This window comes from Calypte anna, chromosome 12 (genome assembly GCF_003957555.1).
Source record: "Calypte anna isolate BGI_N300 chromosome 12, bCalAnn1_v1.p, whole genome shotgun sequence".
In the NCBI taxonomy this organism is placed as follows: domain Eukaryota; kingdom Metazoa; phylum Chordata; class Aves; order Apodiformes; family Trochilidae; genus Calypte; species Calypte anna.
In genome coordinates, this window is record NC_044258.1 from 3,986,047 (window position 1) to 4,204,442 (window position 218,396).

General features: G+C 38.3%; 9 protein-coding genes across 11 annotated transcripts in view; 7 read left to right on the forward strand and 2 right to left on the reverse strand.

The window, feature by feature from the left end:
- ATRIP (ATR interacting protein) overlaps positions 1–12,481 on the reverse strand; it is a 12,717-nt gene extending 236 nt beyond the window's left edge. Inside the window, exons 1-14 of one of the 2 annotated variants that reach the window (XM_030458508.1) lie at positions 12,103–12,481; positions 11,848–11,901; positions 11,117–11,199; positions 9,474–9,644; positions 8,761–8,876; positions 8,280–8,437; positions 6,808–6,903; positions 5,928–6,057; positions 4,260–4,988; positions 3,454–3,596; positions 2,774–2,865; positions 1,793–1,876; positions 1,269–1,518; positions 1–320 (exon numbers count right to left, since the gene is read on the reverse strand). The exon at positions 1–320 is cut by the window's left edge and continues 236 nt beyond it. In XM_030458508.1, coding sequence (XP_030314368.1) covers positions 253–320; positions 1,269–1,518; positions 1,793–1,876; positions 2,774–2,865; positions 3,454–3,596; positions 4,260–4,988; positions 5,928–6,057; positions 6,808–6,903; positions 8,280–8,437; positions 8,761–8,876; positions 9,474–9,644; positions 11,117–11,199; positions 11,848–11,901; positions 12,103–12,481 — 2,553 coding nt within the window. In that variant the 3' untranslated portion in view covers positions 1–252. The remainder of the gene's footprint in view (positions 321–1,268; positions 1,519–1,792; positions 1,877–2,773; positions 2,866–3,453; positions 3,597–4,259; positions 4,989–5,927; positions 6,058–6,807; positions 6,904–8,279; positions 8,438–8,760; positions 8,877–9,473; positions 9,645–11,116; positions 11,200–11,847; positions 11,902–12,102) is intronic. The other variant, XM_030458509.1, reaches the window with a different exon arrangement.
- Positions 12,482–20,346: 7,865 nt separating this feature from the next.
- Positions 20,347–21,610, forward strand: LOC115599005 (protein BTG1-like). Its single transcript, XM_030458510.1, has 2 exons — positions 20,347–20,500; positions 20,626–21,610. Exons 1-2 carry the CDS (start codon positions 20,383–20,385, stop codon positions 20,976–20,978), a joined length of 471 nt encoding a protein of 156 aa, XP_030314370.1. The 5' UTR covers positions 20,347–20,382; the 3' UTR covers positions 20,979–21,610.
- A 17,618-nt stretch (positions 21,611–39,228) lies between these two features.
- On the forward strand, positions 39,229–71,073 carry IPPK (inositol-pentakisphosphate 2-kinase). Of its 2 annotated transcripts, none has more exons than XM_030458748.1 (13): positions 39,229–39,407; positions 53,412–53,459; positions 57,599–57,694; positions 58,463–58,529; positions 60,584–60,705; positions 61,119–61,208; positions 61,792–61,850; positions 62,218–62,290; positions 63,171–63,450; positions 64,531–64,681; positions 66,220–66,322; positions 66,718–66,797; positions 67,823–71,073. In XM_030458748.1, exons 1-13 carry the CDS (start codon positions 39,327–39,329, stop codon positions 68,046–68,048), a joined length of 1,476 nt encoding a protein of 491 aa, XP_030314608.1. In that variant the 5' UTR covers positions 39,229–39,326; the 3' UTR covers positions 68,049–71,073. The 2 variants fall into 2 exon arrangements, with proteins under 2 accessions (XP_030314608.1, XP_030314609.1); XM_030458749.1 differs by lacking the exon at positions 39,229–39,407 and adding an exon at positions 39,689–39,779 and having other exon boundaries at positions 67,823–68,412.
- On the reverse strand, positions 70,594–193,786 carry CENPP (centromere protein P). Its single transcript, XM_030458751.1, has 9 exons — positions 193,445–193,786; positions 191,573–191,724; positions 190,618–190,775; positions 190,170–190,258; positions 187,507–187,595; positions 182,434–182,530; positions 73,540–73,619; positions 71,523–71,614; positions 70,594–71,225 (listed from the first exon to the last, which is right to left on the reverse strand). The coding sequence occupies exons 2-9, from the start codon at positions 191,704–191,706 to the stop codon at positions 71,092–71,094; spliced, it is 873 nt and encodes a 290-aa protein (XP_030314611.1). The 5' UTR covers positions 191,707–191,724; positions 193,445–193,786; the 3' UTR covers positions 70,594–71,091.
- Positions 94,636–112,299, forward strand: ECM2 (extracellular matrix protein 2). Its single transcript, XM_008498941.2, has 10 exons — positions 94,636–94,800; positions 98,167–98,474; positions 103,348–103,536; positions 104,778–105,251; positions 105,556–105,671; positions 106,164–106,299; positions 107,528–107,685; positions 108,770–108,909; positions 109,997–110,323; positions 111,069–112,299. Exons 2-10 carry the CDS (start codon positions 98,180–98,182, stop codon positions 111,274–111,276), a joined length of 2,043 nt encoding a protein of 680 aa, XP_008497163.2. The 5' UTR covers positions 94,636–94,800; positions 98,167–98,179; the 3' UTR covers positions 111,277–112,299.
- On the forward strand, positions 123,791–140,309 carry ASPN (asporin). The gene is made up of 8 exons (XM_008498940.2): positions 123,791–124,000; positions 128,993–129,266; positions 131,241–131,353; positions 133,462–133,675; positions 133,990–134,100; positions 136,274–136,367; positions 137,805–137,943; positions 139,138–140,309. The coding sequence occupies exons 2-8, from the start codon at positions 129,017–129,019 to the stop codon at positions 139,333–139,335; spliced, it is 1,119 nt and encodes a 372-aa protein (XP_008497162.1). The 5' UTR covers positions 123,791–124,000; positions 128,993–129,016; the 3' UTR covers positions 139,336–140,309.
- Positions 154,953–157,593, forward strand: OMD (osteomodulin). The gene is made up of 2 exons (XM_008498939.1): positions 154,953–155,886; positions 157,274–157,593. The coding sequence occupies exons 1-2, from the start codon at positions 154,953–154,955 to the stop codon at positions 157,591–157,593; spliced, it is 1,254 nt and encodes a 417-aa protein (XP_008497161.1).
- On the forward strand, positions 168,222–179,891 carry OGN (osteoglycin). The gene is made up of 7 exons (XM_008498937.2): positions 168,222–168,445; positions 169,061–169,312; positions 173,066–173,150; positions 175,010–175,168; positions 175,786–175,988; positions 176,549–176,644; positions 177,171–179,891. The coding sequence occupies exons 2-7, from the start codon at positions 169,145–169,147 to the stop codon at positions 177,339–177,341; spliced, it is 882 nt and encodes a 293-aa protein (XP_008497159.1). The 5' UTR covers positions 168,222–168,445; positions 169,061–169,144; the 3' UTR covers positions 177,342–179,891.
- Positions 193,787–194,398: 612 nt separating the features above from the next.
- On the forward strand, positions 194,399–207,983 carry NOL8 (nucleolar protein 8). Its single transcript, XM_008498942.2, has 17 exons — positions 194,399–194,545; positions 194,639–194,818; positions 194,974–195,036; positions 195,893–195,971; positions 196,271–196,418; positions 197,315–197,383; positions 197,847–199,766; positions 200,058–200,171; positions 201,147–201,266; positions 201,613–201,697; positions 202,588–202,732; positions 203,095–203,178; positions 203,828–204,105; positions 205,947–206,073; positions 206,465–206,535; positions 207,532–207,614; positions 207,915–207,983. Exons 2-17 carry the CDS (start codon positions 194,680–194,682, stop codon positions 207,966–207,968), a joined length of 3,579 nt encoding a protein of 1,192 aa, XP_008497164.1. The 5' UTR covers positions 194,399–194,545; positions 194,639–194,679; the 3' UTR covers positions 207,969–207,983.
- The last annotated feature ends 10,413 nt before the right edge of the window (positions 207,984–218,396 follow it).

Below are 218,396 nucleotides of genomic sequence, written 5' to 3' on the forward strand. Positions count from 1 at the left end.
AATGAGTGGTTTTGCACAGCAAAACAGTAAATTACAGTGTAATTCTTACATCAGCATCTCTTGGCTTTTGGCTACATTTAGATGGTGCTTAAATACAATAATCACAACAAAGAAATGTGTCAGTTCTGCTACATTTGAGTATGATCTTTAGATTATCACTTAATAAAATAGATTATTTAAATTTCAGATTTATAGTGGCAGTGATTTTTCTGATACAGATAAGGAAGGACAGAGATCTTTGCTAGGTGATAGCTAGCTGGAATCCATTCCTTGGTCTTCTGCTTCTGGCTCAGGAGGATACAGTTCATCCAAAATCAGCTCTGCAATGACAATAAAAACAACAAAAAAATGTTTCAGAGAGTCATTTTACTACTTGATGCAGTATAAATATTGTTAGTATGTTTGCATTTTAAAGCACTGATTGTAGAAGGTTACAGCAAATAGTGTAAATGGCTCTTTACATTTTTTGTCTTCTAACATCTCTCCTTTTTTAATACCTTTGCAGGCATTAAAGGAGGTAACTATCTTGGGACAGTCAATTTAAATTTAGCTGTCAGTTGGAAAAACAGTAAAGGACACTCAGTTGTTTTACAGCTAGGTCTGACTATTTATTAAGTTTAAAACTTCGTTAACTAAATTTAAAAAGCCACTAGGATGAAATTGTCTGTCTTTTAACAAAACACATACTGATACAAGAGCTCTGCAACATGCATGTAAACAATTCTATGAGTGAATGAAGAAATGGCATCAAGGTGCAAGGAGGAGAGGCAGTTTCACAAGATTAAGTCTCTCTAGGAAACTGGCACCAGGAGTGTGCAAAGCAAGGTCAAGTCCTGATGGACATGGACTAGAAAAGCTTTTGTCATAGTGGAAGAAGGTTGGGGTAGAGGAGGAAAGAGGAAGAAAAGCAATGTTAAGGACTGCAGGGGAAACAAAATGTGTAATGCTACTTGGAGACTTGATTTTTATCTATTTTCTTTTTAATAAGGCAACATATATAATGCGGGTTTTACTCAGGAGAGCTAAGTATAGGATTTCGTTTGCTCAGACAGTGGGGGCATATTTCTCTGATGAGAATAACAGGGTAAAGCTAACAACAGTAAAGTAGTGATTCAGTGTAGTGAAGTTTGAGAAGCACTAAATTATGGACTGCCATCAGAGGTCTGAGTGGTGTTTGGTAGATGGTACATGTTAAATGAGGAAAGGGACAGAAGTGGAATTTCTATTGCATGAAAAAGAAGCCAACATTTTAATTTGATGGGTTTTACCTTCACAAGCACTCAGTTTTTGAGTCTTTTTGAGAATGGCTCTTACGCCCGGCATGGCTTGGTCATATTGATGGAGAACTTCCAAACAGTGTTCATGAAACAGTTTATCTTTCTGAGATAGGCTGTGCAAGAGTAAAACAGTGTCTCTTAAAAACTGAATTATTTGCTCCTTATATGCACACAGGCTGTTCTCAGATCTTCTCATCTTCATCCACTGTCTATGTAACATTATAATTAGTGCTTTAACCACCTGCAAGAGGAAAAAAAAGTGCCTCAATATACAAAGTAGAATTACAGTAGTAGAAAAGTTATTTCATTACTGATTAATCTCTTCAAATTTCCAAGTTTCAGAGTATTTTCCAGCAAGCAAAAGCAAGCTTCCTGGAAGGTGGCATCCTTTAAATTAAGTAACACTCCATTTGGTTGTCATTTTAAAGTACCAAAGGGGCAAAAAGCTGTTTCAGCATCTTTAGGGGTACCTTTAGGTTCTCAGTGGATGAAACTCAGCCAAGGCAGTGACATACCTCGAGGTTACACTGGCAATCTGTACCAGGCAGTAAAGCCACTGGGCTGGGACACTGCATGCACCTTGTCAGGAGCCTCACTGTCTATTGCAAAAAACACAGATTGCATTAGAATGAGCACCAGGGGTTCTGCACAATTACCAGACAATTAAGCTGCAAATAAAGGGTGATAGAAGTGGTATTTCATAACTAGTTTCAAACACTAGTTTTTATTAACAGCTAATCTTTTTTATCCCCAAAAATTCATTACTTTTTTTTTTTTCTGTAAGTTTATACAGATGTAGAATTTGCATTGGACTGAAACCTTTTCAGCTTCCTGATGAGAAGGACTGACAAGGTTTTAGTGGGCCCTAATTCACTGCATACAAATAACATGCTTACACTTTATAGTGTATGTAAGGGAATAATGAAAATGGTTCAAAATTCTTTCATATGAGAGCAGAAATGGAAAAAAATGGTAGAACCTCAAACACACTGCCACTGTCAATACAAACAATACAAATTAAATTCAAAAGCTATTCTTCCCTTGTATAATCAAGACTGATATACAGCAAGCTAGTGTTTCCACTAAATATAATAATATAATCCTGAGTTGTTACAGTTTTTTATATATAACTCATAAGATACAGTTTAGAAGTAATACAATCAAAACGAATCTTTGATCTTGCTTCCTTTTACTCCTCTTGATCTAAAAGCAGAATAGAGGTTACTGTTGAATATTAACAGCCATTCTAGGATCTTTCTTGCTTTTTTTTGTGATTTAACTATGGCTGTTCCAACTGATGTTCTCTTTAAGAACAGCTACTGATTCAGTTTCAAGCAGCTACTCTTAAAATTCCATGTAATCCCTTACTGGAATCCAATACTTTCAGTTTTCTATTTCAGCTGGAGGAGACCATGAGTGCATTACCATGCTCCTCCCACTCCCCCAAGTGGAAATAGCAGGAAAAAGCATGTGAACAAATAGCTGTGGTAAGTTACCTCTTGTTCCAGTTGAAGCCAAAGCCTTTCAGATGCTGATTTATCTGGTCTTGATGTAATATACATGTACAGTGCAAGGAGGAGGCAGGTGTCTGAAATGGAGATAACTTTGTTCTTTTGCCAACCAGTGAATTGTTTATGAAAAAAAAAATAATTCTGTGACACCAGAGAATACAGTGTGCTATCGTAGGACTTGTCATACAGGCTCAGCTTCTTGCTTTACTTCAAACATCTTTAAAAGTGCTGAAAAAAAATAGTATCCCTAAACTTCATATATGCATTTGTGGTAATGCTGTCCTGCTTCATTCATAGGGAACTAAACAAAGACTATTTGTCATACAGAATACTGAAATCTTTAGACTCAACAGTATCATGAATGCAGATTAATTAGACTGCCAAATCCTCAAAAGCCTTGTTTTTTCCCCTCATCACCCTTTCATATAATAAACTTCCATTTGGAAAGTAGTTTTAAAAATCCACATGGGTATCAAAAGCATTGCATGGGACAGATACAAGACAAAATACTCTTCAAACGATAACTGAAACCCTGAACTAGAAAACAAACTTTCAGAGGGCTTTTAGGGTTTTAACATCTTGGAGCAAGGCCTATTTGCATTACTTTTAGTCATGGTAATGAACATTCTACTGACAGCAGTTCTCTGTGTTAAGCAGACTTTTACCTGAATGAGAACAAAGTTGAGCAGCCAACATGTGGTGTTGAGCAAGAAGAGACACCAGTCTCACAGCCAAAAGGACAGCAGGCAAAGGGGTCTCTGGACACAGACAGTGGAGCAGTACCTGGCCACTCAGTAAGTGCTGAAAACTTCAAAAGAAATCTCCAAGTTAGAAATGGGAAATGCAGGTAAGTTGAAAATACACTTTTTCTTGTACACAGAATCATCATTTGTGCCTTTTTAGCCTTTCAGAACCTACCTGATCTCAACTTGTGTGTCATAAATACAAAGAATACTGAAAAACATTTCTCATTTTTGATTCCTGTTGCATTTGGTAATTGGTCTGCAATTCCTGCTATGGTTGTGTATGTTAGACCATTAGCAGATGAAATGTTTCTTTTGAGAGCAGCATTTTACCTTCCAAACTGAAACCCTGTGCTTTCCTTCCTTGTGCATTGCCCAGCAATTGCAAAAAACCCAAATCAAATGTTACAGATATTCTGATCAACTGCATGTGGCCTTCTTAAGGTTTTCTCACTTTCAAGGGACAGCTGTGCAATGAGGCAACAGAATCTGCTTCACACAAACATCACCAGCAAATCTTGATCCTGTCTGAGGGCAATTACCACATGCATTACCAGCAAAGGCAGTAAAAGGATCCTCAACTGCTTCTCAAAGGTGATCAGAGAGATTCGATATTCTCCCATCCATGTCAAAACTCCTACTGTCATCTGCACAAATCAGTTTCAACAGAGAATGAAAACTACAAAACAACAAAATCTGAAATAATTTTAAAGCTATTACTGACTTACTTTATTAGCAAGTCGATTGTTGAATTTTCAGCTAATTTCACCAAAGCTTTTAGGCTTTGGTTCAGTATGCTATCAGCCTGGGAGCCTCTTGTAGCAGAAAAAGCTAAAACCTGAAGCAGCTTTTTAAACAAAGAATGTTGAGCTTGATCGTTGTTAGCATCCTGTGGAGCTACAGGCAGCCCTCCTTGTGTCCTGGTATCTTCTTTATTACCACACTTATTATCACACAACACATTGTGGTCCATCTTGGAAAACTGTTCAACTCCATCAGTAGAACTTTTTTCCACTTCAGTAGATAGCAATGTGTGGACAATGTCCCAGCTATAAAACACCAAATAATAAAGAATACCCAGTGATATAACTGTAGTTTCTTCAAGAGACAACCTAAAGTCCTCCTTACTTGACACCATATTTGTGTTGGTCCTGGAAGAAATGGATGAGTGGTTTCCACAAGCAGAATTTATGGATTTGTCTGCCAGTTGCACTGCTTGACAGTATGCACCAAGGTGGTGCTCTACCAAGGGCAAGAGGTACACAGCACCTCGGATCTTGCAGTGTGTGAGGGGTGAGGACTCCCTCTGGATTCCTGTCAGGCTCTCTTCAGGTAATCCTTCATCCAGAGCAATCAAGTTCAAGCCTGTTACTGCAAGCTTTTGAGCTTCTCGCAGGGATACAAGAGGACCCATTTCTTCTTGAGTTGTCCTGCTGATAGGTAGTTGTGTAGACTTCCTATCCAAACAAAATTAAAAGAAGGGAAATACTTCAAAAGAAATATAGTTGAAATTTGAGTTATCCATATTCTGAATGAAATAATAGGCTAGAGTAGTAAGAGATGTCTGTTCCCAACATAAAACAAAACTAATAATCCTATTCCTTTATACCTGCATGGAAGAGCAAGTTCAAAGCATTCCTAGGTCTTGTGAAAGCAATTAGAGCTTACAGTTGAGTAACTTTAGCAGCTCACTGTAAGACATTTTCTGAAACTACATTTCAAACATTGGATTCCTGGTTTCATGCCTTTGATAATCTGTCATATATTTTAATCCTTCCCTGGTGTTACTTGGTAGCTTTTGGGAAGGAGTTTCTGAACCATTACTGATCTGTAATACGCAAGGGCTTTGAAAGACTGCAACAATAAAATATCATTTTCTTGGCCAGAGATGATAAGAACAGAGAAACTTAAGCTATAGCTCATCAAACTGCAGCTACAAAGCCAAATGCACCCCCTCTGCTTGCATATATGGCAAGGGCAATGAGACACGAGTTTTGCTATAAACCCACAGAACACAAAAATTACTAATAAAATACCCTCTAAGAAATTATGATTTTATCCCATTTTCAACATTTTATTCCCACTTAACTCATTATCATGTTTATTTGCTTCCTTCTCTGCATGCAAGTGAATAGCAGCTGCTAACAGTCACTCCCAGATTTCACAGAACATCTTTCTGTGGCTTCCCTTAAATTAACCTGGTTTCTCTCTCAGTGTTGTTTTACTGTTTAGTATTGACAATAATCAAAGATAAACAATCCATGATGATTAAATAGCCTAAGTCAAAACAGCATTTAACACAAGGAATGGGTGACTGTCCACAAGAAAGCATTTCTTAGTGTAGAGAATGCCACTACACCAAGAACACATGAGATTCAGTTTAACAAAAACCTTACATATCCACATAGTTTGGCTGCAGCACAGCTCCAGGTAGAGACTCAGAGTTACTGCTAAGAAGATGGCAGAGTCCCAGTGATGACCCAGGGACAATGGGCTGCTTCATCAATGCATTTAGTAAGATTGAACCTGAAAGGAGACATAATTGTCTGCATAATCAACAGCAACAACAACAAAAAGTTAGTATTTCCAAATATCAGCTTCCTTTGTGGGGCTCTCAACCTTATAATATTTTATTCACTACAAATTTTATTTCTCTACAAGAGAAAATTCTTGTAGAGAAACATTCTCTGGAAGAATGATTTTCAGAAAAAATGAATTTGATACAATTTGATATTAACTAAATTATACTTAGAGATATTTTCATTACAATCTGACATTAGCAAAACATCTCAAACCAAGTATTTGCCCTCCATATTCCAGTCCAGGCATTAAAATTATGTGATGCAATTCTATTCTAAATTGGAAATTAAATAGTACCCTGAAGACTTCCTGATGCTGACTGATGTAAATATTGTCTTATTGTCTTCACCTTCATATTTAAAAAAATGTTTGTTGTTCCTGTTTTTATATCAGTTTACAATATAAAGTATATTCATACTGAAATAGCCAGACTTGTAAGATGCCTCTTGATCCCTATCCTTCCATAGAGCAAAATCCAGGAAAACATTATTCTTAAACAGAATAACAAGATCAGAATGTTGTTAGGATACAAGATAATAATAAAATCTGCAAACCTACAGTATTCAAAGCAAAAAGCAACCAGCTGAACACCACCCTGCTGGGCAGTGCCACTGCACATAGGTCCTCAGCATGATGCTGCTTGATAAAGGCACCTGAGCACCTTCCATTACTTCTGAAGTACCAGAATTCAGTTACCTTGTGTGTTTCGTTTATGTGAAGAGCTGTAGGAACCGTTTTTGGCCATTTCTTTGTGCTTCAGGGCTAAAATTTCAGGATGGGTCATCTTGCTGTCTAAAACAAACAATCACCATGAGAATGGCATTGCTGATATATCTGTACTGAGCCTTAACACACCTGCAGTTAGCCACAGCTGGTTTCTGGTAAACAGGCAGTAAACCAGTAAAAAAACATTTATTTTGTATGGCTTAGCTATGTCAAACAATATTAAAGAGCTGTGATGCAAGCAGAATTGCTCCCCAAAATAAATTAGATGAGCAAATAAAATTTCGCCTTTACTGTCAGGGGTTCCACAGATTGTTCAGTGCTACTGGTCTCAACTTCTCTTTCAGGGGAAAAAACCCCCAAAACTTAGGCTAAACTCTCACTACTGGCAGAGATTTACAGGACTATGTTAGTTAAAAATCAACATAATATTTTAATAAATAAAAATAAAATTGAGCATTTCATACTTTTCCACTCAGCTCTCTATGTCACAATTACCAGGAAAACTGAAGCCAAAAGCCTTGCAGGGGTTAGAAGACAAACAATGAAGTGTGGTTTTCAAACAAACAGGTACACAGAGTTTTGTGTTGCTACCATAAGAAACAGTCAGCTGAAAAAAATAGCAGTATTAATGCTTTAATGTTAATGTATTTTTCTTTTTGAATGAGTTCACACCATCCATACAGTTGCAGATTGAATACTGTAACTGACAGTAACAACTCAGATTTTTCATGACTCTTCTTGCAAGAATTAATTGATGATACCCAAACTTCTTCCATTTATTATTTTCTATAGAAACACAACAGTTGGCCAATTTTGTTTAATATTATAGCAATCTTCAAATACATGTATATGTTAATTTCCTAAGCCCTACTCAATGAATTTTAGCATACCCTTTTGTAAGAATTACTGTCCTGTACATAGAAGAGGAAATGATTGAACTGCTTCAGTTATTTCTTTCAGTATGCCAAATATGTACCATCCAAAATACAGTTTAAAAGAAGTCAGCTTTAAAGCTAAAACCACAGGAACACAAAAAATGCATTAGCTGACTGGCAGAGCAATTCAAGAAGTAAGCAAATTATTTCCTGTTCTTCTTTCTTCAGTGAAGAAGGCAGATAACCACTGCCTTATTTTTGTCTTATCATATAGTAAGTGAAAGTATTCATTACAGCAAAGAGCCACTTTCTCAATGACATCTTGGCACACGGAGTGAATATATATGAATTCATATCAAAGGGTGAATTAAAATGATATTGATGCAAATCTCAGTCATAGCTTTTTAATGTCAATTGGTATAAATTGGAAAGAAACTTAAATAAAACCAAAATGAAAACAAATACTTGTTTTCCTCTACAGTTAACTTAGTAACCCAGCCCAGATTCATACCCAAGGCAGAAGGTTGGTAGGAAGCTACAAATGTTGCAAGCTGTATATAGGTTTACCTTCTTTGATTGAAGTAATTGGGGTAATCAGATTTCCTGCACATGATGGTCTGGCAGACATCTCAGCACTGAAGGACTCCTTTGTAGGAAAAGATCTTTTTCCAGGCTGTGGAGAACATACTTCTGATTTCACTTGTATTACAGAATTCTTTTTAGGGCTAAAATAAAAACAGAACAGTTAGATGAATCAACACTTCTTTTGTAATTATTTTATTAAGAAACATCAAAGATTCTATTTAATAGCTTCTGTGATGTTGATGTTTTAAAGGTATTTCACTGTAAATTCTTTGCATTTCTGGCACAGAGACAAGGAAGGCTCTTTTTTTAATCAAATTCCATACATGTCTACAGACTTTTTTGGCCATGTTTTTTTCAAGGAAACAGCTAAGGGAGAAAGTAACAGGGAGAAAGAAAACCTCTTTAATAGTTTAAGCAGATATATTGTAAAGAGCAGCACGGATCTGTTTTCCAGAGTTCCTACCTTGACATTAAAACCGTCTGAGTACCATGTTTATTTCTTTCACAGTTCTGAAGTCGTGCTCTTAATTCATTCATCTCTGCATCTTTGAACTGCAGCTCTGACTGTAATGACAGCAACTGCAGGAGGAATCAAAAAAGACTCAGTTTTACTGCTACTGAATAATTCAGTGGTGTCATAACTGCAGAGCAACTAGAATTACTGTAAGAATGCCAAGTTTACCATCTACTTACTGTGAACTCTGCAAAAGATCTCCAATTTTATATATGCTAGTCCAATTAATACTATCTTAGAACCAAGTGCCAGAAGTTCAGGCAAGAAGGGTATGAGTTGTTAAGACAGACCAAGCACCACGCACAGCATGACTACAGTGGGGCCGTTAGCAGCAGAGTAAACAGGACAAAAGCTGCCACTGTCCTCTTCAGGGCTTGCAGAAAGATGACTGCAACAGGAACAGCAATCTGATCAGAGGCACAAAGCACATTCTGTTGCTTTTTTCCATTTTAAAATACACCCCAGTTATAAAAACTTCTACCACTAGAATTTTACTCTTTCTTTACTTTACTCCTATTATGGCATAAGCAAACCCTCAGCCAGTTCTTACAAATACTTTCCTCTAGATAAGGAAAAGCATTCATTGTTTGGAAATTGTTTGACATCAAGTCAAAAATATAGCTTCTGCATGTGATGTACAGGGAACTGATGCAGTTACAAACCTTTTTGGAGAATTCTTTTTCTTTTTCACTGAGGGTTTGAGATTTCTGCTGTTCCAGCAGCACGTATGATCTTTTCTGTTCCTCCATAGCAAACTCCATCTGCTGCATTGAGTCACGCAAAACTTTAATTTCTCCATTTTTTGTGAGAATTTCATCCTGCATTTCTTTCAGCTGCAAACAAATGAATCCATTAAAGGCTGTACATGACCAATAGTATGCACTTATATCATTATGTGGCTGGAAAATATGTATATGTTATATTTATACTTTTTAGGGAGAAAAATGCTTCTGTAACCCAGCTGAAAAATTCTTCAATGTTGCTTTTTTTCTGATTAAATCAGGCCCAGCTACTGTCTTCTTGAGCAGAATTATGAAAGAACAGCAAAGGCTTTTCTTCATATAACCTCCTGGTGCCTCTCAGGGACCATTCTTCTCTTTCCCCTTCTCTGTGATTATGTTCTCTCTTTGAAAATTATTCTGGTCATGTGCATCAATAATTTATTCATTATTTCAATAATAACAACAATTTAATTGTAATATTTTATGTACCAAGGTAGCCAGCATGCAAGCTGCTCTAAGACAAGCTACCACACCCAGACTGAATCTTCACAACATCATTTCTAATACTCTCAGAACACCCACCACCACTCAGAGATAATATTTTTGAAACAGGGAGGAAAAAGCAGAAAGACACCTCTATACCTCTTTGTAAAATTACTGTTTTTCCCTGTTTAACGTGGTGTACAGGTTCTCCAATAAGGAAGGATATAAGAGAGCTGGGAAAGAGTGACAAGAACAGAGGTCAGGGTGATGAGAGACAGGTGAATAAAGCAGGCCCCTTCCACCAGGAGGAAAGCACAACCTTGAGGAAACAAAGGTCTGTTGAGGTGTGAGTGCTGTGCACAAGTTATTCCTTGGTTACTGCCTCTCCTAACAGTCAAGACCCAGCCACTGAAAATCACCAGTTCAAAATAAAATCAATGAAATTTCCTCACAGGTGGTATGAAGCTGCAGACCTCTTTCATGCTAAAAAATATCCAAAACAAGCACTTAAAAATGCACTGAAGACCATTAAATACACATACACATCAGGAAACACCTACATCAAATTTTGCAAGAGACTAAAAGATCATTCTGGTAAAACTTGTTTATCACCATAAACTTGTTTGGGTTTATATTCTCCCTAGGCTGTGTTCCAGAGGGATGGGCTCGCTTTGGGAATGGTCCCTTCTCACCTCTCTGCACCTGCTTCTTACACCACCTTGCCATAGGGGATCACCAGAAGGTAAGGCAACATAATAAAAATCAGACATCACTTTACTGTCTTAAAAATTCAGGTTCCATAACACAACCCTTGCTGACTAGAGGACAGGACAGAGGAGAATGAGTTTGACAAGAAACAAGTAAAACTGACAAATTAAGATTTCCTAATCCAAAATAACCAAGAAATAAAATATTGTTCTCAGTCTTTATGTTACTGGAGCTGTTTCTAGTTCAAGACCTTTAATAGATCCATGATCTATTAAAGATCCATGATCAAAGATAACTAGTCAACCTGATTAGAATGAGATACCTGGAACCAAATTTACCCCCCCTTTCAGTTAGCCCTGTCAAAAATGTTAAGAGGGGAATACACTGCTCACCTTCTGTTTAATTTCCTCATGCTGTGTTTGCAGCACTTCAAACTGGAAGGCATCTCTTATTAGGCTATCTGCTGTGCTGCTTCCTGTGCAGAAAAAAGCCAAGATTTGTTCTGAAGCAGGGTGCTGTAGGTGTTTCACTGATGACTTAATATCAAGATCTTGTTATCTGCCATAGAGTATGTCTGAATATCTTAGGCCCACTATACTATAATTGTGAGCAAAGCCTGGTATCCTAGGTGCTTTTTCCAAGGAAATCTGAAAATCAGTTGTTAACCCGAGGCAGCTGATGCATTTATGAGTGAAAGTTAATAGTGAGGAGAAAAGGCTGGTAGCCAATGTGCAAAATACTTAGAATCACAGAATCATTTTGGTTGGCAGAGAACAACCAACTTGGAGATCATCAAGTCCAACCATTCACCCAGCTCTGCCCAGGCCACCCCGAACCCCCGTCCCTCAGCACCACATCTCCACAGCTTTGAAACCCCCCTGGGGATGGAGACTCCAGCCCTGCCCTGGGCAGCCTGGGCCAGCTCCTGGCAACCCTTTCGGTGAAGAAACTGTTCCAAATACCTAACCTAAACTTCCCCTGGCACAACCTGAGGCCATTCCTTCCTGTCCCATCCCATCACTTGTCATTGTTTGCTTTATTTAACTCGTTTATCACGCACTCTGAAGGTGGCAGCTGTCACAGGCTCCCGGTGTCCCCGAATCTTGGCGGGCTCGTTACCCACCTGGCACAGCGCCGGCAGAGGCCAATCGCCAGGGCTGATCACCGGGAGCCATTCCTGAAGGGATGATAAACATTCCCCAATTGCTTAATGCCTTGGGACACCTCCGGACACGCCGGTGACAGCCATAGCCGCATTTCTTCGGCTGATACCGCTCCGCCCGGTCCAACACCCGGGGAGTCCCCGCATCGTTACCCCGTCACACCGCCAAGCCCCGGAGCGGCCGATCCGCGCTCTCCCCTCACTCAGCACACCGACCTTTCCTCCTCCCTGCCGGGGCTGGGGTGCTGCCCGGGGGCCTCCCCGCAGCCTCCCCGCGTTCGGAGCTGCTGGGGTCCCACGCCCGTCCCGGGGGTCCGGTCCGGGGCACGACGCCGCCCGCAGCCTCCTGTGACAGCGCCTGCGAGGCCAGGATATCGATCTCCTCCAGGTCGTCCGCCGTGAAGTCGTCTCCGTCCCCGAAGGGATCCCCGGGCCCCTCGCCAGGCTCGGTCGCCCCCGAGCTCTTGGGGCGCTTGATGGGCGGGAAGCCGTTCGCCAGGGCCCCGCTGCAGCCAGAGGCGGCCCCAGCCCAGCCCGTCCCGCACAGCGCCGGACCGCTCCGCTTCCGAGGTCCGAGCGGGGGCTGGGCCGCCATGGCGGGGCGGCGGGGGCCTCCCCGGTGGGTGCCGGTACCGCTGACGGCCCCTCCGGCCCGGCCCGGCCCGGCCCGGCCCGGCCCAGCCCAACCCGCCCCGCCACGGCCCCGCGCCGGACACGCCCCCCGACACGCGCTGCCTCGCGCGCGCTGTGCCGCCCACCAATCACCGTCGGGCAGGGCTCCCCTCAGGCCAATGGGGCAGCAGCAAGGGTTCTACGGCGGCCCCCGAGGGTCAAACAGAGCGCCGGCGCGCAGCAAGTGGTAGTGAGTGTCCCCGCGACTGGCCGGGCAGCGGCGCGCGCTGCGAGAGCCGCGCTGATTGGCCGAGAGGCGCGTGGGCGGGCGCGCGCCTGGGGATTGAGTCGGGCGGGAAGGCTCCGCCCGTTCCCTCAGCGGCCCCAGGGGGGGCTGTGACGTCAGGCCGCGAGCGGGTGGCGTCACGGCACTTCGTGGGGCCGGCTGGCTTGATGACGTCACGCCAGGCGTTTCGCCACGGCGTGGGGGCGGGTCTGGCCAGACGAGGCTCAAGTGGGGTCAGTGAGGTCGTCAGCAGCAACAGCAGCAGCGGTGATGTCATGGTGCACACAGACTGCAGGGCGGGGCGGGGTTGGGTGTGGTGTTATTGGATGCTGGCCTGACCCTGGCATGGCCGTGCCCTGAGCTTTTCCTTGGCAGGATGAGGACAGGCCACCGGCTGTGAGTGGCAGTGACATCCCCACCTTCAGAGGGAAGCCCTCAGAGCTCCTTCCTTTTCCTTCTTTGCCTCTCCCTGTTTGCTTCGGCATCCTGGGAGGGTTCCCTCCATTCCTCTGCCTGTGCTCCTGATCCCCGCCAGCCTCAATCTGTGTTCCTGACTCCAGGAGTCCAGCCTGGACTTTCCCAGGGCTGCCCTGCAGCATTGGTGGTGATGTGAGAGTTACTGGGGGAACGGGGAGAGGAACGTGGTATCAATTTTCTTGTATCTTTGTATATATTTATACATATTGAATTTTTTTTCCTATTTATCATTGCTGTTTCATAAAAGCTGTGTAGTTTAGTTTCCAACCCACAAGTCTCTCTCCCTTATTCTCTGTCCTTCCTTTATCAGGGAGGGGGAATTAACAGAGAGCATCTGTTACTTGGCTTAATTGCCAGGCCAATGTTAAACCTTGACAGGCCCCCTCTGCTCCATTCCCTTCCCCTTCCTGGGAGACTCCCGGGCAGTGCTGTGCCTCTCTGGCACAGCAAAGAAACCCCACAGATACAGAGAAAATACGGATCCTGGCAGTTGGCTTAGCTTGCAGTTTGTGTGGCTTCTTGCTCCTTCTGTGTGAGGACACCCTGTGGTAGCTGCAGAGGAACACGAGGTTTTGCTTGGAGACAGGACTGTAAGGCAAGAAACTTAATTTTTATTCAGCTACCTCCCAATGAGAAGACCAGAAAGCATTTGCTCCTTAATTATTTTTTTTAGTGCTAATTTAGTACTTGACTCTATAGAACAGGCCTCTACAACACTGTTTTGTAATATTTACCTTCACTGGTGTTGCTGCAAAGGAGGTAATAACCAGAGGAGTTTTCCACTTACCCAACTAAATCATTGTGCAGCCATGTTGTTTACTGGTTAAATGTTTTGTCGCTTTAGCAGAGAAAATGGGATCTTAAATGGATTATGTTTTTTGTTTTTTCCTCCAAGGAAGCACGACTAGAAAGAGATGATAGTGTCAGGAAAGTGGAATATTTGTAAAAATTCTGTACTAAAACCCTGCTATTAATTTGCGGGCATTAACTTGCTTTTATAATCCTGCCTTGGTCTGGTTTTAAAGTCTGTATGAAGGGGATGGAAAAATCACTTTCTATCTGATGTGAGCTCCACATGACTTGGGTGGCTCTGAGGTCAAGTGCAGACAAGGCAAGAGTCTTACAGCACATTTTTAAAGCAGGGTGAGTAACAATTTTCAGTGCTGTAAATCAGTTTATAGACCCATTGGTGGCCTTTTAAGTGACATACACTGTGCTGTTAGGATGGCACGTTTCCAATTCTGTTTTCCCTTGTTCATTTCTCTACTTCCCTGTTATGTGCAGTAAACTTAAGAGACTGTAACTTGCTTTAGCTCTGCCCTGCTCTGGTGCAATTCAACCAAAAGCAGCACAGCTGTGAGCAGCCAGGAAGGGCAGAAAAAAGCCCTGAGTGGTCTCAGCTGTGCTGCCTCATCCCAGCTTCTCCTCTGGGGCAGCTGCAGGTGATCCCTCTGCACCTGAGCAGGCAGAGCACCTCAGTGTGGGTGTGCAGACAGACAAGGGGCAGCCTCGGAGGGAGACAGTGCTTGGATTGCTTTAGTTCTGACCTACTGGCTTAATATTTTCTGCTTGTTTCACTAGTAAGGTGTGTTTAGTTAATCAGAGTATCAAACTGGGGAAATCATGGAGTGATTTGATGCCTCTGATATGGAAAGGTACTGTTCTCTGTGTTTGAAAATACTCTTGTTTTTCCTGTAGTGGGAGTAGTAACACAATGCTTCTGGTCTAGGGATAAAGAAAAGGTCGTTCTTGGTTTTAAGAATTTGTTGTTGTTAGTTTTTGTTATGTTTAGAGAATGCTGCTGCTTCTAGACGGAGTAAACCCAAAATTAATTGTTTTGTTTTAAACTTCCTCTTGCAGGTTCTAGTGTTTTCTTTCAGCTGTCTTCAAAATATTGAGGGCTTAATTTAAGTAATAGAAAAGGGATTTGAGTTAGACTTTACTTGTCCTTAATACTGTGCAGATTTTTGTGTGGGTTTTTTATGAATTAGTAGGCTTGTGCTGTCATTATTACTGGGTTTTATTATTGCTACTTTTAACTTTAAATAACAATATACTACGTGATAGTGCTTCAGTTTTACTTACTGAGAAAAGTTGAGGGAAAATGGTATTACAGAATACTTGCATGCACTTTATTTTTAACAAGCTAAAGACACTGACTCTGTTTTGCTCTGCTGAACAAGGTGTTCCTGCTGAAGAGACACGACTTGCAGATGTACAGCAGAGAAACAAGAATGTAAGTCTGAGCTGATGAGCTAAAAATTGTGAAAATCTCATATGTGTAGTAGCTGTTGCAGGAGAAATCACCAACCTGCTGAGTAAATATGTGGCTTATTTAGCCAACGGGCAGAGCAGCTGGGCTGGGTGCCTCTGAGGAGGGATCCCTACTGCTGGTTGTGCACCCCAGTGATTCCCTTAGAAATATCCAGAATGTCCTCTGCTCATCACCCAAGCCCTGAGTCTAAAGGCTTAATTCAGGTTGGTGATCTCTTGGTGCCTTACTGGTTTTCATGGTTGTTGAGCTGGCTTTCTGAAGTTCTCTTGTTCCACTGGTGTTGTTTCTGTGTTAGCCCAGTTCTGTGTCCTTTTCTTCTTAACTCTGCTTGCATCTGCCAATTTCTGCTAGTTTTGTATTAACAACATCAGTTTTATCAGAAAGTTTGCTCTTGGTAAGCTCTCGTGGCCAAAGGCTTCATTCAGCTGCTGTACCTCCTAGTCACAAGCAGAGCTGTTAATCCTCACACTGCTCAGCAGCAGTGGTAACTTACTTCCTTCTGCTGTCTGGGTGGTGAAGCTTTTCAACTCTCAAAGCCATAGAAATTGTCCAGCAAATGGAAGAAAATCCAACCTAGAAAGAAGCTTGTGGTGTTTTTCTCTGTGAATGAGTACTTAAAACTTGTTTCTAATGAAAAATAACCTGTTTCAATGGCTACTGCTGAATTGTGCTGGTGCAGTGTTTACAATTTGCTGTTTTGTTACCGTTGCTGGTGCTGTATTACTGGAACCCTCAGCACTCTCCAACAGCCCATTTATATAACTGGTTAGCTTAGTAATTGGCAAATAACTACTTTCTGGATGAATGCTCCCCCACTTGTTTTAAATACTCCTGCCTGTGGCAGCATGTTCTAGCAGGGAGATGAAAGTCAAATGATTGCACATCTATTGGTTTATTTTTGTCTTTCTGTGTTTTGTTTACCTTGAGCCTTAACTGTGAATCTCTCCACTGAGAATACAGGAAATAAAAGGGTGACTTTAACTTTACCTGACAACTGTGGCATATTTTTAATTTTACAGCCAGACGTTCTTCATTTGCATGGTCTACTTAGGAGGGTGAGTCTGGGTGTGAGACCTCAATCTAGTGAGCATTAAACTGGGCTAACGCTTTTATAATGTGAACTTTCAACTCTTGCAGTGTTTTTAACTACCTTCCACTTGCTTGCTTAGAAAGCTCTTCTACTCTGATCTTTATTGAAGTTTTGTACAAGTGAGTTTAAACCAGATCCCTGACTATCTGCCCTGGCATTAGGATAATTTCTGCCTAATTTACAGTACAATCAGGCTGTATATAGTTGGAAATTGGTGTGTGAGTTAATATGGGCACGTGCAGCTTGGAGGGGTAAGTTCATGAGCAGAACAAAGTTTAAAATTTAGTAACTTCTGTCTGGATTTGTGCAGTTCTTAGTGCTGTTAACAGTGAATTTTTTTCTGAATACTAGTAAGAATTTCATCTTGGTGCAATGGGTTTGGGTTTTTTTTGTACATTATTTTGATGAATCTGCAAATGAGCAGCTGTCTTCTGTATTTATGGTATTGCTGTCAGGCTGTTAGAGGCTTTGAAGTCATGCAGCATTGATATGAGGAGGCTGAATTTCACAAGTGAAAGGGAAGGGGTGCAGAGGAGGGGGAAGTGCTTGAGTTACATACCTGGCAGAACATGCAGAATAAACCCAGAGTGTGTGGTAAGATTGTGTTGTGCAAATGTAATGGTCTAGGTCATGCAGGCTTTTATTTTTTATTGCCTTCACTTAACTGGCAGGAGATAATTGTATCTGCTCAGATGTAGGGTGATACAGCCTGGGTTGGTTTACTAGCAGAGTTTCCAAAGCTGGGAAGTTGGGTTTTGTGTTCTGTTTCTCTAATCACTGAATATAATAAGACTGAAGTAATCAGGTGATGTCAGCAGAGATTAATTTTTTTCAGCTTAGTTTATTGAGTTTGAGGCTCTGAAATGCAACTGGACTTAAGTGAAAAAAATATTATAATAAAACAGCATCTTGCTCCTGACCTGAGACTTTATGAGGAGAGGAGGTAGCCCTGAGCTATCAGCTGTGAGGCAGAGGAAGCCCAGAAATCTGCTGTCTCCTCTTCAAGAGGAGGTCAGATTTTTTTCTACTTTCTTTGATAAACATCAGTTTGCTTAGGCTATGAAGTGGCATACAGAATTATATTCAAAGCTGGTAAGTGAGTCTGTCAAGTTCTCTTGAAGTAGATTTTCCACAAATATAGTGAGTCTGAAGACATTTTAAGTATAATTTTTATTTTTAACCACTTTACCATACCAGATGGTAGAATATAACAAAAATAAACTTTTGGCAGTGAATTGTAATTCACTAATAGCTCAATGAATGAGCTGTTGGTCCTGCTGTTGCAGGTAACTGGGCATCCCCTTGGGAACTCTTCCTGTGTGGGATGTTTTGCTCTGTCATGAGCTGTTCTCCTGTAATTACAACTTTGATGGTTTCTGACCCTGAGATTAAATGGGCAGAGGTTTGAGAACAGTTCCTATAAATGCTTTCTGTACATTCAAGCCGGTGTTAAATTGTGTCCTTGCTAAAACACTGAACAGCTAAAACACTAACCAGACTGAGATCTTTTTTTGTACTTCCACTGATGAATGGATATTATCTGCTAATCTCTAAATAGCAGTAAAACTGGATCTAATTTTTAAAAGTCTGCAGACAAGCCTTTTATTTTTTTCTTTCTCTCCCCTTAATTCCCTGGGTATGGTTTTGCATCAGGTGAGCTAGAGGTGGAGTCAGGTTCTTCAAACTGTGAGGCCAGAACCCAGGAGAGGATTAAGATGTGCAGCTGGGGAGGTAAGATATCACTTAGTTTCCTCCAACATGAGATCCCTCTGAAAAGGGGGCTCTGTAGTGTATGGCAATTAGCTCCCCTTTAACAAAAGAGAATATGAAGTCTTAGAACTGAGCCAACAGTGTAAAGAAAGCAATGTTTTTTTATTTTGTCTCAAGTGGGTTTCAGACACAAAACCAGTGAAGGGAGAGGGTGTATTTAAGTAAGACCAGGAGAGGAAAAAAAATGGTTGAAGCATTGCATGAACTTCTGACAAAAGACTGCTTTTTGAGATGTGTTTTCTGTTATGGCTGCAGGACAAAGTCCTGACCTTGGTCACTGATCTTGAAAAAAGGGATGGAAGGAATGGCTTGTGAACAGAACATCAAGGCTGACAAAAAGAAAAGTTTCTGTTTGGCCTTTGAGCTAGAGAGAAAGCTTTGGGGGAATCTTCACTGTATCAAACACAGCCACTTTTTAAAAGCTTTGAAGTGGCTGAGATGTGCTGTCACTCTTGCTGTGCTGAAGGAAAGAAGGTGACAGCTGAGTCAGCATCTGCATCACTGGAACCATTGTGGAACTTGGCTGGCACTGGTGGTTGTGTGAAGGAAGGGAGCCAGCCTCGGAGGTTATGGACAGAATGGTTGGTTTGGAGCTCCTGGGCAAACTGACTTGCCAGGACAAGTGTTGTCAGGAGAAAACAGAGTACAGAGATGATTTGCAGTTATTCCACAAACTCCAAAGCTCTGCAGTGATGATTCTAATGAGCCACAGACAAAGCTCCTTGTCTGAAGCCAGCCATGTTCATTATTCATCAGAATAATACAAGGTTTGTGCCCACAGCTCAGATGTTTATGGCCCACAGAAATGCTGCTCAGAGTCCAGCTGTTTGTGTTCCTCTTGGTGGTGTCTGCAGGGCCAGCCTAGAACCTTGGTACTGGTGTGGTGTGCGGATGGCTCTCATAAGCATTATGCTTGTGTTGATTTCTAACAACAAAAACCTGTCCAGACTGGCAGGTATTGTGCTTGACAGCTGCAGTACAGCTCTCTGAAGGTGTCCTTTCACTGCAGTGTTGATAGACACAACTCTGTAGTTCATGAACTAAACAGAATTCAGGTTTCCTAACTTGCAGCTATTTGCAGAGGTCGCAATTTGCTCGCCACTTGCAGGTGAACAGGCTTTAGGAAGTCAGGGGGTGTTTTCTGCACCGCCTCTTTTCCTGAGAGGAACCTGTAGGCTCTTGTATCACAACAACGAGTTATGGTACTTGGCTAAATGAGGGGATGAGATGTTCCCAACTCTTTTGCTGTGTGTTCGTGGAAGAGCATCTGGGCCTCGGAGCTGTGTGTCTAAAAAGGGACAGCGGGGTGTTGTTTAGATTTGGCTCCTATTAGGTCCTGAGCAATGAGAGGGAGAGCTCTGGGCCGGAGGCAGGACACCCGCCGTGGTTCCCCGGGGGCTGCTGGTGTGGGGTTGGTCAGGGCTGCGGGGGATTAGAGGAACCGCTGACGCCGGGTCGGGCTCTCCAGGCTGGGGGAGCCGAGGAGCTCCCCGGAGCACAAAGCGGTCCCCATTGCGGTTACCCCGGGGGCTGCCGCAAGGACTGAGGGGGACGGTGCAGGAACAAGCGCCGAAGCCGCCGGGGCTCCGGGCGCGGTCGGTGCTGGGCGGTTGCACGGCGATCGAGCGGGCAGCAGGGCCTCCCGCCGGCCCTCGGAGGCTTGCCGAGTGCCGGCCCGATGCCGGTACCGACGGTCTCGTTCCGCCCGGGGGGGTACCCAGCACACAGGCCCCGCCCCTCCGCCAGCAAAACAAACACGGCTCGGACCCGGCCGCCCACCAATGGGCGTCCGCGATCGCCGCGTCCGCCCCGCCCCTCGGCCGCTTCCGCCAATGGGGCCTCGCCCTGTCCGGCGGGGCGGGGCTCCGAGCTGTGACGCGACTGTTGCGCGGCGTCGCCATTGGCCGCGGGGGCAGGGGCGGAGCGGCGGCGCTGGCAGCGGGCCGGGGCGGCAGCGGCGGGAGGTGCGAGCCGGCCGGGGCGGCCATGAGAACCGAGATCTCCACGGCGGCGGCCTTCGTCACCCGCCTCCTGCGGGCCGCCGGCGGGATCGGCGAGGAGCAGCTGCGGTGCTTCCGGGAGTGCCTGCAGGAGGCGCTGCGCGGTGAGCGGGGGGGGCGGGGGGGCCTGGCCTGGGCGGTCGCCGGTGCCCTGCGGGGGGTCCGGCCGGGCTGGGGGGCGGTGAGGCCCCGGGGCCGCTGTAAAGCCGGTTTTTGTTCCCTCCCGCAGAGCACTACAAGCACCACTGGTTCCCCCAGGTGCCCTCCAAGGGCTCCGGGTACCGGTGCATTAGGATCAACCATAAGATGGACCCCTTGATAGGAAAGGCAGCGGGCATGATTGGACTGAGCCACGAGAGACTCTTCCAGCTCCTACCCAGCGAGTTAACTCTTTGGGTCGACCCTTTCGAAGTGTCCTATCGCATAGGTGAAGACGGCTCTATCTGTGTCTTGTACGAAGGTCCCCAGCCTGGTGGGAAAGCGACCAAACAACTGGAGAGTCGGACCAGCTGTAAGGAGGAGTGGAGGACTGGCAGGTCCAGCCCTTCCAAGAGTTACAGCATCATGACAGTTTCTAGTTAAAAATTGCTGTTCCTTGTACAGTGATGTATGTATCCCAAAGTCTTAGTAAACTTCCATGTAAACTGAGATTTTTTGGGTTTTAATTATTTTTTTCCGCTCTATAGTCATTAAAGTTGTAGTACTGCCGAGTTCCTCGTGGCCAAGGGCTAATGTATAAAGCAGTTCTTTACACTGCATGTTCCTTTCTGGAGTGTGTCCCTATAAATGCACTGTACAGTCAGTTGACAATTGTTTTACACATTTATATTCTCAAAGAAGTTTTGGCTATTTGTAATAAAAAGCAATATTGTAGCATTCTTTATGATGGGGCTTAGTCAAGATTAACACTTGCTAAAACATTCCTCAATTTGCAGAGCAATAACACGAAGGGGGTGGGAAACATCTAACAAGCTGCACATAAATCTTTCCAGTGATCTGTCTGCACAGACTTCTCTCAGGGTCGTTCAAGTTTGTCTGCAAGGCACAAATCACAAAAGTAATTATTACTTTTCCTTTTTCAAAGCGTGTGTTTATTTGAGGGCTGGATTCCATTGTGCCCCAACATTTTGACAAAAAGAATTGGGGAATTAGTTTGCCTTGTTATTTCTAGTTATCAGAGTAAAAAAATAAAGATTTGCTCAAAATGCTCTTGACTTGGTTTGGGTTTTTTGCTGGTTTTTCTTTTTCTTTCTTTTTTTTTTCTTTTTAAACCAGGCTTTTTATATTGCTGTCAGAGCTGCTTCTGGCTGTTTCTAATTGTCCCAGTTCGGAAGGTGTGGCTCTGAACATTCATATTGATTTCAGATCACCAAAAAATGCTTAGTTTTGGTAAAGCTTGTGGCAATGTGTTGGGATAGAGCTGAATTGGCTGTGCAGAGCTGTGTGGTTTTGTTTTTTGGTTTTCAGTGTGTGCTGCACCAAACCTAATGTGTGCAAAAGTACTTTTTCTAACATTTGATCTGTTGCAGAAAAATGTTTTAGTTTATGGGGAAATTAAGTTTCTGTTTAAAACTGCAGCTAGGAAGGTGGAATGAAATGCTGATCATCAGTATGGTGACTTTTCTGGATGGTAAAAACCTGCTATTTCTGCATTCTGTTACACTGAGTTCCTTCTCATTTTCTCAGTCTTTTAAATACCAGTTGGGTATAAGATTAATAAACCCATCAGTTACAGTGGATTTGGTATAATCACAAAGCTTTGCATTGTTGTTTGGGGACTCTTGGTATTGATGTTCTATTGAAGGATCAGGTTTACAGGTACTGTGATTCCTCTTCTAAGAAGCAGTGGTCTGTAATCTATCTACAGAAGACTGCATAGTGTCCAGCAGTGCTGTTTTTTTGGGAGCCTGGTGCTAGGACACAGTTGAATGCCTGATGAAAGAAAGCTTTGTCTGGTGTTAGAATGTCAGGGAAAAAAACAAAACATCTTGCTCTGTGTTAGTAATGTGGTAAAACACAGGGAAGAGAAGGAACAAGTCTGGGCAAACTAGAAAGGGTAGAACACTGCCTAATGTGAAGAGGTTTGTTTCATTTTCCAATGTGCAAAAAAAAGCTGTGCCTTATTTCTTGCTGGTTTTTGTATTATCTCAGAGAGAAGTTTGTCTGGTAGTATGTGTTGGATCTGTTTAAAATGTATCATGCAATTATCAATATCGGTTGTGTGCTCCTGTCTGACTCCAGTATGTGAGTTTCTGGGTTTCTTTAGCAAATAGGTGTTAAAGTTCTTGTAGCAAATTACCTTTTTATTATACAAGATTGAAAACCAGTTCTTGCCACATCGTTTTATTCTCTTGAGGAGATAGTAGCACTTTTGTTTTTCTCTCCTCTGATAAAGTTACTTGCACTGGATATATATTTCTTCAGGACTTCTCAGGGACATATTTGACACATTTGTCAGTAATTGAACAAAATAACTAAATCTGTTAAGGGTGAGATGTCCTCTTTGATTAAATCTCATTTGAAAGATAATTGACCTTGCTGCACATCACATTTACAGCCTGTCTGAAAAGCTGTAGTAGGAAATCTGTAGCTTAACAGTGGATGTTACATAGCAGTAAGCACTAGAAGTGGAGCTAAAGATGACTTGGGACACACAGTATGATCTCCAGCTTCTGGGTGTAGTTTGACATGAAGTAGGGTATAGCAGTTTTTTCAGATGTTTTTTTTTTTTTTTTGCCTTGTGTCTGTCTGTAAGAGCAGAGAAGAGCCTGGATTAATTAGCCATGGTGGGTTCTGTTGCTTTTTATTTATTAATTCTATCATAATTAACAGGGTATTTTGTACATTATATAATGTCATAAGTATCCCTGCCAGTTTGCCATTTATCATTGAATGGGGTGTTTTTGTTACTGTAATTCAAGATGAATTTCATATGCTTAAGCTCCAGGCATAGAGTTGAAGTTACTCTACAGAGAAGCAGGTGGAGGAGTCTGGGGAGCTTGAAGAAAGGCCACTGGAGCAAAGAAAACACTTGAGCTGGAAGTAAATATTCTGTAATATCTGTAACATCTAGAATTACATTCCATTGCTTTAAAAAAAATGTCAAAGACCTACAAACTGCAAAAAGGGTGTTCTGAGGGAATAGAGCTCTTGGTAGTAAGTCAAGGAGGCTTACATGGAGGAGGAGGTAAATAAAATTAACTTCATCTTTTCCCTAAAAGGTGGCAAGTTTTATGTTCTGCCATTGCAACAAACAAGCCACAATCTTCATGTGATTTAAATGATGCAGTCAGTCTTGCGTGACAAGTACATCTGATCAGTCATGACAGAACAGAATGGTTTGGATTCTATAGAAAAAAATATTGCATGCCAGCTGTTTTGGAGCAGTAAAAATACATGAAGAAAGTGTATAATTGTCTCTCTCATGCCTGTTTTTGTGAGGATGGTTTAACTTTTAAATATGTAAAGCTAAAACCAGAAACATTTCTAGAGAGAAAAATATACATTTGCACGTTTCTCCAAAATGTTTTCTTGCTGTGAAGACAAATTTTTTTTTGTAAAATCCAAATGAGACAGAAGGTCCTGTTAGCTTATATAGCCTGACCACTCCTGTACTGCAGTTCCAATATATCTGACCTATATATTCCAATGTATCTTATGTTTGTACCCAAGTATTCAGAGGTTTTTATGCTTTTGATCTGAAAACTTCAAGAGATAAAGTTATCATCTCTATTTGTTGCAGATTCTCTTACCTTTAGTATTAGGTAAGTTGTAATATGAATTTTGGTATATTTTAAAAATTTCTGAGCATTGGCATCTTTATTTCTTTATTCTCAAGATGAAAGACTTTTCAGTATGGCCTCCTGTATGCACTTTATAGTGCAACCAAATTAAGTCGTCTTTTTGTTTAAAGGATTAAAAAGATTAAGCCTTTAAAGTTTGGGCATAAATCTTTTAACTTTTTGATACATGCTTTCTGTAAACACTCATTCCATGTTTTCTGATATGTGCATGAGACTGTTCTCAGGAAATGAGTGCAGTGAACCAATTGATCCAGATCAGGCTGTTCCCACCATTATTTGCTGTTCCAGCAGCACTGAGAGTTCTGGGACTTTGACTTTACTGAGAACAATGTAAAAATATGTTGTATCAAGCAGTGCCATAATTGCTAAATACCAGGCCTTTGACTTAACTCGTTTTTAATTTATGTGCTGCATCACTCACTCTGTTATTTTTATTTTGTTTAGAATGCTGTGTGTTTTAGGTGAAGTGCCTGATAAAAGCCTAAATAGTGCTACTGCAGTTCCACAGTGGACAAACATCAGGTTTGGATAAGAGGATAGCTTTCCAATGAAACCATGTTGACTGGGATTAATGGTCTCTTTTTAATTGTACTTCTAATTATGAAGTTAATTAATACTTAGTTAACCTGCTTTTTACATTTAACCCATGATTAAAAGTGTTCTAACTCTCCTGCAATTATTACTTTTTACTTCTATTATATTGGGACATCTCTGGAGAAATTTTCTAGTTATCCCTACATGTTTCAGAAATAGACATCAAGGTCCCACTGCTACCTGAAGGCCCAGTGGTTGTTTTTCTAGACCTAGTGGTTATGTTTTTCCTTATGAAATTCTGAAAATAGTCTTCATATTATCTGGTTTAATCCTAAGCATATTGGGATATGTATTTCATTACCTTCATGTGGCACAAAGTTGTTTACATGATCAAATACTGATAGGCAACATTTATTGAACACTGACAGCTTTTTGCCTTACTTTAGCAATTTTACCTGTCATCTTTTCAATACTAGAATTAATTTATGTGCTGTCATATCTTAGAAGGTCATTGCCTTTGCATAGCTGTTCTTCTTAGCTATTGTAACCATGGATTTTCCTTTCACATTTTTAACTTTCTGCAGATTTTTTAATGTCACAATAATCCATGTATGTTGGCTTTTTTTCTGTCATCTTTTGTGTTGTGGTTTTTTGTTTGTTTTTTCTTACTGGTTTGTCAAGGGATGTGACTTTGATCTTGTCTCAGTGTTGTATAAGAATAACATCACTGCAGTTACCTGGTGGCTTTGGGATGCCTCCAGGCCAGTGCATATTGCTAGGGCAGAATGGGAAGGCCATTGTATTGGTATTGGTTAAGAGACATTCTAGTTCTTGAATAGTAAGGCTGTTACTTTTTACTGTCACCACACTTACTTTTTATAAGTTATTTTTTCTTACAGTGCCAGAATTACTATCTAATTTTCACACTGCATGAGTAATAGGCCCATCTATTTTCATTGTTTTCTTGCTGAGGACAGAATTTATTCCGGCAGTAATAACTGGTATTTTGCTTTCCATTATAAAGCTGTTTTTCACTGAGAAGTAACTACTGCTGATTTTAGCTTGTAATTTAGGTAGCTTCTTCCAAGGGTGATTTTAATTGAAATGGAATTGCATTGAAGAATCTTTCATCTGAGAGAGTCACTTTGCAGTGTGAGATTCAGCCATCCTCCTTTGCAATCAGTATGACCAACAGATCTCTCAGAAGTGTCAGGAAGCAATGAGAAAGCAAATTAAATCCTGCTTTGTGATGAATTTGGCTTTATCATTATTTTAAACTATTGGCCCCTAGATTATTGATGGTAATATTTGTATTGGTTGATCAGAAGCAATAGCTCTGTAGTATGTTATTCTCCCCCGTGGTTATTAAAAATCCAAAGAAATAGGAACTGTAAAAGAAGATAAGTGTCTGTGCCATTAAATTAAATAGCAAATCAGTCTTGAGTCACTGAAAGAGTTGCAAATGTATCTCCAGATAAATTAATTCTGTTGTGCTTTAGTAGAAAGCAAAATTGTATCACAAATGATTCAAGCAAGCCTCTCCTTCTAAATAAATACCGGCTAAGTTTATAATCCTGAAGCTATGCTGTGTATGATATGAGTATGAACTTTGAAGTGGAACACAGTTTTGAAAGAGAAATGCATCTAAAAAAGTATAAATACAGACTTTGTAGATGCTGTGATGCAGCAGCTTTGAGTATGAATTTGAATTTAAGATTTTCTAGAGCAAAACCTCTTATTTTTAGCAGCAAGTACAACCAACTCCATGAAGCAATTTTTACTAAATAGTTTCTGTGACTGCAGAGTGAAGTTTGGGAGGATGCTGTGTAGAGTCCAGTCATGCAAACTGCTGTGAAACTGATCATCCAACACAGCTGATTCTCCGTCCCTGGAGACATTTAAAAAAAGACTGGATGTGGCACTGAGTGTCATGGTCTAGCAACTGCTCCGGTGGGTCAAGGGTTGGACTAGATGATCTCTGAGGTCCCTTCCAACCCAGCTAATTCTATGATTCTATGATTCTATGATGTTGGTGCCTTTGGCCTCACATGACTGATTCTAGGTCTGGGGACCGTTCCCAGAATTGTCTGCTACACAAATGAAGAATGAACAAACATGAAAGAAAACTGAGGTAAAAAGTAGGTTGTACCAGAAAATACTTCTTAAACTGCCTGAGTGCAGAGGTAGTCAGAGGAGAATGCTATGTAGGAGCAAAGTCATTGTATCATCAAACTGCTAAACTTACTCTAATTTTACACTAAGTGCCAAAATGGAATTTGCTTTCTTTCACTGTGGCTCTGAGGAACTTACCTGTTACTTATAAATATTTATGTAGATTCACAAACATTGAGAAATTACATTATTTGCAAGGCCTAACCTTTCATTTTGCATGCTGCATGTAGGTGAGTAAAATACTAATGGGTATTCCTAGTGTACAGCATCTCAGTGTGCAGGTCCTGTGTTGATAACTTACCTGTGTGATATGAGTACACAATTGACACCTTGCAATGGTCCCTCACATGTTATTTATACAGCAGCATTAGCATCACAACAGTTCTGTGAATGGAAATGGGGCAGCCTGAGGTTTTGATTAGCATAAAGGCACATGAAGGAGTGATGGAAAATAATATAAGCTATAGTGATTTATGTTTTTATATATTCCTATAATGGATTGCAACACAAGCTGACCCTTAGACTTGCCTTCTCTTTCTCTGTGATTTGGGATTTTCATGTGTTGTTAGGAAGAATGTATTTCCAAGGTTGCAGAAGTATAAATGAAAACAGGACTCTTCTCACATGTGTTTTATTTAGTGCTCAAAACAAAACATTTCTTACACAAATCCTTCCTTCTGGAAGTATATTGTTGGTTTTTTTCTGGATATACCAGAGGCTGTCAAATGCACATCTCACTTGACTGCACCTTAAAGGTTGATGCAAGGTTTTGCTGAAGGGTTTTCCTCTGGGGTAGGAAAAAGATGTACAAATGTGTTGGGATGGGGATCTTGTTATTTTTACCCACAGTTTGATGGGCTGATACTGAAACCAAAAGCATTGAACGTTTTGATATGGATTGTGAGTTTTTCAAGTGGGTGAAGTATGGATGCTTGGACATCAGTTAAGAGTAAATAAATATGTACTTGAATTTAATAATAGTACTGAACATTCAGTGTAGAATTAGGTGTTTTGATGGATGGTGGTTTTGCTGAACAAAATTAATTCAGAATCATGAACATCAGTATTTATGGAACACTTGATTTTATCATTAGTCTTCTCACTAAATGATGTTTAACTAATATCTCTGACTTGCTTCAGTTTAATTTATTTTCCAGTGACTCAGTGCTATGCACTTTAAGTAAGAGAAAGTTCTTGCTTCTCCAGAAGTCCTTAGAATTGATCCCATATTTAACATTAAAAGCCTTTTGGCTCAGGCCTATATTACAAGCATTTTGCACTGCATTGCATTACTACTACATTACAAGCACTATTAACCTGAGTCCTGTGTATTAGCTTCATGGAGCTCCTTTTAGTTTCTTAACTATTAAATGGAGATTTAATTGTAGCTGAAACCTTAGCTGTTCTGCCTGTGACTCACTTTACCAGAAAAGAAAATAATCTGTCTGTGTTGAGTGTCACAAGTGTATGTGTGCACCATATGTTTTGGTGCTATATTCAGAGAAAGCTGATATATAAATATACAGATATTTGCCTTTTTTCCACAAGCTGTTAACCTGGTTTCTCCTTCTAAATGTGTTCTAAAACACTGAACATTGAACAGTGCACAGAATGAAAACTGAGAAAAAGGAAATCTGGGAGCTTAAAGGGTTTCTTTTTATTTGTGATCCAGGGTAGACTCTGTGTCTCAGTTTGCATGACCAGAAATCAGAAGAAAAGTATACGAACTTCTGTTCTCATTCAATTTGCTAAACCTTTGCATTGACATTAAATGAAAGAGAGATTCTTGCTTGATTATTGGCAGATGCTGTGTCTTGACAACAAACATAAGAATTGGAATAGGAACCAGCAGTGGATTAAAAAGAGAAGGTTAATCCTGAGCTTTTAGGAGGCATTTCTTGCCAGCCTTGTTACAGCTCTTCTGCTTTCATACTGGATTGGCAAGTGTAAAACTATACTGCAATGTACCTTTTGTATTCTGTTCTTAGAGGCAATAGTGTTTTAAATGACCTGGAAATTATATTTGCAAAGAGAATGACCTGTTCCAGTGTCACTTCACAAGGATCTGGTATCAGCTTTGTTAACTAACTGTAAGGGGCAAATAATTATGCTTCTGAAAAAAGTTACAAGTAACATATTCAGCATATAAGATAGGATCCCAGAAAGCAATATAATTTTATTTCTATCTTTTTAGTCTGCTAACATATTTTAGAATATCTGCATATTTTACAGGAATTGTTTCTGAATATCAGATTATTTTTTGCGTGTGGTAGCAGTGCTGGGTTATTGTAACATATCACCTTGTGTGGTTCATTGCCTATAAACCAATTACTGAACATGTTGCTGTGAAGAACTGCAACATTATTTACAGTTCTTCAGACATAACTAATTAAGGCTGGAGTTCTGCTTTCAGTAAGTGCATTTCTGTTTGTATCTACAACTAATTTTATTCTTACTTAAAACTGCCAGTGAATTGGTAGTCTTAAAATATATCCTTTGGTCTTTTTCCCAGTAAGGCTTTTTAATTTATAATACAGTTGTTTCCTTTTTCATGCTTAGTTTCCAATTTGAAACCTTTTTTTCCACAAGTATGTGCTGAAGTCTTTAATTATCATTTGATTATTTTTTATTTGAGATTCACTGAGTTTTTCATATCTTTTCCTCTACTGTGCCCCCAAATTTGCAAGGTCTGATTTCCTTCCTATGCAAACTCACGTGGTGTTACCCAGCTGGTCTCAGGGTTTCCCCAGTATTCTTCCTTATATGTGTCACTTCAGTGAGCCTTGTCCCACCAACGTTTTTCAGTAATTGCTGAATGTTTTCCTTGTTTCAGAGGAATAGAAGGCCTAGGGAGATGGTGTTATATAGAATGTGTAAAGTTTCCATTTACAGGCTATAATCTGTGTTCTGACAAACATTTCACTGTGCTGCAGAAAAATGGAGGAACTGAAAAACTTGTATAAAAAAATCTAAAGGTAGTTGCCCCTTTTGTAAGAATACAAATCTGAGCTTAATTCATAATGAACAATGATTCTTGGAGGAATTTTTTTCTACCTTCATGCTTTTGTGTGGAGCTATTATTTGCATCTTTGTTTATACGTTTTTGGAAGAGGGACTGTTTCTAATGTTTGTATGTAACCCTGTGCCTTTGCAGACATCTCCATTTAGAAACCAAGCAAGCACTAGGTCAGTGTTATTTCTCTAACGTTTTATATGAACTTCCCATGCACATAAAAGGTTCCTGTGTCTGTTTTAATTTACATGACTTAGCAGTGATGCTTTAGATGTCATGTCTGGAATGATTGCTCTTGGGAATTAGTGGCAGAAGAATGGTTACTTTTGGGAAAGATACGTTTTTGAGAAAGGCAAATACTTGTTAGAACCAAAGATTCTAGCTCTTCATTTCTCCTAGAGTTAAAATACCTGAAATCAAATGTTGGCAGTAATACAAAGGAGTTGGCCTGAAAAAAAAAAGTGGATAGCAAGAAGGGGTAAATAACTTTATATCATGCATCATGGTCTAAAAGAACAGTATGATGCTTGTGAAAATGTGTTGTCATTTCACTGTACTCTTAGTATGTAGATGGCCTTGCCTGTCTTTGGGGGTCTTGTGAGTATCTTCATCATCTTGTAAAACTTATCTATGTACACAGTTAGCAAATAACAGCAAAGCTACACCATGCTGTCCTTCTAGAATATGATATAGCAAGAAAGGAAGATGTCTCATGAAATACAGCACCTCTGATTATGAAGCATCACTTCTGAAATCTACTGTTAGTAAGAGAAAAATCTGATAGATCAGTCTAGAAATGTCATATATTTTTTCTATTTTGCTCTTTGCTCTGTCATTGTGCTCCAGTGATCTCTTGTTTCTGTACAGTGATTAAGCATCAGCAGATCACTTGGCATTCCACTGCTACATGGTGGTGTTGGTCTTGCAAGGTATCCCCTGCAGAAGGAGCCCAATGTGGTAAAATTGTGAGCAGGTGAGGTGAGGGGGGCTGTGAGACAGAGGTGATGGGGAATAAAAATGACCAGGAAATTCAGACTCTTCTCAAAACTGAGAAAGTCCCTTGGAAAATGCTCAGGAATTGGAAGGACTACATCTGGGGGAAGGCTAAAAGCAGGGTAAGATCCACATCTTTGTACTTTCACTTTGAGTGATCATAGATCCTTATGTAAGGATCTTGAAATAAGTAATTTTTACACCTCAGGGATTCTGAGTTGTTGTCGAGAAGGTTAATATATGTGTATCTCCTATAGCTGTACTTGTAAGTACTGGCTAGGCTGTGTTTCTTTTTTGGAAAATTGCTGTGCTCAACTTCTGGTGAGTCAGATTTTGGCAGATGATACAGGTGGTTCCTGAAATGGCATTTTCCTTTTGAATCAATGTTGATCAAGACTCCTGTAAAGCCTCTCTACACAGATGTGTTGTGCCCTTGTAAAGAATTAGTGATGGTATGATTTTCACATCATAATAAATTACATTATAGAACTAATCTCTGAAATGCAATTTGCATGCAAAAATAACAGCTCAGGCTTATGGCAGTTGATATTATGCATATTTCTTGTATAATTTGCTTTTGTTTTTCTCCTTTCACAAGTACATCTTTATAACTGCTGTCTGTATGCTCATTCCAGTTGTAAGTTTTTCTTTTGCTTCCCTTGACTTTTAGCCTCTCCCTGTGCATTTGAGGTCTCCCATACAAGCACAGAAACAGAGTCTCCTGACTTTCAGGAGTGTTCAGTGAGGGCACAGTCTTCTGATTTGAATGGGAACTGGAACCAATCAGTCCTCTGAGAGTGCATGAGATCAGTCTTGTCAAAATGAACTATGGAGCTGTGAATCTAAGATGTAATTTGAGTGACCCAAATGATCCATGTTCTTTAAAATATTTTCTGCAATCAAGATAATGGAATAATGACTGTCATATGGCTTTAACTTTGGCAAAACAAAATTATAGAAACTTTAGGGTAGTGTCCTGAGGGAACAGAAGGCTAACAGACCACACAGGGATATGAATAACACGTATGTGTAGGATCCCCTGGCCACGGCAAGTAAGGAAACCTGTGTGTCAGGCACTTAGCACTTAGCAGCTGCTTGGAAAGGCAAAAGAGGGGCCGTTTGCAGGAGGGATGAGATGTGGATTCAGTTGTAGGGACACTTCTGCCTGGCCTTGTGCCTGGATTCAGTGACCTCACTCCCTGGCTTGACCTGAGCCTTCCTTATCACTGGAGGTGGACTGACAGTCACCAGCCTGGGACATCCCTGCTGCTCTTCCTCAAGTACTGTAGGGTTGCACCTCTTGAAGCTGGGCCTGGCTGTCCCCCAGCTCCCTTGCAGAGCAGCCACTCTTGCTTGCTCCCTGGTTGCTGCAGCACAGCTGGGGCAGGGGGAAGGACCAGAGGTGCTGTGCAGCTCCCCAGCCAGCAGCAGAGGACCAGAGGTGGGTTCTGGCAGCTCTCCCTCCTCAGCCTTCCCCACCAGAGCCATGGCCACACAGCTGAGGAGCGTGGGAGAGGTTGGAGAGAAGGGCTGTAGGGGAAGATGGATGGGAGCTGGTCAGAGGTGTGACAGCCTGTCAGTGCAGTTTATCTGTAAGAGCAGATGGGGAGGGGACACTTTATGGATATATGTAACTGTCTGTTTCTTTCTGTTGTTGTGTTTTAAATGAATATTGTAAGAATAGTGAGGCTGCAAAGTTGGTCATTTAGAAGTTGGCTTATATCGGCATTAATATTATGTGTGAACACTACCAGAAGTTGAGATTTTCATCGTGTAGAAGACTAAAAAGACAGCAAAAGATACATTATTAACTTCAGGGTGAGCTGTTATCCCATGCAGTTTCCCACTAAATTTTTCACAAGTGTTTAAATGCTAATGCTTCATAATAAAAACCTGAATCTTTAATGAGATAAAACAGCATATTTTCCAATAACTTTATTTCAGAAGTTTTTAAAATTAAATTTTTAAACAGAAGAACAGTAAAAATTTCATCAAACATGTTTGAAACAAATACATGGAATTAACTGATCAAGAATACTATGAAGTTTGGTAAAATTACAAGAAACTTAAAACCAAAAAATGGGAAGACTTTGAGCAATCTCTTTAGATGCATTTGTCTCATGAACAGAAGCTAGACACTGGATTCAGAACTTATCTTAGTGAATTATCTGGGCTCTCCAGTCAGATGCAGTGTGTGCAAATGTTTTTGCTGCTGCTATACCATATGGTGCCATAAGAAAAACGACCCCCCATCCTATAGATTTTAGAGTATGAAGTCTTTCTTTTCACTCCCATTACATCTCCCAGAACAAAAGCAAGTATTAATTGATAGACACCTGATAGTATCTCCTCAATCCAGCAGATGAGGCTGTTTGCCATTACATCTATTCTGCAATGCTGCAAACCCCTGGAAACTTGTAGCCATGGGACAGACAGTGTTAGAATTGATCAATTGGGTCCTTGCAGAAGAGCACTTTAGAGTTTTTAGTTTTACCAGTGGTGGTGCTCTTCATAAACATCCAAAATCAAAGTAAATCAAGCAGGTACGTGAACAGCATTTAAATTCCTTTTTGCAGTGCAAAGTGAGAAAACAGAAAACCAGCCCATTTTGTTTATACAATATACCTACTTTGTAATAATTACTTTTGAGATTTTTTTTCTCTGTTTCTCTTGCTCTGAAATTGATGAATCTGCTTTGTAAAACACGCTGTTCTTGGAGCCTTATCAACTGAATCATATTTCTAAAAACCCCAACAAACGTGTGTGTCCATTACTTCTGCTTTTGTCAGATCACCTCCTCTTTTCACATAATTTTTTCTAGTTGGGAAATGAATTCAAAATGAAATTCAAAATGAATTCAAAACCAGACATTAAGTAGGACATAAAAGTATGTTTTTTTCATCTAAAAATTCATGTTGCTTGGATTTATACCTTTCAAGGCACCAAGCCTTGTGCGAGAAGGGGCCTCGCTGTTCTTCATGCCTGACATGGTGCTAAGAACTGTAGAATTTGATCTAGAATTTATGCTCACTCAGTCATCTTAAATTGAATTCCTCAAAAAGCTCGACTTGAGAAATATATAACATCTCTATATATTTCAGTATCTTTATTTTCTTGTCACTGTTACAAATAGTTGTTTTCCAAGTAACATGGATGCTTTCCCCCCTACAAATCTATTGGCAAGGTGTGTGATACATACTCGTGACCCATATTTATGCTTTTGTTCCTAGTGAGATAGTTTGATAAAGATTTTAATTGCAATGGACATTGTTTTACACTTGGTTTTGGCAGGCACACAATCAGGAAGATTTCATAATTGCTTGTGAAGTATCCACTTCATTCCACATTAATCAAGAGAATTGCAGACTGTCACCTTTGAAGCAGCTGTTTTAATTCCATAAAGTATAATTATATATAGTTATATATTCCTGGCATGTTTTATCACTGATGCTCTGATAATGCAGACCATTTCAACTCTCCTTTAACACCTAGCAGTAAGGGGATGGCTCAGATAGATACCTATTATGTGTGGTTTTTAGGGTAGAAAAAAAACAACAATGAACTCTCTCAAAAAGCTGTCAGTACAGCTCATGAACTGATCAATAAACAAATAGTTCTTTCTCCACAAACACTTTGCTGATGTACTCTTCACTGCTTTTTTGGAGCATGGGCAGGAATATCTGCTTATCCTCAGTGTTTTCTTCTTTCCTTGAAAGGGCCCCCACACATTCATCCTTCTGGGAGGTTCTGTGGCACTGCTGAAAGTACAGTTTCATAATCAGATTAATCTGGTCTGAAAATGAGCTAGCAACAAAATGGCTAATCCAGCACTTCCCACTGCTTTTGGTTGTGATCCCATTCCTTCCTTAAAGTCTTGTGTGGATATGCAACATGTCACACATGTTGCTGAGTCAGCTAAGTAATAAAAAAAAAAACAAACCCAAAACTTAAATGTATTTATTATAATGTTAAATCACACCATTCATTTGATGAATAATCTGCTCCAGTGTGCCACGTGGCTGAAAAGGTGCTAAAGGCAAATGCAAAGAGAGGGCACAGGAATATATATGACCAAGTTTGAAAATGAGCACAAGATCACCCTTTTGAGATGGCATAGTATTTATATTAGCTTCTCTGCTTGTGACACTGAAGTGTATCTGTGTTTATGTATTGGAGATCAAAGATAATCTGAGAATTTGAGAAAATGCCTCTTGAAAATACAGGTTCTGTTTATTGATTTCTATTGTAATTATTTCAGTAAAGTGGATCCTCCAAGGGATCAGTGCTCAGGGGGGGAGCACTCATTTTGTATGCTGCCATTTGAACAGAGAGATCATGCTAAAATTATTAACACAGTAGTCAATACAATGGGGATTTTAAAAGAATTTAAAGGATTCTCTTTTTTCAAAGTATTTGGTAGCTGTTACAAGGAACATAAACCTGAATTTATCAGGATGTGTACAAGAGAAACTTCTGCTGAGTCCATCTGTAGCACCTCCAGATATTGTTATTGTTAGTTTGGTGTTTCTGTGTATAACTCAAATGTCATGTGTGACCAGTTTACCTCAATTTGTAATTTATCTTCAGGGAACCTTGTACTCACTGAACTGCAAGTTTTACGGGGAAGGTTTAAAGGTTTTTCCACACAAGTGCATTGCCAAATGATGGCAGTTTAGCTGAAATCCAGATTAATGTATTCATGTTCTCCTGCTTATCTGAAGATGGTCGCACAGGGCTTGTGTCAAAAAGAAGTTTAAGATGTGCTCTCCTTTAACCATTAACAGGCCCAAGGACTAAACACAAGGTTAGGGCACATTTGTCACAGGAGATAGGAAGGTTTTTTCCCAGGGGCAGTTTTATGTTGCAAGAGGGTGTTTGATCATGGGCAAATGGTATAATATTAACAGCAAAGCATCTGCAATAAGAAGTGTTAACTTATCCTGGAAGCAGCAATAATACTGCTTCTACCTGACTTGTGACTGAGCCTGCTCTGGTAGTTTGCTTTCACCTCTTTATGTAAAGAGCATTTTGTTTTCCAGTCATCTTTCCTTGCTTGCCCACAGGATTAAAGACTTTAAGGAGGTGCTTAGAAGGGGTTGGTCTTGTTCCATATTGCTTTAATACCCTGTCAAAGATACAAAGATACTAGGATTTCACCAGAGCATTTTGCTTGAAAGACCTCTAACAGTTGCTAAATAGATTCCTTTTCTATGTATTTTCTCTTACTGGTCCCAAAAATTCACCATAAAGCACTTCTTTTTTTTTTTTTTTTTTTTTTTTTTTTTTTTTTTGGTTGCACCCCCAGGTAATTAGTTGTATTTTTTTTTTCCATATAAATATTCAGGACTCCTGTGCATGGAAAACAGTATTTAACTGTCTCTCTTGGCAATTCTTTGGAGCACTAATACTGTACAGAGAAGTTGTTATTTATGCTGTGTCTGTAACTTCCTTTCCTCCCTCATACTGTATGTAGCAATTAAACCTCTCAGTAGTTATAATGTCTGTTTATTCACATCTGTGGTTATTGATGGCTGGGTAAGTTTGTGCAAGCTCTTGTCTGTTAATGAAATATATGTGGCTTCACAGTGCTGTATATGCCATCAAATTACACCCTCCAGTCCTAATCTTTTTTCCTTTTCTGGGTTGGTGTCTGAGATGGTGAAATGGCAGCTGGAGCATGAGATTTCCTGCATTTCCAGTATGTGGATGAAATAACACAGATAAACCACAGATTCAAGAAAAAACACTATGGTATGGAGCAAAGCCTTAAATTGTTAATGATTTTTCCATAAGGGTACTCCATTTTGATAGTCTGAATATAATAAATATAAAACAATCAGTCTTTTTTAAACATAAGCACAAAATGGTGCATTTTGTATTAAAAATACTATTTTGTAGCAGTTTCATTGTTGTATTATCAAGGACTCACTGCCTTGAATTTGTAATTTTTAAGCCTCCTTTCTCCAGGTAGACATCTCTAGGTCTCAGGATAGAATCTTTTTTTTCCAGGCTTACTCTTTTCATAAAGAGCAAAATATCTTCTCTTTTATAGAAGCTTTTTCATTTTAGGAACCTGGGCAACTAAGATGTGGCAATTATGACAAATATCCTTTTAATAAGCTTACAAGACATTTTGTATTATTTGTATCCAATCTTTTAATGAGTCTCAGTGTTATTTTTTATGTCTGATCTGGATTTATTTAACATTTTATAGCCATTAAAATATGAACAAGAAATACTGAAATACTTATGTTTTTTCCTCCTCAAAGTGAAGAGTTTTTATCTGGTTTTATCTTTTCATTCTTATTCCCCAGGTTGTAAAAGATGGCATATGCAAGAATCCAGTGTTGATAGCTCTGGGGCATGCTTGGGAAAAAGAGCAAAGGTTTAGAGTTGAAGTTGGGAGGGGAATTGTGTTTGGGTGGTCTTTGGCAGAGTAATGATCTGTACAGCAGGTGTGACCTGGGATGAATAAACTAAAGATGTTAAGTCAGGGCCATAGTTTAAAAGCTTTTTTTGAATCCCTAACACTAAACAGTCCCAAGAAACAGGAGCTGTGACATAAAAGCACAGCCACTCCATGCAGTTACAGGACCCAAAGATTGTTTTTAAGCCTGTGGTGCTCTTCTGACTCCTTCACATTACACCAAAAAAGACATGATGCTGTGTGTGCTATGGAACTGAAGGTATTATTACCTTATGCATTCCTGATGCAGTTTTAAACCACCTTATTTACATACTAAAATGCCATAGAACACCTGCTCATCTTCTGAGATCCTCAAGTGGATTTTGAAGATTGCTGAGCTCTGTCCTAGCAGTCCTGGAGGTGACTAATTAAAACCAACCCTGGTGTGTTTGCACAAGCTGTAGTTATGCCACAAGATGTGGAATTCCAGTTAAGCAACACTGCCATGCCATTAATGGCACAAGAGCTCAAGGTATTTCAGTTCAAGTATATTGTAGATAATACCAGAAATGAGTAATATTTAAACACTGATAATGCAGACAGAAATAGCTTGTCAATAGGCTTTTGTCCTTCCACTTTCCAGGGTTTACTGATGTGTTTTCAGAACACCCATGCAGTGGGCCCAAATGGCACCTCATTCTCCATGGAATGCTGGAGGGAAAGGTGAAGAGAGGAAGTGACCTGTTAGAGAGAGGGACTGTGTTAAAACTCAGGTGTTCTCTGGGTGTTTACCATTGCTCTCAGACCCTCTACTTAATTTTTTTCCTCTGTAAATGTACATTTTTCAGGAGTGTGAAAGGATGAAAAAGGAATCAACTTGTAGTACTTGATTTCCTTTTAAAATTGAGACAAGTTTTGCCATTGCAAGACAATATATTGATATTATTTTCCTTTGTATTTCTCCATGTAAGTAAGTGTCCACATACTATTTCTCTGAAGTACAGTTAATCTTTAATGCAAGTATCATAAATACCACAATCTTATCTGCTCCCGAGTGAAACTTCTTTATCACAGGTTTGGTAAATCAGTATAGTATGGTCATTTCTTATACATTTTATATATACATTTGTTGTTACCCAACGTCAAGAAACTACAGATGGCAGAAACATACTTTAAACATCTCTGTTATCTTTATTAAATGGACAAAGAAGCAGGGATTCACATTTCTGTTTTCATGTAGATATATATAGGATAATGTTAAAAGGGAAATACTGGAGCGTTTATGGGTATTTTAGCAACAATAAAGTGTAGATTGTTTAACTCCCTTTTATAAAAGTTCTAGTGAAATATTACTTAAGGTGCAGCACCACACACTTTAGAAAAAAGGATCAGTGACTCACTGCAGGCTCTGTGCAAGGTCTCTTTCCACCCTTCTCAGTACATCTCCTCTCGCCTCTAAAAACAAAGGGGATCATCTTTGCTCTGACATTTCAAAGGCTGTAATCTAGTCAGATTTGGCTACTGTCCAAGTCATACAGACGGTCTTTGTACAGAGGAAAACTTGCGGGTGTTATTTACCTTAGATGTGCCACTTTGGCTGTTTTCACCGAGAGCACCCTGAGGAGAAAGGGAAGAGATGGGGGGAATTCCAGAGAGCCCTTCCCGGTGGAATTGTAACGGGAGGATAAGTGCTGCTGCTTGCCGTCCAGACTGACAGTGATAAAAGTGACGGCATTCAGGGAATTTAATTTGTATTTATGATGGGGAACGAGGACATTTAGTAGATACGCGCTCTGTCACCCGGCCCCCGGCCCCGCACAATGATGGCGGCGGGGGGAGCTGCCCGGGGTTGTCATGGCCGCCAGGCACCTCCTTCCCCCGCCCCTCCCTCGGGTGGGACTTCCTGCGGCGGCCCCGTCGCGCAGCCGCGATGCTGGAGGCGTGAGCGCGGCGGGACCGGCGGCGGGCACCGTCCCCACGGGGCGCGGCGGCGGCGGCCCGGGCCGGGCATGGAAGAGGAGAAGATGGATGAGAATGAATGGAAATACCACGGGGAGGGCAACCAGAGCCTCGTCGTCTCCCATTGCCAGGTGCGGGGGGGGGGATGCGGCGGGGAGCGGCCGGCGGGGAGCGGGCGCCCCTCCCCCGCCCCGCCGAGCCCGCGTGAGGGGCGCCGCCCGCCTCGCGCTCCCTCAGGGTCGGGGTCTCCTCATGCGGGGTCGGCTCCCGCCTCCCCGGGACCTGACCCCGCTGCTGGGGCCGCTCCCTCGGCGGCAGAGCCCGCCCGGCCCCGCGCCTCTCCCTGCCCGAGAGGTTTCCCGTTCCGCGGGCGGGCGGGGAGGTTGTTGCGGGGGCTGAGCAGGCCATGCCCGGGGCTCTCTGGCGGGATGGTGCGGGCTCGGCGGGAGAAGGAGTGGCAGCTGATGGGCAGACAGCTGCCGGCAGCGCAGGGCAGCTGTGAGGTAAAGTACCGGAGTGCCCCCTTTCCTCACTTCACGCGTCGGTGTGTGTGAGCCTGACAGGCGGAAAAATTCGGGAGAAGAGATGTTTCTGATGTTGTCGCCGAGCTGCCATTTACTTCCCCCCGCATTCCTGGGGGGGGTTGTTTCTGGTTAATGGTTTTTTTTAAATTAAAAAAAAAAAACAAAACACCAAAAACCAAACCAGTAGAAACCAATCAGCACTTTCGTGAACAGTGACAATTAAATGAAGCTAAAGCCACTCAGGCAGATTCGATGTCAGTTTAAACTGTCATGTCAGGAGTGTTCCTTTGGCTGCTGTCACGGTGTTCCTGCCTCACTCCTATGGACGCTGTTTTCTTAGGACGCTGGGATCAGGGTTTTAACTGTATGTGTCCCTTGAAGGAGTTCAGTCTTCTAAAAAATACTTGTGTCTGGGTTTTGTCTCACAAATTTATTTATATTTTATTGTGAATTTTATTTACAGTAAAGCCAAAATGTTAAACTGTAGGCTTTATGTGGAAGAAAAATCTAAAATAAGACTTGAATACTGGTAAACATAAATTTTTTTTTAGTGTCTGAATCAATGACTGAATATACTGGATTCTTTTGATGTCTGTTTTGCGGATTATAAGCATACACTAGATGTAAAACATATTAACAAATACCAGGTCTGAGAAAATGCTGGAAATCTTACAATGCTCTCCAGATTTTAGGAGGGACAATTATGTGGCAATAGTTTCTTCCTTTGCTTTCTTTATGTAAAATATTTTTCTAAAGATATTTTTGCTGCAAGACATTAGTGCATCATTTTATTTCCTGTCTATATTTGAGCTTTGAAAAAGTTTAAAAAACACTCAGTCACTGGATGATAGGAATCAGAATGTGTAATGGAGTAACAGTGATGTAACTGTGATATCTTTAAAGACCTGGAAAGTGAGGAAGTCAGACAGAGGTTCAGAAATAGTTGCTGCGTGCATCAGTTCTCTTTTTATTGAGATAATTCAAGTTTAAGAAAGGGTAAAAGTGAAATAGATGTTATTTTCCCTTTATTGACAGCTTTGAACCAGCAAAGCTTCTGTCTTACAGCTTTGCTCTGCTCATGGGTGAACTCCAGTAAAGCTGGAGTATATAAAATATTGTTTGGATGCTAATTGTTACTTGGTGCCTCTTACTAGCAGGACATACTTGCATGATTAATCATCGTTCTTGTGATCTGATGTCAAGATATTCTCAGGTTTGTGTGAACAGAAGAGCAGTGTAACCAAGGCAGTGAATTTCATTACAACTGTCCTTGCTTCACTCTGTATCTTTCCAGTTCATGCTTTTTTTTGTGTGTGTTTGCATAAATGCTACTGGAAGGGCCAAATACTTGGTTGTGGCATGAGAGATGTGAATGGATGCTCAGATACAAGTTGCCAAGGTTGTGAGTGAGAATCCAGGGTGCACAGTGTGTGTGCTTGTTTCTGTGTTCTCCCTTTTGATGTGTAGTAGTATTGTGGAATGTAGGGGGGAAGCTTGTCCCAATCTCTGTAGGCCTGGACATCTCTTTATTGCTTCTTCTGGAAGATCCCTGAAGTTTTAGAAGCTAAAACAACAAAATTTAAAAAATAAATTGTCCCTGTCCTCCTGGAGATTTTATGAAGTAAGATCCAGGGAGTTCTCTTTCAGCTGCTACCTCTGGACCACTCTTCAATGCACTGAGAACAGGTGGGGTGCAAGTTCATGTGTCGGGAGCAGGGTGTTTGGGCTGGGGTGAGCAGGCAGTTCTGAGCAGGACACTCTTGTTCTTGGTTGTGTGGAGTGTGTCTGGATTGAGGCTGAAGAGGAAGAGGGACAAGGTGTGCATCATCAGCTCATGGTGCTCTCCTGTGGTTAGGGCTGTGCTTATTTATTTGACTTGCCCCATTCCCTGTGTCTTTCCCTTTAAGACATGGACGTAACACTGTGTTAATCCAGAGTTAGTACAGCACCAAAATTAAAAACTTGGTCATAGAAGAGTCACATGCCCAACAAATAGCTCTGCTGGTGATGAGCTGATAAGCCTTAGAGATGCAGGCAACATGCAGCCCTTTTTTCCAGTGCCTTTGAAAGGCACTGAGACAAAGGTTTGTCTGGCAGGCAGACGTGTGCATTCAGTGGAACTGCTCCCTTGTTCAGGTGAAAGCTCTGCGAAGTGCTGCTTGATGTGCAGTTTTCCTCTCACTGTTTATCAGTCCCGAAGAGTGTAATAGTGAGGGGGCTCTCCTTGAGCCTGTGCTCTTGTGGAGTGCACTGCTGAAATCTCTGCAAGGGCTTCTCTCTTCCTTATTCATGCACTTCAGAAGAGAGAACTTAGGCAAGACATGGTCCAGTCAGCACATCCTTCTTACAGTGATAGTTTTACAATTACTTTAATTAGCTCTCCAGCATTTAGAAGTGATCTGATGAATAAAGATGGAATGTCTGCCAAGCATTTCCAGTTACCATTGTTGGAGCTCCATACTCCTGTTCTTGATCGGTGCATACTCAACTCTATGCTTTCATGGCTTTTTCAGGTTTCAGTTCTGATAAATCTAAAATTCTGGAAGACAGGCAATATTGTGGTGCAGATTTCTCAGTTGATAAAGCTTTACCTGATGGTTTTTATTGCAGCTGTGGTTAAGTTAATCCAAATTGATATGGAATTGTGGTCAAAAAACCTTTGTAAAGTCTTGTGGCTTGCTGAAACACTTCTAGTAGAAAAGGAGCAAAGCTAGTTTTCCTACATCATGATTTTAGTGAGAAATACAACTGGCAAATCTCTTTGGTTCTTGAAGACTGATCACAAGATGGTCAGGAAGATCACTTGGAAGGACACAAAAGTTGCTAGTTCATTCAAGTTGGGTCTGTATGATCCTTGTCCCTTGGATGTAATATTTGTATATCTGATTGATACATCTGATATATCTGATTTGTATATCTGATTGAATTATCCTCTTCAGGTAACTTACTGGTTACCCTTCACACCATCCAGTGAATTGTCTGTTTCCTTGTCCTAGCTGATGTCTGAAGAGATTCATGAAGTACTGCAGTACAGATGCAGCTCTACAAAACCCCAGCTGAGAGCTATTGCATACAGACAGGCAGTTTAGAAAGGATGCTTCTTGCTCCCAGCATTTTTATTGGAGTGCTGCTCCTTTCACACTCAGTTTGGCTTTTCAGTCAAAAAGAAGCCTAAACCTCACTTTCCCTCCTCTTTAATCTTGAGCAGTACAGGGAGTTCAGAGAACTTCTGTAGAACAGTTACCTTGTAGCTGTTAACACTTTCTGAGGTGGAGATACCTGGCTTTCTGAAGTGGGATGGAAATCCTCACTTGTAGTTACTTGTTTTAATCAGTGATTTTCTCTTAGAAACACTTAACAATTTCAAAAGTCTTCGGCAGATGTTTATAGGAACTAGTTTAAGCAGCTCTAGAAATAATGACTTGTATTTCCTTTCAGTATTGAAACATACGCTTGCAATCTCCAGTTCTTACTTTATGAGGTCAGCTATGTGTGTTCCTCCTGTGCGTCACTACAGTTGATTTCTACTAATTTTTTTTTTTTTTCATGTTGGGGTAGTATGGTAACCAAATGTTTAAATTTAAAATAAACTCGAACATTAAGCTTGTGTTTTAGGGTGAATACTGGGTGGTGGTACAAGAAAAGTGAAGTGTTTTTTTTTTCCTAGCTTGTTTTTTATTCCATGAGATGGCCTAGAGGAGCCTTAGTGTGTGGTTGCAAAAGGCTGTGGTTGGTACCTTTGGATGCCTTCATTGCTACTAATAATCTACTACTTGACTTGAAGCACTTGCTGCTCTACCAGATACCCCTGGGTTTTGATATGGGGCTTAATTAGTAAACATGTAAAGAATCTCCAGAGCATATGTAAGTTTATGGAATAGAAAAAGGGGAGGGAAGGTAGATGGAGCTGCTAAATGAAGCAGAGCTAAGGAGACTGGGTGAAGGACTCAAGTTCTATAATCAGACTTACAGAAGATTTATGAAATTGATGCCTGTACTAAGTGAATAGTATCTGTCTCTTCTCTGTTTTTTGTTTGTTTGTTTGTTTGTTTGTTTTTGTTTTTTTATTTTTATTTTTATTTTATTTTTTCCTTCATGATCTCTGCTTAAAGATGCGAGTATCAGTGTGCTGCTTTCACAGGCATCCTTCCTGATCCTTGTTCTGGCTTTGTAAGGGACTGTGGAGAGCAAAGGTTGCTAGAGAGAGGTATCATGTGTTGTAACAGTAGTCCTTGATTTTGCTGTATCTGTAGCTGCTTCTACCGGCAGCTGCATTGTGGTAGCTGCAAAGTGTGTGAAGAAAGACACTTTCTGCATATTGGGGAGATGGATTCAGTTTTGGCTTTTGGAATAAAATAATTCAGCTTAGGGAGGGGGTGCTTTGTGTCAAATCAGGCTAGATATTTGTCCCTAATAATCCTTTTGCAATATGAAATTGTTCTTTGTCATAGGAAAGATACTTTCAGAGAGGACCATTAACAAGATGGTATGTTCAAACACAGAGGTGTTTGCTGAAAGAGTGAAAAGCTTTTGCTCAGAATTACGAGCTAGCTGCAACTTCCCTATTTGGTCCAGTTTGGTAGGGAAGGGAGTGATGCTGATCACTAATTGCTCTCTTGTTGAGAGAATCTTCTTGAGGCACTTCTGTTGATGTCATTTTGTGTAAGTTCAAAAACCTGCATGTCCTGTTTTCTTCTTCCATTGTTTTTCCATATATAGTTGGCCAAATCTGTTTTGTCTATTGTAATTAGTGTTAGTAAGGTATTGCCCACAAAACTTCCAGAGCCTTTACTACAAAGGGGATTTTGTTCAGTTGTGTTCTGGTTTTTGTTCACTTGTCTTGTGTTATTTTTTCTTAATGTCTGTGGAAAAGTGAATTAACATCTGTGAATGTCTTGATGCCAAGGGAATGTAGAACAGGCTGGTAATTCCGGTATTAAAGAGTCTTCAGGTAGGGGAAAAACACTGAAAAACTGGTTGCTGTTCTATGCAGGTCTGATTACAATAGCACATTAGCAGTGGCCTCTCTGACTACTGCAAAGTTTTAGTGTTTTGATTTTTTTGCAGTTACCAGAAAAGGTAAAATGCAACCTGTGTCTGTTGCAATCTTTTTTTGACTAATGGGAAAGACAGATTTGGTAAGGCTTGAATTTAAGTGTTTTTGTATCCTTGAGGAGAGTATCCTACTTAGATTCAAAACCTATGCTGTTGTTATGTATGGATTTCATGCTCTAGATGTATCCAAAAGACTCACTAAAGTGATGTGATGTGATACAGAGAGGAGTTTTGCATCTGGTTCTGAATAGTTTTCTGGAGGAAGCAAAACTTGGATGTGAGTGAGTTGGACAGAGTTTCCAGCATGCACTTTATTGGGGCTGAAGGGCCATTAAAAACTCTTCTGAATTTTTAGCCAGCTTCTAGGGATTTCTTTGACCTGGTTTCTGCAGCATTGTGTTGCTGTAGGGGTACATATGTCTAAACATTGCCTAGTAAAAACCCCACACCTGCACAGCCTTTCCCTACTTAGAAAAAGGACAATAAAATAGATTGATGTCTAAAAATAACATATTGCTTTGTTCCTGCTTTCCTAGTTGTAATTTTTTTTCAATTTATTTATTATAAACAAGTAGAGGAGGTTTTTCCTAAATTTACTGAAGCAAACAGCCATAAAAGCCAGTATAAAAAAACAAGTATGTGACTAGGGCGTGTCATCAGTGGAAGAAAAAGGAAGAGATGTGTGTGTTGCTGTAAACAACAATTAAGTTTTTAGGAGCAGGAGGCAATCACCGGTTTGAGTTAGAATTTGGTACCCTTTGTGTGGCACCTGCATCGAAACTGTACATTCCTTTGTGTTAACCTTGGTTAACTGGTATTTAAGTACACATCTGTCATGAATGGAAATAAAGGGAGACAGTTTTGTAATTGTTTATTTGGCTCTTTGGTTAAGCTGGTACAACTGCAACTGTAGGTGCTGTAACTAATTGGAATAACTACTTGAGTACAATCTACAAAGCTTTTACTATAAATGAAGATTTAAAAGTTTGAAGCACTTCCAGTTCTGGATTAGCTACAAAGCTTTTTTTTTTTTTTTTAACCCAAAAAAGTTAACAGCTTGAGTAAACATCTATGTAGACTTTTAATTGCATATTGGGATTTCAATTCCATGTTGCACTAGTGTAGTTAAATTTACTTTTCTTGGCTTTGCTGGATTTCTGCACTGAAAAGATGCTCTGGATGCTGTGCAGTATAATAGTATCTCCCATGAAGTGAAGAGGAAGGTTGCACTGGGTAGTAGGGCTGAGTGCAGAGAGTGGAAAGAACAGAAAGGTAGCAATTAAAAGTTACAATATGTAAATATAATATATAAGTATAATAATATCCTGTAATATTAGGGCCTTGAGATCTGTAGGTGCAGACAGGAAAACATAATATGTGTGCAGAAGGAGATGGGAGACACAAGCATGAGAATCTTTGGTTGAATATTCTCTTGTTATACAATAGAGATACTTTAACTGTGGCAGCAGCAGCACCACTTTTCTCCCCCAGAATACTTTTTTCAGAGTTGTCTTCTTATTTTGCTAAAAATAGTGTTGGAGCAGACTTGTCCTTAGGTGACTTCTTTTGGAAATTTATAACTCCCCTTAATGCCTGTTGGGTGGTTTTGGTTTTTTGTTTTTGGTTTTCTTTTTCTTTCTTTTTTTCTTTTCTTTGAGTAATTTGAGAATGCTGAATGGTGTATGCCATGAAAATGTAAATAAATCCCAGTATGGGAGACAAGCTCAGGAAGTAGCTAGGCTTGATTAGAAATGGTTTTGTTTTCTTTTTCTGTTTGGATTCTTTGCTAGCTCAAACTTGAATGAGTTTCTTTTCTTGGATGAGTTGATTAGATCTGTTTGTTTCTTTAAAAAGCACTTTTTGTCTGTTAAAGTGTTTGGTAAATGCTGTGATGGTGGAGTTCAAAAGGCCACACTTGGCCTTTTCTGTGCTGCACATGTATCTCCCCTCACTGACAGCAGCAGTGGGGTGGTTTGCTTTGATGGGAGTAACTTGGCTGACCCAAGAGCTATGCAGGACAGGTCAGTCTAGCAGCCTATTCTGTTGACTCCTTTGATTCTTTCCTCCCTTCCAACCTTTTGCTGTGTTTCTTTGTCTCAGTGTATTATTTCTGAGACACACCATAACCATGTTCTGACCCCCTGTTTGCTCAGGAAGAACAGACACTGCATTTGACTGAACAGTTGCCCAAGACTTGCTTAGGTTTCTTCTAGCTGAGGTGTTCAGGATGCTTGGGATGATTAACTTGCTGTAACTCTCCATTGTATTACTTCATTCTAATCCCTCCTACTGTTTGATATTTTATTTCCTCCCCTCCCTATTAGTGTTTTCCTGAAACGCCTTGTTTCCCAACACGAGTGACTTGGCAGCTCCATGCAGGAAGTGCAGGTTGCTGCTAGGTGGAGGGTTAGCACAGGGTAAAGGAAGGGAACTTAGGACATGTTTTCCTGTTCTTGCTGGTACAACTCACCTGTTTTGACAGATGAGGTATTTGATACACTGCTAAACATTAAGGACCATTTTTTTACTTGCTTGTTTTTAACAGCTAGGGTGTCAGGGACACAGGGACAGCTACCCTGTCACTCAGGCTGCAGCAATTTGTGCTGAGGACCAGGCATCAATAGGGCTGTTCATTCTGCTTTCCCCCCAGTGTGGGTGTATCACTTGATATCATTTCAGGTACTCTGATTAGGTGGCTTAGCTGAAGGGCAAACATTTCTTTCTCCCTCATGGCTATTGGAATCATAAAATTCTCATAAAATCAGTACCATCTACACATTGCAAGATAATACAAAGCTTAGCTATGAAGTGAAAACTGAATTTGTGCCTGACTATCATGGGAGAAGCAGCAAGTAGGAGAAAATGTGTAATGAGTCCCTGAAAGTCTGATGCAAAGTGTGAGCTCAGTGCTAAAGAAAACAAGTATTGTGGTGGTGCTTGCTTCCAAATAATGGTTTAAGGTATTAACAGTGTCAAGCCAGGTGGTATGCCAGAAATAATGTATTCATGTAGAGAAATAAAAGGATTGTTCATAAGGGATTCCTGTGCTAACTAAAAGAGTATTGTTCCGATTTTTTAATTCTTCCTTGCACTTCATGTGAGCAATTGCTAAACTTCCTCTGTACTGGCAGGAAATGTTGCTTTCCTCACTTTGTTCTGCATTATTTTATACACCTTATACAGAACAAAATTGGGTTTGAAAACAACATGTGCATACAATGTTACTGTGTACTTCATTCAAGAGCTGCTGAATTTTCCAGTGCTTAGTCCATTTTCATCTCCCACGTCCCTTCACAAGGGATTTCAGCAAGCTGACACCCTGGATGAAGAGACCTTCAAAAAGGGCTTGTGTTGAATATCATAAAGGTAAGCTCTGAGTGAAGTGCCTGGGTAACAAGGTGGGCATATTTTTACTGAGTTTTGTTAGTTCTCAGAAGAAGGAACTCCCCTGTGCACAGCTGTCTTTCCTGAGCTGTGAAGATAACACCTTTTTGTCTGCCTCCTTTCCAGGAAGTGCATTTTCTGAATAGAAAACCATTATTTTCTGTTTAAGTCCTTTAGTCTAGAGTTGGAACTGAAGTGGTTGTGGAATATAAAGTTTGAATAAAAAATGTCTGAATAATTGTTTTAGTTGGTGTATACTGCATGCAGCTCCAGTGTGCTAATGCAGAAATAATTTAATATCAGCAAAATAGTTCCATAGTTTGTTTTCAGTACCAGTGATACTTGTTAATTAATATTTGCATATCACTGCATTCGAGTAGGGCTTGAGTAGCACTTTGGTGTAACTTAACTCCTCTCCCTCCCATTGATGGAAATTTAGATAGAAGGCACTGTTTTCAGGTGTCACTGATACACACTCTTGTAAATCCACTACTACTAGATTGTGTTGAGTAACTACAATGGTGGTAGAAGGTTTGGCATACTCACAGCTCTGTTTGATAAGTTCTTGATCGTTCTTTAGGCTCATCAAAAGACAAGGAATTAAATAACCAGGTTTTACTGTATTAAGAAATTCAGGCACCTTTCTCTCAAGAAGTAGTTGACTTCACGTGTTAATCTTCTTAGGTAGTGGTTGTGGTGTGTGTAATTGGTTGCAACAAATAATATAGTAATAATCATAGGGTAGGGTTTATTACCAGTCTTGGAGGATTTTCCCCCATGGTGTTTATGATTGGAAGCTCCCGAGTTTTATTTGGACAAGGTTAAACCAAATGTAGGTTTTCTTGTTCTGCCTGCCTATCACCTGCCTTTTCAAGATAAATATACTGACAACAGAGTGCAGTGGACAGGCAGGTGACTTTGTATAGTGCTTACACAAATATTACTGAGTTTTTGCATACCACAGTTTGGGAGACTGTGGAGTGAGGAGGATGAAAGGGTGGGAAAAGGGGCAGATTTCCTTTTGGAACTTAAAAAATCGGTTCACAAAGTACCTTAGTTTTTACCAGCACATCTTGCATGTGTGAATACAAGTTGGTAATCAACTAGATAAAAATCTTTTCTAAGTAGTCACATTGGGCAGCTGCAGAACTAGATGTCAGAGTAACACTTTGCCTCTAGATAAAAACAGTTAATGCCTGCTGTTTAGAATAATAACAGTAATAACAGATGACGTGGACCTGGTTATTTGGAAAAGCAGATGCTGCAGTGATGTTTCCCAGGCGCTGTGTTTGGACAGACTGATCCTTCAGATTCTCACACAGAAGCTTATTGTTACAGCCTGTGAGCTGAGGTGGGAACAGCAGAAGAATACACCTCTTTCTGTACTTCTAAACAACTTCACTAACATTTGAGCTTGTTTTTATAAAAATATTCTCATATTTCTTCCACTGGCACCATCTTTTACAGATTTTATTAGTAGTCTAGCAAGAGATAGAGACTTGAGAAAACCTCAGTGATGCAAGCAAATGTTTTTTTCTGAAGGGGAATATCAAGGTTATGGATTTGCCCACGTTGTGTTTAATGTGTGAAAGCTCTCCAGTTCAGGAGGCCTGCATGGTAGCTTTATCTTACAACAATGAAGTTCAGAAGGCACTTTTGGAAAATAAAAGGCCAATATCAAACATCAAGCTGTGAAGAAATAACTGTAAGCTTTGATCATGGTTTTATAACCAAGTACCTGGATTGATGCCAGTCATATTTTGGCCTAACCACTTTGTTTTTGGATTTCACCAAGTAATATTAATATAATAGCTGTAGTAACTGCTTTGGAGAAGAAAAATTCTTTCAGATAATCCTCCTGGAGATGTAACCAGCAAGCTGTTTTTCCCAGGATATATTAGGACAAGAGTTGTGTGTGCACACACCCCTGTGTTTCTGTGATGCCAGCAATTTCTTTGATTTCATTTCCCAGCCATTCCCACAGCTTTGTCTCCTTATTGGCACTTGCAGTTATGGTTTAGCCCAAACAGTTGTTTCATAGTAGGGTGTTAAAGAAGTGCTTGCTTTTCTTGGTGAGACCGTAAGGTTAAGGCTGGAGTCTCCCAGCACCGTGGCTTTAGACAATGTTTCTCCAGGACATAAACTCCTCATTACATCATCTCGGCAGCCCAGTGACTGTGAATGTGTTTGGAGAGACACAAGTTTCTGTATCCTTGTTGCTATCGTTTGAGTTTTCTGCAACAATTGGAAATGGGTTTTTTTGCAGTCCTTGTATGGTTCTGGATGCCAGTAAGAGCATTGTTCATCATCTGCTCTCAAACTGCTGTGCTCATGTGAGGATATCACTTGTAAGAGCAGCCATGTTTGATAGTCTGATAGTTGTTTTTTTGTTTGTTTGTTTATTTGTTTTGTTTTGTTTTTTTAATACTTGCAGGGAAAGGGCTGCCCAATTAAAAACAACTTTGTAGACAGAATTCTTCCTTAGAATTCACTACTTTCTAGCTTGTCTTGCAAAAGATGTGAAGGCTCTTAATGTTTCATGTGACACATGTGTCTGCCTCCATGCATATTTTTTGGTTTTCTTTTTCTCTGTTTGATTTTACAGCCTGTTTTTTTCATCTTTTTGTCTAAATGGGACTATTTTCAATTGAACTAAATGTTTTGGCGGCAATAGTGCATTGATGGAAGTGGTGTTAAGCAGTGGAGATGCTTACAGATGTGCATCTGTTCTCTTCAGGATTTAGGCTATTCTTCTGCATGTAACACAAAGATGTAAATATAAAAAAAAAGTCTAAAGGCATTTAAGGTAACTGACAAAAAACCCACCATGGCAACAACCACCTACAGTATTTCCAACTAAAGAATCAGTCAAGTGAATCAGTCGTGCAATAGTGTGAAAAGTGTGGGCCAGTATTTTCAGTGGTAATAATTCTGAAGCAGGTGGCATCTTCGACATGTGATGGGTTCACCTGTGTCCTGTGGCAGTGTGTTTGTGTAGCTATGTGCTGAACTGCCCAAAGGGATGGATCTACCTGAAAACATCTCCCCTCTCATCCCCAGAAAAAGAAGGCACAGTGTGAGCTGACTGGTTGAAGTGCATCTATGAGTTCTGTTCGAAAACTTTGCTGTGTTTCATTTTGACATCTTTAGACAAGCCGTGTGTTCTTCTTTTGCCATATATAGTTTTAGCAATTTTATCCTAGCATGCTAATTCAGAAATTATTTGGTAAAGAACAAATACAAGTGCTGTTAGAGCAGTCAGGATTTTCCAGAACAGTGGCTGGAAGTTTGTTGTCTGGGAACAGGAATAGATAAATATAGATAAATATCTACAGCATCCTTGAGATACTACAGAATCAAGTTTCTGAACTGATTAGAAGTGATGATCAGCTCACTCCATCACTGATCCATTTGTCTAAATAGTTGAAACACTGTAAAAATTTCGTCCTGTACAAACAGCCTGCAGGCGTATCAGATCTGAGCTCTCTTAACAATGTGTGTGTCAGTGGGAGAAGCAGCATGGCACCCACACCCTTGTCAAATCCAAGTAATCATCATTAGTGTTCAGATTATCCAGTTTATTTTAGCAGTTGTTCTGTTTAGACCTTGCAGGTAAAGTTGAATCCAAATTCAATGAAGTATCCTGTTACCTGAGGTGGTTTTCCAAGTGTAGGTGAACTGTGAGGTTTATGCTGGCTTGACTTTAGATACTGGTGGGGCTGATTCTGGGTTTCATTAGCAGTGCCTGAACCTGGCTCTTGTGTTGCTCTCATTTTGGATGACACATCCTCATCTGCTTTGCTTTTCTCCTCTTGCTCTTTCTCTCCATGTTAGTAATCAAAGAGAACTGCAGCTCTTTCCTGCTCAGCACTGTCCAGAGGTAGCTTTGAGGCCTGAAATATGAAATATATCTGGTGCTGTCATGCTATGGGAGGTTTTTTAATGGCAAGTCACTAAGTAGGAAAAAAGCTTAGATTCCATAAACCTGAACTGTAAGTATGACATTTTGTCTGCATTATCTTTGTCAGGGAATCTGAGTGTTAGTACAGTTTTGGTAGAGCTTTAAATAGAACGTAATCCTTTTTGGAATCCTTTTGGAAGATCCAGCAGAGAGCTCTTGTCCTCTTCCTGCTGTTGTGACCAGTTGTTTTTATCCACATCTTATCCAAAGAGGCTAAAGTACAACAGTGGGAGTAAATATCTTGAGGATCAGATATTTAGGCTGAGTAATCTGAGGCAGGGCTATATGGAACCTAGCCCAGTGAGGCTGCAGCCTCTTTAGTACTATGTCTGAAATTGATTTTAATATAAAAAGTCTATTTACCAAGTGTCACAGTTTGTCTCAATAAAATCTTGCTGAAATTGAGACTTCAGGTGACTTCTGTGGCAGAAGACACTGTTAATAGTCTTAAGGAGAAAGGTCTAATTTACTTAGGACATCTACAAAAGATCTTTACCTGATAAACCCTTAAAAACAAAGGTGAGGATGATTTTTGGGTTTGTGTACTTTGTAAATATGAAAGGTTTTGAATTGTTACAAAATTCGACAGAAACTGCAAAAATTACAGAAATTATTGTTAGTTTTGTCATTTGCTTGCTTGTTGTTGCTTTTTTATTTATTTATTTTTTTAAAGTAGAATATTTGGAAACCTGTGGCAGTTGTCCAGATGTTTATGTTTACTTTTTGGAAGCCCAAAATAGCAGGTTCTAGTGTTTTTAGGTAGAGCTGTGTAGCTGCTACTGGTAACTGCTTAAGTGTGCTCTTACTATTTAGTATTGCTGTGATGATCCTGTAAGCTGATGATACCTCAGTGGATCTTGCATTTTTTCCCCAAAGACTGTTGGCTCAAAAATGAGAAGGTGTCTTTGTGTTCTCTTGTTGGATACTGTGTTTTACCAGATTTTTAGAGCAGTGCTATCAGCTGAGGGTGTATTTTCCCAGTGACACTTCCTGGCTGCAGTGGCTGCCTTGTTAAACTGATGGCAAATCTGGGAACAGACATTGGTGTATTTGATTTCACGTTGAGTCAAATAACCATCTAAAATGCCTCTTTTGCTTTTTTCTCTTTTTTTTTTTTTTCCCTTTAATTTCTCAAATGTGGTAGACTGGGGAATCAGACAGTTCCAATGTGCTTAGTGGTAATTAAAGTGTTTTTTCCTCTCTTTCCTCAGCGCTGTGTGGTGCTGCGGTTTCTGAAGTCCCCCCCAAACCAGAACAAGGTAAGATTCAACTTGTGCTGTTGATAAAAGCCCTCAGGTAAGCTCATAATCAGTCTGAGAGAAATGGGAAACCCGTGGCTGACAGGAGTTAGAACAAGGGGATGTTGTGCTATGTGCCTGTGTCTCAGGAGTTTTGGCAGCAGGAAGAAATTTGAGGTTCTCTTAGGTCACTAAGATGATGTGGCTGCTGATAGAGACCTTTGTGTGGGACTGGTTGTAGGGACAGCTGTGGCAGTGCTGTGACAGTGTCAATGTGGCACATCAGTGTACAGGTGTAAGGGGGTGCTGAGGCAGACATGTCAGTTGTACTGACTGGCTTGATGGGACAGAAGAGGAATAGGACTGTTACCATGATAAAGGTCTGACTACCTGTTCAGTAGCTAAAAAGCTGTGGAATTTGGGAAAAAAAGAGAAATATTAACAGAATTTGTCAGTGGGTGGTTTTAGTGTCCTGTCTGTTGAAAAAAGAACACGGTGGGACAGTCTGCCTGTTTCCAGGACTGTGGCAGCAGGTTTTTCTGCACTGAAGCAAGTTACCTCAGATTTGCTTTAACAGGGATGAGAATGATCAAGAATCAAAGGTGGAAGGTAAAAGTGAAGTGTCAATACAGTGCTGCTCCAAGGGAGAAAAAAAAAAAAAAGATTGCAAGAGGCAGGGAGTTCCAATTCTGCCATTTCCTCAGCACTCTGAGCAGTCTTTAGGGTGTGTTACCTGAAAGATCCAGGGAATGGCTCAAGTTGCAGCAGCTTCTGAGCCACAGCTGTGTGAGGCTCAGTGGCAGACTCTTGTGACCAGAAAGAATTATAAAAAGCATTAAAGCATTACAGCTAAACTGAGAGCTGGGGGGAGTGCCTAACTTAGGAAAAAGGGAAAAAAAGGAACAAGGATGAATGTACAGTAAGCATACAGGAAGGGCATTTTGCTTTAAATCAGGAAGATGAACGTGAAATGCATTCAGTTTAACAAGGGACAAAAGAGAAATTTCTGAAGTAGATCAGAGGAAGGTAAAACCCCTGATCATGGGGTATGTGGATGGCCTTTGTGCAACTATTTTACTTGAAAAAAAGTCTGGCAAACTTAGGTGTGATTTTTGATCTGCTCATAGTGGCAGGATTTCGAAATTGTATCTGGTATTCTATACCAATCCAAGATAATAATGATTAAAGTTCTTATGAGAACAAGGAGGAACCCAGTGGACTGGAAGAAAGCGAATCAATGTCTATCTCAGTATTTAATATAACAGTGGAGAATTTGGCCGTAAGTTTAGTAAAAAAACAGTCTCCTCCCCCCTTTTTTTTTTTTAAAGTCCAAAGAGATTGCTGCATAGTAATTGTTTTTTAAAAATTGACAGAATATGACAAAGTTACAAAGGAAACCAGGAACTGACTTTTCAGTTACCCACCACAGCACTGAAGATGATAATACTTCTGTGGACTGCCCTGGCATGCATGTAGTTTTTTGGATTGGCATAGTGAAACACAAGAAGAAAATGAAAAAAATCTCTGGGACATGGTGTTCTGTTAGTATTTGAACACTGCTCAGTTTCTTGAATGATTTTTTCCCTGCATAATCAGATTAGTAAAATTGCTCAGAACCCAACCAAGCACAGAGCTCGCATTTCTGTGGGCTGTAGCTGATGAAACACCAAGAATTTGGCTTTTAGAAGCTGTTAGCAAAACTGCCACTCAGAGTTGCCCCAGACAGAAACGCTGCTCCTGTTCCTGTTGTAGAGCAAAGAGGCTGCCTGGGGATGCAGAGAGTGCTGGGAAGTGCTGTGCAGAGGCTGTGAGCTCATGCTCTGGACTGATGAATGCACACTGCCAGAACAGGCTCCCCTGCCACATTCCTGCATTCTGCACTTGCCTTGTGATTGTGTGGACTTTGTGAGACACAGTTCCTTTGGCTTTGCTCTCTAGATAGAAGTTTATGTAATTTAATTATAATTAATTATTCTGGTGACTGATTTTTTAAAAAAATAATTAGTTTTTCTTGGAGCAGAAGAGGAAAATTAAATATTTAATCTTCAGATCTTTAAACAGGTCAGAATCAGAGTTTTGGGACAAACTTGGATGTAGCAACATGACAACTGTAGAGGAGAAAACAATGTTAGGTGTCATTTGTATTCCTGACTAGGGCCAGATGAGCTGTATATGAAGTGTTATGTATCTGTGTGTGACATGGTGGCTCTTCCAATGTAAACAACTCTGAAAGAAGCAGTTAAAGTATTCTCTAGTAAGACACACACTGAAATGCAGATGGGACAAACATGTCTCAGTCTTTTCTGCTTAACCCCTTTGGAAACAGTAAGGAAGTCTGGGTGCTGGTTTAGTTATGCTGTTGGGATATGAATTACTAGATCATCTAGAAGCTAAGCAAGGTGGTGTTGCTGCAAATTTCAATCTTCTTAAAAGTTGTTATTTTAATAGAAATAATAAAAAATGTAACTCTGGGGCTTGTGTTTCTTGAGAAGGAAGTGAAGTGTCAGGACTTGATTTTAATTGCATATTGCTAATTTTAATATGTCTTTTGTATGAATGAATTGTTTTTACCTTTTTATGTATAGAACCTATTTGATGAGTTCTAGTGTTTTGCTAAATGCGCTGGCAGTAATGACAGGTTTTTCAAAAGCTTTTCTTCTTAGTGTTTTTTAATGTTGAAAGGTGATGCTCCAGTAGCCTGTTAGTTGTCTCTTGTGAAGAGACTCCAGACTCTCTTTAAAGGATTCAGGGGGAGCTGTTCTGACAAACAGCTCCACATACTTTATGCCAAGTGTTGTAAAGAATAAATGCTGCTCTGGCCTTTATAGAATGATGGAAATGCTGCAGAAGTGCTTTGAAAGAATTGAACTTTTTCCTGCTTGCTGCAGAGGATTGGGTTTTTTTGGTCAGCACTCTGCACACTGAAGCAGCAGCATGTAGTAGGGTATGTGACTGAAATAAATGTGTTGTAGTAACTTTTCTTTCAGTAAAACATAACTGCACATTGCAGTATTGTCTGTTGCTGTTTCTGGGCAATGAACATTGCTAGAGGAATAATATTAAACTTGGTGCAGAGCCTCAGCAGACTGTTACAGCAACAAACTAATATTAGACCTACACAACTTGTGTAAGTTTGTTAGGTAACAAACTGTTCTGGGTTGGAAAAAAATTACCTATTGTGATTGTATTCTAAAATAAAGTTCATAAGATTGCCTGGCTAATGACAATCTATTTTTACCTTTAAACATTTTTAATTAGTGTCAGGTGTGGTCTTTCCCCTCTCTCTGGATTTTATCACTATATGAGTGTTGTCCTCTCAGCATTGCACTTTCTCTTACTCTGCTCTGTTTTGTTTTTTTTTCCTGCTTGTGTTGGTTTTCCTCTCTGATTTTCTACCTGAGACATCAGTGTTGCACTTTCTCTTCCTCCACTGTTACTTAATCCCAAGAATAAATCTGTATGGGTCAGTGTTTGTGATGTACAGTTGTAGGCTAATTAGCTTGGAGATTTTCTGTTGTAACAATGAAATACTGTGCAGGGAACCAGAGTGTGCTGGAGTGCTAGAACAGGATAATTCTGTTGCAAAGCTTCTCACTTTGCTTCATTTCTGTCTAGCTTGGTGGTATTGTCTTGTAGAACTTTTTTGTTTCCCTGTAGACAAATAACAGAAGAGGAACATTATAGGAAGAGCTCTCATTGTCTGGGGCAGGAGTTTGCAAATTCTGTACCTCTTCATGCAGAGGTTTGGCATGTGGCTCAATCTTTGCAGCCATTTTCTTCCAAATCTCCAGGGAAAGTATTTGGTAACACTCCCAAGCTTCTCCTGCACTTTCCTTTGGTAAGAAGGCATCTGTGCATCTCTCCTGACTAGTACAGTTCTTTGAGCTGTTGTTTTAAGAACAATGGTTTAAGAGCAGATCTTCAGTAACCTCTCCCTTTTCAGCCTTTTAAGTTTTTCCCCTGAAACTCTCCCAGCTTCTTAGGTAGCAGCAGGAAACAAATGTAGCACACGTTTCATGTATCTCTTTAATTTCAGTGTACACTCACCTACCCAGCTCAGGACAGCAGTTAAGCTGCTCTGCTAAGTCAATGACCAGTGTGTGTATGTAATGAGTATTATCATTATTTCCTAGTTAAATTATCATGTTTCTGTCTTCCAGACTTCAGAGGAAATCCTACACCATCTGCAAAACATCGTAGACTTTGGAAAACATGTCATGAAGCAGTTCTTTGGGGAGAACTATGTTCACCACGGGGTAAATGTTTTATTCTTAAAATAAGTGGCTTATGCACTCGAAACACTGAAGTGTTTTGGGGAACACTGAATGCCAGTGCAAGGAATTACGATACTCCTGAGTAAGATACACACACAAGGAGCATTTGAATCAGACCAAGATCCTGCTCTGTGCTGAGGTGATTGGGATTGTACCCTGTGGTTTGAGGTATTTTAAACTACTAACCAGAAGAGTGGTCATTTCTTTGCCATGCATAGGGTGAAAGGTATGAGAGATTTTTAGACTAACTGCAAGACAAAGGGACAAATCTTGTTCATGTGCATTGTCTGGGTTTCTGTGCAGTCAGAGGTAACTCTTTTCCTTGGCACTTCAGGGCAGCAGGATCTGGTCCATTGAACATCAGCTACCCAAGAGGGAAGGAAGGTCACACCTTCTGGAACCTGAGTCACAGTTCTGCCTTGGAAGGGTGGGATGTGAAGCATGGGGTAGGATGAAATGGGACTCTGTCATTTGTGAAAAGGACAAAATGATGCAAGTTTGATGCACATTAAACTCACTGAAAAGGCTCCTTTTTATGCATTTAAGTCAGGTCTTGGTTTTCACAGTGGAGTGAGCATTGCATGTGATTGCAGGTACAGGTCTTCATACAGACAGTTAATCGGAGGGGGATGCTGTACAGTTTAGCAGACTGTTAACATCCACTGAACTCTGGTGTTCCATTTTAAGACCCCCAAACTGGATATTAATTTTTGTGTTGAAATATGTTTCTTTTTGTTTGTTTTCTAATAGGAAATCATTCAACTGCCTTTAGACTTCGTAAGACAGCTCTGTTTAAAAATTCAGCCAGAGAGGCCAGGTAAGTGCCAGGGGGCCTTCCTCAAGCTGCAGTGTGCTTCACAATAAAGTAAAAAAGCATCAGACCTCAGAATATGAGGAAACTTTCTAAATTTTAGGCAAGGACAGTTTGTTGTATAAAAATATGGGTGTATGATCACATCTATTAGTGTCATCAAACTGGGGAAAGGGATCCTGTGTAAGCCTGTGTTTGTTAATTCTTGAGCACTCTCTCACCTTGCTGGACTGTGCAGTAGAGCTTTAGGAGGGTGATTTCAGAAACAGCACACTAAAATGTCATGTTTTCACTTGGAGCTGAGCATCTCCCATCTTACCAGTGACAGGGATCTCCAGGGGTATGCAGCTTGTGCCACCTTCCTGCATCTCTCTCCCTGATAGCGGACACGTGGGCAGGTCCTTCCTCATGTATGTGAGGTACAGTGAACAGAGATCTCAGCTCTAAAATGGGTAAAGAGAAGATGTCCTTCATCATGTGTTCATCTTGTGTTCTCAAACGTTCTTGAGAATGGCCAGAATCTCCTGCTTTAGCCAGGTTCCTTGAAGAAAAATGTGGTATCCAGGAAAAATGTAACTAATTCACATACAGTGAGCACAGGATGCTCCGTGTTGCTGGCTTTTCCTCACCTTTTTTGAGAATCAGTTCCACAGTGCCAGAAACCAGCAAGGAAAGTAAATAGCGTAGAACAGAAGGTACAAAATTGATGGTACTCTGGTAGAAGTGAATGGTAGAATTTTTATTTCTTAAAGGTAAATTTTATGGGTCCACAGCTCCTGAGAGTTTCTTCAGAGGAAGAAATGCGATTGTGAGGAGCTGTCCAAGTGGCATTTCTTGGTTTACAACAGCAAATCTCACTGTTAATTTTTAACAGGATTTTTTTTTTGAACCTCAAAGGAAATAATTTCCTTTAATCTTAATTTTCACATAAGCTTGTCTAATTCACAAACGAACTCCTCTCAATGCTTCAGATTGCCAGGTTTTTTCTGATCTGGCAAGTGCCTTGCAGCTGAACATGGATGTACTATTGCTTGAGTTCAGAAAAAGAAAACAAACAAAACCAGTATTTGGTTGGAGAAAGGTTTCTTGCTTATCCTAGGGATTTGCTGCATGTAATTGCAGGCTGATGCCTCATGAGCCTTCCATTTCTGAGATCTATTATTCATTCTATTTCAATGTTTTTCAGAATGGACATCCTTCTTAGCAATGAAAGCTGTAGCAGAAAGCATTCTGAATGTCTTTAGTTAACACAGTTATTTGAAAATCTAGGAGTGTACCTGTTAAACTTGAGTTAAAATCTTGCAGACCTTTGTCCCCAAGAATACGTGGAGGGAGGTTCTTTAAAGGATTTATCTACATAGTGCCTCTTAATCTTAGTCTGAAACCATTTTGCCAATTTGGGTTTTTTTTTTAGGATTATACTAAAAAAGCATTATTTTAACCAAGTGGTCTTAGCAGAGAAAATTCTTATGAGCTCGTGAGGAGGGGGAAGCTAACTTGTGTTCCCTCTGTGCTCCTTTTCCCCTATTTATTATTTTGATGTAAACACTGGAATGGCTGGGAAGAGACTCAGTACAGACTGGGCAGCTGAGTGGAACCACTTGGAGATTGTAGATGAACACATTCTCAACAGTTCATGATAATCCTGCCAGTTTTCACAGATTTTCTCTTGACTAGACTGAGGGATGGTAGTCTGTTTGGTAGTTACCAAACAGGAGGTCACATCTTTGAATACAGCAGTCTCTTTACCTGTGGATGGCCAGTTGTGTGCCCTCCTTTGCTGTTTCAGGCCTCTCACCAATACCTTTTTTGGGAGGAGCAGGAAAGCAGCCACTAGAGGCAGCTCTTGAGGCACCCCAGGTACCTGTGACAGTTTTGAGGAGACTGAAAAAGGGTGTTGGCAAGGGAGGGGGCGAACTTAGGCAAGTGCAAAATTGGCTAAAGCCTGCTAAATGGTGTTCTGTCCTTGTTTCTTCCCTCCACCTGTTGAACAAGAGCTAAATAAAGATCCACACCCCTAATTTTTGTGTTTCTGTTTGTTTTTTGTTTGTTTTTTCCAGAGTCTCGCTGTGATAAAGACATGGACACTCAGAGTGGTTATGCAATGTGCCTTCCTAATCTCACCAGGCTGCAGACCTATCGTTTCGTGGAACCCCGGCCAATCCTCTGCATAGAGATTAAGGTATTGGACAGGAGAAGATCCCGTTGGGGGTTTGCTGGCATTTTCTAAGCATGTGGTAACCAGAGCAGTTTCAGAGGCATGCAGGGGTGGGATAAGACAGAGTTCACCACTTTCACTGTCACCCATAGGATGAAAGATTCCACCCTTCTTCCAATTCTGGATCTTTCAAAACTTGGGAAATTCCCTTATAGTACCAGGCTTTCTTACAGGCCACAGCAGTTGTGTCTGTCCTTAAATGAGGACTCTAAATAATTGGGAATAATAGTATCAGGAATAATGTAGTATTGGATGTGGTTGGTTGGTTTGTTTGTTAAGTTCCCTTGCTTTCCTTCCATACCTGCATATGGTGTGCCCTTATATTTACATACAAAAATACATTTATATTCATAATCTTTTGTGTCTGTTTGTTTTAGCCAAAGTGTGGCTTCCTTCCTTTTTCCAGCCATGTTTCACAGGAGATAAAGCACAAGGTGTGTCGTTACTGTATGCATCAGCATCTAAAGGTAATTTTTTTTTTAATAGTCATCCTGCTTTCCTTTGGCCGTATCGCACTTTGCTATGAAGTCTCTGATATGACTGAAGATAGTAGGTGGATACATGTTTGAGTTGCTGGGTGTGAATCTGCTTAGTGAGAGATGGAACAAGTTCTGTAGGAAGCTGGAAGCAAACAAAACCAATATTGGTCTAGAGGACTATGAACCCTGCTGATTTGGTAACTCCAATGTTAAATTGCCTTTCAAGTGCAGCTCACCAAGTGCTCAGTGGCATTCCATGACTTACAACACCTGTAACCCACACGGAAGCTGTTCGACTGATGTCCAATTATGTGTCTGAAATTGTGTACTGTGCCTCATGGTAATTTAATGGGACCTTTCTCCAGGCTTCCCATTTGTGAGTGCAATTTGTGTTACTTGAGCAGTAACTTGGGCAGACCCCTCACAGTTGTGAAATGTATGTTCAGAGGGTTTTAAATGTTGTAGGACTCCTAAAGACAGAATGTTAGTGCTGCACACCTGACTGTTAAAGTAATTGGGAGTAGTTGTTCCAGACAAAGAGATTAACAGCAGTGGTGTGGGCTTTCAACAGGTAGCAAATGGAAAATGGAAGCGACCAAGTAAATACTGCCCGTTGGATCTCTTCTCAGGGTAAGGAATCTGTGACTTGATTCTGGTTTTGCCAAATAGATTTCTCTCTCAGATTACTTTGACACGCACTGCAGTGTTACAGGTGATCAGTGCCTGCTTGTCTGACTCATACAGCTGTACACCTTGTTCAGGAGTTGATTAATGCACCAGTGCCTTTTGCTACATAACACAAAACTCAGAACAATTTATTTTACTCAGATTTGAAGCTGTAATTGCAAACAGTCACTTTGTCTGTGCAGTGACTTCAGCCTGAGTAATGGGTGTGTTCATTTCAGGTGCCCAGTTTTTTCATAGAGCCCTCCAGGCACGGGTGTAAACATCTAAAGGCTGTGATAAAACATTCTTGGATTTTTTTTTTCCCCCCTAGAAATAAACAGAGAATGCACTTTGCTTTGAAGAGTTTATTACAGGAGGCACAGAACAACTTGAAAATATTTAAGGTAAGCAGTGAAATCTCTGTCTGCTTTTTTTGTCTTGGCTTTTAAGCAATTTTACTTGAGCATCTGAACAGTTGAGGTCCTACTTCAAACCTGCTTCATCAGCACCATCACCCTACCAATAAAAGCAAACAAGGGAATTCTTACTTAGATTTCAAGTTAGGACAGATAATGTAGTTTGAGAGAATTGCCAAGGAACAGCTAATAGAAAATGACTTTTAAAGATGACCGAAGTTGGAAAACTGTGATTCTTTAGATGGAAGAAGTTAAAGAACTCTGCATGTTGCTGCAGATACTTTGTTAAACGACTGTTGCAGCATTCATGTAAGCCAGAAGCCTCACTGAGGACGTTGAAATAAGATTTTTTTACAATTTATTTCCAATACTAAACAAATAATTTGAATTACTTAAGCTGTATGAACTGCCCTACTTCTTCTGTTAGTACAGGGAACTAACATCTTTTCTATCCTTTTTTATAGCCCTCCATCTTCCTATTTGCCTTCTAAAAGAAGGTTGGCTCACATGGCTCTTTTTCCTTAATGATGTTATTCAGAAAGAAGTGATAGGAAAATTTGCTAAGCATCAGTTCACTTTTATTATTTTGATTACTTAAGAGTTGATTAAATTGGGAAAGTAGGACTTGATTTAAATGGGCCTTTTGGTCCTAATTCAAAGGTGGTTACCTGTGGTGTCTGATAAAATTTAAGATTTGTAATTTAATTTAGAAGAGATTAGGAACATGTGTATTTGTATGCTGTTAAACTAATAACACTTCTCTGTGTCGTGTGTCTTAAAATATTAAATCTGATGCTTTGATTAACTAAGCATGAATAAGTGGATTTCATGAAGTGCCTAAATACCTATATTTTTTTCTCATTTGCAGAATGGGGAACTAATTTATGGGTGTAAAGATGACCAGGACTGTGTCTCTGACTGGAACGAACTTGCTCGTCACTTAAAACCTTTCTTTTTTCCTTCCAATGGGTTGGTCAGTGGGCCACACTGTACAAGGACAATTGTTAAAGAATTAATCCACGTTATAACTATGACGCTACTAAGTAGTACAGACGCCTGCAGGGCAGGTGACATGAAGACAGTTCCCATTTCACAAGGAAGAAGCTACTGTGAAGCAAGTGCTTTTAATAAGGAGCTAGTAAGAAATGGTAAGAAATAATTTCTTGAGCACTGTCAATAATTAGCTGTCACCCTGTAATGAGCCAGGTTTTTGCTTATCGCTGGCTGTTCAATCCCAAAGTGAGAATGGAAACAGTGGAGTTTTAGTAACATTAAAAAATGAGCTGCATGACTGATGATTGTTTTTAGTATGACCTTGTAGTGACACTTAGCACTGTGCCTTCAGACAGGGATAAAAATAAAATTACAAGGTCGTGGAGGAAGAAAATGCCAAGTTGAGCTGATAACCATGAGTTATTTTAAATGAATGGAGAATTTTTGTTTTATATGATGAAGTCTCTGGTTAGTTTGTTGCATGATACCTGTTTCTTCCCTTGCCCTGCTTCTCCTCTCAGCCCTCCCCAGATAGAATATATCTCTTTTTCTGTTCCTCTGCTGCTGTTCTTCTGGCAAAAAAAAGAGGCATAAATACTGGAGGGAAAAGGAGTGGGACATGAGATTTGGAAAACTATAAAATCATGTAATTCCTCAATGCATAAGTTTTGTAATACTCTATAGTTATTCAAGATGCTGCTAGTTATCCTAGTTACACAAACAGCATTTTTCTTACTTTGTCTTTGAGGAAGATTTTGCTGTATTTTGTTGGAGAAAAAGCTATCTTAAAGAAGGGACAGTAAATACAAATCTGTTTATACTGTTTTAAAAAGACACAATATTTGAAATGCTGAATTACTTTCTGCCAGCTTGAAACTGAATTTTTGGTGGCTTTAAACATGAAAAATTTCTCTTGTACTCTCAACCAAGCAGATCACCATGGAAGTGTATGTGGTTTGGGTTTCTTTATTTTTCAGTAATTTGTAGTGTTGTAGACCAGGTGTTCTATTCTGCATTCAAATATGAGCTGTTTAAATGTGCAGGTAAGTACGTGCACCTGGCACATCAGTGTGGAAACAGAAGTGGTTTGGTTGTTTTTTTTTTTCCTTTTCCATTTTTCCTCTGTGGTTTGAAGAGTATTTGGATTTGGTTTGAGCAACAAGCACATATAATGACACAATGAAGCAAAGGTGACACCTCATGTTTGCCTTATTTGAAAATACATTTTCTTCTAGGTAAACATAAATTGGAGAGCTCTGGCTTACCACGGGGTTGTCTCCTTTATAAAACCCTTCAGGCTCAGATGCTCGACATGCTGGATATTGAAGGACTCTATCCTTTGTACAGCAGAGTTGAGCAGTACTTGGAGGAATTTCCTGAAGAGAGGTAAGACTTGATGGCTTTTCTTTTCAGTTCTGATTAAGGGGGATGCAGACACACTTGGCTCTATGCAGCCACAACTATTTTGTTCTCTCTTATGCTGTATAGAACCTTCCTTCGATGTATTGCATATTCTGCATTTCTCACTAACTCAAAATGCCAGATAACACAAAAGTGTAACCTGTTTTATTGTTTAATATTTTAATGTAATTTTAAAGTAATAATTATGAGAAGTTCACAACAGGGTAAGAGACACAATGCCCCATTCCATAGTAGCAGAGGTTGTATGTTTGAGAAAAGACACAGTAAAATGGATGGTTGGTTTCTGCAGCCTGTGTCTTCAGTAATAATTACACCTTTACAGTAATTCTCCAGGTTTCTAGTGGCCTGTCTAAACCTGCCTTATAAACCCCTGGGTTTGGTGCTCAGTAGCAACCTAGCCTGCCCCTGCAAGATCTCACAAAGGTGTCAATCTGCTGCTATCTAGCCTGCCCTGGTGTGACCAGTGGCTCCAAATGCTGTTTGTAACCCACATCCCAAGTTGGTGATGCCCTCTCCCTGAAGGTATTTAGGACCAGGTTGGATGAGGCTTTGTACAACCTGGTCTAGTGGGAGGTGCCCTGCCCAGGCACAGGGGTTGGATCTTGATGATCTTTAAGGTCCCTTCAAACCCAAAGCATAAAAAAAAAATTAAAAAGTCAGCAAATCATACTTGAGGGACAAGAATCTTTATTTTACTATGTTTCTTGTCTGGTGAAGAAATAGCAGACATTGCAAGCTGCTACATTTGTTTTTAATTAAAGCTTATAAATTGTAATAATAATTACTAGAAAAAAAAAACCTTGACTGGGACAGTACTGAGCCTGTAATGCTGCTGTTGCTCACAGGAGGGCACGCTGGCTTCACGTGCAAGACATGTCTGCTCCTTTGGCTCCCTGGGACTCCAGTGGGAGTTGAAAGGGTTTCTTACAGGCACTGGGGGTTGGCTTAAGTTTAAATTGTTTAAATCACTTGCAGTGTGGCTTACTTGTGTATTTATACTTTTAAACAAATAAATAGAAAAGGTCTTGCTTTCTCTGTGGGGTGCTTGTATGCTGCAAACCCTGATTTGAGAGGTCAGCAGGAGCTGGGTATTTAACATGGGAAGGAGGGAGGCCAATAAAGGGACCCCTTGCTGGCATGCATGGTGGAGCTGGGGACAAAGCAGGGCTTTGGCTCTTTACTGTGAGCTTTTTGTGAGTTCCTGCAGACTTAAACAAATTCTGAAACTCACTTGGTTTTGCAAAAAATATTGTTCTTGTGATACACAGGTGGCAGTGGATTAAGAAATCTTTTTTAAAACAAGATGCTCTGTTTAAGGTTCAATTTTAAGTGATGTGAGGATAACAGACTGGTCATGCTGTTAGATCTCTGAGCATTAACTTGTTGCTATGTTGATGGGTGTTACTGTTTTTTCTGAGTATCTGGGCTGCTGAAGAAGGATCTCACTGAAAATCAGTAAATCATCTTGGCTGTCTATAAATCTTCTTTTAAAATTTCTTTAGAAGCACATTACAGATAGATGGACCTTACAATGAAGCATTTTATGAGAAGCTGCTGGATCTTTCCACTGATGATGATGGGACAGTAGCATTTGCATTAACAAAGGTACTTCTCCTGTGCATGTTATTGAAGCTTATTTTGTCTGTCAATTTTTGTGAAGACCTGGTGAACAAAAAGCATTAAGTTGGCATCACTGCTGGCTTGGTCAAAGGTCTTAAGTGTTCCAGAGTGTAAGAATTAACATGTTGAGCACCAGATCTAGAGAGAAGAATCAAGCTGGTTGTTTTCCTTTCTTGACTGAGGATGTATTTACATGAACTGATGCTGCTTTAGCCTTCAAGGAAAGTAGCTGTAGGAAGTAAACATTCTTGTACAGGATGCTATAAAATCCCTTGCTCCTGATAACCATTTGTTACTAGCACCTTTTATAAAGAAAGGGATGCTTTACAAAGACAAGTACAAATATACTAGAAAATTAATGTTGGTTTTGTGTTGCATAGGTGCAGCAGTACAGAATAGCAATGACTGCTAAGGACTGCTCCATCATGATTGCCCTTTCACCCTGTCTGCAAGATGAATGGTAAGAGAGAGCTGCTTGTCAGTGACTCCTGCTCTGTGAGAAATCTGACACATTTGCACCATTCTGTCTATTGAAGAAACTGTTAAAAAAAAAAAAGGGAGGTTCAGGGGCAGTGGTGTCCAGAGATTTGGCTGTGAGCATATTAATGAGGTGGAGCTCTGATTTAAGACACTTAGAACCTGTTATACCTGTTTCTGAGGAGTTTTAAGTTGATAAAAAGGGTTATAATTTTATATCTACTCCCTTCTTGGAATTTCATTGACTGTAGTAGATGCATGTGGTCTTAACCAGGTACAATTTTTACATAGGAGAGATTTTTCAAGATGAATTGCCTTTAACTGCCTAATTGAAATAAAAACAAGGCAGTAATCAAGAGGTGGCATCTTTCACCATAAGGCAGGTGACTTTGTTGCAATATCATCCATTATAACTTATGTCAGCAATAATAGTCTGCTCTTGGTAGGGGAGTTTGCTTACCAAAGCCTCAGGGTTTTTTTTTAGAGACTATTGTTTTCTCCCTTTTCCCTGCAGTTCTTGAAGGAAGTGTTCATGATGGAGATGACTTGTGCAATGGTTGACTTGTTATTACCAAGTCCTCCATCCTTCAGTATGCTTGGACACAGGTTCTGGTATAAAGTTTGTATTACCTTGAACTCAGTAGGAGCTGGAGTGATTCTTCCTGCTTCTGCTGGTTCCAAAGGCCTCTGCTTCACATGCACAGCCCTGAGAAACAGGCTGGGCTTAGTAAGTACAAAGACACAGTAACTGACAGTAATGTTTTGGCTCAAGCCAGGTGGAAGCTGAAAGGAAAACAACTGGAAGAGGTGCCAGCAAGCTCACTTTAGAGCTGGTTAAGCTGGAGCTGTAGTTTTCTAAAAGCTGCATTAGCTGAAGCTTATTTTGTTGACTCCTGTGAAAGTTCCACAGTAAGCATGAGAGCCACTTCTGTGAGTGGACTCAGCATACACAAGTGACAAATGTTGGCTTCAGTGACTCAAGATTTGCACTGTGGTTTTGTTTTGCAGCTCTGAGCAGAGACCTGTGGTACTAACATCCAAATCAAGATTCACCTTTTCTGTTTCTGTCCTGGACCTGGATCTAAAGCCCTATGAAAGCATTCCTCATCAGTACAAACTGGATGGCAAGATAGTAAACTATTACCTGAAGAACGTACAGGCCAAAGATGACCCAGTCATATCCAGTCTCTTCAAGGAGAACGAAGACTGCACGTTAGTTCTCCACAAAGTGTAACCATTTCCTTAAAGTTATTTTTATTTGAACACATTAGAAAGTGAAAGATTAATGGAATACAATTATGGTGATTTTTTTTCTATTGTGTTCAGTGCATTTTTCAGCTGTGAATGTTTTTGCTTTAAGAAATGATTTCTAATTGGTATTGCCTTTTCAAAGACATGGAATAGCACTAAACCACACGTTTGCTATATAACCTTAATGAATGTATTTAATATGACAGAACAGATAATGTGCCATACCTTGGAACTAGAGAACAGGTCAAATTACTACTAAAAGTTTACTTCCTTAGAATTGAAAGAGCACAGAAGTAAAGGTTTCCTGAAGTATTGCACTAACGTAGAAAGCCTAAGTACTAACAAGAGAATTGCCTTGGAGCTTGTGCTTTCAGTCTCACTCATACCCACTAGGAAGAGGGAAGGCTCTGACAAAACCTAATGTAAAACTTTAGCACTAAGTCCACAGAAAATACAACTGAATAGGCTACTCAAGTGTTACTGATGTCTGGAACTACCCTGTTACTGCAGAACACTTTGAAGTACTAATGCATGAGATTAAGGACACCAGATGGATCTAGAAGCATGGTGATTGCCTTCAATCTACCTAAAACTTCTGAAATGAAGTCAAAAGGGTTAAAGGTAAGCACCTGAGTTTTATGGGAAAGCTGGGCTCAAATCATCTGACTTACTGGTCTTTTATTTTCTACACATTATATGCTGCTATTGAAGGTGAAACCACCACTCACTCTAATCTGGTTTAAATTGAGCTATAAAAATATATTCTGAGTTTTATAGATTATTTCAGGTCTTTCAGATTGCACCAAATGTTGGCATTACTGCAGTACCCCACATACTTTCAGGTATTTTCAGGATTTTCTTTCCAGAAGCTGCAGGGGGTCAGTTTCTGAGGCTGAGTGCTGGAGCTCAGCTCCTGTCACTACTTCAGCCATTGAATGATGACTTTACTTTCTAAACACTGGTATCTGCAGCTGAAGTCTTGTGGGATGTTGCAGTAAAAGCCATCCTTGAGGAAGGCCCTGAGCTGGAGACTTAGAATATATTCATAAGTGAGGGTAGTAGGATGAAATCTACAGCCATTTCCCCTGTACAGTTGGGGGGATTACACCCCCTGAACTCTGCAGAGAGATGGTGCTAAAGCCACAGTGACCTGCGGTTACCTGGACAGTGTATGCTTACTGGTCATGTTTCTCACAATAATCTAGGGTAGGATGTAAAAAATATTTCGATTTGGATCTCAGTGTAATGTTTGAGTTGTTCCTTTTTACCTCAAATTCAAGAAGAAAAACCAGAAAAACCTGTATATTGGCACAGCTCATGGAAAAAACATGAAATAAGAGAATAACACCACTCACACCAGTGATCTGTGGTAGCCATCTCTGGGATTCCATTTCCAGGTGCTGGGGACAGGGTCCTGGGCTGCCCTCACTGAAATGGGATACTACAACAGTGCAATAAACTGGTGGGTGACAGTGGTAATAACCCCTTCTTTCAAAGAAAACCTGAGGGGGGTGAGAGCTATTTTTAAATTCAGAAATCCTCTAATTGTTGGATAAGGGAAGACAGGAAGGACTGTTCACAGCTGGAAAGTTTTCATGGTTTTATGCTGAACTTCACACACATTTCATATGCAAATAGAAGTGTACGTGCTGATCAGTTTCATTTTCATGCTAGAAAGAGCTAAAGATGAAATAAGGTTATACAAAACCAGCTAAAGCAGTGAATTGTTAGTGGATTAACTAGCAATGGATTCTGCCTGTCTACTGGATTCCAAACTTGAAATTAGTCTGCCTTATATCTAACAAGATGTTTCATTACACAGTTGATGGTCATGAAAACTTAATCTCTGGCATTGCTCAGCTGTAGGTTCTGACAGGAACCAGTTTCATCTGTCAGCTTTTTCTTACCTGCCAGAACAGTAGGAGGGGCTATTTCAGTGATCAAATAGTGGATTATTAAAATTATGGTATTACAAACATACTGTAGCTTTAGTTCTTGATTGATTTCTCTACCTATTTCATTATTGCTATAAAATACTTTGTCTGACATAAATGGAGCAGGCAGTCGTACTGCTTGCATGGTTACAGCTGCTGTGCATTTGAAAAGGAAGGCTCTGAATACTCTCCAGAGGCCACAGTTCTTATTTTTGGCCCTGTGTTAACTCCCTGCCCAAGAACTATGTGACTTAAAATTGTACAGGTATGGTAGTGATGGCTTGTGCAGAGCAGGAGGTCTCCTGCAAAATGCTGACAAATGAGCTACTGGTACAGCTGATGGCAGGGAAAGAAGATTACAAAACATCTTTCTAAGCTGTTTTGTCTCTTCAGGGATGAAGGTATGAAATGTGATGTTTTTGTAATGTGTTGCCTACTAGGATTTTCCCCTTGACATAGGAAATCAAAATGCAGTACTGCAGCAAGCAGTAAACTCTCTTTACAGAAGTGTACCAGTCCTTTCGTGTTTAGTTTTATGCTCAACAATTACAAGGTGGAAAATGCTCCTTCATACAGTTACTTTTTTTTTTTCAGTATAGTCTGTCTTTGAAATCTACAAATTGTCTACTTCCACCCTAATTTAATGAGAAAACTGTTTAACTCTTTGTTCTAGGAGTCTCTTACTGTTCTCTTGTCATTTTGAAATCACTGTACTTTTACAGAGCTGTGAAATGAAATGGATTTGTATGGACTTGGTTTTGACAGTGCATGATCTTTTAACACTTTCCAGGTATCTAGAAAATGTTAAGAAGATAAACCACTCTGGTACATTAATGATTCAGAAAGATAAATTATAATGAAATCACTCTGTACATGTAACTATTTTATTTGGCATTTTTGTATTTAAATGGCTGTATTTATTTTCATGTCATGACAATTTATATATAACGTGCCATAATTGTACAGATAGCATGTTTTATGAGTATGGTTTCTAAATGGAAAATAACTTAATGTTTATATTCAATAAAATTATAGACTGTGTAACACAATATCTTAATTAAAACTACTTTTGAAATTGCTACTTGGTGTAAGTCATGCTGGTATTGAGTTTTCCAAGCTAACCACTTTGATCAGGCTCTCGATAGCTGTCTCAATCCCAAACAGATGCAGCAGGCTTCGGAAGCGGGTGGGGGCACTTTCAAAAGTTGTCATCTTCTGCCCCAAGACTGCAAGGAAAGCAGAACAATTACCATTACTTTCAAATAGTGGTACTGTTACTGAAAGCAGCTGTCAGTGTTGTACCTAGGATAAAACAGACTTGCTGGTGAGGAGAGGAAGACACTTGTTTTGTAAACCCTTTTAATTCATACATGAGGTGAAGCTTAGCTGCTTGCTAAATCAGGATTTCTTTGCCTGGATGGGGTCTGTAAGTGGATTTCCATTTTCTATAAGGAGATTTTGGGCACAAAAGAGGACAGGCATTCTACATGAAAGCTCAGAAAGGGGCTCTGAAATGGCTTTACCTTGCTCTGGTACTTTAGTCAGAAGGTCCAGAACAGGCGTAGTTTTCCCTTCTTCATCCATATATATCTTCCAAACAATCATTAATTCAAACCTGCATCATGTGCACAGACAAGTTAGTGAAGTGGCAACCAGTGTTGTTAAGGTTTCTTCACAGCAGCAAGTCCAGGGTTCAGGAGGTTCATGGTTCAGGTTCATCATCCTCATGATGCTCTGAAACAAAATTCACCTCCAGCCATGCACTGTACCTACCTCAATCAGAAGTACTGATAACCAAGGAAAAGTGGTCATCTGATGGCAAGGAAGAGGCCCAGTGGTACACCCCAGTTTTGATTGTCCTGTGACTGGGCAGTTTCCATAGTGCAGTGGTAAAAAAAGAAAGATGGGAAAGCAAAGGAGAGCTGCATCCCTCTGCCCCCCAGTTACCGAGTATCCACCCATTGGGGTCAGGAATTGTGCTCAGATATAGGATGAAAACAGAAAAACTTTTTCAGAAAAGGTTTGGATAAATAGTGATGTTCTACTTTTGGAATAAGGTACCCACCTTGATGCTGTTTGTGGCCTTTTTAGAATAACACACAGGCATAAATACACCCAAAGCCTAGATTCCTGCATGTGTTTGCTTTTAATTAAAAAAAAAATATATATCTTAGCCATCATTACTCCTTTAAGGCTAAATTATTGTTAAAATATAAGCATATAATAAAACATAGAAATTATATAATTAATTAATTATTATACTATAATTTATATTGTATTATTATGTATACAGTTTTCATACTGGGGCAAGATAACTACAACATACTAAGTGAACTCTTCTGCAGGGGAACAACTTTTCTAGCCAAATACACAGAAATCACTCTCAAACAACATTCACAGTAATTCTGCTGCTTTGTAACATATCTGCATTTCATATTCTCTTCCAGCTCCTGCTTTCATGAGTATTCCTTATGGGAAGGAAGGTTATCCTATTCCAAAACTGATCTGCACAATGGGTCATTGCAAAGAAGAGGTCCCCATTCTCAGTGTTGTTTGACTGGTCCTGACCTAAGTTTCCTTACATGCAACTTCAAGGAGGTTTCTTTCTTCTGTATTTAAAAAACCAGACCTTTCAGAACATGTCTAGCAGGGAGCCCAAACAAACCCAGCATGTGTGGCAGAGCAAGAATAATAATAAATAGCAGTACAATGATCTCCTCCCTCTTTTGATTTCGTACTATAACAATGGAAAAATACAGCTACAGTGCCTTTTGCTATCATGGTAACTTATTTTCTTTCCGTTCTTTAATGGCAAGAAGACAAAAGAACTGTGCTCCGCCTCAGGGATTTGTGCTCGGGGCACCTCTGACCACAGCAGAGCAGATGAGCTGTCCCTGGCAGGCTGCCACACGCCCTGCCTGCAGGAAGAGACAAGCTCCTTCCCCAGGGGTGGAAAATCCTCTCTCAGATGGGAGATGGCAGTGGCCCATCCTGTCACTGTAAGAGGGACATTGGCCTCAGCATCTGTCCTTCCCATTGCTCTGGCCCTGTAGTGCAGAAAGAAAACTGAGGTGGAACCAATCTAGACAGACGTGATGGCTTCTGATGCTCAAGAGGGAGGATGCATCCCCCATTCCTAAACTGAATTTAGACTGTTCACTGTAGCAGGAGCTTCCAAAACCAAGAAAATAATAGATCATTTTTTCTTGAAATACAAATAAATACAAATGAAAAGCCTGCGAGAGCCCTTTATTTTACTTACATGTAGCTTTTTAAAAGAGTGGGTAAATATGGCAGCAAGATTGACTGACCTAACAAGGCCACACGAATGCAGCCTGTATGTATATTTCAGGTTTTTTTCCAGTATTTTTAAAGTGCAGCTATAGGCCTAAAACATAACCCATATCATCTAATACCTGTATTTAGAGGCTTTATAAAGCAAAGTGCCCTAATGTTGAAGGAGGCTGCTGATCTAGATTGTCAACATCTATTTTGCAATACTGTATCTGCATAAATCAAGAAATGAAATTAGTGGCTTACCCAGAAACTTTGGGGTTCCTTAGAATTATGTAGTCTCCCAGCAGTCCTTCTGGAAGGGACACAACATCAGGATATTTGGCCTGTGAATAAACAGGTTCAAAAAGGGAGAATAAATCAGGGCAGGAAAAACAGAGCAGGCAAGGTGGTTTCTAGGGCTTTCCAGTTGCAGTGGATTTTAATATGCTGCCACTTTGTAGCAGCCTATTAAATGTAGCTTGTATTAATTTATTAAATTTTTAAAATTCTGACAGGCTTCTAAAGTTTTGATAGTTTGTTTTTTCCAGTATCATTCATGTGATAATGTGATTATTTAAATTTGGTCAACTCAGAAAGAAAAAACAGTATTGTCCACCTGTATAAACAGGCCTTAAAAGTCCTTATGCAAGACCTTCGAATAAAATTTTATTTAATAATATATTGTAATACATCAGTTTCACAAGAAATACCTAAACTCCTTACTAGTACACTATTTTGGTACTCCTTTTGAGAAACTGATCACCAATTCTATACAGTGCTTTGAAAGCATAAAGCGATAAAAGGCTCTGAGGTACCAGAATGACCACTGGCATCAAATAAAATGGGACAACAGAACTGATAGAATCACAGAATCATCAAAGTTAGAAAAGATCTCTAAGATCATGAAGTTCAAATGTACGACTCCTGACCACTAAACCATCCACTATAGCATCACATCTACCATCTTTTAAACACCTCCAGGGATGCTGCCTTCACCATCTCCCTGGGCAGCCTGTTCCAATGTTTAACCACTCTTTCCGTGAGGAAATTTTTTTTAATACCTAATCTGAACCTCCCCTGGTGGAGCAACAGAACATGAAAAACCTACTAACTACTATTCAACTTCCACATTAGTGGGAATGAGAACTATTTTTAGCTACTAGAAATGCCAAGATTGATCGTTGTTCCATTTCTTCGTTGCTGCATCTAGTATTTTAGTGTCTTCAACACATATGTCTTGAATTACCTAAGATAGGAAACTTTTCCTGCAAGTACTTTAAAAGCATGGGAAAGCAAAGCAGAACAGCAGTAGTGTATGGATTCTGCAGGACATACACACTATGCAAGGTGTCGGGTCACCCAGAGAATGAGGAGATGCATATACAGCAAAACCCTGAGGAAAAGCACAATTCCTGCATATTGCAGAAGAGAAGAGAGGATGGGCACAGCCCGTTCCCGGGAAGCCTTCAGCACTGTTATTTGTGTGTCCTGGGCTATGTACTGGATACAAAGCTGTGTTCCAAAAACTGCAGTTTATAAAGTGTGAAAAATCTGTCAGCCACGCTGATTCCCCAGCGCTCCCGGGGCAAGCGGTCCGGCTGATGGAGGGAGCAGAAAGTCTTTGGAAAGCACTGGAGAGAATGAGTTGGGTTTTACAGGATTACACCTCATCTGGCAGACTCGAATTGCTACCAGATGTGACCTTGCTCTGGTTTAGGAATTTATGACACACTGAAGGGGGTTTGTGCAGAATGCCAAATGACATAAAACACATGGAATTCACCAGTTTTAATTTCTACAAAGTATCCAGGACTGTATTTACCACAGGGATAAAGGCCACGATCTATCCTGGGAACAAAGACACATAAGGTGCAACAACGTGCATGGCAACTCCAGCATGAAACCGTGGCTGATCTAAGGACACTCACCCAGAAGTGAGAACAGGGATCTTTTTTTCAGCTTTTCTCTCTGGGGAATTATGCTCCTCTTAAAAAAAATTAAAACAAGTTTTTCAGGCTTTTCTTCTCAATTACCCATGTCTTTGATATTCATTGTATGCCTTAATTTGCTTGGTATCACAGGTCTCAGAGAACTGAGCCATCTCCTTAGCTTCCGGGTGCAAAAACTAGAAATTTAGGATTAGCTGGTATCTGGTGAACTTAACTCCAGTTGAGTTAGATCTCAAGTATACCATAGCTAAAACGTTTAATCTTCATCTGCCCAGACTGAGAACTTTGGGAATCATAAGAAAAAAGAGATCTGATACATTAGATAAGAGTTGTAAAATGCACCCATGACTTGCTTGGCAGTTCCTGTGCAGCTGCATTTACCCCAGACAGTCAGTGGTATTTTATGTTGTACACAAACCAGAAGTATCTCAAAGGAAATCACAAAGTGTAACATTTTCTGCTGTCTAAAAGCTTCCCTGTACCTGAGAGGGAGCACATTGGTGAGCTCTGCACACAGGGAGCTGCTATTTGTGCTTTAAAGAAATGCCAAGGTTTTGGCAATCCATCTGCATTCTGTGAAATTTGCAGGATCTGGAATAAAATCCATCTCCTTGAAAGGGGAGATCCTACCTTAGCAATCCACAAAACATACAAAAAGCCAAAACACAAATACCTACATCTCTCTTCAGGTATATTAACACGATAAAACTGGTGCCATAGCAGTGGCATGGAGCTGGACCTCACTGAGCTTGACCTCACCCAGGCCCCTGTAAGGAGGTGCCTGCCTGTCTCACCCAAGGTGACTCCTCAGGGTGACCCTGCAGCAGAAGCAGGAAGAAAAACTATCACATAAGTAAGCTGACAATTCAGGGAATAAACCCCAGAAAACAAAGTCACATAATTTGCCTTTCATATTCATCAAATCACAGAATTCCAGACTGTTTTGGGTTGAAAGGGACCTTAAAGCTCATCTAGTTCCACACCCCTGCCATGGGCAAGGACACCTTCTACAAGACCAGGTTGCTGCAAGCCCCATCCAACCTGGCCTTCCGCATCTCACAGGAGGGGACAGCCACAAGTTGCCTGAGCAAGGGGAATAGTAATAATAAGAGGAATAACAAAATGCAATGTAATGTCTCTATCCTACAGGTAAATGTGGGGATCTGGTACATAAATGAAAAAGCACATGCCCTGCAAAGCTGCACCAGCCCTGACAGAACTGCAATGCCAAATTCCCTTTGTGGGTACTGGATTATCACCTCAGATGCTGTGCTGTGAAACAGTTTTTCAGGTTTTCTAAGGTAACAGGATGACCTGATCCACTGAAAGATCCCTGGGAGAAGTCAGTAACTCCTATGGCATCTTGTAAAGTAGATACCGGGCAACTGAGAGGTATCACAGCAAGCAGAGTGCTATCAGATGGGAAGGATCAGCTGCAATTGCATAAAGCAAAAGCTGATTTGAATCAAGAAATATCTTCCCTCAGATGACTTTTAAATGTCAGTTCATGATCAAAACCAAAAGCCCATGCTATTATTACTTCTGGACGGAAATAGTTTTTCCAGCTCCTTCAGGAGTCCAAGCAGGGAATCGTATGGGAACTTTTGTCTGCAACAGAAATAGTCTCAAATCACAAAGGGACAACCATCATGATGGAATACAAAGTCAGCCCTTTCTCCCATGACAGATTTTACACACACACAGAACCATCTGAGTGAATGAACTTGTAGTATCTGTTTTTAAACAACAGATCTTATTCTACAGCTGTTTACAACTGCACTGCAATTTTCTGTGAACTAAAACTGCTCTACAGAAAATGTTTTCAGTTACTCAGCTTGAGAATCCTGACTAAAAATGCAAAGCAAAACTGGCAAGGCAGAAGCTATACTAAAAGCAGACACATTTGCTTTTAAACCGCTTATGAATAGGCTGCTCTTCTCTTTGATGGAACAGTAGGTCATGCTCCCAACTCAATTTGAACCTCTGACTGTAGGAAGGACTGTACATACAGAGGGCTAAGCAGGTCATGCTACTCTGAGTTCCTCCATAGGTGTAAGCTACTTCTTCATTTATCAAAGATGCTCCATTTAGGAGTCAAGTGATTTATTTCTGTGTTTTGCTCCACTGAAGCCACACACACGTTGAGTAACCAACTGAGCCACACACATCAAGACGTTGAGTAACCACATCAGCATAACTTCTGCAAGCCAAATACAACCTATTTGCAAAAATTATGACAATCCCAGATACTGCCAAATACCAAACAATGACCTGACTGGATTCCAGAAGCATTAAAAATCAAACCCACTGCCACCAGTCTGCAACCCACTGCAAACATTCAGATCCACCCCTGAAGCAGCCATGCAGAGGGAAGCCACCCCAGCACACCACCCCACACACTCCTGATGGGATAGCCCCAGCTATAGCTGTGCTCTCCACCAGCCTCCTTCTCTGGGTTTAGCAGCAGAGGAACATTACAAAGCAATCTAGCCAGTTACACCAGTACTGGTTACTGGTATTTAAAGCAATGCTGTGACTATTCCCTAACTCAGACCAACCCAGAACTAAGATCTCACTAAAAATCAGTGGTTTATTTTTTAATTTTAGTTTCCAGAGCCAGGAAGTTTACCAGTGTCTCAGTTATGGCAGTATCTCATAATAGCACACTTGGCAAATCAGTGTCCCACTCCTTGCTTGAGCTGTCTCTGTGCAACAAATCTGTTTGTGATAATCATAAAACCAGTATGAAAATACTTCTAAGATCATTGAGTCCAATCATAAACCTAACATTGCCATGTCCACCACTGAACCATATCTTCACATGCCACAAAACTGTGCAATTGCAGTAAGAAATACTGTGAGCCAGACTGGCTCACAGTTTAGTCTGTGTCTGAAAGATAAGAGTGTTGTGACCTAAGGTCAATGATTTAAACGACAGTTAAGTAATGCAATCTTCATGAAACAGTGTGTTTAACTGAATCTTAGAGCATAAAACTACAAAGATTATTAGCACATCAGAGGTCAACTTTCATCAAATCATCAATATATGTTTAGGAAGATGGCAGCATGCTTATATTTTTCAATAAGCATAAATAAAAATTGTAAGCAACTGAGACATTTATTATATTGTAACTATGAAAATAAGTTATATCTACAACTGCAGGAGAAAAACTTTAGCAAAACCTGTACTTAAACAATAAAATATGAATTTCAGAATTATATAAGAGAATCATTTTATAAATGTGCTCTTGCATGCTGTATTTTTTTTTAATGTCTACACTGGAATCTGCCTACAATGTTTTGTGAGAGCTGGAAACATTGTACCTTGTTCATAGGACAGCACATTGAGCGTTCAAAGCATAATGAGCTCAAAAGTCACCATAAAGTTTCTCATTTTATGCAATTAAAGGAAACAAGACAAGACAACGCACTTTCCTCTTCAACTAAATTACATGCCATAAGGACACTGTAAATGGAAAATGGATTTATGAAGCCTCACCACTTGTAATTATGTCTCAGAATAAACACATCTTCCACCTTCACATCTGAATAAACATCTTGCTCAAGTCAAACAGTCCTGCCAGTGATCTGTTATGCAAGTTACACAAAACTACAGGTGTGATTAGGACCAAAGAATGAGTTTACAAAAACAACTGCACAAAGAGCAGTTTTGTCTTCATGGCAGTCATATCTTGCACATTGCTCAGCTCCCTTCTTTTAAAACCAAAACCACAAGTGATAATACCAACATGCACGTTTCCTTTCCAGTAGTGGAAAGGAGACTTTGGGGGGCAGACGTGAAAAATAACAGTGTGAATGTCACTGTGGACAGGGGTAATCTCTGCAGTAAATGTTGACCAAAACTTCCTTACAAACTCAGGCTATGCCTGGTTTCCTCCAGTAGTGAATGTAGAGCTGGTTACTTGTATAAATATTGCTCTGCATCTACCTATTTTCAGACCTGTATTTTTTGGCAGACCAGCTCTGTATCTCAAGAGCTAATCAAATTGCTACAATCCACTCCTACAAATACCTCTTAAGGTTAAGTCAATGTTCTGCACTACTGCCTGAAACAGACTGTGAGGAAGCTTTCTTGCCCATTGCCAGCCCAAAACTCTTGTATAGCATTAGCAAACTGCCAATTACTTTTCTTTGCTTTGTTATTATTTTTTCTTTCTTTTTTTCTCTTTTCTTTCCCCTTTTCTCTTTTTGTACTTCAGTTGATTACAGGTTCCCTTTTTTTGGCCCCTACTCTATTTCCCTTTTGATTTATTTTCTTTTTTTCACATTTCCTTAACCTTATTTTTCATGCTTGATTCAACCATGATACCAAAGTACATGACTCAGTTTATTGGTATTCACTATGTAACTATTATTTACCATATTATTTGTATTTTCATGATTGGATGGAGGCTGTATGTCTACAGAGGATCTAAACCAGTGTTATGCAGCCCCAAGTCCACATACTATTGTGTCTCTTACAAAACATTTCCTTTCAATATCACTTTGTCATGTGGCAAGCAGATGTTTATCTGCAAATTAATTACAGAAGACTGGAAATAAATTAAATACATACTAGGGGTTTATTTTTAAAAGAGAATTAAATGAAAATGAAACCTTGGAAGGAACACGAAGGGATACATTATAAACAGAAAACACAGAAGTTGACTGTCACGGTTTAACACTGGCCTGGCAATTAAACCAAATAACAGATGGTTTTTTCTTTATTTTTTTTCATGCTGGGAAAGAGGCAAATCTCTCCATTATTTATCTCTAAAAGTACTGAGACAAAAGATTTCCACTAGTGTATGAAAAACTGTACTCCTGACCAACTGTGTGTGCACATTTACAAACCAAGGTTTCTAAAAGCAAGAGCACAAAGGTACTTCATGCTGTGTTTGCTTCTGTATGAAACAGGTATATTGGAAACGAGAAAACACTCCTCCAGACCTGCTGAAAAGACTTGCAGGTCTGCTTGCTCTGCCTTCAGAGGCTTTGTGTTTTTCAAGGGACACCTTGCACCACCCCTAAATTCCAAAATGAGACTCACATACTCATGCTGCTTTCTTGGAGACAGAGAATGACAAACCTGAAGGTTACAGAGGGCCATGGGCAAGAGGCTGGGAAGGAGTCCAGAAACCAAAGAATGTGTCTGCTGCTGCCAGATCAACTGCAGTGCAATCCTGGCAGATATGTCACCTGGGACTGACTGCCTGGATGTTGCAGGGCTCAGGAAAGCCTGTCCTCCTCCTGGAAACAAGCATTCTGCACCTACCCATCAGCACAAGGATATACCCAGAACAAACTTGCCATCTGCTGCTCAAGGACAGCATATTCCTTTCTGTTTACTCCTGTAGTTATTGCTCCACTTAAAGAGAAGAATCATATCCTCAGAAGTAGCTCTGGCTTTATCTTTGCCTTTTTAAGTTTTAATAATCTCTCCTTTTTGGAGATTAAAATTTTAGAGCTTATTCATTAGTTTATTGTTCTCTTAAATAGACTATATTAATACCAATATGGCTGTAGAGCCATCATCTTCTACCCAGGTATCTGCTCTTTGTGGAAGAGCATTAACACTGAACCTGGGCATTTCTTTAGGTGGAAACTCACAATAAACCAGTAAAGCTCAGTAGTTCTCTTCATTCTCCACAAGTTTGTTGACATACTAGTTTTCATTGTATTGTATTTTAATGTCCACCCCTACCTCTGCAGTTAAATCCTTCCTCAGGATAAATCTAATATAAGACACTGTGTGGAAATCAGCAGATATATCTAATTTAGTTACAGAAATGTTAAGTAGTCATAGACAGTAAAGCAAAAAAAATTAAGAAAGGAAAAAAAAAATTCCATGTTACAGAAGAGCATGAAGAATCAACAACTTGAAAAGAAATAATTGTGAGCCAATTTTTCAATATTCTGAAGGAGGCAGACTAGAGAAAAGATATTCTTAGAAGAGAAATTGTGTTTGTGTTTTCTTCCATTACAACAGAAGCAAGTTACTTTATAGATCTTTAAATATTTTTCTGTATAGAAGATGCTGCAAGATGCTGCAAGCTTTTTTGATGGCTTAGCAAATCCAGGAATACATAAAGCTGCTTGGATTTGAAATGCCACAGGAAAGCTGAATATCAAATGTGATCTAACTTGCTTCTGTGTGGTTTACATTAACAAATTTGCCCAAGCAGCAGATTTTAAACATAATATAAATACAAGCATCTGAATTTAGTTAATGACTTGTCTCTGAAGCTGTGTTTTTTCCCCCTGAGTACTCTGACTCATTTGAAAAAAAAAATAAATCATTGGACATAATGAAGAACATCTAGTCTATCTAAATAAGCTCTCTGCTAGGCATTTGCTTCTTTAAAAAGATGATTAAAATACAGTTTTTTTAACAAGCTATTCAGCTTATGTTGTGGTTATTTCATCTTGACTGTGGATCGGGTAGGAAATAAAAGCACACATTTAAAGACAAGAGTCAGTCAACTACTGTTAACCAATAAAACTCCATTAATTTCTACAATTAGAAGGACAGCCCATTGGTGTAGCAACTGGAGTTCTTTGAGATATGTTATCCCTATAAAGGTAATGTACCTGCCCCAGGTATGAGCATTTTTCCTTTGACTTCATTAGGCAGTGAGTCAGTGCATATAATCAGCCAATACTCAAAACATGTATCACAAACTGTTGTGTGGCATCAACCCTTACAGCAGACTCTGCAGAGAGAAACTCAAAGCAAGAAGGGTGGTACAGAGCAGAAGACAAAATTAAATTAAGCTAAAAAACCTTTTAGTATTAATTAATTCATATCAAAAATTCTATTAATACTTTTTTATTATTATTATTGTTTTAAGCTGCCAGTCAATTAATAGATCAGGTTATAAAAGATATTTGGAGTCTTGTTCAAATACATCTTAGAGAGCTGCTTTTCTGGAAGACTCAGAAGAGTTATTTGCTTCCACTTGTAAAGACACACATGTCCAGAGGCCCAACTGGAATGTCTGAAACATCAGTTTCACTTCTCACCATGAGAAATCTCCAACAGCAAAGAGAGGTTTGTTCAAGTAGTAGCAACCAAATCTACTTGTTCTACGACCTTCACAAATTAACAAAGTGACAACTGTACTGAACACCAGTGACAAAGGTGAAATTTGTGTTTGAAAAAAACCCAAAAAACCTCTCATGTGACTTGTACTCAAGAAAGATATGCTCCTTTTTTAGTACCACACGGATTTCATATCAGTGGATGAATGACAGTACCCACAGCATAATTCCCTCCTGCACATATTACAATAATATTAATTTATCTAGCTACCCTAAGGACCAGATTTTTACTTAAACCTCTGCAGATAAGTATGTAAAAATGCATTCTCAGACAAATCACTGCTTATTTTCATAAATATCATTATGGTGGCCTTATTACTATTATTCCTGAGCATCAAAAAAAGGTTTAACATCTGCATTAAGGCTCAAGTCACACTTTCTATACAAATATATTCTGTAGATAAGCTAAGATCTTTGCACAAAACATCCTCTTCTAATGGTTCTACAAAACACTATATTTAGGACACTTAACAAAAAATTGGAACCTCGTAGCTTTCATTTGTCTGGTTATTAACAATTACAACTTGCCTCAAATATTTTGCTTATGTGAAAATAAATATTACCATGAAATGCTGAGCTGTAGCTCTTAACAACACCAGTTGGAGCAACAGGAGTCAGTCCAGCTGAAAAGACCCTGAAGGTTTTATGTCTATAAAATTCCTTTCATGTAATAACCAAACACAGTTCTTTAAATTTGGCTATCAAAAGCATGACATTCCAGTTTCTTATTATTACATACACAGGAAATATTCTTGAGAAGACCCAAACATCTACACACAGTTTCACAGTACACAATATTTAACAATTTATAATAATTGTAGGTGTAAGGGTGTAAAGTTGCCAGTCCACTGATAAATAATAGGCTCATAAAAATGGTCAACTGTCTTCAAACTTTCATCTACTAAATTATTTCAGCAAGAAAGCAGCACAAATCCAAATAACAAAGCAGAAGAAAATATAAGGAATTCTGATTAGATTGAAGCCCCATAATGCTATTCATTCTGTAACTCTGTAGTATACCTCAGACTAAATTTATCTGAACAAGAATGATTTTTGACTCAAATATTTATATACTGCCAAGTGTAAAAGAACTGAGGGCAGTGATGAGAATTCTTTAGTGAATCCACTAGGAGAATTCACATGCAGCAGCCAGGAAAAAAACATATTCTTATGCTCCACCTTATTTGGTTTTTAAATGCCAAAGCTGCCGTCACCAAGAATGTACAGTGATGTGTGTGGATAAATATTTGTTTTATTGCTAGGTACTGCTACAACATGAAGAAGTAATTGTAATAATAACACTAGCTGCCAGGGCAATTCATTCACTTTCAATGGAACCCTGAGACATTTTAAAATTTTTATTTAAATGGCCGGCATCACAGAAACATTTCAAACAACTGGTGGTAACAATTAATTTTGTTTTTGTAGAAGTCCAATTAAAAGCAAATGAGCTAATATTGAAGCTTAACTTTCTCTTTCTCTCTTTTTTTCCCCCCCCTACTTCAGTTTTTCAAACAAGCAGTGTAATTCTCTCGTGTTTTCAAAGCTCTAAGCTTTTCAAAGCTCTTAACTTAGGAAGTTAAGAAACACAGACATCCCTGCATATAAACCTGCTGTATGTTTACAGCTTTCCTTTTGGCAGCTGGATACTAACAAGCAGTTAAAATAATAGAATCATAGCATGGCTAGGGTTGGAAGGGACCTTAAATATCATCTAGTGCCAAGGTCCCTGAGGCAGGGACACCTCCCACCAGCCCAGGTTGCTCAAGGCTTCATCCAACCTGACCTTCAACACTGCCAGGGAAAGGGCAGTGTCTCACCACCCTCAAATTAAAGAATTTCATCCTAATGTCTAACCTAGAACTCACTCAGCAACATAAAGCTGTAGAACAATGCAGGTTTGCAGTGTGGACACTGGAGCTCCACCCTCTGCCAAATGGGCTTTTTAGACTGCTGAGGCAGCACAAGCGAGAAGCCTTCAGGCCCCCTTGTCCCAGGCTGCATTCATCCCAAACTGCTGCACAAACTCCCCCTGCAGCTGCTCACTGATTTCCACACTGCACAGAGGCAAAACGTCAGCGTTTGGCCTGAGCTGCTGGAGACTGAACAATGGTGGATGTGGATTGTGGGATGATTTCAGGGCTGCTCTGCAAAAATGAGTGAGGGGTGGCATAGAGCAATGCTCAGCAGTCACACAGACATCTGGGTTAGGGGTGAAGTCAGTTTAGGAAGGTACAACCCATGTCAGAGGGATCGTTTTTCTATAACTGATAGTAGGAGCTGAGCAGGAGGGGCATGGCCCTTTGGGCTGTGCCTTGCTGGCCTGCAAAGATGAACTGCTACTTGCATAAGCGTATGACTGATTATTAATTCTATTAATAAATGCTCATTGAATACTCAGATTTTCAGATATCTATAGAGAGTAGGAGAAATATTTAAAAATATTATATTTTATCATACTGTTTCAATAGAAGCAACAGTGCACACATCTCCAACCTTCTAATTCAAGCAGCAATTAATGAATCTATAATTTTTGGGCTCCTCTCTCTTCCAGGAAGAGGGAAGCTTTAGATTAGACATTAGGAAGAAACTCTTCACCATGAAGTTTGTGAGATCCTGGCACAGGTCACCCAGGGAGGTCGTGGCTGCCCCATCCCTGGAAATGTTCAAGGCCGGGTTGGATGGGGCTTGGAGCAGCCTGGTCTAGTGGAAGGTGTTGGAACTAGATGATCTTTAAGGTCCCTTTCAGCCCAAACCAGTCTGTGGTACTAGGACAATGTATTAGTTGAGGTATATTAACAGGACCAAAAAAAGTTGTATGAGAAGCATCAAGAATCCAAAGTTAGATAGCATTGTATGTATATGGAGTTAGAGAAAAAGAGGGAAAGAAACAGCAATAACGAAGAGAGGAGGAAAAAGGTACAAAAAAGAAAAAGAGGCAGGAGAGGTACAAATGAGCAAAAAGTTAAGATCAAAAAGTAAAAGTACCTCAAGAAAAAGGAAAATAAAGCAACAGAAAAAAGGAAGATTTTCAGCCTGTATAAAAAGATGGGGCTGTTACACTCAAAGAAAGGCTCCACTTCCAAACCTAAACTCAGTCTCCCAGCAGGAGCTATAACTTATACACAGATAATCTGACTGTTAGGTAGGATAAATATGAGAAGAAAGGCAAGTACTATAATGTTATTTTAAAAAATAGTCCTGGATTACTTCAATATTAAATTTTTCCCCTGTAGAAAGACCTCTGGATGACTCTTTCAAAACACACCAACACTCAAGGCCTACAGCATATTCTTCATCTTTGACTGTTTCTACTTTTTCCCCTCTCTGTTTTGGAATCAGCTCCTGTATTAGCATTTACTTGCAGCTACCCCTGCCAGAGTAAAAGTAGCACTGTCTAGACTATGTACATATTTATTCCTCTTAAAAATAATTCTAGTGATAGCTTTTACAACTCCAAAATCACACTTCTCATTTCTAACATATCCTGTTGCCCTATTAATTGTGCAGCACATTGCATAGTAGAAGGCCATACATATTATATACAAATATTATATACTGATCTTAAGTTGACAGTGCTCTGTAGGACACAGTGGCTGAAGAAATTTACCCTTCACGGTATAACTGAAAAAGAATAAATGGAAATGAACCAGCCTGCACCTCCAACAGTTCCTGAACCCCTGAAGCTATGGTTAAAAAGCCTTGCAATTTAAGATTTTGCCACTACTGAAAGAGCAGTTAAGCTGATGACTTATGATCACTTAAGACAAGATGAGTTTACTTGGAAGTGGTATGCATGTAAATAGGCTGTGAATAGACCAGTAGAGAAATAGCAAAATGTTTTAAAGTAGAGAATGAGCAACCAGCAAAGAGGAAATACACAATCACACTCAGACCTGCTGCAAATGTTTTTGACTATAAAATCTGCCACCGAAATAATAAACAACTGTTATAAACAGTAACAGAGACTATAAACAAACATTATGCATATATGCCTCATGTCCCCAAATATGGTCCACTTTCTACATCCTAGCATTTTCTTACTTGACAAGTAAGGAACTACTGCATTAATTCACACCTCTTATAACTTCTGCAGAACATTTACTAATGTGTCACTCTGCAGAGTCATTCTGACCATCCATTCCTTTTAGGCATTTCAGTTTTATTCACTTTATGGCTGGTTTTATGTTTTGTTTTTTAATGTTTGGTTTTGGTTTTTTTTAATGATACATTTACAGATGCTCAGCCACAAGATTAAATAGGTACTGTCTAAAACAGAGTCTGTGTTAAAACAGATTAAAATCAGCTGAGAAAACACTGCCTCAGTAATTGGATTTCTTTTTTTCTCCAAGTGTTTGCCTATACAGCAATAAGACTGATTAACAGAATTAACAGACTGATTAGCAGAATTAGACTTACTGGAGCTAATTCAGCAGTGATGTCACACCAGCACATCCTCCTCTGCAGCCCTGCCCACTCTCAGCCTCAGGGGGACACTGCTTGTGCTGGCACTACTGGTATCTGGCTGGCCATTTAGCTGACGTGGCCAGGACAACACACTCTGCAATGACATCTCTGCAAGTTTTGCATAGCCACAATTTTGTAAACTCCATCTGATATCATTTAAGTGAAGCTCATGTAATACAAATACTTTCATAAGAACCTAAAAAAAAAAAAAATAATGTTTTTCTTTTATTCAAATATCCCAAAGTGCTGCTGAAGGGTAAGAGTGCCACACACTCTATACTTTACTTCTATATTATTTTCATAAAAAACCCCCAAACCCAATCTGAAAATAAATATGCTTGGTTAAACAAAGGGGGGTTCCAGAAAGATCACTAATTTCTCTGAAGAAAAACACAGATTTTCTTATCATTACTCTGAACTGTTGTCTTTAAATTACTGTATATATTTTGACACTCTTTCAGCTGAAAGAAAACTGCTGAGTCATTAAAAGCTATTTAAGAGCATACAGATTAATTCAAACCAAAATTCAGTGGGAGATGGTACCATATTTCTTGTTTAGGGTGAAATAAAGTATCGTTATCTAGTTGGTTTTTGGCCAAAGAGATAATTACCTCTCAGGTTATTTCCATCTATGGATGCCTTAAAGTATGGTTTCATAAAACAACTATCCAGGGTGAGCTGAAGCTGTTCTCATCCTCCCTGTGTTCTCCACCAGCTAACTGCCACCCTTCATCTCAGCCAGCAGAACTGTTTGGGTGGCTGTGCCAGGTATCAACCCAGAAAGCAAAATGCATGAAAAAAAAATGGGCTCAGCAACAAGACCAGCAGCAGGATAATAATCTGGAGACAGCCCACTCCAGCACTCAGACAGGAATGAAAAATATTGCTACTGAAGATGTCATCTCCTCACTCAAACAGCTGCTGTACAGTGACCTTAAGTGCTTCTTCAAACACTTGAGCGTTGTAACTGGATAATGGCAAACACTCTTGGGTCAAGAGTAGTGCAGCAGTGCCAAAAGACAACACACCTGCACCAAGAGAGGAGCTCCGGGTAAGAACAGTCACTGACATCTCTATGACACAAAGTCATTCAGAATGGCATATTTTGTTGAAACCGATAATTTTGTTTGTATTTAGCGTTTCCCTCTTCAAGATGAAATGGGGGAATCTCTGTTGGAGTTTCAGAAAATGAGCAGCTCCCATTTTGTACAACTTTGGCCACAAGATCCAGTCACATCTTAAAGCTGTAAACATACATAATCACTTAATGAGGTGTTTTCAACTTGTACTCAATCAGAGATGTTGGACATTGTGGAATTATAAATCTCTAGAAATGCCATAATCATTAAATGCCAATGTGGTATTAATAACTACATTAAAAATTACATACACTATGCACACACGTACACATCTATCTCTGCCGTTTTTCTCCTTTACGTTCTCACTGGCAGCAAACTGCAGAATGTCTGTAAAAGTGATTTTTGCCACTGTCCACTAACTCACCAAAACAAACCATTTGGTGCCACTGTTTGTAATGGGAAAAACATGAATCAACAGGTGAAGACAACTAATTTTTAGATTTAAAAGGTAACCACAAGCAAACTTGATTATTATCCTCAAAATGTCTTCTTGTACCAGCTGCCACCAAATCATTCTTTTTGATTAAAAAGCTTCAAAATATTTGTGTCTTTAGTTTACATCACCTTCCCCAGACAGTCTCTGAGGCATCCAGTTACTAACTTCTACTTAACATTAAAACCACCAAACGTGAAAACGTCTCAAGCAACAAGCAAAAGAAATAGAAGCAGCAAGGCACAAGAACCCAGCAGTGCCTATCAGAGGAAATCTCAAGCCAACATTTGTATCTGATTTAAATTGGATGAATGAACTTCGTAAAACAAACCAGCCCCACAAAATACTTCATAAAGAGCACATAGAAATGGACAAAACCACCAGCTCCAGCATAGCCTGCATTTATGAACAAAATGAGATGAGATACTATCTGCACTGCTTAAAAGTAGTAAAAGGGTATTTACCAGATAGAGGAAGGGTTTGTAAGTTACCTCCCCCTATCTCTTCATTGCCATTTTAGAGAAAATTGAGAAAAATGTATCTCAAACTAAAAATGGTGTTCTATTGAATGGAAACAACCACTGGGTACTGAGTTATCACAATTAGTGTTTTGAAAAAGCTACTACTAATGAATATTAATATTTTAAATATTTCATTTATTTCAGTGAAGAAGTGGAATGGGGATGCAGTTACAGTTGAAAAGAGAGCTTTTAATTTAAATAGATCCTAACTACAGACATGTCAGATTGCAAACTTAGGTTGATTTCCACCTAAAGAAGTACTCAAGGCTTTTTGCAACCTATTGTTGGCATTTTTAAATATGTAAGGAAAAATCTGTTTTTTATTTCTCTTAAAGTTTCCCAGCAACATTTTTTCCTTCTTCTATGTTTTTTTCCTTAAGGATATTGGTGACCACTGATTACAAAAAGGAATGAAGTAACTGCTATAAGTTTTAGAAATGCAGTGTACTGCCAACCCCCAAACTCATCTCATGTTTTGTGCTGACTTCAACAGTTACAAATTTATTTTTTCCCATTGCTATTATTTTCCAACTATAAACTTCTATGGTTTATTTAAAAAAAAACACATCAGTAAGTCAAGAGCTTGGGGTTGATCAAAACGAGCCACCAACTATAAAGATTCATCACAGCAACTAAGAGTGAAGCAGTTTTATAAATTCATTACATTCTTCTATTTCATTGAAAGGTTAAAATAATGCTGTGGTAAGTTTCAGTAGTCTCTTTTCTTTCAAATCACTGAATAAAATAGAAAGTTTTAAATTCTTGAACACCAATGTGTTTTTTGAGTCCCAGAAAATATTTCATCAGGAATAAATTAAATAAGGGATCCAACTTCAACATGACTTTTCCTTAAATAACAGAGTAAATCAGGAAGCAGATGAAAATGAGCATTAACAATAATATGAGAGAAAACTAAAAGAATTTCGGGATGCTAAAGATAATAAAAGGAGAGTATTGTATATGTAGGTGGCCCATTCTAAGCAAGGCAGGATAGCTCATGTACCGTGTAGATAATGTAAGGAAAAAAATCACTTTCATCCATGTAATGGGTACACAGAGCCATGCAGAAGATGTAGGCTTTCAAACGTTTGTTTATGGTATTTCTTACCATCAATTTATAATTGCAGAAGGTAGAACATATCACAGATTGCTGTCTTGCAAGGAACATCATGTTATTCCTTTAATACTGTTTAAGAAGACAACATCAACATGTAGCGTCAGCTACACGTGAATTATTACCCAAACACAGACATATGTAAAATACTCTAAGATGTATATGATACCACTTTGAAATAACAAAATAGGAGGGTCATGTTACAATTAACTGTATTTTTGTTAATATTTTGGGAGAAGTATCCAGATAGTTTTTTTGGAGGGGGATGGGTCAGAGTATGTGTTAATGACAACAGAAATAAAAATCTATAAATGTACTCCATATGCACAAGTTCCCCAAATCTCATGAGCTCAGTATTCATCACACCAAGACCTATTAGTCTGGGCTTTTTGTCCAAAATATAGAAACATTGTGTCAAACTTACTTCAAAAATAAGAAAAACTCTGATACTGTCCACTTGCACCATTTCCATCTTTTTAGTCAACATTTTCTGTTTTATTCCAAATCACAGCAAGAAAAAAAGCAAACTCCCAAACTGCATGACTGCTGTACATGTTGTTTGAACCATCATAACTTGGCAACTCATCACTAGCTAGAAGTCACCCTACAAATAATCCTGACTTAAAGTTCTACTTTGAGAGGCCAAAAGCTCTCGAAGAGCCAAAAAAGTTGGCGTAAAAACACATTGCCTTCTCTCTAATCTTGTTTAGAATACATGAAATGAGAGAACAAAAAAATTATATACATCCATTTGAAGCAGAATTGATTTTATATGTTTTTTAAACCTGACTGTCATCTTCAATCACATTTTATAACCACACACACTATATACCCTTCTGAACAACTTCCAAGTTCCTTCGGGTTTGCTAACTATTAACAGGAGTAAGAGACTGGTTCTGTCTGGAGAAAAGAGGGCGTAGGGAAATACTGAGAGTAGTTTTGCACTATCAGAGAGAAGCACAGCTCTTGATAGAGGTGCCTCCTCAGAAAGATGACAAAGTCTGGCAGATACTGGAACTGACAAATATAAGAAGCTGTGTAAACTCTGTCCTTGATGCCTTTCAAAACTAACTGAATAAAAACCTGTTCTAAACAGGTTCACCCTGCTTTGAGCAGCAAGTTGAACTAGATGGCCTGCATGATATCCTGACTATAATCACAGAGTAACTTCAGAAAGTGGTTTAGACAATGCTCTCCATTAGCAGCAGCTCTCTAAAATCAGTGCACTCTTTCCCCTACTCTGACAAGCTAGGCTCTACCCTCCATTAAACTGGCTCAGTGAAAGCTATAAGGCTATTTCTATTCACCTGTTTTGTTTTGCCCTTTCACAGACATAAGATGACATTTTCAAAAGGTATGATGGAAATCCAAGATTTCATGGTCTCTATGAACTCCTCTTTCTATACTTACATACCATCTCTTAAACTTCTGCTCTTAAGCTGACCAATCCCAGGCATTTGACTCCTTAACTTAACAATTCATTTATTTATTTTTCAAGACATCCTCTTCATGTTCTTTCAGCCTTTCTTCAAGTATTACACTTCAGGCATTTTCAAAGTTGATTTAAGGAACAGATGCTGGTCCTCCTGTTTCAGCACATTTCATGTATTTAAATGGCCTTTCAGACAGAACTGGAAAATCTATAAGCTACTTTCAGTACCACAGACTCTATTATATTAACGTATGCATTAATTTTAACCCCCTTCTGAGACTTAGAGCAGAGCCATAGTACTGAAAACTAAGTTTCTCCTCCCACCATTCATTCCTGCAGGAAGAAGGGAATTTAAAAAAAAAAAAAAAAGTACTCTTGTACTATTCCTTTTGCATCTCACACTTTGGAAGTAATTCCATAAGGCACACTTGTTCTTATACACTTCCTCAGTACCATTATTAAAAGATCCTTATTCTTTATTTCATTTCTACTTAACATGGCCATAGATTAGAAAACTCACTTAGTGAACCAATTACAAAATTACAATTACAATTTTTTTTTAATACTTTGTATCAGTACAGGGCTCCAGGAATGCTGCTGCCTTAACTTGTGGGATTCTTGGTGTCCACAGAAGGGAGGTTTAGATCAGTGTTTGAAAAGAAAGTTTTTTGAGGAAGGAAAAAACAAACAAACAGATTTCTTTCAGCTGTATCAAATTTAAAAGCTTATTTTCCCTATTGCTTGTCATCTAATAGGTACAGTTTGAGTTGTTACAAAAATCTGTTGTAACCACTACAAACAAACTTGATGCCAACCTAAATTCAGAGCCCTCTTTTTCACTGAAGATTTCCTTGAATAATTTCCACTGGAAAATTTCAGCAAAGTACGGGAGGAAAGATTTGTCCCTGTGCAAATACCAAGCTATGAAGAACAGGGATCAGCCAAGATTTTATGGAGAATCCATGCCAGAGGCTCCAGGCTTCCACATTCATTTCACACATCCAATGACTCTTGCTCAAGACACTAAGCAACAGAACAGGGCTCAGGTGGCAGTTTGCCATTAGATATAAAATAATAAAAAGGTATTTTAATTATTAGTCACTGCTATTTACTCCATCTCTACTCTCCTTGAAGGAGACCATTCTGCAATAATACATCTTGATACACAATAAAATCCACACTGTACAACTCATTTAACTGACTTGCCATGCCTATGGGATAGGCAGGCATACAGTACTTACAGATGAAGCAGATACTGGCAACTTGCTCTGCTCTCAGTGTGAATTATTCACATAAACACAGGAAGACTAAACATGGATACCACCAGACCTGTAATGCCTCCAGGACTTCCACTCACATATGAGAACCACTGATGTTACCAGAGGAAGTGTTTGCTTATTACCAGCAATTGGTTTCTGTGCAAAACCCAGTCTAAGGAATACCCATGTAAGAGATTAACTGATCCTCTGAGTTAACTGATCCTCTCAGACCCTTAAGATTAGCAAGCTTCACTGCTCATGCTAAAGTGGATTAGAGAAACCTATATATTGATTTATTGCCACCATAAAAGATCCTTCAGTCTGCCTAGAGGATGTAGGATTTTCACTGTATCATCTAGCAGAGGAGACAAGATGGTGTCCCACTGAAAATGGAAGATGTTGAACTTTCAAGACAGAGATAATATAACATAAGAATTTACTAGAATTCAGCAAGCAGAGATGCCATGTCCAAAGCAGATGCATTAAACCAGATCTTCAGCTGAGCACAGACTGGCCAGATCCACCTTTCTGGCCTGCTAGTGAGCAATCTTGTGTCCCAGCTGGGCAGGCAGTCTGGAGACACGGGTCTGAATGCTATTAGAATCAGATCCTGAGATTGTGATCAGAAGTGTAAGAAGCCACATTTAAATCTATAGCAAAGGGAATGCTTTCACTTTTGTCTCTAATAAATACCCCATCATTTAAATAAACACTTAGAACTCTTTAAACAATTGTTTAAATAAAGTCTGACATGCACAACCATGAGCAAACGATGTAATTTGTTATTCTTCTCCCCACTTGTGCTAGAAGAACTGCTTATTATTCAACTCACCCTCACAAATAAATCCTTCTAGCACAGGTATTGACCCATGCTATCTCATTTCAGATGCTAACCCTGTTTGTTGTGTGAAACTGACCCTGTTCTTTCTAAACAGCTCCAGATCAACTAAAAAAAGTTTAATTTTTTATTTTTTTTTTTTACTTTACAAAGTAAAGCTCAGTAGAAACTCAACAACTATTTTAAGAGACAATGTGCTTTCCCAGTTTCTTTCCACCACATACGGGCTAACAATTATGGTTAACTCAATGGTTATACCAGTCCATGACTATCTGTCTACACATTCCTCGGAGTATGAATTCAAGCAAGCGACAAATTTTTAATGCCAGAAGAACTCAGACAACTCCATCTAACAGGTAAATGTGTCATTTCTGAAGCTGACCAGACTCACCGTCTCATCAAACACTGACATTCTGCAGTTCTATCTGGGGATGAAGAAAAATTCTCTGCTGGCATTCAAAGGACTTGTGGTAATATTAGTACAATCATTCCCTCCCTTCCCCTCACCCTCACTTCTATTTGGATTGCTAACTTCACTGCAGCTTCTGCATAGCTGTGCTTCAGGATCATGTTTCAGGATGTAATTAGCCTTATAAAAAAACGAAGGGAAAATGCTCCAGTCGTTTTATTTTTCCATGCATGAGCTACAGCTTATGGCGAAATCATTGCTGTAAGTGTACAAAAGAGAAACTTTCCATGCTAAAGCTTCAACAAAAAGGGTAACGGGAAGGAGCAGGTTAAGAAAACATGAACTGAAGAGAGAGGTTTTAATTTTAGTAAATGTTTTGCTGTTAAAGTTACACTCCCCAAAATATATTATCTCTGTAAAACAGTAAATGTACATTAAAACCATGCCACCAAGAAACGAAATTTCTAAAGACATAGACCAGTACTGATCAAAATACATTTTTTTTGTGTGTCTTTTGAAAACACTCTATTTTCCTTATGAAACTGTAAGTACTTAAAGAGAATTTCCAGCTGTGCCTTGTCAGCCTCCGGACCGACCATATTGTGCTGCTTTTCATTTTCCTGAAGTGAGCTTTTTAGTTCTCCGAGTAACAGTATTAGCTGATTCTCTGCACACAGAGCAGAGCAGCGCTTTGTCCCCAGGGGAAGAAGCTATTTCAGACTTAACTAAGGAATCATCTAACATGTTTCAACAATCCCTACTCTTTCTCTGTTTGTTTTAAAGATATCACTGTGATTTTATTCCATTTGCAACTGGAGACTAAATGACACCAAGCAGAATCTGCTGTTAGGTTAGATTCCAAGGTAAAACGTTTTACATTTTAAATTACTGCTTAAAGCATGGTGTTGAATGGCTTTAAACTACATGTTAACTTTGCAAATATGTTTGAAATAATATCAGCTATATTTAGCAATACTGAACAGAACTGCTTTTCTAGATAAAGTATGCAATACCAGTTGATCTGCTTTTTGTTTGGTATGAATGTTTGCCATGCACTTCAAGCTTAAACTAACTGAAAGTGACATTAGTTTTGCTGGTACAGCTAAATGTACCCATTTCTATGCAATAAATATAAAGAAGAGCATGTGAAAAATCTTGGTAAATCAATTTAACCCCTGTGTACCACGAGAAATAACCTTGATATCTTAGAAAGATGTTTGAATTTAGACTGCATAGATAAAGGTAGATTATTTAATAAATTCTGATGCTCTGGTATTTCTGAAGGATCTCGGCTTTAAAAATTAACTATTTCTGCTAACATAATTGCAAAATGACAGATGCTGAACTTATTGAAGAGAAACATTTTGAAAGCTGCAAACTACTGAACACATTGCCTGGTGAAAGTAATAAAGATGCTTACACACACTATGCACAATATAAATATTTATGAGCAAAATGAAAAAGCTGTGCAGCCATGTTGAGAGTATCTGACAACATAAAGATTTAATAATTTCATTATATTATCTATCTATAGTTTATTTTGATCTGTAATCATTATTACAAAAGTAATGTGAGTATAATAGGTTGAATTTTTCACCAATTAAAAATTGGCTGGCACTATACTAAATCTAAGTTCCTGATTGATAAACTGAGGATTTGAGCCATGGTCAATAAAGGCCCAATCCATTCAAGGCCTTTTTCATGTGTGACACTCACAAATTGGGCCTTAAAATGTGAGACAGCACTTAGTTAATAAGTCAAGGCAAGAAACCTAGAAACATAGCTCAATATTTTGCATGGAAGGAACATAGTTTGATTGAAAGCAGCAGTATTAAGTTTTCAATATGGAAAATAAACTGAGTGTGAAATATATATTAATATATGTACATATATAAACACATCTATGAACATGATTAGTTTATTAAGGGATTATTTGGGAGGGTTGATTTCTGTTTGTTAAATTGTTTTTTTTTAAGTTGCGATTATAAAGTATTTATGAAAAGGAGTTTTACTTTAAAGTAGCATTATTTGCTATAGAGTACTACTCTATATTGAAGTTAACAAAACCCTGAAACATAGTTTGTACATTAAATATAATTTACTTCACCCTGTGTTATTCCTTACTTTTAAAAATACATGCATAGGGAATGGAAAAGTATTTCAGTCATGCCTTTATGAGCCTCTGGTCACAGGAAGAATTGGTAAAGCATTAAAAAAAGCACAAATGTAATGTAGCAGCACTGTAACTACATAGTCATGGTACATTATAAAGTATACTGTAAAAAAGTGACCATAATTAAGATGTCACTAACTCAAGAGAATGAATACTTCAAGACTTTTCTTTGTATATGCAGTTTTCCCTAGGGGCACTTTGTGTGTTTCATTCAAACTTGTGGAACAGAAGTGTACTGTGTAATTTTATAGCCAGTCATTACCATGCAAGCAAGTTAGAAACCAGAGCCATTAGGTCACTGCAAACTGAAGTACTAAGACACAGGCATTTTCTGAGAAAGAACAGACATCAATGCAGAGTACAAGCTCCTGCATCTATAAGACATGTTAACTAATTGATGTAGGTAAAAGGCCAGTATAAACACTATGTATCATTTTGGTATAACTGATTTCTAATGAGTAAAAAGCAGTTAACTAAAGTGTGGATTAATTTCAGAGCCCTGCTATTACATGAGGCATTGGGTGGCTTTTTATGAGACTTGCATCTGAAATTCCCTTTATGTAGGAATAAAAGATCAGCTTAGTTAACAAAAAACTGCAAATACATATATGTTTTCTACAATAAATGAGTTGATCACAGAGACTGCAACATTAGAAAAAAGTCAAATCTCACTGTTTTAAGCCAACTGCCAACTTCCAATTTAAAAACAGAATATGAGAATTATGCTCTGGAAAGCATGAAAAATATTATAGTCATGTGCTTTAATATGTTAAAGATGTTAGCTGACTTGTACAAAAAACTTAAATTATATATAAATATAAATTGCCAAGATGCACAAACTTTTAAAAAACATCTGATTCCAGCAAAAGCACAGTTCAAATTCCTTCAAGACATAATATTATCCTGTATTTATACAACATAAGTTACTATAATAAGACTAATTCAAAAGTAAAAGATAAAAGCCTGACAAATGAACAGTTACAGAAAGCACGTTTTAATCCCCTCAAGACTTCCTTAGAGAAAAACCACAGCTATACTATGAGCCTAGTTTTGGACAAAAAGCCTAAGTGCTCTAAGTCTCAATTCTTCACTAATTCTCACCACCACAAGAGTATGATATGAGTGTCTTCAGGAGCTGCTGTTTCAATTAAAATTGGCCTTTAATTTTGAAAGAATTTTGCCTGGAGAGCTATGACAAATCATTAATAACTGTGGACATGCATAGGCTTATTTCCACACTGGTATTATAAGCCATTGCTGGATATGCTTTCTATGCAGTCCTGAACCTTTACTGCTTTGTTTTGGAATGCCACCTATTGGTGACAATAAAGGTAATTTTTCTGTCCAGAGCACAGGAAGGTATAAGATATTCAGTGATTCTGATTTTCTTATAAAGTAAATGCACACACTATAGATCAATCTTCTCAGACTCATAAAAACTTCTGCTGGAAAAGCAGATGTGGGATGTAACAAACAGTGCTATTGTGATCAAACTTCCAAAGGTCCTCAACTGCAGAACCAGAAAGATTCTGTTAAAGGAGAAGATTTCCAGAAACAGAAGCAAAAGTGACACCTCTTTTCATCTATGGTGAAAAATACCTTGCAGAGAAATGACAATATGTCACAGCATATAAGAAATGAACTGGGCATTTTCCTGTTACTTTGCCATTCCCAAGTTTAGAAGTTACAACAACCTGGGAAAACATTAGCAATCAAAAAAAAACCACGTTCAAATCAAAAGAAAACCTTTACTGCTCTCAAGATCTCCCTTGCTGGAAGCATTAACAGCTACTAAAGTACAAATGCCCAGTGGCACTGCAGTTAAGTGCAGCCCCAAATAGGAACATAGCACCTATGGGAATTTGGGTATTGCCCATCAAGGCAGAGAACCACAACACTCCAATTGGTTGCTTTACCTCTCACAAGGCAACTTCTTTCCTAAGGGGTAGCTTGGTTATACCAACCACACAGTGGTCCACCTGCCTTGAAAAGGGCGCCATGTGACTCACCTAATCCTAAAAGCTCTCTAATTTTCCTCTTTTTTTCCCCATTCCAGGATACTCTGAAATATGCAGGCTACATCCTTACTCTACTGTTTCCTTCTTGTCTCTCTTTGCACTGATTTTTCTCAAAATGAAGCCAGTGCACCTCTCAGGAGGCAGAGGAGAAGAATGCGCTACCGAGGAGTGAGGGGGAACTCCTCAGCAGGGCACAGGACCCCAAGAGAGCCAAGGATGAAGCTTCCAGCTCCTGTTGCTGTGCTGCCCAGCATACCTCTTATTAATACTGATGACAGTATGATGGGAGTATTTGACTCTCTGATAGGTTTGGGTGGACATGAATCCAGTTACAGTGTCTTACCAGGTAAGAAAAAAATCCTCTTCACTGTGAGAGGGCCAATTTTTCTCTTGATTTCTAATGAAACTTCTACACTCACGAAAGCTTTATTTTAGCTCTACTTGCAACATAGATTGAGATAAAAAACAATTACCCTTTTGCTAACATACTTTTGTTGCCTTTTATAATAACTTTGTGGTTAAAATATGGAGCTTTTTAATTATGTCAAAGACTTATAAAGAATGCTGGTTTGCCAGGTAACAGTCATATTTTCTACATTCTCATTTCATTTTAACTAATAAAAAATCTGTTGGGATATTTTCATAATTTCAAATGTGTAGCAAATTTGAAGGCCTGGCAAGAATTTCTTGCTCAATATATCTTTCAAGTCAATTAACATTTCACTGAAGTCCTGACACAAAAAACATCCATGTTATTTCAAATGGATTTAAGTTTTTGTCTTATTTTTGTAAAGCAGAATCCAAGCTACAATACAAACATGCAATATTTGAGTAGTAATTACTTTGTAACTAAGTAACAGACTTCAATAGTTGCAGTATGAAGCTTACATTAGAAACAAGACCCTTACCATGAACTAATCTAGGAGAGGAAAATCCAACTTGTTCAGCACAAGATCACTCTTCTGCTCCCTCTAGATCAAGAGCCCATATTTATTTAAAAGAAGTTAAATAATATTATTTATATAAAACTTGCATTTTATAGATCTAGAGGTGATCTAGAGGTTTTCAGAGTTCTGCATTCACATGTAGTATATGTTTTTTAAAGGGGAAGAGCATTTGGTATCTTAAGAAACAAACAAAAAGTCTAATTTCATTGTCTTTACTGAAACCTGTCACTGTAATCCTACCAGGCCTCCTCCAAAAAAAACATGACTAGGCAGGGATTGAGAACTGAGAGTTGCCAAGTGTACCTTTGGTCCTCAGTGCAGTAAGAAACATGAGAACTCTTGCTCTAGGATGTTTGTGATCTTATGTTCAAACCCCAGTTATGAACCAATTGAAAACTGTTGGGGTGCTAATAACATTTTATTTCTTTTCATTGAAAGAGATTCTAAGGTTGAAGAAAAGACACTGGGATGTTGTCAGGAACCAATATAAAGTCATGTGTGCTCTATGGTTAATAAATATAAAGACATAGACACTTCCATTCCAGCACCAAGAGCTCACCCACTGAGTAAAATACCTGTCATTTTATGAATTTTATTTAAAAAATAAGAATGCCCTGATCATCACTGTTCTTAATTAGACTGGAAATAATCTATTTTTATGAGTAAAAAGTTAAGCCTTTTAGTGTGTCACACAAGACATGACCACTGGGTTCACAGATCTCAACTTCAATGGAAAAACATATTTTAGTCACATTTTCTTAAAAATTACTATTTGTTCTGAGTTCTTACTTTCAGAAAGGCTGAACCGTTTCAAGTATTTTTAGAGAAAGGGGTTTTAATGGCAAAACTAGCAAAACTCTTGACTACAGCATTTCTAGTGTGTACCACATTATAATTCTCATGACACATACTACTAGTGCCAAGCTTGTAATTTAAAAATACTTCTTAAATCAAAGAGAGGAAAATATCACATAAATAGCATACGCTTCACTTAAGGTATTCATGTCATGCTGAAATAATGCATGGTTCTCCCCCTTCCCTCCCCACCCCATTTGTTTCTTTCTATCTGTACTTACATCCAAAAGCTGAGCTAAAACCACTGAAATCATTTCATTTGGAACTTCACGCTGAATTTACACCATATTTCCAAAGGTTAAAAGTCCTGTGCTCATCTGCCAAAGACTTGAACCACAAGGTATTTTTTAGTCTAGCTTTTAAAGTTCAAAATGTTTTCAAGTCCATGTCAGATTTGGAAAAAACAGAGCCTGTTAAATAATAGAACATTACTATTAATCATGCTTCAGAACAGAAGAAAATGAAATCCAAAATTTCATTATCATTCTCCTAGCTACCTATTTTGTTCTCAGAAGCCTTAAAACAATTTATGGATCATCATATGCAGGATGAAAACGAACACTTCACAAGTTTAACAGTAACTGCTCATATCTCCTTCCTGAATCATTGAAATGAAATGAAGCAGTTCACACAGCATCAGATAACCTGCAGCTGTGTGTCCTTTACAGAGGACAGCCTGCCCGTTCAGCAGTGCAGGTGAGGATGAGCACAGCTGCCCTTTTCCTTGTGCTTCTGATCCTGCCCTTCTCCCTGCTGGTACCACCATGCTCAAGTTAAGCAGTGGAGAGGAAGCTGAAGGAGCACAACACCACAGCCTGGACTCTGTCTCACAGGGGTTACGTGAATCCAGTAGAGTGCCAAATAGCAGTTCTGCAAGGCAATGAACAGGTACTTCTTTGCCCTTGGGCACACACACTTGGCCTCTCTTTTTAAGGAACTCTCGGGTCACAGAAAAAACAGATGATTCATGTAAAGAAGTTTGCAGAGGCCAAAGCCTGATAATCCCTATCTTTACCTCATTCAGCCAGGATTTGCACCAACTTCAGATACCATGTAGTAGTGAAATCAAAACAAAGAATTTAAGGAAGCATAGAAGAATTTCCATCTCAAGCCAGATATGTTTTCCCAGAACAGCTGATGGTTTACTGTTTAGCATGGGAAAATGTAGTGTTCTTTTTTTATTTCCTTTGGTGATTATTTGAAAGAAATATTGTGGCTTCCTGGCAAGCACATAAAAAACAGAAGTCAGGATCCAGCAAACAGTTGGATTATAAGATACCTGGGTAGAATGACAAGGGACTTACAGCCAACTAACATTTGGTTTGGGCTAACTCAGTTCCTCTTTCAGCTAATGTGGCTTGAGTTGATTAGAGAATGACTTTATGTGGCTGAAAAATGCATCCACATCCTGGACCTTTGCAAAAACAAGATGCAACTGTTTGAAAAAACAATTTGGCTTCCTTTCCATCCTGAGAGTAACTTAAATCAAACGAGCATTTTTAGAAATCTCAGGAATACAGATGAGCATCCAAACAGGATGAGTCTGATAACTAATTTTTATTCTAGAAAACAGGTTCATATCCAATGGTTTTTAAATAGAAGGGCAAAGAAATACCTTTGTTAGGAAGCTGAAAGCAGGACTGCCTTGAAGGACTTTGCAAAATGCCTCATTTTGAGTCAAGTATTAATTCCAGAGAGATTTCAATCCAGATATTTGCAATTGTCTTGACAGGACATTTAGTGACTATCCCCTTAAAACTGAACAACCAAACATGGAGCAGGGCGGAGTGTGGGAAAACAAACCCTGAAAACAATCCCTCCAAAGACAATTTGTCTGTTGCAAATGAAAGCCTCTTACATGAAAACGCAGTTGAGATAAGGTTTTTCCACTGTAGTAAACAATTATCATCTAATAGAGGAAGTCAAACCACATGGGAAAAGAGGAATTTTTATTTTATTTTTTTTATTCACAGGAAAGTACACAGTAAGTTAGAAGTGGCCTTTCAGCTTGAAACTAACACTTCAGCAATGTATTCTGACATTTATTAAAAACGGGAAAGGAAGGTGTGCAGGGAAAACACATTCTCACCAAATTCAGAGGTAGACTCAAAAATAGGAAGAGATCTGCTGCATGGGATCTATCAACCTTGCCTTTCCTTCTTTCAAAAGGCTGGAAAAAAAAGCATGGTAACAGGCAATGTTTATCCTGAGGAGGATGAGAATTGGATGAGAACTGCCCAGGGAAACTTTTGCTGAGGTAGATTCCATCACTGGGAGGAGAGACAGACTTTGAGCAGTGTCCTTCCCAAGTCTTTCTGCTCTAAAAAGAACTCCTCTACTGAATATCTGAGTATAGCTTACAATATAAATATCTCCTATATTTCTTTAATTTTTTTACTGGTACATAGGGGAATTACTTTTTTATTTATGTTTTGGTTTTGGTTTGTTCTGTTTTTCTTTGGTTTTTTTGCTTTGTGACTCACATCCAAAAACTTTGGAGATGAAGTATTTATTAGCACAAGTTGTTGAAGCTTGCTCCTTTCCTAGAAAAGATGCTTTTTTCAAGCTACAGGCAAAGAGATGTTTCCTATCTTACCAGTCATTACAGATTTGAGTTCACTTCCATTTAGCCTATATATGGTCACTGTGAATTGAATATTGTTATCTTCCTGGTTCCACCAAGTCTTAACAAAACTTTCTCATTAATGTGCAAGATAATAGAAAAGGTGTCTAGTGCACAAGAGAGAAAAAGAGGGGAGTCCGGAAAAAAATATTCTCAATTTCTGCATAATTTCTTTAAACTCTGTTGCGATGAAAACTTTTGCCTCTTTCTCAACTGTATCTATGCACAGCTTTCATTGAGATCTGGGATTTCTGCTGCCCATTTCTAAGGATGGAGAGGAAAGAGAAGCTGCCATGCAAAAGACCCTCAGAATCCAACCATCTAGATAGAATTTTCCCATTTTAGGAATATCTCTGAGCTTGACTAATTCAAGACTGTTTCCAGAAGACAGCTGGTAAGGGTCCTCATCAGCTGGCTAGGAAGCGGGGGAAATGAATTGTTACGATGACTGCCTGAAACAGGGGGAGCAGACAAAGAGAGAGACAGAGACCCACACTCAGTTTTCACTGTGATGCTGTAAGGAGGTAACTGCTACATAGACGTTGTGTGCCTCCCTCTTGATTGCCGTCACAGCTACGAGGTCAAGAACCAAACAGGGACTGAAGATTAAGGTGAAGAAAATAGAGCAATAAAACTTAAGGAGTAAGGATAAGATACTTAGAATAGGGTGTATTTTGCATATTTTCAAAGTGACAGCAAAATAGTGGTGCTTCTTTCCAAAGTTGTACATAAACAATATTGGTTTTATTTCAGTTTAAGCTATTCAACTGCAATTTTCTATTTTCTTTTCTTAGGAAAGAAGGGGCATTGCACAGCTAATGGGATGATTATGTATGACAAAGCTGTTTGGTCTCCCAAGCCCTGTGTTACTTGTCTCTGTTCAAAAGGAGAAGTGATATGTGATACAACCATGTGCCACCCTCTGAAATGTCCCAAAACTAGAATACCTGAAGGAGAATGCTGCCCGGTTTGTTCTGATACTGGTACAGTACATGATAATATTTTTACTATATTAAACATATCTCATAGAATACCTAACAAAAATGTTACATTTATCAGAGATTACAAGGTGCACACATCACATGTTATAGAGAAAACAAGTCCTGATTTACATGATCAGAGGTCTTCATAATTTCTTTTAATTACCTTCAGTTTCTTAGAGCATACAGGCTGTTAGATGAGTTTGATATAATATTTAAAGAAAAAATAATGTTCAGTCTGCAATAGTAAAGATAATGACATTCTTCTCCCCAACCCCCATTCTGCTTCTTCCCTCCTGGTTACACTTTACATTCCACTTATATTTATAAATAATCAATAGCTAGTAGCCATTATTAATGTATCAGACACACATAAGAAACCTCATACAGTTCCACAGACTGATACATCTTTGTTAGTAAACTCACAAGAGAGACAACAAAACTACCTTGCTTTCTTCTTCATAAGAAAATAAAATCAGTATCTTTATAAAGAAAGGGAATGGAGTAGATAAAGAAGATTTCCTTCTCCTACTCTGCCAAGTCTTCCCCTAAGTCTGCCAAGTACTGAACGTAGCCTCCTCTTAGCATAAAAATATTATTTAGCCTCATATGTATGTGCACTTATGTGACACACACAGATGCACTGAGAAACATCATAGAAATTAATGTAGAAGTAGCAGCCATGTTGCCTGAAACCTTTAAAATCTCTTAAAAAATTAATTGCTCTGTTGTACGAAGAAAAGCTGTGTTTTGGTAAAAGAGTTGACATATTTCTCTTCTTAGTTCCCCACTAGCAGCCTCTTACACAGAACAAGTCTTAACCTTTATGAACCTTAACCTTTATGAATTTTATTCAGCTTACTTTCACTCCCAGACACATTCTTTTTCCTGTTTCAGACATTTCCATCAACACAATAAACACAACAAACAAAAAACCACAATTGAGATATTAGTTCACAAAGGAAGATAATGAGGGCTATATTAACTTTCCCCCCTTTTTTTCTGGAGTTGCAGTAAACCATATCTACCTACAAACTGGTCTGTACCCTTGGCTCAGTCATTTCTCAAAGTATGCCATGTAGCAATAGAAGACTACATTTTCATTCTTTCAAGTCATATTGTAAGGAGAATACTACTCTTCTATAGCTACCAGATTTTACTATGTGAAGAGAAAAAAGTTTATTAAAACTTTAGTTTCATGTCCCAACCTTTTTTTTGTTGTTGTTGTCATTGTCTCTGGTTAGCCTCCTCCTTAGATTCAAGTATTATTTCACTGGATGACATAAGCGAGTTGTCTGGTGATTCTCCAGAACCCAAAGACCTTGACATCATCAATGTATTGTCACCACCAACTATTGGAAAAGATGAAAAGCTTGAACCAGAAGTCATAGAGATTAAAGACAAAGCAGGTCGCAAAAAAGATAAGAGAAGAAGAAGGAAAGGCAAAAAAAATCGACGGAAGTCTAAAGGCTATCACAGAGAAAAGAAGACTATCACAAGAAAGGATGCTGCTGAAGAAGAAATACAAGATGAAAGTGATGAAGACAATGAGACTTCCAGAATGCCACCTCATGTCCCAATTCCTGTTCCACCCATAGAAGCTCCTCCTTTGCCGTCTGGATGTTCCACCTCAGACACCACAATAAGCTGCATTAATGCCAAACTTAGACAAATCCCACCAATCTCAGACCCAGATCTAACAAGTCTAGACCTTACAGGTAAATAATAGATCTACTTTGCATGACTTTTCTCATGAAGTAACATTATCCAATCTCAAATGCAGTTGACAGCAGTGTTAATACTTTGTTATTCCTTATCACATAAATGTATTAATGAATTTTACAGCTAAGCCAATAAAACAAAAAGTTAATGTTAAATTTGCTTGTGTTTAGATACTAATATGAATATACTTACATACAATTATGGGTACAAATATTCTTATGTTTTCTATGTACAATACAACACAAGTCAGACGAATACTGTAATTCACACTTCTAACTGTTTTCTTGAATTCTGTCCCAGGAAATAGCATCACTGCTATCTCAGATGATGCATTCAATGGGATCCCTAATTTGGAGTGGATTGACCTAAGTAAAAATAATATTACCTCTCCTGGCATAGGTCCAAAAGCATTCAAAGTAAGAAAGCCTATTCTACTGTTCTGTGCCTAATTATTGCTTAAAGTTTTCCCTGCTTTTCAGTGTATGGATCTAAACCAATTGCACCCACTAACTGTTACAATTGTATAATTACAAAACAGTTAAACCTGGCTTTTCAGGAAATCTCTCATCATAATCTAGAGTATCTAGAGATCTTTTAATAACATTGTCCACGTATTAAATGTTAAACAATAAGAGACAGAAAACTCTGATATTGTATCAGTTGCGGTTGATATGGTCACTCAAGCTCTTTGGTTACACATTACCTTAACTGGAACCTTTGCTATTGTTTAGCAAAAAGAAAACAATTAATTAGATTGATAAAACCTTTTTTGTTGTCATTCAAATCACTGGATACTGCTGAAAACCATCTAAAAGTGTTTAAAGAAAATATTAATCATGATTGCACTATATGTTTAACCATTTCTTTTACATCTTGATAATCTGATCTTCTTCATTCCCATGATTAAGATCCTGAAAAAGCTGAAACGTTTGTATTTGGATGGAAATATGCTGGTACATATTCCCTCTGGACTGCCATCAACTTTGGAAGAAATAAAAATAAATGACAACCACCTTCATGCCATTGATGAAGATGGCTTACAAGGTATTACTAAAACTAATATCAATCATCTGAACAGATAAAGACAAATTAGAAAATGTTGAACCCAATGCATCTGTTTTGATTTAACCAGAAAAATAATTGCTTGCTTTTAAGTACCATGTTTTCAAAAGGTAACAACAACTGAAGGATTTGCATTACGAAGTCTTTTATGTTTTCCCTTCTTATGCAACTGCTACTCTCCCAAAGCAGCACATAAATCAGGTTACTAAATAGAGATGGATTTGCAGTATGTATAAGATACCTACTCTCCTGACCTGTAACCTGATCACTTTGTGTGATGAAACTATATTAACTATTTTTAAATTGCATGAAAGTGATCAGAATCTGATGTGCATGAAAAATAAGGCAGAATGTAACTGGAATTAACTGTGACCATTTAAGGGAAGCTAAGTGTGGGTTGATACAAAAAAACCAAGCAAACAAAGTAACCCAGACCAAAAAAACCCCATTTGTATCACAATTTGTCTGACTTCTTTTGCTTCCTTTCCTTTCCTGCTGATAGGGTTCCCCTTTAAACTGGATCAGTTTTGCAACACAGCTCACCATGGAGCAATATAAATGCCTGAGCTAAGAAAAAGAACCCTTAGGCCAAAAGTTGCAAGAGCTTTTTAATTTAAAATCATCTAACTGCTCTGTTAGGAGGAGCTATAGAAAGCTTCTGTTAAAAGTTATTTGGATCAGTGCATGACTAACTTGTAATATGAAATTGTATTATTGCCTGACCAACACTGGTTTCTTCTTTGACCTGATTTTGGACGGCAGAGGAGAAGGAACAGTATAATCCACAAAGGGTTCTCAGCAGAGAACAGAGCAGGTGGTTGAAAGGAGTAAAGCAGGAACGGGAATGCATGAGCCCAAGGAAGGAGTAACAGAGCCACTATCACATAAGTGCCTGGAGACCCCCCCAGGCCATTGCACGAAGGTCAGCACCCACACAGTATTCCAAACATCATCTGCACATAACCATGAAGTAATAACTCCTAAAGCTGTAGAGCTATAAATAAAGCTTTAGTCAATCTCCTAAATTCTACAAACTAACAAACAAAATACTTCTATGTTTATGAGACAGTAAATTAAAATAATTTCACTACATTTCTTCATTGCTGTGAACTGACCTGAGTAATGTTTAAGAGGATTAAATTTTAAACATGGGTTTTAACAAGCTATGAGATGGCAGTAACTAACAGAAATTCCAACTTTTTCTTCTCAGGTTTAAAGAACTTGGTCACCCTGGAATTAGAAGGAAATAAACTTAGTGAAGCAAATGTCAGTCCTTTGGCCTTTTATCCTTTGAAGAGTCTCTCTTATTTGCGACTGGGAAGAAATAAATTTCGGATTATCCCACAAGGTCTCCCTGCCACTCTTGAGGTAAAACCAAAACAAACAAAAGGAAAAAAAAATAATGCAAACAAGAAAGCTTCATCTTCCCAGACATTTTCGTTATAGGTTTTTTTTTTTTCTACCTACTGTCTATCATCCAGTAGAGCTAAATTTAAGTTCAATACATTTATTTTTAGCTAGACTAAAAATTTTTATTCCCAAATCACTATTCCTAGGAATTTACTTGTATACCAACCACTTATATGCAATTTCCATCCAAAAAACCAACAATTTTTTTTCTGCAGCTACTCCACTACCTGCTCACTCATATGCTAATTTTTTCTCTTTTTCACTTCATTCCTCTCCTTGATGAAACACTGAACACCTGCAGAAAATTTTTCTACATTCCATACGCTTTGGGAACATTTTGTTTTAAATCAACACCTAATAAATTCACAGACATTGCTTTTCAGGCTACCTACTTGCTTTTCTCTTTTCCCAAAGCCTTCCTTTGCAGGTCCTAAATTCCATTTCAGGTCCTATATGTATTTTAGTCATTTCTCCATTTATATTTCATATTGTATTTCTCTGACATTGCAAGCCATTATCATGAACTTAATCTGTGTAAAACACACAAATTTTACATGTTGCCAACTCACAGGGTTAAAGTTTTAAAACCATTAACATCTTATATTCCTTCAAATCTGAAAGTTTCAAAGCCCCTGAGTGCCAAGCAAAAATATTAAGAAAGCAAAACTCAATATTTTTCTCACTAGTGGACTTACAAGACAAAAAAACCCAAACACCTTCTTGCAGTCTCATCACTCTCACATTATACTCCCTTACTCTGTACAACTTCAGGCAAGAGAAACAATGAAATTGTTTTTCAACTTGGTCTTTCAAAGCAATCTGCATTCCCCCCAAATGACAAAACAAAACAGCTGCTTTGAAAAACTGTTTCTTGAAGTCATGCTACAGCTACAAAATGACTCATTCAGATTCTCATTGCTTTGTCCAGAAATTAATAGATAAATAAGGAGGATAATATGGAGGACAGCTGCATTTTGAATTTTCAATGGGATAGAACTGCATATTTTGCTTTCACAGATTTTCTTTCCAAATGCACTTACAGGAGCTATACCTTGAAAATAATCAAATCGAAGAAGTCTCAGAAATTTGCTTTAACCATACAAAACACATAAATGTCATTGTGCTAAAGCATAACAAATTAGAAGAGCACAGAATAGCACCTTTGGCTTGGATAAACCAAGAGTAAGTATAAATAATTTAAAATTTTATTTTCTCTGTTGAGAGAGTCAGATAATGAAATAAACATTTATACTTAATTACTTTTAATTCAAAATATTTTGATTTGCTCGCTTTCTTAAGCTAATTTGTCTTAATTTCCTTTGCATAAATTATATAACCCAGGAAGTATTCAGTCAGCTTTAAAACAAAGATCTGGCACCCCCAGTCTGTACTGTAACAACATAAAAGTCTATCGAATCAAGAAATGAACCTTCATTACCAATAATACTCCATACAATTATAGGATAATATGGTATCAATATATCATTATCTCACAGATAATTTAAGAATAATTTAATACTGTCCTAGCCTTATTGCCCCCTGGAATAAAAATTACAAAAGTAAATAAGATGAAGGGAAGACTGTACAGCTGCACTGTGTAAGAGCAGACCCCAAGCAGCAAAAGCAATGAGAATGAAAGCAGCAGAAGCCAATACTGCTTCTGATTCTTCCAGTAACTGATTTTCTAAGCTATGCAGTGTGCCTTGCCATAACCTCTAACAGTTGATTCCTGGATTTGCAAACTACTTAATCTGAAAGCCACAACATTGCTAACAGCTTCTCTGGAAGTGCTGCACATTGGAATTATTCTAAAGAAGCCATTCCCAAAACAATTCCATTTCTTCCATTTCAATGGGCTTTAGAATAAAATTTACAAATCCATGTCAATGGGGTAACCACTGAAGTCCCAAGCTTATTCTGTTTTCAGTATAACTGATGACTGCAGTTCTCCAGTGCTTATCAGTAACAGATCAGACCCTTGGGTTTCTTTGATTCAACCTTCTCCCTGTATGATTACTGTAGATTTTTTCCCATCAAGTGAATCATTGGGCTCAATTGACAGTAACTTCAATCCTTTCTGTTCCCAGAGTAGTTATGCCTGACCATGTTCCAGAAAATGCATTCTGTTCCATTAGCAGCAACAAATTTCCCTTTGAAATTTAGTTTCCTTGTAATCAATCATATTAAGCATTATTTTGTACAGCATGTGGCATTATCAGTGCAGTATGCTATGTTTTCATCTCCATTTTTTTTTCCTCCTTTAATGCAGGAACTTGGAATCAATTGATCTCTCTTACAATAAATTATATCATGTTCCCTCCTATTTGCCAAAATCTTTACTACATCTGATACTTATAGGAAATCAGATTGAAAGAATTCCCGGATATGTCTTTGGTCACATGAAGCCAGGGCTGGAGTATCTCTACCTGTCCTATAACAAACTTACTGATGATGGAATAGATCCAGTATCATTTTTTGGAGCATACCACTCTCTGAGAGAGTTGTTTTTGGATCACAATGAATTAAAGTCTGTACCATTTGGAATTGATGAGATGCAAAAACTGCGCTACCTAAGATTGAACAATAATAAAATAAGGTAATTTCCAAGCTCTTTGTTACATTAATGGCATTAAAATAAACATCAGAAGACATGCTGTGTTTTAACAACTTTTAAAGTAAATATTTAAAAAAAAATCTGAAGGAAGAGCTAGATCCTGTATTTTCTACTGCAGTATTTCTGCATATAACAAGAGCAAAATGAGAGTTCACCCTTCCACATAGTGGCTAAAAATGCTCACAAAGCTGCTGAACATCAGTTCCCTCCAGGAAATTACTCCGTAATATTACTTGGGCCTCATGTCCACCAGGGCAGCTACAACTGCACAGGCACAGCAAGGTACCAGCTTTTCTGCCCTCGAACCAAGAACCCAAAAACTGGTTACAAAATCAATGGCAGGAGTCACCAGCTGCTGCTTCTCAGCAGGCTTTGGACAGCCCCAGCTGCAAAGTTACCCATTCTCTCTAATCCTTCTGTACTGGTTACAAAGCAAAGTAATGATTGACAGTGAATCTTGTTTGGGATAGACAAAGTTTCCATTCAGAAACATTTGGCAATACTTTTCTCAGGAAAATTAAGTATGTGGGATAAGTGAGTAAACAAAACAAGGAGAGAATTTTAGAAAGAATTACTTGCAGAAGACCTCAATAAGCACATTATTGAGAAAATTTAAAGTACTGATTAAGATTTTCAAATCTCTAAATAATCACCATATCTAAAATAAATTATGAAGTTATGAATTATATTGAATAATAAAAATGCAATTCCTCCCACAATGTCACAGGACTGTCCCTCCGGAACGCATCTGCAGGACTCATACAAATGGTGATGACGTTCATGAGAAAAGTGAAGAGGAGGAGAATGAAGAGTCACTTTTGGAACATGTTCATCTTGAAAACAACTATATCAACACAAGACAGCTATCACCACATGTATTTCCATGCATAAGATCCTATTGCAGTATTGTTCTCAAACCGCAGATGATCAAATGAACACCCAACTTTTGTATTGCAACCCCTATTCTCTAGAAACACAGCTTTATTTATTCTCTGCTTCTATCCAGTCTGCTTATTTCTGATTTAAGCCCTTCTTACTACTGTAAGACACATCATATTATCTACTGAACTAAGGTAGCAGTGTATTTCTCAAGATAGATTCATTATAAAAATATTAGATGTAAAAATAGAAGCTCAAGATTATGTAACATTATTTCTACTGAGATAAATTCTACACAATAGATCCCAGACAGACACTCCACAAGATCAGGTTTTAGAAAAGAATCTAACTAAACCCCAATTTGGGCTTGTCTTATTTGATTAACTGAATTTAAAGCATGTTAAATGGTGCCACCAGCTTTAAAATTATGGCAAATGAAAGTCCTTGAGCTATGAACATTCTATCAGTGCAAGAATTCAAATATCTCTCATATTTATGGAAATCTACAGTCCTTTCTTTCTGGTAGAAATTGATTACAGGCCACTGGTAAGTCATGATTCTTCAAGCAATTACTTTTCACTTTCTCCTAGGCTATTCTGTAAGGCATAAAAAAAAAAAGTGCACTGTTTTCTTTAGTACCCTTTGTATGCTGCCTAATAGTTTCTTCCTCAGGATGGATTGGAACAGCAGGTGAAATGGGATTAAAAAGAAAAAGGATTAAAGAGCCTGTAGGAGCTGTAAGCAAATAAAACCTTCCAATGACACACATTAACTACCAAACTGTAATTTTATTGCCCTTATTCCACAGGTGAGGGTTTCACCATTTTCCACACACCCCAAACTACTGCCAACAGCCACACTATCTAACCAGCATAAGCAGCATACTGTTCACACAGCGTTTAACAGTGAAGGAGCTTTTTTTTTTAGCATATTGTAAACAGCATATACGAACAGCTGAGGTTTTGTTTTCTCTGAAGCTATAAAGAAAATAAATAAATAAAACCACATTGTTTTATCTCGAAGTTCTCTCTTCCTCAAACAAACTATTGCTTGGAAGGGACAATGATACTTCTGTGAGTCAAAATATAATGCATTCGTGTAATAAACAATCCTAAGATATGTGGATTGCTTTGGCTATTTTGTTTGGTAAAGTATCGGCAGCAGTAGCAATTTGCTACATTTGGTAAAGAACGGTGAACAGGCTGAGTTTTTACACAGTGCTTTGGGGAATTTGATTTCATTGCTTGTACACTTCCAACATTTGACTCCTTCCTTCCTTTTTGACTTCAGCTAATACTTGTGCTAATAGTTCTTTGTCCTTGTCAAACAGCACTATGTTTTCAAACTACTGTTTTGAGAGACTAAAAAGCCTAAATTATTAAAATGAATACTTCTAGTTTATTGCTAAATAGCTTCCTACTTTGCAACACTGCTAAGCAGTGCTTTCAGAATCTTTACTAAGCGTTTTGAATACAGAAATTAACCCAAGGAGTTATTTCCAGATAAACAAGCAGTAATACGACCATTTTATGCATTCTTATAGTAAATATAAGCAAACCCCAGTTATTGCAATTATTTTTATTCAGATAGAATAGCTATCCAAACATTCATACTTGTAATACACACTAAGAAACTTCTTCTGCATTAGCATGGGATAGCCCTGCTAAAGACTTATTGTTACCATTAGCAAACTTTTTTTCTCCCATATGTTCTTTTTCAATTTTAGATATCATAATGAATTTTATGCAAGTCATTTGTGTAAGATTTTTTTTGCTTTGGTCAGTTAATACAATGAATATTAAGATTGCCTAAAAGTAAGCTGTGGTAAGTTGTTCCTATAAGATGCACTCAGTAACATAACGTGATCCAAAGCAAAGGTATGGTGCAAATATAATGGAACAGCAGTAAAACAGAGACTGAAGGAAAACCATTTTGGAAGGAGAACAAAACAGTAGCAGAAGACCAAGAAGGAGAAAGAGCCAAGGGATGAAGGATATGCAACAACTGGATGCTTCCTTACTTAAGAAATGCACGGGCAATTAAACTCGAAGAACATTTCCATATGTCAAATGTAAGCAGTTTAAGTCTGGTCACTCTTTGGAACCACCAACTAATTGGAAGTGAAAAGGACTTTCTTATAAAAAAATTCCACTATTTTTAACACTGAGCTTTCAAGTATTTTATAAACAAAGTAAATCGGATTGTCACCACTCTACAGCTTGTTAAAGTGAGACACTGAAAAAACCTGTCCATTCTTGGTTAAGGCAACTGTAGGAACAAATTCAGAATCTTTGGACACCAGTAGGATAAAAACACACAAGTTTAACTCAACACAAAATGTCTACAGGTACTGCTTATTCTCTAAAACATATATGAGCAAATAATTTTTTTTCACAGAATCACAGAATTGACACAGCTGAAAAAGACCTCTAAGATCACTGAGTTCAACAGTCAATCCCGAAAAAATCACCATGCCCACTAGAACATCTCTGAAAGTAGCACAAGTACATGTTTTCTGATTGGTTGTTAAGCCAGACAAGTAACTGTTTTGACAAACAATTAGATCTCAGTAGATGCAAAGAAGTACTCTCATTTCTCCTCTTCTCCAGTAGTACTGTGTTTATATTCCAGTAGTACTGTGTGTATATGGTTTTCAGAGAGCAGACTACAGGCAGTAAATATTTGGAACATGAGAAAATACCACCAAAGTAGTTCTACACAATAAACCTAATGATTTTATATATGGAGTAGTTTTAAGAAAAGAAGTTTCTCATTATAAGAATTATTTTATTATAAGATTGTAAGTCTGTAGACCAACACAGTATCTGATGTTCTCGAAGCTTGAATCTTCCTTAAGTAAGCTTCAAAATCTCTTCTCATTGGAAATGTAACCACAGAGTCCTGCCTGTATCCTTTTTGGATTTACAGCCTGAAACAATCAACAAAGGCTCACTCCTTAAATGCAGAGAGCAAAAATGAATATGCAGCATCCACACGTGCTACAACTTTTATACCATCAGTCCTTGCCAAAGTTACCCCTCAAGTTTTGGAAGACAAAAAAATTCAGGCCAAAGCACTGCTTTAAAGGGGGGGCAGAATGATACTGTGACCATCTTTCAGAATATCTCAACCACAGAGGTGAGGTCTACTTTGGAAAGGGAACATTTTTTCAGACTTACTTTTCAATTTGGTTTTGCATGGAAGAAACATTTAAAGATTTAGTGGACCAGAAAGAACAGCCAACCATGCAACTTATGCTCATTTGAAGGAAACCCTCCAAAACAGTCTTACTTCACTTCTTGAAAAGTAAAAAACGGTATAAACATCCATCCAAAAAGGCTAGTTCATAATAACATGTTTGACTTACTCAGTAGACATACATTCCTGTTTTCTAATGAACAAAAGAGATTCTTGCTGCTGTTGCTTATTTAGTAACATTACCCTTCTATTACAGCTAGTTACCATTAAATCCCAAACTCTCCATTTCAAGGGGAAAGGCTTTAATTTTACTTCTTTTGGCACACTATAAACCATTTAAAATGAGGAAAAAACAGTGGACATGTGAAATAAGAGCTCTGATTTAATGTTGTCAACAACTTCTGTACAGTTGCAAGGCCCAAAACATTGTGGAAAAATGTTGGAACACTTTTTCCTTCTAAAAGTAGTCAAGACATCACTTACAAAACTCTAAAATGTATTAAACAGACCTCCTTTTCCACATTAAGCAATGATCATATGATCAAAATGAACTTAGCTTGCTATTTTCCTAATAAATTAACACAAAACTCCAAAGCTTTATACAAATTCAGGCATCAAGCAGCTATATTCGAGTATATTCAAATATATTTAGCTGTATATTTAGCTATTTATATTCAGCTATATTTATCAATTTTGATACTACTGCTGTGAAGAAATTAAAAGGAAAAACATTCCTTTAGTGTTCCCAAAATCCAGTTACAAACTCTCTTTACAAATGTAATGTGCCTTGCTAATGACACCCTGTTCAGATCAGATTCCATCAGGCCAGACCCATAAAGGCTTTGCACTGTTCTAAACTTTTCAGTGTAAGAAAAGAATAGTGAATATCAAACAGAACTTTTCATAAATATTTTCCATTGTATATGATGCAAGATGAACAGTTTGCAACAGTTACTATGTCATTAAATTACCTTTGGAAAAACATTCATATACCATTATGCATAACATAGTCGACTACTACATAAAAAATTTTTGATCACACCATAAATCAATTCATCTTAAATTATCATCATCATTTTTTGATACTGAAATACCCCAGTTTGTAAAGCAAAATTAAATTGACAGATATGCTCTCATTATAACCTCAACTTTATCACACAATAAACGTGTATGACAAAAAACCTAAGCTGAATCACATTTGATCTTAAAAGGAATGGCATAAAAAAAGCCAAACTACCTCAGGAACAATCTCAAAACTAAATGAAGCAGCTGCTCTAAAAACACAGCTTAATTTTGCTTCAAGGAAACTTAAAGCAAAGGAACACCATGAAGTGCAGCACCCTTTTTGGCCACTGTCAAAGACAGGGGACAAGACTGGGTGGGCTCTGATCTGATGCAGTACAACTGTCCTTATGCTCTCATGTACATTACACACAGCTCTGCCTGATGGCTGCTGCACATTTCCATTAAGTCCTTACTGACTTTATTAGCCTGTGAACACAGTTAATAAAGTTTCCTAATACACAATTTGGTCATTGCTATGAAGTTTTAGGAGCAGCACACCACTGCCTCTTCTCTGCAGGCATGGCTATTACACATTCCCACCAAGGAATCCAGTTTCCCATGACGGTACAAGATACAAATGAAGAGGAATCTCATCTGCCATTACCACACAGCTTACACGAATCTTTCTGTGTCAGTCATCCACAAAAAAGCAGAGCTATAGTTTGATCTGCATTACATACAGCTCTGTCTTTCACTGATGCCTATACCTAGGAATCCCTGTCCTGATGACTAGAAGCAGGCACTTTTACTCATTTTCAAATTTTCATCTGGGAGTTTTAGTCCTATGGGTAACTTCAAAGCTCTGTATTCAGAAACATTCTGAATTCATTGACTTCAAAGCTCTGTATTCACAAAGTGTAATTTTTTTCAGCTGGGGGTAGTTGCACACTACAGTGTGTAGTTGCACACTACAACTAATTGGAAGACCATATTAATATCAAGAAAAAGGAAATATCTTCTCTCTTACCCAGACTGCAGTTTCCTGCCAGTGATGTTTTTGCCTAACATTTCAAATCCAGATCTAGGAGTCTGCCAGCAAGAATGGACACATTCTCTGTAGTCTCTACAATTTAACAAATACTCAAGAGTTGAGTGAATTCCCTAAAACAATGTTCTCTGCTTGAGTCATCCTGATTCCATTCATTAAACGGATATTTTTCCAAGGATTTAAGAATTAAGTAAATTAAAGGATTAATAATTGTATTAATTAAAGAGCTCCTCTAAGAAATAAACCAAAACCACCCTATAATTTCTCCTTTAATAGTCTTACATAAGGAATTTCCTAAAGCCACTGTAGTTCGGTATAATTTCAATTTCCTTTGTATTTAACTCTCTGTGCAGGATACAGATCTCCACAGTTATTGAATGCAAACATTTGTGCAATTTACAGCTGCCAAATTCAGCTATTATTTACATTAGCTCAGCTTTGATAAACTGAATTATTAAGGCCACTAATAATGTACTGTTTTCTATAAAATACTTTGATGTAGTTCTGTTAATTCCGAGAACTTCCATTCCAAGTGTCCAGCACTGTGCCCATACACAGAGAAAACTGCATGTTTTGCATGGGGTATTACTGAAATAAATCCATGTGTCTCTGTGGGAATCTTTCATATGATAGCAATTCCTAGGGAAAATACATGAAAGCTGACTTATTTTTTTCCACATAACAAATATTTTTCTCAAAGGAATAATAATGAACGCAGCTGTGGAAATATCAGATATTCAACAACACTATCAACCAAGACAACAATCTTTTAAGTGAGTTATGTAATGGTATTTTTAAAGGATCAAAATTAGGAAAAAGGATTAAAATTAATTTTATCTTATTCACAGCAGTTTCTCCAAACTCCTGAAAGCTGGCTATGCTGTTACATTTTCTCCTCAGGCCTCACACATTCTGTTCCTTAAAAAACTTCATAGTTAGGGAGCTGCCATCGTGAATATTTCATGGTTCATATCCTTATTCAAATGACTGCTCTACATAAATATATATGGCTTGCTTACTTCTAATGGAAGATGACTGTGAACTTCTTCAGTAAAACTTTTTCACTACCAGTCTGTCAGGGAAAACTCTTTTTCCATTTTTTTCCAGCACTGTTTGGCTCTTGTAACAAAAAACTCAGGAAACAAGACTTTTCCTCTTTCAATAGACCAATTACTTTTTTGGGTCTATATAAAACATTAAAGTCTACTATACACTTTCTTGTATAGCTGAACCATAAATATTTTATTAACTTTGGTTTGAACCTGCCACCCACTCGTTTCTTTTGTGCTAAACTAGTTTTTGGATTGGAAAGGCAAAAAGATAATTCTCTTTTTCTTTCTTGATGATATGTGGGTTCAAATAGATCTGTATTACTTATATCCTGCATTAATTTTGATGGCTATTTTGCTAGCCTCTGATGAAAGTTTAAATGAAAGAAACATTAATTCTCTTTTTTAGATGATTTAAATGTCATTCCAATCTCCTCAGCAAAGAACAGCCTATGGCTTTATGCAAGGAGAAATGCATTTTTACACTAGTTACAAAACAGAGAGAAATTAACCATGAAACAAAAGTATAGTCACAGTATGAATAACATGCTTACAAATGACCATAGTTAGCTTGTTTAACAAAATTAAAGCTATACATTGTTAAGTAAGCTTACTTTCTAAAGTCAAAGCTACAACATACTGCTGCAGGCATGCCAAATGGAAATTCTCTTGTGGAATATAAGCAGTCAAGCAAAAAATAATAGCCTCTTCTTTACAAATTGTTCTACAAAAAACCCACAACAACTAATTTTCCATACTACAAGTTAATATGCAATTACGGCAAATGTTTTCTTTCAATTTACCTAAGTATTTCCACTGAGTGGTAAAAGCAATTTCTGCCATCTAGAAAAGTTCTGTCTGTGATCATAAGCAGTGCAAAACCATCCAGGGAAGCAAACATCCTAACTTACGCATTCTCACATTTCAAAATAATACCTTTGAAAATAGTTTATAAGCCATCTCAGAGACAATTCTAGTTTCTTTACTAGTTTCTCTGTGGTTTTTTAGATTATAAGCTTTTATCTTCCAATTTTATTTATAATTTTTGTCAACTCTGCTGTATCACCTACCCCACCACATCAGTGCATGTGCAACGGTGAGACTGAGTTCACCCCTAGACCCAGCCAGCTCCAGCCTTTGCTGCCTACACCACAGAAACCATGTGTGTGGTCAGGGTTGCAGCACATTAAATTTTTTCAATACTACATAACCAAAGAGGAAATAATCCCAAGAATGACTTTGCTACTTTATACGCGAGTTTTATTTTTTAACACACAGGGACAGCTCTAGTATCAACAGCTGCAGAACCTCAACATATTTTCACTGGTGAAAAAGCAGACTTAACAGCACAGTTATTAGATCTGTTAAGATATAGCAAATAATTTCCCTTAGGTTTTCCCTAATTTACAATTAATTTCTATATTTGCTCACTTTTTTCTTATGCTTACTGATGGTTTTCCCCTACAGGCAAAATGGGAAAAAAATGAGTGTTAAAAATTTGTTTATGATATGTAAGTAAAAAACCCAGATAATACATTTGCTTTAATTAAGTGCCAACTTAGAAAAATAAAAGCAGATTACACAACACTTATGATTTAATAATAGCATAATTATGAGAAAAAATATTAATGCTGTTAACAGCAGTGGTTAACTATGATTAAAGAAGACTTCTTCAGAAGCCTCCTAATGTATTTAGTATTAGACCCAACCCTGCGAGACAGTTACGGTTATTGTGACAATGGGACACAGAAGAGACCCTTCTATAGAATCCCCAGGAGCAACACATACATCTGAGTACATGGATTAAGTTACTGATATGGCAGGAAAATCACTTTACTGAGATAATATCCTTCTTTTTATTGGTAATGTTTCCAAAGTTTCATTTTGACTATTCTGAAGTAACAAATTCTGTTTCAAAACTTGCAAGCAAATTTAATTTGAGGATCTTCCTAGAAATAGTTACTTTTCTCATGGTCTTCATTAGATGTAGAAGTGCAAATGTAATCAATTAACTGTATTATATATGTGGTATTTACTGCCTCCTTTTCTTACAGCCTACCACAAAATGAGTCCAAGCAAAACAGTCTGTGTAAGAGAAATTACTCATTTACACTTCCATGTTACTCATACTGTTTGTTAAGACAAATGGAAAAAAACCAAAACAAAACAAACCAGCATTTGCAGGTGATCAGGTTTTTTAATAATTGTTAAACTTTGGCAGAACAAATGCATGATACTCTATTAGGAAATGTTGTGCTCAGTCCAGTTTGTATTTTGAAAGAGAATTTTCCTTTAGAATTTATTATCACAGTGATTCAGTAGTTTGGCACTGGTTGCAGAGTTTTTCATTTTAACTACTGTTTGATTTTCCATGAAAGAATGTCTGGTGTTTCCAGTGTCTGTGAGGCAGATAAATACCCATATTCCATAAAAATGCCATGTAACATCATCCAAAATTGTAACAGCATCAAAAGCAAGCCTAACAATGGACATGTACAGAAACTATATTAAGACCATTCATCAGGCAAGTGGTTTTTCAGGCAGAGTAGTTTGCTGATCCAGTGAAGTGCACAAACCTTGACACGGGACCAAGGAAATGAGCATCAAGACAGCTGGAGACTTCTTAAATTAGCATTCCCACACAAAGAAATCTGTAGCCTAAGGTAGAATGAAGTTAAATGACTCACCTAAGGCAACATAAACCATCTGCAAGGGTGAAAAACTGACATCTATCTCTCCAGATTGATATTTTACCTCTCCAGTCATTCCAAATCACATCTTGCACATCTTGCAAAACACATGGCAAGCCTGATATTCATACAGATGCATGTAAAAGCGTGCTTGATGTTAGAGCTCCTCTTGTACATAATGTCTCAATTCAGCAAGCTAAAAATTGCCCCTTGATATTGATAACTTGCTAATAAACATCAGGGATTAATGATTCTGACTGCACATTGACACCATAGTTGTTTGTTGTAGTTTCGAAGTCAGCTGTCAAAAATATGCAAAAAAATACACACATATCAACAAGTGAAAGTTAGTTCAAAGCATGATAAAAATATTAATGATTCTTTTATACATTTACATCTAAATACTAAAGAATCAAGATGAACTACAGAAGCTAAAGAATAATTTTTCTATACTCTGTTAGCTTAAATGGTGGAGTTCAACTTGGGAAGAGCCAAAACTTAGCTAGAACTGAAATATGTGACTGCGCTCCACATGGACTGGTTGTGAGCATGAAAGGAATATCTCATGTTATTGAAATGTGATGGACAGGCTCCAAGACAGATTTGTGCAGTTGATGTTAGATTCATCACTTTATGTAAGCCACATTTATAAACAGTGCTAGAAAATGAAAAAGTACTTAGTTTACCTTACAGTAACAAATATATACATGATCAGCTTAAGAAAAAGAACTGCAATGTAAGCATTAGCATGTGCAATGTAAGCATATGCATGCTGGCTCAGTCATATAAAGTAATAAAAATAGACATTTTTAATAAAGAAATCAAGATAGCATTGCATAACACTGATGTGGTAAGGTTAAATATAAAGCATCATCCAATTTTTTTTTAATTTGCATATTTCACCATTCTGAACCACAATACACTTGATATATTCCTGTCCTTTGCCTCAGAAATTCATCTCCACTGCTCATAAGAGTTATGCATGTGCAGTATTTTTAATTAAGAGAGAATTCTCATTTTCAACTAATTATTTCATAGGTGGAAACAGAAGTCATTGAAAAGTCTGAGCAATCAGTTTGACCTCACTTAAATGTTTAGTTTTTTAAATATGTGGTATTTAACCGAATATACAGATATATTGACTTGAAAGGAAAATAGTCTCAATTTACTTTCTATTTGAGAGCATCTCTATTCATTAATACTTCAACATCATGGAGTAAACAACTATGACAGACATTTTTCTATCAGACTACTGAAAAGCAAAACCTCTCTATTACAGAACAGCAGAACCACTAAGATACCATTTTTTCTTTTAATAGCATTGACAACCACATCACCTCAGATCAATTGCTTTACAACTTAACCATGGAAACAGTATCCTACCTCGAAAGGCTGCAGTTAAGCCCTTGAACAGCTACTACATATTCTATATAGATACAGTGCAGGCTTATCCTAAAAGGTAAGGAGAACATTGACCTGAGTGCCTGGCATCAATTCTTTTGCACACTCCAACTTTCATTCACAGCTCCACCAGATACTATACTGTCCTGGCTCATGTAAAGACTGTGTCCAAAATCTTAACTATACCGGAAACAGTGATTCTGGAGAGGAATTCTGCTATCATAGTTTTTAGTAAATTGGAAATACTCTGCAAGTGTTAAAAAAAAACAGGCTCATAAACTAGATTGAGAACTAAAGGTCTATTTTAGTTTTCACTATTGCTATCAACAGCTAACATCTCAAGTTCAGAATCTGGCAGTCAAGAGCTCTGAAAAGGTGACTTCTGTGAATTTTATTTTAGTTGTATTCACAATCAAAATACTAAATCCATGTCTTGAGATTATATTAAACACTTTCATGACAAGAACAGCATGTCAATGTGAGCTATATTTATTTCTACCATACTGATACTGTACACATTGTACAAAATCTATTATAGGATAAGAGGGTGACATTTTTTCCAGGCACTACCACTCTGTGTCAGCCTCATTGTGTAGTATAGCTATATCAAACCTTACACACACAGGAATGTATTCCTACCACCATAATAATAAGTATTTACCAAAAATTGAGATGTTCGCTAAACATCAGGAACAGGAAGCACTGCTGCAAAACCAGGGTCATCTGCAACGGCTGATTCAGCACTTTACTGTTGAAAGGAGAAGTGAAAAAGAAGGAACCAGTACATTTACATCACAACCCTCAGGCCCCTCTCTTCAATCAAAGATCCAAAAAAGTGTTGGAGGTTTTTTTTTACACTGCAATTTAATACAAATTTGCTCAAGTAAATGCATCCAAACCAAGCTATTCAGAACACAGGGGAGTGCTTGCTTCAGAAGCTTTGGTTTCTAAAAGCAGGCAAAAGAATGCCGATATATGCAATTTGATATTACAACAATTTAAGATCATCCTTCAGATTTTCATGTGGGAATGTAATTGCTTTGGAAACTGCAATTTTATTCCCTGGGAAAAGTGATAGGGGAATCTTTTTCATCATTTATCTATGCTACTGAAACTGGAACACATGAAAAAACAAAGCAGCAGCTAACACAAGCCTTATCTTGTTGGGTATGATAGCACCAAGGTTTTAGGGTTTTGTGTAGTATCTTTTTCTTCCTTAAGAAAGCAAGAGACAACAAAATAACCAAGGTGTAACCTCATTTTGCAAACAGCACTGCATTACACTTATATTAAAATATATATATACAAATTTCCAGGCTATTTTTCTGCATCAAGACCAGTAACAGAGTAAGGAGCTAATAAGGAAGCAGATGATGTCATCTGTGTGTGGAATTTTTGAGGGGAAAAAAAAGAGGGGGGAAGAAAGTAAATTTAAGACACAAACTGTTACTTTGAAACTTCTGCTTTAGGTAAACCAAATCTGTGCTACATTGCAGAAGTACACATAAACAGACAGCCTACTCAAGCTACACAAAGAATAACCCAGTTTCTAAATATTATGGTTGGCATGTCAGTACAAACAGTATAACTAGGTGCAAATTGTAGAAGAATCTGTCTGAAGCTCAAGTTCAACCTTATCACAGAATACTGTAAATACTGCATCTATTTTAAATAAAAGATATGCTTAATTTCTCATACAGAATGAAATTAATTCAACTAATAAAATCTGATCACCATTTCACACTCTTGAACCACCTTTCCCAGCCTAACTGTTGTCTACTGAAAACAAGATGTAGTATTTAAACATAATACACAACAAAGTCACAATTTTACTACTTCAGAAAGGACTGGCAACATGCTGATCACTACAGACTATTGGTTTACTCTGCCACTGGCTAATGTTTTTATACCTTTATTCAACTCACACTTTTTAAAGAATAATAGCTAATGGAATCCTAAATAAGAAGCATGATTCCACAGTAGGAATGACCTGAAATGGACCTCACTGTACTTCCAATGGCCTGATGTCAACTATTATTAAACTACAGGTTTTACAAAGCCTTCCACTAGACGTCTAGAGTTAAGCCAGAAGTTTTGGCTGTAATACAGGCAGTGATGAAAAACATATGAGTGGTAACAAGTCGTCTTAATATCACTCTTCAGTACTAAGATGGGCTAATCTGAAGCAGCACTTTAGTCTGGTATCACCCACAGTGCCAGGAGGATCAAGAAGTTTGGAAGTGCAATTTTTCTTTATATTTACTTTCCATTTCACAGAACTCACCCTAAGTTGCTTTTTCTCAATTTTATTTTTAATACAAAATAACTGGACATAGAGCTCTCAGGTGGATTATCACAGTGCTTCCAGAAGAACTATCAAACTTGAAAGGTATGTCCAGCTTGAATACCTATTCTATTTAAATAGCAATAAAGAATTAAGCAACAGGATGTCAGTCACTATGTGCAGGTTAATAATGTCAGGTAATATAGAGTTAGAAGTATCACTTTTTTCTTATGCAATACTTGAAAATCTACTTTGCAGCTGAAATAATTCTGTGTTTACTAGATCTTGGTTGAAACAAAAAACAAGTTACAGTGAATTCTTTAGCTATTAAACTTGTCAGGAAAATGTAACAACTGACAACAAAATTTTTTCCTGTTGTTACATCTACCCTACAATTACAGCAGTACTTACAGTTAGAACTCAGTGCTAACTTTCTGTTACTGGGTATCCGAGGTTGTTTCTTTGAAAGTGTGTATCAGCAAAGTAATTAAAAATGACATATGAAAGAGTGAACTCTAAATGAACAACAAACTAAAAAGGTTCATGGATCCTATTCAGTAACACAAGAGTCAAGCAGTGTTTTCCATACAAGGTAAATACTCCCTAATTTGACTTACTTTGTAAACATGCTATTCATTATTATACTAGTTCTCAAGACAGAATCATTTCTTCAGTAATTTTATTGCCCCCCAAAATTAACTTCTGTTTCCTTAAGCAATTTAAGTAAATCAACAGAGTAGACAAAGAGTTAAACAAACTTTTATTTATGGAATGGGACAATGACTAATAGAACCAAACTATTTTTAAATACAGCTTTCAAAACAGCTATGGTCTTGCCTTTCTTTGGACAAAATCTGTGCACAGTGCAATGATTTGTGTTATTAATGAACAGAAGGATTTTTCTTTGCCTCTGTACAGAACACCACTGTGTCATTTAAACATTTCCTTTGCAGAAACAACGCCAGAGGAAATTTGCTGCTGTACACCGGTAACAGAAGTGATTTCTAAATATAATTGTCTTTTTAAGTCTTAAAATTTTAACTCCTTCAGAATCATAACTGGCAAAGTGACAAAGCCCACATGCTGCAGGACTGGCAGGCAACTGCCAAGGGATCCAGACTTAATCTTTTTCCTTTTTTTAATGCACACAGCCCACATTAACAAAATAATTTATTTTCTTATAGAGAATGTTTTTCTTCCCATAATTCATGCATAGTATTTTCATGGCACAGAATTACTGATAATGGTAACATGGAATATTTCCAGGTGGGAATATCTCACACAATCTTTAAAAGGTTTTAACCATATTAACGTACTGTAACACCATTCAAGTTCTGCATTCAAGTTCTTATAAATTACAAGTATTATCCTCACCAATAGAATAAGATGCTCCACGTGCTGCTTGGTAGTATGAGTTTTGAGAAAGATTATCACAGTACTGAGGATAAATCCATCCCAAACAACTAGTACAGTGATTTTAGGATTGCCAAGTACTTCAGGAAATAAAGTCAAGACTTCCAGCATCTCTACATGTGAAGTGTACACTCCACATTCAACTACCTCATTTTGGGATGATTGGTGTTCCAGTGAGAAGGTGTGCTTCAGAAGCTTTTTGTACTGAAACAAAAAGTAGTATTGCTCTAAAGAGTGTATAGTGAATAAGTATGTGAGTCCTCCTTGAATTTGCTATACTTTCTCAACCTCATCTTCAATGTTCTGGTCTGCAAAAGTGACAATGGACAAGGCCAGGCTTCATCCAAGCAGCAACCATCTGGTTCAGGATATTAGTCAACACAACAAACACAGCATAACAGCTTACATATGTCAAGGATGGCTGTCCCACCTCTTCTCCTTCCCTCTCTTTCTGTTTAACTTTCCGTCCCCCTAGACCAAGCTGTTCCACCCATTCCTTTGTGCTGGCTCTGATGCTCAGACTGATTCAGTTTGTTTACCCGGAAAAAATGTGTTGGATTTTCTTTCTTGCACACATTAGTTTTATGCTGTTTTAGTGAGTTCAGTCAGCTCAGTGAAGAGCCTCAGTGGAAGAGCCACTGTGAGGGACCTGAAGGTATGAACCTGGGAGCAGAACCAGCCTCAAGCGGAAGCAGTGAACCACTGGTAGAGCTGTACTCATGAATTGTACCTTCTGAAACTACTAAACATTTCACAAAATTCTCATGATAAAACAAAGAAAGTCTTTTTAGAAAGACCAGTAGAATCTTGGATTGTAGGCTTTTATTCTCTTTCAATTTTCTTACTCTAAGTTTTTGTATGCTTAAAGTCTGATAAGTTCTTTGAGGTGAGCTATAGAGTCAGAGCATTTCTACAGAGAATTATCAACATCTGTTTAATGTGAAATTCAAAACCTTAGCCAAGATAAAAAATAACCATCAAAAAATCCAGCTCTCTGGAATCAATTCTTTGGCAGTTCCTTGGCCAATTCAAACCAGGAGTCAAACTTGATTACCACCCCTAACTACAGAGCCAAGTAGTGCTAAGGACCGATTTCCTAATGGCAGAATGGGTAGATGAAGCAAGGGCTTTCTCTCTGTCCTAAAAATTTATCATAACTCAGGCTCCCTTCTGTATAAGGACTTGTTTTTAGACCAATATATCTTCTCAGTTACATATTTCAATATTACTTTTCTAGTACTGTTTTGATAAACGTGTGTTTTTCAAGAGTTCAGACTCACCACTACTCCAGTCACAGCCTCAGCCTTTTCATAGTTTAAAAAAATGTGGTTTGTTTTTTTTTTTTTAATATCTGAAAGGGAAGATGAAATCCATTTGCTAAAGGTGGAAACAGATTTTTAAATTGTTTCACAACATGACTTCTTAGCACCAATTTCAGAAGAATTTCAGGAACATACAAGAAAGTTTATTCTTTAGATACACTAAGAAACTATAAATGCAGTACCTGTCAGAAGTCAGTGAGGACTTAGAAACCAGATGACACGTTACACGTGCTATGGTGCTTGATATCCTCCATACAGGAATTGCACAAGGCTGAATAAAGCACAGAGTGTTTTGTCACTTAATACCCAAGCAGGCAGGGGAAGAAGACCAGCTTCAGCGCTCATGTGTGAAAACCCATCCTCAAACACTTGTCCAAATATAAGAACTCTGAAGTCTGAAAGGCTTCAGACTCCTCATGTCCTACATAAGGGGATGACTGAATTCTTGAACATTTTTGACTGTTTTGCTGAGGCTGAAACACAAAATTGAAAGGGCCAAACATTCCAAAGGTATGCAGCCAGGCATGACTGCAATTCTCTCCAAACAAAAGCAGGTTCTACATCTTGTTGCCAGCACTGTTGATATTCAAAGACCCTTTCAAGAAAATCATATTGCATAGGATTGCAAGTACAGCTATAAAATTTTATCTAGGAGCACTGAAAGAGAACATTATTTTGAACACAAAGGAAAATATATGTGAAAGCTTCTCTAAGAGATTGCTAAATCAGTAAAAGATTACAGCACTCAAATGAGCACACACCTGGAAGACTACAATACCTCCTGAACTTACAGTTCTATGCTGAATACCTACAAAGAATAACATGCTTCTGTTTTCAGACTCATATCTGGGGGGGAAGAGGTCACAGCATGCTTTTCAGTAGGCTGAGTTTTGTCATCTGAATGCTCTTAGTTTTTATCTTCTTATACCCCCTGAAGCGTGTACAGTTTTAGTAGCAATGTAAGCAACATACAGCATTTAATGCTGTTAAGACCTATATAAAAGAAAGATCAGAGTTACCTCATTTAGGAAAAAGCAATGCAAACAAAACCTCAGAATTCTGAATAAGCCAAGTCAACAGCACTACAAACCACTGCAACTCCTCCATCTGTGACTGAGGAACAATGACAAAATGCCTACATAAAGACATTTTTCAGCTATAAGCAGATCATCAGACATTTAAGAAGTCTAAAGTAGTCTAAATAGAAACATTTTTATAAACAAGATATGTATGATAATATTTATGACAGCCCTTCCTGGTTTGCAGAGTGTGCAAATGGCTTCTGGAACTGGGCTGTGTTGGGGAACATTGGAGAGCTGATGGAGGGCTGATGTACAGTCTCTTCTCACAGAGCTGCAAAACATCCTGTGGCAGTTCTTACTATTTCTGTATCCCGTTTGTGTAGTCTTATAGGACTACTTGGTAAAAAAATTATCTTTAGACTAAAACCAGAGAACATAGAAAGTATCTTAGAGTCTTGCCCAATGGATCATCCTGCCTCAGGTAACACTGTAGGACCAGACTCCTCCTTTGCTCTGTCAGGGCTAAAAAATCAGAATTCCAAGAAGCTGAATGCAATGGAATGAACAGCTGTAATGAGGCAGTCGGCCATGTTTTTCTACAGAAAAATCAACTTTGTATGTCTTCCATAACTTGTGTATTTTTTAAATAACATCAGAAAAAAAGTAACTGCACCTGACATAACTGATCCATCATCTTTCTCTTTTCCAGACTGAAGGACTTTGATTGCAGAAGATACTTTCAAGCTACAGGAACCTATAAAGCTGATGAGTTTTCTGGCATTAAATTCAAGCCAAGCACATTTTGAGCTCTTTTCAGCTGTCTGCCTAGCAGATTAGAAGGGTTTAATTAGAAAGTTTTTAATTACAAGTGTTTCAGAAGTATCGTGATGAGTGCATTTTATGTATTGATAATCAACTATTTCCATATTTTCTAGAGACAAGCAACCCACATATGGCCATGTACCCCATTAAAAATAAGTAAAACAAATGTCTAATTCCAAGGTAAAATTCGGTCCAAAGCCTACTCTTCAAAGAGTGAAGCAAATGATATTATTTTTTAAACTGAACTAAAAAAACCCCTTGATATGGCATTAATGTCTGATGACTTCATATTTTAAAAGTACTTATTATAACAATTTTATAAGACTAATAGAAATACTGTATTTTAAATAATACTTTTAATATTCTTCATATCTCATAAATTAATTAAACCTTAACAGATCATTTTTCAGAACCACAGACTGTAGCAGTGAATGAAGTAAAAAGTTCAATACCTTTATTTGCTGTTTCATATGCACTGATTCATGTGTTTGGGTTTTCTGTTTACTTTCCTCTTCAAGATTGGCTACCCTGATTAAGAAGATATGAAAGAATACACACTCCTACTCTTCTTGGCCTTGTGCTCTGCCAAACCTCTCACTGGTCCTTCATATTTTACTCTAAAGAATATGATGCTCCAGGATATGGAAGAAGAAGAGGATGATGATGATGATGATGACAATTCTCTATTTCCAACCACCGAACCAATTATGCCACTGATTCCTTTTGATCTTTTCCCAACATGCCCCTTTGGATGCCAGTGCTATGTGAGAGTTGTCCATTGCTCTGATCTAGGTAAGAAGAAATTTGTCTGTCTGTTCCTTCACTGCTTTGGAGGAACTTCCACTTCAAACACGAATTCTACAGCTCCAAAATTTGCAGACATTCACATAGAACCATAGAATGGTAAGGGTTGGAAGGGCCCTCTGGAGATCATTGAGTCCAACCCCTCTGCCAAAGCAGGATGACATTCCTATATTAGTCATTTTAGAAAGGAGCTTACATTTTTTCATTTGGGATTCCAAACCATATATAATTCATGTTCAGAAACTAATTTGTGTCCAGCACTTTTTACAACATAAATGTTTTCCTAGTTTATTTGCATCAGTTTAGAAAATTAATAAACTGGTACAGCCACCTTCCAAAAGCAATGAACTAGTGATAACAACATAGAATGGAGAGGCATTTAGAATATGTAATGAATGACTGTAAAACTATTTAACTGAATACTTATCAGGGTTAATAAGTACATATAGCCTGCACAGTTGTTTTTTTATCCACTAGGAGAACAATCATAGAATGCAAAAATGGTTATGTTTACATTTTAGGTAGCACTTCCTTCTGTTCTGTTTACTTCTGTGAAGTTATTTCAAAACAGAGAAGCACAAAAGTTTGCTGTAAATTCTGTTTGCACAGGACAAGGTATTAGTCCCCACTCTCAAAAGACTATAGGCTAAAGTACTTCATTCACAGTTACAAAGCAATAGATCAAATGGCAAGAAAAGGAAAAAAATCCCACAATGAATTTTATCACCAGCACATAAACCAGATGCAAACTATTTGCTCTGCTTAACATCCAATAAAGTGTGTATCACTGTTAATGTTTTAACCAAAGGCAAATCTGCTACTGCCACTGTTGCAGATCGATACTATTCCCTAAACATGAATTATTAACCATACCACTTTGAATTAGGATTCACTGACATTTTCCCATGATTCAAGGTAATCAAAGGACTCCACTCCTACCACTAGCACAGTAACAACAACATTCATTCTCATCAGTGCTCTGCCACCATCCTAAATTTAATCCTAGGCTCCTCAGGTCTTAGAAACACAATCAATACATAAATTGCTGGGTTTTTTAAAAAAGTGTCATTTTTAAGAAATCAAACTCATGCTGACAACAATAAGCTGTAGTTATTGCATCTGGTTTACAGAATGCAAATCACTTGCTTGAGCTCACACATAGAAAAGAACCCTATTAATAGACATCCTCTTTAAATAAGTGTAACTAAAATTGTGAAACAACTGTTAAAAAACTGGACACCCATTTAGCAACTGGTGTGTCAGCATTACCACTGAAAAGAAAGTCACTGTCCCTCACTTGTCTCTTCTGCTGATTCAGGATCTCAAAGGGCATGAACTGAAGTGTTTTTAAAACCAAACAACTAACTGGGCTGGGGGATTTTTACCACTGGTAATTAAGTACTGGCAGCTGGAAGACCATCTTTTGTTCACTTTTATCAAAAACATCTCAGCCCTGATGCTAACTGGACACCTATGCAAGCAACTGTGCCTGTGCCGTGGATGGGGCAGTGCAGAGGTAAAAGGAGCATCCAAGCACTGAGCAGAAATTCCTCAAAGGCACTGCAACAGCCCAGTTCCTGACTACAGAACCACTGCCCAAGGTCCTCTGAGGGTGGCTTTCACCAGGCACTTAAGCACTTTACTTGTAGCATAACCTGTGCTCTGAAGCTTTTTTTTCACAGACGGTAGGAACATTCACTGTGCACTCCACTCAAGCTTCTCAATGATGATGGGTAGTAGCAGTTCCTCCAGAAAATTTCCACACATTTTTGTGTGATATGTTCTTCCATAATTAGTTTCTCTCGTTATTGAATGTTCCCGTCTATTTTTGCTTTATGGCTGTTTGTATTTACTTTCCCATCCTAATCATCAACAACCTCACTGTGTTTTGCTGTTTAGCAGCTAATGCCATTTGACTTACATACAAGCAGGTAATGTTTCTGTTTATGTTGCATATAACAGGCCTGACATCCATACCTCGCAACATTCCACCAGACACTCGTATGATTGACCTTCAAAACAACAAAATTAAAGAGGTCAAGGAAAACGATCTCCAGGGACTCACATCACTTTATGTAAGCTTTTTGTTTAAAAGTTCTAAATCTTATTCAGCAATCTGAGATATTTTGATACTTTCATAATACAGATGTATTTTTCCTATTCAATAGTATCCATAGAGTCTAATCCCCGCATACTTGACTGTTCCCACATAATAAGAAGCAAACTTCTTTGAGCTGTAAGAACTATTCTGCTTTCCACAACATCCAGAAAATGTACCATATGTATCTTGCTACAAATATCCACAAGATTTATTTGGTCATTAACAGGCATAGAAACACTCCCTACATTTCAAGGCTGCAAGACAAACACTCCCTTCAAATCTGCTTAGTTGTAATTTAGCAGAAAGAACTTCATCTCACAGAAGAACTAGAACAATATTTTTAAGAAGTATTTTCAAAAGCATATGTCATACAGCTGGCACATATACCACTGAAACTGATGTTACAAATCCAACTGTCTTGAACAGAACAAAAACCAACAATGAATTACTGAAAAAAGTCAGGCACCTTACTAATATTTTTTACCATGCTCAGGTATGCACATGGAGACAAGCATTAAAGAGAGTATAACTGGCAACCGGTACATCTAGATATTTACAGTACACAATAATTCCTTTTTATAGTAAAAGAAAATAAGAGAGACTCAGCAGCCTGGATAGGTAGATTAAATCTGGTTTGGGATACTTATTCAGCTAGGTTCAGTACCTATGAATATTGACAGTTTTTAAATTTTCAATACAAAAATGAAAAATCTGCTTCAGTTACAGCAAATTAACCACATTCTATTAGGTATTAGAAAGACATGAAACATTCACGAAACTGATATAAAACAAATCCTTTTTGGTCTTAATTGGTTTCTGACCAAGAACTGAAAATTTATCATATCTAAGTGTTTATGAATGTCCTTGTTAATTATTTTGTCTAAGGCAGGATAGAAAAATAGGAACTATATAAATTCATTGCTTGCAACAAAGTGCCTCATGTCTGGCTAGAGAATGGTCTCACCAGAAAGGCGAAGGTAAACACACTGACTGTGGTTTACACTCAGTATAAAAGATATTATAGAAAGTAACCTCTCATGACTGAGAAAGTCACTGGAATACCTCAGCAATCACCAGATTAGATATTAGAGTAACCACTTAATTATGTGATAGCTGAGAGCTCTGAGCTGTTTTGCTTTTTTCCTATCAGTTGATTTGTGCCAAGGTCTAACAATATTTTTACTAAAAGCAAAAAGTTTACTTTGTTCAACTTCTCTGAATACTAGTATACTTAGCAAATGCACAGATGGCAACTTGGATTAAGAGTAAGCATTTCCTGTTTATTTCCTTAAGCTATTCCCATTTTTTCTTGGAAAAAAAGATTCTGTTTTGCTCTACTTTTTTCCCCCCACAATTCCAGAAAGCAGACGAGTTACCAAGAGCTCAAAGAAGTAAAAAATGAACTAAAACGAATAGTCTAGATGTGGAAATGCAAAGACGTGATTTGACATTCAACCTAGTTTCAGACAACTCATATTTGTTGTCTGCAGTTAGTCACTACAAGTTCTCTTGTAATACAACCAAGAATAAAAAACGGTCCCAAAAAGGACTAGAATACTGTATGAAAGAAAGAGACTTCAATTCACAGGAGCTGAAAAATTCTAGCAAACAAGGTATTATTTCATGTTTGTGTGTCAGTCCTATAGACGTTAATTTTTCAGAAATTCAGATTTAAAACCTGCCTTTTATTTTTTCAGCATTATGCTGAAATAAATGATGAAACAGTTTTGAGAATTTGTCTGCATGAAGGAACAGCAACAAAAAAGAACATAAACCTTAAACAATCTCACAAAATGTATGAAGACAAACAATGTTTTGCCAGTTCTTCTCATTATCCATTGGCACTTTGTCAGCTCTGACTAGTTTTTCTTTACTTTCTACTCTTGCTCCAGCTTCCATGTTCTTTTTTGCTTTTCGCCATCAGCTGAAATGCCCAAGCGCTAAAGTTTGGTATGATGGAAAAATAAAATATTTAAATACTTAATTGTTAAATTACGTATCAAATTCTTGGCTTAAAATTTATAACCATAACATTCTGGCATAAAGAATTTTCCTTTGTATTTCTCTTCCCATATCTCACAGGCTCTGGCTTTGAACAACAATAAAATATACAAAATCCATCCTAAAGCCTTTCAACCAACAAAGAAGCTACGGCGACTGTATTTGTCCCATAACCAGCTAACTGAGATTCCAACTAACCTACCAACAACTTTAGCAGAGCTCAGGATTCATGCTAATAAAGTCAAGAAAATCCCCAAGGATGTATTTAAAGGAATGAAGTCTCTACATGTCTTAGGTAAGTCCAATTAAGAAGGAAAAAAAACATCTTTAACAAAATGTAATATACTATACATAATTTCCTCTTAGATACCTGTGCTGTGGAACAGTGTTTACAATCTAATTTCAAGTTTCTGGTAATCCTGCAAGCCAAGTTAGAGCCTTTCGTCACTGAAATCTGTGTTGTCTACCCTTCAGAATAGGAAATCAACTTAATGCTTAAAATACCAGAAGTCATTAAAAAAAAATAAACCAGCTGTTTAAAATGCACACAAAATCCCTCTGCCATAACTAGTTATTTTAGGGTTTTTTGTTTTTTTATCCTCTCGACAGAAATGAGTGCAAATCCTCTTAATAATGATGGAATAGAGCCAGGTGCTTTTGAAGGAGTAAATATCTATCATATAAGAATTGCAGAAGCTAAATTAACTTCAATTCCTAAAGGTATGCTTTGTTTTACCTTTGCCATTTTACCTATACCAGGGTACTTCTACACAAAATGCTTTAACATTTATATGATAAAGATGTTAATAAATGCTGGTTTGTGTTCTTCATTACTATCAAAGCATCTCCTGCACTGGTTTTCTTTTTGCATTGTAGTAACTAATTTTACATCCCAAAAGTGTGTTTACTCTCCAGCCCTCTCTCCTGCCTCACCTACCCAGGCAGTCCACTCCTCTCAGAGTTATCCAGAGACTCTTCTCAGGAGAAGCCATGTAAAGAAAATAATAGGACGTCATTTCATATCTTTCACATCAGCCTCTCAAAATCCTTACAAAGAAAGTATTTGATCTGAGTCACAAGGGATACAGAATTCCATTTCCTTTATGTATTAAAAAGAACATGCAAAATTTCTAACTTAAATTTAAAACATTTCAAGCAACTCTGTGGCTCAAATACGCACTGCAATATAACCACCTTAATGCAAAACCTAAGTACAGTATCTTACACATATTTGATAGAGTTTGCTAAGACAAATTTAAAGATTTTGAAATTCAGCATAACATACTATAAGATTAAATCTTTCCTTCCTATAAAACAATTAACTTGTGATTTGGAAGTAGTAATAAATTAAAACACTAACTTCTCAAATCACTGGCCTCCACACTCAAAGAAATAGGACAAAGGAACTCAGTGCAACACTCCAGCTGCAGTTTCTGTAGGTCACCATAGTATTTAAACAAATTCTCATGATTTTGAGCTGCTCAACACTACTAGCTAAGAGAAAAAGGAAGGAAGCAAAGCATAATACCATACCATTCATTAACATACAGGGAAACCAGGTTCTGGCCTGTAAGATCCTGTTTCTGGATCATCTAGATAAAGAATTTGTTTCTTAGTAAATTTAATCTCTTCTTGTACACATACGTAGGGAACAGCATCCCTGTAGAAAAGAATACTAAAAAAATCCCAACAACAAACAAAATCATCTCACACCAGTTGTTTAGGGAATTTTAAGATCTACCCAGTAGATCTGGGTAGTTTAAGAACTACCCAGAAGCTTAGCTATGGTAACACTCCCCAAGACAAAAAACAAGATATCCTTCTAGTACCCTCATGATGCATTTGCTATCACTTATGCAAACACACTTAAAATTATTAGGTTTTGTCTGTGTGACAGTGAAATCTCCTACAAGGAAAAACACTGTGAGCTCCAATGTGTGCTGACAAATACATAAACAAAACAAACTGGATTTCATGGTGAATACATTTTACATGAATGGAAACTAAGTTACTAGATCCTTGTTACCATGACATAAAAAGATTTTAAAAATGTAACTTATACAATGCACTTCAAATCTAAAATAGACAGATCAGTAGTCTTCCCTCTTAATACTGCTTAGAATAATGCTTGGAATCCACTTGTGAAGTGGAATGTTAAGTATAAAAAACCCCAAACATGCACACTCACCAGAGTATGTCAGCTGGCATATAGACAGACTGTAAAGAATACTGTTTTCTTATTCATATTGTAAAGATACAACCAATGGCAAGGGGAAGTGATCTCCTAGGACCTATTAGTAACAATATGTGGTTTGTTTTGATTGGTGTCAGGGTGCCATCTAGACAGATGGTTGTAAAACTGAACATAAGATCAGCAAATAGAGATGTGAACTTGTGACTATCTTTGTCTGCCATCACTAAAAGGATGTAAAAATCATTCTTCACCTCCTAATCCATTCACTGACAGATCACTGGTTGCACAGGAGTTAGATTTTTGACTACTGACTGTCAGATAACTGCACATAAAATACGATTTACACCTTTGACAGGTTAACCAAAACCATGTGAGAGCCATTACAAAGAAAGCTAGCAAAATTATACCAAATTTTGGAACTCTGGAACATTAGCATTACAACATGCACTTCACATTTGTTTGTTTTTTCAAAGTTACTGTTTTCAATCAAATTATATTCACTCTTTCTCTTTCTTTCCTTCCTTCTTTCTTTTTTCATTTGTTTCTAATACCTATTTTTTTGATTCAGACAACCCCCTTCCCCAAGATTTTTCACCCCACCCTAAACAGAAAGGAAAGAAGCTGTTTGGAATATAATAATTACACCAACAAATACGAGCTGGCTTATTTCACTCACAGTCTGCATTTATTTTTAATCAGATTTGCCTTCCAGTCTGCTAGAACTTCATTTAGATGACAACAAGATCACGACAATCGAACTTGAAGATTTTAACCGGTACAAAGATCTTCAGAGGTAAAATTCCAATGCAGAATGTTTGCATTGGATAAAAGGTCAGACCTCGTGACCCCTCTCATTTAATGCTTTTCTTGTCAATAGAACCTGGCTTTTCTAGGGTATCTCTTAATGTGCTAGTACTAATACACCTCAATCAAGCCTTGCATGTTTATCTCATACTCAGAATATATGAACCTTTGAGGTCACATTATTTATCAACAGTATTCAGTATTTTTCTCTAGCCTGATCTCTATCAGGTTCAGATATTTCAACTCCTTGGTCAACTATCTCACAAAAATTACCCCCTAAAATGAGATACACAGCAACCCCAAACAATTTTCAGTTCAAGAACAGAATAACTTTCTTGCAACCAAATGTATTGGATTTAAGATCCATAATAGCTTCTTAACTCCAGAGGAGGCCTAAGTGTACAGGAAGGAGACACTCCATATGAACCCCAAGGGGTAGTAAAAGGGGAATTAAAACCTTGTTATACAAACCAGTGGGAAAATTGGTCAATTACAAGAAAAGTTACCTCCTGAAAACAGCCTGAAAGAAATACAGTAGCTGGTAATTGAAACAACTTGGTAACTGTTTCCAAATGTGATAGGGTTTAAGAAAAAGAAAAAAGGGATGTTGCTGATCAATGAACAAAGGACAAAATAAGGAAGCTCTTTCTGTAAAGCTCAGTCAAATTCTCTGAAAATACAGCTGAGCAGCACTGCAACTACTAAACTGTGTTTAGATACCAACTTCAGTTTCTGAAGATATCAAGGAAAGGAGAGAAAAAAGGGGTTGCAGGTTTCATGGAAAGAGCAGTTCTGATCAGACCTGTGCCTTCACCTTCTGAATCATCTTCCTAGCAATGCAGGCTGAAGCACAAAAATCTAGAGGTCCACATTAAACAGAATCAGAAGTAGGAAATAAGGCAGATCTGCTTACTTTCAAAACAGAAAGTTTTAGACTAAGCTCTCTATATATCTATATACATATGTATCTATACATAAAACTGTTGCATTACAATACTTGCCCTTCTTTGCCTATTTTTATATATGAACATCTATAAAACAGCACTTTTTATTACTATGAGTACACTTTATAGCTATACTACTTGATAATAGGGCATAATTTCTTTCACAAGCAGATTGGTTGGTGTTTATCATTTTAACTCTTGTACCTAGAAGTAGAAAAACTGCATGCAAAGCTGGACAGTTGCTTACATCATGCTAGCTGCTGTCCCTTAAGGGAATACTAAATTAAGAAGAAAAAATATGTTAAATCAGTGGTGGGTTTTTTTCTTATCGCAGGGAAGATTACATCATCTTTCCCCAGTTCTGTTTTTCCCTCTTTGCCTACTCCTGTGTATTTCAGTCTCTAAAAAATACAAAGTATGTTCTTCAATGCTTCCAGGAATCTCAATTAATCTTTAATTAATGTTCTTTGTACTATTTCTAGGTTAGGCCTTGGGAATAATAAAATCAAGGATGTGGAAAATGGAAGTTTTGCCAATATACCAAGTATACGTGAAATCCATCTTGAAAAAAATAAGCTCAAGAAAGTTCCTCCTGGATTACCTGAACTGAAGTACCTGCAGGTCATATATTAAACTTAATAGAAATCTGTAAAAGTTCTGCTATGATTGACTTTCACACTGCCATAATGATTAGGACATTGTTAAAAACATAATTGTCACATTTAAATTGATGTGACTCTAGTACTACAGATAACTGAAATCATAAATATACTTAAAGAAATAAAGAACTTCAATCAGCAGGAACACTTTATAGAAAAACAAATGAAAACATGCTGCACCTAAAAAATGTTTTCAGAAACTTTGTTAAAGATTCATTAGAGTTTCCATATTAACAAGCCAGAGTAGAAATTTTTCCATTCCCATGTGAAAAGCCTCAAATACAAAGAAAATTATTTATGAGGCTGAAATGATGAGGTAAGATTTTAGAATTTGTACTTACAATCAGGTAAATTCTGCAATAAAATGTTTTCACAACACATTAATTTTCTGAATCCTAGAACACCAATTAAAATCAAATATATTTTATAAAATGACATATACCCTAGAATACAGAGCAGAACAGAACTTGGGGAAACAGAAAAAATGCATAGATGACAGATCACATGATAAACTATTTGGTAAAAGATTTACCTGTATATTTCTTTTCTTGCCACTTCTCATTTTATTTCCAATTAAAGGAAAATCTTTTAATATGTTTATGTAACTAAACAACTCAAATATCAACTTAGAACGTAATGTAAAATTAGACATAAAAAAGAATTGCCAATATATACTATTCTACTGAAATTCTAAACTCTACTGTACAGGCCCTTTTTAGTTTTACTAATTTAAGCTACATCAGCATCAGACTGATATGTTCCTATAACCATCCTGATAAATCTCTACTAGTATCAACCTTTATGGAACCTACTTTTTAAGATATATTAAAACACTGACAATTTGAATTATGGTAAAATTGAATACTACATCATGATAGCTCTTACTGCAAGAGAATATAAAACTGTATTTTAGGAGAATAAGAATAAAGCAAAATTATTCTAACACTGATAAAATACCATATTTTCTTTCTAGAAGAAACTGTAGCAGGAGGGAAACATTTTTTAAAGATTGTACACTTGCTAATTCATATGACTATTAAGGTTTGCATCCAACTGATCTTACAGCAAACCTCAGTTACTTATAGCCCAATGAATGTTGAGTGTTTTTCCCCTTTACATACTAACCATGATATTTAACTATTTCTTACTCCTGCAGGTTGTCTTCCTCCATTCTAATAATATTGCAAAACTGGGAGTGAATGACTTCTGCCCAACAGGAAGAAGAAAGAAGAAAGCACTATACAGTGGTATAAGCCTCTTCAATAATCCTGTCAAGTACTGGGAGGTTCAGCCTTCAACCTTCCGGTGCATTTTAGCCAGAAACAGCGTGCAACTAGGAAATTTCCTCAAGTGATACCAAAGGTGGTAATTTCAAAAAGCAACTTGTCCAAATCAGCTCTACAATACTTGAAATTGCAAGAAAATGTAAATTTTACACTATTTAACCAGTTTACAAAGTATTTACTATTTCAGTGGTAATTAGAAACAATATGTTAGTAGCAGCTATTGTATTGTTTGACAGTGTTCAACTTACATTTGAATAATTTAAACAAAAGCCTTTATATATTACAGAAGAACACTTGGAAGTAGAACTGGAAACTATATTTGATGTTTCCTATTATAGACATTAAATTCTTTATATAATTCACATAGTTTTGACATTTTCTTTCAAATACATTTTAGAAATCAAATGGAATTTTGACTTTTTTCCACAATAAGAAGTTGCAAAAAAAAAATTTATCAGGCTTCAAGGACTTTTTGTGACATTTTTGATAATCACCAAGGATGCAATAATAAAGGTACAATATTGTGAGGTTTTCTGTTGCCTAACTAGAACATATTTTTACAATCTATTAAGTGAGATAAAGCAGGTTTCATATAAAGAACTAACATGCAAAAAAACCTTTAAAAGTTTTTGGTATTTTTTCTTGCAACTTTAAGAGGGAAATGTCTTCCTGTCAATAGAATTTGATGCACTCTGAACATTACAAAGTAGGATTCAAGATTTATCATATGCTTCAAGCTTAATAATAACAATTATTAAACTCCCTTTAGGCCAGCACAAATATTTTCTTTTACCTATAAGAAACATAGTCATGTTTCCAATTTAATTTTTCCTCCTTTATATTTTGACATCACATAGGTTAAGAATGCCTCATCAGTATAAGTACCTTAAAATTGCTGAATGCAAGCAGATAGCTGGAACTCAACTGCCCTGACTTCTTATGTAGGTCAGCACACTGATTCTCAGTACTGACAGTACTGCATAAAATGGGTATTTTAAATAAAATCTCTTTAGTGTGTATTTGCTATTGGGATCCAAAAATAAATAAACTTTAAAAATACTTGCATTTGTATACTTGATTACATAACAACAGTAATATCAGAACACTCAGAGGTTATGACCAAACACCTTTCTGTGTCTTCTTTAGATATTTTCTCTATTTTTCCTCCTTCCAAATCTACATACCCCGTTAATTATTTATTGCTGCTGGTTTTTTGCAAAATTAAAAATTCAGCACTATTTGGAGCAGCTACTAGTAGACTAGTAGAAGAAAATACACAGAAAATACACAGAAATCAAGCAATTCCCAGTCTCTCAGTCTTTCTCACATCTCTCTGAGCATACTATGCTATAAGCATCAAGTTGAAATTTTGGTATTTTTTTCATCTACTTGGTCTCTTTGTATTTAATATTTTCTTAGCATCACTATACTCTTAAGACCCAAAACCACATGGGGAGAGAAGGGAGAGTGGGCCAGGAGAGACCTTTACTGAAGAACAGTTTCTGTAAAACACTTAAAGGCAGAATAAAAACCAGGCTAGAATAAAGGCTACACTGTAAACAGCTCAAACCCACACCAAAAAGAGAAAGAATAGGCAGTAACTGTCCAAGAGGAAAATAAAGATTTGAAATAGATGCCCATTCTTATCTACTAACAGCTAAAATGATGAAGTCCTTAATGTTCACTGCTTATAAAGAGACAGAGTAAATGCAAGTAAAGGATGACAAAGGAAAACTTATGCAAGAGCAGAGGGTAACCAAGAGCCAAAAAAAGGTTTGAGAGACTTCAAGTGGAAAAGAGCAAATTGCAACATAACAGCAAAAAGTAGTTCAATCCTAAATAATGTTAAAAATTAAAAACGGAAGGCTCCTACCTTCCCCCTCACAATTATATAACTAATATCTAAAGGATTTTACCAACTTCTTAGCGTTTTCATTATATTCAAGGAAATTTCTGCTAGCTTTGAAGTTTAAATAACTTTATCTGTAGCTTAAATAACATTTGCAATTTTGCATTAAGGCAGGTAAAGCATCAAATGGTTCAACTTGAGTTATTTTTGAGAAAAGGTAGTAATTTCCTATATCATATCCCATGCATTCGTAGGGTATCTTTCACCTATGAGAAAGTGAACAACAATGTACAGAGTAATAGCCAACCAATGATGATACACTGGTGTTCAACAGTCTTACCACAGAACAAGGCAGTTCACTATTATCAGATAGGAAGAAAAACTGTCAAGAAATCAAAACAAAGAGAATTTTCATATAAATCCTTCCAAGGATCTTCCTTTACTACTTATTTGTTGTATAAGTAACTACATTCCTCTAATAAAAATAAAACAAGACAACATCAAACTATATATATTCCGTCAAAGCTTTTCAAACTTGAATGGGTTTCTCTTTTCTGAAAATCAGTCAGGTCCCTACAGGACAGTTGACAAATTTCACCACAGGATGGCAGCCTATTGTTACCAATAGAAGGAAAAGGAATTCTGAAGAATAAATACCGAAGACTGTTAGTGCAAAGCAGTAGCTCAGTGAACTGCACAATTACTGTTTAAGCAGAGTAGCCTATCTGGATACTTCTGAAGACCAAGTTCTATGTCCTGCTCTGCACCATAATGTGCCAAAGGATGAAAACGTTTCATCTGAGTCTTCCCCTGCCTCTTTTCCCAATGTCAAACAGCAATACAGAGAATAATATAGAAATTAAACACTGGCAAATAACAAACTTAATAGGATATTGAAAGTGTAAACAATACAAAACACATATATATGACAGCTATGGCAAGCGTGCACCATGCAAATCAAAGCATGAATTTAGTAAAAGAGAACTTCTTTCACATTCACATTCAAGATTAGAAAAGTTAATCTTAAAGCACTGAAGCCCTTCACTTTGAGATATGTTTGCTCTGCAAGCAAGACACCTAATGAAGAATAGTATTCTAAAGATGCCTGTGCCAGGCAACCCTCCATCTTCCATCAAAAAATCTCATTCCACCCCATGCCCTTATTGATATTAGTCCCACTGCAATAACTGTTTTATTTCTTATACTTTCTTCATAGCAATATATCCACAATTTGGAAGTATGGGTTCAGAATCAACTACTTGGTTCTCTGCAGATGTGTATAAAACTCAGAGACAATCTAGGTGCTCTCTTGTGCTGCTAAACTTGTTAAAGAAGGTAAAGTGTTGATTTTTCTAGCTTTTTTCCAGTATCAATAGTGTCTTCCTCCTCAGCCCAGCTGTCAATTTACATAAAACCTTAGGAATTCACTTTATCTGGCAAGCTGCCTAAAAGTATCCACTATGCTCAGAAGTGTGAGGGAAGAGAAAAGGACAGATGGTCAGAGAAAGAGCACAGCTATTTGGATATTGCTGCACAACCCCAGGAAAAACTGTTGCAAAATCATAAAAGCACAATGAAGTATGGCCTGGATGAGCAGCCAGTGAGGTGGACTGAAAACTGGCTGAGAGACAGGGAGCAGAGAGTAGGATTCTAGTGAATTTCAGTTGGAGGCCAGTAACTAGCAGCATGCCCCAGGGGTCAATACTGGCTCCAATTCTGTCCAACATCTTCATTAATGATCCAGATGATAGGGCAGATTACTCTCAGCAAGTTCACTGATGACACAAAAGCGGAAGGAGCAGCTGATATGCCAGAGGGTTGTGCTGTCATCAAGGGACCTCCACAGGCTGAAGAAAGAGACCAATGGGAGCCTCATGCAGTTCAACAAAGGGAACTGTGTAGTGGAACAGAGCGACCAGGTGCCTCTGATCATCAAGAAGTGGGTGTGAGCCGCTATCAACTCCACCTGTGCCCAGCCAGGGCAGGGCCCCTATGGAGCATGTGCAAGACCATGGGGCCAATAAATAGTGAGGCTCACACCCACTTCTTGATGATCAGAGGCACCTGGTCGCTCTGTTCCACTACAGAACTGCAAAGTTCTGTAGCTGTGGGCAAACAACCCCATGCATTGGTAAAGACTGGACTAGCTGGAAAGCAGCTTTGCAGCAAAAGGGGTCTGGTGGACTAGTTGAACCCTGCTCTGGTGGCAAGATGGCTAACAGCATTCTGGGCTGCTTTAGATGGACAAAGCCATCATTCAACCTTCATTCCCAGTGTTGCTGTCACTATATTATTCCATGAACAAGGAATCTACAGAAGCCTGGATTCCTATGGATCTGAGCCTTACAAACCTCTGGTCCTTCCAGTGTGTCTCTACCTCACCAACACCACCTCAGCATATTCTCCTATAGCTGCCTTCCACATCTACCACCTGTTAGACTGCCAAGTGACAGAGCTAATAGAATGCCAAAGGGTTAGTCAACATCTCTGTTTCATTTGGACATCTGGCTGCTTGCTCTAAAAAGAAGATTATGTTATCTGTCTTTTCCTCAGGTCAAGTACCTCTTTGGAGCATGTTTCAAAACTTAAAGATTGCTTCTTGGGTTTGTGGGATTTTTTCCCCCCTCCTTTCTGGGGACACTACAGGTTTGAAGAAACAAAGATGCTAATAGAAAACATATGGAAAAGCCCTGGAGTAAATTAAAATCTGACTCTTATTCCAACTGCCACGTATCACACACCACTGTCTTAAATTATCTGCTAATATAAATATAAGATTTACACTGCATACCCAATGAATCACCTGAGATGGAAGACAGCGTTAAGTATAAAATAAACAGAAAGGCTTCCATGATATTTAAGAGATTTCCAAAATTAATCAATATTTTGAAACAAGTTGGGATATTTCTCAAAGCTTGTGTCAGCCAATAAAAGATTAGCTCAACAGAGCATGCTGCCAACAGACAGACTTGTCACACTTTTTCATATAAAATAAGACCAGTTCTGCTCAACTGAACAATGCAATTCTGGAATTAACCATTATGCTGCTATGATTGCAGAGGGAATACCATACATACAGCTTTTCCTATGCATGAACACTTTTTCTGTCACAAATTCTTGTCCAAGAGAAGTTTGAAGACTATGGGATTTTTGGAGCAGCAGCAGCAGCAGCACTGTGGATGCAGTTTTAACAAGAATCCCACATTTCCACACACAACTAAGTGTTGCCACACTCCCTGTGCATAAGCAGCAAATCTAACAAGCCTGGATGCATTAGACTAGCCCCATATATATGCCCAGCATGTTTCCTTTACCAGCGGCATTACGCATGCATTACTCACCACCTATATACAAAGGTTTCTGTCGGAGACAAGGGAAGTAACACTGAAATTAATATGCTCTCCTCACAATTACATTTGCAGTAACTATTAAAGAGTTGCATTCTCTCAAGTTCAGAAGAAAATCTGGAATGGAAAAAATCTCTAGTTGGCTGGTTGCCAAAGGATGTAAAATTTCTTGAGGGACAGAGAAGGAGCAAGTCATGGACACAAACTTGCACTTGGCTCTGAATTGTTCTGTCTGTGTTACTTTTAGAGATGAAGACCAATGAAAATATTTTCTTTCCAGAAACACTCCTCACACCTTAACTCATTCATTTCTTATTTGTGGAAAAGAAAATTGGCCTGCCATTCTAAAAGATACTTCACCAGCATTTATATCCTATTTAGGGCAGACACCATACTATTCTTCTGTCAGCTCTATCTTCTTCAATCTTCTTTTTATTCTACAGGATGAAATAAGGAATTGACTGAATAAGTGACTCATGAGTCAGTAAATAGGGCCTAATGTTTTAGGAGGAAGAAAGCAAAGAAACTACTTACGTACTAACCTGATGCTCAAATTGAGGAAGTGATATAATAACCTAGTATTCTGCAAGAATAAGAAAAACAACTGTCTACTCATTTCTCTAGCAGCAGCACTGTAACGCAGCATAATTAGTAAGTTGTTAAAGAAAATGTTAGCATTCAATTGGTAGAAATCAATAATTTCATTAAAGCTTGCTTTTTGGAATCTATATTTTTTCACTTATATTTTACGCTAATATGTACAATTTCCATTTAGCCATTACCCCACTGTAAATTATTTTCAATATTTTCTGTTTCCTCAAATACTAGATTATGCAGGGCAAAGAACTTCAGTTAACTCCATTTCTAAAATTATTAGAATAGAAAAAAGAGTGGCAATTAATTATCAGACAGTTTCAGCAGTAAGTCAAGTGTTTGGTAAGGATGTGAAGGAGTTGTGGACAGCCACCTTGCAGTCATAGGGAATATTAACATTTTTAATGGCAGCTGTAATAGTACTACTGGTTAATTCTGAGAGTTCAGTCTAATCACTTAAAGCACCAAGACCCAATTAGAAAATCTTTTTCGTTTATTTTTAAAAATAAATCATTATAGATGTTCCTATGTTTGCTATAAATTGTTGAAGGCATTACCTCCACTCTCAAAAAGTGACTGGACAAGGGAAGAATCAGGTGAAGGGGAAGAATCAGAAGCATGACAAGGACACTTGCTTGATTCCCATGGAAGACCTGTACCTAATGCCTATCCTTATCCTCTCTAAAGAAATGCCCACCAACATGAATCCTAGTTCAGGTGTCAATCATGTTCAAGTCCTCACCAGAACCAGCTTCCTGCCACAGAGTGCTTGGATAAAGTCCCTGTGAGACCCTGTCTCAGCTCTGCCAAGAAGCAGCTGTGACTCACAAATTATTCAAACCTTTCAATGTGATTACTTGCCATTAATCAAAAGACACATTTATTTTACACATCAGGCAGAATATAGGTACATGAACAAGTATCTTTCCCAAAGCAGTGGTAATACTATTTAAAGAAAAAATGGAAAATTAAAACAATGGAAAAATAAAATTAAATTGGAAAAAAATGGAAATTAAAACCAGAGTAGCTGAAGGTTACATAGGCTGTATCTTTTCTTATAGGAGAATATGTTAGGGTACAAATGAATGAAGTGGTATTTCTATGAAAGCTTCCATGTCCAGTTCTGACTGCAGAAAAATGGACTGCTGGCCATAATATATGTAATGCTGGCTGTGACACCAGCACTGCAAGGTCTTGTGCTAAAATGAGAGGATTTATTCTTTCTAAAGAAGAGGGATAATAAAAATTAAGAACTTTACGCCTGCTTTCCAATTTCCAGACTGTGGAGAGAGCTGACAAGCTGCCTGGAAAAAACCTCTGCATCACTAAGCAAGACAGTTGTAAATACCTCGTGCACTGGAATGTTCACATCAACCATGAAAAGAAACATATTTAATAGTGAATGTAAAAACAAGTAAGGATCTTAATTCTTAAACATGCTCAAAAGAGTAAATGAGAAGCACTTTCTATCACGTACAAGGGGAAAATTTCTGCTAATGCAAAACATTTTCCAGTGCATGACCATTCAGGAATTCCTTGGCAAGATATCTTAGAGACACTTACTCCTTATCCTTGCTGAAAAGTGCCTTTTGGCTATAAACTTGGTTTGCAGATTGGACACAAACACAGGAACAATCTGAAGTTGCAGGTGCATTTTCCAGTTATTTTAAGAAAAATGCATTAAGTTTATAGCTATGAATGAACAAAACAAGCTAATGAATAAGGTATTAAAAATTATGAAGACAGACTAGAATTCACATTATCTCTTTCAGGAATCTATCAGCTAAGGGCTTTGAAGTTAATAGCTTTGTTTGAAATAAATTAGTAGAAGTGCCTGCTTTGGAACAGACTCAGGGAATGAAACTGGACAGTTAAAGGTGATGCTAAGAATGCTCTCCCTTTGAGCAGCAAGTTTCCAGTCAACTTCACAGATTAGAGAGGGCTAGAAGAGGCAGACACTCCCATCTTATATCACTCGTATCACCCAAGTAATCACAGGTACACTATCTCAAATTAAACAGGCAATACCCCAGAACACCGCGTAGGAGAAAAATACAGCCCAAAGTTATCTATCTTGGAGCAACCAAAGTAGGCTATATAAAATACAAAGGAAAAAGCAAAGTAGATTTGTTAAACAAACTACACCATTACTGAAAATAACTGTGTCAGTTGAAAACAGTGACTCTCCTCAGAAGAGACTTATCATTTCATTCAATAGTCCAGGGTATTTTAGAGTAACCAGACAAAATTTGCTACAGATATTACTGCTTACATGAATTTAAAACTCCTGTTATTATGCCAGTATCAGCAGTTTATGATCACTTGCTATTGTAGTAGCAGAAAGATTATACAATAAGGACTATTTTAAATACCTCTGATAAAGAAATTAAAATACATCTATCAAAAAAGTACACCCCTCTATTGCTAACACAGCAATAGATTAAAAAAAAAAAAAAAGTTACAACTCTTCCCTTCTATTTCTCTTTCAAAGATAATCTTCCATTACTGTAAATTGGTATTATAGCAAAACCACTCACACCCTTCTATTAGAAAAGCTTCTGTATTACAATTAGAACAAGCTAGAAGGTTTCACACTCAGCTCATGCTTATAAAGGAAACCAAGTTGCAATAAAAATTTGTTCATTGCACATTTACACGGGATCATTTAATGAGACCAGGGCTTCCTAATGTATTACAGCAAGATGCATAGATGCTTCTACTTAAATCTGCTCTAAAAATCCAGCATATTACTATATTATTAATAGAAGTTACTCTACAGCAGCCTAGAGGATTCCATCAATACCATATTACAAGGTCAAAAAGATCTTCTTCTTTCTGTCATTTATTCTATAACAGGATCCATCTTTGAGTTCCAAATGTAGTTGCATTTTTAACTAGTAATATGTTTCAAAGTTGTGGGGTTTTTTAAAAACACAAATCACACAAAAAGTACACAGGTTAACAATACAAACCCAAGAAAAATACAGAAGTTGAATGTCAGAAAAATGCAACAATTTCTGTAAAGGAATGCTTAGAAGAAAGAACAAAAAGAGGGGATGTTATTCAACTCAGAGGCAGCAAATACATACATGTGGAGAAGATGTAGAAGATACAGAGAAAAAAAACCTCTGTATCCCACAGTATGGATGAGAGAAGATGACATGTTTACATTTCAGAATAAGAGGAAGCACCCAGTGAACCCATCACATGGCTTAGGAGATCCACCAATTTATATTGTTTCCCAGCAAAAATATAAGACAATTTCTGGTTTTTTTTCATTATTTTAGGACTTCATGGTCATCTGAAAAGTGCATTCTTGAAATGTAGCCACAAAACCTACACAAACCATCTTCGATTTCCTATTTAAATTCATGGTTGTAGCATCCATCCTCAAGTTGTAACACACTGATAAAAATCATCCAGCAACCACAACCTGCCTTAAATTAGAATCGTCAAAGAAAGTTAGTTCTTGATCACTATATGCAAAACGTATATTCTAGCAAATCTTAGGAATTACTTTCCAAATATCCTTTTTTAAAACTCAATTGTCTTCATTTGCTCAGCATCCTTTTCCTATTAGCTCCTAGCAAAACAAAGCAACACATATAAAACAGGCTGCATAAGATCAAGGTTGCCAGAGTTTTTATCTTGTAATACCACCTACTAAACAGAAAATAAGTAGAGACCACACAACAAGGCTCAGGTCAGAGGCAATGGTAAGCTCCACACATGGCACAGCTCTGTCTTCCTTTCTCTTTTCAAACAGACTGGGTCTTGTCTCTGCAGGATTGCTGGTATGATTCGATGGCCCCTTTTCCACTACCTTTAAAAATGCATATTCACACAGGGACAGGCTCCTAGAATGACTTTCCACTGAAGACAGTAAGAACTAATATTAATTGAGTGCTCTGGGCTCTGGCTGGGGCAGAGGGCTTCGCAAGATCATTTTCAGCAGTTCAGTATCTTGACTCACTGGGAGCTTTACACTTCAGTTTATATATATATATACACAGGTGTGCTGGAAATGGATGATCTTTAAGGTCCCATCCAACCCAATACCATTCCATGATTCTCTATGATTTTTCAGATTAGTTTTGGCACAGGGTAAATCCAGAAGCCACTACAGTCTTACAGGTTACTTCTGTTGATAGCAAGCACAAATAAGAAGTGCCTTTGCAGGTCACATGTGAGTCAGAGGCCAGAGGTGATCTGCTGAGAGTTCTTGTAAACTGACAGTTAAGATCTAGAAATTAGGATGTAAAGAGTTTTATAGCAGCAGTGCCTATTATCTGACTTAGAAGTGCAGCTCAGTCCAGATTACACATCTTACTTCTGAAAACCACAGGCTTTATGGGGAACCAAATTACAGCTTTTAAACTTCCTTATTATATTTGACCATGTGCAACCCACTGTGCAATCACTTTGAGAAACAAAGTAACATCCCAAATTCCTATCTAAAACACAGAATTCCTTCAAAGTTGTTAAGTGAGAATTTAAAAATTTTCAGGTTTAGGCTTTTTTTGGGACATCTCATAGGAGGGCCAGACCTTAGCTGAAGAACTTTTTAATTCTAATGAGATCATGCTTCCAAGACTCAAGATTTCTGTTCTAACTTACACAGCTTGGCTTCACTTGATTTCCTTTACTCCTTTATGAACAATATCCACTTTTTTTTTCCTTTCACTAGGCTTCATATGGACCCCTACAGCTTTTGGAGGAGGGCGAGGTGCAGGGGTTGGGGAACAAACCAAAGAAACCCAAGGATCTTTTAAAGTAAAACGGGAAATACAGGGAAAAGGCCTAACAGTAAATTGTATTTCTTATATATGGACCAATCCCATTGACCTCAATGCCACTGGTTATCTTTCCCTATACTATGAGAATTTTGCTTAAAACTCAGAAACCTAAAATTTTGAAGAATACTCAACTAGCTAAACAAACCTCAAATAGCAAAATTTTAAGAGTCTCCTTTCTTAAGCCTTCAGTTCAGAACCAAAGTTGAAAAAGCTAACAAGTCTCAGAAGCTGAATTCAGTTACTGAAAGTGGTAATATTTCAAACAAGTTTGGGTTAAGAAAATAAACCAGATTCAAGCTAACCCTGATTTCTAGCTAGATACACATTTTACTTTGCATCACATCTGCATAAATAAAATAATGAAAAAAAAAATTAGAAACCCAGCAGTAAAAATAAGTCCTTAGGAAACAGGGTTTAAAACTGATAAAACAAACCAAACTGAAGATTCAATAGTTCTGTCACAGCCTTTGCAACAAGAAGTCTTACATGATGTTAAATTTAATCCACTCATTTTCCTCCCTGTAAGGAAATTCCTACCACACCTCAAACCAAAACTTAGAGCAGATCAAACCACACAGTTTGACCAAGATTGCAAAGTACACATTTCTTTGTATCCAAGATAGCAACAAAAAAGGAAGTGAGCTTCAATATACCCCATGGCTAAAGCTGCATGATCTCCTGCAGTTAATTACGTTCTGAATCACAAGCTTGACTACATTTTTTCAAGAAGAGACTCTTGTGCTCTGCCACCAGGGATTTGTAAATGCATCATGAGATTATAATCTCCTGGTAGTTTAAGAGGATTTCGGACACAATCTGTGGTTGAAAATGATAGAAAATTTCAGTTATTAACTTAAAATCCTAATTTTCTTCAAATTTTGTCTTTAGATAAAATAGTTTTAATTTCTACATATGTTATATTTACAACTGTTAATATAACAGAGCTTCCAAAAATTTCCAACATATTCTTTGTTGAGTTTTAAAATTGTTGAAATTTTTAGTAGCAAATAACATTGTACTAATTGTCATAACAATCTTGGTGGGTTTTTTTTTTTTTTCATTCACCATTATGAATGTGTTTAATTATTTTAAAAATTAATCATTTTGCTGTCTAGCATTATTTGAATTCAGTGGTAAAATCTAAGTATTCGACTATTTACAGTACTGGTGATTAAGGATTACGTAGTTTTAATTTCTCTGTTTCAACCTCTCCCTCACATCTTGCATGCTCTACAAAAATACATGACTGCTTCATTTCAGTTCCAGTACAGATAACTCTCAGTTTACTTTTGATCATGGCTTCTGATGCTTTTCATTATAACCAAAATGTTAGAATCATGCATTATTTGTTTTCTTTAAAAATGTTCATCTCAAGTGCTACAGAGGAAACCTGAAAAGGTCAACAAATCATCAGCTTCAAGAAACTTAAAGACAAAAAAGAAGAGAACCTTATTATTGCATTATTTTCTCAAATATGATGGCTCAAAGGGACTTGTGATTTCTTAAGAACCAGATTCTCCTTTTTTAATAAATGTTGAAATAACATAATACTTACACCAAACACAATACTAACTATATGCTGTTGACAAATCATACAATTAATCCAAACCAGCATCTCAGTTCAACAAAAAAGGTCCTTTTTCTCCAATTTTCATATATAACAGTAAGTACAGAGTAGCAAAAGCAGATAACTATGCCTTTTTTTTCCTCTTAAAAGCTATGAAAAATATTTTTTGTTTATTAAATGGTTTATATCTTTTGTCATGATTAGTTTTTTTCATAGGATGATTTATAGTTTTCCTATGCAGCTTCGCAAAAACGTGTTGGAAAGTTATTGTGAATCCTGAACTACACCTTCAAAACAACACTGAGAAGTAAAACACCACACCAATGTTGTACAGTGTTCTATAGATGTTTTTACTTTGAGAAAGAAAACAGGATATTTGGATTGTAGAGTGAAAATAAAATATAAAATAGAAAATCTTCATAAGAGCTTTTTCCATAGCACATGCTTTCCCTCAATATTGATAAGGTTAATTTTACACAGTTTCTGAACTATATCCCCCAGAGAGCAAATCCTTTACGTAACTGAATCATTGTAGTTGAAACCACACTCTGAACTAATGACCTCTGAAATACTTTTTTGAAGTCTCTCTCAATTTTTTAAATGGGAACTGGTAACTCTGAAATAGTCTTCCAAATATCTCTAAAGTGATTTTAACAAAAGGAGAGATTTCTTCACAGATTTATGATACAGCATCCACATTAACTGATGATGTGGCACAACACTTTTTTTTTTCTGTCTTTTTTTTTCCCTACTGGCAAATCAGAAGGCTATTATTTTGCTTTGCCTTCCCACAAGACTCCTCACCACAAAATATGGCTTGGAGAGATCTTTTGTTCCTCCAGCTGTGTTAGGCCATTTCTGAGATGATTTCACCAGCACAGTAACTTGCTGCCCCTCTACAACTTGAGCTTCACAGACATCCAAAGAGTAAGTTTTCCTAGTAAACAGGAATACACTGAATTGATTGTGTTATTTTTGTACTTGAATGATTCATGCATGTTATAGAATTTTAGCATATAAATACAGTTACTCAGTTTTGAGTTTATTACAGATGGTAGAAAATCATGCATTTAAGATTTTATATTTCCTTTAAACTAAGCATGAAATTTACTATATTGTGTGCCTCTGACTTGCTCCCCCCATTTCACATTACATGATTCTTTGTTTTAAAGCTAGTTAAGTTCTTAGAAGTATTTCATGCAGACGTGCTAGTATCTCAGTGCTTTGAGACATGACCTGCAAGCCTATCAGGGCAGTTACTAATCTACCAAAAATGCAATCAACTACAACTAAGGTACAAAACAAACCAAAAGAGCTCAGATTCTCTCTCTCTCTCTCTCTACATGAACCCAGTGAAAGACTTTGGTACCTATCACATACCATTCCATCTAAAGTGATGTGTCGTGTTATTCTCCTGGCATTGTCTACCTGGCACACATATTAATTGCATGTAGGCCTAAGTAAGCTTCTACCTCAAACTGAGCAGGACTTTCATGAGTTGCTCCTCCTGGTTCCTAAGACCTACTGTGAAATTATTAATTGTAAAATTTTCTGACTCCTCAAGATACAAACCAGAAAGTGAAGCTAAAGTTCTGGACTGAAATTGAGAAGTATTAACAAGAATCAAAAGAAAAACAAACAAACAAAAGCATTAAATAGACATGGGAGGACAGATTGTGAAGCGTCTGCTCACAAAAAAAAAAAAAAAAAAATAAAAAAAAAAAAAAAAAAAAAAAAATATCAAGTTGGAGGATTTAGAAAACAGATTTTATACAAGATGACACCACCAGGTCTGACTAGAAGACAGAAATAGGGTAAGAAGTGTTGTCTCAATATACACTGCCTGAAATATGAACACAAATTAATTGCTTCTGAAGCACAGCACTGCTTTTCACAACCCAACAAATGTTTGCAAAGTTTATAAGAATTGTGCATTTATGTGATGCTTGAAGTGCAAGGCTGCTCTCTGTATAGACATATTTCTGCCATTTACTTAGATAAGTTCAGACATCTGATGATGCTGGAGGAGTATCAAGATTCTGGCTTTGCTGAGGACCTACTTACAATAGGATTTCAAATATCTGAGCTGCTGACTCCATTCAGGCCTGCTTTTAAGAGTTTTAATCAATTATGAAACTTGATTTAAAAAGCATTAAAATACAAACAATACAAAGTTCAAACTCTAAGCTAGAAAATACAAGAAATCATTTCACTCAGACATTGTACTGGCACACTCTTCCTTATGCAACCCAGGATTCCAATGGCCTTTTGGAAGCAAGGGCACACTGCTGGCTCACAGATAATTTAATGTCTATCAGGACTCCCAGATCCTTCTCCTCAGAACTGCTTTCCAGCAGGTCCACCCCTAACCCATACTGGTGCATGGCATTCTTCCTCCCGAGGTGCAAGACTACAAGGGTTAAATTGTATTTCATTTTAACTTTCAAAAATATAAATTTATCACCATTAAGGCATTATACTAAGCTGTGTTTTGCAGAAAATAGAAAAACAATGCAAAATGCCACAGAAATGCCACATAAATATCAATTTTATATAAGATACAATATTTTGAAGTTTCACTGCTTTATTTATTGAAACAATCCTGCTATTACCTCACCTTAGCTGAGAATATGTATTTAAAACAAAAATAATTTTATTTAAAAATAAGGACAGCAGACACACGGCCTGGATGTTTAGCAAGTAGTAAAGTTCTTTACAAGAAGTGTAGTAGAACACTAACTTGGTTTATTTAGAGGGATTCTGGAATTCCACCATGAAAATTGTGGAGGCTCTCCCAGACAAAGCTAGGCTGATTTGATCTAGTGTTGAGGATGGAAACACTTGGAACACCATGCTGGATGACATGATTGTCAAAAATCCCTTCCAAACAACCTTTTAAGATTCTAGAACGCTGACCTTGCACCATTTGTGTAGTGCAGGTTCATAGTGATTAAAACGAGCATATTTGGTAAAAAGGTTTCACCTTGACATGTTTGTGTTTTGACAATGCTGTGTGTTTCTGAAGGTCGAAGAAGAAACATTGCTCAGGAATTCCATCTGCACCCTTCTAAAAATGGCTTGTAAAGGTGATGTTCAACCCATTACGCTGGAAAGAATGCAGCATCTCAAATGTCCAGTACCTGGATTATCTCACTTTAAATAAAAAAAGTCCTTTTCCAACTTCTCTGTAAAGGGAGAAGAGAATAAAGGATGGGGTTCTTTTCCTTTCCCAGCTGTTATAATGTCCTTCAGCAACAAGCACAGCACAGGTAGAAAGCTGTTTCTTGTCTGAAGTCAGACAGAAAACCTGTGTTTACTTCAAGGATGGTGCATTAGTTTATGGCTGTTCTCTTGAAAGACACAGATTAAAATTTGTTTTTGCTAATAATGTCACAGACAGTGCTGCCAAAAAACTGTAGTATTCTAGTTACTTTATTTTATATTCCTCTTTCTTAAAACTGATTTACTTTAGGACTATCAAATAAATTTATTTTTTCTTCTCACCAACAGGATACAACATAAAAATCTAAATATGGGGCTTATGAGCCAGCTATCAATCATTCATCTCCTCTGGGCTGCTATGGTCTTTTGTCAATATGGAGATTACGATTTTGAAGATGAATATGATGAGGAGTCAGATCATCAACATCCATATTATTTTAATCCAAATACAGAAGCTGAAGTTCTTCGCTTTCCTTTTCCAGTTCAATGTGCCAGAGAATGCTTTTGTCCACCTGCTTTCCCATTATCCATGTACTGCGACCATCGTAAGCTGAAGACAATACCAAATATCCCCAATCATGTCCAACAACTTTACCTGCAAAGCAATGATATTGAAGCTGTGCCTGCAGGACCATTCACAAACGTTACCTTCTTAAGGGAAATTAACCTCAGCCACAACAAAATTAAATCTCATATGATTGACTCTGGTGTTTTTGTCAAACTTTCAAACTTACTGCAACTTCATTTACAACATAATGAATTAGAAGAATTTCCATCCCCACTCCCCAGCTCTCTAGAGAGACTTCTCCTTGGTTCCAATAAGATTTCTCAGTTACCTGGAAATGCACTGGAAGGATTACCTAACATAACCATGCTTGACCTTTGCAGTAACTTTCTTGATGACTCCGTACTCAAAGGAAAACCATTTTCAAACATGAAAAATTTAACTCAGCTCAACTTATGCAACAACAAATTACAGACTATGCCTCCTGATCTGCCTTCCTCACTTATGCACCTTTCTCTTGAAAATAACTCAATTTCTTACATTCCAGAAAATTATTTCAGCAGACTTAAAAAAATCATTGCTCTAAGAATGTCCCACAATAAGCTGCAGAACATTCCACGCAACACCTTTAGTCTACCCAACCTTCTGGAACTTAACCTTGGCCATAACAAATTGAAACAAGTATTCTACATTCCAAGAAGTTTGCAGCATTTGTACATTGAAGACAATGACATTGAAAGTATGTTGATGGTTGCAGTTGTTTAAAAGCAAAAAACTTTGGGGATTTTGGCACTGGTTTTGGGAAGAGGGCAAGCTTGGAATAACTTCCTTATCATCCAGAATTAACAAATTCTAGTTTTGTCTTTGTTTAATGGGCAGGGCAAACAAAAACCCAGAGAACATAATTGATCTCTATTGCTCCTCCCAGCCCTTGAAAGGAAAAGGGGAATAGAAAAGGGGAATACAGAATAGAGACTTCCAACCTTTAAGTTAAAACCAGAAAAAGTTTACTAGAGCAGGGAAGAAATAGTAAAAGACGGGTAAAGAACTAGAACCGTCTCAATGATCACTAATATAAGTATCCAAAAGTCCCCTGTTACAGAGTTGACTCCAGAGGGATTCAGATCCTGCAGAGCATGTGGCAAGCTGATAAAGAGCAGGAGCCACTCTCCAAAACCTCCAGCCATACAGAAGCAGCAAGGAAGAAGGCAGTAGGAAGGGGGGCTTCCTGTCCTCCTGGCCTTAATAGAGCATGGCAGGAATCCAGACCCCTGTGTTTGGTCCCCTTGGATCCCTTCAGGGACCTCAACGCCCTCTATTGGTGTATTGGTTCTCATATTGATATAAAAAAACTAGCATGTGCCCCCTCAAACCATAAAAAGCCTCTATCAAAATCCATCTTTTTTTGTTGTACCCTTGGTTTTAAGGACCTGCCACCTTGGAGCTTCTCAGTTAGGTCACATTTGAACAAAACATGCAATCCAGAAGTCATCCACATTTGCATGCTGTTTAAGAAGTACTCTGATGGCTTTTAGCTATCTGTGTTCTCAACTAACCAGCTGATGTGGCACTGACCCAGAATGTGACTCTGTGCTTCACAGGAGTAAATGTAGCTATGTAGCTTTTAATCAACTTACAGTACAGAAAGAATATTATCCCATCTCCTTCAAGATACAGTGTAAACACACCCCTGGTTAGTTTAGTCCAAGCAACATTGAAATTAGAAAGGATTTTATTTTTGCACCTTACCCTTAATTTGCAGTTTTTTAAGATTACACTAGTTATTTGTACAGTAAACTTAGCCCTTGTTGATGGACAATTGATAAAAACATACAGTGAAAAGGAATTATGAAAATATTCCATTAGTAATCACAAATTACAGTAGTAATTATAAATTGTAGCAGTAGTCATGCTCGGTTTACCCTACAACTGTATACTTTGCAAATGCCAAAATTGTTGTCATTGTCATTTACAAAACCATTTTAAAACAAAGGGAAGTTTATACTAATAATATACACTGCAAATTAAAGCTTCCTTTTTAGATTTCAAAACCAGTTTGACCTTTGTAATAGGTCTAAAATCTAGCTGGTTTATGTATTTTAATTTTTATTTTTTCTCTCTTACAGTCATAAACGTTACTTTGATGTGTCCATCTATTGATCCAATGAACACCAACCAATTAACCTATATACGAGTGGATCAAAATAAGCTTACAATTCCAATAAGCACATATGCATTTTTTTGCTTCCCTCACATTCGAACCATTTATTATGGGGAACAAAATGTTCACGTCAACAAGTCAACTCAGCTAAGAACATCAGTGTTTCGACGATTTTTAACAGCAGAAGAGTACCATGAAGCAGAAGATGATCATGAAACAAATAACCAGGAAACAGAAGAAGATTATGAAGCAGAGGGCAACTACTTTCACCCTTACTTTAAGTAATCATTGTTAATGAGTATATACAGGTACTTTTCCTTAGCTAAGATATTCATATCCATTTTAGAACAGTTGAATAGTTTGTGACATCTATATTCCTATCTCCATCTATAAAGTAGAGATAGGATTTTATCGTACTAAAATGTTCTATTATTGATACAATAAAAAAATATTATATTAGTAGTAAAGGGCATATCCCTTAGCATTAGACAGCAGTTTGATATGTTAGCTGGCTTGATGGACTCATCCTTGGTTGGGCAGCCTAAGCTGATAAAATCTACCTGAAAAAACTTTAGAAAATGTGATCCAACTTGCAAAATGAGTAAGATGCAAATCAGCCATGCACAATAGTGACAAATGGATAAGGCCAAAAAATCCATCCAGCTATATATACATGCTACTACTAACAGCAGTAGAGTATAGACAACACACAGAAAGAATAGGAGGATGAGATCACAAAAATACCTCTACTATGTTCCTCTGCCTTTTCCAGAAATATAAATGTTTCATTTTTCTATTTCAAATTGGACAAGAAAACCACCAACTTTTGAGTTTCAAATCCTCCTCATTTTATGGTTACAGTATCCTGACAAGGTATATTATAGCATTTACTTCTCTACTTGTACCTCAACTTTCACAACTCTTTCAAAGGAGAATTTAGCTTGTGAGTAATACAAGTAACAACAACTTTTTGTCAAGTCTTAGGAGAGCAGGCAAAGGATGTGCATTAATACAACTGAACCATTGGTACCTACATTTTACTTATGCTTTAGCCCACATTATTGTAGAAGACACATAATAATGTGATGTCTTTGTATTACAACTCTTCCTCAAGCAGAATAGGCACAAACAGTAGCAATCCAGGGTTTTGTTGTTTTGTTGTGGGTTTTTTGTTTTGTTTTGTTTTTTACCTTAGACTACCCCTTTGCTTAGCTAATACCAATTGACTATATTCCACTTCAAAGCAGGAAGATTGCTTGATTGCTTTTAGCAATGTGAAGTACTACCCACTACTTGAGCTATGCAAATTTTATTATGTTTTATACCTGAAAAAGATGCAAATAATGCAAGGCAAGGTATTACTATTGGGCACTTCACTGCTTTTGTTTAAAATTCTATTTCAGCAATTATTTCCTGAAATAATTTAGCTGTGAGAATCACCATTTTCAACATCAAAAAAATGGAAAAAATGAAACCATACATCATGCCACCAATGTTTACATTATACTTTACATGTAGGAAAGCGTGAAAGGCTACGCAAATTGTTGTGAGCAAATCTATTAGAATTTTTAAAGAGTTTCAGGCAAGTTTGATTTGGATTTTTCTGAAACTTATCTTAGTTATTTTCGTTTCTGATGTAACAACTAAGATATTAACAAGGTAAGAAAATCCTCATAAGCTCATTAATATAAGCTTTAAGAATATATAGGGTTTAAGAACACCTGGTTGTAAAATTCTGGATACAAAATTTAGTGAATTATTAAGTTGGGTTCTTTGGTCAACTAACTCAAGAAACCTGTTTCTCTTTCCCCTTATCCTTTTCCACATTCTGAGCAGGCATAGTATTAATGCCAAATTATTTTGTAGTCACACAAATTTACAGTGCTGCAGAATTTATCTTCCCCTTACTCTCTTTATTAAAAAAAAAAAGCTTATCAACATACATCAACCTCAAGTACCTGTGGTTTCACAAAGGAGGAATATATGTTTGTCTTCATTACTATATATAAATACACTTATCAAAACTACTGTTACACATACATAAATTTAAGAAAACATCAATTATTTTTGGTTATTAAACACATAGCATACTTACATATTCATAACCTTCATCTATTTCAGACTTTAAGTATAAGTGAATAGTGCTCAAAATGCAAATATAAATTAACAGACTTATTATTAAAGCCTTGCTCAGCTTCAAAAATAGAACACTATTCAAATATATTACCAGTATTTATCACAAACATCCTGCCTTTTAAAAACATTAATGAAGCGAACCTTAAGTTTAGTTTTAAAGTAGAATTAATGAAATTGTCTTCGTAGCAAGTATTTACAGACATTTCTTAAATATATATCAAACTGATAAAACAGCTCAAGTTTTCAATATTTACTACATTAACCACTTCCAGGTGGAACATGAGAATTGTATTGCAAGCTCATCCACCATAGCTCACTTTTCAGTTAATATTCATTGTTTCTCATCTGTGGCAAACAATACCATTCTTTAAAAAAAGATTTATGGTTGCCCAGGGACTAAAGACTTGCTAGCCTTACAATTGTACCAGGGCAGTCAGAAGTTATAATAAAGTACAGGATTAATGGATACCTAGGTAAATACAATTTCCTCTGGTAAGACTGGACATGGCTTCTGCAAAAGCCATGGTGCTTTTACACTGCAACTCTGTTTCTTTGAAGTTCCTAGAATTCGATGGAGGAATTATGAAGGATGTGGAAAAGTGAGATCATGATTCAACCTTTCTAAAGAAATTTCTGTAAGGTCTTTAAGGAAATTAGGCTGCCACTGATGTGACAGCACAGAGAAAATCAAATAAAACGTAAGAAATGCCATGAGTTTAATTCTTGCTGTGGAGGAAGCCCACGGGTGGAAGTATTGCAAAGAGTCTCTGCAGGGAATTTATTCAAGGTAATTCACTTGCAAAAGATAGACAAATTGGGCTGAGAAGTGAAATGACAGTACAGATGCTAAAGCCCAATGAAGAATGATTTTAAAAGGGTCTCAGGATGCTAAAATAGCCAATGTCATTCAACATTTTAAAATAGAAAGTTATATCAATCGAAAAGATGTTACCAGTTTCACATAAAAAGTAATTAAGCATGAGCTGACCACCACCACTCAGGAGCAAGACTCCCAAGTAATTTAGACTCTCAAGTAGTTCAACAAAAACACTGGCTTAGTATCTACAAGCAGTAAAAAGAAAATTCAAACAGAGAGTAACTAGGGAGAAACAGAAAGTGGGAGATATCTTTAGGTTCCTATGCACATCCATGGCTAACCCAGACATTAAACATGCTATTGATTTCCAAGCCCTTCAGGTAGATGTAATCTCTACACGTGGCATAATTAGAAAAGGAACAGAGAAAAGTAATAGGCCACCAAAGATATGGAATGGCTGCTTTATAAGTAGCACTGAGTAGGTATTTCTCAGAAAAGATCCATTAGAGGTTGTTAGGTGGTAAGTGGTAAGCTGAAAATAGCTGGAGAATGGAAGAATATTTGGAAACATGACAAGAAAAGAATCGGACATGCTTGTCCCACTCTGTCTTCTCAAAGCACCTGCTTATGGCTACTTTTGGAGAAAGGATATTGTACACTAAACTGGATTTTGAATCCCACACCCAGTTCTACGTTCTCACAATTTGTGTTAACATATTGGTACAGCTCTTCTCTACTAGTGTATGTTTATTGCCTTGATATATTTTAACTCAAAGCTTTAAGCACTAACAGATTAAATTTGGGAACAGCATGTCTACAGTGCTTGATGTTGCAGTGCTCCTGAAGCAGACAGACACCCACACTGTTCAGGTACACAAAGCAGCCCAGCCACATAAGTGTGGAGCTCTGTATAAACCAGTACCCACTACATAACCGCATGGAGTCTGCCATCAAAACATAAATGCTTCATGCTTACGCTGTTATTTACTTTCAGAATATTATATAGTCTTTTTAAGCAGGGAATAGACTCAAACTACAAGCAAAACATGCATTTAAATGCTACCTATTTTACCAGCAAAGCCTAACAAGTCTCAGACACCCTAATTAGTTTATTTACAGAGGACTCAGTAAATGCAGAAGCAAAGCCTGATCATTGTGTCTGCATTAGCAATTGGTGAAGCATTAGGCTGGACAAGTAGAGCAAAATACTTGTGATGAGGCCATGAGACACACACTGTTTTTCTTAGGGAGATAAGCTGTACTTCAGACTACTTGTAGCCACTAATTAAAACCCATTAGTGTGCTGCTGTGGTTGCAGCACACCAGGTACATCCCTGAATACATACATCTTCTGTTTTGTTTCATCCAAAAAGTACTGTCCATGTACTTCAAAGAGTGCTGTGATGTGAAATAAGAGGCAGTAAATTAAGAGACTTATCAGGAGATTCACTTCAAAAACTCATCCGTGATTAAAACACTAAAATTAAATCACTAGGAGAAGCACAAGAAAAAACACAGGAAATAAGAAAAATGAAATCTCAGTTCTACTTTCAGGTTTGCATAAACTATTCTGAAAAAACATGTTTTCCAAGTTTCTTTTGTGTAAATGTTGATGGAACTTTCTTGAACTCTAAGTTACATATTCTCAGTATTATCCAAAGTTGTTAGCAAGGTTGTCTTAGAGCACTGTAGAACACTTGGACACTCATGGAAACCTATAGGGTGGGAAAAGCCTCACAGAATTCTAGTAAACATTCAGTTATGACTAAACTTTAATCCACAAAATTAAAGCTCCCAAAACTGACAAACAGATTTTATCACAAAGGTGAAAAGGTTATTGTAAAAATCCAAACAGTGGAAGAAAAATAACAGAAGTTTAATCCAACTGTCTACATTTCTTCCTCCAGCTTCAAAGCAGAGGTAACGTCATTTGCCTTTTTCCCATTTTCTTGGTATTTATTACTTATAAGGCTTATTTTTTGAGATATTTACTTCAGTATTCTGACAACAAAAATTACACGGATTAGGAAAGTAACTCCTTTATAGAAAACAGATGATTTACATTGCAAGTTTTCTGACTTGCTCTAACATACTCCACTGTTAAAATATGAATCAATTTCCTTCATTCCCAACTTGATCAGTGCAAGCAATAGACATAGGAATTTCCTATCTGAAAAGTATGAAAGGAGAACATACTATTTAATAATAATAAAAAAACCCCAAGTTATACAGCAAAAAAATTTTGCAATATTTTTCAGGTATTACTGCCAGAACTTATCAGCAACAAACCAAGTTGTGCATACAGTGCTGGAAGCTATTGAGTTCCACAGATATACACAGTTACTGTGTTTAAGACATTTTGTCTACCATTTACTTGTTTAACAACCTAATTGAAAAAGAAACATAAATAATACCTTGATCTCATAATTCAATGCATAAATTCATCATCTACAGAAGAAACAAATTAATCGACCTTCCTCTATTATTAAGTACATCACAAGGAAAAAAAAATCTGAAAAGTAGTCATAAACACGACAGTAAAGCAGATGCCATGAATAACATAAGGAAAAGATAACAAACACTGAAGTAAGATACATATAAAGACAAATGAGTGTCAGAGCAATGAGTCTAGAGTCCCTGTAGACATATTAATGTCTCTCAGCAAATGATATTATTATAAAGAAGTAATGATAATTCAGGAAGGAATTCTAAGCAACTTCAATAAATTGAGGTAGGATGACTTTTGATTCAGGATATAACTGATGATATATAAGCCAAGTTAAAGAGAACAGATGTTCAACAGAGGACTCTGTGTAAATAGCAGACAGTACCATTACTTCAGTTACCATTTCCATTTGTTAACAATGGTTTGATTTCTATATATTTTGCATCTTTTTAAAAATATGCTTTATTCATTTGTAACACAATAACTGATACAAGGAGGCTCTCTTCTAGAAGTGCAAGGAATAACAGCAATGTCTTCAGCTTAAAAAAATTCTGATTATAAATCAGAAACATATGGATGTTCATACAATCACTAGATCATTTTTCAGCTGCCTCTACTTTGCAGCTGGTGGCCCTAACAATGACCTGAACTAAATCTAATTCACCAAGCCTTGGAAATATTTGCAACTTTTAATAAAAATACAGGAGGTGTTTACGCATAACTATTTTATCTCCAGTACTTTTTTAGTCATTTGGCATCTTGAGTAATGTTCTACGTTTTCTTGTAATACATGGCCATTATCTTACAGTTAATACTATCTCCAAAGTCTCCTCTGTCCCTCAGCATGCTGAATTGGAATATATCAGAGGAGGATGCAGGAGTTCTGTCACACATACATGCAGCAGTCCAAGCATGCAGCTGCACTATCAAAGAGACAAAATTAACTTAAGAAGGTAATAGTAATCATGCCACACAGTCAAGCAGAAAAAGGTCTGCATTTTAGGAAAAGAAAATGAACTAAAGAACAATCCAGAATAATGGGGTTATTTATTTCAAATTTTAAAAAATGAGAAAAGAAGACTACAAACTGAACTGAGTTCAGTTTAAACATCAGTTCAAGCCTTTGTTCTCTTTAACAGCAAATCCATGTTTCACTGCTTGCAGATTATTTTGTAGATGTTCTCAGGCTGGTTCAATAACTACGTGTTACTCTAGACAACCTTTTCTATTATAATTATTCTAACCAAGAGCAGCTGGTCAATATTACAAAGTGTTCAATCACACTTCACACAATTTACATGCGAAGAAATATTGAAAATGAACTTTCCATATGGAGCAAAAAAATCACTTGCAAAAGAAAATTCATTATGTCTAGGTTGATAAATGCCCAAAAGTCTTTAAAGGCTTTCTTAATTTGTTTCCATCTCATTATGTCAGACATATTTCTGCCTAAGGGAAGACACTAATCTTCGAACATTCTGTATAAGTGACTCCCAGTGTTCATCAGGCATGGGGAAGCTAAGCAATAATCCATACATCCAAGAACACCTAAAACCAATAAAACCTAAAAGCTACAGAACTTGCCAATATTGTCCTTTAGAGACAAGAAGAAAGCCAAGCTCTTTAAACATCTGCAAAAATACACTTTCTTTGCCTTAATATAGAACAAATCAAAATAATTAAATATGGTTTATTTCATACAGAATACAGCAACCTTCCTTCAGTCTCCATTTTTCCTGTTCTTCCCTCTTAGAGTTCTGCCTCTCATCACACAATCATGATTCTTTGGATAGGCAGTGTCATTCCCTGCTTCCACATAATTCCTACAGGCACCCCAGAGAAGTAATTTCCAACCAGCAGCCTCTAAAGGGAGGAAAGGCTACCCAGTCTGATTGACTCTTTTCATGTCAATCAGTACTTCAGTGTCTCACAGGGATTTACCACAAAAAAGACTAAGTGCCACACACATAATTATTAGCAATCAACCCTCAGTTCCATTGTAAAAACACTAAAACAATGTTGAAAGTACAGAAAAGATCTCTCCTATAATTTTTGTACTAAGCTTAAGTACTAAGCAAAAAACACCTAACATAGTAAAAAATAATTAACATGCTAGCACCTATGAGAACTGGTAAGAAACACCCATGACAGGTTTTGCAGTATGCACCTGATTAGTTTTTAAGAAAACTGGTTGCTTTTTTGATCTGCCTTTCGAAGTGTTAGCAGAATGGTGAGAGCAGATATGAACACGTCATACTAAAGCTCTAATCAGAGCAGAATGTTCGAGGCCACTTCAAGCACAAGATAAACAGATTGAGCTGAACATCAGCCAGTTCAAATAATTCACAAAACCCACTCATCTGCCTGCAAAACAAAACCTTTCCTCAGTTCATTTGGAGCATTTTCAGCCTGATTTATTGCTTTACCTGCTCTAGACATAGAAACACTGATAAACATGAGATTACTTACCAAATGCTGAAGAAGATTTAATCATCAGCATACACAGCTCGCAGTTACCTTAATTTTTTTTTGTTGTTGTTGTGTTCCTCTATACCTTTCCTATCTCTGCTATCCATACCCATACAACTTTGGGTTTTTTTTGCTCCCAAAAACCTTTTCTTAGTCCCTGTCTATCCTGACAGAAGGCCACAAGGAACAAATTTTACATGTACATGCAAACATTTACATGCAAACATTTTCCCTTAAGTTTTTCTGCAAGCAGAATCCAGAGCATAGGTGTCCCTTTTTGGACTGACTTGGATTCCCTCTACTTGAAGTAAAAAGTATTTTACTCCATTTGCACCTTCAGCTATATCTCATATCCTTACGAAATTGTAGGGAAATAACTACTGTTAAAATTTATGCCAGGATTCCATTTCAACACAACTAGTAAAAGAACAATTTTAAATGCCCAACATTTTGAGTGAAAGTTTCATGTGGGAAAAGCCAGTCAGTGTATCTGAGATATCATGGGTTAAAAAAATAAAAAAATTAAAAAACCCAAAATGGCACACCTGGCAAATCAGAAAGCATTCCAAAATGTTTTCTGATTATCGAGGCCTTCTTAAAAAAAAAAATGGAGTTCAATTACTCGACAACAGAGCTTGTTTCAGCTTCCAGAAAAGAAGTCACCTTCTAAGTATAAAGATCAATGTAACTAGAGTCGAAGAATCAGGTACCTACATATCAAAGTTCTAAGCACATGCAGTGCCCAGAAAGCACACACTGTTTGCCAGGGAAAATATTTCCTTAATGCCAGTGTGTATGAACCACACTTCTCAGATGATTTTTCAGATTATTAGGATATTGCAGATGCTTCAAGCCCTTTTAAATATGAATAAAGCAGCACTGTTACAGAAAGAAGCAATATTATCATTCTCATGATGATAATATTAAGCTACTTGGGCCACCCCTTTTCCTTGGTCTGACAGGAGCATCTGCAACATATGCTGGTAACAATTGTTTTTGTCTGAAATTATTTGTTGCTACTTTTTCTTCCTAGAGTAAGGGATGACAAGCAGATGAAATATAAGACTAGTACTTTATTTGGCAGTGACAGTTTAAAGTGAAAGTAAAACTGAACTTTAAGGTAAAAATTCATGATAATCATGCCAAGGTAACAACTTACACTATCACTCTTCAAATGTATTTTTAAGTGTTCATTAATTTCTTTTAAATGCTTAAAGAACAGCAGTGAGTACCCACATTACACAGTGTTTTTGTGGTAAGCATACCACTGAAATCCCATGACCCTGATTAAAAACATTTTGACGTGTGACCTGCAGAAGCTATAACTAAAGCCCAACATATTACAGAGCCTCTTCTCCTTTTGCAGATCAAAACAAGTAACAGCTTTCTTGCATGAAGACTTCCTAAGTTTGAGGACTCATTTATCATTTATCAATTTTCGGTCATTTTTAGAAATCATCATAAGGAAAAAGCTAAGCTATGCCCATATAAAATCTAGGGTTGCAATACTTGCAAAATAAATTCTCATTAGATCATAAATATATTTAATATTCTACCCATGCTTTCAGCTTCAATAGTTAATACATTTCCCTTGGAACATGAATCCTTTGATTACATTCAAGCATTGGAAACACTTGGATGCCCCAGAAAATCTTAACCTGCTTGTTTGGCAGGAAGGGCTGTAGCTGGAAAGAGGTTAGGTACAAAGCAGAGCTGATGGTGTTACCTTTGAAATATGCATGAATCCATGAATGACGCAAGATGGTATTGACTCTGCATTTTTTTTGTCTGTTTCTCAGCAAAGCCATCATTCTGTCATACACAGTACTTCTGACAGCAATGTCAGAACGTTGTGCAGCAGAAAACACCTTTGTGTAACCTTGCCACTTCAAATTCTGTTATTAATATGATAAGGAACCTATGTGATTCAGAAGCCAAATCCCATAACTGAGCCCTTTATATTTTAATTATAAACCTACAACAAGATCACTATTACAGACCAAGCTCCAAGTGCAAACTATGACATTATTTTGTACATAAGTTAAATGAAAGTTTTCATAAAATACTAATGAGCTCAGAAAATGGTAATTGATGATAAACTGAAAATAAGTTTAGAGGACAAATGGCTGTAGCCATTTTACAATTTGCATATTTGCTACAGACATCTGGCTTCTAAACAAGGAAGCACTCAGAAGAAAACTTACCAAATAGGTCCACTGTTTATCTGTTATAAACATTACTCTGGCTGACAGTGCTAGCAAAAAAAATGAAGTCATAGAAATGAAAGAGAAACGTAAATCTGATTATATTCCCACTAGAATTTATTGCTACATAGTTTTTAAAGACTCAGAGAAACTACTTTGTAAACTTTCAAGCTGGTCATCTGGCTCACATTTGTACTGACTGCCAAGACTACATAATAAGGAAAAGAATGGGGGAGGAAGAAATGCATTAGAAATCCAGAAAATTGCTGCTTGTATTTCAGATGAAAATTCTACACCTGGACAGTGTTTATTAAGTTATCTATAGAACTGACATAGAACTTAACTCTAAATAAATACTTAATGTGAAAGCAGTTTTTCAATAAATTGCCTAACGAGTCATTCAGTGAAGCATTTAGACATGAATTACTCGTGTGAAGATCAATACACACAATTCTAAAAAATGTGTTTTGTTTCCACTCTTCAGACTGAGAAGTTTCCATTTTATATTTAGGTGAAACATCTCTAAACATATAAAACTTGTAATGAAACATTTTATTACTCATAAAATGTGACTAATATGGTATACATATGCTTTGGCTCTACCTCTGCCTCAGTCAGAAAGCAGCTGCTTTGTCTCCTAGCTAAACCACTAAACAAAATGGGTAACACATGCCCTGTTATAGACCTCTAGTTTGCACAATTAATATCTGATTTACAGAAAAAACCTTAGCAATTATAAGGGGCAAATCACCATAAAGCAGAAGGCTACCATTTTAACAAGTAATATCAGACGTAGGATGAGCTACACAAACTTACAGACATTACTCAGAGCACAACCCCCCTGCTCCAGGATATTACCTCTTACCCTTGGGAAAGAATTCTGGCAAAGCATTTCTTACCCCATGGAAAGCACTTTTAAGGCTGTCAAACTTTTCAGAGTATTCACTTCAACAAGTTGGATGTAATTCATAACTTTACTCTTTTATCAGTCCAATTAGGTTAACATATAGATGAGGATATATGGTTTCACAACAACCATAGAAGAACTTTGAATCTGCTAAAACGGTAAGTGGACTTTTTTCCTTAATGTATAGTAACCTAAAGTTTAAATAAAACACTTAATGACAGTAAAAAGGAAAAAATGCTGTGTAAAGATTTACTTTTCAAGTTATTGTGCATGTATTTAAAATGTTTTCAAGATTATGTGTGTAGTCTGCTTCCCCTGCTCGAAAAGCATACAACCTGTAAAATAATCTGGGGGTGTTCACTTTTCTTTACCTCCAAATATAAAGGCAAAGACAATGAAAGAATATCATTACAGACCATTGAGGTTTGAAAAATCACTATTTTCACAATGAAGAATAATTAATTTGAATCTTTCTCATTTTAATTTGTTCACCAACATACATGCTACATTATATCTCAAAATCTGCTTGCTATTAACAAAAATAACACACTGGGAAACAAGCAAATGCAAATAAGGTACTATTTTCCTTATTAGTTGGAAAATTTATATTATTTACCAGTTTCATGTTAAGAACACTTTATATAATGCTACAGCCTAATTAAAGGATGTCAAGAGTTAAAAGTTGTTCCATGTTCCTTATGTGTTAGAAACCCCTGCCAACTAGTTCTCTAGGCTTGAAATATTGTTTTGACGGATTGCGTTTTCATTTCCAGTCACAAAGAAAGTATTCTCCATAGTCAACACACGAGCAGCTCGTCACCAGCTCAGTGAAAGCAGACACATTGCTCTGTGCAAGAATGAAGACTTTGCAGACTACTTTTTTGTTGTTTGCACTGGTACCTTTGGTAAATTCAGCACCACCTATACAGCAAGAATCAGCCCAGTTCTATGACTATGATACAGATGTTACCATGGGAAGCCTGATCCATCAAGATTATGAAATGCAATCCAAGGATATAAGAAAGGTATTTTATTTATATTATCAGTTAATATTTTGAATGGCTAAGCATTCTATGAATTAGGTGTTACATGTATGTATGCAAGCTTTATGGGAAAGTCTTATGATAGCAAAACATAAAATGGTTTCAGACATAGAGAAAGCCACAAATTAAAATCACAAAACTACTACCCTTGCTACAGTTTGAAAAATTCACACCACAGGCTTTCACAAATAAGACTAAAGCATCATTTTAAACTCTGCTGTAGTTAGTTACATGCCTACTGTTGTAAGAGTTTCAAGAAAGGGGTAAACTAGCCTAACAGTTTGAGTAACATTGTATTAACACAGTAAGTTTGTTTAAAAGGAAAGTGATTTTATTTAAGAAAGTTTTTTTTATATCAAAGTAATAATTGAAACAGCTCTTTATTGCACATAACTTGCTAGCATAAACCACTTTCTCTTTTAACAAATCACCAGGGTTTTTTGCCTTGGTTTCTCAGGGGTGGGTTTCTTGGGGTTTTTTTGCAAATCAATAGTTTAGCAGTCCTGAACTCCTATGGAAGGTCGAGTCCTCCCTAAGTCACCTAAATTATTAATACTTTGAGTGTTAAAGGGTGCAATCAAGATGATACCTCATGCTACTCACCAGCACCCCCAAATGGTCAATTCTAAGCTTTTTTGCTGTGTTCTCCACATACATACCTGCTAATTTAAACACTTAAGCAGAGGACCAGAAAACCAAAAGAGAACTGAATGAATTTTAACAGCCTCAACTAACATGGACCCCTCCTGTACGGGCTGCCTCTAACAGGACCCAAACACCACACATGAGATACAACATTCACCAGGGAGAAAAACTAAGTATCATTGCCCCTACACTAGCTGCCAAGGAAAATACCACATATCCAAAGAAAGATTAATACCCAGTATTAATAAATTCCAGAAAGGTTTCATTGCCATCAACCATACTTATTACAATAACTTGGTATGATGAACAAGAAAAGACACACTGAATAAGTTAGTCTCTGTAAATGAAAAATTGTAAAAAAAAAAATAAAAAAATATATATATAAATCAAGTCTGTATGTTTTCCCAGTTCTGGTTAAATTAGTGTTTTCTGCTGGTAGACTAAAAATTAATACAGTATTTTAAAATCTTACATCTGCCACAGTTATGAAGTAACAAGTTTCCTAAAGTAACAAGTTTCCTAAACCTATGAATAAGAGACCATTTAAATTACTCTTAATAGGTGGCTTTTCACTCATAACTAAGTTATTAAAAAAATACCAAAAAAAAATTTTAAAAGTTAACTAGTTAGCCATAGAACAATTTTAGTAATGAATGGCATCTCATGCTAACAAGAATACACCACTTTTTCAGTAAAAAGAACAAGGAGTATACATACGTACAAGAAAATTCTGCCAACACATGTGCCACGGATTAATCACAGTTCATGCTGGCAGTATTATAAATTTGAGGTCTTCTGAAGGCCAACAGTTCTGCTTAGGATAAATCTAGGAATGCAGTTGGTCATTATTTCCATCAGGTCAGTTCTGCAATGATGTGTTTTCATTGCAAAATAATAAATTTGTTCCTTATGTGAAACAAATGCATCTATACAAGTTATGGTGTTCTCAATTTAAACATAGGATGTGCAAACAAATCTTCTATTCATTTATTGCACAGATTCTAGCTCCCAGAGTACTAAGTGTTAATTGTAACTGGAATACATGCCAACAATTTCCTTAAACATGCCCAGTCAGAAATCTATCTTGTATGACAAATTTAACTCCTTACTATGTGCTTATACACAAATTAAGTAAAAAGATTTTTAGTGAAAACATAATAAAAAATCTTTGTGTTAGCAAGCAACAAAATGAACTTTAATCTGCTACTAAGGAAAAGGTAAGGCAAGCAAAATTTACTACAATTATTGACACCACAGCCACTCCAGTCTTGAATAAAATACAAGAAGCTTAAAAACATGAAATCTAAGAACAGATTCATCCAACTACAGTCTTATGTCTGGACTAATTCAGTTCACTGAATATAAACTATCAGGTTTATCAACGTTGTCTGTTATAAAGATCAAACAAGTACTATCAAGTACTTCACAGAAGTTTTGAGACGGTTGAAATATTTAGATGCAAAATTTTAATGTGGTTTTGTATGAGCAATTCATGTCTGTGGAGTAAAGTGCAAGAGGCAGGTGGAATTTAAGTATGCAAGTCAGCTAATATTGCTTCAGTGGGTTCCCTACATATGGAAGTAATGAATTTTCTGTGGTTATAATCTAAACAATCTTCTGCACTGATATTCTATGCTAGGAATTTTTATAACTGATTAGGAAATACTTCCAGTACATTGGTCATTTTTACTAGGGGAGGGTGGTGTGGAATCCATTGCTTAATTTTGTGGATTTAAAAGTATTCCACAACATTAGTTTTATTTTTTGTTGACATTTCCCACCTGCAGAAATTAGTTGTAGGCTGTATTCTGCAAAGAACTCCCATGTGTGCTCTGGTAGATCACACCCCTCCGGCAGGATGTTAGACTATAAATCTACAGCTTATTACAGATACGCTATGTCAGTAAACTTGTTTTTCATACAAGTGTATTAAAAATATCCTTTGTGAGCCACAGACACAACTGCAAAAATCAGTACAGTTGTCCTAAGTCCATCTACACAGAAGTGGTTTCTGGCATGGACACATCAGTACAGGATTTCACAAGCCTAATCAACATACCTGTGCAAGCTAAACATTTTTGCAGAAACCTTCTGTGTGATATGCTGCTGGAGTCTAACTGTTCAGCTCACACATCCCAGCTTTTCTATCTCCAACACTGCAAAAGCTCTTACCCTACCCAGAATTCTCATGCGTAAAATGCTGAACTGTTGCCAGCATTCTGGGTTGCATATGAAACCCTTCCTAGAACAAACCAAGCTATCCCAAACCTTACACAAAAAAACCAGGCAAGAGCAAGCCACAGCCTGCATCGACAGCTGTAGGGAAGAGCCAAGGGATGGATGATTCACAGGCTAAAAAAGGGTCAAAATGACAGAGGCCTGCCAAGATACTTGTTTCTCAGGCTTTATGTCAAGCTTAAGCATTTCATTCTGCAGAATACAATAAATTCCCACAGTAAAATATATGCGAACAAGCAAATACACACACACACACAAAAAGTTAAAAAGTTAATATCAAAAGATAGTGCTACTTTAACATAGCTCTAGTAGATGAGCTACCAGGATACTACATTACTCAATGGAGAGAAAAGGGGCTTTGAAATAATTTTTTTTAAAGTAAAAATAAAAAAATAAACCAGTTCACTTGCAAGCATTCCCAGTGCAGAAGCAGCTCTCTTCAACAGGGGCCTGCATTCCTAGGATTTACATTCACAAGAAACCTATCAAATTTTGCATCATGTGCAAAACCTGTCTTCAAAACTCCGGGGCTCTGTAGGCAACCATTGCTACATATTCTTTCCTTACCATGTAGCCTGCATTTTATGCCTAGTGCCCTTTGCTAAAGAGCTTTACTTTTTTGAAGAGCACTAGCAGCAATGCCTTCCCTTCTTATTTCAAAGCGAAGGCCTCATCTACAAAAGGGATAATATATCACATTAGTCATCTAGCATGAGTACTTAAAAAAATTATATGCCACAAGGACGTATGTTGTAGGAAGCTCATTTATAAAAGGCCTCCTGTTTCAGATCCTTGTCATAGTCAATCTCTTTTTGTTTGTTTCTTAAACCAACATTTGCTTTCAACACAAAGGATGGAGCAAACATTTCTCTTGACACCTCCCTAAAACTGCAAGGGGATGACAGCCAACTCGATGCACCACCAACAAAGGACACAAGTAAGTCAATTCATATGAATATTGGAATATGTAAATTCTCCAAAAGTACATGCTTTAATATAAAAATTTAATATACAAATAATGACAAGGGATATAGAATTCAATTTATCAGTTATGGATATCTTCCATATCTTGTTTGAAAAGTCTTCTAACAGAGCAGGCTGAAAAAATTTAAAGGATCCTCATGTAAACTGCAAATTCATAAATTACAGCTTACAAGATTCTTTACAGACTAACCCAGCCATATTTGCTGTAGAGATGTATCCAAGTTAAACATTAGGCAAGATAACAACAAAAAAAAAATGGAATACCCACCCACAGTTTATGTTCCATAGGTTATCCAAGTAATGCTGAAACATGATATGCTTAAGTAACTGAGATAGGTGTCTTCAAACGAGGAGCTATTGTCAGTTTATATCTGATAAGGGAGGTTGATGGTTAAAATACATCAAGAACACGATTCACTAGACTAAATGTCCTACAGGCTCTGAGGTGTACCGTCCAGATTTCTTCTAATAAATCATAACAATTTCTAAATATGAAAGGAAAAGCATTTCTGTGAAACAGAGCACTGAGACACAGCCATTTCAGGTACATTTGTGATCTAAAATTACAAAAATAACTGATGATTCATCAAGACCACTGGAATGTCAATCTCCAGATTTCTAATAAGGGTTAGTTACTGCCAAATGACACCTATCAACAAGCCCCCATCAAATGCAGAACAAACATGTAGAGACTCCAGAGCCTCTAGTCACAACTTTAAAAACCATTGCCTTTTAAACAGCAACAACAGTTTCATAACCATTTTCCATTTCTTAAGAGTCTAACATGACAAACAAGACACTAAATCAAAAAAAGGAACTGGGGCAGAACTCTTAAGTCTAGTAAATGGTAACATTCACAAAGCTAAAGGTCAAAAGCTAAATTCAATTATCTTCAGTACTTCTGTAAGAAAAATAAACAAAATTACTCTATTAATACATACTGGGTTGGGTTCCCAGTATTGACTAGCCTATTCCTGCAAGACTTTACTGGCTGCAGGAGACCTATGCTGCTATGCATTGATTACAAACTACCCAGCCATACAACACCACTCTCTGTACTATACACAGATCAATTTGGAAGCTAATAAAAAATATCACAGTATAGAAAACTCAGTAGCTTAGCAATAATGACAAATCTGGACCAAAAGCCATAGTTATGTCTATTTAGTTTTGATGTCGTGCAGAATTAATGCACAGTGTAAGTGACTGATGCTCTCCTAATATCCATGAAGGACAGGACAAGACATAATGGGCTTAAACTATATTTTAGAAATACAGTTTCACTCATTAGCTTAAATAACAGTTATAAAAAACAGAAACAGACTATCTAAGGTAATTATAGAATTTTAATTGCTTGAGTTTTTATTAAAAGGATCAGACAAAATAGTAGCTAGAGTGACACAGTATACATGACCCTGTCAGAAATGCTCCAATGCAATATGCACACTTCCAGCTGTTTCTCCTGCATGGATTTCTCATTTCTAAAGAATGGTTCTACAGATGGCATTTACCATGGACTTGAAGGTATCATTCACAATACTCTAAGCCAGTTAAAGAACAAAACTGAATTTAGATCAATTAACAGAATTTCACAATACACTCAGACAAGAATAGAGAATACTCAGAGAATTTAAGTACAATTAAAAAATAAAAACTCAATCAGTTCACAATATTAATTCTTTTCAAAACGTCATGTCAAAGTGTTTAAAAAAAATCTGTTGGGAAATCTTAAAATATACTAGAGAAAATTCTATCATGAATATTCAAGCTCAAGTTGGTTGAATAACTTTTAACTGTGTATTTGACTTTCAGATTTACCTACTTGTCTGCTCTGTGTGTGTTTAAGTGGATCAGTATATTGTGAGGAAATGGACATCGAAGCTGTACCCCCACTGCCCAAGGAAACAGCGTACCTTTATGCACGATTTAACAAAATAAAAAGGATTGCAGCCTCAGATTTTGCTGACATTAGTAAGTAATGTTCAAACTTTAATTCCTGTTTACCTGACAGCATATCTGCACTTGTTGTTCTTTAACAGTATGCCAAGATTACCAAACTAAGGTATAATATATTCTTTTCTATTTTTCATTGTGCATTACTTATTTAATTCAATCCTTGTATTAGAACAGCAACTGTGGAGGCAACATGGAAACCCATTTGGGCCCACGTATCCATCTTAATATTCCCACAAAATAAAAGAAAGAACAGATTGCTAAAAATAAAATTTAACTTTGCATCTCAGCTTGTCTCAAATGACCAGGTACAATTTTTCCTTCAGAGATTCCAATGACATATCTATCAGCTATGTCATTTTGCAACATGACAAATTCTATGAGTGTCTGAAATCCCATTGTCCCTACAAAAAAAAGAAAAAAAATTTCCTAAGTATTTTCCTTATTTTTTTAAATGCAAGACAATGAGGAAATCTCTATGTGGATTTTATTCACATTTTAACAGTATTTACATTTGTAGATCCCAATTAGGATGAAGCAGCCAGCAGTGTAACATTTAACATATAAAACCATACATATCATGTGCCATGTAATTATAAATTTAATATTTAGATTTTCATATTTTTTGTATAAAGCTACCTTGAGAAGAATCGATTTCAGTGGAAACAGAATAGAAGAAATTGAAGATGGAGCCTTTTCAAAGCTTCTGTTACTGGAAGAACTTTCTCTTGCTGAAAATCAACTTATGAAACTTCCTGTTCTACCTCCCAAACTAACAACATTTAATGCAAACCAAAACAGACTCAAAAGCAGAGGAATCAAAGCAAATGCTTTCAAGGTAAGTGAAAGACAAAAAATTAGGTAACTAGACTAATCCAGTATATCAGAACTTTTTTTTTTTTTCTTGATTTTTATAATCTAAAAAACAAAGTATGATGAAGAAGCTTTCCAGCCCTGGTTTTGTTTGAGGCCCTTTGGAATTTGAGCATTCACTCTCCCATGTTGTTCTATAAAAATTTTTCTACAAGATAGCAACCTTTTTTCTTTCTCTCTTATATTCAAAGAAAAACTCAAGAATTGGTGGCTCAAATACAATTCTGAGGGTCATGTAAATACTACTAAGCAAGGATACAGCTATAGTGTATGTCTATAAGTAATAAGATAACACTGAAATTTCCAAAACATAGGCCTGTTCCTTGTATTTTGTGATACAATAGAATTCAACAGAATTCAATATTCACAGCAAAAGAATGTTTCACCTTAGTTTACTTTACAACCTCTCTATGTGATCAGCAAAAAAAACCCCACCAAACCAAAATTGATGTCTCGTAACATCATGAACTACTTAACCCCAAGTAAGTTATAGCAGCCTTAATAATCTCTCTTTCTTTGTTTTAGAAACTGACAAATTTGGCCTACCTCTACTTAGGACATAATGCACTGGAATCTGTTCCTCTTAACTTACCAGAAAGCCTGCGTATTCTTCACCTTCAGGTATTTTTCAAGTATCTCCTTAATGTTCTATCACAAAAAGTCTCATTAGTTGCATACTTCAAACCAAACCTACTGTCCCTTAAATCTCTTCACGCTACAGTTGTGCTACAGTCATCTAATGCTTCTCCAAGCTTCTCCAATTACACCTCTAATATGTATGGCCACAACCACTCAGTGTTTAGAAGTTGTTAATTAATTACGATGCAAGAACTTCTCATTAGTTTCTGTATATCACAGATAAAAAAAGGTAAAAATAAGCACTAAACTTTTACCAAAAATGTATTTCAAACATCAGTAACAACCCCAAACTAATTATCAGCTCATAGAGTGAGACCTAAGAGAGAGGTTGGGAGAGACCCAATTCGGCAGACCTATAATGTAAACAAATCAGATCCACAAACAGTAAAAAGGAAGGGTAAGCTAAATAAAAGTAAAGTTTGAAAATTCAAGATACATGTGTATGGGTATGTAGTACATGTGTGCGTACCTGTTTATTGTAAAACCAATAAATTGTTTTGTTTTGCAGTACAACAATATTACTACAATCACTGATGACACGTTCTGCAAATCTAACAACACGCGTTACATCCGAACAAGTATGGATGAGATAAGGATGGAAGGCAATCCCATTGTCTTGGCAAAGCATGTTAATGCTTTTTCCTGCTTGAGAACACTGCCTGTAGGAACATACTACTAGCCACTACCTCGGAAATCTTACATGCCAAAACCTAAACATGGTAACAAAAGATCATTATCTTTCCTCTGTTTACAGGTTTATACCCTCCCCCTTATTAATGCTATTTCCTTGCGTATCCAGACCTTTTACTATGTTGAAATGTGGGTATTTTATGAGATAACTACTTCAAAACAGCCTCTTTATTTACTAGTTACAATCTCACTCATGATTTCAGAATCTTTCCTGTAAATGAAGCTATAGAAATATATATACACACATACCTTCTCAACTTGTATTTCACTACATATTCTTTTTGTGTAAGTGAAATCACACAAGCAGCTCCTTATTCACATTCTTTACCAATACCCAAAACAATCACCACGTGCTAATTTCAGATGCAAAAGCATGCTTTGATCAAGCCACAGAGGATTATCTAATTCTGTTTCAATTCCAATTCCACTTTTTAATCTGAAATGAAAGTTTTTCAGTTGTCCTTCAAAAGTGTATTGGATGAAGTTGCATATAAAATAATGTTTAGAAACACAACTTCTGAAAGCTTAACTTCATAGAAGCATCCCTAAAAACTTAGTTTGTAGAAAATTAGAATACTTATTTAGCCTTAGAGCACCACACAACATAGCAAGTGCAACTTTTCAAAGGCTTCTTAAACCTCCTTAGATAACTTTGCTTTCAAAATAATCTAAGTGTGTGTGTATACATTTTTATTTTATTTTTTACACAAGGTATTTTTAATTGAAATTCACAAATTCTGCTCAGCTGTACTCCTGAGAGTCTTTTACACAACACCATCTTCCCATTTTAATATAATGGTCTAAGTACAGCATAGCATGACTCCAAGTATATTTGTTCCTAGCAGATTATGTAGGCCAAGCCTTGTTCCACTGCTTTTTCCTGACAAGGAAACGGGACAATATAACTAGCAGCAAAGCTGAATTATGTTTTTACCTGTAAACAAGTACAACTTCAGCTAAAAGTCCATGCAAAGAAACAGAAGTACCCTTGTACAGCAATGCTCTTGCTCACTCAGGAAAAAAAAGAATCAGATGTTTCAATTGAAAAGAGAAAATGATTCTATCATAATCTAAAAATAGTGTTAACTACTCAAGAAAATTTAACTAGCAGAATCTCACTCCGCTTCTTTAAACTATGTAGTGCATTAAAAACACAAAATGACACAAGGCCTCAACAGTCACTTCATATAATCAATGTGACACCATGTTCCAATTACACACCTATGCATTTCTGACACCTCAGTTTCATTTTCTCCCCTCAAACACCTACCACAAATGTAAACTCTTCAGAATGCCTGAAGTGTGCTAGTTACTACTACCAGATCAACTTTGTACTAACTTAAGATAGTATAGATTCCTAATTTGTAGCTATAGTTAAGAAACAAATGCATGATGATGTATCACTACATCTAAAATACTGATTTTATAAGCTATTTTGTATTAGTTTGGTTTATCTTACTTTGCTAAGCCTTGATTTGTTAGTGCTTGTGCTATGGGGAATTAAGTACACAGTTATGAACATTCTGATGATCTGTGACTACGACTTTTGCAACCTAAGTGACTTTTAGTCACTTCTTAAGTGACTATGTCAAGCATCAACTGTGGGGGTTCATCTTTCTGGAAAGAGGATACAATTACAAGATTAAGTATAAAATATTTTTCCCTGAATTCATTACCCAAGGAAGACATAGGAATCCCAGCATTTTCCATTTTAAGTCATTTGGTGTAACAAGAAAAATTCCATTGTTTTAATGCAACTGAGAACAAAACTAAGACTGACAAGCAAGAATAATATGTAGCTTTCATTTTCCCACGGTATTTATAAAACTTCAGTGTTCCCATGTTTTCTGCAAAAGGTAAAAAATAACCGCAAAGCATGTAAAAATACATTCCAACTTCAAGCCAAATATATTAGAAAAGAAAAAAAAAGCCACCAATTTTCTCATACCTCTTCTGATAAATGCCTAAGATAGAGAAAACACAGATAGACATGTAAGTGTAAGAACATTACAAAGCAGTCATTATCTGATCCAACTCTCATCACAAATTGTTACTGCTAAAGAAAGCTCTATCATTAATAGGATCAGTATTGCTAAAACATTTCCTATAAAAACAATTGTGTATACACAAATATATGCATATTTATGTAATATGTACACACGTGTAAGCATTCTAAGACCTAATCACTACATTATTAACTTTACATTAAAACATTGTATGTATTTTTCAAAAACACTAAATACCAACAGTAGACTAATAAATGCTTTTAGTATTTTATAAACAAACCAAAGTAGACAACTGATACCTTCTGAAAGCCTCATGCAGGCAGTAAGTTCTCCAATATATTTTAATTTACTTTTCCCATTCATAGCAAGGCAACTCATCAAAACATTACAAGAGAAGGGATTCAGCTTGCAGGATTTTTGCTTTTTGTTTGTGTGACCAGTACTACTATCAAGTTGAATGTACACCCCTCTTTTTTTTCTTATCACTCATTTCTGTTCTGTATTGCCAATAAAACTTGAAATTTTTTCTTGTTTATCATTATTATCAGCTTCAACAATCTGCTCTCCCAGCAATGCCGACACACTTCAGTTGTTCAGCCTCATAGCAGACTGAGGATCCATCTAGATCAGAAAGTTATTTGCAGATACAAGCCCATTTTGTAGATATAATATTTATTGTGGCAATGGAGTAAGACCTGAAGTACAAATAATGCCAGACAAAGGACTTGGACACCACTCAGTACTTCAAAATGTATTTAAAACACTACCTTGTGGACTGTTTGCATTAGAAAAGAGGAGCAGCAGCAGAGAGTAGTACTGGTTATACTCAGCTCTTGATTGTGTGTAGCATACAAATTCTAGATTAACCTGTTCGAGTACAAATGCTTACAACTGAACACGCTTTACTCACACTAACCTAAACCTGCCCCTACTACCTAGGAAATCCTGCTTAAAGTCAAAGCCAAGTATTCTTGAAATTGCTTTTTTACTTCATTTTGAGCTACCCATCCCACCATTACACTCACTGAGAAAACTCTGACTGCAAATCTGCCTTTTGTGCAGCCAAATTTTTTGAAATACAGTGCTGGCCAACTTGGCTTGAAACCTGCAATTGTCATTAATCTCAGACAGTCATTATTATTGAAGTATTCAATCACTTCCACATCACTCCCCTCTTCTCCAGTACTAAAACTAAAAGAAAAGAAAAAAAAAAAATCAGCCTCTTCAGGTTTTACCCTATACTGACAAAACTATTAGAAACACTGCCTATTTCTACTTTGTAGTAGAAATTGATTTTCTACTTTTAAATAACAAAATAAAAGAAAACTATAAACCCAAAACCTCACCCCAAATAGTCTTCTCTCCGATACTGTGCAGTTATTTGCCTATATATTTGCAGCCCTATCAGCAAGTAGGACAGCAAGTTGGAGACTACTTTTTTTAATGCTGTCAGAGTGTAAACTATTAAGAGGCTAAGATTCTTCATTTGTTTTTATGTAAATGTTAAATGCACACTGATAGTCACTTCCACACAAATTAGTACAGAATAAGAAGTTAAAAATATACATTCTCCTTTGCAATCTGATTATCTTAATTGTCTGATTTGATATTTGAACGTTTTATTAGCTCTCACCTCAAAAAATCTTGTTTGTGAATTAAATCATTACTAATGCTAACAGAAATAAGAAGGCCTGAAAAACCATCTTCAATAGCCCATAGTCAGTCATATCTGATATTCTCCCAAACTGGTTTGCATCTCAGCAGCAACTTTGTCCAAAGAAAGAAAAACACCTTTAGAAAGAGTATATGATATTGCCAAACACATATGTCTTGAGTGAATTTATCTTCATACATCTTTTAGTGATGAATGAATCCCTTCATTATTTACATTCAATATCTAAACAAACACATTAAAAATTGCTTATGAAACACAATTTAAATATCACCTTCAGATCTCTCCCCTTTCTATTTTCTCTTTTTTTTTTTTAAACTGAATTTTAAAATGACAAATATTTGCAACAGTTCACTGAATCACTGTCCCAGAAACCAGTGACTGCTGTCATGAGGGTGACCTAGGAGTTACAAAGCAAGTGAAGTTGGAAAAAACCCAAAACAACCCACAATTAAAATGCACACAGCACAAAGCTGTAAAACCCTTGGTGCTCTAGGTTCTCTATAGAGAGATTAGAGACTAGAGTTTATACAGAAATATGGAGGATTAAACAACAACAGTTTTATTACTCAGATGAGGATGAAGATTTTGGGTTTTTCTAACACCAGAAATCAGTACCTTTTTCCTTTAATGTGGCTGATTGATTAATCTATCACAAAACTCAGAACTCAGAACACTCTAAAAGGTTAAAAAATTAGGAAACAAAGTTGTTCCCACTTCCGACTGCAGATGACAAGCCAAAATGATGCTAAGTTTAATGACAACAAATGATCAAGCTAAACAAACTCAATTAAAAAGCCTCTACACAATTATACAGCTAGACATCCTCCTCTAATATCAGCCATCATACAACATGTTCAGCACGACTGTAATATTTTTACTCCAAGGAATAGTTGTTTATCTTAAAACTGCCCCAACAACAAAGCAAACATGCCAAATACTGGTAATTTAACAGCAAGTTCAAATATTATGTTTGAGTTAAAAGAGTGAGGAACAGTTTAATTCCTATTTAGAGTAAAAGATTTCAGAACTGAAAATCTTGGCGCCCAAACAAATGCTGTCACATTTTCAAGAGACAGATTCAGTCCTTCAGGACTAACACTTAAATGCCAAGGATTACAAATGTTATTTTCATTTCTTCTTTTGCCTTTTTTGGTTCAAAATGAAATCTAATAAAAACAAAAAACCCTCTCACCTACAGCAAGGCACAGATAAAATCAAGACAAATATGAAACAAGGGCATTGCTCCTTCAACACAACACAAAAATCTTAATACTTCTCAACAAAGTTATGATTCCCATACTCCATTAAAGAGTGATAACTTTACCTCCATTGCTTTTTCTGAATGAACTACTTAAAGAATAAAATAGTGAACTCATGAATAAAGGCTTGATAGACACTACCTTGAAATGCTGGAAGGCACATCTACGATGTTCATACCACTCAGCATAAGATGAAAGGCTTTTGAAAAATGTTAAAATGTCTCCACGTTCTTCAATGCTACAAAAAACCAAAACGAAACAAAAAGACATTTTTTCACTCAGACAGAATTAGTCAGACAAACCGATAATGCATTTCTTCCTTAAAAAATTAATGATTAGTATAGTTTTCATTTGAAGCCAGAAATCATCCCCCCTCCCCAAATTATTCCAACAGGAAAACTATAGTATACATATCGGAAAAAAAAAATTGAAGAATTATAAACCAGTGTTCTCAAGTCCTCAGTACAATAAGTAGGAATAAATTTGTTCTATATGTAAATTGTGGTAACTTCAGAAAGTAGTCACCTACTAAAGTCTTAGTTTGATTTTATACTTGTTCACCTTATGCTCTTTTTTCCCCCCAAAATTCCAAGATGCTGCATAGTAAAACTTTAACTGACAAAACCAGTAAGGTTTACCAAAATGCCTCGCTAAGCTTATTCCCAAGATCCTTGTCCTGTTCAAATAAACTTTCACATGACACACTCTCTGCCTCTGCCCACATGACATTCAGCTCTTCAAGATTAACCTTTAAACACCAGTAAGCAAGAAGGCCTGTCCATTAGATCATACATGGAATCTAAAACAAAAATTCTGATATACAGTTAAATCTCGATTTGTCCCCTATTAAGGAAGATAGTAACAGTCTCAAAAATTAGGGAGTGGGGCAGGAAGAGGGAGAGAGATGCCAATAAATCTGTAAGTGGAGTCCAGAGATCTTTGTGCCAAGCTCATTGTAAGTGAAAATTAACAAGCCTGGGTGGAACTGAGCTGACTCTTGGAGAACCCTCAGCAGCATTTCTGTAGTCTTCAATGATTTAGCAGTTCAGCTGTGCATGGATACATGACTACTTCATTCACACAAATTATTCTACACATACCAATTAGTTATCTGGTGTTCTGCAAAGAGCAGTGCAGACACACCTTTGCTGGACTTGTACTTAACCAGTATGAAATGATTTGGTAGAGCTCAAAGCCTACATCATCAGACCAAGATCAGTGCTATTCTATCAAGAAAAACATTCAATTGCTATGTTATTGCAAATACTGGGTTTTAATCCATAGTGCCTCTGAAAATGAACATACAGGAACAGTAACTCTTAATGTGTTACATAAATATAAACGGGGAAAAATAAATTAAGATTATTCAGATATTGAAAATGCAGAAGACAAGCTAAGTTTTATCTAGCCTGGAAGGAACAGTGTTATTAAAGGAAGATAACACAGTAGTCACAGCTGCCAACAAAATTTAGCTAAGACTGAAAAAAAAAAAATAATGACAGGACAAGCAAAATTGAGTCTCTGGAAGGACATAGGCACATACTGATTCACAATCACTGACTAGGTCTTTGTTCTGGACAGCTTTTTTTAACCACAAGTCATAATTGTGCATATAAAAATCTACACATACTACAGTAACTGAGATTTAGTAATGACTGCCTATATTTCTCTGCCTAGTGAACATGATTCAACACCTACTGCAATGTGTTGTTTAACTCTACATACGTTGAAGAGGGCAAAACAAAACGTGGTTATTGAATCATAAAGTTGAAAAGGACCTCTAAGATCAAGTCCAAGAAAACTATGTACTTTAAAATTCTTTTAAAAAAAATTGACAGTTTGGATGAGCATCCACTTTTATGCAATTCAAAAGACTATCCCAAATCTTGCTACCTTGTTTTAGCATTAAGTCTTTGGTTTGTTTTTATTTCTTCCCCTCCCTCACCAGATTCACCTTTAGGTAATGTAGCAGAAGAAAATTTTTGCAGCTAGATCACCAGAGAGATAGTTCTGGAAACCTACTTCAAAGAACCAGTTTCAAATGCAAAAGTTCATTATATCTGAGTATACTTCTCCCCTGCACAAATATAGCACTGGCTAAATTTGATATAGAAAACTGGATTTAATGTTTAGAAAGGGAGAATATGTGTGTTGGAATCCAGAGACATGTATAATACACTTTTTTTGTATTGGCAAGAGAGAGACTATGTAAGAGCACCATGTCATGACACTTAAACAATCCATAAACAATATATCCTAATTAGACTACATTAGCCTAATTCCTAATGCTTAAGTCAACTACAAGTGCTAAAATACCAAGAAAACTTACCATAAAATAACAAGATTCTACGAGAGTGCATGTCAAAAATTTAGGCTCTTTTTTTTTTTTTTTTTTTTTTTTTTTTTTTTTTTTCTGTAAAGTATTTAGTATTACAAACTGTCACCAGATTTAAGAAAAAAATTAAAAATCCACTAGGAGCAGAAAACATCCATGTCCAAAGCCAACCTCCATGTAGCACAAGTAATCCAAAAAAAGCAAACACATATTCAAGGAAGAGAGTAACTATGTATCAGAGAGTAACTATGTATCAGGTTAAAATCACAAACGCTTCCTTCACCTCCCTTACGCAAAATAACACCAACAAAACCAAGCTATGTAAGAAACTCAAATGCTACAAAACAGTTTAAGGATCCTTTCATATGTTCCCTAGTTACTTTAAGTGAAGAAACCTATTTTAACTGACTGTAGTATGCAAGACTTGTATTAGCATATAAAAACAAAGAATGACACAGCTATGGGAAGAATTCATGTTTCCCATCACTTGCAAAATACCTAGCCCATGACCAGTATTTAATGTAATGCAGATATTTCATAAATCATTCACTGCTTTAAAAATTCTAAGTAGACAGTAAGAAAGAGCATTTTCAAACTACGATCCTTCTATTTGATGAAAAAAAATCTATGCAAGATTTAACTAGCCAAACAATGGCATGTCAAGAAAAAAAAACAAGATTGGCAACAACATTTTAAATGAATGTCCTGTTCCTTGACATTAATAAAGTACAACATAAGAGATAAACTGGTGCAAAAATAACTCAAGTAAAATCCAAAAATAAGAAGACTACTGTGATCATATTTCTATACATATTTTACTGTTGTAACATATCTAAGGAATGGCACATATCTTTGAAAAATAACTATTATATATTGCAGCAGTGCCTGGTTAAAAATAAACAGCTGAATTTTCCTTCTTTTAAAAACATGTTGCTCAAGTGTTCTAGCATTCCTCTGTTTTCTTCCAAATCAGGATGGGCTTGGGAATTACAACTGAATGCCAAGTTTTTAACTCTGGTGTTATTAAAGACTCTTTTCTGCTATGTACTATGAAAAATAAAAAGACAAAAAATTAGAAAGCTGAGAAGGAAAAAATCCAGACTAGCAGAGAAAACAGAACAGAGAAAAGAAAATGGATTTGGCAAGACTGGGCCAGCAAGGCAAAAGAACAAAACAAACTGGTAGGGAGGCTGAAAGAATAAAAAACACAAAGGGAGACCAGATTTAGCAGGGAAGAGGTAGGAATCAAGATTCTAAGAGCAGCTGCTGGACTGAAGAATAAGGGAAAGGGAAAGGCCTGAAACCAAACATGAAGAGAGGGGATTTGGAGTAAGAAACAAGAACCAGCATAACAAGGAGATTGAGAAAATAAGTCCTTTATGGTTTGTATGCAGATCACCTAACCAGATTAGGTCAATCCAACAGCGGTTTGCTGTCAAAACAGATATTGACATCATCAGCCTCACTCCAGCCATATATTTACTGTCTTGGATCAGCACCAAACTGATGCTGCAGGACAAGTCAAGCACAAACAAATGAAATTTGAAGGGACCCAGCAAGGCGAAGTTTGTGTTCCCCTCAAAATTATTTTTTTAATTACTAAATTGATCTTATCTGCCATGTGGCTTCAGGAGTATATAAACTGATACAAGGACAGATGGCACATGCAAAGAGACTAAGGAGAAAGAACTGCTTGCTTTATTTAACAGTGAAGCCTTAAATCATTCTATATCATTAATGAAAACTGCTTATTTACAGATACTGGTGTAATGTGGAAAAGGACCATAGTCACCAAGAGAGATGGACAAGAAAACAGTGCTCAGGGTAGGATGAAATAAAGCTTGCCACTACTACTTCAATGCACTCCAAGATACTTCTACTGTCAAAAAACACTCATTAAACAAACAGGGTAAATTCCTCTTCTAAATCCTGCTTACTGAGAGCTGTCAACTACTATTGTCAGTCTTATCACTAGCTTTAGTAGATTTGTATGGAAATTCCAAAGCCTGTAAATAAAATGAAGCCTGAGGTAACTCAATAGACATTTCTTTTCACCCACCTATTTGCCATCATTCTACAACCCCAAGTCAGTAAGAAAACCCTATAAAATTAAAGAAGTCATTTGAAGAACATTATTAAAGTCAACTCCCCAGTAATAATTATTAAGAGATTTGTTCTCAGAATAGTTTGCTAGCAGATTTCACATTGGAACACAGCACACAAATGATTTGATCATTATCAATTCTGTGTACCACAAGAAGTTGACATAATCCAAAAATTAATCAAAAAGTAGCAGTCATATGCTTAAGATATTTTCTTAAGACACTGCACAAACACACTATTCTAGGCTTTTAAACTGTATTCTAAACTTTTTAAAATATCAGAGCAAAAACCTCATGTAAAGAAGAGAAATAAAGTGGTAAGCAGAGCATTAGAAAGAGGTAAGTAATAGTGGTTTCTGGATGTACACTTTAACAGTTACCCACATTGCACATCTGCAACTCATACACATCTGAGTAACAGTTAACATGTTGATTACATAAATTAAAATGCAATAGTTGACATGACCTTGTTTTATCTCCCTGAACCAAACAGTTTAAAACAGCTAGAGCCCTTTAAAACCCAAACCCAGTTTCTATTTAACATGAACCTGTAATGGTCCTTTTGGGCCACAAAAATTATGTGCATTTCATCTTCTGTCCCGAAGAATACAGACAAGGGATTGATGTTTTTAGGTTGGTCTAACACTACACTAGCAAACTAAACTGTCTGCCAGCAATTTACATGAAAAGGATTTAATATCCTTTTACAGGACATTTACAGGATTTACAGGATTTAATATTAGGTATCTCATACAACCTTAAAAAAATCTACCTTACCTTGACAAAAACTTGCCCACGTTTGAATCTTCTCCAGAATCCATTACAATGCTGAGATCAGTAACAGCAGAACATACATTCTCTTTGTTCTAGATCAGAGAAGTAACAACAGAATAATTTAAGAGATTTCTCAAGCAAGGAAGAAAAAAGATCTATTTGCATATAAAGTATATATATATAAATATATATATTTATATAGAAATATATGCAAATGCTGCTAAGTAATATAATACTTAAAAATAACATTTTTAGAACTTATCCACATGGATGTTTCCTTTCATTTCAACAGTATCAGTATTATTCATACAAGACTTTTGGAATAACACCTAAGCTAGTCAGTACAGAAAACATACATGTAATAAGGAAGACTTATGAGTGAGGTTCATCTACTTTCTTTTATGTCACTTCCACTTCAAGATTCTTCTAATTTTCAAAACAGCCCCTAGCTGCCATATTTATCAGAAAACACAAATAAGGTTTTATCTGAAAATCATAGTAATCCCACCACATGCCAAAAGGAATAAAAAACAAAACCAGCTTTTGTTTAATTTTGTTTGTTTTACAGCCTATACCTTTGCCTCAGATTCTTGTCCTTTTTTACAATAACTGTTACTCAGGAATAAAAGAAATGTTTACAAATTAAAGTATATAAGAACCTAAAATAGTTCCTGTAGTAGAACCAAAGCCACAGAAGAATTTATATTTTTCTTCTACACATTCTTGAACACAGCTGAGTAATAGATTAGACAGCAGGGATTGACAACACTTAGAATCATGGCTTGAAGACCATTGCAAATGCTTCACTGAGACCTATGGAGGCAGACTCCTTATCTACAGAGGATCTGATGACTCCAACTCAGGATGACTTGCACAGCATACAAAGCCTGGCAAAACCAAGATAACATGCCAACTCTTTTACACCACAGAAACAGCCAGCTAGGCAAAACGTCTGAATGGAATTCTTAGCACTCTAGTCATGAAATGTGCTTTCTCATTAAAAATAAATGAAACAGGAATTTCTAATCATATAAATAAATTACAAACCCATGTGTCTGAAAAATACAATCCTTAAGCCTGAATTTTTAAACTACTAAATTCAAAATCTGATTTAAACAGCTCTAACAATGAAATACACAGGGGTTCTACTTCACAACTCTAACCAGACCATTACGTTATGATTTGTAAAGCAGCTCACACACATTAACGTGTAAGTAAATGCAAAACCTTTAATAACATTCAAGTTCACATACAATCACAAAAGGAATTGTTTCAAACACAGACTAATTTCTGTAAACACACTTCTTGAGCATTTAACACTAAAAAGGAAAAAAAACCCTGTATGTTATGTCACATTTAAAAACTGTACACTTCATTGGTGTCTGCTTCACTAATTTACCATTTTCCACATGCCCACACCCCATATCATAAGTGCATAAAATATTGGCAATTCAAGGTTAATTAATTTAAGGTAAATGATACATCATCTGCATGGCATCTTAAATTGTTAGTTACAGGTGCTAAATACTATTTTTTTATTAATTCGTTAAAATAATTTAAAAATTATATTTATTCAAATGAAGTGTGTTTGGGGGGAGCCGCGGCTTTCTCGTAGACCCTGACGTAGTACAAACATTACGTAGACAGGTGCTGCCATCTACTGGTGCAGTAGATTTAAGCAGCACCTACATAGCACCCAGTTCCTGAGACGAGCCCCATTGACATTAAAAGATGCCACCGTTCTGCAGGAGCTTACAGGTGAGAAAGAAACCCATTCAAGCTGCATAACTGGCGCAGGCTGCTGCCGTGCTTAAAGCTACATGCAGTTTTATACAAGCAAATGGTAAAATGATAGCACTAGGACACAAGTTTCAAGTCATTCATGAACATCATTCACCTAAACTACAGTTCCAAATTACAAAATCCATGACTCTCTGCTTAATTGCCAAAATTCTTATTATGGCTTTTCATAAGATTAGGAAGGACATCTTTACATCACAGTTTTTAATACTATGGGGTCCAGCCAAATTCAATTTTAAAAATATCTTTAAAGCTGAACTGAAAATCATGTTCACTTGAGAAGGAAAAAATATTCTTACAAATAGGGGTATCTGTTGTTTGCCTCTGCTTATCATTTTGAGTTCTGTGCTAAGAACAGATTCTTAGGAGGAGGCTTCTTTTGCAAAAATAAATAATAAAAAAAATCTATAAATATTAGTGTAACTTCTGTGCAGTCCTATGATGTGATGGCTATTCACACTAGGCAAGTGAATAGAAATATAACCAAAGCAGATAAATCTCAGATGTTCAGATTTGTAGTGTTTTAGCTTTTCCTCAGTTGCCTTAAGGGAGGTAAGGTTTGGAATTTTCCAGTCTCCACAATAAGGTATCTGACTAGAGGAGAATCCTGTGTGAATTCTGTGACTGAATGTTGAACCTGACCTTCAGAACTATTTTTCCTTGGGTGTGCACGGAATTCAGAAGTTGGGCCCAGCTGCTATAGAGTAAAAACAACCCACTGAGGCTTAGATTAAGGCAGTTCAGGAAACCCAAATCTCAAAATACATGTTGAAGGTTTCAGCTGGAAAAGGAATTATTGGCCATTTGAAATTGTTTGTTGGCTTGCCTTTGGATTTTGTTTACCTTAAACATACATTCATCCTTACCTGCATCTCAAGAAGCTGAAATTCCAACTGAAAAGACATGGAGTGGCAAGTCCCTGATATTCTGTGCTTCTGCACTGTTCTGTTTTTAGCTGTTATAAAATAAAACAAACAACATCAATACTTGATTACAATTCTATTCAACAACTACTGCATTTCTTCCACTAGTCATATATAAAGTATCAACTGATGCTATCCATCATATAAATAATGAAGCTGAGGTAAACATGTTAAGGAAAAAAACAAAACAAAAAACAAAAAAAGCCCACCACAACTAACTTCACAGTAGTCAAGTTGTTTCACTTTCCCACTGTGCAAAATACCATATTTACTCAAATTATTTTATCAATAATGAAAATTCTACTATCTCAAAATTTTTGTCTTTCTGCTGACATTGAAAGTAGAATTAAAACATGCATTTGCAAATGTAACAGACACAAAAAATGCTTACTTTTTTCAATTATTTTCTTGGAATGACTTGTGAACTGAATACCAACAAATTTCATTAGAAATGAGAGATCTGTCTCTAGACTTTCAAGTTCAGCTTTCAGATCTGGTGGAGGTTCATGTCCCTTAGATTCTCCCTGAAATTCTCTTTCGAATGATTCTCTAGAATTGAAAAAGAAAACAAAATCAAAAGGGTAAAAGAACCACACATAAGAGCATGTTTTGTCACATCAGTACAGCAATAGCACTAAATAAAAGGCATTTGTAACATGGCCTGATGATTGTCTGAGTTTTCAATTACTCAAATTTCAGTTGGATCATATTACTAGGAACAGTAAACTAACTTACATAAATACTTTATATTCCCTGCCAGGTAAATAGTCTTTATTGTAAGTCTTAAGATGCAAGTGTGCACTTTGAGGAACATAAACCAAAAACAAGCTGTGATGCCTTTAGTCACCTAAATTACTTATTTTATCTACAGTGTGCATTTACTGTAAAAAAAAAAATCAGTAAAATGGAATAAGAAGCTCTCACGTGTTACTTCTTTATCATATTACTAGTCACACCCACACAAATCTCCAGTTCCAGACAGGAACATTAAACATGCACTGAACTGTTTCACAGTGCATAATGGTAAACATGGCCTTTGCAGTCAACAACTTTGAAGGGCCTGCACAGCAAGGTACCCAGTATCATGCTCTGACCCCTCTGACTTCCTTCTAAAAAAGAAAAAAAAACCCCACAGTTGAAACAAAATCCTCAGAACCCACAAATGATTAACAAAGGGTAGTAAAAAGAGATAATTTGTTTGTGATCTCTTACCATATATATAGCCCATGTCCTCAACAAAACCAGCACTGTAAAAACAACTTAAGTTCTAACGTTGAGAAAAAAGCTTATCCTAAGCAATTTTGATGAAGAAATACGACTAATGCTACATGTGAAAAAGGTCTTACATTGACTTTAATATTGCCTCTTCAGAAAAAAAGGTGGATTCTTGTTGGCTATCTTCATACTTTTCAGTCAAAAGTTGAATTTCTTCTTTCAGTGACTGGATTTCATCTTCATAAGCTTGACAAATGCTGTCCATTTCTCAGAATCAGTGTTACTAGGTAAAACAATATAAGCACGTTTTTAGGAAAAAAAAGCATTTTCCAAATATATTCTTTTTATCCAAAGAATTCAATGAGGAAATGGAAGCATAACTTAAGCCCTTTATTTCACCTACCCAACCCTAACTCAGCAACCCAATTTAATGGGTATTCTGCCACCAAATTGAAAACAGGATCAGGTTTGCAGCAAAACACTCTTCACACTACAGTACCCTGTCACCAGCATAACTCCTACATAAACTTAGAAAGCCCACCTAGACACTGATCTGCAAGGAGATACAAGAGCAGAAAAGCTGCTTTTCCATAATTCTGAATGTGACAAAGGTTCCTAAAAAACCTGATGGCTCACTCTGCTAAAAGCAGGAAAGATTCTTCATCCACTAAATACAGGAAGATACCAAACATCAGCAAGAATATGACAAACAACAGATTTCTGAGTTTCCAAGAAAAAAAAAAAAGTTTTCTCCAAAATAGACAAAAATTGGAAAAAAAAAAAAAGTTGTTTTAGTTTATTAATTCCTCAGAGACCTAATGGAGTCCAAATATAATTATTAAACCAATTTTAGGACCCAGACTTCTTCATAGCCTCGAAACACATAAGTTAAATCAAGAATTTAATATAGTCAATAGCTTTCTTTAAGAATCTTTTTAAGGAATCATGATTTCACCCAGTAGAGTATCCAGCTGCTTTACATTTGCTGGAATAGAACATTTCTCTGCAGGTGGAAAGCAATCTTAATCAGATACTGCAACTCAATCCAGCTTTGACCAATTCACCTAACAATCCACCTGATGAAATGAAGCACAGCTGTTTCATCTCACACCACAGCATGACCTGCCTTTCAAATAGACAGCCATAAGGAGACACAAAATCCAACCACGTTTCACAAGTAATTCAAGCAGAAATAAACACGAAGGAAGAAATTTCTGACACTCAGCCTAGATGTGATATATTCAAAGGGCTACAGAGGACACTATGCAGATCAAGCACTAATGTAATAATAATTTCAACCAGGAAAAATAAATCTAGATTTGTTTGGTTTTAAACAGCCCCCACTGTATCTGCAAAATCCACTGTAAAACAGTTCAATAAAAAAGGATGAAGGGGGAAAACGGTATTTTATTGGTTTATTTCTTAAGAAACAGCATATGAATAACTTGCATAAGAAAACAGCATTGAAAACATTTTGCATTAAAAACTTACTTAGTAAAGAAAGAGCATACAATTAAAGAACCACTGAGATCGTACCTAGTTGTGACTTCTGAAATGTTAAACCACTCTTACATGATGTATGACAACAAGTCCTGTGGGGACAAGAAACAGAAGTTCTCCAACTTCTAACCCATCCTAGGCCGTTTTTGGTTTTTTTTTTAACTGGATACATTGGAGAAAACTTCATTCATGATAAAGAGACGTTCGGAAAAAGAAGCTTTACAATAGCCAAAATTTCACCCTATGTTGTTTGCTAATTCTTATTTTAATAGCTGCCTGTTTTGAGAACTCTCGCAGAATATGTACGATGCTTAGAGCTATTTTAACTCGAGTGGTCTAACTCTAGTTACGACTTCAAAGAGCACACCCCGGGGAAAAAAACCAACGCACTAATTAAATTAAACATTACTTTAACCACAGTCAGTCATTTCTCCTCAACCTAAGCAGAGACAGACGCGTACATATTTGTACATTAAATATAAATAGTTCATATTTCTACGTACCTGCCCATATACTCCCCTAAATACTTTGCTTTTATGCTGCCACAAGACGACTGAGGAGTCTGTGAAAAGCGAGCTGCCCAGGTTCTGCGTTTCGTTGCTTTGCTTCTCGCCTTCACATCTCACAAACCCACAGCCAGAAACACGGCTGAGAGTGCCGGGGCTGACCCAACCTGCCCCAAAAGGTACCAGGTGAAGCTCAGAAATGCCAGGCCGCACAAAGCCGACGGGGAGAGGAGCCCGCAGCCTCGTCTGTCCCCGCAGCCTCGTCCGTCCCCTCAGCCGGAGAAGCTCCCCCGAGCCCGGCGCTGAGGGAAGAGGCTCCCGCCCGCCAACGGCTGCGGCGCGCGGAGCCACCTCAGAGCAACCGCCACCGCGCGTGTCTCGCGCCTTCGAACTGCGCGCCCAAGCAGCGGCGGCGGCGGCCACGGGCGCTACCACAGCTGCTGCCCCGAGTAGGGGGAGACAGCCGCGCCTTCATCCTCCCCTCCCGAAATAACAGAGCCGCTTGAGAGAAGTTCCCTTGGTGACCACTAGAGATGGAAGGTAAAAGCTTTATTGTATAAGTTAGTGCCTTTTTTTTTATTTATTTTTTTTTTTACTTACATCTTGCTTAAAACCCCCCTAGGCATTAGTTACGCCCAAGCCCTCACCTCTCACAAGACCCAACCCATGTGCTTCACGTTACACTTGTCCGGCTGGACACAGAAACCCGGAAGACAAGAGGGAACGCTCAGAAACCGATAGTAGCAGGAGGCGGAACCCTTTGTTTCTGAGTCAGCGCTTGGAAGGGATACGAGGGGGAAAGTAAACGGCGGTGCGCCAGGAGGAGCGCACATGGAAGGGGTGAGAGCGGCGGGGAATGTCCGGGCAGGGGCGGCCGTGAGGGGGGACCCGGACCGTGAGGGGGGACCCGGACCGTGAGGGGGGACCCGGGTGTGTAGGGGGGTGGGTAGGCGGGTGTTTGGGCTGTGGGCGGCCAGCAGCAGACCCCTGGTTCCTCGGAGCAGTGTGGGTTAATTGGGTCTGGAGTGGAGCAGGGCGCAAAACCCAGTGGGTAGCGAGGAGCGCTCTCCTGGGAAGGTTCAGTGTGGAGGAACTGAGGTGAAGAGATTTGTTCCGTGATTGTGTGTTATGAGTGTCTTAATCCCTGCAGTGCGGGTTACTGAGCTGTTTTATTCCCTTTTTATCGAGGAGCAGGGTGTGTGGTACAGGTGTGACAGCTTTGACGTCTCGGCATGGAGCAGAAACGAGTTGCAAAGCGGCTGTATGTTGGCGGGCTGGGCCATACCGTTTCAAAGGAAGAGCTGCAAGAAAGAATTGGCAAGTTCGGGGAGGTTTTGGACGCAGAGATTATTACCAGAAAAGATGATCAGGGTAACAGTTTTACGTCATTTTTCAACAGTGAATTGGTTTTCGATTTGTAATGTGAAATGGAATTTTTGCCTCAGGGACACCCTATCTTCAGGAAACATTAATTTTTACTGAAAACGCTGAAATGATATAGAAACTAACTGTTTGTCTTTGACCAGGGAACCCCGTGAAGACTTTTGCTTACCTCACCGTCAGCATTTCTGACGCAGATCTTAGGAAGTGTAAGTACATAATAATTTTTTAAGTAATGTATGTGTTTGAGCCAAATTACATTACTGATGTTGAATCTAGTGTTTAAATTCAGACTGTGGTTAAGGTAAACCCTATTTCATCCTGTTGTCATGTTTGTTCTATCTAAACTGAAATTTTATAGTTTACTGCAGTTTTCAGTAAGGAGATGGATGCAGATTAAAAACATTCCATGGTACTGAAATGGATGATTTATGAGTTTGTTCTAAGCCTTTTATGAACAGGTACAGCAGATGTGCTTCAGACACTTTCCATGGGCCCATAAAACCTTAGAAGTGACTTAATGTGAGAGGAAACCCCGTGGAGTTTGTGTAAAGCATGCTTCTGGTAAAGCAGTTTTACAGATAACAATGTAGTTGGACTACAAAGCTACTTGCAGGGTTTCAAAGCCTCCTGTGTAATATGTAGCAGCAAAATGGCACATAAAGCTACCACACCCAAAGAGAAGGATTGGTGACATGGCCCTTTATCTGGGGAATGTTGCCACTGGGACTAGGAAACCTGAAGTACAGAATAGTTAATTCAAGGAGAACCTCTCTGACAGTGAAGTAGAAACTTCAGGGTCTGTGTATCTGAGTTTTCATGTTTGTACTTGAACCAAACCATACAGACTTGGATGATCCTTTTTGAAGTTAGAACTCTAATTTTGAGTTAGACCTTGTGTAAGATTCAGGTATTGCACCTTTGATACACACACCTAAATCAGATGAGTAATGGAGTTTAAGATGATGCTAAAGAAACTTCAAACTGTCACAGACAGAGGCCGGGTTAGGTCTAACTTGTATTTGAATGTAGAAAATACTTTTTTCTTACCTCCTCATTTTACAGGTATGTCAATATTAAATAAGACAAAGTGGAAAGGGGGGACATTGCAAATCGAGTTGGCCAAAGAAAGCTTTTTGCACAGGTAAAAATCAATTTTAAAAACAGATGTTCTTGCTCAGGGAAGCTTTTTTGTGATTATCTGATAACATTATTACTGTGCTTTAATTGCTCTTAGTTTTTCTAGTTTTTATTGACATTGGTGGACTGTTGTTGCATATTAGATGCTGCAGCATGTTTTGCATCATTATTCCCTTAAAGGTAGCAGATACATTAATTCCTTAAGTCACAAATGATTACTGTTTGGTCAGAGAGGGACACTGCCAGCTATAATTTAGCACATAGGCAGCTCTTTTTTTATATGTGATTCACTTTTTGGTACAGACTCGCCGTGGAGAGGGAAGAAGCAAAGCTGCAGAAAGAAAAGCCACAGAGAAATGAAAATGCATTTCTGTTAGAATCCCTGAAAAAGGCTGGAGTTGTAGACTTTCACATGAAAGCAGTACCAGGTACAGAGGTGCCAGACCATAAGGTACGGTGGGGTAGATGTGTAAACAATTTTAAAAAAGCATAATTGGGTGCAAGGTTGTTACATCTAAATTTATGCCAAATCTCTATGCATCATGTAAAAAAACATTTATTAAGTGTCACAGTCCAACTTGTGAAAGGTAGTTTGAAGAAATATCTGATGTGTTGGCATGTAGAATGCTCCTGTTGTTCCTTGAAACAACTGAAAATAATCTTCATCCTAATGTCCTCTTTGTTATGTTAGATTAGTAAAGGCTTTGTTAGCCATTTATGTTGTGAATATCTTCATGTCATCCTTAAAAGCATGTAAGGAGGATTTTTATACAACATACATATTTTGATAGCTGGGTTGTCAGGAGGTGATCTGTGCACATGCAGGATCAAGGTCTACACATTCCTACAGAAGTAAGTTTTAGAATATAATCAATCGAGTGTGCAAATTTAGGCAACAAAAATTGTATTTCCTACAAAGTTTTCAAAAATACTGGCAAAGCACAGAATGTTTCGGCAGGTAATGGAGGGGATTTTACATTTTTTTAGTGGAAAAGAGGAAAAGGGCAAAAGAAGAGTGATCTTTCTTACAGTTCATAAACCACAAACTTTAGATTAAAAACAGTACTTGTAAAGACATTCAGTTCTTTATTGCCACTCTTTGCAAGGTTGTAGGAATTTGGGGTTTTTTGTTTATTTTGAAAGTTCATGGTTTTGGTTCGTTTTTTTGAGAAGGAAGCAGGCTAAGGTGCATAGTACAAATAGGACTCACTTAAGAAAGCAGACAGAATTAGTCACTGATGGTTTTTCATTTGTGTTTCTGTTATCAAAGAACAAATGTCTTCTTTTATGCCCGAGTTACTTCCATTCTCTTTTTTTTTTTAACAGATTATTTTTATTGTCTTTTAGAAATGGGTTGTTGGTAAATTTGGCAGAGTCTTGCCTGTCCTACACCTTAGGAATCAACAGAATAATAAAATATCCTTTTCCTGTTTGTTGTCCAGAGGCACGGTTACTCCCTCCCTCCCCTCCTCCCTCCCCTCCTCCCTCCCCTCCTCCCTCCCCTCCTCCCTCCCCTCCTCCCTCCCCTCCTCCCTCCCCTCCTCCCTCCCCTCCTCCCTCCCCTCCTCCCCCCCTCCTCCCCCCCCCCCCTCCCCCCCTCCTCCCTCCCCCTTTTTTTCTTTCTGGGAAACATTTGCTTAACGGTCTTAATATTGGCTGCCATGTCATAGGTGATTTATTGAATCCCCTAAGTAAATCTTGCAGTAAGTTTGTGAGACTTGAGTAAATTTAATTTCAGACTGCAGTTCATATGCTGAAAGGCTTCTGGTCATAAAATTAAAGAGGACTCTTGTCTTTTCACGCAGCATTTAGCCTGTTCATGAAGACTGGAACTCTGCTGAAAGAATCAGGTGGTTTTCATTCCTTAACTCAGACTAACATTGTGAAATATGACCCATCAAAATATTGCCATAACCTCAGAAAGCTGGAGCCAGACATGACACGTGTAGTTCCTGTATCTGAGCTTACTTGGCACTTGGAAGAGAGAGATGACAGCAGCAGAAGCAAGAAGCGGCAGGGAGAGTTTGCTGTGACTAAGAAGCCACCTAAAAAACTGAGGCCACTGGGCCATGAGGCTCTGAATGGAGCAGTCATTCTGCCCTCTGGGTGCCAGTCACCTTCAGAAAGTACGAGCTCACCAGAGCTGGATCAAAGATCAAAATCCAAACCCAAGAAATCTAAATTGCCTCCATCAAGCAGTCTCACCAGGGAAGTACTAGAGAGAGGTTTATTGCCAGATAAAAGCAATGTTTTTGGGGTTAGAGCTCAGAATAATATGAATGTTTCTGATAGCGACATTGATTCTGAAGAGGAAATCAGAGCAATGGTAAAAAGAGAGAGAGAAACAGAGACAGCTGAAAATGTTGAGTCTGAAAGTGACCACTTGGAAATTGTTGGGGATAATTTTGAATTAAAATACAACAGCCACTGGTCCTTAAGCAATCCAGGTGCCACGAAGAAAGCTATCAAAGGAAGGTATAGAGAGCAAGAGACTGTGGAATGTGATAATGGTTATGATTCAGCAGATACAGATGAAATTATTGCTGAAAGTAAAACTCCAAATCTAAGGAGCAGGAATACTGCAGTTTTAAAAGATTTGAAACAAATAATGGTAGAAAATAAAGAAATACTAACTAACAAAAATTGTGAGTTGATAAATGACTCCTCAGTGGAAACTCACAATTTAAAAGAATCTGTTGAAAGCAAAGGGAAAAATAAAAAATGCAAAAGTGCTGCCTTGCAAAGTACAACACAGGCAGGTGATAGTGAAAGCTCTTCTTCAGAGCCTGAGGAAGGGGAGTCTGAAACCAGTTCTGATTATGAATCCATGATGCAAAACTGTTACCGCTTAGACCTTACATTAGATGACCTAAAAGCACTGACTGCTGAAAACACTGGGACTGCAGCAGAAGATTCAGACAGTACACAGAGTTCTAGCCAGCCAAGTATTCAAGAAGATCCTAAGGGTAATGTAAATAAAACAAAACTTCTTAAATGTTGCCCTAAAGTTAAAAAAAAATGTATCTCTCCTGACGATGTAGTTGCTTCAATTTTAGCAGGGGTGGAGAATGCTGATGTAGAGAGCTCCAAGGGGCAAAATAATTTGTGTTTGAAATATAAGCCTTTCAGAGGAATAGGGTCCCTTTGTGACAAGGAGTTAATTAAAGACAGTGGTTTAAAGAAGAGGTCTGTAGAAAGTGTAGATCCTGAAGCATGTATTTCTTATTGTGGGGAGAAGTCATCTAAAAGACAGTCACAGAGCCATCCACTATATCCACAAGAAGTCAGTAGTAAAAAGAGACAAAACACACCTTGTGAACATCACAAGGAACTGTCAGATGCTGCCTCCTCATCAGCAGGCAGGGGTTGTCCTGTTTCCAGGCCTGCCTTACAAGGAAAGAGCAAAGATGCAAGTTTTTTGCAAGACCACCAGAATTCAGACTGTGGAGATGCTGTTCTTAGCACTGATGAGGGTGAAGACGAGATCAGTGACATGGATAGTAATGCTGCAGTGTCACACAAGTGTGTTGAACAACGGTTGAAGAACCCAAAACTGCATTCAAAAAAGTTGAAGGGGGATGTAAGCAATAAAAGTCCAGAATGTGAAGCTAACAAATGTGAGAATGGCAAAACAAGCCTGGAAAATAAAGAGCTATGTCTTCATTCTGCTGCTTTGAGGCAACCTGATATAGAAAAGAAACAATTGCAGGACAACCAGAGGAGGCTGGCAGCTCTAGAAGAGAGACACAAAGAGAGAGAATTACAGAAGAAACTCATTCAAGGAGCTCTCAAAAATCTGGTAATTACACTCACTACCTCTGTCTGAATAGGATGCAGTAAAAGAAAAAAGGAAACTAATACATGTGGTGTAATATACTTTGAAGTTATATTTTGGAGTTTCTGATAACCTTGCCAGTTTTCTTTTAAGTGTACATAAAATGATGACTTCCTAATTTTTGCAATGTTTCGAGAGTTGCACAAGGAAAAGCAGATTCCTCCTCTAATCTTATGGCAATATCTTTTGGATGCTTAGTGTATGACTGTAGCAAGTATTAAATATGTTTGACTTGACAGTTTCACTCTTACATAGGATAGCCAGCCAGCAGGCAAGCATAAACACATCATATTCAATTCAGATGTGGAAAGTGAAGCTGAAGTAGATGAAATGTTGAAAGATACAAGTTTGAGGAATACGAATGGAAAAGTAAGTATTACTAGAAAAAAGGCTGCTGTTCTTTAAGGTAATTCCATACAGTATGATTATGTCTCTTATTCTGAGGACTTTTTCATAGTGCAGTGACAGAAAAAAGTAGGTAAGATTTGAAATAATATGAATTATTGGTTTGGTTTTGGGGTTTTTGGGTTGTTTTTTTTTGCTAGTATGAAACAGAAGAACTGAACCACGCATCTGATAAAACTGGAGCACTTATGTTTGTTATAAAAGATACTCTGATGAATTTTTAACTTATAGCACTTACACAGAATTGGTTTTGACACTTTGCTGCTTTTAGTCAGAGGAAGAGAAGATTTTTTAGGGTATCTCTGCTAAAGCTTCAAACCACTGTGTTTGAGTTTGTTGGGGTTTTTCTTGATAAACATAAAATTAGGACCATTCTCATTACATAATAAAATTTTTTTTTCTTGCTTTTCTTCATGTCTAGTGCTTCTTTTACATAGATCTCTCTTGCCCTGTATTTAAAATTCTGGCCTTGTATTATCCCTTTTCTGGAAAACAATCTCTAATTCTATGCAAAATTGTCTTGAAGTCATGGAGTGTTTGCCTTTTGTAATCATAGGTATTTATCAACTGATTTAAAATGTGCCCTAGAGATTATAACATAAATGAGGCCCTTTCAGAAAGGGTGTAATAACACATAGGTAATTTTAAACAAGTCTCTCTTGTGATAATCAGGAATTTGGGTTTTTTATACCTATCATGTTGTAAAACCTATTATCTTTAATAATGGTGTTTTGCCTATGCTACAATTAAGTTATAATGGTAAAACACAATTGTACAAGGTGTGCATGCAACAGAAACATCGGGATCAGTAAGTGAGCTGCTTGGTCTAGAAATCCACTGTTTCAGATAAACTGGAAAGCTCACGAACAAAGTTCTTTCTGGTTTATTTTCTCAACTTTACATAAAGAGCTGCTTTTCTTTATCTTATTTTTGTTTAAGGACAAGACAGCTGCCAAAACTTCCAGCAGACTGTTTGAAAGCAGTGAGGATGAGGAAGATGATACAGACAATGAGAGATTCAAAATTAAGCCTCAGTTTGAAGGCAAAGCTGGTGAAAAAGTGAGTGAACCCATTAATGTAATTTAGTCTTCTTCTAGGTCTCCATAACACCACAGCAGAAGAACATAATGGGTAGGATTGCATACTAGCTGAACATGATTTTCAGAGATTTGCAAATAAATTCTCTTAAGAAGAGGAAAAATAGCCATGGAGGAGGACACTCTGTGTTGGGGAGTGGAGAAAAAGGCTCTCTGATGTTGTTATCTTTGAATACAAAGAAGTTTCTGGAAAAGGCAACAAGAGCTAGAAATTATTAGTGTGTTGCCATAATTAGAGTTTTTAAAAGTTAATAATTTTGACTGTTTTCTTTTCTAGTGCTAAGTAGGATCTATTTCTTTTTGTGTAGCTCTTGCAGTTGCAATCACGATTTGGCACAGACGAAAGATTTCGCATGGATGCTCGATTCCTTGAAAGTGACAGTGAAGAAGAAGGTATCCCTGCTCATCTTTCCTGGACAATGATAGTAATAGAGCTATAACATGGAGCCTTAATTTTGGATGCTAGAAGCAACTCAGGGACAAAATTTGCTCCTTTTGTAAATCTTTCAAAAACAACCCAACTCTCTTGTGTCTGTACGTATTGGTAGCTGAGTTTTGTTAGATGTATGTGTTGCAAAAGTACTTGTAATAGCTGAATGAGGCACATACTTGATTGATAAACATGACATTTGAAAATACTTTTTAATACAGGATGATATCAGAATGTCTTTGTCCATGTTTCCCACATAAGTGCTGACTTACCAAAATAACATTTTAGGTCATTACATTATCTTAAACTGTTTTGTAGTCATCTTGCTATTCATGGCTAATTTGGCACCCTTAGGAAGACAGGTTTTTGGGTTTTTAAGTTATTTTTAACAGCAGAAGGCAGCAAAGATGAAAAAGTCAAAAATATTTTAATGTAAAAAAAAAATTTTGCCCCCTGTCAATCCAAAAATTGTTAACCTGGATTTAAAGATTCAAAATTGGTTTTGAAACTTTAATTTTTGTCTAATTCTGCTACTCCTGTTATTGCTTTTATATGATCTTCTGTACAGCATCTGTGAGTGGCAGAGTAGTTGCACAGTTACACAATGTACACAGGGAACAGCTTAAATATCTAATATTCACATGGAGTAGATTCCCATTATTCCATTTCTTATCAAAGATTTTTTTTTTTTTTTGTACAAGGGAGAAAGGCTCTTTAATAGCGTTTGAATGGAGGAAGTGATGTATTGATATATATGAGCTCTTGTAATACTATAATTATGTTATATATCAAACATTACAGGCTTACTCAGGTTATAGCAAGGAAAAAAATAATGTATTTATTTTTCTCTTAGCAGAGACAAATATCCTGAAGACAAATGAGGAGGAAGAGCTTGCTGCAGAGAAAAAGAAAAATCTGGAAATACTGGGAAGCCTCTTGAATATCAACCTGGAACACCATAAGCCAACTAAAACAGCCACAAGTGCCAAGAAATTCAAGTATGAATCATCCATTATCAGAAAAGAGGGAATTTTAGGAAGGCTTAATTTTTGCCAATGTTTCACAAGTAAATTTTCTGCCTAGCTGACTGAGAAAAGTATTTCCTCCTCTGTTGTTTGCAGTCAGTCTTTAATGCAGTTTCCCAACTTGAGTGTCCCAATAGATTATACTACTGGTAATTAGCATTATTTTAGGGAAGAATATCAGATACCTGTTTGATTTTCATTTAGTAGATTTTGTATTATTGGATTGTTTGTTATGAAAATGCATATTTTAATAAGCTGTATTCAATATATATTCTTTTCTCTGTGGAGACCAACTTTTTCTTTTTTATATACTCTTTTCCTTTCTTTTTTAATAGAGATATTAATGCCCTCCGCTATGATCCCACAAGACAGGACCACACAATTTTTGAAAGGAAACCAAGTGCTACAGAAAAAGAGAGGTAATATTATAGCTTGGTAATTATATTTACAGTGGTTCTTCCCATGGAAAGGTGGCTATAGCAGAAGACTGGGTTAGAAACTGTGCAGACTGCTGTTTTTTGTTTATTTCTCATTGTTGTTGATAAAATAAAGACGTAATTGTGACAGTTAGAACACCACATAATGTAATTTTCTAGTACATCTACTCTCTGCATGCCATTTTCTGTCTTCGATTCTCACCTTCAGTTTATCCCTTTGCTTCAAGTCATGGACTTCATGCTATCAAATATTAAGTGAAAAGTCAAAATGTGGATAATTATGAAGTATTGTTTCTGTCTCTAGAGTCAAACCTCAAATGATTCCCCACTGCTTACCCTCAAAGAGTGAATCAGTTGCAGTAGATGATAAGAAATTAATCAGCAGTCAAAACCAAAAGGAAAGTTGTGCTTTCCCATAAACCTCTTTTTGCAATGGTAAACATCCTATTGGTAGAACCTTGAATTGCCAAGAAAGAAGGGAGGCAACAACCACACAAACCTTAAAAGTGAACTAGTCATTAATGTGCTAAGATAAATATAGGAATACATTAATAGCAAGGTGGTCTTTTAGGGAACCTTTTTTTAAAAAACATATGTTATGCATTACTACCCTTTAACAATCTAATTTCAGTAAAGCTAAAAGGAAGAAGAAGAAGGAAGAGAATCAAAAACTGCCTGAAGTGTCTAAAGAAACATACTACAAAATTTCTGTTGATTTAAAAGAGTTGTTTGGATCTTCAAAGAGAAACTCAGAAAAAAATGCAGAAATACCCTCGGGCAAAGATGATGCAGAAGACTCTTCCAAACCCAACCAATCGGGACCAAACACTGGGAGTAATACAGCTGAGGATTTTAGTGATTTCAGGTTTAACTTCTTTGGAGACACGGAGGAGTCAGTTATAAAAGAAGGTAAAAGAAGAACATAGATAATAGTTTGGTTTCTAACAAGCACCTTGTGTCAAACATGGTTGAGTAATACAGAGTAGAGAAACTGAGATACCAGGGGATTTTCAGAGGCAAATATCAGTAGTTATGTAAAATCTTTATGATCTTATACTTGCCAAGATTGTAGTTGAATCAGAGTTAACCTGTGCTTGCATCTCAGGAATTTTGAAAGGGATGTTTTGAGTAGGAGCTTTTTGTTTTTTGAACACTGGTGGAAAAACTTGCCATCCATGAAATTTCTCAAATAAACAGGGAAAAAGATAATACAGAAGTCAAATCAGATTTCACAGATACCAAGATTTTAAATAATAAGTGTCTTAAAGTAGTATTACAAGCAAAACAAAATTAAGAGTTGGCCTCATGATCTAAGAACATCTTTATTATATTCTTCATTTCATTACTGAACCTTTAGAAAAATGAAGCTAAATGACACATGAATATTGGGGTATCCTAAACAAAGATAGTAACAAATGTTATGAAGTCAAGATTGAAATACCTGAAATAGTCATATGGTACGTAGCAGTGTGGGAAATAAAAGAAGCTGTGTGAAGCTAACTGAAATGAAAAATAAATAAAATGATCTGTTAAAAAAAAAAATTAAAAATCCCACCAGCAAACCTCCGTATTTCTGCTGACTTCACAAAGTATCCAGTGTCTTCTGAATGCAGCAATAGGGTTTCAGAATATGTAAGAGAACTCTAGAATGAAGCAGACAATACCAGAGTGGAGATATAGTTCAGAGTTTGCAAAATTCTGAGCACTGAGAACCACACTTAAATGCTGTGTCTTATATTTGTGCTTAGGATTAAGTATTAGTTTATATTGTGTAAGAATCTGACTTGGTGGCAACAGGGTCACTGTGCTAGTTGTGGTATTGACACAAAAAAAACAAGGCTTTCTCCATTGCATGTACCTCAGCTGCTGATTTTTGTGATGATTTCTGATGGGTTTGTTCAGTCTGACTTAATACAGGCAGTTGTGTCTTGTTCATATCATGGAGGGACTACATGAGCATAGTCTTTTTTTTGAGCAAAAACTACAGATCTTTTGTGGACAACTTAAACTTGAAAATGCTCTTTTTGCAAAGTAGAATTTTCTGATCTTTCTCTTGAATAAAATACTACTTGTGTTTCATAGTCTAGCTACAGTTGTGTTTGGAAACTGTTTTATATTGCCAGAGAGAAGCAGTATACCAGCTTTCTTTTAAGTTCTGCTCATCCAGACAAATAATGAGCTTATACACTAAAAGAAAAGGGTACCATAAGTACCTCAGTCCTTCTGGAGAGATAAAGTAGTAAGTGCTCAAGTAAATATTCAAGGTAGCATATGTACACTGACTTGTGGCAACTGTCAGTTTGGCATACTAATAAGCTATGGCATTATGAGTTTCTTTGCAAATGAACTTACTAAGATAGCTTTTATTCTAACTTCTGCAAGCTGAAAACAGGAATAAGCCAAATTAACTCCCAACTTGTTTAATAATGACTGTTCAGTTGGAGTAACTTGACAGAACCCTGAACCCCTACAAGAAGCTTCAGAAGGATTCCTGCACTTTGTCTCCTATGCTGTGCTCATACTGGTGGTGAATTTTGAGGGTGAATTTGTGACATATGAGAAGTCAAACTAAATTGATACTGTTTGCCCACAGGATGACAGAAAACGTGGGAGGGGAGGTTTCCATTCTTCTTAAATGTGTCTTTTTCCAATTCTAAGTAGTTCAGTCTGAAGCAGAAATTTTTAATGGCAGGTAGGGTAGATCAATCTGATCTTTTTTTTTTTAATTATTATTTGTAATATTATTGCAGAGCCCTACGTAATTGAAACAATAAAACCTATAAAAGTCTCATGGCAAGAAGATCCACGTTTCCAGGACAGCAGTTCTGAGGGTGATGATGAACCAGAGGCATCAGAAAGTGAAAGGGACAAAGAAATGCAAGTTATATTTGTATTTACTGTCTACTTGATTGTAGTAGTATGCTATGAGAACATTAATAGCTGCACTCAGGTAATGGGAAACTAACACATCCATTCCACATCTCGGAGCAATGGAAGTCTTAGGGAAGCATTTTTTGCTGCACAGATTGTAATATTAAAAAAATCCCAATAACACACTTGACTTAATTTGAGTACAAATTTAGAGTTCTGTTTCAGTGCATGGGAACCTAGCTGGATAGTAAGCTTAGCCAATATATTAAGTTTTCTTAAACATTTTTTAGTAGTGTTCTTTAGTGCAAACTCTTTTCTCTGAAGCATTACAGCTTTAACTTGTGTTGGAATTTGAGAGTGACTTTTGTGATATTAAAATTCCTTTTTGTTTGCATAGGTTTTTCTCTTCACCACAGACAGACAGTGCTAGATGTTTTTTCTTCTCCAAAGATGATGAACGACTAAGAGGTGAGGTATAACAGAACTTAACCCTTTTTTTCTTTTTTTTTAATGCTTACTGGAATTCAGTAAGAGGAAAATACTACCTAATACTTCGTTTTTTAGTTAAAACACAGGTGAGAGGTTTAAGAGGAAAAAATATTGCAAATTTCCATCACTACTTGTGGTATTGATTGTGGTAGCACATCGCACAAGCAAGTCCTGGTAAAATAAATACTGAACAGATATTTTACTTTCGTATTTTCCTTTTCATGTAATTGCCTAGTCTGTGACTGGTCTCTAGGGCTTGCAAAAAAAATTATTATTACTAGACATTTTTTTATTCTTTTGGGCATATTTATGATCTTTTAACTTTTTCTTTCTGTGTTTATAGTGTTAAACATTAGGAATATTGAATATTCGTATCAGCCACATAATGCTCACATGTTTCTTGATCCTGAATCACAGGGAGTTCTTTCTTGTGAATATATTAAAATTCATAGTTAAACCCAAATAAGTTAACAAAAAAGAAAGAAAAAAAAAAAACAGATCACCAGAACTCTTGATACTTTATACAATAGATTACAGCTTTAAATTATGTTGGTTTCCTGAGATATATTAGGTAACTATCATTCAATACATGTGTAAAAGTTACTGTGTTAATACAGTTATTGTACCGTAATCCTTGAGCTTATCTGATTTACAGCACCTGTTAAAAATGAGCTCTGAGTCCTTAGCAGGCCTAAATTTTCTTGGGAGACATGATAATGGTGCTGAGCTTTTAATGAAACAGATTTTTCACTTCAATTTATATTTCATCATATTAAGGAAGCCTGCTATCACCTTTCATTTTTCTTGATACACAATGCTTTAATACATAATATTTCTGAGAGAACCATGCTGTGGGGGTAATAGAGGAATATGAACAGGCCTGACTGTTGCTGGCATGAGTTTTATGTAAGATTGACAAACAACAACATATTCAGGGGTGTTTAACCTCAATAATTTATTTTTTGTTTTGTGCAGAAGGTCCTAAATTATTTTGTAGGTCAGTAGACCTCAGTGAAGAAAAAGATGGGTGGGAAGACAGACGTAGATTATTGATTGAGGTGAGTATTTTGTCATCTGTTGCTTGCAACTGCCTGGAATTCCACCAGGAGGAGGGAACATGGCTGCTTTAAAAATAATTCAGAACTTTTCAAAGGACTTAAAACTTTCTAATTAACAGGGAACTAAAAATTTCTGATATAAAAGTGTTCGTAACATGTTGTGATGTCCAGTCAGGTGAATCTGAAAATCTGTATTGAGGGGAATCAGTTACTATACTGCATGTAAACAGAAGACTTTGAGACAAACAGGTGAATTAACAAACTTTTCCTAATATTATTGTAAAATTTGAATGTTTCCAGGAGTGCCGGAAGAAGCATAAGGATGCAAGAAGGAAAGTGAAACCAAAACAATAAATCTTTTCTATCTTACTGATCAGTACAGTTCCATGTTTATTGTTTAAGGAGGTTGTAGAAGGATGCTACTTTCAAAACTCTAGTCATTCAAGATTCAGCAGGAATAATACTGGTAATGACTCTTAGACTGACTTATGCTGTCAACTCAAGAGTTTGTACAAAGGTATGATTTTTTTAATTATTATTTTTCTCTTTATGGTTTAAATGTGACTTGCTGATTCCCTGGAGGGCTCTGGCCCAAGCCAGTGAGCGGCCACCACCCTTTGGGTCTGCCCAGAGGAGACTCCTCAGCCTTCCAGGCCAGGAGAGCACTGGCAAAAGACTCTGAGCCAAGTGGAGAGCTTTGGTAAGATCTGGAGAGCTGAGTAACTAACTCGCCACAAGAGCTTTCCTTCCTCACTCCTCCAGTAGGGAAGTCCCATAAATCACCAGCCCAGCCATAGGCCAGGGTGAGAACGGCCCAGGAGAGGGGCTCCCCTGCTCCCTCTGCTCCTGGGTGCCCCTCTCTGGCACCTCCGAAGCTGCCCCACAGCCACTTGCATTTTCCAACCCCACCAAGAAAGGGCTCAGACTGGCTTGGAAAAAGGCCATTTATTGCCATGGGAAAAGGCCATTTCCACTGTAACATCCCAGCTTCCAAAGCTGCTTTATCTTCTGGAGGCAGCACACCAACAAAGAGCTCAGGAGCTCAGGAGAAAGATGTTGGGCCATGTGTGCCATTTAGGTGCAGTGCTGAGGCCCTGTACTGTGCCCCAGCCACCGAGAGCCTGTGAGCAGATGGGATGTGTGAGCCCAGGCCAGGCTCAAAGGTCACTTCTGTGCCCTGTGCCGGGCAGCCCAGAACTGGAGCCAGTCCTGCCACTGCTGCCTTCCCAGTGTAGCACGGAGGGGAAGGATCCCCTCGCCCACCCTGTGGGCAGCACTCCCCGAGCCCTGGGCAGGAGCAGAGGTTGCCCTTGGCCAGGGCTGGAGCACCGCCATGGCTTGGCCTGAGCAGCATCTTTCAGCCAGCAGTGCCACCCTCAATGGCTGCCCTGGGAACATGGCCTTTGACTCGGCATTGATGCAGAAGCAGGTGCCGTGGTTATGTGGGAACCAAGGGCCTGGGCCCCCACCCCAGAACGTCACTCACAGGACATCCCTGCCCGTGTCTGGGGTGCACAGGTGCTGATGTCATGGAGGCCATTGTGACCTGCGGGGCCAAGCCACCTATAAAAGGACACTGGGCTCCCCCCTGACAAACTAATAAAAAGTGCAATTTATTAAGACAACAGTACACAAAGATTGCAACAGCAGTCTTTGGATTGCTGATAAATTTCCTGATGGCAAAATGTGTAAAAATAACTTAGTAATTCAGCTTGGCCCAAATGTTTTTAGAGTGAATGTAGAGATTACACTCAAGAGACTACAGATTCACACTATTCCCAGGGGAGGAGGGGGAGCTGGGGGGAGGAGGAACAGCCTGTCAATAGGTCCCAGAAGTTCAGCGTATCCCTGTAGTGGTATCTTCCCTGGCATCCTTGCTCCTGTTGCCTACTTCTATACTACTTTACCTAAGAGGATAGGGTTGCATCCACAGGTGGCAGGTTGTTGGCCCAGGGTATCAAAAGTGCAGTTATTTGGTACTGTTGCCACAGAGCGGGGCTGCAGTGTCTCCACACTGCTCCACCCTCCATGCAATTTTGCCTGCAATTAGCACACTGCATATCCCTGATGTTGCCAACATCTACAGTTGTCATGGTAGGCTGACCACATTCCACCTGCTCCGATGCTATACGTTTCCTTAAAATCATTTGTCCTATGATTTTGATTTCTAAGTCACCTCCAGGAATTAGTACCATTACTCCAAATAATTGTCCCTGTGACTATAGTCACTCAAGCTTCACAATGTTTGGGTGAAATTGGGAAAGTCACATATATTTCTGTCACAAGGATTATCAATTACATATGCATTTTGTTCAACTATTAAATGAGTTAAACATTTCCAAAATCTAACATATAAAGCACAGGCTATTGAGCATCAAAGAAACTACCATAGCATGTAATAACTTAGAGTCCCATAGCAGCTGGTGACGATCCAAAGTGTCCTACCACTTATGTTCACCATCTCTACTCTTTCCAGGACTCGATGTTTCTCCTCCATATTGTGATGGACAGTGGTTAAAGTCTTCTGTCCATTACCTTGCAGTTGCTTCAGCAATCACTTTAGGTCCCCATGCTTCAGGAGCTTCCTCACCAGGATGAGATGCATTTCAATAGCAGAAGGCAACAGATCTTGAAATAAGGTATACTTAGATAGAACCAACTGATGAGTAACAACAGGAGTTAAGCACTTGGACAAACATACTCGTTCCCAAAATACATAAGTACTGTTTTAGTGTTTCATTGGGATATATTTCAAAACAACAAACATTCTGTTCTCTATTGAGACAAAAGTCTTGGGCTTTGATGGTGTTACTTTCACAGATGAACAGTTGTGATATGTGTCTGTGTGTCACCTACTTTTGTTTTGCTGACCCCAATGTCTATGGTTCAAAAGATGCAATTCCATGTTGGTTCACTCCCAGAGCAATGATTGGGTATATGGTATATACCAGGGCATTCCATACTGTCAAGATCACTCATGGCACCAAAGGAAAAATTTACTGGATATAACTAGGATTGGAAATCCCTTTCAAATTTCATCACATTCTTCCAAATTACTATTTGAATTTTAGTTGGCAAGATGCCCTCTTAAAATTATTTACAGTAGATTACACCCACAACTGCAAACGTGTGGTCCAGAGTGTACTGGGGTTACTGCACTGATTAGCGTAAATAAAACGATCTCTACCTTCTATCCCACGTAGCCCAGTTCCCGTTCCTCAACAAGATGGCCGCCGCACCCACTGAACGCTTCCTTCTTGCATTTTAAGCCAAGAAATCCTTCTCCATAGAAGCAGCCAGCCCCAGCTGAGGAATTCCCTCTTTTAAGGCTCAGGAGTATCGAGGTAGCACCTGTTCGTGAGGGCTTCAGTCCCCTCAGATGCCCTTGAGAGTAAAAAAAACTCCACAGCAGGGTAACCCTAGCCAGTCCTCCTCCAGAGACTTTTGCAGAAAAAGCCCTTCTCTTGCAGAAGGATGGGAAGCTCAGGTCTGCTAGAGTATGACATTGGTAGAGATGAACGGTAAGCAACTGAGAGGCTTGTGCAAGTTTCTTCCACTGAGAATTCCTTGTTACTTTTTTCAGCTCAACCGGAGCTTAAATGGCAAGCCAATGACTGGGGAAACACACTGCGCAGATAAGAAAGCTGAAAGCTCTTGTCTGTACTGATTAGCATCAATAAAAGCAGTGAGGATCTCTACCTTGTGAGTTGCACTTGTCAATGTGTTAAATAATTAATCTGGTTTATGCTGGTGATGATGGCTCACAAGAAAAGGACAAACAATTCTGCAATGGCTAACCTGGTCTTGAGGAGGGATGTGTTGGTATCATTCCCAGTATCGCTCCTGGAAAGGGAAAACTAAAGCGTTGGCAGGGTTTTGCTGGTTGGGTTACCCTTTAAGTGGCTCAACTTGTTTAACTGCTCGGAGCAGAAACAAGAGCTCTTTTCCCAATTTGGAATATCTCTGTTCTGTCTCCTCTAAATCCTCTGGACTGAATACGATGGATCTCTTTGGTCCATCCAAGCCAGTCTGAAATCACTGCAACAAGCATTGTGCCCTGGAAAACTCCATTCTGCTGTAGTGGGATGGAACACGCTGCTGCTACTTTCCCCACCACTTCGGGGAAGATCCCTCAATTACAGTATCATCGATGTACTGATGTAGTTTCACAACTTGTGGGACAGTGACTGCTTGCAAGACTTCAGCAAGTGCAGCATGAGCAGTGGTAGGAAAATGTTTATATCCCTGTGGGAGTTTCCGAAAGGTCTTAGGTACACCTTCCCAAGTAAAGGCAAATTTTCCTTCCTTTTTCCTGTAAGGGAAACTTACAGGAGTAAGGAGTACACCTTTTGTACCTAGCTCTGCCATCCGTGGGTATGCACCTGCTTGCAAAGGAACTGCAAAGTTCTAGAGACAGGCCATTTTTCTGATTCTTCTATTACTACAGAAATTCCCATTTGTGCAGCGACAGAAATTGGATAGTGTGGGACAGAAGTAATTTTTGAATCAGGGAGCGCAGCGGTTGCACGGACTGCAGCTTCCCGATTTCTGTCACGGTTCGTGTCAATGTTTGAAACCAAAGGACCCTGCACAGCTGTCCAGTAGGTGCCAGGTTTGGCTGTTCAAAACATCAAAGCTTAAAATATCGTCACTGTGTTCTTTAATTGCAAAACAAATGGATGAGGTACACATCTCACACAGGATCCACAAACAAACAGTCTGGCGAATAGCACTGGCTCCATTTCCTCTGGTGATCTTAACGCTTTGCCACTTAGGTTGTACGCCCAGCTTCTCACCATCCTGTTCTCCTACTACTGAAGTTGATGCTCTTGTATCTCTTAGACATTTTATCAATTGCTCTACAGGACCAATTAGAATCAGAACCCATTCTGCTTACATGATGGGTCTAGCTTCATATTCTGAGGGCAAATTAGTTATTTGGATCAGATTGAATGGTGCGATTTTTTACACCTGGAGGTGGCCAGTCCAGTCCCCCTGGGCCCATGCAGGTGCGAGATCACTCCCGTTCGTGACATTGGGTCCAGCATCCCTACAGCTCGGCCCCAGCACTGAGGGCCGAGAGAAGCAACCCCACCCAGGCATCAACAGGGACATCCCACAGCTCCCTCTCTTCTGAGACCAGCAGCCCCAGCTCTGTCAGCGACCTGACATCAGGAGCCTCCTGAAGCTTCCCAGGGCTTGAGAGCGGCAGCCACTCCAGACTCCCTGGCCTGTACGGGGGCAAGATCGCTCCTCTTCGTGACATCAGGCCCAAAACACAGACACCAATGACAGAGGTGACCGGCCCGTGTCTGGGGTGCACAGGTGCTGATGTCACAGAAGCCATTGTGACCCACAGGGCCAAGCCACCTATAAAAGGACACTGGGCTCAGGACAGGTGTCAGTGCGACCTGGTGAGGTGAGGACAGCACATAGGAGGGACGGGGCTGGTGCGGGGCTGCCAGGGGAGCAGGGGGACCCCACACGGAGGGGCTCTGGGTCAGTGCCACAAGCTCACCCGCCTCTTGCTTCTCCCTCACAGTGACCAGAGGAGCACTTCTTGGAGATAGCCCAGCGCCGCTGGAACCGTTATTCTCCAGACGCTCAACGCTCACGTGCGCCATGTCTGAGAGCACAGAGCGAGGTGAGAGCAAAGTGTCCCTCCCGCAGCCCGGCAGAGGGGCTGTGTGGGGACACTCAGCGTGGGGCCGAGAGCGGCAGAGGGGGAAGCCGGAGCTCCCCAGCCACCCCAGGCCAGGGATCCTCCTTCCCTCAGCAAGCGGGAGCCAGGCTGGGCAAGGGGCAGCTACTGGGACCCCCCTGCTTGCAGTGTCCCCTCTCCTCCAAGACTTTGAGAGCCCTGCCCCTTAGCCAGCTGGGCAGGGACAGAGCAGGTCCCGGGGACAATCACTCAGAGACGCTTCCCCTGGCCCCTCAGAGCTGCTCATTCCTAGTGACATTTGCTCTCTCCCCTCCAGTATGCATGCTGTGTGGCCGGCCAGAGAGCCGCAGCCTCTACATCTGTGGTCCCATCCAGGAGGCACACGGGATCTCTGGCCACATCTATTGCCTGGTGAGTTATCCTGGGGCTCCCTCTGGCGTTCCAACAGGCAGTCCCTGCCTCGCTCCCCTCAATAGCTCCTTGTCTTCTCCCTTCTGCAGCTGTTTGCCAGCGGCCTCTTTGAGCACGGCACTCAGACAGGACATCGACGATGGGATTTTCCCATTGAAAATATTCAAAGTGTAATTGAGGAAGCAGCACGGAAGGTGAGAACCTAACAAAAACCAGGGAGATTTGTGCCAGGAGATGCTTGAAAAAGCTTAGCACAAACCTCGAGAAAGAAATCCCAGACCTGAGGCTGCCGCTGATGGGGGCTGCTCTGCTCTTTCCAGCGCTGCTTTGTCTGCAGTGAGAGCGGGGCCAGCATCACCTGTCGGGAGAGTGGGTGCGACCGCAGCTTCCATCTCCCCTGTGCCACGGAGGGTGAATGCATCACCCAGTTCATTCCTCCATTCAGGTATCTCTGCTCCCTTGCTCCCTTGCTCCCTTCCTTCCAGGAAGAACCCAGCACTGCTCACCTCCCATCCCTTTCCTCTTTTCCCCAGCTCCTTCTGCTGGGAGCACCGCCCACAGATGGCAGTCGATGTGGTCCCAGGGGACAACACCAGCTGTGTCATCTGCATGGAGCCTGTGGGAGACAGAGTCTCCTACAGCACCATGGTGTGCCTAGCATGCAGAAATGCCTGGTTCCACAGGAGCTGCATCCAGGTAGGAGCCATTCCCTCACCTGTGCAGCACAGCAGTCTCTCAGCAGCTCCAGGGCCTCACTCAGGCTCCTTCTGCTTCTCCTACAGGAGAACGCAATACACGCTGGTATTGTGTGTTTTGTGTGCCCGGCCTGCAGAGAAAGGAATGTCTTCGTTGTGCAAATGCTGATTATGGGAATCCTGATCCCATTAAGGTTGGTGTCCTTCTGCACAGCTCACAAGTCTCACTGTCCTGTGCTGTCCAGGCTGTCCCAGCAGTCCTGGCCATCCTCTGTCCCCTGAGTCTGGGCTTCAGCTTCCTGGAGGACTGGGAAAGAGGGCAGCAGGGGAAGAGAAGGGATGCCCTGAATCTGGTCTATGCTGAGGCAGCAGGGACTCAGCAATTTTGCTTTCTCCATTAGCCTGCCATCGTGGATCACAGAGGATTCTCCAGAGCCAGAGGAGAGGCACAGCCGCTGTGATGCCAGGGAGTGCCTCTGCCCAGGAGGCAGGGAGCAGGTGGAGGAAGAGGGGTAAGTTGCCCATGCTGCACCCTGGGGCTCTGCACGGGATCTGTCTCACCAAGGGCAGGAAGCAGAAGGACAAAGAACAAGAGCTGTGCTGGACAATCCTGTGCTACAGCCACTTTGTCCTCACAGTCATCAATCCATTTGCTTCCCCAGGTCCTGGCAACTGCTCCTGTGCTGCTCCTGTGCTGCTGAGGGCACCCATAGAGCCTGCTCCAATTTGGGGGACAGCACAACCAGCTGGCAGTGCGCCGGCTGTGCTGGACCCAGCACCGGTAAGAGGCAAGGCAGCCAGGTGCCCTCCTGGGCAAAGGCAGGGCCCAGGCTGGGCTTGGCAAAGCCTTTGTGCTTCCGGAGAGCTGGAGGCCACACTCTGGCATGTCCTGACTCAGGCCTGAGGAACCATTCCCTTGACTTTCCTGCTTCCCCTTACAGCTTCCAGCATCACCACGGTGCTTGGTGGCTCCAGCTCCCCAAGCCAGGAGGCAGCAGGGGCCTCCGGCAACTCCCCAAGCCAGGAGGCAGCAGGGGCCTCCGGCAGCTCCCCAGCCCAGGAGGAACCACGGGCCTCCAGCATCTCCCCAAGCCAGGAGGCAGCAGGGGCCTCCGGCAGCTCCCCAGCCCAGGAGGAACCACGGGCCTCCAGCAGCTCCCCAAGCCAGGAGGAAGCAGGGGCCTCCCACAGCTCCCCAGCGCTCGCGAGCGGCCGACGCTCCACTCCCCCAGGGCCCATGCGCGTGCGAGATCGCTCTCGTTCTCGACGTCGCGCCCAAAATCCCTACAGCCGGCCCAGACAACGCCCATCGGAGCCTGACAGCAGCGAGAGCAGCTCCCCGGGCCAGGCAGCAATAGAGGCCTCCAGCCGATCTCGCCTGCTCCAGAGCGGCCGCCGCTCCAGGTCTTCGGGGTCTGTACGGGTACAAGATCGCTCCCGATTGGGACGTCGGCCTCAAACTCCTGACTGCCAGCCCAGACAACGCCCTGGCAGGAGCCGCACAGCAGCACCAAGGGCTGAGAGCGGCTCCCCCAGCCAGATGGCAGCAGGGGCCTCCCGCAGCTCCCCAAGCCAGGAGGCAGCAGGGGTTTCCCGCAGCTTCCCAGCACTCGAGAGCAGCCGACGCTCCACTCCCCCAGGGCCCATGCGCGTGCGAGATCGCTCTCGTTCTCGACGTCGCACCCAAAATCCCTACAGGCGGCCCAGACAACGCCCATCGGAGCCTGACAGCAGCGAGAGCAGCTCCCCCGGCCAGGCAGCAACAGAGGCCTCCAGCCAATCTCGCCTGCTCCAGAGCGGCCGCCGCTCCCGCCATTCTGGGTCTGTACGGGTGCGAGGTCGCTCCCGATCAGGACGTCAGGCTCAAACTCCTGACAGCCAGCCCAGACAACGCCGTGGCAGGAGCCGCACAACAGCACCAAGGGCTGAGAGCAGCTCCCCCAGCCAGACGGCAGCAGGGGCCTCCCGCAGCTCCACAGCGGGCAACAGCGGCCACCGCTCCAGTACTGGGCCCGTGCGGGTGCGAGGTCGCTCACGGTTGCAACGTCGAGCCCAAGGACCATACAGCAGGCAGAGATAACACCTTGGCAGGAGCTGCAGAGTAGCACAGAGGGCTGGGAGCAGCAACTCCAACACGGCAGCAACGGGGACGTACCACAAATCTGTACAGCGGCCAAGGCAATGAAAGACCTGACATGTGCCATCCCCACCTTCTGGCCCTGATCCCCTGCAACCAATTATTTAAGTTAGTGTATCTGTTATTATTTCTGTTATTAAAGCTGTTATTAGAGCTGTTAACCTCTGCAGTGGCAGGTTCCACAGTCATGTCTTTGCTTCCTCCTCCGCCGCTCCCTTTCTCCAGGGCCAGCGTTAAGGGCCTCTGTCCAGAGCATGGCTTCTCCCCGGGGCTTGGCTGCCTTGCAGGCTGGCCTTGACCGCCTGCCCAGCACTCTGCCCGTGTGCTTCGGGTACCTCTGGCCCCGGACTGTGCTCACTTTCCTCGGAGGAAGTTCACACGCACCCTCAGGCCCAGGAGTCTCTGCCCCTGCCCCTGGGGCATGGCCCGGCTCGGCCTCATCAGTGCCACCGCCTGTCTCCCCGGCAACGGGGTCTGTGCCCGCCCATCCCGCCTGCCCCTTGTGGCCGCAGCCCTACAGACCACAAACCCAGGCCGCAGCGATGCCCTTCGCCCCAGCGAGGGCAAGAGGCAGGCATCGCCCCTGGGACGACTAAAGCAAAGCCTTGGCTGGGGCTGCCCCACGGTGGGCGCTTCGGCAGGACCTCCCCGGGGAACACAGCCTCAGCCCCGGCTCCTGCCGGCAGGAGCCCCCCGAGCCGCCTCGCAAGTGGCTGCTGGAGACGGCAAACTGCCTCGATGCCCGGGCTCCCCTCCAGGCAGCACCGGCACCCCCCGCCCCACATCCCCGAGCTCACCGGCCGCCGGCAGCAGGAGAAGGAGATCGAGGCCGAGGGAGACCCGGCACGGCGCCGTGAGCCTCAGGGCAGAAAGAGCAGGAAACCGCCTTGCTGAGGCCGTGGCTCCTGAGGTGAAGCGGTGCTCCGGGGAGCGGCTCCAGCACCTTGCCTGAGCCAGAGAGGGGCCGAGCTCGGGGCTGCCGTGTTTCCCTGGCCTGCGCTGCGCGGATGAGCTACGTCCTCTGCCGGCTTTCCTCATCAGCTTCAGCCCCTGCCCAAATTTTGTGTGGTAGCCCGAAAGTGTCCCACGTAGCCCAGTTCCCGTTCCTCAACAAGATGGCCGCCGCACCCACTGAACGCTTCCTTCTTGCATTTTAAGCCAAGAAATCCTTCTCCATAGAAGCAGCCAGCCCCAGCTGAGGAATTCCCTCTTTTAAGGCTCAGGAGTATCGAGGTAGCACCTGTTCCTGAGGGCTTCAGTCCCCTCAGATGCCCTTGAGAGTAAAAAAAACTCCACAGCAGGGTAACCCTAGCCAGTCCTCCTCCAGAGACTTTTGCAGAAAAAGCCCTTCTCTTGCAGAAGGATGGGAAGCTCAGGTCTGCTAGAGTATGACATTGGTAGAGATGAACGGTAAGCAACTGAGAGGCTTGTGCAAGTTTCTTCCACTGAGAATTCCTTGTTACTTTTTTCAGCTCAACCGGAGCTTAAATGGCAAGTCAATGACTGGGGAAACACACTGCGCAGATAAGAAAGCTGAAAGCTCTTGTCTGTACTGATTAGCATCAATAAAAGCAGTGAGGATCTCTACCTTGTGAGTTGCACTTGTCAATGTGTTAAATAATTAATCTGGTTTATGCTGGTGATGATGGCTCACAAGAAAAGGACAAACAATTCTGCAATGGCTAACCTGGTCTTGAGGAGGGATGTGTTGGTATCATTCCCAGTATCGCTCCTGGAAAGGGAAAACTAAAGCGTTGGCAGGGCTTTGCTGGTTGGGTTACCCTTTAAGTGGCTCAACTTGTTTAACTGCTCGGAGCAGAAACAAGAGCTCTTTTCCCAATCTGGAATATCTCTGTTCTGTCTCCTCTAAATCCTCT

Bases quoted from the DNA above. Each gene is read 5' to 3' on its own strand.
- IPPK (XM_030458748.1), top strand. From the start codon at position 39,327: ATGGAAGAGGAGAAGATGGATGAGAATGAATGGAAATACCACGGGGAG. The intron at 39,408-53,411 runs GTGCGGGGGGGG...CTCTTTCCTCAG, and splicing joins TCGTCGTCTCCCATTGCCAG to CGCTGTGTGGTGCTGCGGTT. The intron at 62,291-63,170 runs GTAAGCAGTGAA...TCTCATTTGCAG, and splicing joins ACAACTTGAAAATATTTAAG to AATGGGGAACTAATTTATGG.
- NOL8 (XM_008498942.2), top strand. From the start codon at position 194,680: ATGGAGCAGAAACGAGTTGCAAAGCGGCTGTATGTTGGCGGGCTGGGC. The intron at 195,037-195,892 runs GTAAGTACATAA...CTCATTTTACAG, and splicing joins TGACGCAGATCTTAGGAAGT to GTATGTCAATATTAAATAAG. The intron at 202,733-203,094 runs GTATGAATCATC...CTTTTTTAATAG, and splicing joins ACAAGTGCCAAGAAATTCAA to AGATATTAATGCCCTCCGCT.
- OMD (XM_008498939.1), top strand. From the start codon at position 154,953: ATGGGGCTTATGAGCCAGCTATCAATCATTCATCTCCTCTGGGCTGCT. The intron at 155,887-157,273 runs GTATGTTGATGG...TCTCTCTTACAG, and splicing joins TGAAGACAATGACATTGAAA to TCATAAACGTTACTTTGATG.
- ASPN (XM_008498940.2), top strand. From the start codon at position 129,017: ATGAAAGAATACACACTCCTACTCTTCTTGGCCTTGTGCTCTGCCAAA. The intron at 133,676-133,989 runs GTAAGTCCAATT...TCCTCTCGACAG, and splicing joins GAAGTCTCTACATGTCTTAG to AAATGAGTGCAAATCCTCTT. The intron at 137,944-139,137 runs GTCATATATTAA...TTACTCCTGCAG, and splicing joins CTGAACTGAAGTACCTGCAG to GTTGTCTTCCTCCATTCTAA.
- ECM2 (XM_008498941.2), top strand. From the start codon at position 98,180: ATGCAGGCTACATCCTTACTCTACTGTTTCCTTCTTGTCTCTCTTTGC. The intron at 105,252-105,555 runs GTAAATAATAGA...ATTCTGTCCCAG, and splicing joins AACAAGTCTAGACCTTACAG to GAAATAGCATCACTGCTATC. The intron at 108,910-109,996 runs GTAAGTATAAAT...CCTTTAATGCAG, and splicing joins TTGGCTTGGATAAACCAAGA to GAACTTGGAATCAATTGATC.
- LOC115599005 (XM_030458510.1), top strand. From the start codon at position 20,383: ATGAGAACCGAGATCTCCACGGCGGCGGCCTTCGTCACCCGCCTCCTG. The intron at 20,501-20,625 runs GTGAGCGGGGGG...TCCCTCCCGCAG, and splicing joins CCTGCAGGAGGCGCTGCGCG to AGCACTACAAGCACCACTGG.
- OGN (XM_008498937.2), top strand. From the start codon at position 169,145: ATGAAGACTTTGCAGACTACTTTTTTGTTGTTTGCACTGGTACCTTTG. The intron at 173,151-175,009 runs GTAAGTCAATTC...TTTGACTTTCAG, and splicing joins ACCACCAACAAAGGACACAA to ATTTACCTACTTGTCTGCTC. The intron at 176,645-177,170 runs GTATTTTTCAAG...TTTGTTTTGCAG, and splicing joins TGCGTATTCTTCACCTTCAG to TACAACAATATTACTACAAT.
- CENPP (XM_030458751.1), bottom strand. From the start codon at position 191,706: ATGGACAGCATTTGTCAAGCTTATGAAGATGAAATCCAGTCACTGAAA. The intron at 190,776-191,572 runs GTAAGACCTTTT...TTTCAATTCTAG, and splicing joins GAGGCAATATTAAAGTCAAT to AGAATCATTCGAAAGAGAAT. The intron at 182,531-187,506 runs GTAAGGTAGATT...GGTTTTTTGTAG, and splicing joins GTGGGCAAGTTTTTGTCAAG to CATTGAAGAACGTGGAGACA.